Here is a 243,793-nt window from a genome sequence, read left to right as displayed (position 1 = left end):
ATTACACTAGCTTGGTTTTAATTTTAGTTCACAATTAACTGCATCAATATCTTTATTAATGTTGTCCAATTCATACAAAGATGATGTGAGATTACTTCTAACTTGCGCCTACACACGTAACATTATTTCATGTTTTAGAAGAATCGAAGTACACACAGTTCTTCTGCATCTACCGGTGTTTAATTTACTTCATCATATAATTCTAAATTTGACTAAGTTCAGCTTGTATGATTTTGCACAAGTTTTATGTAGGTCTAGACGAAGTGGAAGTGAAAGTGTTGGGCTATAATTAGAACCAATATTCAATAGTAAAAGATACTTTTTGATATCTGCAAGTCTATCACTTTGGGGATATAAACTAACAAACTTTTGAAATAATAATACTTGTGACAAAAAGTTAAAAATATCCAATGAGAATTGTCTGACTACGCAAACAGCTGCCAAGCCTTTTGTTCAGCAGTTATTTTTACAGGCGTTAGATAATAAAAACATGTAGGAATAGCTGAAAATTGTTGCCTTTCATATATGTTTGGTATAGCATTTGGTATGTTCAAGTATTAAGACTGGGATATATTTAATATTACCATTTAATGTTAATACTTAATGTTAACATTTAATGATAATATTTAATGTTAACATTTAATGTTAACATTAAATGTTAACATTAAATGTTAACATTAAATGTTAACATTTAATGTTAACATTAAATATTAACATTAAATATTAACATTAAATGTTAACATTAAATGTTAACATTAAATGTTAACATTAAATGTTAACATTAAATATTAACATTAAATGTTAACATTAAATGTTAACATTAAATGTTAACATTTAATAGCCTGGTGGTCTAAAACGCCTGACCTACAAACAACCAATTAGAGTTCAATTCTCAAAACAAGGCCACTGGCGGTGACAGGAATGACATCCAACCTCAAATTGCTCTCTGCAATTAGGCATGTCGAGGTTCTTATGCCACTGGACTAATACATGTCGAGGTTCTTATGCCACTGGACTAATACATGTCGAGGTTCTTATGCCACTGGACTAATACATGTCCGGCCAAGATGACAGAGCCATTGTTTGTGCAACAATTTCCATGCACAGACTCTGCTTGCAGTAAGCTAAGTAGATTACTTGATCTTAGAGGGATTGCTCACGCATGTGTTGCAGTTTCATTAGAAAGAAGATGCTTGTGTGCAGCTTTCCTACTCAGCTGTCTGACATGATAGGAGAACAAAGGATGGAATATGGTCGTCTCTAATCTCTGTTGGTTGATACAGAAGGGGCAGCAAATATGTCAGTTTCTGCTGTTTGATCACATCTATTTTTGCTACTGATTGTTCATGTTTCGTTAATAAAGGTCTTCATCAGACAACAGTCTTCTGCCTCTGGCTATAGAACTATGACCCTTTTTCGGTATAAAATGTTACTACAGTACATTGCGAGGTACAATGCTATACATTAAAGTAGGTAGGCTGAATTACATAGATTTTTACGTATTCTGAGTAATTGCATAAGCTTCTCAGAGTGGTTAAGATTACATATTTACACTAACTGCATTAAACAACTCCTTACATCAATGTTAGCAAGGAATGCTAAACACGTAGCAGCCGAATGGGATGAAGAAGTTGTGTCCTCTATGAAAGAGTTCTAAAATCGCAAACAACTAGCTAGACGATCGCGATGGTAATCGACAATCTTTGAGAAAGCTGTGCCCTGTGCAGGCTCCATTTGTAAAGATTTCCGTTCATTTGCAACTGACTATTAAGTTGTTTATGATGCTTCAACGCAACATAAGATATGAACATATTTTCTGACATCTTGTTTACAAAAATGTATCGTTTTAAAATAATTTTTGCAGTTTTTTGACTGTCGATTCAATACAATATCGTGACATTACAGGTGTTGACTGCAACCAATTGTCATTTTAATTAAAAATGCAGCGTAGCAAATCATCGTGTATGTTTTGATCACATGACTTCGTGTAGTATCGGTCATGTGGTACTTCGCGAACGCTCAAGATGGCCGAAAACAGGTATGATTTCAAACCAGTTACTCATATAAATAGCTACTTTGATAGTCAGTAAACACATGACGGTTTTGCAAGTAGTTTGTTTTACTAACAAAATAAATTTTAATTACGGAATGATTCTTTCGACTTACAATGTTCATAAAAAGTGCTCAGTCCGACGAGGTAGAAATGTGATATATGATTAGCCACTCGCGAGTGGGATAAGAATACAATTGTCCCATAATAAATGAGTATAGGTTTTGTGAACAACAGTACTTGTTGCAAATAATTAGCTGGTTGTTTTCATTGCTGTTTTATTAGTCAAATCTTACGTAACAGTAGTGTTCCTGTAGATAGTTATTTTGAATGTAGTTTCTCCCAAAACATTACAACGCGAAAGCTTATACACAGTTTGACGTTGTGTGCTAGTCTTCCTAAGTGTCCTTGTCATAGTGTTTTTTGTGCAAGCTGGCTCACGTAGAGTCTCAGTAGTATTACCTGGCTAATTATAATAAAGCCGAACTTGTTAAATCTATAACTCGGCTCTTCCGAAGAACATCTTTTTTGTATATTTGTCTGGTGAACAATGTGAAGCTTGTCTACTTAAACTAACAGTATAAGCCTGATTTTATATAGTTCAAATAGACTTTCTATTAAAACAGTTATAGTAAATTATAGTAATTACGTAAGTGTCAACATTAGCTATTTATTTCGCAGATATCTGACGAATTTATTTACCAGAAACCATTGAAATCGAAAATTGAATTCTTATATAGTCTTTTTTTGAAGTAAATACAAAACTTGAGGCTTACTACCGTATTTAAGCTAACCTAAACAGTCACTGTATTGACCAAGAATCATACAAGCAAAAAGCTACCACAGCTATTTCAAATGGAAAGAAGATTAAGTTGCTGATATTGGCAGTTTGAAGTTGGTCAAGCGATGGACCACTTTTGCTAGGTCAGGCCTTGCTTATGCAGCCAATTAGCTAAAATATTGCGTTGGTTGCACATGTGCTCAGCTACAACAGAGCTTCTCTCAGAAGGAAATCGATTGAAGATCTGATTAGAACCTACAGCATGGCTCTAGATAACACCGCAGCAATATGCCCAATGACAGTTTGCCAAACTCACACCACAGCAATATGTCCCATGACAGTTTGCCAAACTCACAATATGCCCCATGACAGTTTGCCAAACTCACACCACAGCAATATGCCCCATGACAGTTTGACAATCTCAAAAGGAACCACTTGGACATTGACACTGCTTCTGTATAAAGACACTGATAGATAGCTTTTATCTTAGAGTCTCCTGGTAGCAGGGTGGCATTTTGAATGAAGTCTCAGATAATTTTCCATCACCACTCGCGAACCTGGAAACATTGCTTTAGCTTGTGTCACATAGCAATCAACACGAAAGGATTTTAACTATATATTCTAGCTATAAACTGCAACACAGCTGCAACCTGTTCTTAAATGGGAGTTTCACTTACGGTTAACAGTTGACTACTTACAGTTAACTTACAGTAAGTTCCATTTACAGTTAACAGCAGCTTTGCTGCAAGCTGCTGTTAACTGAAAAGTTAGTAATGTTTAGCTGCAAAAATAGTATTTCTAAAATGATACTAACAACCAAAACTATACTGTTGGCAAATGCTTAATAAACTGTAAGTTTCACTTACAGATAACTGAATAGAGTTTGCTATGATCAGTTAACTGTAAGTAGAACACTTAAGTACCACCGGTGAGGCTTGTGTTCAAATAAATGTGTGATGCATGCGTCTGAGAAGTTGGCAGGATATATACATGTAGAGTTGCTAGTTATACTAGAAATATACTCTTAACCATTTTACCCAAAAAATGCTAGGAACTTAGCTCATTTCATAACATGTATGTTAACATCTTAGCAATTTGTATGATTTTTAATTTTAGCCTTATTATATAAGAGGAGTGTTAAATGTAATGCGTCATGAGTAGATAGGTGCGTTACATTATATTTATTTTAATTTTATTACGAGTAGACTCATGCTTCATCATTTGCTTGTTAGTCACAACAATGATATAAACCCCACCCCCCCCCCCCCCGGGTTTATATCATTGGTCACAAATCATAAAAACTATCGGATATACTCTAGCGGATTCTCTGTAGATAGAGGTCATATTTTTCTGTAGGGTTAGTTCATTGCATGAGTAGAGATGTCAGAACTGAAAGTTACTGGGTAGATGTTTATTCTTCTCTGACACCGTCGTTAGAATACAACTATACAACGGCTATGAGATGTTTAAGAGCAGCGTGGCCTGTAGTTCAAGTTGTTTTGATCAAAAACACATGACTCAGCTGCATAAGCTGTTTGAAGTACAAGCGAAATTGTGTCACTCATTGGAACATTGCCAATTCATGAAAGAAGTTTCTGTTTGTGACGCTTACATTGGTATACAGCTGCTGTCAGTTCATGCTATTGCATAATTTATTTTAGATATATATATATATTTATATATATAGAGTTCTGCTGCACCGTAGTATCTCTGAGAGGTTAGGCATTACTTGTTGAAGTTTTGTTGTGCTAAATTAATTAATACCCTTGGTATTAATTACCATTCGCTCAAGTATTTGTAGTCCAATTTTCCACAAGCTGTTAGTAGATTTTGTTGTTGTTTATCACCTTAAGTCGGCACCTATTGATACTCAGATCTGAGTTCAACTTAAAGATTAACATGCGCAAAGTTTTAGTAGATTTTATCAGAAAGTGTCAGTATTTTTTATCATTTGCAATTGTTTTTGATGTTTGGGGTGATCTGACTGCCAGGATGTTTCAATATTAAAATCAACAAGACTTGATAGCGGTTAAAACGTAGGAAACTACCGATACTTTCTGATAAAATCTACTAAAAGTTTGTGCAATTTCATCATTAAACTTATCCTCCTAAAGTTCATCACAGGATACATGTCACGCACCAACAGCAAAGGTGCACTTACATAACCCGTAACCCATTTTCAATGCCCCTCCGCACAGATTCTAAACTGACAAGATTATTGAAGCGTGGAAATCACTCAAAAAATGTTATGCCTTCATTAATCCATCAAGAAGCAAGTAGGGATTAGAAATCTCAACTGGCTTATGGGAATTTATGTTATTCTTAGAATTTACCAAAGTCTGGTTTTATGTTTAGACCAGTGTTTAGTCGGGGGAACCTCACTTTGGACGTCCCAATGAGGATGTTTGAGGAGAATCGAACGAGGCTCTGTGAGGCGCTAAGAACAGCGGAAGGCTATCAGCCTGGGTCTGTCGTAGTTTTGCAAGGAGGAGAGTCTGAAATGAGACACTCATCGGATCATGAGCCACTTTTTCGTCAGGTTTGTGCCTTTTGCGATCACATTTTTAGTTTTGGTCAATGACAGTCATCTCTCATTGCATTCATTTGATAGCAGGAATGATGCACTGTTGCATTAACTCAAATAAATGGGGTTTCTGTTGTAACATGGCACTCTCTCATGGCTTGCATACCTGTCTAAAAATCTGAGAATATGGCCATTATTGTAGGAGTCATTCTTTCACTGGGTGTTCGGTATTACGGAGCCAGACTGCTATGGAGCTGTTGATGTAGACACAGGCCGTAGTATGATCTTCATGCCTAGACTCCCTGAGTCTTACTCGGTGTATATGGGAGCGTAAGTCTCACTTCTACAGTTGAAAGTGCTTTCAATACACTCTTGAATAGGTTATCTGCTTTCTCTCTCCATGGCTGTCCAACATGTAGACTGGTTGGGCAGTATATTCAGTATAGTCATCACTTTACTGACATTCATTATTGACCATTTGTAAGCGCTATTTTCTGCTGATTTTGTAGCCTGAATCCACCGGAATACTTCAAGAAAAAATACGGGGTGGATGATGCCTACTACTTTGATGAGGCAGGTCTTTAAGAATTCTTAGTTATTATTTACTTAATAATCTATACTTTCTAGAAAATTTAAATACAAATCTATGATATGTTTATGAAATTATAGAAGTGTTCAAATATAACAAGAAAATGTTGAAATACCAGTATTGCGTTAATAATCGTGAACACCACTCAGAGGTGTAAAATTAAAATGTGGCAGATTTGAGGGTCAAAGAAAATATTGAATTGAAAAGAACTTTACTGTGCGCCAGCAGATTGAGCCTTTATTCGTAGAAACTTCTGGTGGGTTGTGCTGAGAACTGACACAGCTGTCTAGCTGCAAAGTAAGGACTGCATTACTCGTACATGCCTAATGGGCAATCATAAATAATTACAAGATCTGATACAATTGTCATTTTCAGGATTTATGACTAACATAGTCGGAGAACCAGCTTACGAACCTTGAAAGTAGGTTGCAGTCTAACAATATATAATCCCACGACCAAACGAGCGGATGCGAAGTTAGGGAGTTTTTATGATAAATGCACGTGCACACAACTTACGAAAATTATTCATCAACAATGAAACGAATCCTTGTTTAATAATTTCATCAACAAATTTAACCATCGTTTTGTAGATTAGTTAAAGTATAATAACGATACAAAACACATATAGGCCTATTTAAATATGTTACCAGGTATTTGTAAATTCTCGAAATCCTCTTAAAACTTACCCATCTGATCGGATTATACACAAATAGACAGATTTATTAGGACGAAAATCGTCACAAAACGCTTAAAAAGCTCGGTTTAATAAAAGTTAAGACTGGAAATTGAAAAGGCGGTCGACAGAGAATAGAACGATGAAGTCGTGCGCATTTCGCGAAAAAATAACGTGCACATTTTACCAGTCTATGGCATTGTCGAATTGCCAAAGGTTTCATCAACTAACGTAGGAGTACAGAAATCGTTTCATTTTTGCCAATTTCAATTTTTTCATTTTCTTATGAGATTATTACAATAATTAATTATAAGTTTGGATGACTACAGAACAATGACTACGTAGTACAGATTTTTTAAAAATCTAACGCAGTGTAAGTAAATGGAATGACGATGATATTTTTTCTAACGGTTCTAATGAGATTATTACAATAATTAATTATAAGTTTGGATGACTACAGAACAATGACTACGTAGTACAGATTTTCTAAAAATCTATATAAATATCACAACTTCGTGATATTGATAGCTATTACGTTTTGAAAAGTAAACAAAATTGTGCATTGGTTTTATATTATTATTATATTAATATTATTGGTTATTCTAATAATATCAGTGCATTTTACTTCTAATATTGGCCAATATTGCATTTCTCCTATTGCAAAGGGAGAGATATAAACATATAATCTTTTCCTTTCATTATTGCTGTTTGTTGTATATAATAACACCCACTCCCAGTACATTACAGCTACCATTGCAGTTATCCTATTGCACTGCAGTGCCATTTGACTGCTAATATTGCATTTCTCAACCATCAGTACCCTTTCTTTTTTCCAATACAGTGCACCCTCGAGATACGATGGTAATCCGTTCCAAGGTCGGTATCGTATGGTGAAAAAATTGTATGTCGGGGTATAGAAACTATTGTAATTATACAATGGAAAAATGCAAGGTAAAAATCGTCCAAAATTTTATAAAAATGCGGTACATATTGAAAATTAGTAACAAAGTAGTATGTTAATTTATGTTTTAGTATGTATTTTGAATTAGTTTACTGAATTTCAACTTATTATCACGAAATTTTATCCTTCATAAGTTTCTGTCTTCACTTTCATTATAAAATTTAGCGTGTCTGGTTGAAACCTTTTTCAACCAGAATTCAATAAGAAAGGCCGAGCGATGCAGTTATCGAAAGCGGCCTCTCACACACCTGACCATTTAATGGCTACCGAAAAGAAAAATGAAATTTTATTTACTATTATACAGGGCGTACATATCTTTGGAGTAACGTGACTTTAGCTGGTACATGTAGCAAATAAAGCAGAGAGTCCTGTCAAATTTTTCTTCTGATTTAAAAGAAAAAATGCTGGTGCAATGCAGAAAACTGCTAGCTAGCTAACGCTTGTAGAAGGATCCAGGGAAGGTGCTACAGTAGTTTTTCTTGTATGAAACGTGCACAAGAATCAATGTAACCATACGTACAAAGTTGGTACGTATTTATACACTAGAGGACAAGGCTTTAACAAGTTTTAGAAAATAATGTGAATGCATCAAGTATCTTGAGTAGCTAGTTATATGAGTTACATACATACGATGAATTGTATTCACATAGGAGATAACAAGCCCATCTGCAAAGACATGGTTAAACAAGAAAATAAAACAAAATCAAAAGGAAACAAATAAAATGAATAAAATATGAAAAACGTGCCACACAAGAGATAAATAATATATATTATACATGTATTGTTTTAATGTACCATTCCGCATCAGTAAATTAAACACTTGAAACATTTCTGCCAATGTGGGGGTTTTCTGTATCTTCTACTTCCTCGCCCTTACTAATTGGTTGCTCCTTTTGAATGCTGATCGCGTGCATGGCCTTCTAACTCCTTCAAATCTTCAGTCGTAAGCTTCTTCTTGAGCTTGCTTTAATGGAGTTCTTGTCTTAATAATAATTGCAAATGCTAATTGGTTGCAATCATATTCCTTGACAATGTTAATAATACGGATGCCTTCTTATTTACGACATCCAACTTTGTTGACATAGAAATCATTTTTCCTTCGTTTTGTATCGGTCTCAGATTTCATAGCTAACGAATTAAATGTAGATACTCGTAGTTATATACGTATGCTGACTAAAATTTTATAGTAAAATATATTATAACGCTACAAATGAATATTTCCTCTGCCTTGAGCATTTTACACGAAATTTTCCACGCGGAATTCTGACATGAGAGAAGTCGATCATCGTGTCTCTTCTAAACGTTCTGAAAATGTTTTCGGCACACTATGTTTCGGTGTCTTTTTTATTTCAACGTGCGTTATGAGCACACCGACCGCCAAATTTTAACTCGGGCGAAACTTTTCTCACAATCGTATGGTGAAATAAAATTCGTATAGCGAGGTGAAGATCTCACAATGTTTGACTTGGTAAGGTGAAAAAATCGTATGTCAGGGTAATCGTATCTCGAGGGTACATTGTATCACTCTGGTCGTGGGCTGTATGACAGTGGAATTTCTAGTATATAATAATAACAATATATAAGCACTTTTGTAAGAGTTAGTTTAGAGGAATCTCTATAACATTGAGTTTGACAAGATCGGTTTAGTCTCTAATCGAGGTAGTGAGTTGAGTGAGACCTCAGTTCATATCTTTAGGGGAGAATATATCTCTCTACTTTAGCGACATATAGGGCCACATGCTTGGGCTATAACACGCATAAATTGGGTGCAGATAATTCCCACAATTTTGTTGTTATAAATGCTTTACTCATCTCCCAAACTTTCAAGTGATGAAGGACTAGTTTCTCAACGCATTATGTATTAACTTAATTGATGACATGATGTTACAAGTTCTTTGAGTCTATATTAATATGCTTCCATTCCTATTTTGGGTTAGTGCTAAAACAAAGTGTAGAGCGGGTAACTCCAATCTACCTAACTTTCAATCGTATGGCAAGCGTGGTGATTATCTACAATGTGGTGAGGCTCATCGCATTGTCGAGTGAGACCAGAACAAAAGTTAGATAAAGCGTATTCTTCAATTTCTTAATAAAATGTGCCTGACTTAGAATGAAAACTTACTATTCCATCTGAGCCACATGCCAAAGTCGAATCGAGGTTCATCAGTATGTAGTGTATAGAAGTTCATTGACTATATATTGTTAAAATTCAAATCAAGTGAATGAATGCCTCATGATGGAGTATTTACACCCAAAGTCATGCACCTTATGCCTATGACACAATGTAAATTCCTCATTTCAATTAAAAACAGACTAGCTGATTGCTACAGCTCATACATCAGCCTGTTGTCTATTTTTAGATTGGTGATGTTTTGAAGAAAGACAAAGGACCTCTACTTCTTCTGGTCAGTCGCAGTATACTCAGTAATATATTATTTTATATTTTAATTAATATCTTAATAATATTACTACATCGGTCACAAGGAATAAACTGCTGGCTAGGTTTAGCCAATGGAAGGTCTTTTCTGTCTCAATGGCAATCACAAGCTGATTATAGGCTGCTACCAAGGTCTATCATATATTACATGTGATTTCATTATCTTTACATACTATCTGAATCAGTAGAATTTTCTGTCTGTTACTCTCATCCTAGTTACCTAGCCTTGCTTTCACTAATTCATCAAATGATTTCTTCAAGGTTCGGGCTCGAGGGCTCTGCACCTCGACTAGCTACGCTATTGTGCACGTGGGCCCTCATCATTAAATATAGATTGATTTTTCTATTATGTTTGTTTTTTATTCTTTGATGAAAATACAAACAAACAAAGGTAAAATACAGTATCAAAGGTTTTACGATCATCTGTAAGCTTTCTGGCAATGTTGTGACTGTTCTCAAATTCATTTGTATATTTTTGTCCAAACTTCGCTTAGGCGGTTTGGTTGCCTGTCGGAGGCAGATGAACCTGCGTTGTTAATATTGGCAAAAAGAGTGATTCAAAGTCGGCTTACCCTGCTGTCATCACCTGTCACCACCTGCCACCACTGGTAGCTCTTCTGGGAATTAAACCCTAACCTGGTCTTCACAGGTCAGGTGCTCAAGGCCACTATTAGCTTATACATGTATTTATAAAAGTTATTAGATTTGAAGCGTTTTAACAATGAAAAACAGTTGATAAGCTACTTGAGTGAAATGTATAAATGTCTGTCTTCAGGTTTGCATTTCTTTTATTAAAGTTTTACAACAGCCGTTTACAATACATGTACATATACATATACACCCTGTATAGGGTGTAAAAGATAATGTGGGAAAAACATGAAACATTTTTTACTCTTTGTACCATGGTACATGTACACTCCATATACGGTGTACCATGGTACATGTACACTCTATATAAGATGTGCCATAGTACATGTACAGCCTATATAGGCTGTACATGTACCATGGTACACCTTATATAGGGTGTACCGTGGTACATGTACAGCCTATATAAGGTGTACATGTACCATGGTACACCCTATATAAGGTGTACCATGGTACATGTACACCCTATATAGGGTGTACATGTACCATGGTACACCTTATATAGGGTGTACCGTGGTACATGTACAGCCTATATAAGGTGTACATGTACCATGGTACACCCTATATAAGGTGTACCATGGTACATGTACACCCTATATAGGGTGTACATGTACCATGGTACATGTACAGCCTATATAGGCTGTACATGTACCATGTACATGTACAGCCTGTACTAGGCTGTACTTTACATGTACAGCCTATATAGGCTGTACATGTACCATGGTACACCTTATATAGGCTGTACTTTACATGTACAGCCTATATAAGGTGTACCATGGTACACCTTATATAGGCTGTACTTTACATGTACAGCCTATATAAGGTGTAAGATAGAAATTTTTAATTTTATGTAGGAGAAACTTAAAACATTTTTTACTAGTGAACTTATTAAGTTTATTAAGCAGTTTATCATCTCATCTACCTCTACATTTATTCAAAGCCTAAGATTCATCTGCTCTCAACACCCTAACTTTGCTCTATGCACTAACTATCTATGACTCTCCTATATATTAACAGCATGGCCTAAACACTGACAGCGGAAACTATGCTAAGGAGGCTGCCTTTGATGGTATAAGTGAGTGAGTATTCGGATTTATGTACTCTTGATAGCTTTCTTCCGGTCTTTATTTACTTACTCATGTCTGTCACTGCTTTCTGCGCGTTTGTAGATATAAAACAGACAACAAGATTCTTCATCCAGCCATCTGTGAGTGGTGAGTACGCTGTATTCACATAATTACATAACATTCTGAATGGTTCATGTATTATGTTTATCATATTTAGTAGTGTATAATAGCAACAGTCAACATGTCTGTTATGTCTAGTGACACTTCAAAGGTACTAGATCAGTGGTTCTCAACTACCTTGGAGCCATGGACCCCCTGAGCTCCTTATCTAAAAGTCATGGACCCCTTTATAAACATCATAATATATGGTGTTTATAACAATGCATTGTAAATTAAAATGTTTTATGTTCCATGGATCTTAGTATATCGCTGAAATTGAAGAGGGAGAGAGAGAATTACGTGTTTGCTGGTTAGAGGTTTTGTTGTTTTACACTACTAACCAGAAATCGGGTACTCTCCAGCGATTGATGCACATAGGTGATAAAAGTCTGGATCCAAAAACCTAACAAGACAATGCAACCACCCCGCGGGAATTGCATTAGCCCCGAAACCAAGGCTAGCACAATCCCAACAGAGCTCAATCATTAAACCCGCCTATATGATAGCCGTCGCCTATCCTTTTAGGGTTTTATATCATTGATTCAATCACTACAAAACAGAAATAGCTGTAAATAACTAGCTAGAAAGACCAATACTGGCACCAGCCTGTGGACCCCTCAAAACCTCCTGTGGACCCCTAGGGGTCCATGGAGCACCCGTTGGAAACCGCTGTACTAGATGGAACACAAAGTAGGTTAAAAATCATGTAATTGCATAAGTCTGCAACATGTGATGACACTGAACAGGTGTTTTTCTTGTCTGCGACATGTGATGACACTGAGCAGGTGTTTGTATTGAACGACATTTTTAAGCAGGTACATATATTAAATATAGGTAATTGTAGTCGAGTGTTGAAATCTGACCTAGAGATCGAGATGTTGAGGTACACAAACAAGATCAGCAGTGAGGCGCACAAGGAGCTCATGAGACAGATAAAACCTGGAATGTATGAATACCAGTGCGAAAGGTAGTAAAATATTTTATGGCATGCTACACTGGTCCTTACCTAGATGTACACTATCATGTTCCTTACCTAGATGTACACTATTATGGTCCTTACCTAGATGTACACTATCACATTCATAGCTGTAGCAATATGGCATGCTACACTGGTCCTTACCTAAATGTACACTATCACATTCTTAGCTGTAGCAATATGGCATGCCACACTGGTCCTTACCTAGATGTACACTATCACATTCATAGCGGCATGCTACACTGTTCCTTACCTAAATGTACACTATCACATTCTTAGCTGTAGCAATATGGCATGCTACACTGTTCCTTACCTAGATGTACACTATTATGGTCCTTACCTAGATGTACATTCATAGCTATAGTAATGATTTGTTTCTATTTTTCCTATTTTTTTGTTTCTATTATTTCGCTCTATTTTTGGTAGTAGGCTTTTATGTATAAAATGGACTCGCTAACACTAATGGACTCGCTATAATCTAACACTAATGGACTCGCTAACACTAATGGACTCGCTATAATCTAACACTAATGGACTTGCTATAATCTAACACTAATGGACTCGCTATAATCTAACACTAATGGACTCGCTATAATCTAACACTAATGGACTCGCTATAATCTAACACTAATGGACTCGCTATAATCTAACACTAATGGACTCGCTAACACTAATGGACTCGCTATAATAGTCTTGCTTTGAATCAAGTTTTTATTTTAGTCAGATAACTCTGTGAGTTCTTTTAAAATGGATTCTAATTTTTTAGCATATTCCAACACTATTGCTACTACAATGGGGGCATGAGACACGTATCCTACACATGTATTGGTGCCAGGTTAGTATCTCATTACTTGTTTAGCCTTGTGTAATATATTTGATCTTAAGTTTTAAGTTTCCATAAAAACCGCTAGCTAATTTTGAATACTCAAAACGTTATATTAAAATTGGAACACGTTATATAATTTACGATCAGTTTCAAATACCTTCTTTGACTCTACATAAGTGAGCCCTAAAAATGTCAGAGATATGCTAATCATTTCCTCAGCTATCAGTGCAAGTTAAACATGTCCATAGTTAACAATAAAATAAATAAAAAAAACAGTTACTTTACAAAGTTGTTTCTCTAGTTGCGGTCAGAGCTGTCAACTCTCCCGGATTTTGCGGGACCCTCCCTGAATTGAGATTACCCTCCCGCAAAAATAAAATCTCCCGGTAAACTCCCGGATGTATGTTTTATCCTCTTGGATAAAATACCGAGCCATTTATTTATCAGTCGCTGTGGCGTTAACGCGATGCGCGTAATCTAATGATAACGAAGGACTCGCTGTATCGCCAAAGACACATTCTTATGGCTTCGTGCATAGAATTATCGTTCGGTAATTTTATGGCCTTTGAACTAGGCACTCGAGCATTTCAGAACATTTGTTTTTCGTAGGCTTACGCGCCACCTAGGTCCAAGCAAAGATTTATATGTAGGCCTATAGCCCTTTAGGTGGGCGTTTCCTACTGCCTTGACAATTTCTTGTTTTCAAGTCGCGAGATACGATCCACTATTCAGTCATGTCAAAAAAGGTCACGTACGCATCAAAGTTTAAACCGGAAGGGACCAAACCTACAACTTAAAACATCAAGGATCAGCAGCTACCTCATCTCAAATTAGTGCAGACTCAAATGTAGAAATGATATAGCATCCCTGTCAAATTACCAAATTCATTTACAGTAAACTTTTGAGAGTTTTGTGTTTACGTTATGCTTATCACCATGGATATGATACGTTTTTTTGCAGAACTGAAATGTAGAACATTAAGTTCGTAAAAGTTGCCCGTGATTTGTTTTTGCATTTCTGTAATTCACTTAAGCATAATTTTAGAGCTGAAACAAAATGTCAACCCGCCTAGGTCCTCATTTAAAATTTCTCCCTCATTTGCATAGCACCAGGTTGACAGGTCTGGTTGCGGTGTTAGGATATAACATTGCTCTTAGAGTAACAACCTATACAGGGCTCAGCCTCTCCCTCTATTAGTATTCATGCGTTGCAACCAATTCCTGATGTCTATGTATGTCTATTGGTGAACAACTTAGTCACACTCTCATAGATTCATTTGGTAGCAGGAATCTATGAGATGAGTCTATGAATCTATGAGGTGCTCTTCTTAAGCCATGCTAGAACATGACATATTGATGTATTCTCTTAGTGTGGCTAGCACTTCTCTATAAAAACACAAGGTTCACATCTGTTTCATGATTTTTCATGAAATTGAAAATTCATGATTTTAATGATTTCATCACATCAGAAAGTTCACAATCGTGATTCGTGAGTCTTTTAAACTCAGATGCAGTTGCTAGTTAACAAAACATAAATATCTTTCTCTTTTACTTCATTGTTTTTTGGGTTTAAAAGTTACAGATACTGAATGATTATCCTCTCTCATCTGATTTGTTACACAGCGGAAGTAATTGCTCCATCCTTCACTATGGCCATGCTGGAGCACCAAATGACAAACCCATCAGGGATGGCGACATGTGGTCAGTATCACACTTGGCCACTTTCTACATGTTGCATCCATGCAACAATTTATCACACATGTAGATATGTCTAGCAGGTTTTCAAAATATAGTCTTTGCTTAACAAGTCAGTAGTATTATGAAATATTCTGTTGAACAATGCATTTGCACTCTGGTTAGTCTACCTTTTTGACAGTTCCATCTATGTACCGTTCTATGGACTCGCTTTAGTCATGTTGACATACTTCGAAAGGAAGTTATGAAACGACTAGCGATGCTGTGTATTACATGACACGAGGCTTCTTATGCGGTGTCCTGCTGCATTATATTAGTCTGCTTCAGCCTGTTTGACATGGGAGGGGAGTACTACTGCTATGCCAGTGACATCACCTGCTCATTTCCTGCCAATGGCAAGTTCACCCATGAACAGAAACTCATCTACAACGCTGTGCTGAAATCCAGTAGAGCTGTATTGGCTGCGTGCAAACCAGGTATAGCTATTGATTACTGTAATAACGTAATGGTTACTTCAAGTGATCAATTAAAGTAAGTCACTTTCTATCTACTGTCAGGTGTCAACTACGCCGACATGCACAGACTGGCTGACAGGATTCATCTGACCGAACTTGTCAATATCGGTATCCTGAAAGGAGATGTTGATGAAATGATGAAGGTTCGACTTGGGGCGGTTTTCATGCCTCATGGACTCGGGCACATGATGGGCATAGACACGCACGACGTTGGCGGCTACCCAGAGGTACCTCGTTGGAGTTACTTTAGAGTTGTCTCACTATTATTGCTTCAACAATTAGAAGAGACTTACACAGAATGTACTTAATTGTAGAGGTCTCTGTTCTTGGTTGTTGCTTCAAATTATGTAGACCTCTCTTTTTCAATATATTCGCATAATTTCAGGGAGTGTCACGTATTATGGAGCCTGGATTGAAAAACTTGAGAACTGCTCGAGACTTGAAGGCTAGGATGTGTTTAACAGTCGAGCCTGGTATATATTTTATTGACACTGTAAGTCAATATACAATTCTGTGCATATATATGTATTTATGCATATATAATAAATATTTATGTATATAATTATATATATATAATATGCTTGACAGTCTTTGTTTTTAATGAGTATTGGATAAGCAATTATGAGATGAGCCATGTTTGTAGGTTCTAGAGGCCGCTCTCAAGGATCCTGCTCAATCCGAGTTTTTTGTTGAATCTGAACTCGCCAAGTACAGAGGTTTCGGTGGGGTGAGTTTATCAAAAATCGTTTTAGTTATTAATTGTACTAGATATTTACTGTTGGTAAGAGTGACTCATGCTGGTAGCTAGTAAGATCAAATTCATCGGCTGTCCTCTTGTGAGAAGCCGGTAGAAGTTGGTATTGCTGCTAGTAGAAGGTACTAGTAGCTTCAATAGATACATGTAGTAGTGAATACAGTGGAACCTCTACTTACGAAAGACTCTACTGTCGAAATTTTTGAACTACGAAATGTCCTTTGGTAAAAATCTTGGTTCGACTCGCAAAAAATTGTTAGATATAAAAGGCCTTTTATGTTGTGGCTCGTTTGTTTCATGTCTTGGCGGTTTTGATTCTCAGCTGGGATGTCGTACAACACGTCTCACTCAGTTTCATTTGCTGGTGAAAGTCAGTAAACAACAAGAGTATTGTTTTTGGTCATTATATAATTTGTACATCACATACAGTACTATACTATACACTATAATGCAAGTTTGTCAGGTCATGCTGATGTAACTAAATTCTTCTATTTGCATTCTTGCTAACATCTATTCTGAGAACAACAAAACTGAGACAACAGTTGAACTCCCACCTCTTCTGACAGCTGTCCTCCTAGTAGAGCAGGAACATAAACTTATCTTTCAGCCTTTTCCTTTGGAAGGTGGGCTATTCAAACTAAGATGTTTTATAGTCAGAAATTTATGCTGAATTCAATTATAATGTTTCTACATCTATGTGTTTGCACATTTCTGAGCTAGGGAGCACTTTCGAAATGGGAGGGGGCAACTCCAAGTTTGGTTGGAAAACCTTACATATCAGACAAAGAAAACTATTTTATAATCTCAAAAATTAATAAATGCTTTTATTTGAGATTAAGTGAGTCAATTCTCAGCATTCCTTAACCCATGCCAAAGATGCAGCAAACCGCTTGTTTCGCTGTCTTGATTAGTCTGTGAATGAAACCCTAGTCAGAGTGACTAAACTTCAATATGAGACAGCCGCCATTCAGTATTCAAACAGATGGTTGATATTAGAAGAAGAGAACATTCAATGTGAAATTGCTCAAAAAGTGCTAAACATTGAGAACTTCGATGAGAGTTCAGACTTGTTATCATTTTGCCTGTTATAAAAAGTATTGTAACAAACTCATTATGGAAAGAGCTGAGAAAAGATATGAGAAGAGACAGAAAGAATGCGATACAGTAGAAGAGGTGAGATAAGATATTTATAACTTTACAAATTCATGATGATTACTCCAAGATGATGGTACTTTGGTGGGAGAAAAAGAAAACATTTTCATTTTTGTCTGCACATTTTGTGAGCAGCAAAACTAACTCTTTGCAGTTTACATGACGTGTTATAGCCTACAATTTGGACATAAATTTATAGATAAATTACACGTATGATCCTTCCTTGGTTTTTTGCATATGACCACACAAACTACACTAGATATGGCATGCTGTACTATGCAGAGATGACTAATCTGAGAGTATAGCATAGCAAGGTGTATGAGGCTCTTATGAAGAAGGGGTATTTTACTTATCAATCACGACATCACGGTCCATTCAGCTCTATCGCTTGTGATCAATCTATTGAGCGAACAGTTAAAAGAGACTCAGTCTCACGGTGGAATCATAGGGTTTACCAGGATTTATCGGCCTCTCAATGCTGGACTCTATCTCACCCAGAACGAACAGCTGTACATACAGACATGAAGAAGATGCTAGTGCCTGGTGATTCGGATGCCGCTGGTTATGAGATGCGTGAAAAGGCATGAAAGGCTGATGAGGAAATGAGGGAAGTCATGAAAGACTCATAACAGCAAGAATAAACCTGTTTGCGTTTCAAACCACCAAGCTAGTACATATTACCAGTGGTGCAAAAGCCTCCATTGAAGTGAAGCAGGATCTTGAAATGGCAAATGTGATAGGAGAGAAACAGCTTTCAGAATTTGTCCAGAGGAGGTTAAGTACCCAAGAGATTGATTTCAATGCATCCATCAAGTCAAACAAGCTCAAAACCTTCCCCTCATTACAATCAGCTAAGAAAAAATCAATAGAAAAAGTCCTAGAGTGTTCGCACAGACTGTTTGAGAATTTGTTAGTGATCAGCCAACAGCGTAACTTGGATTTGAGAAAAGTGTTATCATTCTCTCTGGGCAACATCAGCTGGTCCCTGGCTAACTCTGATGGCTCTATATTGAAGACTGCCAAGTCGGCTCTGATGGCTGCTGTTGAGGAAGATGTTGATGATCAACCATCAATCTATGTTAACCAGGATCAGCTACCAGTCTTTGACGCTGTTGTGGTTGATGCTATAGCTGAAATTCAGACCCTGAAAGCTCCTCCAACTTCTGGCATGGTTGCAAGTCAGCTTTTGCAACGGATAGTTAGTATTGCAAACGTATATCACACATGTCGTGTGGATTTTGTTTGTGACACATACCCTGATATCAGCATTAAAGGAGGTGAGAGAAGTCGTAGAAGTGTGAAAGGAAGGCAGAAGGTTGCTGTGTTTAGTCCGAACTAATCAGTGCCAAAAAGGTCTGAATTTTTAGCAGATGGCTCAAACAAGACTGCCCTAGTGAAATTTTTAAGGATACATGGAGGAAGTCACCGTCTCGCACATCGCAACTAAACCTACCACCCACACTAGATGAGTTAAATCTCCATATATCTAAGGCTGCCTATCAGGCCGCGATATAGAGAAGAGCCAAGCAAATCATCATCAATGCCCCATCCCCCAGCAACATGGATGGTTTATGGAAGATGGAGAGCTTAAAGCTAGATGGATAACACAACAACCAGCACCTCCTGATGTGCTCGTGGACATGTTTTGTCGATGCAAAACTGGGTGCCAGTCTCATCGCTTTCAGTGCAACAATACAGATCTCAAGTGTACGAACATGTGCAGAAGCAGCTGCTGTAGCAATAGAAATAAAGAGGATGGAGATGAAAGTAGTGATGCAGAAGACTCAGATGACTGTGAATTAGAAGGTTAGTATTCGAGTGGTATTGTAACCAAAGGTGCACTTTATTTTTGATTAGAATACATGTGTCACACTGTATAAAAGACTGACTAATTGCGATTTGACTTGCATAATAAAGTAAACGGTTCAACATAATAAGCATTAATGACGAATATATGTATACTAAAATGTTATATATACATGGTCTGAGTCTTTAAAAATACTTTTCATTTTGTTTTGCAGATCTGTAATGATATATGAGTTGCGGAATAACAAGGACCAACTGTAAAGCTGCCACAATATCACCCAAACTGGGAATACATAATATTATATAATACAATTCTAATATTATAATATTTGAAGAATAAATATTTTAATGTTATCAGAATTGATTCCAACTTAGGTTATTGCTAGTTATTTAGTATTTATATGCCATTTTCATTATTACATTGTTGATAGAAGCACATGAAACATTACAGACATTTATTTAATTAAAATAATATATTAATTAAATTGCTCAAAAATGAACAATCTAAGAGGTGTAGAAACCAGATATTTGAAATCAGCTCAAAATTCTGATCTAGATACCACTCTTATCACATAGCCCACCTCCAAAAGGAATAAATCACTTTTTTTGACAGCTTTTTGATGCCCTCCTGCTCTACTATCCCACTTCCCGCGGTCTCGTCGAGGCGGCCAATGGTGATCAAAGAAACATAGCATTTATAGTTTCTATTCATTATTTCATTGCTCTTCTTTCCATGTGTACTTTTTCTGTTTAGTATGTAGTAACATAATTCTAACAGGTATTAACCATCACACGTACAGTATTTACAATTTATGCTGTCACATTCGTTTTTTGAGGTCTCGGAATGGATTAAGACATTTAAATGGTAAAATCAATTTCAATTTAGCAAATTTTCTACTTACGAAACGAATTATTTCCACTGTATTGATTTCTAGGAGAAGGTGCTCATGGCATCAGTAGGTAGTGTAGTAATAGTAGTATGTGCAGTAGGGAGTGTTAGTGATATTGTTTTACCGCTAGTAGTGAGTGTTAGTGATATTGTTTTACCGTTAGTAGTGAGTGTTAGTGATATTGTTTTACCACTAGTAGTGAGTGTTAGTGATATTGTATTACTGCTAGTAGTGAGTGTTAGTGATATTGTATTACCGCTAGTAGTGAGTGTTAGTGATATTGTTTTACCACTAGTAGTGAGTGTTAGTGATATTGTTTTACCACTAGTAGTGAGTGTTAGTGATATTGTTTTACCATTAGTAGTGAGTGTTAGTGATATTGTATTACCGCTAGTAGTGAGTGTTAGTGATATTGTTTTACTGTTAGTAGTGAGTTTTAGTGATATTGTATTATCGCTAGTAGTGAGTGTTAGTGATATTGTATTACCGCTAGTAGTGAGTGTTAGTGATATTGTATTATCGCTAGTAGTGAGTGTTAGTGATATTGTATTATCGCTAGTAGTGAGTGTTAGTGATATTGTATTATCGCTAGTAGTGAGTGTTAGTGATATTGTATTACCGCTAGTAGTGAGTGTTAGTGATATTGTTTTACCGCTAGTAGTGAGTGTTAGTGTATTACCGCTAGTAGTGAGTGTTAGTGATATTGTATTACTGCTAGTAGTGAGTGTTAGTGATATTGTTTTACCGCTAGTAGTGAGTGTTAGTGATATTGTATTACCGCTAGTAATGAGTGTTAGTGATATTGTTTTACCGCTAGTAGTGAGTGTTAGTGATATTGTTTTACCACTAGTAGTGAGTGTTAGTGATATTGTTTTACCATTAGTAGTGAGTGTTAGTGATATTGTATTACCGCTAGTAGTGAGTGTTAGTGATATTGTTTTACTGTTAGTAGTGAGTTTTAGTGATATTGTATTATCGCTAGTAGTGAGTGTTAGTGATATTGTATTACCGCTAGTAGTGAGTGTTAGTGATATTGTATTATCGCTAGTAGTGAGTGTTAGTGATATTGTATTATCGCTAGTAGTGAGTGTTAGTGATATTGTATTATCGCTAGTAGTGAGTGTTAGTGATATTGTATTACCGCTAGTAGTGAGTGTTAGTGATATTGTTTTACCGCTAGTAGTGAGTGTTAGTGTATTACCGCTAGTAGTGAGTGTTAGTGATATTGTATTACTGCTAGTAGTGAGTGTTAGTGATATTGTTTTACCGCTAGTAGTGAGTGTTAGTGATATTGTATTACCGCTAGTAATGAGTGTTAGTGATATTGTTTTACCGCTAGTAGTGAGTGTTAGTGATATTGTTTTACCGCTAGTAGTGAGTGTTAATGATATTGTTTTACTGTTAGTAGTGGTACTTCTAGGTTCGCATCGAGGATGATGTGATGATCACAGAGGATGGTGTGGAATTGCTCACAGATGTACCTCGCACTGTTGATGATATCGAGGCGTGGATGGCTGGTAGCGCGAGTGCTCAATAATGAATACAAAGCTTGTCAAATTCCAGAAATTTCTTCAGTTCTCTACTATAATCATTTTATCATATAAGTATCCACTAACTCATACATATTAAGCTCATTGACCATAAATTCATAGCTGTTCTGCTACAACAAATTATCTCATTTATATGGTTGAAGGTATACATGGTTTGTTTGTAGAGCAAAGTATGTTAGTATGTAGTTGAGCAAAGGAAAGATAACTCTTACCAAAAGTTTATGATTGTAATAAAAAAATGCTAATTATGATTATATTCTGTGTGAGGTCTTAAAAGATGCTAACTGGCTTTTGCCACCGGAGAGTGAATGATAAGTGTCAGTAGAGTATTTGACAAACTTCTGCAGGTACTCTTCACCCATTCTTAATGCTATGTTTCTTGTTGGGTCCAGGGTGTTCAGTATAGCCATTGGTGCATCTTGAAACTCGAGTGGAAATGTAAGTTCCGTCCGTGATAAGAGTTGGCCAGTGGTGATATCAATGACCTGATCATAGTCAAATTTCGAGTAAAACAGGAAAAAATCTTTGTAGAGTTCACCTGAAAGAAACACCTGATTGGTGAGGTGGAAAAGCATTTAACAGATGAGAGTAACACTACTATAATATACTGTAATCGAGTCTGCAGAGCAAAGTTCAGACTGACCAATATTGACAGTTTACCTCATCTTTGGATTGTTGTGTTTAATAAGAAAGGAATTAACTGGAGTAGCTTTTCTTCCTTTGAAACTGTTGACACATGTAAATGACAGCTTATTTGTCTTGCAAGCATATATGCAATTGTTTTGCAATAATGTAGTAATCAACGAGTCCAAAAGGTGCATGTAATTCATATCCTACCAACATTATTGCTGTTTAACATCGGAGCTGAGCAAACTTGTGAACAAAAACCACAAGAAATCCTACTGCAGCGATTATGATGAAACTATTATTAATAAAAAATACAAACTGCTGTTTCAAAGTACGTTTTCAGGATATTCAGGGTTAAAGTAGAGACTGGATTCCATTACTTATCAGAGGTGATCTTCGAATGGTAAATACCATCAATGGCAGGTTGATATGCCTTCCTAATATGATATTAGGAAGGCACAAACCACAAACTATTACTCCACAAACTTTTAAATATATTCTTAGGTTTTGATATTCAAAGAATGAAAATCTAAACTCAAACAGAATGGCTAAAGCGTAAGGACATACCTAAAGCATCGGGGTCTGTAGATAAGGAGTCGACCTTGACATCTACATAAATAAATTATACAAGGTAAACAAAGCATGCCTCATGGCAGCATGAATCAACACCAAATTTGCCATTATTAACCCAAAACAGCAAAGAAGGAAGACAACTCCCAAGGTTGCCAGCAAAAATGCGTCTGTTTGTAGGTACATCTGCTCTACCTGATCCAAACATAGTCATTGAAAACAAAAACTAGGCATGTCACAGCACGCAGGTGCATGAACAGAAAGATTGAAGTTACTTCACACAAGTGTGCCGGATATGACAAGTTTGACACGAAATGAAGCAACGACACACTGCGTGTTATCTGATAGTAACTGGTGTTGACAGACCTTACAGGTATCCAAATACAGTACACCCGGGATCACAACGTCCCTCTTTTACGGTTTTTTTCACCTTATGTGAAACACGATGTTTGTTCATGCAGTATTTTGTTGCTGGACGACATCAACAAAATTGTCTCTCAAAATTCAAATTGGGCACTCACTGTGCTGAATAAATCGGAATAACTAAGATGCTGATAGGCTTTTCAACAAAAACTGCGCAAAATGCCTAAAGGAGATACGATGCTCTCTCTCTCAGTTCAGCATTATTTGTTATAAATTATGGTGAAAACAAAACCAGAAACAGGCGATAAAGATTAAGACAACAGAATTCAAGTTAAGAAAATACATACCAAAACTTACTGTAAGTAAATTTTTAGTATACGAAATTCATTTAAGTTAAATTCAGAGTTTATGTTATACGACTGTCTCAAAGGTAAGAGCTCCATATGGCACGTACTGTACATAATAATGTTACATTTCATTGCAGATCATAACTTTAGAGTTATGATCTGCAATGAAATGTAACATTACTATGGTACATTTCACTAAAGTTACTGTAAAATACACTAAAGTTACTGTAGGTAACTACAGTTACTCAAATTAATATACAGTGCACCCTCGAGATACGATTACCCTGATATACGATTTTTTCACCTTACGAAGTCAAACTTTTCGATATCTTCACCTCGCTATACGAATTTTATTTCACCATACGAATTTGAGAAAAGTTTCGCCCGAGTTAAAATCTGGCCGTCGAAGTGCTCATAACACACGCCGAAATAAAAAAGACACCGAAATATAGTTGGCCGAAAACATTCTTAGAACGTTTAGAAGAGACACGATGATCGACTTCTCTCATGTCTGCGTGGAAAATTTCGTGTAAAATACACAAGCGAGAGCAAATATTCATTTGTAGCGTTATTATAGCTTTTACTATAAACTTTTAAGTCAGCATACGTATATAACTGCAACTATTTACATTTAATTCGTTATCTATTGAATATGAGACCGATACAAACGTTACAAAACGAAGGAAAATTATTTCTATGTCAACAAAGTTGGATGTCGTAAATAAGAAGAAGGGACCCGTATTATTAACATTGTCAAGGAATATGATCGCAACCAATCAGCATTTGCAATTACTGTATTATTAAAACAAGAACTCCATTAAAGCAAGCACAAGAAAGAGCTTTCGACTGAAGATTTGAATGAGCTAAGTCATGCACGCGATCAGCATTCAAAAGGAGCAACCATTTAGTAAAGGCGAGGATGTAGAAGATACAGAAAATCCCACATTCGCAGAAATATTTCAAGTGTTTAATTTACTGATGTGGACTGGTACATTAAAACAATGCATGTATAATATATATTATTCATCTCTTGTGTGGCATGTTTTTCATATTTTATTCATTTTATTTGTTTCCTTTTGATTTTATGTTATATTTTCTTGTTTAACCATGTCTTTGCATATGGGCTTGTTATCTTCTACGTGAATACAATTCATCGCATGTATGTATGTAACGCATATAACTAGCTACTCAAGATAGTCGACGCATCCACATTACTTTCTGAAACTTGCTAAAGCCCTGTCCCCCCATAGGCTATAAATACGTACAAACTTTGTATGTATGGTTACATTGATTCTTGTGCACATTTCATACAAGACAAACTACTGTACCACATTCTCTGGATCCTTTTACAAGCGCTAGCTAGCAATTTTCTGCATTGCACCATCAATTTTTTCGTAGAAGTAGAAAAATTGGACAGGAATGGACAACTTCTTTTAGCCTGCTAAAAAATTCCAATTCATTACGTTTTAAATTTATTTACAAGTGTACAACACCATAATTAGCATTGATACGTTTTTGCCTCCTCTCTGCTTTACCCGCTACATGTACCAGCTAAAGCCACGTTACTCCAAAGGTATGTACGTCCAGTATAGAAAATATAATTTTATTTTTCTTTTCGGTAGCCATTAAATGGTCAAGTGTGCGAGAGGCCGCTTTCTATAACTGCATCGCTCGGCCTTATTGATTTAGGTTGAAAAAGGTTTCAACCAGATAGGCTAAAGTTGATAGTGAAAGTGAAGATAGGAACTGCTGAAGGATAAAATTTCATGATAAAAATTTGAAATTCAGTAAAATAGTTCAAAATACATACTAAAACTTAGTTTTAAGTGTAGGCTTAGCAAGCTAAACTTACTTGAAATGAATTCAAAGTTTATGTTATGCGTACCTTTTGAAGGCAAGAACTCCTTACCGTACGTACTACATTTGGTACACACATTATAATTTTGCGTTTTATTGCAGATCATAACCATTAAAATACACTAAATACAATACAGTTACTGTAGGTAACTATAATTACTAAAGTTAATATACTGTTTTGTTGCTAATTGTCAATATGTACACATTTTTATAAAAAAAAATTGACGATTTTTACCAGGGGGTGTTTGCATTGTGTAATTACAATGGTCTCTATACCCCGATATACGCTTTTTTCACCATACGATGCCAACCCTGGAACGAATTAACATCGTATCTCGAGGTGCGCTGTACTATTTTATTATTTTTAATAAGTACAGCACGTATATAAAATTTTGATGTATTTTACCAAGGGGTGTTTGCATTAGATAATTACTATGGGTTTCTATACCCCTTTTTATGACATTTTCACTGCCAACACTGGAACGAATTAATGTTGTATGGCGAGAGTCCATTGTACTCAATAATAATGACAAACCTGGTGTAGTCAAATCCTGTATGGAAGGGAGTCCATTGTACTCAATAATAATTACAAACCTGGTGTAGTCAAATCCTGTATGGCAGGAGTCCATTGTACTCAATAATAATGACAAACCTGGTGTAGTCAAATCCTGTATGGAAGGGAGTCCATTGTACTCAATAATAATGACAAACCTGGTGTAGTCAAATCCTGTATGGAAGGGAGAAGCTTCATCTCTTGTAGGTAATATATAAGAAGGTGGGTGAGTGTGAAATTGATGAGAAATTTGCCAGGTTGGGAACTTGTCAGTGCCCGCTCCCTCGCCCAAAATCGGAGACAATGTGACAGAGACTGAAAGTCAGGAAAACTGTCGCATATCATCTGGAGCATGCATGAGGAGAGAATTCCTTCATTAGGTCTGCAATAACAGTGTCTTATAGTTTCCTTCTAGTAAAATAAAGAGACATCAGATGTCACGTTAGTGGGCTCATGTCAATACCACAAATAAAATGCCTCAGCTCGTGGAAGTTTCAATATTCAATATCGAGTTGGAAGGACATCAGAGAAACAAAGAGGAAACTTAGTATGTAGGTAAAACAGAGGGGAAACTTACTAAGCAGGTAAAACAGAAGAGAAACTTACTATGTAGGTAAAACAGAGGGGATACTTGCTATGCAGGTAAAACAGAGGAGATAATTACTATGCAGGTAAACCACAGATTAGTTTTCAAATTAGATTAATTATTACTAGTGTTTAAAAAGCTGAAAACGATTTTTAGTTAAATTCTTTAATTTACAGACAAGTAGATGTGACTGATACATCCAAAAGTCACCGTAAAACCTCTAATTGAATGCCACCATGGGAAAAGGGTTAAAATTAGAGCACCACTTTGACATTCTTTGATCTTTACAAACCCATAATAGCAAGTGATCAGCAGACGTGTCCACAAAATTTGACTAATAATGACTCGGTTATATCATTGACAATTAATTCTTTCGTTGTTTCTGTTCGTAGGCTAACAGGCTAGACAGGCAGGCTAAAGCACTATGCTATGTTGTCATACTAAGGAATAATTGTTCACATACTTATGCAGCGCTTGCGAAAATATGTTACGCGTAACGTCATTACGTGTAACGTCAAGCTGGCTTCAATTGTTTCATTATGGTAAAGATTTAGACTAGCTTAAGTTACTGGCTTGAGTTACTCAAATTTATTGAGTAATTATTTTATTACCCGTGCAACGCTGGGCATTCAGTTAGTATACTATATAACATAAATAATATCCTATATAATATAAATAATATACTATATAATATAAATAATATACTATATAATATAGATAATATACTATATAATATAGATAATATACTATATAATATAAATAATATACTATATAATATAGATAATATACTATATAATATAAATAATATACTATATAATATAGATAATATACTATATAATATAAATAATATACTATATAATATAAATAATATACTACATAATATAAATAATATACTATATAATATAAATAATATACTATATAATATAAATAATATACTATATAATATAAATAATATACTATATAATATAGATAATATACTATATAATATAAATAATATACTACATAATATAAATAATATACTATATAATATAAATAATATACTACATAATATAAATAATATACTATATAATATAAATAATATACTATATAATATAAATAATATACTATATAATATAAATAATATACTATGCTGTTATGTTTCTGCACAGAAGCAATCAAATAGAGTATTAAATTAGAGAAATGTGGTTTATTGCACTCTCCAGAGACAACTGATTTGATAACAGAAAACCCAAGTATTTATATGTTTGGTCATAGAAAAGCTTTGTAAAAAGCTACAAGCATTATTAATAGCTATAATGAGACAGTACTATATAATCTTAGCTTGTATAAAGCTTTAGCTAATAAGCATAATGTTTGTTTGCAAAGTACCAATAATACTTGGCACTTGCATGACACCTCCTCACTAAGCTAAAGGTTCTTTCTGGTTCTCTTAGACCTTCGGGGTTTGTCTCTGCTATACTCATCTCCATCAGGTAGACGAGGGTTGCGTGGTCTTCTTCTAGACGGAGGTTGCTCTGTTACAGTTGTAGGGGCTGGTAGTTGCAGTTTTGTCTCCTCTGTTATATCAGGTTTATCTCCAGGGTCTTGATCTTCTTCTGTTGAGTATCTTGGTCTGAGTTATGTCTGTTGGGACTGGCATCTGTTGTACTGCATCTGCCTTCTTTCCTTTAGTGATTCCCTTTGAAGTGAGTTTGTGTCCCAGATACTCTACTGTCGGTTGAGCAAAACAGCACTTGTCTTTTCTACATCTGAGCCCTCTTTCTTCTAATCTTTGAAGAAGTCGACGTAAGTTTTGTAGATGGCTCTCTGCATTGGCTCCACTCACTAGTATATCATCTAGGTATACTGCTACTCCTGGGAGGTCTTGTGTCAGTTGCTCCATGATTTCTTGAAAATACCCTGGTGCTGAGCTTATGCCAAAGGGCAACCTCTTCTGTAGTAGTACTCCTCGGTGTGTTGATAGTGCTAGTCGTCGTTGACTTTCTGGTGCCAACAATATTTGATTGTAGGCATCTGCTAAATCAATCTTTGTGTAGCAATAGCCTCCACCTAGTTTTCTGATTAGATCTTCTGGTAGTGGGATAGGTTTCCTATGTGTTTCTAGCTGATTATTGATAGTTTTGGAGTAGTCTCCACATACTCTGATCTTCCCTGCAGCTTGACCTGTTGTAGATTTGCGTACAGGTACAACTGGTGTTCCATACTGGTTGAATTGAGTTGGTTCCCATACGCCTTTAGCTACACCTGCTTCGTATGCTTGGTTGAGCTCTTCTGTCAAGGCAATAGGAACTGGTCTGGGTCGGCAGAAGACTGGCTTTGTTGAAGGTTTGAAGTTTATCTCTAGTTCAAAGTTCTTGAGACATCCTAGCTCGTCTTTGAATATTTCTGGAAATTCTTTGCACATCTCCTTACTCTTGATTTGTAACCTCCCATCTGGCTGGTTCTCTGTGATTGTTGATACAAGGTTCTGTTGTAGCTTGTCATCAATAGAGATGCCTAGTTGCTGTATAGCAGTTCTTCCTAGTAGGTTGAGATCTTGTACAGCACTAATCACAAATGGTAGTCTGACTTCTTTCTGTGCATCCAATTGGGCAGTTAGCTCACATCTGCCAAGCGTCTCTATGAGATGTCCTGAGGCTGATTTGTAGTTAACTGTAGTAGGTTTTAGGTTTGGCTTTCCTAGCTTCTCCCATATTGATTTACAGATGAAGTTGTCACAAGCTCCAGTGTCCAGTTCAAGTGTGAAGTTGTCTCCCTCCAGTTTGATGTTTTCAGCAAGTTTCACCATCTTGGTTGATGTGCATTCTATCATCTTTACTGGTTTTCCTGCTGCAGATGATTTCTTTTTCTTGCATGCTCTTTCTATGTGACCTTGTTTAGAACAAAAGTTGCAGGTGGCTGCTTTGAATCTGCAGTCATCCGCTGTATGGTTAGTTCGGTCACATCTGTAGCATAGCTTTCCTTCCTTCTGCTTGTCAGGTGTAGAGTTGTTTTTCTGGAGTGGTTTGTATCTTGATTTCTGTTGAGCAACCTTGTTGACTTTAGACGAGTTTCCATAAACTGTCTCTTTGGCAACTTTAGCTGCTTCTTCTGTTTCCTGTGCTACCTGTATAGCTTTGTTGAAGTTGAGTTCATTGTCCTTGACCTTGAAGAGAGATTTGAGAACTGCTTCATTGTTTACAGAGCATATAAATCTTGTTCTGAGAGCCTCATCTAATGGATCTGTAATGTCTATGAAGGCACATGTAGTTGCATCCTGACGAATTCTGGCAGCTAACTCTTGAATAGTTTCTCCAGGTTTCCTCTGCATGTCACTCCAATACTTGTAACGCTCTCTAACAATGAAGCGCTTAGGGTCATACTGGTCTTTGAGAAATTCCAGTATTTCATCCATGTTGAGGTCGTTGATCTGCTTGGGTGTTGAAAGCTGAGCTGCCATATTACTAAGCTGCTTGTAGAGTGTAGGCTGTTGGTTGGTGAGAAAAGTGCCAGCAATCTTGTCTTGATGAATAGAATTTGCTGCAATGAAGGTGTTGAATCTGTCTATGTAATCTGTTAGTAGCTCTGCTGTTGGGTCAAAACCTGGGAAGGCTGGAACAGCGGTTGCAGCTGTTTCTTGTTTCCGTTGTAGGTTTTGTAGTAGTAGCTCCATCAGTTTCTTATTCTCCTCCATTCTTTCATCTTGCTGACGTCTGTATTCCTCTTGTTGCTGCTTGAACTCCTCATGCTGCTGTTGTCTATGCTCTTCTTGCTGACGTCTGTATTCCTCTTGCTGCTGTCTCTGGTCCTCCTGCTGCTTCTGCATTAGCTTGATCAGGTCTGCTACTTCTGCCATTGTAGTGGTGCAATTTTGCAATGCAAATCTGAACAAAACTCTTTGTAACTGTTCAAAAGAGAAATCCTTGTCGCCAATTAGCTTCTTTTTGTATTTGTCCATATTTCCTCTGTGTGCTGGTCAGTGTTTTTGAAACATTGGCTATTGGTCTCTCACTTCTATCAGGATAACGATGAAATAGTACAGCTCCCAGTCCAGTTTCTGAAGCATCACATGAGATTCCAATGTCAAGATCTGCGTTGAAGTGTGCTAAGACACTATCAGTTGATAGCATATCTTTCAGTTTGTTGAAGCTCTTTTCTTGTTCAGTGCCCCACTTCCAGGTCTCTCCTTTGCGTGTCAGTTTATGCAATGGTCCTGTGAGTTGTGACAGATTGGGTATGAACTTGCTGTAGAATTGTGTAGCTCCTAAGAAAGATCTTAGCTGCCAGAATTCGTCAGGATGCAACTACATGTGCCTTCATAGACATTACAGATCCATTAGATGAGGCTCTCAGAACAAGATTTATATGCTCTGTAAACAATGAAGCAGTTCTCAAATCTCTCTTCAAGGTCAAGGACAATGAACTCAACTTCAACAAAGCTATACAGGTAGCACAGGAAACAGAAGAAGCAGCTAAAGTTGCCAAAGAGACAGTTTATGGAAACTCGTCTAAAGTCAACAAGGTTGCTCAACAGAAATCAAGATACAAACCACTCCAGAAAAACAACTCTACACCTGACAAGCAGAAGGAAGGAAAGCTATGCTACAGATGTGACCGAACTAACCATACAGCGGATGACTGCATATGCTATGCAGGTAAAACAGAGGAGATAATTACTATGCAGGTAAACCACAGATTAGTTTTCAAATTAGATTAATTATTACTAGTGTTTAAAAAGCTGAAAACGATTTTTAGTTAAATTCTTTAATTTACAGACAAGTAGATGTGACTGATACATCCAAAAGTCACCGTAAAACCTCTAATTGAATGCCACCATGGGAAAAGGGTTAAAATTAGAGCACCACTTTGACATTCTTTGATCTTTACAAACCCATAATAGCAAGTGATCAGCAGACGTGTCCACAAAATTTGACTAATAATGACTCGGTTATATCATTGACAATTAATTCTTTCGTTGTTTCTGTTCGTAGGCTAACAGGCTAGACAGGCAGGCTAAAGCACTATGCTATGTTGTCATACTAAGGAATAATTGTTCACATACTTATGCAGCGCTTGCGAAAATATGTTACGCGTAACGTCATTACGTGTAACGTCAAGCTGGCTTCAATTGTTTCATTATGGTAAAGATTTAGACTAGCTTAAGTTACTGGCTTGAGTTACTCAAATTTATTGAGTAATTATTTTATTACCCGTGCAACGCTGGGCATTCAGTTAGTATACTATATAACATAAATAATATCCTATATAATATAAATAATATACTATATAATATAAATAATATACTATATAATATAGATAATATACTATATAATATAGATAATATACTATATAATATAAATAATATACTATATAATATAGATAATATACTATATAATATAAATAATATACTATATAATATAGATAATATACTATATAATATAAATAATATACTATATAATATAAATAATATACTACATAATATAAATAATATACTATATAATATAAATAATATACTATATAATATAAATAATATACTATATAATATAAATAATATACTATATAATATAGATAATATACTATATAATATAAATAATATACTACATAATATAAATAATATACTATATAATATAAATAATATACTACATAATATAAATAATATACTATATAATATAAATAATATACTATATAATATAAATAATATACTATATAATATAAATAATATACTATGCAACATGAATAAAGTCATGAGAGAATTATTTATTTGATGCAATAAAACACTATTATTCTTGATTTAATACTATTTGAAACTTGACTATGACAAAAATAAACCATCTACATGTATGTCAGGTTATTGTGTCAATACTGCTAACAAAATAAACCATCTACATGTCAGGTTATTGTGTCAATACTGCTAACAAAATAAACCATCTACATGTCAGGTTATTGTGTCAATACTGCTAACAAAATAAACCATCTACATGTCAGGTTATTGTGTCAATACTGCTAACAAAATAAACCATCTACATGTCAGGTTATTGTGTCAATACTGCTAACAAAATAAACCATCTACATGTATGTCAGGTTATTGTGTCAATACTGCTAACAAAATAAACCATCTACATGTATGTCAGGTTATTGTGTCAATACTGCTAACAAAAGGAATTCATCATTTTACAAATGTAGTATTGAACGGCTGAAAAATTGAGAAAAAGTTGAGGCGTCTAGAAAAACGGCATGTCAATTGTCAAGATCTCTATCAGGCAGTTCTATATATAGCATCTTCTATACTGAATTCTATCAGGCAGTTCTATATATAGCATCTTCTATACTGAATAAAAAAGATGGATTCTAATAGTATGCTGTGAAATTCACTTGCTAAAACGGATATGGAGGCAGCTTGTCATGAATGAGTTACAATAGACACAATAGCAATTTTCAAAACACAAGAATACCAAACTCATCGATGTATTCACGGTGTTTCGAGATGTATAGTTTGAATTACTTTACATGTACAAGAGAATGTAAAATGGTGGATTACAAAAGCGTACAAACTTACTTATAAAGATGGGCAGTAAGATCACAATTTCCAAAACCCAATGCGCTAACAAAGCGTACAATTGGGTGCTTGGCCTGAGGGAGTGGGACTACGGTCCTACAAAAAGTTTTTCCGAAGTATCGAAGAGCAAAGGCAACATAATTTATCATATCCACATCAAAGCTGTCAGCCTTCGCACCAAGACTCGCGGAACTGAATGATGCCTGAAACTTTCCAGTCGGTTTATTAACCTGTAAAACATGCAGTCTTAAATAAATGCCAGAAATATACATGGTTTATTATTAATGCTTTATCCACCACTCAAATTTACAAACCTTTGAACCCAGTAAAGAATATCTAATTAAAAACAGATACAAACAATCCATTACTATATATTAATTCAAAACTGTTTGCAATAAAATACTATCAATGAACAGCGATTTCAAATATAGACGAATCGTAGCCAACCTTTTTACAATACCAAAATTTGGAGCATTTTTTTTCTAAAAAAATGGTATCTTATTTAATATTGAAAGTTAATAAATAAAAAATTACTAAAAAGCCTGTTTCGTTGTTATACAATTCCAATGGTTAAAAAATATACATTCACTGCTTTTTTGGATAACACTTGGTACAAAACAATTGTATTTAGCTTACATATGAAGAGAAAATGATTTCCGCAAAATATAATGATTCCACAAACTAATTTTTAATTTTGGAAAATAGTCATAGAGCAAGCCGATCATTGTTCGCACGTCTGCTTATGGGTAAGTTTAAAGTTGCTACTCGAATGTGGCATCTTAAAACTTAAGGTGAAATACTAAGTACCCACTTATAATGCTGTCCTGCCTTGAGATGCAGGCAAATTTGAGATGCGAACATATGAGCCGGTTATCAGTGTTGCCGCTAGGTGGCTAAGCAGGTGACAGACCGCTTTCGAGAATCAGCATCACTCAGTCATTTACGTCAGATCCGTTTGAAAAAGTTTTAAAAAGGCCAGCTAAAAGTGATAGCGAGGTAAAAAACGCCAAGTTGGAAGATGCTGATAAAATATGAAATTGATGGACAAACTAGAATTAAGTTTAGTGTAAGATTAAAACTCATGTTGAAGTGTCTGCCAAATTCGTTTAAAGTTTATGTTACGGAGTGTCACAACAGTCACAACAGTGTAGCGTATTGAATGTGCTGCCATCAAGTATCTCTCACACCAGCGGCTACGTCTGTCTCGAAGGTAAGAACTCCATACAGTTCAGTACTTAGTACGATATCAGTTTTTGCAGATCATAACCACTAGATAAATATTTGTTACTTTGTGAGCGTAGGTGGTGAATAAAGAAAATTAAAACATGTTTTTCATCGAAATATCCTGTTTTATGTGTTTTGTGAAAATAAAATCAATTGAGCGCTTCGTCTAACAGCAACCTAGCATAATGCAGCCAAGCCTCAATTTTGTTACATTTGTACATGGTGAAAATAACGAACTAAGAAAAAAACTTTGTTGATGAAATAATTTGGGTGGTTATTAATTAGTGTGATATTGCAAGCTGTAAAATGTGTTCATACTCAGTTCACAGCCAGCAATGTTATTCAATGAAACACCAATTGTAAATTTGGTTTAACTTGAGCTATAAACGTAAGAAGCACTAATGGACACTGATTTAGCCTGTCAGTATGACTCACAAGTAATAATATATTCTTTTTAATACGATAATAGCCTATAGTATCTGATATTAGTTATGGCATGAACAAAGGCATAGAGCTGAATACATTGGTTTAATCCACTTAAATCATCCATTAAAACTCTAGATCTAAGTCTATGACACATTGGTTATAAGAGAAAAGACTTGTCTATAGCTCCACATATTAAGGGGTTGGCTATATCACACTTCCTCAAACTGTTCACTAGGTAGCCACAACCTCGCTCTATTGTATTCGAAGCAGCATTCTTGATGCATATTCAACCATGTGACAGGTTTCAGAGGTGTGAGCCAACAATGAGAAGAGTTTATTGAATTTTATTAAATTGAGAGAGAATTGTGGAATGCTATCACGGACAATAGAAAGGGAACAGGTTAAACGAGTGTGAATGTTTTGTGGAGTAGCCGAGGGTGATAACATAAAAAAGACCAGAATCCCAATGACATGCCTTCGCTGCCCCGTGACATGCTCCGTGACATGCCCCGTGGCACACTCACTCACAACACTTGTATTGACTCAAGTATCTAATTTGCATGAAGCTCACCTTGCGATGCATATTATAGTTTGCGAGACCGAAAGGATGCAGCACCATGTCAAGGTCACTGTGCACGGTGGCCAAGCCACTGAGCACCGAACCGTGTGGTAAAGTAATAACTTCTGGCATGTGGTAGCTCATGAGATCATCGATAAGTTTGCACTGCAAATAGTGGCACCTAAGGGCGGTGTCGGAAAGCTCTGTCGTTTCCTTAACAGCACGAATGCAGTCTCCAAGCTGCTGCAACCAAAACCACAATATTATTTGCGAGTCTAGGCAGCCAATCAGCTTGCGCTATATGTATCAGGAGCCAATCAGCTTACGATATAGCAATAAGCAGCTAACCATTAGCTGATGTTCAGTAAATATGAGAGGAAGAAAGTTTTGTAGGTAGACAGTTATTCAGTCCATGCTATGTTAATAGCAAGCAAGTCATTCAAGACCAAGCTACCCCCTTGTATTTGGCCTTCGTGTAAGAACATTTTGACAGTTGCGACTGACAGTGGACGACTCTACTAGATACAGTCTACTTGATACAGTCGACTAGATACAGTCTACTGGATACAGTCTACTAGATACAGTCTACTAGATACAGTCTACTAGATACAGTCTACTAGATACAGTCTACTTGATAAAGTCTACTAGATCCAGTCGACTAGATACAGTCTACTAGATACAGTCTACTAGATACAGTCTACTAGATACAATCTACTAGATACAGTCTACTAGATCCAGTCTACTAGATCCAGTCGACTAGATAAAGTCTACTAGATACAGTCGACTAGATACAGTCTACTAGATACAGTCTACTAGATACAGTCTACTGGATACAGTCTACTGGATACAGTCTACTAGATCCAGTCGACTAGATACAGTCTACTAGATACAGTCTACTGGATACAGTCTACTGGATACAGTGTACTTGATACAGTTTACTTGATACAGTCGACTAGATACAGTCGACTAGATACAGTCTACTGGATACAGTCTACTTGATAGTCTACTGGATACAGTGTACTGGATACAGTCTACTGGACACAGTCTACTGGATACAGTCTACTGGATACAGTCTACTAGATCCAGTTGACTAGATACAGTCTACTAGATACAGTCTACTAGATACAGTCTACTGGATACAGTCTACTGGATACAGTCTACTGGATACAGTGTACTTGATACAGTTTACTTGATACAGTCCGCTAGATACAGTCTACTAGATACAGTCCATTAGATACAGTCTATTAGATACAGTCGACTAGATAAAGTCTACTGGATACAGTCTACTTGATAAAGTCTACTAGATACAGTCTACTAGATACAGTCTACTAGATACAGTCTACTTGATAAAGTCTACTAGATACAGTCTACTTGATAAAGTCTACTAGATACAGTCTACTAGATACAGTCTACTAGATACAGTCTACTGGATACAGTCTACTGGATACAGTCAACTGGATACAGTCTACTTGATACAGTCTACTAGATACAGTCTACTAGATACAGTCTACTAGATACAGTCGACTAGATACAGTCTACTGGATACAGTCTACTTGATAAAGTCTACTAGATACAGTCTACTTGATAAAGTCTACTAGATACAGTCTACTAGATACAGTCTACTAGATCCAGTCTACTAGATACAGTCTACTAGATACAGTCAACTGGATACAGTCTACTTGATACAGTCTACTAGATACAGTCTACTAGATACAGTCTACTAGATACAGTCGACTAGATACAGTCTACTGGATACAGTCTACTTGATACAGTCTACTGGATACAGTGTACTGGATACAGTCTACTGGACACAGTCTACTGGACACAGTCTACTGGATACAGTCTACTAGATACAGTCTACTAGATACAGTCTACTAGATACAGTCGACTAGATACAGTCTACTGGATACAGTCTACTTGATACAGTCTACTGGATACAGTGTACTGGATACAGTCTACTGGACACAGTCTACTGGACACAGTCTACTGGATACAGTCTACTGGATACAGTCGACTAGATACAGTCTACTAAATACAGTCTACTAGATACAGTCTACTGGATACAGTCTACTGGATACAGTGTACTTGATACAGTCCACTAGATACAGTCTACTAGATACAGTCCATTAGATACAGTCTACTAGATACAGTCTACTAGATACAGTCTACTTGATACAGTCTACTAGATACAATCTACTAGATACAGTCTACTAGATACAGTCGACTAGATACAGTCGACTAGATACAGTCTACTGGATACAGTCTACTAGATACAGTGTACTTGATACAGTTTACTTGATACAGTCGACTAGATACAGTCGACTAGATACAGTCTACTGGATACAGTCGACTAGATAAAGTCTACTAGATACAGTCTACTAGATACAGTCCATTAGATACAGTCTACTAGATACAGTCTACTAGATACAGTCTACTTGATAAAGTCTACTGGATACAGTCTACTAGATACAGTCTACTAGATCCAGTCTACTAGATCCAGTCGACTAGATAAAGTCTACTAGATACAGTCGACTAGATACAGTCTACTAGATACAGTCTACTGGATACAGTCTACTAGATCCAGTCGACTAGATACAGTCTACTAGATACAGTCTACTGGATACAGTCTACTAGATACAATCTACTAGATACAGTCTACTAGATACAGTCTACTTGATAAAGTCTACTGGATACAGTCTACTAGATACAGTCTACTAGATCCAGTCTACTAGATCCAGTCGACTAGATAAAGTCTACTAGATACAGTCGACTAGATACAGTCTACTAGATACAGTCTACTGGATACAGTCTACTAGATCCAGTCGACTAGATACAGTCTACTAGATACAGTCTACTGGATACAGTCTACTAGATCCAGTCGACTAGATACAGTCTACTAGATACAGTCGACTAGATACAGTCTACTAGATACAATCTACTAGATACAGTCTACTAGATACAGTCTACTAGATACAATCTACTAGATACAGTCTACTAGATCCAGTCTACTAGATCCAGTCGACTAGATAAAGTCTACTAGATACAGTCGACTAGATACAGTCTACTAGATACAGTCTACTAGATACAGTCTACTGGATACAGTCTACTGGATACAGTCTACTAGATCCAGTCGACTAGATACAGTCTACTAGATACAGTCTACTGGATACAGTCTACTGGATACAGTGTACTTGATACAGTTTACTTGATACAGTCGACTAGATACAGTCGACTAGATACAGTCTACTGGATACAGTCTACTTGATAGTCTACTGGATACAGTGTACTGGATACAGTCTACTGGACACAGTCTACTGGATACAGTCTACTGGATACAGTCTACTAGATCCAGTTGACTAGATACAGTCTACTAGATACAGTCTACTAGATACAGTCTACTGGATACAGTCTACTGGATACAGTCTACTGGATACAGTGTACTTGATACAGTTTACTTGATACAGTCCGCTAGATACAGTCTACTAGATACAGTCCATTAGATACAGTCTATTAGATACAGTCGACTAGATACAGTCTACTGGATACAGCCTACTTGATACAGTCTACTAGATACAGTCTACTAGATAAAGTCTACTAGATACAGTCTACTTGATAAAGTCTACTAGATACAGTCTACTAGATACAGTCTACTAGATACAGTCTACTGGATACAGTCTACTGGATACAGTCAACTGGATACAGTCTACTTGATACAGTCTACTAGATACAGTCTACTAGATACAGTCTACTAGATACAGTCGACTAGATACAGTCTACTGGATACAGTCTACTGGATACAGTCTACTGGATACAGTCTACTAGATACAGTCTACTGGATACAGTCTGCTAGATACAGTCTACTGGATACAGTCTACTTGATAAAGTCTACTAGATACAGTCTACTTGATAAAGTCTACTAGATACAGTCTACTAGATACAGTCTACTGGATACAGTCTACTAGATCCAGTCTACTAGATCCAGTCTACTAGATACAGTCTACTAGATACAGTCAACTAGATACAGTCTACTTGATACAGTCTACTAGATACAGTCTACTAGATACAGTCTACTAGATACAGTCGACTAGATACAGTCTACTGGATACAGTCTATTGATACAGTCTACTGGATACAGTGTACTTGATACAGTTTACTTGATACAGTCGACTAGATACAGTCGACTAGATACAGTCTACTGGATACAGTCTACTTGATAGTCTACTGGATACAGTGTACTGGATACAGTCTACTGGACACAGTCTACTGGATACAGTCTACTGGATACAGTCTACTAGATCCAGTTGACTAGATACAGTCTACTAGATACAGTCTACTAGATACAGTCTACTGGATACAGTCTACTGGATACAGTCTACTGGATACAGTCTACTAGATCCAGTTGACTAGATACAGTCTACTAGATACAGTCTACTAGATACAGTCTACTGGATACAGTCTACTTGATAAAGTCTACTAGATACAGTCTACTTGATAAAGTCTACTAGATACAGTCTACTAGATACAGTCTACTAGATCCAGTCTACTAGATACAGTCTACTAGATACAGTCAACTGGATACAGTGTACTTGATACAGTCTACTAGATACAGTCTACTAGATCCAGTCTACTAGATCCAGTCGACTAGATACAGTCTACTAGATACAGTCTACTGGATACAGTCTACTGGATACAGTGTACTTGATACAGTTTACTTGATACAGTCGACTAGATACAGTCGACTAGATACAGTCTACTGGATACAGTCTACTTGATAGTCTACTGGATACAGTGTACTGGATACAGTCAACTGGATACAGTCTACTTGATACAGTCTACTAGATACAGTCTACTAGATCCAGTCTACTAGATCCAGTCGACTAGATACAGTCTACTAGATACAGTCTACTGGATACAGTCTACTGGATACAGTGTACTTGATACAGTTTACTTGATACAGTCGACTAGATACAGTCGACTAGATACAGTCTACTGGATACAGTCTACTTGATAGTCTACTGGATACAGTGTACTGGATACAGTCTACTGGACACAGTCTACTGGATACAGTCTACTGGATACAGTCTACTAGATCCAGTTGACTAGATACAGTCTACTAGATACAGTCTACTAGATACAGTCTACTGGATACAGTCTACTGGATACAGTCTACTGGATACAGTGTACTTGATACAGTTTACTTGATACAGTCCGCTAGATACAGTCTACTAGATACAGTCCATTAGATACAGTCTATTAGATACAGTCGACTAGATACAGTCTACTGGATACAGCCTACTTGATACAGTCTACTAGATACAGTCTACTTGATAAAGTCTACTAGATACAGTCTACTTGATAAAGTCTACTAGATACAGTCTACTTGATACAGTCTACTAGATACAGTCTACTAGATACAGTCTACTAGATACAGTCGACTAGATACAGTCTACTGGATACAGTCTACTTGATAAAGTCTACTAGATACAGTCTACTTGATAAAGTCTACTAGATACAGTCTACTAGATACAGTCTACTAGATACAGTCAACTGGATACAGTCTACTTGATACAGTCTACTAGATACAGTCTACTAGATACAGTCTACTAGATACAGTCGACTAGATACAGTCTACTGGATACAGTCTACTTGATACAGTCTACTGGATACAGTCTACTAGATACAGTCTACTTGATAAAGTCTACTAGATACAGTCTACTTGATAAAGTCTACTAGATACAGTCTACTTGATAAAGTCTACTAGATACAGTCTACTAGATACAGTCAACTGGATACAGTCTACTTGATACAGTCTACTAGATACAGTCTACTAGATACAGTCTACTAGATACAGTCGACTAGATACAGTCTACTGGATACAGTCTACTTGATAAAGTCTACTAGATACAGTCTACTTGATAAAGTCTACTAGATACAGTCTACTAGATACAGTCTACTAGATACAGTCAACTGGATACAGTCTACTTGATACAGTCTACTAGATACAGTCTACTAGATACAGTCTACTAGATACAGTCGACTAGATACAGTCTACTGGATACAGTCTACTTGATACAGTCTACTGGATACAGTGTACTGGATACAGTCTACTGGACACAGTCTACTGGACACAGTCTACTGGATACAGTCTACTAGATACAGTCTACTAGATACAGTCTACTAGATACAGTCGACTAGATACAGTCTACTGGATACAGTCTACTTGATACAGTCTACTGGATACAGTGTACTGGATACAGTCTACTGGACACAGTCTACTGGACACAGTCTACTGGATACAGTCTACTGGATACAGTCGACTAGATACAGTCTACTAAATACAGTCTACTAGATACAGTCTACTGGATACAGTCTACTGGATACAGTGTACTTGATACAGTCCACTAGATACAGTCTACTAGATACAGTCCATTAGATACAGTCTACTAGATACAGTCTACTAGATACAGTCTACTTGATACAGTCTACTAGATACAATCTACTAGATACAGTCTACTAGATACAGTCGACTAGATACAGTCGACTAGATACAGTCTACTGGATACAGTCTACTAGATACAGTGTACTTGATACAGTCGACTAGATACAGTCTACTGGATACAGTCTACTTGATAGTCTACTGGATACAGTGTACTGGATACAATCTACTAGATACAGTCCATTAGATACAGTCTACTAGATACAGTCTACTTGATACAGTCTACTTGATACAGTCTACTAGATCCAGTCGACTAGATACAGTCTACTAGATACAGTCTACTGGATACAGTGTACTGGATACAGTGTACTTGATACAGTTTACTTGATACAGTCCACTAGATACAGTCTACTAAATACAGTCTACTGGACACAGTCAACTAGATACAGTCCACTAGATACAGTCTACTAGATACAGTCTACTAGATACAGTCTACTGGATACAGTCTACTTGATACAGTCTACTAGATACAGTCTACTAGATACAGTCTACTTGATAAAGTCTACTGGATACAGTCTACTTGATACAGTCTACTGGATACAGTGTACTGGATACAGTGTACTTGATACAGTCGACTAGATACAGTCTACTGGATACAGTCTACTTGATACAGTCTACTAGATACAATCTACTAGATACAGTCCATTAGATACAGTCTACTAGATACAGTCTACTTGATACAGTCTACTTGATACAGTCTACTAGATCCAGTCGACTAGATACAGTCTACTAGATACAGTCTACTGGATACAGTGTACTGGATACAGTGTACTGGATACAGTCTACTAGATACAGTCTACTAGATACAGTCGACTAGATACAGTCGACTAGATACAGTCTACTGGATACAGTCTACTAGATACAGTCTACTAGATACAGTCTACTAGATACAGTCGACTAGATACAGTCTACTGGATACAGTCTACTTGATACAGTCTACTAGATACAATCTACTAGATACAGTCTACTAGATACAGTCGACTAGATACAGTCGACTAGATACAGTCTACTGGATACAGTCTACTAGATACAGTCTACTGGATACAGTGTACTTGATACAGTTTACTTGATACAGTCCACTAGATACAGTCTACTAGATACAGTCTACTAGATACAGTCTACTAGATACAGTCTACTGGATACAGTCTACTGGATACAGTCTACTAGATCCAGTCGACTAGATACAGTCTACTAGATACAGTCTATTAGATACAGTCTACTGGATACAGTCTACTGGATACAGTGTACTTGATACAGTTTACTTGATACAGTCCACTAGATACAGTCTACTAGATACAGTCCATTAGATACAGTCTACTAGATACAGTCGACTAGATACAGTCTACTGGATACAGTCTACTTGATACAATCTGCTAGATACAGTCTACTGGATACAGTCTACTAGATCCAGTCGACTAGATACAGTCTACTAGATACAGTCTACTAGATACAGTCTACTGGATACAGTCTACTGGATACAGTCTACTGGATACAGTGTACTTGATACAGTTTACTTGATACAGTCCACTAGATACAGTCTACTAGATACAGTCTACTGGACACAGTCAACTAGATACAGTCTACTGGATACAGTCTACTAGATACAGTCTACTAGATACGGTTTACTAGATGCAGACTCCTGGATACAGCCTACTAGATGCATCATATTGGACACTAGAGTTTGACTTGCACGATTGTAAACAATTGCACATACATGTACATATAACTAACTAAAGTAACTAACCATCGTGCCTCCTCGTAAATGTGCATTCAATTTTTTTTTAGTTGACTGGCGATCGCTCGTAGATGTCTGCCGCGAATCGACGTGACGAGGTCGTTGGAATGACATGATACGTGACAACCTTGACTCAAAACACCATCTTTCCCCACTTGACACGCAATCTCTAATCATATCTTGCACATGCTCTTCCTCTGCAAACTCTACCAATGCCTGTAACAGCAGCACAAGCCTAGAAACCTTGCTTATAAATGCCACGAGGCATATCTTTCTCCAATTGTCTTGTCTGTTTGTCTCTATTTGTCATGTTTTTCAATCGCATGTGGACAAATCATGAATAGGTTACCAATTAGTTGGGTAAATCTTTTACGTCTATTGGGGTACAAAGTACAGCAGATGCTCCTATATCATATTTATAGGAGTGCCTGCAGATATAGATTCCATTTACCAAGGGAGAATTTATGTAAAGTTTTCGCTTTGCACTACATAAGAAATTCCACATAACAAAAAGCTTCAAGCCTGTACAAGCTCTCAAACTCGATTTGAGTAGCGAGAGTCCCATAGTTATATACTGTTTACTCTGTTGCTGCACTTAAAAGAAAATATGATGTATAGGGGTATCTCTATTATATATACATACTAGCTAAATGCCCGGTGTTGTCCAGGTTATAAAAAAGTCTTTGCACAGAAAATTTATTTTTATCTAACATATAACAACAGTTACCATTCTAACTTTTACCGTAACTTCATATCATGAAAAAAGTGTTTTGTGTAGTTGAAATAAATTAGGAGAACAAAATAAAACAACTGTAAAAGTGTTTAACTGTAAATTGTGAAATAGTTAACAAGTAATGGCTAAATAAAATCTGTTTTGCTAGGATTACAATAAAAAATGATTTGGTAATGGTACAATTAATAATAACTGAGAAAAACATCTAAACCATGAATTTGTTGAATTAATAATAACAATTAGTGCCTAGAAGTGTGTGTATAAAAAAGGTTACTATATAGTAACTTTAGTGTATTTAATGGTTATGATCTGCAATAAAATTTAACATTACAATGGACTACAAACAATATGTAGAGTAGGGAGTTCTTATCTTCGAGACAGACACATAACATAAATGTTGAATTTAGCTTACTAAACACATACTTGAAGCTAAGTTTTGGTATGTATTTTACTGAACTTCAATTTTTTCATCGGCTAAAATTTTATCACCTAGCTGTTTTCAGTTTCGTTTTCACTATAACATATAATGAACAACGCTGAACTGAGATAGAAAAATAGTGCGCATCGTAGCTCTTTCAGGAGTTGTGAGAGAGATTTTGGTGAATAGCACATCGACATCTGCGTTGTTTCGATGTAATCAGCACACCAATTGCCAAACTTTAATTTCAAAAAAAAATTTTTGTTGCTATTATCTGGCTGAAAAAAAGTCGAAAAAATTGTCCTCATATGGCGAGGGCGAACAAACATTGTGTTCTACATTGCAAGGCAAAAACCTAAGGCAATGGTCATCGTAATCTAAGGGCGCACAGTGTAATAAAAAGTGCACATTTGGCGTGCGCAATCGCAAACAGGATGTACAGACGGTTCCCAACCTACGAACGAGTTACGTTTCGAGTGATTGTTCGTAAGGTGAATTTGTTCGCAAGTTGCTTCAGTGCTATATTTTGTATTATAATTTATGTTTAAGGCCTATATAAGTATATTGAAGGTTTATATAAGTATGTTTAAGGTTTGTATAAGTAACCTGTATTGGTTTGTACTGAAAAAAAATTTAATAAAATGGAGATAATACTTTGGTGGACGCCGGGCCATGACACTGCATTTCTTATTTATTGTATGTCTTGTCCTTTCTATTATATTGTTGTTTTAATCGTTATGCTATCACTTATCGTTGATGTCTTATTTTTTGTATGTGTTGTCCGTTTATTATATCGTTGTTTCACTCGTTATGCTATTGTTATATCTGATATAACGTCATAACACTATCACTTATCGTCACTTATATTGTTGTCATACCAACGCAGTAGCGGTCCTATTTATTCACCTTGTTAGCCGGTGTTCTTACTGTTTGCCGGAATGGTTGATATTATTGTATATAACTGAGTGCGCTCATTTAGTTGAGCAGAGCAGATAGCCGTACGCTCCTCGGCTAGTGAAATTTCCTTCGCTAATTAAAAGCTGAATGAAACTACACGCACTCTCTTCTCTTTATTTATTAGTAGAGATCGTACCAAGTCAAGGCCAGCAAACCCCTTTACAATACGTATGTAAAGTTCAAACAAAGTTCAAACAAATAACTCGAAAGTTATTCGAGTTACGAACAACATACATACGTTCGTATGTATCGTTGTTCGTAACTCGAATGTTCGTAAGTAGGGAACCGTCTGTACAGTATATAATAAGAGCAATGGGAATGATAAGAAAGGCTTAACCTTGTAACTATGCGAGCTTGTTAGTAGACTTGCAATTTGAATGTTGCCAGTTTAAATCCAATAGTTAGGTGATTTTTTGTTGCTAAAACTTCATCGCTGTAACTGGACAGACGAATGACATACAAACATTGAGATTTATATAAAATGCCTGGCGTTGCATGGGTATTAAAAATGGCTTATAAACAGTGGCAGTAATGTAGTTGCCATTGGATAATTTGAGTAAGCCAGTATCTGTATATCTAAACTTACTAATAAGAACTGTGAGAGCAAGCCATAGTGACGTTGCGCATAACGCAGAGTTGCTATGCGTATTTTAACCCAGATAATGACTCATATCACCTAATGAGTACATTGCATCCCGAGTAACCTAATAGGTTAGCTTGTCACCTTCTGAATGAGAGGATCCGAGATCAAATCTTCTGCGATAGGGATTTTTCATTGCTCCATTCCCATCGCTATCGCTGGATAGACACCGAACGAGGACAAACTTTGAGATTTTACATATAGGCTACCCTGACAATTTAGTTTGCAACGAGAGATCATCAGGTATGTGGATAAAAGACAGAGATTAAGTAGCTGCATCATTCTTGAGAAATATCTAGAGACGGTCAATTGGTGCAGGCCTTAGAGTCAATCTATCAAGCTGAATGTCAGGAATTGGAGTCTCATTGAACCATTAACCCAGGCTTGAGACGAACAAACAGAAACCACTATTACTATTGTAAATATATATTTTTGTTCAACTGTATTTTAGACTTATACAATAATTTTTCTTTGCAACATTTTAGACACTGCTGTCTAAAACAAAGGGAAAAAATTAATTTAAATAGACATTGAAGACGTACACTTCCTATATAAAATATAAAGCTACCATAATCATGAAAACTAAACAAGTGAAAGTGATAATAAAAATAAAAAATAATACCACAGTTGCTGTAGTTTTTAATCTAAAAAAATTAGTTTTTTATATTTGAAGCCAGAAGGGCCGGAGGGGTAAGTTTGGGAAAATCTTGGAATGGGTTAGGCTATTTACATGTATTTTACTGTTCATTACTGCTCATATAACCTAATATCCTAAACATTCTTGGAACAGATTATCTATGTTGTAGGAGCGTCTAATGTATATGTAGAGGCCATTTTGTTTGAACAACTCAAAGTGCACAATTCTATCTGGAGGCTCAGATAAAATAACAAAGAATTAGTAAAAATTCAAACCATTTGCTGAGAATGCCTTTGGGCCGAGGAGATAATTTCTGTATGCTTCACTTCTCCATACTGCTTGCACAGGTTCTCCACAATTCTAGAGCAGTTGTTCACTCTTAGGATCAGCACTGACCTTTCAGCTTGTTCCACGAGCTTCAGACTTTGTGTTAAGTAAGGAAGGGCACACTGCAGCATCTTCTGCTTTACCGAGTACTGCCCTGCAGTAGATTGTAAACTTGTCTCTATGCTAGTTTCTCATATATTTGAAAGTTTTGTTGTTCAAGTGAACTATTCTGCTAAAGATGAACCTAAACATATTTTTGGTTGTCAAAAAGTATCAGTATTTTTTTATCATTTGCAATTGTTTTCGATATTTGAGCTGATCTGATTGCCAGGATGCTTCAAGATAAAAATGATAAAACTTGATTGCTATTAAAACACTTGGATTAAGTGAAAGTGTGATCATGACATCTGTAATTGCAAAGAGACCAACCGAACAGAGACGCATAGTATTTCAACTTGAATGCAATACTGATATCAACTATCGCATCGACAACGACTAGTGACATCATTTGGACATGCATTTTTCTTCTGATCATTTTAATCGTGATAAAGTTTTGTTGATTTTGACCTTGAGACATCCTGGCAGTCAGATCACTTTAAACATCAAAGACAATCGCAAATAATAGAAAAATACTGATACTGTGTAATAAAATCTACAAAAAGTCTAAGTTTATCTTTAACGCCAACTTTGAGGTCTTTCAAGGATGGGAGGTTTAGTTATGTAAATGGCCATTTTCACATGAATATTTGGCCACTGCTCGAAAAACAACTATATAGTCCCTCAACCAATCAAATCTAGACAAAACGTGAGTCTGAGTTCCTGAATATTTAACTTATCTCAATTTATCTCACTCAATAACCTTGCAGAACATTTAGTGAAATATTCATGCGGGTAACAATTACATTGAGTGGAATTAGAGCGAGATTTGACCTTTAATGATCAACTTTGTCTTAACTTTGCTACAATATTTTACATCTAAAAAGGTGGTAAACCTTTTGAATGATCAAAGGAGGTGCAAGTGAAGGTAATCCTTTATCTGCCTCGGCTTTGATTTAGCTTCGTTCAATAGGATAACTGAGAAATTTAGCTGTCAATTTTTGCATGATCGCTCTACGTAAAAGATTCAAATGCAATTAATACAGTCCTCGTGATCAGTTGTCCTCATAGTCAGTTGTCCTCACGATCAGTTGTCCTCACGGTCAGTTGTCCTCACGGTCAGTTGTCCTCACTCCTAAAGTTGTCCTCGTGATCAGTTGTCCTCGTGATCAGTTGTCCTCATGATCAGTTGTCCTCCTGGTCAGTTGTCCTCCCGGTCAGTTGCCCTTAGGTCAGTTGTCTTCCCGGTCAGTTGTCCTCACGGTAAGTTGTCCTCACAGTAAGTTGTCCTTACGATCAATTGTCCTCAAGGTCAGTTGTCCTCACATGCAATTCTTTTTATGCGTCAAGTGACGCACAAAGAGAGTAGCTGCTTTTTGAGCCGTAGCAAATAACCAATTACTTCACAACTGGTGCTTTGAATGACCAGAACTTTAGTGATTTTACATAAAACTTGCGTTAATCACCTGACATAACATGTCGCACTCAAATATGGACCAAAATAACCTTTAAACGTTTACTTGCAACAAAATTCACATTACATTTATTTAAAATCAAAAGATTCACCATGTCTTACTCTGCTGTTTTAAAGGTGCAAAATATGTGGAAATGTGATTACAAGCTCTTAAAAGCTCAAAAACGAACAATTAATCGTAGCAATCACGAAAATGACGCAGGTCGGAATCCCTTTCCAAAACAGCTCAAATGGGACCTAGTTGAACACAATGCGCTTCTGTTTACACTTTCATGCAATCTCATTCGTCAAAATGGTTTCACAAATATACTTCAAGCATTCAATAAAACCATGTCTATTGTCCTTACGCGCCTAATTCATCATCATTGTAATGCTGTCATTTTGTGCACTGATATCTTATAGCCTACCATAAAATTTGTTTAATTATTTAACTTCAACTCGAAGGAGTGCATATCATCCTCTGATAAACATGACGAGCCTGTTGGTCACCTGTGATAGTCGAAAAATGCTGCAGAGATTGTTGGCGCCATTTGGCAGGAAGTATGGGTCACATGATCAGATTACGACTAAATGATTAGACCAGGCTGAAACGAAACTGTAAAGTAGTGAGCATCTATATTTGATAAGGGTTGCTGGTAGAACCTGAAGTGTTTGTCATAAACTAGTGCTACAAGACATTTTATATTGAGCCTTTTATTGGCCTTTAATTTCACATGATAACATCACATGTCAAAACAATAACCACAATGTTTGAGTACGTCATCGAAATAAAGAGATTCCAAACAACAGCGTTTTCATGATGGCTGCGAATTCATTTCTGTTTGAACTGTTCATTTTTGAGCTTTTAAGAGCTTGTAATCACATTTCCACATATTTTGCACCTGCAACACAGCAGAGTAAGACATGGTGAACTTTTTGACACCGAATAGCTGTAATGTGAATTTTGCTGCAAGTCAACTTTCAAGGTTTAGCTAGCAGCAATCATTTTTTACAGTATAGCATTCTTTTTAATAAGCGTTTTAAGACAAAAGCAAAATCATATGACAATTGATATTAGGTGACAATTACTAATCAGTAGGGCAAACTGTTGTCAATAAAGCCAACTTTTTTACATGTTTGGATCACTTTAAAATAGAAAAAAACCACATATGAGCACCCTAGGTACATTATTAGCCTAGTTATAAGATCAATAAATTGTCAATTTTTATCTTTTAGGTCAATTTTTATCTTTGAGGTCAATTTTTATATTTTTGGGTCAATTTTCACTCTTTATGCATACTGGGATTTCAGAATTTCCCTTATTAAGGTATTTGGGTATTTCCCTTTCCTAATGGAAATTTGGTGGGTTTTTTCCTCTCGCTTTATTCGTTATGTATAGGATGAGTCAGCATGGCATGATGAAATCTGCTCAAGCCACTGTTGATATTTATAGCATGCCCAATTATATGACTAGTATGCAGTCAGTTTTACACTAGCAAAGATGCCAAAGCTAAGCAATCAGCTCATGGGAAGGTTCTTCAGATTATAAGAGAGTTTCCTACCAAGTTCACCAAGACACCAGGCAATGATCTGTATTGTAAACTTTGCAGTTGTGTAATAAAATCTTCTAAACGATTTTTTGTGGAAAGCCATCAGAAAACTGCCAAGCACAAGAAACAAGTAGAACAGCCAAACCAGTCAACGCAAAAGTTCTTACCAGCAGCATGCAATGCATCCAATATGTAGCTACATGTATTAATGTTGTTTTCAAACTACACTTGGACAGCTCGATTTGTTAATTAGAAAACTATGCATTTTAAATTTAAGTCAATAAAGTCGATTTCCCAAAACAATAAGGCCAATTTTTCTGATTTTGAGGTCAATAAAAAGTTTTCCCTACTAATCAGCAAGGAGGCAGGCGGAAACTCTAGTAAAGGGTTGTTCATGATACCTGCTGACCTATGGAGACGATAGCGCATTCTTCAATTTTCCTTTGATGAATTAATACACTGCATTTATTCACATCAAATGCATCGGAATACAAGTGCATTCTAACACATTTGTATCAAATTGCATTGAGATTAGACTTACCCATCATTTTTTCCAATGAGGCATGTTTGGCTGTTGCTTGTTTAGTGGGTAAGCGGTTGCTAAGGTAACTTCCTGTTGTAAACTCCCTCAAAACATGAATATATGTACACTTTGGAGTAAAGAGTGGCATCAGTTCAATCTAAAAGGCCACCAGTGATTGGTCAGTCCATGTATAAATATAAATTGTTGGTCAGCTGTTACTAATAAAAATAGATGGTGTTCAGCTAATAATTTATATTTTCAGTCAAGCCACAGACTCCAGTTTAAAATGTTGGAGTTGCTTCTGCTTTCTAAACAATGATGAGCAAAAAGTCAAACTTGTATGCTTTTACTGTTTCTGTGTACATTCCAGACATGCAATACGTGTATACAGGTAGAAAATATTGTTTTATACGCGATTATAAGGGATTTATAGTTGAGTCCTTTTATTATACAGCCACCATTATCAGGATACAATCAAGCAAGGGAAGAAGAAAAAGAATTGTGGGTAAAATATAAGTTGAATAATAATAAAGACGAGCAGACAACTCTAAAACATAATCCAACATTATCTAAACTACTATGATATAATAATATTTGAACACTCCCACATAGTTTTGATAATTTCACAACAAAATAATGTATGCAAATACGAAGCTTACACCCTGTAATAATAATGTTCCTAGTTACCGGCCAGCCAGGCGTCTATCCCACATTTAACATAACACGAAGTTTCTCGAAACGAGTTTTAGGTAGGGGTTTGGTGAAGATATCGGCTATCATATCATCAGTTGGACAATATTCTGTGACTATATTGTGGTTTTGGACTTCTTGTCGAATATAATGATATTTTATATCCATATGCTTGCTGCGCTTACTAACGTTAGTGTTGTTTGCTATGCTGATGGCCGATTGGTTGTCTATGCGGAGTACTATTGGTGGTAATGTCTCTCGAGTAATGTCAACGAATAATTGCCGTAGCCAGGCTGCCTCTTTTGCAGCTTCGAAAGCTGCGATATACTCGGCTTCTGTTGAAGACAGAGTGATTGTCGATTGGCGTTTACTGAACCAGCTGATTGGCCCACTGCTAGACATAAAAACATTTCCGGATATCGAGTGTCTAGATTCGTCGTTCTCAGCCCAGTGAGCATCTGAATAGCCAACGGGTTGTGTGTCAGTTTTGTTGAATGTAATCCCATAGTCCATGGTGCCTTTTAAGTATCTGAGAACGCGCTTTGCGGCAGTGAGGTGCGTTTGGGTCGGCATGGAATTGAATTTCGACAACACTCCCACAGAATGTGCGATGTCTGGTCGTGTAGCTGTAGATGCGTAGAGAAGGTTGCCTACGATCGATTGATATAGAGTGTGATCCACAGATTTACTGCCGTCATCCTTCACTAGTTGTATATCTGTAGCGAACAGGGTTGCTACACTTTTGCAGTCGGACATATCATACTTCTCAAGAATCTGCTGAATATAATGTTTCTGGTGCAGCTTCACTGAGGTGTCTGTGAATTCCGCGTTTATACCTAGACAAAATTGCAGTTGCCCTAGGTCTTTCATCTGAAACTTTGAACTTAACGATTCTTTGATTATTTTCATCGATTGATCAGTGTCACTTAGGATTACGATATCATCTACATAGACCGCTAATATCATTTGATCGCCATGGTCGTTACATACATAGACACATTGTTCAACGCTCGAAGGAGAGAAGCCAAGCTGCCGCAGATACTCATCGAGGACTAGATTCCAACATCGTGATGATTGCTTTAGGCCATACAGAGAGCGATTCAATTTGCATACCAACTCTTCATTTCCAGGTGATACAAATCCATCAGGTTGTGTCATAAATAATTCCTCAGAAACTTTACCATTGAGAAAAGCTGTTACTACGTCCATTTGATGTATCAACATGCCTCTATCCGTGCCATATGATAGAAGCGCTCGAAGTGATGACCGATGCACTACTGGTGCAAATGTTTCATCGTAATCTATTCCTTGTTTTTGACTATACCCTTTGGCTACTAATCTAGCTTTGAATCTGTCCACGCTTCCATCGGGTTTGCACTTGGTTTTGAACACCCACTTACTACCAATGGCTTTACGACCAGCCGGTAGTTTTACTAATGTCCAGGTTTGATTATCGATTAATGCGGTGTATTCTTCGGAGGCAGCGTTCATCCATTGCTTCGATTGGGGACTAGACATAGCCTCTGACATTGTTAGCGGTTCGGTTATATTGCTGGTGAGGCAAGCCACATGATTGACATACTCATCAACCCCGAATCTTACAATAGGATTGGGGTTTCGCTGTGATTTTCGTGTAACTGCTGAGTGATTTTCAGGTTCTGGTAATTCAACTGTCAGCTTTTCGGAGTTGTCTTCATCCTCACATTGGTTAGTCGCGGACTCTGGTAACCCTAACCTAGTTTCATCTATCACGACATCTCGGCGTACTACGACTTTCTTAGTAGAAGGATTATATAAACGATAGCCTTTCGATCTAAGGCTATAGCCAACAAACATCATTGTCTCTGCTTTATCATCCAGTTTCTGACGGAGCTCACTTGGTACATGAGCATGGGCTAAAGAACCAAACACCCTTAGATTACTAATATCTGGTTTACAGTTGTACCATTGTTGGTATGGAGTTGTGGGCTCATGGTGAGCAGTAGTGGGGGCACGATTCCTAACATAAACAGCTGTTGAAATGGCCTCAGCCCAGAAATGTTTCGGTAATGCGGCGTCGATTACTAACGCGCGGGCTAATTCACATACAGTACGATTATACCGTTCTGCTACACCGTTTTGCTGTTGTGAATATCTAACGGCTAGTTGATGCTGAATACCTTGAGAGCGCAGGTATTCTTCAAATTCGCTTGATACGTATTCCACTCCAACGTCAGTTCGAAGGGTTCCGATTGGCTGGCCGGTTTGGTTGGTCACTAAGGCTTCAAAATCTTTAAATACAGAAAATACATCCGATTTCTCATTGATAAAATACACATACGAAAATCTACTAAAATCATCAATAAAACTCACAAAATATCTACTGCCACCAATTGATTTATTCTGCATTGGACCACATACATCGCTATGAACTAGTTCTAGCACTCTAGTAGATTTAGTACCATCTCTAGCTATAAACGGTTTTCAAGCCATTTTACCTTTCACACAAGGGTCACATATGGTACCTACACTTACGTTAGACAGATCGGCACCTGTAACAAGCTGTTCACGGTTCATAAGTCCGATGCTGGTAGGATTGATATGAGCGAGTCTCTTATGCCATATATCGTTACACGACGACGCTAAATTAGCTTTATGATCAGACGACTCCAGATCTAAATAGTAAAGTTTCCCAACGAGAGTTCCCATAGCATGTATTTGGTAGAGTTTGTTCTTAACCCAACATCTACTGTGGCCAAATTGTACTATCATACCCTTGCTAGCGGCTGACTGTACAGAGAATAGATTTTGTTTCAAATCTGGTACATGAAGTACATCGTGGAGAGTGGCTTTTCTTTTCACTTTCCGGCTAACGGACACTGATATCATAATGTTACCTGAGCCTATGGCATCCAATACTCTGCCGTCCGCTATAGCAACTTTCTCAGGCTGGTCAAACTTTGTGTATGTACTGAAACCACCGTTTTCAGGAGTCATGTGACGAGTTGCCCCGCTGTCAATGAGCCATTCTTTCGCTGCCGCTATATTTTCTCCTACTAGAAAAGCACTCTCCTCACTTTGAATTTCAGTTGCTTGGGATTCAGTCACAAATTTAGCTCCATGCTGATTCGCCTGACCACGGCCCTGACCACGGCCCTGACCACGATCACGACTGTAGTTTCCGCGACTATAGTTTCCACGATTGTAGTTAGCACGATTGTAGTTACCTCGACTATTCTGTAGCGCTGTGCAATCTCTGACCATGTGATATGGTGAATTGCAGTTATAGCATCTTCTCTCATACGTGTTATCTCCGACGGTATATAAGGCAGTGTCAGAATTTGAAGTCGTTTTTCCATACTTGCCGCTTTCACCAGAATCCATTTCGGCAGCTTTTACGCCATGTTTCTGCTCTTCATTGAGTAACGCGTTTTGAACAAATTCTAATGTTAGGGTTTCAGGCTTTTGCACTTCTAAGGCTGTCACGACAGTTGCATAGCTACTCGGCATACTGCCCAACAGTGTTACTACCTGATCTTCCTCGCTCACCGGGGCTTTGATAGCCGTGAGCTTGTTTACAATATCCTTCATATATTTTAGATGATTTTCTATAGATGTACCATCACGCATGATAGCTCTGAAATATTGTTTCTTTAGATATATCCGATTTGCTAGTGTGTCTCTTTCGAAGTGAGACTGTAGCTTCTCCCACGCTGCTTTCGGTGTCTCACACTCAGTGATCAAATATATGAATTCATCACTGATCGCCAATACAATATGACCAAAAGCTCTCTGTGATTGTTTTATATAAGCTTTCTTAGCATCTGCACCTTCCGTTGGCTCTGCAATACTACCATCACAATGTTCATAAAGTTCCTTTGCAATGAGCAAATGTTTCAGTTTGAATCTCCATGTAGAATAGTTGGACGTAGTAAGTTTATCCACAGACAGTTTATCATCCATGGTGCTTGCTTGATATTAGAGTCTTCCTGGGCCCATAACCTATTGTTTTATACGCGATTATAAGAGATTTATAGTTGAGTTCTTTTATTATACAGCCACCATTATCAGGATACAATCAAGCAAGGAAAGAAGAAAAAGAATTGTGGGTAAAATAAGTTGAATAATAATAAAGACGAGCAGACAACTCTAAAACATAATCCAACATTATCTAAACTACTATGATATAATAATATTTGAACAGAAAATAATACACATGTTGCAATTTCAGGGTAGGGTAATGACTCAAAAATGCGCTTCAAGGCAGTTAAAAAAGTTAGTACTTCTATGTAGTCATATATCAGGGAATAAAGAACTCCGTTGAAAAAAGACATCACCATTATATGACGCTTAAACGAATAGCGATGACCAAAACGATTGTTTCTTGGACTTGAATAAAATAAAAAATGTGAACTAAGTAAACTTTCAAAAAGCCAAAATATAGAGCCAACTGAGAACAACATGTTTGTATGAATGGCAGACAGAAATATTTTAACCACTCTATGCCAATAAAGTAAATATAATAAGTCAAGTGATTAGCTCACATAATATACTTGTCTATATATACATTATATTTATTAAAGTTTTTCGTATGTGTATTTGTTGTTTTGATTGTCCAGCTATTATTTTCGCATTACGCCCACACATTAGGATGCCCCTGTTAAGAAATTTCGATCTAAGGCGTTATCATATTCGATATATCTCAACCACATGCTAATTATTTTAGCAATATGCCCACATGTTACGATGCACCTGTGGAAATTTTTTTTCGTAAGGTTCAATTACTATATATGGGATCAAGGCTAATTCTTCTTACGCAAGCATTTATAGGAAGAGTTTCGACATTCTCTTTTCTTTTAGTCAGATAAAGACAGTACGATATCTCATTTTTACATTTGCAGTAGTTGTTTTTGTAGTGCTTTGTGCAGTTGAAATAAATTAAGATGAAAAATAAAAACAGTTGTGAAGGTTTTCAAACTTTGTCAAACAACTGTAACTTTCAAACTTCATAACATGAGGAAAATGTTTTGTGCAAGTCAAATAAAATTAAAAAAATAAAACCGACTATAAAATGGTTTAGATGTAAATGTGAAATAGTTAGCAAGTAATAGCTAAACTAAGTCTGTTTTGCCACGACTACAATAAAATATGATTCGGTAAAATCCTGAATATGTTGAATTAATAATAACACTTCTTGCATAAAAGTGTGTGTGTAAAAAAGGTTACTGGTCCACCAGAAGCTATCCATCAAAACTTCAAAAATTATGATACTGGTTTAAAAATTTCTTTGCACAGAAAATTGATTTGTATTTAACATATAATAAGGTTTGCCATTCTAAATTTCAAGCTACATATCATGAGCAAAGTGTTTTGTGTAGTTGAAATAAGTTGAAAGAAAATAAAAACAACTGTAAAGGATTTTAGATTTTATCAAACAACTGTAACTTTTAAACCTTATATCATGAGGAAAATGTTTTGAGCAGGTCAAATAAATTAAAAAAAGTAAAAACAACTATAAAAGTGTTTAAATGTAAATGTGAAATAATCAGCAATTAATAGCTAAATTTAATCAATTTTGCAACGAATACAATAAAAGATCATTCGGTAATTCGGTGATGATACAATTAATACAAACAGAAAAAACAAAATAAAAATCCTGAATATGTTGAACTAATAATAACAATTCTTGCATAGAAGCGTGTATGTATAAAAAAGGTTACTGTTCCATCAGAAGCTATCCATCAAAATTTTTCTCATGATATGCAGTTTGAAAACTAGAATGGCACTGCAGGACATAATTTAAAATTTAACAAATCAGACTCCTCTCTGTTCCCCCTTGAATTTTCCAAATTCCCCCCTAGTGGAGAGGGGGAATCCCGCCCTGGTTGGGAACACCTGCTTTAGAGATTACAGGGCAAAATATAAAAGAAAATGCTTGGTTTGATACCATAGAACCATGAAAATATTTATGCAGTTTTTAATGCATTTGATATGATTACTCCTGAAACCTTTGTGGTAAAAACTGAATGCTTACAATTTTAGGTGCACACTTGCAGTTTTGTCTAAAGCTAACCAATAGGTCCTTTTTTTTACACTTTTTTAAAGATGTGATGTTTTATAGGTACAAGAAAAACATAATGGTTGATGTACACTGGGCCTGATAGGATGTGTATAACTTTTCATGAATAGAAAAACAAATGGTTCAATAGTCTTAACGTAAAGCTTCTATTGCTGAGGAGAAAAAGCTTTCTAGTTATGTCTACTTTTGATCTACATTACTAAGAATTTGTCTAGAGTATGTCATTAGACACTAATGTTCTGATGGAAGCCATTGTTCATTTTTCTGTCTATTATAAGTGCTCTCAGTATTTTGGCCATATCTCAAGAAGTAATAGTTTAACCTACTTGACACTTTGGAATTATACTGGAAACGAACACTGCACAAAGAGGACAAACAAGACAATAAAACGTTTAACTACTCGTCAAACACACATAAACCTAAAAATACCATTGTTTAACTCAAAAGCTGGTCAATGTTGTTTGGATTATCAGGAGTCATTGCTATGGAATCTACCACCGCTTATACTGCGTAAAATTGTAAATGCTAACTCTTTCAAAAATGAACTGAAGCGCTATCTCAGACAACTAGATTAGACTAAACTAACTAGACAGACTTCTGCTGACTCTACTTTCAGGTTCGGCGCCTTGATTAGCCTTGCTATTGCGCACAGGGACCTCATCATCACCTTCCCTGGAGTGACATTTTTTTTCTATTTCTCTTGTTCTTTTATACTGTAAGAAACACTCTTCATATTATTTTTGTAGTTATATTATAGATGAAAATAAACAAACAAACAAACCAACATTTCGTAATCCTACGTAAACCTGAAATACGGAAGTGAAACCAGACTAATGTTTTGTTAGCAACGATTTTGCAATTTTCGGTCTGTTAGATGTGCCCTCGGTATTTTTGCAATATCTCAATAGCTAATAGTTCAATCAACTTGAATCCTGGCAATTACACTGAAAACGTATACTGTACAAAATGACCAAAATTTCATAATCCTATGTTCTGAGTAAACATAAATGCAATATGAACTAATGTACTGTTGGCAGCCATTTTCCATTTATCGTCAGTTGGAAGTTACCTTGGTATTTTGATTATACCTCAAAAACTAATACTCCAATCGACTTAAAGCTTCGGAAGTCTACTGAGAACCTATACCAAACAAAGCGACCAAACATTTGGTCATTTTACGTAAACCGAAAGTATGGAAAAAACAAAGCGAAACCACAAAACCAAGTTTCCTCGAGCGTAGGACCCGGTGGAAAACCTTTCCCTGAATTATCTCAGCAACAGGATTCAATGTGTTAGTCTACGCAAATAAATTGGTTTTGAATAAAACAATTTGAACTTATTGCTGATGACACAAACATTGAAATAGGAAAATGTCTCAAACAAAATCTTTTAAATTGGAATACATCTTGTATTACACCAACAACTTGAATATAAACACAACTAACTTCGCAGTGACCATTAATTAACAATTGGCAGAAATTTATATTTCCAGAAACTATTTATTCAGACAATACTCATATACATGTAAAGTGCAATAAATATTTCGGCACAACTATTGATGTCTGGAGTTGGAGTAATTTGTTGCCATATTTTTTTGTAACTTTTTGTACTACCAAACATCAATAGTTATCTGTTACTGTTTTTCGATTCTTGTTCAATTTACAATTGTGTTCCTTTAATCATGCTAGTGACTTCTGATTAGCGAAAACTTTAGCGAACTAGTGGTAACAAAATAGCAAGTCAGAAACATGCAAAAAATGGAAACTAAAAAACAGGTGATGAATGAAACACTTTTACAACTTTCAGTTTTAATTAGGACTGGCCAATCATGAACATAGGTTGGGCTATATTGTGAATTCTCAAGAAACATTATCAGACAAACATAAGCTTTTATAAAATTTCTGGTTGACTGCTCTACCATTTTCAAAAAGGTGAGAATTCATTTTCACAGAAATTACGATAAGTCAAATGAGACCACACATAGGCTATCATCATCACTCTTTTGAAACAGGAGACAGCATATCATACACTATGATCTTTTTTACCTTAAACCATTTTATTAGTTAGGCTTCTATCAGGTACGACAAGTCTTTTGCATAAAACAAACTATGTATTGATACTGTGAATAAAGAGCCCGGAGTATAAGTCAATTTAGATGAGCTCTAGAAATGTTCTTCTCAGATTCGCATGTTTGGGTCTGGTTTTTATGCGAAGGTCCTACATTTATAAATATGATAGCCAACAAAGTTCAGCATATTGTTTATCTCAAGTGTTATGCATGCTGTATAAGCCATATCTTGCGAGCTTGACTATGTTCTAGGATCTTGTGCTAAGGATGTTAGATCAGCTTTGGGAGGCGAAATCTCATAAACAGACCTATAGGATTATGTAGCTTTCTCAGCTTATTGATGCTCCTAAGTATACATATACTGTATGTATATGCATGTATACCGTTTGTATATGTACTGTATGTACTGAAAAGCATTCTTTTTTCATCTGGTGAAAACCTAGTGAATGATTATCTAACGATGTATATAACATCTCTCAACTAGTTTTCCATTGTAACAAATTACTAAAACAGATAGCCTAACCTTGCAAAGATCTTCTAAATTGTTTGTTTCAGTCACTATTAATTAATAAATTAAAGTCTTTCTTATGCATACGTAACATAATATCACATTCATGCATCTATTTATTGATAGCACGTTTGCAATTCGTTTTATTTCTATTATACTTTGCAGAAAGATCATTATGTTTCATTCTTGTTGTTAATACCTGGGAACGTGACAAATAGTGAAGAAAACTAAACAAAACTCATTCTGGTTCAATTCTACAATCACAACAAACGAATGTATTTGAAACTATTTTCACAACATAATTTTGTCGCTAGCTAAATTAGTTAAAACGATTAATCAATTGGCTTGATTTCCGTGGGTACAGACTGACAGGTCTGAAGAACGGTAAGGATATCACGAAATACGTTATTTTTAAGTATTTTACGTATATAAAAAAATCGTCCTTCGGCAAAACCTTGGTGTATGTAAGTTTATCGATAACTAGCATACGTAATTGCAGATCTACATACAGATATGTACTTCAACAAGCTCCAAAAATGCGATTGTACTAGCTTTGCCCACGCGGAATGAGATTATATTTGAAGAAAGGTTACAATAAGATCAGCTAAAACCTAAAAAACCTAGGTAAGAAAGAACCTAAGAACCATTATTTTGAAAAATGGTAAAAAGGGTGCACAACTCCATACATTATTTGCTGTACATTCAAGTTCAACATTGTTCAGTATACTGCCCTGTGCTGACATAACCCTATATCTCCGGAATGTGAAATTGTTCAGCAGAGATGATTTAAGAGCGCTTGTTGTCTAGCCTTACCATATGAATATAATAAAAAAAATCTCTTTCACAATGTTTGTATGGTTATCTCAAATATAATTATCAATTGAAATTTTGATTCGAGTTAAACAATGAGATAAACAATGGGATAATTGGTTTAGTGAGCTAATATTGTCATTTTTTGACTAAAATTATGCAGACAAAACCCTTTACCTAGAGATATAGGGCTTTGTCTGCATTTATCACCTGCAATAATCCACATATTAGCATATACGTTTGAACAAATATGTATTGAATTATTGATATATGGTTTAGAAGAGAGAAACATTGTGTAACACATATAGAGATCAGTCAAATATAATCATTATACCACACCAATTATAAAACCTCGGTAACGCTATATAATAATCAAAGGATCACTTGACCCATATAGTTATATGGGTCTACTCAAAGTCTGTGACCAAGTCTACAGCATTGCTGACTACCAAATTTTTCCAAAATCAGTGACGGCTCGGTGGCATATGTTTCTCAACCAGGTTCTTGACCAGTCCCTGCTTCTTCTGCTTGCTTACTCCCCGATGTGCTGACTGCATCAGTCCTTGGTCAGCCGAAGGTTTATACCGTGAATTTAGAAAGTCGAACTCCAGCCATGGAGTGTCATTTTCTTGATTAAGTTTGTAAGGGAAGTTTCTGCTTCCTCTTACAAACTTTATCACACTAACTTCACTGAGCATTGGACGGCCAGCTGCTTGCAGCTTTGGTTGCGATTGGTGGCTCTTGTAGTTAACAAACTGAGTAACCTCAGGCACTGTAACCTTAACTGAGACTGCTGCCACACACATTGTGAAGTCATCAAAGTCGTAAACATTTACAGCCTTCCTCAATATCATATGCTACCTCTTTGCCTCATCTGTCCTCCTACACTTTGGTGTGGTGCCAATATCATTTTGGTTTCCTGAAACATAAACCATAAATTAATTATTGTCACTGAAATTTACTAAAATATGACAAGATAAATATGTTATATCATATTAATATAGGAACAAGTTTATCGCACAAAATTTACTCGTGGTGGATGGATCGCAATGATGAAACAGGCATACCTGCTGCTGCTGGAGCTCCGATATCAAGTGGTCCGGCTTCTCCATCCATTTGGATATGAGGAAATATAAATTAAAAATAGTACTTAGTTGTAAAGTTGAATATATCTGTGAGTTGTAAAGTTGAATATATCTGTGAACTCTTGCTGTTGGTTGACTAGCACTCACTGGTGAAATTAGTCTGCCAGCAAAACTTATATCACACAACTTCAGACAGCGTGATAGGATTCCATGAACTCAAAATATATTACCATTCTGCAAATCCTATCCATGAAGCCTCACAGTCTAGTCATAAACAACAAGGCAAACTTTTAGCGAGAAGAATTGCAAACAATTGATGGCATAATGTTGTTGATTGTCTTTGTCTGCAGGTTGGACATCAATTGAATAGCATATTATGCAGACAAAGCCCTGTATTAGCTGATATAGGTTTATGTCCGCAGTTTATATTTTATTAGTGGGAGATATAGGGTTTATGAAGTTTAAAAAATGGCTTTCCCGTGGAAATTTTTGAGAAATCTTTTTTTCCAGTTTACATTGAGCAAGGAAAATGAGTTTGAGACTAAAAAATCAATTTTGAAAAATTGAAGAGATATAGGGTTATGTCAACATAGGGCAGTATAGCTATATATTCGTTTATTTACTATGCATGCAAGTGTAGAAATTGTATTTGAAGATATCACAATTCTATAAGACTAAATTATCGAGCATATGGCTTAATATTTATTATTGATGCGTGTAGCTAAACTCAGAATCTTTGTTGGCTGCCTTAGTTTTGCGTAACACACTTTGTTCGATTAAAACCACCGTTGCTGCTGTATTGGTAAATGGTTTTTGGAGATTTTACCAAAGATCAGTATGTTTCATAAGACAACTAAAATACTGGTAAACCAGATAACGACATTACTGCAAAAAGGACATTAAGGTTGCTGACACTAGTTTCAACTCTTGATGCATAATTTCATCACTACAAATAGCAAGGCATAGCAATGTTCCACGTCTTTTTCTCAAGGCCTTTTTCCTTTTTTTCTTTTCCAACATGGGTGATAAACAATATTGTATCAACAGTGATGTCATATGCAATGCTAAAAATTTATTTAATGCGCATGAACAATGTGTGTATTTTGTTAAAGTTTAATAACGATTCAACAATTTTTTGAAAAAGCTGCGGAACGTCTGTAAATATCATTACGTATCATATAATTTTATACTTTATTAATGTTAAAAGAAAGATGCTCTTATTGAGATACCAGTTTTTAAACTAAGATTGTATGAGAATTCTGCTTGTTAAAAAATTTAAAAACCATGAATCACTTTATGTAATAAGGGTTATCATCTTTTTATTTTTACAAAAACCATTTCTTCAACAGTCACAAAATTACGGATTAGGTACACTGTCAAGATGAAAATGGAACCCAGAATTTTTTTGGATCAAATAAGAGAGGTGAAGACATTACTGGAGACAACACACCTGTTTTATTTTTGCGTTGCGTGCTGAGCGCTGCCAAAACTCTGGAGTTAATAATCAATACTATGTTATGAAACTGAGTTAGTTCTTGAACATATATAACTATCCATATATGCATAACTACCATCGCATCAGCCAGAGCCACCACAAAATTATTTCAGATGTTTAGATACTCCCTAACCTGAACAAGCGTCAGCTGAGGCTGTTCAGTTTGAAAAAGCCTTAAAGAGATGGAAAATGATTTATTTTTAGTACATCATACTGCTCATCTCCTCAAACAACCAATCTGTCATCAATCCCTTTCATCAGCGTCTTGGCAACCGAACTGTTATAGTGAAGGCTGGCTTAAACTAAAATTGACAGATTTCGTGCTGTCACCAACTCACTTAGTTCAGAGAGAGGGAATATATGTGATAAGAGATCCATAAGAGATGGTACCATTACATAGAACCATAATACCTGTACTAGAAAACTTTAGATAACTAGACTCTATTCTATAGATCTATGGAAGCTTGAATGAAACGTGTCTGCAGAAATACTTTAACATACAAATAACCATCTAAAACTAACATACAAATGACATCTGATTCAACTGATGCTGTTGCAAATTTTAACTCTTTCGACAGTTAAAATTTAACGTTAAAAAGAGCCTAGCTACTTTATAATAAACTGTAGTCATGGCAGCAAAAGAAATTTTAAAGTACTTGTCACTCTCTGAATTGATGGCAATGAGTCAAATGCTGATTGCTAGTTTATCTACTGAAGTCACATGAAGGACATCAGACTAGCAGTGTAGTCATTACATTCCCTGTACCTTTAATATACCAGGTGTACACTTAATATGCATGATATACTCTTAATATACATGGTGTACTCTTAGTATACTTGGTGTACTCTTAATATACATAATTTACACTTAATATACATGTTGTACACTTAATATACATGGATGGTGTACACTTAATATACATGGTGTACTCTTAATATACATGGTTTACTCTTAGTATACATAGTGTACTCTTAATATACATGATGTACACTTAATATACATGGTGTACTCTTAATATACATGGTGTACACTTAATATACATGGTGTACTTTTAGTATACATAGTGTACCTTTAATAATTATAGATGGTGTACCATTAATATAAGTGATGTACTCTTAATATACATGATGTAGGCCTACTCTTAATATGTATGGCATACCCTTATAAAAGTCATGATGCAGCTTTCAGGAAAAGACAATCACTTTCTCAAACTCCCATAGAAGACCCCTCAGAGTAAGTTAATTATCTGCTGCCTGAATGGAGTGTCAAGGATCAAAGTGCTGCTCAATCACACAAATAAAAAAACAGTTTGAAAACAGAACAGGTTGCACATGAATGTGGTAGTTATGACAGAGAATATGCCATAGGCTATGACATAGAGCATTACATAGACTATTCCAGAGCATAACCCATAGAGTATGAAATGATATGCCTTAGAGTATGTCAGAGAAGATGCCATAGAGTATGACATAGAGTATGCCATAAAGTATGACATAGAGTATGCCATAAAGTATGACATAGAATATGACATGGAGTATGACATAGAGTATGACATAGAGTATGAAATAGAGTATGAAATAGAGTATGACATAGAGTATGACATAGAGTATGTCATAGAATATGATATAGAGTATGACATAGAGTATAACATAGAGTATGATATAGAGTATGCCATAGAGTATGACATAGAATATGATATAGAGTATGACATAGAGTATGAAATAGAGTATGACATAGAGCATGACATAGAGTATGACATAGAGTATGACATGGAGTGGGACATAGAGTATGTCATAGAGTATGACATAGAGTATGAGATAGAGTATGAGATAGAGTATGCCATAGAGTATGACATAGAGTATGACATAGAGTATGAAATAGAGTATGAAATAGAGTATGACATAGAGTATGACATAGAGTATGTCATAGAATATGATATAGAGTATGACATAGAGTATGACATGTAGTATGACATAGAGTATGCCATAAAGTATGACATAGAGTATGAGATAGAGTATGCCATAGAGTATGACATAGAGTATGAAATAGAGTATGACATAGAGCATGACATGGAGTATGACATAGAGTATGCCATAGAGTATGCCATAGAGTATGCTTTAGAGTATGACATAGAATATACCTTAGAGATTACTCCAGATTTGTTCCTGACAATATTTCAAATAAGTTTTCCTTCATCAATTGGAATGATATTTTGATTAAAAAGAACACTAATGACATGATTAACTTATTTAATCAAAAGTTTTCTACGGTTGTCAATGAGTTAGCACCTCTTAAAACTAGAAAAGTCAAGTCAGAATCTTTACCTATCTGGCTTGACAAAGAAGTACAGCAAAATATAAAGTTGAGAGAAAAACTGAAAAACTGCAAAGATTAGACTGCTTACAAAAAGCAGCGTACCTTTGTCACAAATCTCATTAAAAGAAAAAAAACAAAATGTATTGACGAACTTGTTAAACAGTCAAAGCTTGGTGATACGCGTAAGCTTTGGCAAGCTTTGAATGTGAAAAATAAGAAACCTCAAAGCTGTGACACTTGTTTGTCAGCTTCAGAACTTAACTCACATTTTGTGTCTATTGCAAGTAAACTTTCAAATTCAATTTTACCGTCATCTAATCCTTATTTGTCTTGTCAAAACACTGTGTTGAAGACCACATTTATTGAGTTTCCAAAATTTACTCCTCATGATATTGTAAAATATATCAGTAACATACCTAATTCCAAAGCCTCAGGCATAGACAATATTTCTGTAAAAATGATAAAAGCAACTCTTCCATTCATTGTACCTATTATCACTGATATGTTTAACAGAATATTGATTGATGGCTGTTTTCCTTCAGCATGGAAACATGCAGGAGTTACCCCATTGTTTAAAGGAGGAGATAATAGCAACCCATCAAGTTTCCGCCCTATTTCAGTAATCCCTATTTTATCTAAAGCTTTTAAAAAGCACTTAAATATTCACATCTACTCTCATATGTCCAAAAATTATATTTTACTTCTTTATCAGTGTGGTTTCAGAAAGTCATTCATGCCCTGATGCTGTTCATAAACTAATCTCAGACTGTTTGGATTTAAAAACCAGAGGTGAGAAGATTTGCTTGATGTTTTTGGATTTCAGCAAAGCTTTTGACTGTGTCAATCACAAAATATTATATCATAAACTAGAACTTACTAGTTTTAAAAATAAATCGTTGCAAATACTTCAATCCTATTTTCACGAAAGGCGCCAAAAAGTAGTCATGAATGACAAGGAATCATTGACGCAAAAAATAGATGTTGGTGTTCCACAGGGGTCACTTATTGCGCCAGTATTATTTTTAATATATATAAATGATCTTCTTAGACTTATTCCAAAAAGCTTTGCCTACGCCGATGATACTGTTTTTGTAAGTTATCACAAAGGTGTGCAACTTGTTGAGACGAACTGCAATCTCATCATGCAAATTATCAGCAACTGGTGTACATCAAATCATATGACAATAAATTCACAAAAATCACACCTTCTTCTTTATACTGATGAAAACCTTCAAAACAGCTTTGCTCTTAAGTTTAACAGTCAATCCATCACTTGTAGACATGAGACAAAATTGTTAGGATTTGTTTTGACAGATCGACTCTCTTTGAATAATCATGTCGACACTATTTGTAGTAAGGTCACAAAGTCATTGACTCTGCTCCAGTTTTGCAGGCCATACATGAACTCAAAATCTGCTATTGCATTTTATTATCAGTTTATATTTCGCCATATTATTTATGGTATCCACAGTTATTATAATCTAGCTCCAAGATATGTCACTAAGGATTTATTTTTGTTGCAAAAAAGAGCATTTCGACTCATTGCAAATCTACATCATATTCTTGCACATATTATTCCAACGAATGATCTTTCCAAATCTCTGCATCTTCTTACTCTGCCTATGCTAAATATTTATTTTACTTCAATTCAATGTTTCAAGATTTTTCTTGGTTTGTGTTCTCATTTTTACATGACAATTACAGGTTCTCAACTCATTTCAACTTACGTGATATGAACAAATTGCATACAATCACTAACAATCATTTTGGAAATGTCATTGCCAGCTGCTTTAACAATCTTCCACCAAATATCCGTTCTCTTAGCAGAGAAAGGCAATTTAAATACTATTTGTCAGACTAATTATTCAATTTTAAAGGCTTACTGTTGCTTTTTTCCACCTTTTTTTGTTTTACTATTGTTGTATGGCCTAATTTGAAAAAAATTTCTATTTGTGAAATGAAATTATTGCCAATAAAGTACTATATATAATAGAGCATGACAGAGTATGCCATAGAGTATGACATAGAATATACCATAGAGCATGACAGAGTATGCCATAGAGTATGACATTTAGTATGAGCTAAAGAAAAAGTGTAAAGTAGTATATATTTATTAAAAATAACAAACAAGCAGAGGTTGGACTAGAAGATGCCAGAGATTCCCGCGGTATATATATAATATATAATAGAAAAATACATATTCTCACACTGGTCTTATGACCTGCATTCTTTACCAGTGAAAGTTCTTATGGCACTAACTCCTGAAGAAAGAGTGTAAATAATAAACATATTATACGTGTGATACACTTGTACAGAAGTACCAGTGTAAAATAGAAAAATCTTCTACATCAAATATAATATTATTTACTTTGATTAATTTAATTTGTCTATGCAACGCTTGTGCAAATACTGGTTAATGCAATATCATGGACTACTTGGCATACTAAGAAGTTACATGAACGTATATACAAGGATGTCAGGTAAAGATGTACTAAATTATTTTGCAGTATAGTGTGGTTCTGTCTGCGTAAAAATGTGTTGACAAGATTGTGAATTATGTGTTATTAAATGGATTGCCTGGTAGTTAATATTGCAGGACATAAAATAACAATTTTTATTTATAATAGACATTGAATATACATGTAATAAAGTTTTTTCAATGTTTGTCAATGCGTAGGTCTATGGGTGTGTTCAGCGTAGGCATCATTTTTGAGCGAAGAGAACTCCTTGATAGATGACTCCATTCACTTCCATGCTGACAGACACAGAAGGCTCATGTCTCTCTGCAAATAGGTAAAAAGCAAGGTCATAGTTTTTCAGCTCATAAAAGAGGCAAAATATTTAAGGTCCACAAAAGCGTACTTGTCAGTATTACATACGCTTGATATTTTTTCAAAGATAATACAAAATTAGATTTGTGTGCTCATGATGGTACAGGATTCTGAAAAATAGTGGTGAAGTGTTTATCAAATAGTTGAGTGGTTTTTTACCTCTTTTGCTCATTTGAGAGTGAGTAGGTGATGTGGAGACAGACAGGCTAGAAGAGATCATTGTTGAATCACTTTTAGAAATAGATAGACTTGACTGCGATACACTTCTTTTTAGCGAGTTTTCTCTAGTGTTACTATTGTCAGGGGAGAACTGCTCCCTGCCCACTTTAATATTACTGTCTGTCTTGGGGCTTGAGCTCCTAGCTTTTTTCGCAGGTGAGTGCAATGTGCTGTAATCTATGTGAGTTGCTGGACTCGCGTGAGGCTCTTGCATGCTTTCGGTTGGTGTTCCAGTATGGCTAGAAACATCTATTGGGCTTTCACATCTCTCATCATTTTCTACATCATAAATCAGCATAAATTGTTGAATACACCTTGAATAATATTACCAAAAAATGTTTGCCAAAACCGTCATATGCTCTCAGAGGATAGAGTATCACAACATCCCAAAACCGTCATATGCTCTCAGAGGATAGAGTACCACAACATCCCAAAACCGTCATATGCTCTCAGAGTATAGAGTAACAGAACATCCCAAAACTGTCATATGCTCTCAGAGGATAGAGTACCACAACATCCCAAAACCGTCATATGCTCTCAGAGTATAGAGTACCACAACATCCCAAAACCGTCATATGCTCTCAGAGTATAGAGTACCACAACATCCCAAAACTGTCATATGCTCTCAGAGTATAGAGTAACACAACATCCCAAAACCGTCATATGCTCTCGGAGGATAGAGTACCACAACATTCCAAAGATTGCACTATTTGATAGCCAGGTTCTTTTCTCACCCAATATCTTTACGTTTCAACCAAAGACCTACTTGTCAATCACTGCCTTTAATTATCACCGAATGCTATTACTTGTCAACCACTGATTTTGCTTATCACCAAATGCCATTACTTGTCAACCACTAACTTCGCTTGTCACCAAATGCCATTACTTGTCAATCACTGACTTTACTTGTCACCGAATGCTATTATTTGTCAATCACTGATTTCGCTTATCACCAAATGCCATTACTTGTCAATCACTAATTTTGCTTGTCACCAAATGCCATTACTTGTCAATCACTGACTTTACTTATCACCGAATGCTATTATTTGTCAATCACTGATTTCGCTTATCACCAAATGCCATTACTTGTCAATCACTAATTTCGCTTGTCACCAAATGCCATTACTTGTCAATCACTAATTTCGCTTGTCACCAAATGCCATTACTTGTCAATCACTGACTTTACTTATCACCGAATGCTATCACTTGTCAAACACTGACTTCGCTCGTCACCAATGGTCACGCAACCTAAAGATAGTGTTTTAGAACCTTCTTAATTAGCTCTTTATTTGTGATGTGTGTAGAATGTTCTTCAATTCATCCTTCGCCATGAAGTTGAATGATTTTGTTAACAATATTGAAGTATTAGAAATTATTGGTGAAACTTCGCGTACAACCGCTCATTCGTTATCAGTCTTTTCAAAAAGTAAAAATTAAAAAATAACTCTGCACAGTCAGAAATGAAAGTTGTTAAGCTATAGCGGCCTTAAATGAGAAGCCGCCTTATCAATGAGCAGAGCTAACTGATGAACCAACCTGTATGGGTGTTACTGGGCATTACAGGAGCTGAGAGACGAGGGTGGTTCATCGGACCTCCCAATCCTGGAGCGTTCATATAACCATTTAGTTGATTGGAGAGCAGGTTGGCAACAGGACTGTTCATCATGGCAGAATTGAAGAAAGGGTTTGCGGCCGGAAATGCTTGCGGATTGTAGAAACTTGGAAGTGTGACTGGAGATGACATTTCATAACCATAGCCTGGCCTCCTGCCCTCTCTTCTATTACCATCTATAGCTGCCTGAAGCTCACTAGCTTTGGAGAAGTCATATTTCTCACATTCGTACGGGTAGATGTACTTCATATACCTATGGGAGATTATTAATCATCAGTACGTAGTATTACATGGAACAAAGACTATCAGTCCTAATACATGTATTTTAATGAAAACCACCTGCTAACAATCTTATAACGTCTAACAGGCCTAAAATCATACAGGACCATCAGCCTTACAGAAAAACTTAGGCTTTCCTATTCACTATGTCTCCACGGTGCGGATTGAGATTTGGAGTCGTGCGCACACGCTGAGTTACGGTGCAATAGATTTTCAATGGACATTCATATGTTCTGGATTAATGTGGGCGTTTTTCACAAAGTTAAGACTGTTTACGCCAAAGGTGATATTCGGTACATTCGGAACTAATCCAATTGAAATAAGAATGATTGAAGTATGGAAAATGTTTACAATGGAATAGCCAGGCACTTCCTCACTATTGAAACATTCAGTAAAAATTTGCGAGTAACAAAATTCGCTTTACTCTCGGATTGTTGCCGTTTTTATTTTGAGTTGCAGATGATAATAGTACTAGAGTCACTTGAACATGTAACAGAGTTGTCTACCCTATGACTTATTCACTGTTACTATAGAAACCTGCTATTTTTAACAACAAGCACTTCATATTGGCCTCACAGACATCTGATTATTTTGACATATACGATATTCATGAATTCCATTAGCCCTAGCCTATAATCACTCAGGCAGAATGGAAATACAGTGATAGGTTTGAAGATTTAGAGTTGTCTGCTCACTAACATAATCAAACTAAAAAATGCAGGAATGAGGTCAAAATGAAAACCATTAACAATTCAAAGCACAGTAAGTGGAGATTATTTCACAGAGATAACGAACAGCCAAAATTTGGCAGCAAAATTAAAAACAAGGTCAGCGCAAATCAAGACCATATTGCATGCAACTCAACTTAAGATCAAAAGATGACGAAAAGGATTAATGTTTATTGAAGGAGATGAAGTAATTTGATGTCATTGTGATTAGATAAGTATAGCCTGGACACCAAAGGCAAAAACTTGCTATAATCTCAAATATCTGCATACATAATGTGCGGTTTAGCAACCACAGCCCGATATCCCAGCTCGAAGACTTAGTTCATACCTATTGTCTTTACCGAGCTCCCTGGCGATTCCGCCACATCAAACATGCTTGTCATAATATTATATTAAATTGCAAATAAAAGCATAACTCTGAGATAACATGCTAATATGCTTTCAATGCCGCAAATTATCGCTATGGAATATTATGTCTGCATTGTGGTTTGGGAGACACTTTCAAAGAGTGATCAATCACAGGGACCAACGTAACAACAAGTAGCAATCGGCCCTTTAAGTAGTCCTACCCTTGTGCACACCCCTAGCAATCATGTACTTCAACATACTTTTATAGAACAAAACTCAGCAATCGCACGCAGAATACCATTTTTATCATTAGCAAATGAAAGATTTGTGTGCGAATTCCGTGTTCTTCTACGCTGAGCCAATGAGATGCCTTGCCAAGGTATCTTACACATACAAGACCCATAAGTCATAAATTATTTCGTAAAGCAGCTTTGACCTTTATAATAACATTAGTCAGGTCTTTTGACTAGAATATCTTCAATTCATTCACTGTTAATTTGTGCCACATGCAGGGTCTTTCAGGCAAACAAACCCCAGAGGCACCATTCATTCAGATCTTTGATCAACATACTGTGTGCGGAGGGTAAATGCAGCGCTTGTTATAGAGGATGGCAGGTTTAACCCTTTTGTGATTTCTCTCCAGAGCTTCTTGTTGATGACTTCTACAAGGCCACCTTTGCTCACGACGAGCTTGAAAAGTTTGTACATGTCCAACGTCTGCTTGGCCATGATTGGAATTCTGTTGACGGGTGAACCTGAAAAACGTTGCCATCACACATAATGGGATTACCAAATTATGCTTCTACAGAAATTATATAAATATCACAATGCAAAGGTTTTTATATTATGTTAAAACTGCTAAATAAATTATACAAATATAACTGTGCTAAGTATTTCTATATTATTTTATACCTGCTGAATAAATTATATAAATATTACAATGCGAGTGTGTTCTATACAATTTTGTGTTTGCTAAATAAATTATATATACTAGCATTTAAACATCTTCCATCCATATATGTTCAGATTATATAGCTAATATAAAACAAGGTTGTCTAATAGGAGGCCTATTTATGCTCCTATTAACGCCTGCAGTAAAAACTGCATAAACATGCTTTAGAACAAAGAGAGATTGGGTTTATTTTTAATTCTCTAGAATCCATTTAGAAAATCTTGAGGTGTGGGCGCTTGCTAGGAAGGTCATTAACTGACGGCTGTAATGATATGCGGTGGGATCGTCTGCACATGCAGGCTTCTTGTGGTATAGTAAAAGTATTACCTGAAATTGTCTCTAGATTTTGGGTTGAACATGTCACATATTGAAATTATAAATGAAGAATTTAACTCAGAAGGTTGGATTGCAGTTTAATTGGATGCTAATTCAATGCTAGCCAATGACGATCTTAATAGGTCTTAATAGTATTAGTAACAGTAACAGTAATGGTAATAGTAACAGTAACAATAACAGTAATAGTAACAGTAATAGTTAGCAATAATAAGAGTAATAGTAACACTACTAGTAGGTGCTTCACAGTATTGCCAGCAGCTTGAAGTATCAATGTGTAAATTTATTAAGACCAACTTTAACAGTTTTCACAATGTATCTCCATATTTGCTACTTGCAAAAGCAACCAATAAAACATAGTGTAGTTTATTAGTATCCAATCAAACGCTGTGTAGTTTATGAGTATCCAACCCCACTAGTCATAAGATATTCACACGCTTCTCATCAAGCAATCCCATTAATAGTTAATATTTTATATAGCGCGTGAAGGATGTTGAGAAGTGATGACCCTTTCATTGCTGTCGACCTTTGATCTGTTGCTATCACTAGATAATTGAGCAATACGGCTATATTCTATGTGTTATCTAGCTATTACTATTTATATGTGAATATAAAACTGCATTAAAACAAGCCTTGATCAGCGTACCACCTACATGGCTGCTCCCGGAAAGCAGCTGATTGCGGTGGAATGCTGCACCATCTTGCCTTTGATAAGTGTTAGTGTTTTGATCCAAGCAGTTTCTGTGCTAGAAAAGAGCGGGTGCTGTGAGTGGGTTTGCCCCATTTATATCTTACTGACTCATAGCATGGCATGGCCTGACCCAGCCAGGCATCTAGACGTTGCCTGTCTCGTGCACTCAAAACCCATTCATCTTTTCTGGTAGCCAAGGAGACCAGCTCCTGTTTTCTAGCGACCAGAAGACGTTATAAAGACCCTCTTAAAGTGTTTGATTGGTCAAACAACAGACAAGCTGGTCTGTCTGAAGTGTTGATCAACAGCGTCTAAATCAACGCAGTATAATGCAGGTTCGTTGCGCAACCACTCGGCAAACATTATATATGTGTGCGTAACCCCAAATATTGAGTCATACGCTTTGAGAGTTGTCATTCTAATATCGATAAAGTGTTTTATTTTGCAAGGACAATCTGCAATGCATTAAGACATAGCAAGATAGCAAAAACTACTCTATGGGAATTTCAAGCAAATCTCTTGTAGTAAGAGAAATGGAAACCTTCATATAAGGTCTTTACCAGCAAGGTTTGTACCAACAACTTCTCATAGACAGAACATTCCAAGCTGCTCAGCTGTTTGGCTATCTTCATATGGATCTGAGGAATTTTTTGTGATACAGAAGTAGGTGGTCTACCGCAAGGACTTGGCAAGGTTGACTTATGCAATACCATTATTCTAATGTTTCATGGTTCAACCCGCAAAACATCCGGCATGACTTTAATTTCTTTTGAGACCAAATCATTGAAAACTTGGATGAACATTTATAAAGATTTTTGTGGTCAAAGCAAAAAAGTTCTTTGGAGACCTTTGGTGAAAGATTGTGCAGCCAAAAAACTTGGCCCAAAATCTGTTGCACTTAGTATTTGCAGAAGATGTTCACGGCGCAAAATGTTTGCTGAATGCCCCTCGGTGTCTGGTTGTAACATTAGTACCGCAGCAATTTTTATTGGGAAATTTAATGGTGTAAACCAAGTTATAGAAAGGAGAGCAACATATTCAATGTCGACAATTTTGATTCCATGAAATGCAGTTATATAGCATTAAAGTGGCATAATATTTGCATCAAAATTACATGCGCTTCTGTTTTGTCTAAAGAATATTTAGAGTTGTCTCCCTTGGTCTATCTTGTACGTAACAGTATGTTTAAGGACTATACTGACTATATAATAGCTCATACGAGTTTATATAATAATAAATAAACTAAATATCAAAAACTTATTGGAAATAAAAGATTAAATGGCCTTAAAAATGATGTGACAGTCATTGTACAGAAAAAGTGAATTAATAAAAATTATGTTACTAGTTATAAATGAAGTAAAGATTATCTGTTCTATAATAATTTTTGGAAATGCTTCTTGTGACACATTTCATAATTTCTTGAGGCCAATAGTTGTGGTTTTTATACTCAACCAACATATTATTTCTATTCTTTTAAAGCTGCATAATGTGTTGAGAAGATGAACAGCTGGACTGTAAGTCAGTGCAAACAGTGGGGCTATTCTAGATATTATATTTAAAACAGTTAGTTAAGTATAGTGTACCCTAGCCATACGACACACATCCGCTGGAACAGACATTAATTTGTTTCAGTGTTGGCATCGTAAAGCAAAAATGTTGTATGTAGGGGTATAGAAGCCATTGTAATTATACAATGCAAAAAATTGGTAAAAATTGTCCAAAATTTTATAAAAATGCTGTACTTATTAAAAATTAGAAATAAAATAGTATATCAACCTTATTACTTATTTACCTACAGTAATTTTAGTGTATTTAGTGGTTGTGATCTGCTTATGACTATGGTTATGGTTCTTACTTCTTTTTTTAACGCCATATTCAATTTTACGACCCTTGAATAACGAATAAAAATTATATATGTAGTTATATACATAATTATAATGAATTAAAGTTTATAGTAAATGATATATTCAATGCTAAAATGCACAATAAATTTTCACTTTCGCTTACTTTTTCCTAATTTTTGTTTTACTCATGCAATATCAAGCTTTTATGAAACACAAAAAATGCTAAACTGATGGAGAGACAGTGAGCATCGTATCTCTTTTAGGCATTGCGGGAAGGATCTTGGCGAATAGCATATCGGCATCTTCCTTATTCTGATGTATCCAGCACACTGACTGCCAAATTTGAATTTTGAGACAATTTTGTCAATGTAGTATGCTACAGATCGTAAGGAAAAAACTGTATATCAGGGTCGTCGTAACCCGGGGATCCACTGTACCGTCCATTTTTGATTGAAAGTTAACTTTGGCGGCGGACTTGTTTGCAAATAGTTTTCAGGTAAATAAAAAGCCAGAGTTTGAATGTCTAGTGACTAGCCATAAGTCCGTTTATGTATTTACCGGATTACTTTAACACGGAATTAAATTTTTCACATTGTACAACAATTATACCTACGGCTAATCCTAACCAGATAACTTCTCCACAAAACTAACCGCTGCAAAAAAATTTCAAATTGCACAACCGTCTTGATCTAACCCTTTCCGCCCCTTCCAATCGTCTGCATATTTTAAATGGATTAAATAGAGCAATAATCAATGCAGTAATATTTTTAATTAATCGTCTGCAGCCATAAGTCGGAGATGTAATTTATCTCTTGTTTATCGCGGCCTCGAAAGCTCGCCTCGCATAGGTGTCCAAACAACACCTTGCGAAACAACATCTTCGGCTAATTCTCAGACATAATCATCAATTCTCTCAGATTACAAGCAATTTCTCTAATTAATAGCCGCATTGTACTCAAGTATTCCGCTACTGCAGTGCATTCTGGGTAGTGTATAAGTCTGGAGAGGGTCCAGTTAAAAAGGGACACCAGAAGCATGGTGAACTTCAAGGGTAGGAACTAGTTTGTTTTTAGGAACCTTGATACCTCACCCAGTGCTGCCCGAGACAGTTTTTCTGTGGGCAGACATGATACGTCTGCTAATAATCACCAAATAGCAGAAATGAAAATCTAATTTAGCCAGTTTTTTTATACTTCAATTAACATTTGCGAGCTGAGGGCTAGCAGATGTGTGGTATCAAACAGTAATCTATCCGCAAGATACAGACAATCGCTCTAGTATTATCTTTATACGCTTACGGGTGTTGCATTCATTACCTTTGTAATAAAAATATAAATTCTAGGGGTAATAATATCACGTGTACAAAGAGCTGCCTTGTAAGAGTCTATTAATTACAGGGCATCAGAGTGTTACAGTAATATGCTGCCATCATGGGAATCTTGTAGATCCATCGGCATTCATGTTCATCTTCTCTTCACATAATAAATACTTCTACGAGTTTGTGGGAGTTTGCTGATTTTATCTGCTGCAGAACACAAGCTCTACTCTCTTTCTATTTTTCACACCTTTTCTTACACAGAGTCTCAGTCTATGGCATTACATCACCAGGAAATGAGTTTAACAATCATCAACTATAAAAGCTCTTTAGTTTAAAAGAAAGAAGAAGGAAAAAGTAGCTGTCAAGTTTTTTGTAATTATTTCACTGTTTTTGTTATGCAATATAAGAGATTAGCATCACATACACAATTAGCTCTCACAACTGTAAAAACCTTAGATTTCTTATAACCGTATCGCTATGTGATTTTTATATCGCTTATATTTTGTGTTCTCCAATGTCTGTGTCCCAAGGACCTCAGTCTAAACCAACATAAAAAACTACAAATACTTCATTTTTACAAACGTCTATGTAATGAGTATTAGATATTTGTACATGTAGATACTAAAACAAATTAATAGATACAATAGTGGTTAAACATCACATCAGACCCAGCATCTTGTCTTTGTTATATCATGACAGAAGCAAAATATCTACACCGATATCACGAAACTATTTACCTACCTCTCTTTTGCATGAAGGCGAAAAGATCATCGAGGAACTCTCGGCGATCTGGTTCATCTCCAAGTTCATAGAGCTGCAATGTAAAGTCCACCTGCTATTATCTGTCAAGCAGGGTGAACTGGCTGTCACCCAGTTATACTCCACTGAGTCACAGCTTTTAGTAAATCCAACATTGTGGCTACTCAGTAGTTATAACTATTTAAACTCATTACAGCGAGTAGTAAAAGAGTAGATTGGAGGTAACCTTTGCAGGAATCCCTTTGATAACATGATATCACATGATATAACATGATATTTCAACATGCTGACTGAGTGAAACCATATGCTGCCAAAAATTGTTTTGTGTCATAATTAGGGACTTTTGAGCAAATCATATCCAGACAAATGGGTAACACATGCAGACGGTTGCGTATCTACTAAGAAAGGAGATGTCATTAAATGCGTGAAGAGGTAATGTAATAATTAGGAGAGGACATCTGCCAGTTAGCGACAGTAATAAGGTTTAATAGGCTACAAACAGGAGAGGATAATTGCATCAGAAGCGTAGTGGCTGTAGAGCCAACAGTTCGTGTTAAGAGACATAGTAGAAGTGAAGTCTGCTCATAGCAACTTGTTATTCGCACTCATTCGCTCTCAAGTGTCCTCAGACAATACCTAGATTATCACGCCTCTCAATTAAATTACACTATAGGAAATAAAATTAGGTGAAACTCTTATTATGATAACCTGGTTTCTCCGCATTCCAAAGGCTAAGGGTACACTATAGACACGACCCGTCTACTCGGTAATTCCTTTACTGCACTAGCTCACAGTATAAATCAATGATGCAAAGTCGAGAGAACCCGGCTTATCTCAGGCCATTAGGGGCTGCAACTATTGTTAGAGTGGAATTAATAGTATTATGTACCCGAATGCTAGTCATGGCTACTTAATTGCACGCATTATCGTTAATCCAGAGAATGCCAGCCACTGCCGACACTGATAAAACAGTGAAAGCATTTGTGAGAGGAAAGATCTGGGGCCGGGAGAGAGAAGACTACCCAAGGGTAACAGATTGGTGCATGACCGTGCATCGCACCCGATAATCCTTGATAGGTGTCGGGCTTCCCATTATCTCACTACCTAATGAATTATCATCTCCAGTGTTTAATTCTTACGAATTGTACTTGCTTTTATGGTTTTTAGTGTTTTAAAACCAGTTCTACAAGATGTGATGCTGTGGAGACAGTGAACGAATTAGCTGTCTTTGTGACAATCACCACTAAGCCTTGTTGATTTTCAGACAATTCACTACAAAGAGGGTGCGTTGCTGCTGCAGTTATTTTCGTGACAATGATTTTGAATCAAAAATAGTAAAAGATGAATATGTCAGCTCTACTAGTTGTCAGCTCTACTAGTTGTCAGCTCTACTAGTTGGCCCAAAACAGCTCCATGGTGAACTCCTAGTGCATGCATCAAAATAAAGTAGGTCAACTTCAGTTCAAAAATCTTGTTTTATTTTTCATGCTCAGAGTTTCATATCGATGTGTCTTTAAAATAGGTATCTCCCCATAGAAGTAGTTTGGACCAAACGAGTGGGTGACCTCTATTAGAAGTCACTATTTTTTGTCGAGGCAGCTGAGACTATATAGGCCTACTTGTTGTTTCAAACTTGTATTCAAGTCTAGGGAAGCCATGACAGGATGTAGTGAATATGGCACTCTGTCTGTTTTGAGTAAGGAGTAGGATTTATTTTATGTTATTTATGGCGTGTGCTGGTCTGCTAGCTGAGGAGCTAAGGAAATGGACAGATTGATTACTGAGATGCTTTTAGAAATAATGTATTCTGTTCTAATATTTCTTCCAATGTCCGTAAAAGAATTAAAACAGTTGATTTTAGAAATTTCAATAATTTTGTTCAATTTTTGGGATTTACAATAATTTATTAATTTGGTAATAGCAATGAAAAAAATGTTTTTGCTGCTTCATTTTATTCACATAATTTTTGTCACATTATTATTATTATTATTGTGGCGATATAGAATATGATACCCTTTTCAAGCGACTATCTTTACTTTCTTAACAAAAGGTTACTGAGACAGGCATTTTGGTTTGATGGTGCCAGGTGTTTATCTTTACAATGACATCAGCACTCAGGCCCAGCATCATGCATCTTTAGGGCACTTTGCATTTAATTAGTTAATACTGTAAGCAATTATCACATTTGCCACAGTTTTAAAATGTTACTGGAAACAAGAATTCTTGCAATTAATAAATAAAATGATTGTCAAAAATAGAGAGCAATGAGTTGATTGTTCAGCAGAGTGCTAGAATATTGTACACATGTGTAGGCAACTCTTCGGTGCACTGCTACTCAAACAGAGGTGCATGTTAAAGCGCAGCCTCATCCCGTTTACCGACCCAAGTAAATGCTAGAAGTGGTCGCACGCTGACAAAATACCTGCTCGAACTAGCAATTTACAGACAACATACCTGATATAGTTGGTCATGCACAGACAACATACCTGCTATTGCTAGTCATTCACTGCCGACATATCTGTTATAGTTGGTCATTCACTGACAACATACCTGCTATAGTTGGCCATTTACTGACAACATACCTGCTATAGTTGGCCATTTACTGACAACATACCTGCTATAGTTGGCCATTTACTGACAACATACCTGCTATTGCTAGTCATTCACTGACGACATATCTGTTATAGTTGGTCATTCACTGACGACATACCTGCTATAGTTGGTCATTTACTGACAATATACCTGCTATAGTTGGCCATTTACTGACAACATACCTGCTATAGTTGGTCATTTACTGACAATATACCTGTTATAGTTGGCCATTCACTGACAATATACCTGATATAGTTGGTCATTTACTGACAACATACTTGCTATAGTTGGTCATTCACAGACAACATACCTGCTATAGTTGGTCATTCAGTGACAACATACCTGCTATAGTTGGTCATTTACTGACAATATACCTGTTATAGTTGGTCATTTACTGACAACATACCTGCTATAGTTGGTCATTTACTGACAATATACCTGCTATAGTTGGCCATTTACTGACAACATACCTGCTATAGTTGGTCATTTACTGACAATATACCTGTTATAGTTGGTCATTCACTGACAATATACCTGATATAGTTGGTCATTTACTGACAACATACTTGCTATAGTTGGTCATTCACAGACAACATACCTGCTATAGTTGGTCATTCAGTGACAACATACCTGCTATAGTTGGTCATTTACTGACAACATACCTGCTATAGTTGGTCATTTACTGACAATATACCTGCTATAGTTGGTCATTTACTGACAATATACCTGCTATAGTTGGTCATTCGCTGATAACATATGTAACTGCTTGAATTGATCACTTGCTAACAACAAACCTGCTTGAACTGCTCTTCGTATGTCCACTGTCCACCCCCAGCTCCTGGTGCATGGTTGGGTGAGATGGAGCCTCCATCTTCACTTCCACTTGGAGAGTTGCTGTGTCTCGGAGGAGAGGTGTTGAGTCTTCCCTGGCTGGAACTCAACAGTTGCTGGTCTTGCAGAGAAGCCAGATTAAAGCAATCAAGCTTGGGTCGAAAAAGCAGTGCTTCCCTTTTTAACAGTTCCGCTGCATGCGCTGCCTGCATTGCTATTGGTTGTTCAGATGCTGACACAGACCTTTGAAATCTCTGGTAATTAGCCAACTGCTCAGCAAATAGTTGTGAGTCAAGAGCCATATTTGGCTCGTGTTTAAGTTTTTCCAAGATTTCCATCTGCAAGAGGCCGTTGTCTCTCGTTTCACCCGCAACCGACTTTGATGACTCAACAATGTTTCCTCCTAGCTGCTACAACACAGTAAAACATTTACAATAAATGATCAGAAAGGACTAGGTTGGAAAGGAAGACTGGCTATGACTACAATGAATGATAGGACAGGCGGAGTTGACAAGAAGCGCCCCAGGTAGTCATCATTCACAAACAAACGCTTTGCTTCAGCGTATAAACTTATTATTCGATTTACCCACCTCACATCTCTCTCTATCAGACAAGATTGACCGAGGTGTCACATAAAATCCAATATTAAATGAGAGTGTAATTTATCTTTGGTCTATTAAACCACATCTCTGATGAGTTGGCTAATGATTTACATAGATGTCCTCTATCTGAAACCGTCGGTGGAGGCCTTGTTTGTATTAATAATCTTTCACACCTAGCTTCCTTTGCTTACTGCGTGTCTAGACGTTGAGACACACCTTGTGCAGTATTCACAGATTATAAAGCCATTCACATCGTAGTTCAAAAACTGTTTTTTTCAATTGCTCTAAAGTTTTTCTCAATTAATCATTTCTCCGGTTACTATCTTGGAGTTGTCTCCGTGCGAGCTCATTTGATGCCACCCAACCGCAACTAGAAAAAGGTACTGTTACGAAAAAATCTATTTTTAGCTCTGAACTACTAAATAATAGTTTTTTTTGCAAGTTGAAGTTATCGTTCTCAATTCTCAGTATATTGTTCTTGCTCCTAACTATAAGTTACTATAAGTTACTATAAGTTACTAGGGCCTTTAAACAAGTACAAAACAATAATATTAATATTGGGTAGGTATGAAAAAAATTGTTCCTTTCAGCGTAACCATAGCAATAATAATAATAATACTAATGATGACCTTCATCATCGCCATGGAAACAATATGTCTAGCCAATTCTCCACACTATGACCTTGATGGCTTTGTAACCTCAAAACCCATTAGTTATTTAAAAGTCTATTTTGAGGCTATGCATAGATGCTAAGCAGCGGTAAGAAATAATCAACGGCCGATTTATTAACTCCTGTCAAAAATTATTGAGACTATCTGAAAAAAGAAATAGAAGGAAGGCTTTTAATGTCTTGCGAGAGAAAGACAGATAGATATGAACTTTATTAGCAGAGGTCAAGGCCGTTCAGAGTAAATTAGACCATGAGACACATATAAAGAATAGTAAAGTAAATTTATTAGTTGTGGAAGAAAGAGCTCTTTGTGTGTAAAGCTGTTGTTTATATGAGACTGTGGAGAACTTCACTCTTCGACTTTTCCTGGTTTCGAGTAAAACGCTTTAGCGACAGCTAAAGACAGTGAAACAGCACTATATTCTTAGACTATATTCTTAGCTTATAGCTGCCGAACACTGCCGAGCAATCAGGCAACCGGCACAATCTCACCATATCAATCCTACTAGTGATGAAAATTTATGGACCAAAACCTTGAGGCAAATATTTCAGGTTTGTGGCTTATGATACGGAAAGTGCCATACGGAATAAGGTCTATCAGTTCCTCACAGGTGATTGTGAATAAAGTAGAAGGAAGGGTTAGTAGGCAAAGACCTAGACTAACCGTATAATCCATCGAATTACCTGCCTAAAACCTTCTTCTATGGATTTAGTCAATCTGTGGATGAGTACCTCCGCACCAGGCGTTAAGTTGTGTGCGAGCATCAAAAATGGTAAGTTTCTGGAAATGCGGAACAGTGTCAACTTTTAATAGCAATCCGAGGTGTCAATCTACGAGACTAATTAATTACTCCTAACTTGATTTCTATCACGATCTCTGGTTTCCTTTTAATCATTTGCAAAATAAACTGCAAATTTTTGACAATAAATTATTAATTTCCTTTCATTAAATCAATACTCAATGATCTAATACTGACTATTCAGACAACCGGCAGAACTTCCTTTTCACTGGCAGATCTTTACTGATATGTCAGGCTCACCATGTATTGTTAGCTGTTATTAAAGTGTGTCAATCACAAGTCGGACTAAACAACAAACAACCTAGTGTAAACGAAATGTGACAAGTGTTAACAGTTGTCATATCTTGGTATCATTACAAATACTGATGGAGATATTTGGTGAATCTTGGTGAATCTAACAAGTTATATAATCCTATTTTTAAAGGGCAGCTATTACAAGGCCATATGAAGTTTTATTCAGTTATATCTGTTGCACTCTCGCAATCGTACCTACCTTATACACAGTTGCTAAGATTTTTAACCTAACCAGGCTTAGCATCCGCCAAAGTTTCAAGGGGAGATAAACTGGCTCAGTTGATCTATACTTGTATCGAAAAGATTCCCTGCACAGTTTGCTGTTTACTGTTTACTCCCCTACTTGTATGTGCCAATATATGTTCACGGTTCTCACCAGTGCTTCCTAAACTGGTTTCTCATCTTTCCCTAACTTACGTATGATTTATTCTTGCGTTTCCAGATTATCCGTGCATCCAGCAAACTAAGTGGCATGACATCATGTGAGTTTGACCATATATATCACTGGGTTTATAAAACTACCAACAAAGAAATATGAAAGTGGTGTAAACTTGTGCAGGTGCTCTTGTGCTCCCAAATACTAAATACTGATATTCTTTTACAGCGGTGCGATGTTCCTCTCCTCTCAGGTATTCAAACTTAGTCAAGAACGATAGCTTCCCATCCCTTTTGCGAACATTTTTCACTTAAAATGTGGCGCAAAGGCATCAAAGACCTAGATTAACACCCTTAAACTAACTTTTACAAAAAAGCATTAAACTCACGATGAAATTACAAGGGAGGATCTTACCTGTGAGCTGTGTAGATTTGAGGACGTATGAACACTGGCAGCCATTGTGTGTGGGATGAGTTACAGAGTAGCCGGCGTATTAGAGACTCCTTGTAAGGGGCTTCTATAAGTGACTGTCTGGATGCTGACGAGTTCCTATTCTGTAATTATACTCCTCATCCTCGCTCGCTCACTCCGTTTACCGCTGTTACTCAGGCGTTACGCTATTGGCTCATTTCTACGGAGACAAGAGTGTCATCACGAATATACATACCTCGCTAACCGCGCTTGTGCGCTACACTTTCCCTCATATGCTAGGTTTATATTCACAGCTGTACAATAGCGATAGAGTTCACGGTAGTCTTTATGGACTTGGAAAAAATATTTGTGTAATTACAGGTCTAATGTTTGTTCCCAACAAGCAGATTTATTCAATCTATGTGTGTAACTGTTTTACATAATTATCATCAACAAATAAGATTAGAATAATCTAAAGCCATATAAAAATAGCAATAAAAACTTTACTAGGTTCGACTTACTTAGCATAAGCCTATATACCGAAAAGCAAAGATTTCAATTTTGTTTCAATGCAAACTTAATTGAAAACACAAATGGTTAATAGTATGTAATTCTAGTCTGGATTAAATGTACTCATCAAAATGTTAAAGTATTTAGACATACTGTAAAATATGAAGTGTAAATATGCGGTTATTAAAATTGAGTTAGAATATTATTTTGGTTCAAAAAAGATTTTGCTAAATAAAAAATTACATACTCTTTAAGTCATAAGTTGAAGTTTGATAAAATGAAATGTATATTTTTTAATTTATAATCATGACTTGACTGCTTACTATATGAGTACTGTGTGTATGTATATGTGTAAGTATATGTGTGTACTATATGAGTAACTGAGTACTATATGCAAACATGCTCCGAGGTTCACTTCAGGGTTGTTACAACTGACAAAATACGCAGGTACTCTACCAGCTGAATATTATATGCAGACATAATCCGAGGTTCCCTTCAGAGTTGTTACAACTGACAGAGTATGCATGTACTCTATCAGCTGAGTATTATATGCAAAAATATTTGAGGTTCACTTCAGGATTGTTACAACTGACAGGATATGCAGGTACTCTATCAGCTGATGATTATACCTAATCAATGCTGATATCCAAAATATTATGAATTGTTCATACCTCATATATAGCATCGCTCCTTAGTCTTTACCTACTGCTATTTCCTATGGCATTTCGCTACAGCCTCCCTGTCGCCTTCTAAAACAACCCCTTTCTGCTGAGAATCTCTCTCCATAGCTAGGTACTTCCTACCAGGTCAACTATGCGCAGTTTAGTAGATAAGATAACAAATTTAATGACATAACAATACGAAGTAAGGGAAGACAATCTGTAGGTCAGGCTAAACCTCCTTAAGACGGTGTCTCATAATGCCCAGATCTACTCAGCAGGTTGGTGCGGCCTTGATATTGATTGCCATAGTAAACTGTCTGCGGATTATGTTAGGACTATTATTCCTCTCCTTTGTTTTTGCACGAATCCTTCAGAACCTGCCGAGATGCCATTTACAAGAGCTTAAACACGCAGACGATTAAATAATTGTTAATTGCTAGAGAAATAATCACATGTTTTGTCTGCGAAAGGAGACCATATTTTCTCCATTCTTTCCAATCTAAATGTTGCGGCCGGTTAGGATTAGGGAGCGGAGGTGCCCCGGTTCAAACCCATGCATCATACGCAATAATTAATTTAGGAGCTTACTGTTTAATTATAGCCTTCTCATCAGACTGCGGCTTACAAGAATATATTGTTATGTAAGACAAGGGACCTCAAGTGCCTTTTATTCGACCACTAACTTCAGCCAACCACCACCCCTCCCTGACTCTCCTATCTTCTCAGGATTTTTTGCGGTATTTATGCGAGCTTATGTACGACTTATTAAAGTGGGAAAGTTAATCGCTAGATTTGGGTGCTCATATTTATTATTAATGTCCGACCTATCCGCTACCAATAACTTTACGAGTCAAATGGTTGCGATGTACTCAGCAAGGCGTGGCGATGACATGATAGAAGAAAATAGTGGAGAAAATCAGAGTGACGTTAAAGCCTTTGTTGACTCCGATAGTCCTTTACCAGAAGATTATAAATACATGTAATATGGATTGTCTTGTATCTTATCTAAATTATACATGCATCATATTATGGTAATATATCTATAAATTTATATATATATATATATAAATTAAACGAGAAAAATTTAGTCAAAAAGTGTCTAGTTTAAATATATTCAACTTGCAGAGTTTAAAGTTTTAATACCTAAATTGTTAAGCTTTGTCTCATTACATTGTAAATCATCGCAATGCTTGCTAATTTTAATCCTACTTATCAGCAATGTTTTCAGGTATTTTAACAACTATGCTTCTATTTCAACCTTTATATACACGACGCTTTTATAATTAGCTTTAATAATCGCTAACACTTTTAGTCTTAGCAATTTTATCTGATGATTATTGCTTTGCAATATGAAGCTACTAGTAATAAAATTGTGTTAAACTGAACTTAAACTATCATCTTACTATCTTATATCTTACATAATATATATATATATATATATATATACTTATATTATATTAATATATGCATATATTAATATACTTATATGTACTTATATTAATATATGCATATATTTATATATATATTAATGTATTAACACATATCTATGTATTAATACATGCATATGCATTAATAAATATATTAATTATATTATATTAATTACATATATTATATTGAATATATATTCAATATAATATATATATTTAATATGCGTGTATATATATGCAGTATATATATATATGAATATATATACTGTATATTTATATAGGCCTATAGGAGACCTTAGCGTACCACCCCACTTCTGTTAACAAGAGTTAGGAAATAATTTATATATTTTTCATCTATTTTAATAACAACTTTATTGGGTTAAATATCATTTGATAAGAATATTCCATACATATATTCCCAGAACTAAATTAAACATAGTTTATCTATGGCTTTTCAAAAATGTATATATTCATGTCTATTACAAGGCAAGAATAACGACCAGATTTCACGACCCACAAACCTACTCTAAATGTCTAGTTACGTAGTGATTTTACTTATAAAAATTATTATCATACTTTAGTATGATGTAATCGATTAATTATATTTCATAGATGTGTTATTATATGCTTACAGTATTTTCATATTGCATCACATTAGTATTATGGAATTATCAAGTTACATCATGTAATGTATTATTTCATACTATAAACAGAGAACAGATGTTTTGTTTTTATGTTTTTAAAGATTTTTGAAGTTTGTGTTTGCGGAAATGTGGAAAAACTAGCTTACTGAAAGAATGAAATATTTCCTGCTAAAACTCGCGATTGAATAGCAAGCGTGACAAAAGTTAGCACACTTTTATTTTTCACATTTTTCGAGTAAAATATTATTCAGATTTGAAGTATTTGATAAATTAAATATTTTACCTGTCTAATATGAGGAAATATGGTTTATATAGCTTTTCCATTAACAAAAAGGTCTGGTGATGCTCCACGGAAATGTAGGGTAATATCTGGTCTATGATTATTTGAGCGTGTCTAAACTTACACCCATAAAACATGTTTATACAAAATATACAAGCATAAACATACATTCGACATGCAAATAAGAAAAATTACATGCCAGATACGCGTCAGTAGCTCTTAGCTTATCAAGTACTTAGAGAGTTTCTCTCAAAAGCTGTAGTTCTTTTGAGTAAATAATTTGAAGTCAGTTGGTGAAGTGAGTTCCCAGTAGAGTTTACGCTGGCTGATAAGAAAGCTATTATACTTAATAGCCTAATATCTCTAAACAAAAGGGTCAAGGTTATAAAATAGCAATAGAAATATATTGCTTCAGCACTTACCTACACCATTGTTAAGGTACAGCTATAGTTCAGTTGCAATGTGGTGTAGTAATAGTGTGGTGTAATAATAGTTTAAGCAGCAAAATCTGTCAGTTGGCACTTATACAAAGGGTCAACAGAAAAAATTTGATAGGCAGCATCTGCCGTTCAGCCGAAAGCATGCTCTCGGTCACATAACTTTGCAAATCTTTAAACACCTCGATAATATCTTTTGTAGACACGGAGATATAAATCTATGCAAAAATAAATAAATTTCAACTACTTTTGAGAACACTTTAACCAAAATATTTTTTAAAATAATTAGACTGTCAACATGACAAGTTTTGTTATATATAAAATTTAGACTTTAGTCTCAATATGTCTATATTAAAGCTATTATTTATTTGTTGTACAGGATGCAGTTCTTTTTAAAAACTATGCTTATTTTCCACTCAGCAAACTACATCAATGATTTACATGAATGATTGCCTTTGCTCATCAGTTTGACGTCTGTGACAAGTTCAACTTGAGAGATACAGGGGGTGTCACTAGACGACTAGTGAGCAAGCTGCACCTTCTAACAGACCTAACTCAAGGTTTGATATATTATAGATATGCCAATTTACCAATAACACAGGGTTGCAAGTAATCGCTAAAAAAAATCGTTATTGCAATTCTACATTTGTCTAGTTGGATAAGTACGAGATAATGCAATTTAGCAGACATCAAAAACTCGCAACAAGATATCTTACACAACCTCATCGGCCTAACTAAAAAGTCTCTAGATAACAATTGTCAGCTTGGGTTGCAGAAGTCAAAAGGTCGCACAAAGTTAAGACTTACGTTCTCTGCTATACTCATTTACAACTGATGTACATAATCACCAGCTGGGAGTTGGCTACAGGTGATGTCACAATCACCAGCTAGGAGTTGGCTACAGGTGATGTACATAATCACCAGCTAGGAGTTGGCTACAGGTGATGTACATAATCACCAGCTAGGAGTTGGCTACAGGTAATGTACATAATCACCAGCTAGGAGTTGGCTACAGGTAATGTACATAATCACCAGCTAGGAGTTGGCTACAGGTGATGTACATAATCTCCAGCTAGGAGTTGGCTACAGGTGATGTACATAATCACCAGCTAGGAGTTGGCTACAGGTGATGTACACAATCACCAGCTAGGAGTTGGCTACAGGTGATGTACATAATCACCAGCTAGGAGTTGGCTACAGGTGATGTACATAATCACCAGCTAGGAGTTGGCTACAGGTGATGTACATAATCACCAGCTAGGAGTTGGCTACAGGTGATGTACATAATCACCAGCTAGGAGTTGGCTACAGGTGATGTACACAATCACCAGCTAGGAGTTGGCTACAGGTGATGTACATAACCACGAGCTAGGAGTTGGCTACAGGTGATGTACATAATCACCAGCTAGGAGTTGGCTACAGGTGATGTACATAATCACGAGCTAGGAGTTGGCTACAGGTGATGTACATAATCTCCAGCTAGGAGTTGGCTACAGGTGATGTACATAATCTCCAGCTAGGATTTGGCTACAGGTGATGTCATAATATTAAAAAGGAAATACTTCATTCTAGTATTTGTCATAATATACTATCTGAGCATAATCTGAAACTACAAAGTTATTTAAATTTACAAACTAAATAACTTTTTATTTTTACCCTATAGGAAAACCTCATTGAAGACTTGAGGACACTTGATTTATACTAAATAAAGTAAATATATATAAAGTAATAGGCCTACAAATATAAAATTACATTACTTTATATATATATCACTTTATATATATATAAAATGATACATATATAAAACTACAAAATTACATTACTTTATAAAGTTTGTTAAAAACTACAGGTTAAAATCATTACTACTATTAGTTTCACGCAATCGCGTTGCAATCTTCAGATAGAATGACTAAAATGTATAATGTACAAGCTATAAAATTACTTTATAAAGTTATGGGCTTAATACTATTGATATGCTATACAGTTCGAAAGGCATTCTCCATTTAGAGGGCAATTTTCTCGATTTTTGCAGTTGCATTTCCCATTGATGTTGGGTGGTTACAATAGTGCTTGCTCATGTGGTCGATGTTTGAAGTACAGCTATAACGTAACTCTAGAGGTTTTCTTTTTGAAGATTTTGTGTAATTTGTGTTCTGATGGAAATTTACTCTGCAGGATCTACATGTACATTTATCTGAAGATTGGTATCAATTAGTAGTAATGATTCTAACCTGTAGTTTTTAATAAACTTTATACCCAGCTCTGATTGACTCAATTATTGAGCACTGTACAGTGTAGACTACATATACTGTATTATTTATATATATATATAAAGTAAATATATTTACAAAGTAATATATATGCTATCAGATTCATAGCTGCTTTAAAAGTGGTTTGTGAAGCAGTGCTAACAAAGTTCTTTATATGTTCGAGTTTGAAGTTGTAGCTCAAATGAAATTAAAAGATTTTAAAAAAGAAGTAATATTAATGGAAATAATTGCTTCTAATATACAGTAGATCAGCGCTGTTCTTTAGCATAATTTATATTCGAATAATTGGGTGATTGAACAGTTATTGAGCGGGTGATTGAACAGTTATACACCAGCACAATACACTGAGCAAGTGATTGGCTTTTAACTCAAGTTCAACTCACATATTATAATTCCGTAGAACTTTTTACAATGTGGGACAACAATAATTACTAATTATAACGAGCTAATTAAATTAAAATAATGACCAAGGTTAATTAGAATAGTCTTGTCATCTCTTTGAACAAGAATGAATCTGTCTCAAATGTTACTCTTGTGGTTATTGCGATAGTTAAGTCGTAATCAAACTATTTAAATTTTTGCATCATAATTTTTTACTGATAATATGAATTTGTATAAACTCAATGGCAATACGAATTATAACAGTAAAAAATAACTAACTTTTTTTACGAACATTTAAACATTACGAGTTACACATTAAAGATTTGGATAATCTTTACAGTAGACAACAACTACTAATGAAAATATTTTAGTTAATTTACAAGGGTAAATGATAAGCATGCATATTACTACATGCTAATTATATATAGTGTATAAATCGACATATGAACAGCTGTATCCTATTCGAGGGCTATAAAGGAAAGAGTACATGTTATGGACCCAATCGCTTACAGCGATTATCGTGGGAGCGAGGAATTAGCCAGGTGCTGGCATTAGATTATGATACAATCTCCTCTCCTTCCATGTTTAACACGAGACCGACCAGTATCTCTGCCGTTTGACAAATTTTAGTCATTAAATATGTACGTAGGAAATTTTAATGGATCGAAGGAAACCATAGAATGGCTGTGAGGCATGTTGATTAATACAAGATTTTCCTTCTTACATAATATAATACTTAACGCAACATAAATTCCACCATAATATCCAAAAATATGCTATAAATCAGGTATAATAATCTAAAATTCTTTATGACAACCCATCTGATGAATTAACTGAATCTCTGTTAGAGCAGCGCAGAAACCATTGAGGCAAGTTTTACTGATAGTGCTCAAGTAATGCAAAAGGTAAACATCGGTGAAAAATTCCAGTAAGACATATTCTTCTGCTTTTCACGAATCATTGCTGGTTCATAGCTCTGCCAGTTAGTTCATCAGAATATCACTATATCTAGTTGCTGATGTCTGCAGCCTACCAACTGCTCCAGGAGCTTTCAACCACCTACAGTGTCAGCATCGAAGAGAAGAACAGATAGTCTATTTTATACAACTGAATTATGGTTAATGTAACCAGTTATTGACAGTTATTTTAGCCAAAATTAACAGGTAGAAGGTAAAAAACCACAGGTCTGCAAGTTTTTAACAGATAGAAAGATGCAAGATAAGATATTAACATGGCAGGCGAAGGCAGGTGCCACATCTGTGTATTAAATTGATATCAAGTAATAACCAAACATCACAAGCGCATATACATAGTGTGAAACGGATAAAAGTGATAGCCTATTAATAGATATATCTAGGGCTTCATGTAAACAATGCCGTGTCAGAAATAGTATACACTATCACTTTACTGACATCCAGCACGAAGGGTGCAGCGCACATTTTGTTTTAGCTCCGGAGAATTTACCTGCGCCGAAGGTCAACAGATGCAATACATGAGTCAGAACTATAGCACATCCTCATCTTTGCCTCTCTAGACCGAATAGCTACACAGCGTGTCCTTTGTAGGTTGACCATGGTGACAAATTACAGCAGTTTCAGCGGGATTACATTTTTTGCCGCGAGTTAAACAGAGATAACAGGATTCACTATATGAGCTGACCACCAAAGACAGTTAAATATTGTACATATCCTTGAATTAGAAGACCATTAGTAATACATGAAACACGATATAAAATTGACACAATATTATGTAATAGTGTTTTATTTCAAGCCTCTCCGCTTATTAACCAAAAGATAAGCAAAGCTGAGAGAAATATATTCCCTATAAAACCCAACACATGCCGACAAGCAAATGAATACATGAATGCCTTAGGAATATCATATCCAAAGCAGCTTGCCTTTTTGTAATATTACTTAGAGACTTCATGTTGCAGTAACTGCGAAAAGTATCTTAGCAAAGAATTTTGGATAAAGTTTATTGCACCGCGTTAGGAACATGAGAAAGCAACTCCTAATAGACTAACACAATTCACTGAAGGTTAGCTAAACTTGAAGGCTACAGCAAACCCAATAAGGTAATGGGCTTGTCACATCAAGAGGAAGGACTACTAAAGTATCAAATATGTAGAGTAGACGTAAAACATCGCAGGAAGCACATTTAGGATTATTCCTGGAGCGACCAGCCTCTATGGAATGACCATACAGCGTTTGTACTACCCTGGCTCTTCTTTTGAACTCCTGAAAAAAATCAAGAGTTAATTTGAGTGATATCCTCACCTGGACCTTGCAGTATGCTTAAGGTATCAGTTTTACTTACATTCTAGATGCATGTAAGCATTAAAGGTTGACTTGCAACAAAATTCACATTACAGTTATTTGGTATCAAAAGATTCACCATGTCTTACTCTGTTGTGTTGTAGGTGCCAAATATGTGGACATGTGATTACAAGCTCTTAAAAGCTAAAAAAGCTAACAGTTAATCGCAGCCACACAAGACCGCCGTAGTTTGGATTCTCTTTCCAAAACGGCTAAAATGTGACGTAGCAGTGGTAGATGGTTTCTGTTTACACTTTCATGCAACCTTATTCGTCCCAATTTTCATATATGTGTAGAGAAACCTCTCTAACACCCAGCCTGGAACTATTGCAGGAGGATTCTTCCTGAAATAAATCGGCTTTTAGTTTTAGAAAAATGGTTTTAATGTCCATGTATACTTTGCAGCGACGCGATTTAGTCAGCGCAACAGCAAACATTTTGAAAGTAAACAGACTGCCAAATGTATCCATAGTCAAATGTGAATGAGGGCGCCGCTGCAGTCTATCAGGCAAGTGCGCTTATATAGATGTTAATATACTTTTATTTCACAAATGATCTAAAACAATAAAGAAGAAAATTCAGCAAGAAATGACAATGTTCTTTTAAAGTCAATTTATGAACTAAATGTTCATAAGAAGTTGGGCACTTCTAGCAGCGGGTTCGAAATTTCCCACGAGTTTCCGATAGAAAATCCAAAGAAAAATAATCAAATCTTTGGTAATAACAAACATGAAGGAACGACAAGTTGCACTGCCACTTGCCTGTTGTATGCTGCATTTGAAAATATTTTCATCATGCAAAAACTTACTAGTTTTGTCTACTGCAATAAAACCTGAAATTAAGGCTCCGACGTATATCTGACTAGATCATGTGCATGTATACAGAATTTAAATAAATGCTGTGATTACATCATTTGAATAATTTTCATTTACATTAACTGCAATTATAATTAAATAACCTGTATTGGAATGAAACTCTAAGTTATGCTGTTTCAAAAAGCTTTGAGACCCATCATGTAGGTTGATAACATGACCTACATGATAAACATCAGTGTTGATAAACCTACCATCATATAGGTTGATAAGCCTACCATCATGTAATGTAGGTTGATAAGCCTACCATCATGTAGGTTGATAAACCTACATGATGGTAGGTTTATCAACCTACCATCATGTAGGTTGATAACACTGTGACTGTATTAGTCCATAGAGAGGTAATAAATTTAGTAATGAAGGTCCTTTACGATTTAAAAATGACACCCGATTTCAAAATATTAATTGCTTGTTTCTAGTATTTAGTCATCTGCACAGAGGAGATAAAGAAGCCGTCCCTGAAGGTAGCTTGGCGAGTATTTGCCAGCAGTGCATATATCGTATGTTACTATGTGAACTCAAAGCTGCGTTCATGTGAACGATGAAACCCAATCAATACTTGACCTTTCAAATTAAACTGAGTCTAGTGTGCTGTGAGAGATCATCATGTACGATGATGATAAAGAATAATTATATGCACAATAATTATGAAACCATGAAAGGCAATTAATGAGCGCAAGTGTTAGTAGAACGGGTTCCTAGGTTAAATATCGCGAGTACGGATTCCATACGACCCAACCGCTTATATCCCAAACTCTAACGTGGCTTCAGACGGACAGACAGACCTCTTATTATGGAGAAGATTTAAGAAAATTTTGTTCCATTAAAGATATATTGGTTTTTGTTCAGCATCATGTGATTAAGAGACGGTAAAACAGATTAAGATAGTAAAAAAATACGTTCAAACAGGAGAAGAGAAATCCTAAGTATCATGTTATTAACCTGGTCATCAGGAGTGTTTAGGACTTTCATTTCTATTGACAGCATTCCCTCACTTTTAGTGGTTAATGAGTCGTCGTCTCCTACGATATGTAGTAATCCATGAAATATAAACTAATCTTTAGAGTGTATATGTGTGTCAAAATTTTAAACCAAAACACTTGATCTTCTTTTCAAACAAATAGTAATTATTTCCTATGTAATAAGCAAGTAAATTGAAGTTATCTTGATTGATATCAGTTTACATTTCAACTTCAGTCCAAGTATCAACATGTTTCCATGATGCATGTGATTCCCAAATTTGAGCCAATCCCCAAGTTGACCGCATCATGGAAATGCATAGCTAAGCGCAGCTAAGACATAAATCCGCAAGCTAAACGAGTAATGCGATTCGTATAACTTAATCGAATCCATCTTGCGTGCGAATTATGAAAACAGAACTTGCGAATGATGCCCACAAAAATACCACACCATTCCATTTTAACAATGTTCAATACTTCCGTTATCCTTTCCCGATCGAGTTTCATGTATTTGCGTCGCCAGCTGTGTGGCTAATTATCAATTTATAGCGTACAATTTCTCACATTTTTCAATCTGCATCATGCGAATGTCAATAGAAACACTTAATTCACACGGAAGCACAACTCCAAACCCACATGATGCGCTTTATGCGCATCATGGAAACATAGTGTATAATATGCCAGAGAATGCACTTACATTGTACGGGTGTAGTTTGGACCTCATCTGGTCGGAATATTCATACTTTTGATTAACTGGGTTAGTTGTGAGAAGTCAAATGTTTATGATTTATGAGATTTATGTATCTTAGGTATGCATATTTATGTATTTCCATTTTTTTTCATGTTTTTTAAATTAATTTTCTTTTATTTTTTACCGAACATTTTTAACCGCGAAGTAGTGAAACCGCTCAAGGTGAGCAGCAAAGTAGCGAGGGATTACCGTGTCTCTAACTGCCTGCATGAGTTAAATGAGTTAAATGGACTCGCTAAGCTCTCCTCTGTGACCATAACCAGTCAGTAGGCTGCCATTTTACATGTGAAAATTAACTCATCATGTAGCATTTTACTCTGAGAGTTGCATCCCTGTGAATATATTAAAACAATTAAAACGAATCTCTTTTTTTATCGCAGGGTTGCGTGAGCATGAGCCCCACACGCTGTCAGCTGTTAGCGGACATAAAACAAAGGATTTGATTGCCAAATCCAATTTTGCAAGATACGAGGTGATTAAGGTGTATTTCTTGTCATCCCGATAGTAAATTATTAGCCTAATATATAGTCGTCGAAAGACAATCGCCTAAATGAATCTGAGGAAACCATCACAACTTACGCTCCCTTCACTGTTGCCATAGACTCCCAGTCCATGCCTGCATCCGCTGAGTACATCAGTCTCATAGCATCATCTTCTGCCTTGCCATAAATGTAGCCTGTGGCTTTATCAATCTGTTTTAGTACATTGCCCATACTTCCTGAGTCCTGTGATGAGCAAAAGATAAGAGGCTTTTTAAAGATCCTAGACCAAAATTACCGTATAGATAAACACAGAGACACAAACTGACTCAATTTGCAAGCCAGTGAGTTATTGATTCCACAGGACTAGCTGGTGATCTCTAGACTACTGCCCAGGAGATCTCTGTCACTGACCCATCCTTACATCGTTATAGACCAACATATTCCCTTGTCAAGTGATTACTGATGTATTTCTATAACATTTCATGGTTCTGTAACAATAACAGTGACCAGTGTGTTTCCATGGCAATTAGCCTGTTTAGAAAGCAGTTTAGCCAGACAATATTAGCCAGGCGATTTCTGTGACTGATCTGTTTAAAGAGCCTGCTGGTGTGATTAAAGGCTTAAACGGGATTTGTGACAAGCAACCTTATAAAGTCAAAAAGTGTCCAAAAGGTTGCAGAAAGGTACTACATGATTTGACCCCACAATAATTCTTATAAACTGAAGGTTGTACATCGTACGCCTTCAAAAATAAAACACTTTTAAAATATGATGAATATAAATATATTTTATCTATTTATTGACCAATGAACCAATATTTTCAAAATGTTTTGAGAAAAACGAAGCCCAAGAAATAGATACTTGTAGGTTATGCACATATTCGTAATAAATTTGTTTTAAAAATGAAGCTGCTATAAATTATTATTAAACCAATTATTTGTTCATAATAAAATATGACAGTGAATACAGCAAAGATTAAACAAGGAATGCCATGACGTTGACAAATAGAGACTTTTGGTCCAACTTCTAGGTCATGAATATAAAATTACTAGTGATTTCTCACAGACAGCTGACAAAGAATAAACTCAAAAATGGTAGAAGTTGAGACTTTATCCTTGAGACTTGCTGGTCACCATATAAGAGATTTAGAGAAGAAAATTGAAAAGATAATCAGTAGGAATAAATGGAATCCTGGGTAAAAGTCTTCTTGTTCTTATTGTTTTATGATGACATAACGTAATGACATAATGCTTAACAATAAGCTTCATAGCATTGTAATAGTTTGTTGGGTAAAAAGAACTACCAGAATGCAGAAACCACTTAGAGAAAAGAATATTGTCTTCAATAATAGCTACACAGGAGCCTTTACGCAGCGCAAACAGCACAATATGCCTCTGCAAAACATGTGGAGAAATCTCAGTTTAGTTTCGTCAACAGACTCAATAAGCTCAACACGGCAGCAACACTGAGGGGTAAGCATCCGTCCTCTGTGTAGCAACCAACTTACAGTATGTGCTATGATTTATAATATGCACCATAAATAGATGTATTCCGCATAAACTCCAACTTCAAAAACCATTTAATCCCAGTTCTGAGGTAAATAGACAACTATTCAATACAGTTGGAAGAGTGCAAGTTTTGGTCAGAACATAAAATAGGAAACAATTACTGTAAATGAACACAAAACAAAAGCGTTTAAGTAATCAAACAATACAAACCAAACTAATAACTGCAGGCAGAGAGAATTAGATTGAACAACAGTAGCAGGAAAGACATCTGAAGGCTGCACATTTATAACAAGCATATGAAGTAACAATTTGTTCTCAGGAGTAGGCAACTCCTTCTCAGTTGTCATATTTATTGACTTGCTGAGGTGTTTGATCAACTGGTCAATAAAGAAATTAAAATTTACTTAGAGGTTTACTTGCAACAAAATTCAAATTACAGTTATTTAGTATCAAAAAATTCACCATGCCTTACTCTGCTGTGTTGTAGGTGCAAAATATGTGGAAATGTCATTACAAGCTCATAAAAGCTCAAAACCGAACAGTTAATCGCAGCCATCACGAAAACGCCGTAGTTTGGAATCTCTTTATTTCGATGACGTACTCAAACAATGTGGTTATTGTTTTGACATGTGATGTAATCACGTGAAATTAAAGAACAATAAAAGGCTCAATATAAAATGTCTCGTAGCACTAGTTTATGACAAACACTGGGTTTTACCGAAAAGCCCGTATTAAATATAGATGCTCGCTACTTTACAATTTTGTTTCGGCTTGGTCTTATCATCTAGTCGTAATCTGATCATGTGACCCATACATACTTTATGCCAAACAACGTGAATAATTTCTGCAGCATTTTTCAACTATCACAGGTGACTAACAGGCTCGTCATGTTTATCAGAGGATGGTATGCACTTCTTCTAGCTAAGGTTAAAAAATTAAACAAATTTTTATGGTAGGTTTTGAGATATCAGTGTTAAAAGTGACAGCATTACAATGATGATGAAACAGACGCATAAAGACAATAGACATGGTTTTATTGAATGCGTGAAGTATATTTGAGAAAATATTTCGACGAATGAGGTTGCATGAAAGTGTAAACAGGTCATCATGTTCAACTACGTCCCATTTGAGCCGCTTTGGAAAGGTTTACGGTGTTTTCGTGATGGCTGCGATGAACTGTTCGTTTTTGAGCTTTTAAGAGATTGTAATCACATTTGCACATATTTTGCACCTACAACACAGCACAGTAAGAAATGGTGAATCTTTTGTACCAAATAACTGTAATGTAAATTTTGTTGCAAGTCAACCTTAAATATAAAATTATTATTAGTACAAATAGTCCACAAAAAAAATTTCAGCCATTAACTAGCTACAAACTGACATGTATTGTATTAATAACAAAAGCACACTTAATTTGAATTTTTCTCATCAAGTAAGACAATTGCTAAAAAATACACTGTGAAAATCATTGATAAAGACTCCATGTACCCAATAGCTAACCAAAGTGCAGAGCCCAGTTGGCCAGCAGTGGGCAGAGTGTGGCTTACATGGATGAGAAAATCACTGCAGTTTAAAAGAAAAAATGGTCGTAGGACTATAGTCAATTTTCATTTGACTCACGATTGCAGGTCCCGTCAGCGGTTCTTACTTGCCTCAAACTCAGCTCACTCTTCTCCCAAACAATTAAAGCCGTTACTCTGCTAGTTCTTTATAACTATTTAAACTTTCGTGACAAAACTTTCTCAGCAATAAAAGAGAACATTTATTTTTAAGCATCTCTTCAATCATATATAAGTAGTAGTTGTGTTAGGAGAGCGGGACACCATTTTGTAAGGTGCTAGCTAACAGAAACCAATGTGTTTTCTGACAATTTTTCCTGCTACTACTGCTCGCTATTAACCAGCAGAGAAACTAGAGACCATAAGTGAAATTTTAAAACAAAGGGCTGTGGTGCATAATTACTAACGGATACTATCAGATACGCGACAAATGCGGCCCATGGTCAATTTTCCTCAGGCCCGCAGCCTCCCTCAAAAAATCAATAACGTCTAGCCCGCCTGTAGAATTAACCCTTTGAACCCTAACAACCGGTTTTCTGGCATTCACATGGCTTTGTTTACAAAAATCTGTTTCGAAGTAACAGCGTAAACAAATCAAATTAAGTCTTGCACAGAATGTTAGACCAGAAATTTCACTTTCATTTGTTACATTTTCAATTATCTTTACCTACTTCCTTCATTTTAATAACAAATTTTATTAAAACAATATTGCGAAAAAGTTGATACGACCAATTTGTTGTTAGGTCATAAATAATTGCGATACAAAATTAAAAAAATTAAATTTTTTTATGATACTAACTATATTTTTCTAATATAATTGAGTAATGAAATGATGATGAACATGTGCTCAATGTACCTATATGATGCTACTGTAAATGCTTTTATGAGTTTGTCAAAATTGTACGAACTTTTATAGTTTTAGCCCGAATAAGGGTGAAGTACTGTTTTTTTTCTGTTTGATGACATTTGCTGTGGGTTGTCCGACCTTTTTACTAGTGTTTTACAAAATATCATTGTATTATGAGAACATTTAGTTATATTTAATAAAAGTTTAAAAACTTCAGATCGTTGAACAGACTGCCTAGGGCTACTGACACGCATTGCCAAAAACTTTAAAAATTCTATAAATATTAAACTGCCATGGTGAGATATTTCTTTGTTTCAAATGTAATTTGCACCCAAGAGTACTTGGGTATTCGACTGTACTTGGGTTCACTTCTGTTCGACTGTTACAAAAAAGTTAGCGTTACAAAAAGCAAAGTAAAGTGAATATTCAATGTTAATTATAATGTCAATGCAATTTTGATATGCATGTTTCAAATGAACCAAAACACATGCATAAGACAGATGAAATTAAGACCAAAAAGCAATTATAAAACACAAATTGGCTCGGTGAAATTTATTTAAATTAATTGCTGTTATATGTAAAAAATGTCCGCCAAGGTTGGGCCCCTAAATTTTTAACACACCAAATCTGGCCCCCTTTGCAAAAAGTTTGGACACCCCTGGTATAAATGCACTTGCTTGATAAACTGCAGAGACACCCTCATTCACATTGAATGTGAATGTAATTTAATGTAAGTCAAATTTTGACTATGAACACATTTGGCAGTCAATTTATTTTCAAATTTTGTTGTTGTTGAAGAGACCAAAATTAAGTTGCTACAGTGCATAGCGTCATCGAAACAATTTTGCGAAAACCAAAAGCCTAACCGTTTCAAGAAGAATGCCTTTTCAGAAAAATAACAAAGAACTAAATTCTTTGTCAAAAAACTGCAGCATATACAGTTATATTATAATATAGCACAAGGGTAAAGAAAAACGTTTGAGATGTCAAAAATAAAGCTCTGGCCAAGTTATATATTTCTACAGAATAAAAAAGATTTGTTTAAAAAAATATAGGTAATTTCAAAGTCTATGAAAATCCAAGATTTGATAGGACAAACATACTAACAGCTTGCAAGTTATTGTCTCTTTTAATAAAACTGGTTATATTTACATTCTGATGTAATGTATAAGTTATTGAACATCCTAAAATTAATAATCGTGATAAAAAGACTCCCATGAGAATAACCATGTGAATGGTCTAACTAGCAAAATAACCGAACTTACTTTGATAGAAAAAGGGTGAAAGGAAACGAGTCCATAATCTTCTACCATTTCAATTATCTTCTCATTCAGTGATATATATTTGGGCAGTACAATATCTGTCTGTAAATAAATAGGTCAGTAGAGGTGATAAGCAATCACTTTACAAATACTATGTCAAGCAATATAGAATCAACTCCTGTGATACAACAAAATGATTTTCTTGAGTTGGGTAGCTTGAATTTATAAATTGGATTTGTCCACTCATGGAAACTGTCTTTTTTTATACACTGATTGTTCTAGAATCAAAACAAAAGAACTTTGTATCGGGAGATTAATAGGTTTCATCTACCACCCTACTTGAGAATCATTAGGAAAGACTTGTGTTACTGCGGAGTTAAACTTCATGTTATTGAAAAACCACAAATAAAATTCAAATAAACTTATATAAAATTAAATAAACTTGAAAACCTAGGTCTGTTAGCAGAATATAATGCAAAGTTGTAAAATCACCCAACTTCTGATAGCTAAAATCATGTAAAAGTCCATGTGTTTCAAATTGCAAAACCACTATCTAAATGTAACCACCTCAAGTGCTACATTGCAAGGCCTGTCAACCAAAAACTAGCTTTACTGGGCTACAGGTGCAAATAACTCCAAATTGATTAGGTAATAATAAATACTAACCACACCTTGTCAAGTGTATCTAAGAGTTGAGAGAGATCCAGCACTTCTGTATAGAAATCAAAGTTAAACTCGAGTTTGCCGTACTGCTCTATTAGATCAACCTTGGAGAGAACATTGATGTGGGGCAGCTCCAGCTGCAGCATCGTGGACAGGCTTGTCAGCAGGACGGCTATGAACTTGGACGAATCAGTACAATAGTGAGAGTCAACGAGATGAACAGCTGCCAATCTGCAGTCTTTCTTCCTTGTCAAGTGATCGATGATATTTTTTACAGAGTTGTGGTGCGTGTAGAGTTCCACCTGACCTGGACAGTCGAATAAGAAATAGGCTTCTGAGGGTAAAGTGTCAAGCTGCGTACATAGCCACTCGAGGTTGGTTTCAAGGAATTCCATAGCATATAATAGCCCTCCATTTGGTCCAAGGTTGAGTGTGTCCATCACATCACCAACAGCTACTAGGTCTGTGATATTAACGCTGCATGTGTAGGGTAATATGTCATTAGCTGGGTCCAAGTTAATTATAGATACCTTTCGCCCTGCAATACGACAATCTAACAGTCACCAGATATACAGTCGGATAAGTAGTAGGCCTACTAGCATCATAGCAATCTTTAGACATAGCAGTTGACTATAAATGAAACCTTTGTAGTCTTGTATCCAGAGCACAGAGCCTTATGGCTACATGAAAAAATAGTAATTGTTTCATATTCCATACGTATCTTAAAACGCAAACAGAATACAGCGAAGCTCAATAAAAGGCCGCCTTAAATGCAAAATATAACTTAATTTGTCTGTAGTAGTATGACAAATTCACTCACTTCTAGAAGCCAAATTTTCATCACAGCATAAAATTCAAACTTGCAAAAGATTATAGCCAGACTTAAGCATATTCTAATCCTAGTCATAATAATAATAAAATAAATTGGTAACCAATAGAAAGGATTACCAACAAATCAGTAGACATACCCATAGTTTCGAGCAGTTCCTTTATTGCTTTGCAGTAGGTGCTCTTTCCAGACCCTGGAGGTCCAATAACGACTTGCCCAAATCTAGGTCCCATCTCAACAGCTTTGGTTAGTTGCTATATAAATACACATGCTTGTATATTAATTTCTTAAAACATTTCATAATACAAAACTAAAATAACAAATGACCACAACGTTGATTCATGGTAATCTAATCATGTACCATGAAAAACCACGTATGTAACAAGACCATCTTACTCAGCAGGCATCTGTTTTATGACGAGATGAAAAAATGGCTGACTAGTGATTTGTTTATTATTGGTTTGAGCTATTACCTCTTATTCATTAGTACGCACTAGAGTAAAATCAAGTGGTGCGCCTCAGATAATTTTAGTCCTTAACCAGCATTTGTATATCAAAATTTTTGCCTTATAATTTATAATGTATTATACTGTTCTAAGTTATTGTTGGTTAAAATTTTGTAAACTAGCTGTGTTATATACATGTGTTAGCTGTGATTTGTTAGCTTGGTTTCTAGTTCACGAACTGCTCTCGGTAGGAAGCTGTTGTGATATACCGATGTTTTTGCGTACATTGTTGGTGGATATCCTTTTGTAGCTGCTCTAGTGTTTCGCTGTCCGGTTTGACATTCATCAACTAGTCGTATGCACTAGACAGGGATGTATACTTACTCGATAGTAATAGTACACTTGTAATAAGCCCCAGGGGCCTTGAGAAAGTGCCTCAGATGTAAAAATTTGATTAATACTTTGGTTCACCCAGATTCCAGCATTAGGTTGAGTTATGTTTCAGTCTGAGATTTAAGTCTTAAGTCTCTAACAGTTTTGGGTAAGAAAATGTTATGACAGAGACGAGTCACGGCATATATTGATGTTGGTTCACCCCGGGCAACAGCACGTGTGATTATGGCAGTATCCTTCTGTCAGTAGTAAGCTCATCATAAGCAGAAGCTAGCACATTATGCTTACTTTCATGTGATAGAATCTTCATCAGTAAAGCTACTCTCTGATTTCTTCTTCTGGATTCAAGCGATTATAAACCTAGCTTTTCACGGGTGTTGCTGACACTATCTCTACCTTTAAGATTGGCTATGAATCGTGTTGCTCGGTTTTGAACCATTTCCAAGTTATGTACTGTCTGTCTTTTACTCGGATTCCATACTGTACAATCATATTCCAGCTCAGGAATATGCTTTTCTTGTCTTGATAAAATTCTCATTAATAGTGCGTGTCTAATTTTGGCACATCTGTCAGCAAGTGTATCTAGTTGCAAGTTATTGCGAGCTTCAGTGATGCTTTCCCTACCTTTCAGCTGACTTATGAATCTTATTACCGATAACAAAATAATAACAAAACATACTGTTTATATGTAATGCACCGGTCAACTTTCTAGCAATCAATCGCAAAAAAATACATTGAAAAGCTAACAACCAAATTAAACAAGCCATATCACTAAAAATATAATTTGCTCATCCGTTGGTATAAAATAATTTTATTCCTTTACGCATGGAACCGCTAGCAGGGGCAGTAACGATTTGAGCTATCGTCGTCTTGCCGACTTCACGTTAAAGCTATTTCGCCCAGACAGCACAACGACTAAGAGAAAACAACTACAAATTATATGTAACATTACTCGCTGATACAGATAATGTAGGTAGTACGGGGTAGTACACGTAAAGAGTAAATGAAAAGCGTTTAGTAATGTTTTAGTTATATAAATCGGTATAAAATTGTGCAATAATCACTGCTAAAGTTATAATGATGTAACCTACTATATGTAACTCATTCTTCATACCACCTAGAAAATACTTCGCTCTACAAACCAGCTTACCAACAAATCTTGATTAGTACACCGACTTGGTAAATTAGGTGTCGCGGGAGTGTGGTTGTAGATATGCATGTGGGTGTGCCTTTGTTGTTTTCTATAAAAGTTCTGCTTTTTCCCCATTTTAAGCGATTTTGCCTAAAACATCACATGCACTTGCTCCAATCCTTCCACTAGGAAGAAATGGAGCAAATGCATTTGCAAATATTTAGTTTCAAAACTCTATCGGGTTCCTGTGAATTAGCCTCTTAAGGTTCGTGTGAACCAGCCTCTTAAAGTTCCTGTGAACTAGCCTCTTAAGGTTCCTGTGAACTAGCCTCTCAAGGTTCCTGTGAACTAGCCTCTCAAGGTTCCTGTGAACTAGCCTCTCAAGGTTCCTGTGAACTAGCCTCTTAAAGTTCCCGTGAACTAGCCTCTTAAGGTTCCTGTGAACTAGACTCTTAAGGTTCCTGTGAACTAGCCTCTTAAGGTTCCTGTGAACTAGCCTCTTAAGGTTCCTGTGAACTAGCCTCTTAAGGTTCGTGTGAACTAGCCTCTTAAGGTTCCTAAGAACTAGCCTCTTAAGGTTCCTAAGAACTAGCCTCTTAAGGTTCCTGTGAACTAGCCTTTTAAGGTTCCTGTGAACTAGCCTCTTAAGGTTCCTGTGAACTAGCCTCTCAAGGTTCCTGTGAATTAGCCTCTCAAGGTTCCTGTGAACTAGCCTCTCAAGTTTCCTGTGAACTAGCCTTTTAAGGTTCTTGTAAACTAGACTCCTAAGGTTCCTGTGAACTAGCCTCTCAAGGTTCCTGTGAACTAGCCTCTCAAGGTTCCTGTGAACTAGCCTCTTAAGTTTTCTGTGAACTAGCCTCTCAAGGTTCCTGTGAACTAGACTCTTAAGGCTCCTGTAAACTAGCCTCTCAAGGTTCCTGTGAACTAGCCTCTTAAGGTTCCTGTGAACTAGCCTCTTAAGGTTCCTGTGAACTAGCCTTTTAAGGTTCCTGTGAATTAGCCTCTTAAGGTTCCTGTGAACTAGCCTCTTAAGGTTCCTGTAAACTAGCCTCTCAAGGTTCCTGTGAACTAGCCTCTTAAGTTTTCTGTGAACTAGCCTCTCAAGGTTCCTGTGAACTAGACTCTTAAGGTTCCTGTAAATTAGCCTCTCAAGGTTCCTGTGAACCAGCCTCTTAAAGTTCCTGTGAACTAGCCTCTTAAGGTTCCTGTGAACTAGATTCTTAAAGTTCCTGTGAACTAGCCTCTCACGGTTCCTGTGAACTAGCCTCTCAAGTTTCCTGTGAACTAGCCTCTCAAGGTTCCTGTGAACTAGCCTCTTAAGGTTCCTGTGAACTAGCCTCTTAAGGTTCCTGTGAACTAGCCTCTTAAGGTTCCTGTGAACTAGCCTCTTAAGGTTCCTGTGAACTAGACTCTTAAGGTTCCTGTGAACTAGCCTTTTAAGGTTCCTGTGAACTAGCCTCTCAAAGTTCCTGTGAACTAGCCTCTTAAGGTTCCTGTGAACTAGACTCTTAAGGTTCCTGTGAACTAGCCTCTTAAGGCTCCTGTGAACTAGCCTCTCAAGGTTCCTGTGAACTAGCCTCTCAAGGTTCCTGTGAACTAGCCTCTCAAGGTTCCTGTGAACTAGCCTCTTAAAGTTCCCGTGAACTAGCCTCTTAAGGTTCCTGTGAACTAGACTCTTAAGGTTCCTGTGAACTAGCCTCTTAAGGTTCCTGTGAACTAGCCTCTTAAGGTTCCTGTGAACTAGACTCTTAAGGTTCCTGTGAACTAGCCTCTTAAGGCTCCTGTGAACTAGCCTCTCAAGGTTCCTGTGAACTAGCCTCTCAAGGTTCCTGTGAACTAGCCTCTCAAGGTTCCTGTGAACTAGCCTCTTAAAGTTCCCGTGAACTAGCCTCTTAAGGTTCCTGTGAACTAGACTCTTAAGGTTCCTGTGAACTAGCCTCTTAAGGTTCCTGTGAACTAGCCTCTTAAGGTTCCTGTGAACTAGCCTCTTAAGGTTCCTGTGAACTAGCCTCTTAAGGTTCCTGTGAACAAGCCTCTTAAGCACTTGTTTAATTGAATTTCCTAAAAGAGCTATTTTGTTTATTTCAACATCATTTCAAATATTTTGAAATATCTAAAGTAGTAAGTATTAAGGCTTTAAATAGATACAGTAATTTGATAACGCAGTGTTGTAGCTATTAAACAGTCTAGTTTCATAAGCCTACTTAAAACCATCAGAAGCTTTGTACTTATGAAATAAAATTTGTTCTCTTGGAAATATTAAAACTGAAACTTAATTCGTTTATGATCTAGTTAAGTCAATGACATAAGGCTGTATTTGCTCCGAATTTGAATGGAAGATTAAATCAATTTGGCTGTAAAATAACACTAGAACTATTATTTCGGAAACGGTTTAATCTCACCTAATTTTATGCTGTAACCAAGTTAGATCACAGCCTCCACCATAAAAAGAGAGAATGTGGAAAGTGATAGCTGCTTTATTTGTAGATGGAAGGTTCCAACTTCTGCTACAGTGCAAGGGCATATAATTGTAGATCATCAATCTCTGAGCTGAAAAAAATGAGAGAGATTCGTGTTTAATGAAGATTGCTAAAGCTACTTGAAAAGGACTCAACTGTAAGTGAGAAAGCAGCAATTGTAAATAAAAAGATATTAGCTGTAAGTGAAAAGTACCAACTGTTAGTAAAAGGCTTCCACTGTATATAAAGGACTGTGTGCAAAAAACATAAACCTTATGTGAAAGGCATCAGTTGTAGATGAAAGGCATCCGCTGTAGGTAAAAATATCATTTGTTAGTAAAAAGCTTTCACCGTATATAAAATGCTTCAACTGTGTGTACAAGTTATCAACTGTATGTAAAAGGCATCAACTGTATTAGCCTACCTGATAAAATGATGAGTTTGTGTCATCGTATTTAAAAAAAAAGGTTGAATATATAATTTTATTTAGTTTTTAAAACTCCCAAAAGAAAAAAATTAGAAGCGTTTACAGGCAGGTTAATATTGCAAAATAATTCCAAGGTGCTATATCATGTTTTTCTTCTGGATGAATAAGACGCAAAGCAATTGACACATTCTCTACCTTTTCAGGGTCTCCACTTACTGCTCAGTTTATATTATTGTTGAGTTATTCTTAGTTTTTGTTGCAATTTCATATCTGCCAATAGCAAAGCTCCAGCACCGCTTTACTAGCTAACAACCCTTAGGAAATTGTGGAAGTGAGGGGTTGTTGGACCTTTTTCAATGATACTCATGAAACAGTGGATGAACAACCCTTGGCGATAATTGTAATTCGTTAAAGTTACCGGAACCTGAGATCTGATTGCTTTAGACACCAGATAGGTAGCCATTTTATTATCTAAAGTGAATAGAAAAGGCTAAGCTATTTCTCCTTCACACAACAGTTGGTGAAAGAAAGCCCACAGTCCATCTTAGCTATTTTGGCTTTGGGCAAGCCAACTGCATCATTTTGCTATGACAAACGTTGCAATATTGTTTATTGAAATTCACTGAAGCATATAGTATGCTTTTGCCGTTTAGAAATAAACTGATTGCCAACATATCAGCTTCTCAACATCGCTTTTTTCACATTTTTGCTCTATGCAGATGACACTAATCTCTTTTTCGAATCCTCTAACATCAATGAGCACATAGATCAGGGGTGGGCAACCTTTTCAAGAAAAGGGCCATTTTGCAAAATGTAACTATTGTCGAGGGCCGCATCATACAACCCTGATTTGGTATTTTCTGTCTTAATTAAAATTTCAAAAAGTAGCATATAATATACAACTTGAATACAATACAAGAATAAACGTGTATGTATTGGATTTATAAATGACAGTAGACACTAGATAAAGTATGGAGATACGAAATATAATATTTTTATAATATTCATAGTTAGTGAGAAGCTTGGTGTTCGATATTTTTAGCCAATTCGTTATGTTAGGTTCTATTCTTGATGCGCACCGACGCAAACTATGCAGCAGATGACTGTCAGTCAGGTTGCTTCTCAGTTTGCTTTTGATATGCTTCATTTTGGAAAACAGTTGCTCACAGGTATATGTATTTCCAAACATGCCGACAAATCTTCTGGCAAACTGCTTTAAATTACAGTAATCTGCAGTTGGTAAGGACTCAAAAAAGTCAACTAGGTGCATCTCTTTGAAATTTTGGATGAGAATGTCATCCTCCTGCAGCGCCGTTTAGTTCAAGCTGGAACTGGATAGCTGCTGAGCTTATCTCACAAGTACAAGGCAATGAGAAGATGGTCATCTCACTTCTGAGACTTCTGAACTTTGTAAAACGAGAGGAAATCTCCTCTCGAAGTACTGCCACTCTCTGAGCATAGCTATCCAGGATCTCGTTGTTGCCATTAAAGACAGATTTAAGGGTGGGAAAGTGATCAACTTTTTCTTCACGCAGACTTTGCTCATAGAGCTGAAGATCTCTTTCAAATGTTCGGAGGTGCTTAAACAAGTCATGTACCAACTTGTTTTGTCCTTGAAGCCTCACGTTGAGTTGAGATAATTTTTGAGAGATCATTTAAGAATGCGAAGTCCATTCGCCAGAGAGGATCACACAGTTCTTGAGCCTCCTTTCGTATCAACTTCAGAAATAAAATGATCTCATCTAGTAATAGCCAGAAACTTTGCAATGTTGATGCTCTGCTAAGCCAGCGAACCTCTGTAAAATAAACAACATGATCAGACTGGCTGTCCAGGTTTCTCAAGAACTCCTGAAACTCTCTGTGGTTTAGTCCTCGTGAGCGTATGTAGTTTATTGTTTTTACTACTACTGAGTTGACATGATCCATATTGATAATTTTTGCGCTCAGGTTCTCCTGGTGTATGATGCAATGAACTGCAATAACATCTTGCTGGAGCTCACGTACTCTGGCTATAAGACCATTGTGACACCCTATCATGGATGCTGCACCATCTGTACACAGCGACACACACTTGATGAAGTCCTCAATTTCTATTTTCTATAGTGACGCTTGAACACCTTCAAATATATCTACACCTCTTGCAGTACCGTTCAACGAGTTTAAGTCGAGCAGTTCCTCAGTTACATTGAAATCCTTATCTACAGCTCGAATAAATACAGCCAGCTGTGCTGTGTCCCTGATATCTGTACTCTCATCAAATGCAAGTGAATAGCATTCAATATCACCCAGCTTCACCTTTAATTGATAAGCTATGTCTGAGCCCATATCTTCTACTCATCTGACTATTGTGCGGCGTGAAAAAGATACATCTGAAACACTTTTTAGCATTTGTGAGCACTTAACTCTAGCAAGTTTCAGTAAGCACTCTTTTACTATTTCACCATCAGAAAATGGCTTTTGGTGTTTGGTGAGAATCTTCGCAATCTTAAAGCTCACTATAGTATTATCAATTTCAACCTCACGTGATTGAGTTAACACTTGCTGCTGTGCTTTTAGGCTTTTTGTCAACTTTTCTGCAAGTTGTCTTTTCTCCTCTGTGTTGTATGTGCCATACTTCTCACCACGATTTGTTTCAAAATGTCTTCTAATGTTGTATTCCATGGTTTGAGCTACTGAATTCTGACAGATTAAACATACAGTCTTGTTATGTACTGATATAAACAAGTATTTATCCTGCCATTCAGTATTGAATTTCCTGTTTTCTTCCGCCACAGTTCTTTTTCTTTTAGTAGCCATGACTAGAAAGCACTTAATTATTAATCAACAGTTAGGTAACTGTTAAAGTAAATTGACCAATAACGAGCAAGAACAAACAACCAATCATCGAAAGGGAATGGCTATTTGTAAACAACTACATTATTGCAGTGTATGCTATGTGTAAGACAAACCTGTAAATGTGATCTAAATACATGTATAGAAATATCACAGACCACGGATTGAATGATAAATAGATGGCGTCTTTTCAGTAAGTACATGAATGTACGTTATATAACACTATCTATGACTACTCTGCTAAAGTTTAAAGCCAACTGAATATTCTAGTTGATGTGAGGGATACTACACTATGCTTTCAACAAAATCTCACCACTATGTAGTATTTTTTATATTTAGTGCATTGTACTCATTCAAACGCATCTATATATGCAAAAATTACTGGGAGGGGTGGAAGGGCCGCACAATAAATGGCAAAGGGCCACATCCGACCCATGGGCCGCACGTTGCCCGCTCCTGACATAGATTGTTTAAATAGCGAACTTCTTGCTATTCAAAACTGGTGCACTTCTAACAAACTCACCTTAAATGTTGATAAGAGTAATTTCATGTTACTAAAAAACCCCCAAAATAAATTTCATCTAGCTAACACTCATCCCTTTTTATTTTCAACAAACCAATTTGTCAGACAGATCACATTAAACTCTTAGGTATTTTCATTGATTCTAATCTCACTTGGAAAAAACACATAGAATATTTACTAAAAAACTGAAACCCTTATCAGGCTTACTCTATCGCACATCTGAATATTTACCCCACAAACCTTTGCTTTTATTATACAGTTCCATGGTTAATTCCAAACTTTCATATTGCATTGAGGCATGGGGCAATGCACCTCCCACCCATCTTACAAATTTAATAACACTTCAAAAGCGCATGATAAGGACTATTCACAAAAAAAACCCCGCCTCACCCACACCAAACCTCTTTTCAAATCATCATCCATGCTACCTATCAGTTCACTAGATTCATACCGCATTATACTCTTAAGTAGCCCACCAAAAATTTTATAGTAATTACATCCCTCGCACAATATATCAAACTCGATTATCAAATTTCTGTCTAAATCTCCCACAATCTTCTTCCTGTGCAGGCCATTGCAGGGTGGATTTCCAACAAGCCACTTTTTGGAACCAACTCCCTAAGTCTATTAAAGGCATAGAGAAGGTGACCAGTTTCAAGAGAGAACTTAGGTTGTATCTTTTAATATGCGAATAAAGCCGATGACGACAAGCCCAACGCCACGACTAGCTATGCTATTGCGTATTATGGGCTTCATCACTCTTCCAGCTTTTTTCTTCTGCTTAACTAATTTTGTTGATGAAAATAAATCACAAATCAACATTACAGAATCTTAAACCCTACATATCTATAGCGATATAATGCTTAGTTTTTCAATAATGAATTTGGTTTTAACCTAGACATTTTGACGCAACCACACAGATAGCAAATAGAGTTTGCTAGTTATTTTCAATAAGGACTTGCTTAGTACTAAACCTTGTTACGTATGCTCTTTGTGAACTGTGGTTACTGCACTAGTACTGCACATAACTGCTGATCAATAGAGGGTGAAGTCACGGCATAATCAATCTAGAGGTGGATCTAGATATAGTCAAAAGGGGGTTTCACATTAGCAACATACAATTTTATTTTCAGTTAGTAGTCTGTGGCAATTGCATTGACTATTCTGTTATAATGCACACTCTTTACACAAGCTGTAATCAAGTTCACATGCCTGGTTTAATCTCTTCATGGCAAAAAAGTTTGTATATGTTACACGAAAAGGTAGTTATGTGTCTACTACCAGCATAACGGTAAATGCAGAAAAAAGAAACACAATGCTAGTTGAAGTAGGCCTGAATAGAAGTACATAAATGTATAGCATTCATTCCAACAAGTTAACGCTGTAGACCAAAATTAATCAGGAAATAAATCACAGTACAGCCATGTTTAGGGCGACCCTATTATGATAACACTAATTATGTTACTGTACTACCACTACAGAAGTATCAGATGGCATGCCAAATCTACATAATGATTGGGTTGAGTACATGCCCAGATATTTTGACCATTTATTAATTAGATTTAATGCCTATAATAGCCAACCATAATTTTTGTATGGTTTGACAACTCTCCAAACATTAAATGCTTCAAAATCCTTTTATGCACAGACCCATGCACATTTATACTTTTATAATCCACTCATGCAACAGTTATGCTCGCTCTCGCGATAGATAAAGGGCCATAGAGGGACTAGTACACTAGTTCAGGATGACCATCGCTTACTGGGACGCTCACCAACTCGGAAATCCCTTGGTTATGTCTGACCTTTTACCTCTCACGCACAGCTGGAGATTCAAAGATAAGCTATTCTGCGCGATTACGGTTCGGTAGCAAACACGTGGTGACGGATATAGTCTGCTGCATTCTTTTTTGTTGATTGAGGGACGCGTTCAGGCGATTTTTTATTGTAGGGACTTTTTGTGCGCAAGTAATAAGTGTTTCCTAATAAATAGTGATTGATGGATAATGCTATATCGGTGCTACACGTTACCACAATGTAAGTGAATTGATAATTATCTTGATTTGGCTGCCTCATGTATACCTTGCGATTCTCTTGATTGATGCCCATTTAATAACGCTTTTGTCGCGTTATTTAATCTGATTATACATTGTTGTTGACTCGCACATACTGAGTTGTTGGCAGCTAAACCATTTTTTAATTGAAGATAGTTCTTTTGCTTGAGATTATTTCCCAGTCTCATTGTAAAGACAATCTTTTTTCCTCATAGCTTCTCTGAGACATCGGTTTTCTTTAAATCTTTTGGTTTATGAAACTTTTCTGTTCTTCGTATTTTATGGAAGAAAAGGCCCGGTGACTTTTTCAAACAATTTTGCGGGACTTTGGCTATTCCCTGTATTAGGAGTATTCCTATATTGGGCAGTTCAAGGAATAAGTCGTTCGTCATTTTCGGTATCTTAGCCGTTGCATATACTATATTGTACTGATGGTGTATTCATGGCCTCATAAAATGCGTGAAACCTGTTTTTCCTGCATGTTGCAGGCCTTTAGGATGTAGGTTGTTGTCTGTTGCATCACTGAACATTGCTAGGTGGGCCAAATCTGGCATATTTGCTGGCAACAACTTCCCTACATTAGTAAGTTGTTGCAATCAAATATTGTTCTAGAATCTTCCCACTGAAAATAGCACATTGATCCATGATCAAATAGTTTCGGTTTAGCCTGAAAATTTGTTTTCTATTTTTTGGTGACTTGATGTTTTTCTCATGGCTGTGTAGGAGTATTCATTGAGCAGTTAGCATAAAGCTTTTGCTGGAGCACACTGAAACAGCTACTGTTTTGGATGGACTAAGGTATAGTTTCTTTCTATTCACTGTTAGGCTGTTAATACTTGGCTTAGTAAATGGCTTCTATAGCAACACACCTCTAAACTGCCATTAAAAATGTAGTTGGATGTCCTGGCACATACTTCAGTAATTTTTATTCCTTTAGCATCATTAGATTACTCTAAAACTGATTTACTCTTATCTATAATGTTATTGTCAATGGTTGTATGTATTGTCACAGCATGAATTATTATGTAACAGAGTGAATTACTACAATGTATCCTGGAATGACAGTCTTCTTAAATTACCAAGACTGCCCAACACATCTTGTGTCTCCCTAGAGGCTCAGCTCTTCTAGTTGAGCCAACTTTGTGAGGTTGTAATTCATGAGTAAGGACAAAAGCTACGACATCTAGGCCACTCCAGAAAACAGTTGACCAGTGTATTGTAAATGAAAATAGCAGTAAATTATCCTCCACTCAAGCAAGCGTATATGTAAAGCAAATTTTACTGCTATGAGTGTTTCTATTGATATTATCAGAGAATACACTTTGTCTTACATTGTGATCACAATGTAGTCATGGTGATCCCAATCAACTAGTGAATGGGAAAGCATAGCGCTGAGCTGGTTGATATGAAACCCTCACAGTATATCTGCATGTTCCGTATGTATGACAATCTCTAAATTACTAAAAACCAATTTATCATAAATTTGTATTGCATTTTCTGTTGCTAGTAGCTCTTGTATTTCACTATCAGCACAACCCTTGCAAACCCTAGCATTGGTTTCTGGAAGCCAATGCTAAGGTGCACTATGAAGACCACCACTTGACATACAATGAAGCGCTAGTGGTCTCGCACTAGTCCCTATTCCTTCTAATTATACACCATATCAAGTCTTCAACACTAGTCTCAATCAGCCTACAAATTGGTTTGTCCTACTTCAAGTAAGCCATCCGGTATGCATATGACATACGATACCACGTAAACAAATGTGTTAAATAAAACTACCTCAAATATCACGATATAAAAAGTAAGTTGTACGTGTATATATGAAAAACTAAATAAATACTGTGATAATCAATAGAAGTTACATGAGATAAGTGGCAATAGAGATATGGAGTTGGTCTAACGACATGAACTTTTTATGTTTTGTTTTTCATGTTCGGTAATTTTTAAATTTGGTTTCCATTTTATTACAAGCATCTCTGCTGTTTTTCCAGTTCAGTAGAGCCCCATGAGGCATTGTTGAGTTAAGGTACTTATAATTGTTGATAATTTTTGATGGGGCATATGTTTGAACGCCTGAAAATGAGATGCTTAGTGTAGTATTTGTATGTAAATTTTGTGCTAGTTTGAAATGTTTTTATTGATAAGGTATTTTCAGTTTATCGTGGTACCTTTATGCACGAGTTGAGTTCGTTTCATATTATTGAGATTCATTTGTATCAGAGCTGTGCCCAAGTACTTTTTTTCAGTTCAAGTAGAGTAAGCGAGTACTCAAAACAAAATCGAGTACAAGTACAAGTATACACATGTTTCTGCCTTCCGAGTACAAGTAGAGTATCACAACTAGTTTCCGAGTACAAGTAGAGTTATCTCTCAAATTTCAAGTTCAAGTGGAGTTTTCCTTCTGAATTTCAAGTGCAAGTATAGAGTACAATAATCAAATATCAAGTACTTTTTATTAAATTAAAGTAAAACGAACAAACAAGTAAAACAGCCAAATTAACCAGTACAGGTAGGCCTATATAATATAATATGAACAAACAATTGCCACTCAATTAACCAATAATATATAGCAAGTGTGGATGTGCCATCCGCCTGCTGCTGCTCGGTCTGTTGAATTATGAGTCTGTTTTTGTAAAACAAGAACAGAAACTCATAGCTGTGGTAGAGAAAAGGGCTACTAAACCACACATAATGAAGGAAAAAGCAAATGCGTCATCTAACCTTATAGTCAGTATATTCAAATTGTATTATTGTAGGGGAAGACTTGGTATTCCTATCTGTTACTGGCTCTATTACTGTCACTGGTCCTGCCTCTGCCATTGTTAAAATACATCTCTCCTCACATTTTATTTTTCTGAATTCTCACAGACACTTAACTATCATACCATGTTACTTGCACAACATTTCAGTAGTCTATGTGACCTTGGATTGACATTTCAATAAGAAAAAGCCCTTGTTCCAAAACACATTACACAAGTACTGAGTACAAACAGAGAAATTGTGGTGCAGAACAAAGCAGGTAGTACACAATACAAATTGGATCACAGTCTAGGTAAAGTAAAGAGAAATATTATATGTCAACAGGGAATTGACAACTCCCTGGTGCAAGTAAGAGTAGAGTATATTTGATGTAAAGTAGAGTAGAGTATTTTGATGTAGAGTAAAGTAGAGTAGAGTATATTTGATGTAGAGTAAAGTAGAGTAGAGTATTTAAGTTTGCAAGTAGATTCCGAGTACTTTCTTCCCAAGGGAGTACAAGTAGAGTATATTTATCCCATATTATGGCCCCTTCGAGTAGAGTAGAGAGTAGTTGAAATCGGTACTCGAGTAGTACTTGTACTCGAATTTGTACTCGAGTAGCACAGCTCTGATTTGTATCAATTCCCTCATTTGATACACAATTGTTCCATATAATGGAACTATGAGCAGTTTATTACAAGTTCGCTGTAACTTGCATTTGTACGTCAATACAAGAGCTGGTTTATAAATTTGCTATATTATCTGTCCACTGCTTTACTATGTCTGTAAAAGCAAAGCACTAATAGCATGAATTTTCTTGTTAGGGTTCTTCATTGAAAATAGTCCTTTTCCATTTCTATTTTGTGCATCATCGGTTACTCTCAGGTTTCTCATATTCCCTTTCACCACGTCCATAAACCTTTTCTTTGATCTTCCCGTTTTCGTATCCCTGACAATTCTGTCAAGTTGTGTCAGAGTAAGGCACGGCACAATACTTTTACAACATATCATATGACAATGGATGACGATTTTTAATTATTTTACTCATTTACCAACAAATTCCAAATAGTTTTGTGCTCTCATTTCAATAGAAATTAGAGACCAAATATTGTAAACTACGCTATCTTTTTTGCTATAGTCCGGGTGAGCCTTGTTGTAAATTGCTTCGCGTTGTTTGATCAACGGAATAAAAAGATCATCCATTTTATTTTAAATTTTGCTCACACATGTAAGGAAAAATGTCAAGCGTGCTCACTAAAATTTTAACAAGCCAATAAGAGCAGGGATTCGGCCACGAAATTTCGAGCAGGACCGAAATGGTTTGTTTAGGCCAGAAATGTCTTCTGCCCAACAATTTTCAGTTTTCACCGATGTCGTTTTGCGTCGTTTAGTTCGTTTCAGCGCTCGTGTGACTACCCCTTAAGATTACTCTAAAACTGATTTACGAAACCTACCTCCATTATGCCTCCATTATGCCTCCATTATAACAATATCTATAATGTTATTGTCAATGGTTGTACCTATTGTCACAGCATGAATTATTATGTAACAGAGTGAATTACTACAATGTATCCTGTAGTGACAGTTTTCTTAAATTACCAAGACTGCCCAACACATCTTGTGTCCCCCTAGAGGCTCAGCTCTTCTAGTTGAGCCAACTTTGTGAGGTTGTAATTCATGAGTAAGGACAAAAGCTACGACATCTAGGCCACTCCAGAAAACAGTTGACCAGTGTATTGTAAATGAAAATAGCAGTAAATTATCCTCCACTCAAGCAAATGTATATGTAAAGCTAAATTTAAACTGCTATGAGTGTCTCTATTGATATTATCAGAGAATACACTTTGTCTTCCATTGTGATCACAATGTAGTCATGGTGATCCCAATCACTTGGTTAATGGGAAAGCATAGCGCTGAGCTGGTTGATATGAAACCCTCACAGTATCTCTGCCTGTTCCGTATGTATGACAATCTCTAAATTACTAAAAACCAATTTATCATAAATTTGTATTGCATTTTCTGTTGCTAGTAGCTCTTGTATTTCACTATCAGCACAACCCTTGCAAACCCTAGCATTGGTTTCTGGAAGCCAATGCTAGTGTGCACAATGAAGACCACCACTTGACATACAATGAAGCGTTAGTGGTCTCGCTAGTGGTCTCGCACTAGTCCCTATTCCTTCTAATTATACACCATATCAAGTCTTCAACGCTAGTCTCAATCAGCCTACAAATTGGTTTGTCCTACTGCAAGTAAGCCATCTGGTATGCATATGACATACGATACCACGTAAACAAATGCATTAAATAAAACTACCTCAAATATCACGATATAAAAAGTAAGTTGTACGTGTATATATGAAAAACTAAATAAATTCTGTGATAATCAATAGAAGTTACATGAGATAAGTGACAATAGAGATATGGAGCTGGTCTAACGACATGAACTTTTCATATTTTGTTTTTCATGTTCGGTAATTTTTAAATTTGGTTTCCATTTTATTACAAGCATCTCTGCTGTTTTTCAAGTTCAGTAGAGCCCCATGAGGCATTTTTGAGTTAAGGTACTTATATTTGTCGATAATTTTTGATGCGGCATATGCTTGAACTCCTGAAAATGCAATGCTTAGTGTAGTATTTGTATGTAAATTTTGTGCTAGTTTGAAATGTTTTTATTGATAGGTATGTTCAGTTTATCGTGGTACCTTCATGCACGAGTTGAGTTCGTTTCATATTATTGAGATTCATTTGTATCAATTCCCTCATTTGATACACAATTGTTCCATATAATGGAACTATGAGCAGTTTATTACAAGTTCGCTGTAACTTGCATTTGTACATCAATACAAGAGCTGGTTTATAAATTTGCTATATTATCTGTCCACTGCTTTACTATGTCTGTAAAAGCAAAGCACGAATAGCATGAACTCTTACTCTTTTGGCTTTTTCTTGTTAGGGTTCTTCATTGAAAATAGTCTTTTTTCATTTTTATTTTGTGCATCATCGGTCACTCTCAGGTCCCTCATATACTCTTTCACCACGTCAAAAAACCTCTTCGATCTTCCCGTTTTCTTATCCCTGATAATTCTTTCAAGTTATATTCATTATCAGCATGAATGTAAGTTGTTAATGTCTCCATCGAAAGTTTTACCAGTTTCTTTAGGAATTCAAATAAGTTGTAGCTTTGAAATGTTCTAAACATGTTTCCAGTTTGCTCATTAATCTTGGGTAACTTACCAAGATGGATGGCTGCATTAGGCAAATATGTTCTACTAAAAGACGTCAAAGCATTGCAACTTCAGTTTATGTAGCTATAAATTGTTTGGCTTTGATGGGTTCATTTGTGTACTTTTATTCTTAGCTCAGAAATAGCTGTTGGCATCAACAGCTTTCTGCTGCTCTTGAAGATAAGATATCAAGTCTTTGAACATTGATTTAAGAGTACTGTCTGTACTGCCTGGCCTTAAAATAGCTGAGTGAGAAGACAACTAAGTTTTAGGAGATTATTACCATGGTTACATATGTTGCAAGAAGTATTATCTCAATTGACTCTGTCTCTCTGAAACATTGCCGTATACTAATACATGCGGTTCTATGTAAAAATTTTGATTTCCCAAGAATCCAGGCCTGAAGAAGGTATAATATAATACCACAATGAATACTGCAGCTTTGAACAATCAAACTGAGGTCATAGTAAACAGACTGTTCATGCCATGAAGTTAAAGATACAATGAAAAACCTATGTTGATGTCATTGTTATACAACTCTTAGTGGTTATAGCGTAATCATTTGAGTGTGCTTTGCTATTCTGGCCATATCTTCTGTACAATCTTTGATTGACAGAATGACAACAAACCAATTCTGTGTGCATTTTGTTTTTATGGTTTCTGGTTTTCATATTATAGGGTTAGATAAACATTGCTTCAATAGTCTGTGCTTGGTATGAGCGATTTGTCTCAAATAGAGTTGAGAGTTGTGTGCAGACTGTTATTACCTCCTCAAACTCCGCCAGAAAAAGAGTCGTTTATAGTCCTTTTTTAAGAAGTTTAGTGTGATGGGGTTGACAATGGTTGAGCTCTTGTATGCTCAACTTATCACTGCTTTAATTAAACTGTTTTTGTTTTAAACATGCTAAGATTCATTGCCTTTTGCTTAACTTTTTAAAGCAGCTGCTATTTAGCTCAGTTTTTGAACCCTTTTTTGTTACTTTTTTGTTTCTACATGTATGTTCAGCCTTACAAGCTTTTGAGTACTTTTTGTTCACCTTTTTTGTGTTTTTGCCATTATTTTATCGCTTGTTGAAACTTTTTAATCTTGTCAGCTTTTTTGTTGATTTGAAGCAGTTCATTGCTTTGTTGTTGAACTTTCAAAGCAATTAATTGATACTGCATTGAATTCTAAAAATCTCTCTGTACTGCTGTTCTATAGTTCAAAGCAGTTAATAATTTATTTTTGATCTTACTAGAATTTCTGATGTGCAAGGAGCTTGTTTTATCGCTTAAACTGCCCATTTGCAATTGCTGTAACTACATAGCTTCGACTTTTTAAAAATGGCTTCCAAGGTATTTTATTGATTCTTCCAAGCATCACCTTGAATAGATGCAAGTGTCCATAAATCTTTTATTTCTGTTCATATGCGAAGTATAGCCAGATAGCAAATTTTTGTGTCACTGCCTTGTATCGTTGTTAACAAGACACTTGCTCATTTCGGGAAGTCATTGACACTGTCCTGCCATCATTTGCAAGTCTTGCTCATCTGTAATTGTCATGCTTATTTGCTTACATTCAAAAGAATGTTAATATGATGCCAGTTTTGTGATAAACTGACAGCTCAGTTATGAACTGGCAATCTAAGCACAAATACTTCTGGAGGTTATACATTATAATATTGATTGGTGGATGTGCTTTTCCGGACTTTGAAAATAATTTTTTTAATAAAGCACATATTTAAAGGAAAGATAAACAAGTTGATGCATCGTAGCTACACTTAGCTTATAGAAGTACTTAGTTCTAAATATCTCTGTACAATATATCCTTTGCCAGCGTTGCCTGGGCCCATAACCTATTATTTATTGAGATATTTCATGTGATATAATAAAGCATTTATTATATAACCAATCTGTAGCTCAGCTAAACCTCAACTGACTAACAGGAAAAAGGGCAAAACAGAGGATACTGGGTGGTATTAGCAGGACATCAAACCTGTTCTTACTGGATATAGCAGTGAAAAATACCACAAGTGTTAGTGGATAAGAAAACATGTAGACAGTATAAAGACAACAACCAGGTGGCTGCACTAAAGTTGACTAGAAGAAAATAATCAAATCTGAATCAAAGGAGTTTGTGGCAGTGACTACAATGTTAAATAACTATTATCAATATCATCGATACAACCAATATTTTATAAGGAATACTATTTGAATTGTTTGGTTTAGCCTAATGAAATGGATAGTAGTTAAAAAGATTTATAGTACCTAATTAAAACTAGTCATAGTAACTAAAAAATGAATCGAAATCATAAAAAATAGCAAAATGATAATACTAACCTCATCAGTCATTCTAGATGGAAAGACTTTTTTTCTTTTCTTCTTGCCGAATGCAATGACAGTATACGACTTCACCACTTCGTAAATCGAAAAATATCTTTGAATAATGTGTGAGAGCTGTGTAAAAGCGTGTGGTTTGGTCTTTGATCAGAGACAAAAGGAATGAAAATGGCAATGGCAGCGCAATGTTTACAATCGCTACATACGTCACCGGTATTTCATAGGTCAATTTCCATTATACGTCGATTTCATTTGATACGAAAAAAACAGCTCCGAAGCAAATCAAACCAGCAGGGTTGATTTGCTTCAAGGTTGTCTTCCTGGCGGGAATAAAAAGGCTCTCACTCTTTATTGGTTAATTGACCGTGAATGTCAACAGTACCATTGAAAATACCGCGTGTTAAGCTCTCACTTGGTATATGGATTGCATTTGATATCGCCGCCGATAAGGAGCCATTTATTATGCAAATAGAGAGGTCGAAAGGGTTGCATTTTTGCGGTTTGTTTTATTACAGGGCGGCAACAAAAGGCTTATTGTAGAGTTTGCATTAGTTTCTGTCAATAAAATGCATACCTGTTGAAAGAGCAGATTCTACTGCTTACAGTGCTTCATAAATCCGCAGTTTTAAACAATTTCATTACAATTCAAAAATTGTCATTGAGGCCTGCCAACGATGACGCCAACTCTTTGCACTACATCTCGCATCGCCATTGAGGCTCTCCTACAGCTTTTCTACACATGAAGTGCAGGTGTACCATCACAAACTTTTTTGCCAGACGATGCCCTAGCTGATGTTGGCAGCTTGACAATGTCAGTGCATGGCGCCCTTTGCCCATGGCAAAATGCACATCTTTATCTCGTGCCGTCTAAGCTTGGCTCCATCCGCCCTTTTCTCTTTTTTACTATTGTACCTAGAACAAAAGAATTATGAACACAACCCAAGCAAACGGAAGTATTTTAAGATGCATGTTACAGAAATACTTCGCTTAATATACTTACTATTCCTGGATTCTCAAACATTGTTTTCTTTGGTTTGTCAGGAGCATTCTTAACAGACGTCTTCCTGTTTACAGGTTTCTTTTTGAGCGTTGGCAAGATGTAGTCACCAAACTTAAGAGGTTGCTGCTTTCGTCTAGACATCTTTGAGTCAGTAATATCGAAATAAGTTAAAGAACCATGACAACAGAGTGTACAAAGCTGTTCATTTGTAAATTTTGTAAAAACATACTCAAAATAATAAACACCTAAGTTTCAGCTACTTTGTTTAGTGAATAGTATATTATGTTATCATGATTGTACTACATTTATGTTAAAAATAGATGCATATTTATAAAGTTATTTTTACTTACCAATACTAGTCCTTATGTCAAATTAGCGATAGAATTTAACAATCAAGTGTTTAGCTGAAGTGATGTTATCACTACAGAAGTTTACTTGAAACTGAATATATATGAAGACCTCAACGGAAGAACGATCAATGTCACATTTCCTCAAAATACTAGGTTTTTTCTTCCATTAGATAGTTCTGGCCACAAAGTTTAGTCTCTGTGACAAACTTTCAGCAAAAATGATTCAGGTTTAGGGATATCTCTACTTAAAATAAGCTCTTTGCAAAACTGATCAATGTCCAAGTTTTTAAACTTTAAAATGGCTATATCCCCAGTTTGAACAATTGTGACATTGATCGTTCTTCCGTTGAGGTCTTCATATATTTTCTCTTTTTTCTGGCTGCATAAATACACATGTAGCGATTACGCGGGTCTAGTAAAACATGGGATGCGTGAAAAAGTTGCGTGAAACTGTGGTGGCTAAATTCATGACAGATCATCATAATATTGCTCCCCATGACTTACCAGATGCATTTTAAGTAATATCTCATTTCATTACTACACCTAGTGATTTAATTCCACCTTGGGACACTTGCAAGCTATGAACCTAACATAAATCACCCTAAGGTCGTCAAACTCATTATTACACATGCATTTCATTCAAGTTCCGTTTATGCCTAATCCCACTACTTTCACAATTTTTCTGCCTCCTTTATGTTGATGAGTAGTGACTTGGATTGGCTGTCTATTAGTGGCAAATTCGTATTGCCTTTTGACTAATAATGAGGTACACCTTCTCCATTAAGAATCACTGGCTTTAGCAGGGTCTCGGCTATAGGATTTAGTTGGTTTATTGAAATAGCTTTTAGCAAAAGATCTTACATCAGGTTTTGGTTCGTTGCTGAGATTCAATCGGTTATTGGCTTGTTTGCAGCTATATTTAGCTTTTATAGCTAGATTTAGGCCTTTAGGTGATGATTTTGTTATATTTTTGTGTCTCATTTTCCTATTTTTGGTAAATTGCCTGAATTCTCCCAAGGTATATTATAACGGATAATAGAATAATGTGACCCATTATTAGACATCAGTTGCATATGAATATCAAATCCGGCAAAAGGAGCTTCGGACTAGTCAATAACAATTTTTGATGTGTTTGAAATTACATGTAGTACATTGATCACAATTGACCCACAAAACTAGCTATATTGTTGGTTCTGTTTACATGTCAAACACATGGCCGCTATGACAACCAGGTCGCTGAACAGCGTACCGCCTGATTTTGACAGTCGTCACTCTCATTTTTACGTACTAGTAGATATCACTGTTTAGATTCAGTCATCACTGCATTCTCCTTGCTCGACACTTGGACCTTTTTCTTCGTTGAAGTACAAGCTCTCAAACTTGTTCTGTGTAGGTTTGTTGGCTCAACGATCCTTTCATCTTTTGTGCTGCACCATATCAACCCTGAGCTCATCAGTAAATGAAAAATACTGCCTCATGTAATTTGCGAATGGTCCATTGTTCTTCGCCCATCCGACATGATATAACCCATCAGTTTGCCTCTTACAGCACCCCTAGTAAAAAAATGTTGCACCTCAATCTAGACTTACATTTTTAGATAACAGAAATGAGTTATGTCTCATCGTTACAATCTACATTGACATTTGACTGTGTGCAAGATTGGCGTTTTAGAATGTCAGGTGTAATTATCTTTGTCTTTCTTGCAAATCATTGTTAGATTGTTTTGTTCATTTGTAACAGCATCAGAGGTATGCTGCATTTGTTAGTAGTTTTCCACCTGATAGTCTATATTTTTTGAACAATCTGATGACTTATAATTGTTGCAATTATCAAAGATTTTTTTTAATTTGCAGCCTACCAACTTCTGCTTGGGAAAACAAACTTGCTTGATTTTCAAAGCAGAATTTAGTAGGATTCCTTGCTTACAATTGATAAGGGTGTAAATTTTAGCGGAGACTAACTTACATCAATCAAAAAACCAATCCACCAACAATCAAATGAACAATAAAAAATTTGAAGTTACTGTTATGTATTCCTCTCAAACACTAGAACTACTCGAGTCGAATTGGGATCGTAATTACACCATCACCTTGAAGCAGTATAGCAGAATCTGGATAATTAAACTCCATATAGAATCTAATTTATACCCTTTGTTTTTCTTAATGTGAATAGCTCAAAGCAATATAATGGGACCTCAACTGTACATATTCATATTGGCTGTTGAATAGTTGTCAAACTAATATTGTTTAAGTTGTTTGTTAGATTTTTATCACTGTCTTACTGGATCTTTTGCTTTTAAAGATATTCCAGACCCATCTAGTTTGCCAATAAATAAATAATAGATTTTTCGCTTAATGTTTAATCCATGTATCAGGTGCTATAAAGTATTAGCTAAGGGTGGTCGGTAAATTTGCACTATACCATTTAGGAACTACTGGCATGTATAAATTTTGATTTGATTCAACTCGTGGTCAATTTGTCAACATTTTCGGAGTTGGGGAATAAACAACCTACGTTCTGGACATGACCTATCATCATCAATATTGTTACAATATTCCACTATATTCTCCCAATGTGTAATTACAATTTAGTATACTATTAAATGTTTCAAGCATAAAATGGCTATGTCTTTATGTTTCTGTCTAGTCCAGTTACATCCAACATAGCTTCATAAAATATTTGTGGAACCAGGTATTGTCTACAAAAAGGTAGCCAGTTTTTAACTGGATTTTGGCTGTGTTTTATTTTATTGACAAGTATGTTTATTGTCAACTTTATTTCGCTAAATTATTTGACAGGTTTTTTTGGTTCTGAAGCCAAATTGAAGCATTAATCCCATATAATTATTTTCATTTACAATATGAAATTGAGATACTTCAGATAGAAAATCTCAAACAGGAAGAACAATTTATGATATATAATGGATAGTAGCTAATATATTTATATGACATCCTCCAAGGGTTGTTAGCTTACCTTGTTGACGTTTTTATTCTATACAGCAAGCTGAATAAAGTAAAGTTACCTTAGTTTCATAAATACCAAATGAATGCTGTTATGACAGCTGCCTGATCCTGCTGATTGGAGGAATGGTGCCACACATTGTTTATGTTGCTGAGGGGATTAGGTTGATATCGTCCATTACTAAAAAAGTAGCCTGTTTTTAGCTGTATGTTGGCTGGTGGTTTAATTTTATCAACAAGTATGTTTATTTTGTATTTTATTTTGCTGAATTGCTGTATTATCTGACAGGTTGTTATGGTTCTAAAGCCACATTGGAGAATTAATCCCATATATTTATATTCATATACAATATGAAATTGAAATACTTTAGATGAAAAACTCAAGCAAGGACAGTTTATATATGATTAGTAGCTAATCTATTCATATGACATACTCCAATGATTGTTAGCTTACCACGCTGACGTTTTTTATTCTATATAGCAAGCTGAATAATGTACAGTAAGTACTGAAGTAAAATGACTTTAGTTTTATGAATACCAAATAAACGCTATTATAACGGCTGCCTGATCCTGCTGATTGGAGGAATGGTGCCACACATTGTTCGTGCTGCTGAGGGGATTAGGTTTAAATCATCAATTACTCAACAAAAAACAGCAGGCAGATAATTGACACTGTTACAGTTGAAGCCTGTAAATTTTTCAACTAAAAGAAACCAGGCAGATAATCGATAGTTACAACCAATGCCTGTCTTGATTTTACTCCCAAATAATTTTCAGAAAAATAATCACAAGGAAAATAACCAATAGTAGTTGAGTCAACATGAATTTCTACTAACCAGGTTTGAGTTTATGTTATAATGCCGGACAAAGTACTAGAAATGGCTTCAAGTTGTTGCAGGTTCACCACACATTGTTCGTCCTGCTGAGGGGATTAGGTTGAAATCATTCATTACTCAATAAAAAAACAGCAGGCAGATAATTGATACTGTTACAGTTGAAGCCTGTCAATTTTTCAACTAAAAGAAACCAGGTAGATAATCGATACAGTTACAACAAATGCCTGTCTTGATTTTACCCACAAATATTTTTCAGAAAACTATTCACAAGGAAATTAACCAATAGTAGTTAAGTCAACATCAATTTCTGCAAACCAGGCTTGAGTTTATGTTATAATGCCAGACAAAGTACTAGAAATGGCTTTAAGTTGTTGCGGGTCAAGGTTTTAAAATCACATGGAATGTCAATTATGTAGCATTCAAAATACTGATTCATTATTTTATACGTTGTGATAATAATAATAAGGGCAATGCAAGGAAAGAAGTGACTAGATGACTAATTCAAGACACTCATCTTTTGTGTGGCTCTGAATACTATGGTCTCAAGTCATACATGCAATGACTTTGTAATCATCTCTTCTTGAGCAATGTCTCTTATCAGGCATGTCACACCACTCATCCACTTCTGATTTATCAGCAGAATCAAATTGCCTGAACAAGGCTTATTGTAGCTGCTCATATCTATTACTATGCAACAAAAGCATAACTGCTAAACTTTTTAAAATATATTGATTTCTCTTTACTTTTCCATGGATTCGCTTTTGCACCTTGTGCTCTTTTATTAGCAATAACAGATAAATATCTCTTTGTCGCTAAACGATGTATTTGGCATTATTTAATGTTAAAGCAATATTCCTTGTTAAAACGTGTGAAGCTTGATCAACAAAGCCCAAATGGAAGTATTGAAAATGTTTAAAATTGAATAGCTGGTGCGGTACTTTAATGCGCTTCATTCGCATCATGCGCATCGGTACTGTTTCCATGATCTGTAAGCATGATGGATTCGATGAAGTTTTGCGAATCGCAAAACTTGCTTAGCTTGCGAATTTATGCTGCTTCCATGATGCGGTTAACTTGCGGATTGGCTCAGATTTGCGGATCATGCGCATCATGAAAACACTGTTTACCTTGCATCTCACGAAAAGTTGAAAACGTGTTGCTTGTTTTTTTCTGACTATACCTTCTTGGTCATGCTTAATGCACAGGAAATATAACCACAAACCTGAATATTGACGGGGTGCAGGTTTACTCCTTGCAATTTTTTTGCACTTTGACCAACTATTCTCTTCCTTTTCTAGAGCCCTTGTTCTACTCCAACTCTGTGATAACTTCCTTAAACCATAACTGCCACGAACAACTTTTATCGTATTTACTAGGTAAATCAGACATGCTGATTCCGATTTTGTAATCAAAATAAAGATTAGGCCACTAACTTTCAGAGTAATAAAGGATTTTTTATAGCGTTTTAATATCGGTCTCGAAAACAACACGATCGGCATAACAAGCTCCGCCCATAAATACTTGACGTAACCTAGCTTTTTAGGAACATAAATTACGTAGAGATGTTTAGACCGATTTAGAATAATAGAGATGGGTGTTTTAAAATCTATTAATATCTAAATCCAGCTTTAAAAATAATATGTCTTTTCTGAAAGGTAGATGAGCTATTTAGCATTGCATATTTAAAAAGCGCGATAACAACGCTAGCTCGTGATAAAACCGCGCTTTTTGAGCTCGTTTTTCTCGGCGTCCAGCCCATTTAAACGTCATGTAACAAGCTGCGAGCAATTTTGAATAGTTTATATCCCTTTCATAAAAAACTGAAATTATTTTACAGGCTGGATTTAGATAATAATGGGTTTTAAGACACCCATCTCTATTATTCTAAATCGGACTAAACTTTCCTAACTTCCGTTTCTGAAAAAGCTAGGTTTCGTCACATATTTATGGGCGGAGCTTGTAATGCCGATTGTGTTGTTTTCGAAACGGATATTGAAACGCTTTAAAAAAGCCTAAATGACTTTGAAGGTTAGTGGACTAATCTTTATTTTGAGTACAAAATCGGAATCAGCGTGTCTGATTTACCTAGTAAATACAATAAAAGTTGTTCGTGACAGTTATGGTTTAAGCTCCGTTTTGGACATCAGCAATGTCCTATTCAAACATTCTCCGTACCTTTTCTATCTCTCTGCTTTTAAAGGTGCAAACAAGGAATTTATAACTAAGACCATGTAAACAAAACACGTGTACGCTTGCACTGATCAACTCTGCTCTTGCAATGTGGTGTGTCAAATCGGATATGTCACTTCTATCATCCAATTCTGATATCTTGAGCTGGTTCTGCTTTACCTGTTCATATCCATAATTACTGTGCTGAAAAAACACGTATGCAGGCCTATCACTACAGCATTTTTAGATAGCTTGCATGACGAGTATGAAGATGACTCGACAAAAAAGCAAATTTTACTTTTTATTTTTGCCTCAATGTTCAATTTCACAAGAACCACATTTTATCTATACCCCTAGTCATCAACCATACGATTAATGTTCACCTTTGGTTGGATAGGCTACTTACCTTTGCTGTTAAGACAGTTTCCTGATCCTGCTGACTGAAGGAATGATGTGAAGCATTAATAGAGCCATCACTTGATGAGCTCATTGCCAGCGTGTTACCCAAAACACCCTCTAGCTTCTGAATTTTTTTGAAGTTTTTCTGCGCTTCTGAAAGTTGATTAGTATACTTGCACTGATCAACTCCTCTCTTGCAATGTGGTGTGTCAAATCAGATATGTCACTCCCATCATCCATTTCTGACATGAGCAGGATGAAATATCTAGAACTGGTTTTGCTTTACCTGTTCATATCCATAATTACTGTGCAAAAAAACAATTGCTGATTTATTTGACAAGCGGTTTTGGTCCTGAACCCAAATTGGAGGGTTAAACCCATATAACTATATTAATGTACAATATGAAATTGAGATACTTTAGATAAAAAACTCGGACAAAAAGGACAATTTATGATATGAGTAGTAGATGTTATATGTACTGTATATAGCTAATCTGTGTATATGACATCCTTAAAGGATTGTTAGCTTACCATGTTGACGATCTTTATCCGATACAGCAAGCTGAATAAAGTAAAATCACCTTAGTTGTATGACTACTAAGTGAATGCCGTTATGACAGATGCCTGATCCTGCTGATTGGAAGAGTGGTGCCACACATTGTGCTTGCTGCTGAGGGGATTAGGTTGACATAATTCGTCACTCAACACAAAAACAAGGCAGATAATTGATACTGTTAGTTGATGCAGGTAAATGTTTCAATGGAAAGAAACCAGGCAGATAATTTATACAGTTGCAAACAATGCCTGTCTTGATTTTACCCACAGATATTTTTCAGAAAACTCACTAGAAAAATAGCCAATAGTAGTTGAGTGAACATCAATTTTTATTAACCAGGTTTTAGTTTACGTTATAATGCAAGATAAAATATTAGAAGTGGACTAAGTTGTTGCAGGTCAAAGTTTTAAAATTACATGGAATGTCAGTTATGTAGAATTTAAAACACCAATTAATTAGTTCATGCATGATAATAATAATAATGGCAATGCAAGAAAGAAAAAATATAGGCATCTAAATTATGACTAGTTCAAGACAAATTCATTTTCTGTTGCTTTAAAGACTATGTAAGTCATACATACAATCACTTACTAATCATCTCTTCTTGAGCAATATGTCTCTTATTAAGCATGTCGCACCCTCATCCACTTCTGATGTATCAGCAGAATCAAATAGCCTGAGCAAGGTTTAATGTACTTGTTCATGTCCATCCTTTGCAACAAAAACAGGAAGGTTTACAAAATGCTTAAGCAAATATCCTGTTTTTAAATGTACCTCATTTCTCTTTGCTTAAATGATTAATTTCACATAAACAATCTGTGTTTTAGTCATTGATCAAATGATTTATTTGTATTTATGGTGAAGCTGAATACATAAATATAGTTCTTTCTGCTGTTATAACAGCTGCCTGATCCTGCTGAGTGGAGGAATGGTGCCACACATTGTTTATGCTGTTGTGTGTGATTGTTGCTACCATGTTTTCACAAACATTCTCTAGCTCCTCAATAAGATCTGAGAAGTTTGAAATTTGAAAGTAAACTTGAAAATTCCGAATACGCTTTTTACTTCTTCCTTTTTATCTCACTAAATCGTCATTTTTAATTTGTTTTTGAACAATCTCCAGACCGTCCACTATTTTCACTGACATTTTCTAGAAGTGTCCGAAGAATCAATGTTGAAAAAGATCTATAAAGAGCCGAGTTATTACTAACCAGCACCAGCGCTGCCTAGCCACTACCCGAAGTTGGGTCAACATTGACTTCTCAGCTGTTATTGCTGTCTATTCTATCTTTACCTTGCATCTCACGAAAAGTTGTGGACAAGATGCTTGTATTATGAGAATATGCCCCTTTGGTCATGCTAAATGCACAAGAAATGAAACCACAACCTGGGTATTGACTGGGTGTAAGTTTATTCCCTGCAATTTTTTAAACCTCGACCAACTATTCTCTTGCCTTTCTGAATACCTTCATTTACCTCAACTCTATGATAGGTTCCTCAAGCTCGGTTCCTTAGACCAGCCAAGTCCTGTTCAAGCGTTCTCTGTTTGTTTTTTTTTTGCTCAAGAAAGGTACAAGCAAGACATTTATAACTAAAACCATGTAAACATCACACGCGCACATTTGCACTGGTCATCTCTTCTCTTGCAGTATGGTGTGTCAAATCAGAAATGTCACTCCTATCTTCAATTTCTGACAACCTGAACTGGTTTTGGTTTACCTGTTCATAATTACTGTGCAGAAAAACACACGTGCATGCCTATCGCTACAGCGTTTTTGGATAGCTTGAAGGGAGAGTATGAAGGCGTCTCGATAAATACGCTATTTTTACTTTATTTTTTCTTTTGCCTCGATGTTCAATTTCACAAGAACCTCATTTTTATCTATACCATTAGTCATTAATCAGATGTTGCCTGATCCTGTTGACTGGAGGAATGATGTGACGCTTCGATAGAACTATCACTTGGGCTGATTGTTGCCACCATGTTACCAAAAACGCCCTTTAGCATCTGAATTTTTTAAAGTTTTTTGAGATTTGAATGGAATTTAGGAGGTCATATTATGTTTTGTATTTCTTCCTTTGCCTTGTACAACAATGCGGTAGCAAAATCTTGGTTATTGTTTGTGAAACAAAATACAACTTACTAAAAATTTACAAGAGCCTGTTTTTGCATATATTTACTGTAGCTGCTATACGGTTAGCGAGCAAGGGTGCTGTTACAAAAAATCTATTCAAAAATGCTATGGATTACTATACTATAAACCTGATAGTCCGACAGTACAATAAACAAAGTGCTGAATGTCTTTTTAGACTGAAAAGTTTTTAAGAGTAACAATATATAAAATATTTGAGGCATAATTTCACAAACACCCTGAATGTTGAAATGTTAAAATTGCATGATCAGATAGTTGATCCGGACTTGGTTCATCGTTCATTATACTTTCATTGACATTTCCTGAAAGCCATGAGAAGGAACGATACATCAGAATGGCTCTATAACAAGCTGTGTTAGAACCTACTGCCCTTCGCATTAAAAAAGCATTATCTGCTGATGTTTTAGAAATCACTTGCGAAACTTTCTGCACAGCTGTTGTAAAATCTTTGTTAGGTGCAAGTTACCAGTTATGTTATCATTATGAATACAATATCAAGCTGTCAGTTTAAATTATCAGTCTTATAATCAATCTGTTTTAACGCTGGTTGCCTGCAGTTGCCTGTAACAATTGTCTCTACAAACTGCAGTAGAAAGGCACTACAGAGTTTTAATGCTTTGCGCAGATTCCTCACACACATTCAACAATCAAATAACTCAAAGCATTACTGAAATTTATTTTGTTCACTGCCTAATACACTTGTTCCTTTTTTACCACTTGTTATGGCTAATCAAAATGGTTATATAACGTTATGGTTATAACGTATTATTAACTTAAAAAAAACTGACAACATTGAAAACATTAAACACAACACAATAAAATGTAGGCTCTGTACTTATACCTGATAATTAATAAATTTAATGATACATACACTGTGATTAATCTATACATACGAAAATTATTCATCATGGTCAAGTAGATCATCCACACAAGCAGTTGGCAGACTGCCAAAATAAGCGCCGATTTTCTGGCATATGAGGACAAAGGTTTGATATGATGGCCACCTTTTTTCATCAAGAAATCCCAAAGGATTATCCGCAACGCTTTCTTCTACGAAACTGGGCAAGAATTGGATAGAAATGGCCTAGATGGCTTGCTATGCTTTGATGCGCATTGAGCAGGTACATACTTCCAGAAGTGATGCCAGGCTGATAGCGTGTATACTTGTTTTTTTCTACAGATAGAATGAAGTCATTAAAGTGGTATATTTTATCGTTTTTCCTTACCTCTCATTCAACGGCAGTGTAATTACTATCAGCACTCAGAAGTGTGTGGCCCGTTTTAAATATTTTAGCGTCATAGATTGGCTAGATACTTTATCAGAGTTGATCAGGTCTGTCAATGCATTACATAACGTATACTTCTTGTCCCCCCCTGCAATTGTCCATATAGTATTTGATGTTGGTATATTGTCCATTTTTCGGTGCTGCAGAAATAAATAAGGAGGTGATGTCATCAGCCTTTTTACCAGCTAAAGGCCCATTCCACACCATTGATTCTGCCCTGACTTTGCCCCCTTTGGCAAATAAACTGGCGCTGCCAGTATATTTGCCAAAGGGCAAAAGTTTGTTGAAAAGCTATAAGACGTTTGGTGAAGTAGGCTGACTTATAGCCGGGAAGCTTCGGGGTCATTATTACCTTTTGAAAGGTCTAAATTTCTCACAATGTTGCCTTTAACCTGAGCATCGTCCCTTCTGCAGCATTCTCGCGCTGTACTTGCCACTTGCAAGGGCTTCTCTTTTAACTTATACAGAACACAGTCAGTACCAACACATTCACCATTAGTTAATTCATGTCGTGGATCGCTGGTAAGAAAAGAGCATGTCTCAGATTCCTCTTTATTAAGTTTGGCAAAAAAAAAATTAAAGTTATTGACCTTCCGCATGTACGTTGTATGGTTCACCTTGCTCCTGACGTGTACCTGTTGGTAGTTCGAATGCATCTCTCGGATCATGGAGCCATGAGGGGAATAGAGAAAATGTGGCGCGTGTTCTCTTCCTTGTGAAATGCAAGGGTTGTATGAATGAATGTGTGAATTTATTTGTTCATGCAATGGATTCACCTCCAGCTTCTTTCGTCTACTTTGGTCAGGGGTTATAGCCAGCTAAGATTGATGGCCAGCCTTTGCCGTCTGTATAACATGGGATGTGATGTTATATCCCAAAGTGTGCAAAACGAATTTCTTACACCCTTTCTGCCGCTGCTTTTCAGTGTCCGTCAAATGGTATACATAACTTGTCTGAAAAGGAATTGAAATGAATATTATTTCAATTGTGTAAGAAACTCAGTCGAAGAAAATCTGTTTTGCTATGAATCTTACTGTTTATATTAGCTGTTAAATAGTTGTCAAACTAATATTGTTTAAATTGTTAGTAGTTTAATTTTTTGTTGTCTTACTGAATATTGCTTTTAAAGATACTTCCAGCCCATCTTGTTTGCCAATGAATAAATGGCAAATGTCTTGCTTAATGTCGTACCTTTGTTTTGCTTGTGTTGGGCAAATTTTTATTGTCATTTACAAACCAGCATACATGAATTTTCAATCTTATTGACTCGTATCCAATTTGTCAACATTTTCGTAGTTGGTGAATAAACCACCTATGTCCTGGACATGACCTGTCATCGATATTGTTACAATATTCTACTATATTCTCCCAATGCTTAATTACAATTTAATATACTGTTAGATGCTTCAAGTATAAGATGTCGATGATCTGTTTCTATGTTTCTGTCTAGTCCAATTACATCCAACATGGCTTCATAAAATATTTGTGAAGCCAGATATTGTCTACAAAGAATTAGTCTGTTTTTGGCTGTTTGTTAGCTGTTGGTTCCATTCTCCCTCTACCAATCCTAGCCCCTCGACCATCCTTAGCCCCTCTATCCTAGTTCATCTACCACCCTTGGTCCGCCTTCCTCTCCTACCACCCCTACTGCTGACTATCTTTTCTACCTCGCCTTCAACTGTTCTGTAACAATTGGGCTTGGTGGCAACCATCCTCGGTAGATGTTTTGCTTCGATCTCTTTCAAGCTGTATGATGGACCTGTTGATGCTAAGATTGGCGGCTCCACACCAACATACACTGGGTTTTATCCTGACAAGATGTTTTCCATCTCCTTGAAGAGGTCATCAATGTAATCTACAAAATTATGAAACGGACAATTTTGTTGATAATTTGACTGGTTTGTATAAAACCACTGTGAAAGCAATCGTGATGTGATCAATAAAGCAGCTTTGAGAAACCTACGAGGACATGGACAAAAAATAGACCCCGTTTATTTGGTATGGACATTTTTTAATCAGCGGTGGTAAGTCTGCCACACTCACTATATGTAGCATCTTGTCTCCGATAAACAGCAGTTGGTACTCGCTTGGTCGCCTTACGGCTTACTCCTATGAATGACAACAAGTTGTGTTACATCACTCTTCAGTTTGAAATCTCTGTTACAGATTCAGAATATAATAATTTGCCTTTACTGCTGTAATAGGAAGAGGTCATCATATGCATCTGCAAACAAAGTTACCTATGCTGTATGTTACTGATCCTATCTTGAGCCTGGCAATCATGCGAATCCTTAGTTAAATTGACAAATTGGAGGCAGCTGTCTTGACTAAGTTGGGCACATGCAGACATGACAAGGTTTATAGATGGAATGCTTCGCATATGGGTATGAGGGATAACATACATGCAGTAAAAAGTAACAACATTAACACATCAGAGATAGGCAGTTGTTATACTTATGAACTGGTGACCTACTTTGGAGCAAGTGTTCTTTTTTTCTCTAATCTGTTCTCTCTTATAGTAAGTGATACAGGTTGTTGCTTTCTTGGTGATGGTACTGATGCGCCAGATTGAAGTTGAATGGTTGGTGCAGCATCATCCTTTAAATTGAGCCTGAAATATTTTAAAGAGATTGTTTTTCATACATTTAAGTTTTGTAAGCAGACTATATTCATGATGCGGTGGTGAACAATCACATAAATGTAGACCATGTTAATTAATGTGCGCTGCTGACTTGACAATATTGCTATTGATACAGCTAGACTATCAACTCATGGTATCCAAAATCTTTTAGATGGTTTTTATTCATGATAATTCTACAAAAAGAGTTGGTTCTGGTGCAGTCAGTTTGATTCTTCTCATTGTGATCAGGTTGGGTTTGCTAGCTACCTAGTACCAGAGAGGTAAAACTGGTTGAATTATTAGGATAATATTATGCACATTTACTGAGGAATTAGAAAGCACCCATGCGTTTGAACAAAGATATACATCTCATTATTCTGATGTGGTGTAAGATCTTTAGTACAGAAAACATAACTTATCTCTGATGGCATTTTATTATTTATTATAATATACTCACGTGACACCAGACATCATAAAATATTGATTATAGTTGGTGAATGAGTCTGTAGAGAAATGCCTAAAGCCTAGATGACTGTTACTTGTCCATTTGAAGTTCTTAACTTTGGTCGAGACAAAGTGAGTCCATTGAATTTGAAGAGAACTCACATTCCATTCCTTCAGATGGTCTGAAGCTTCACAGTTAGCAGCTGCCCATCTTCTGCTCATCTTATCCTAGAAACAGTGGCGAAATTGTCTATTTCAAACATCAATGTTACCTTGGTTGTCAAGTAGAGCGAAACAACAATCACAATAGACTCGAGCTGCTTGGGGAAGCTTTCTCAATGACTTCTTGAGTGAGTAAAAGTGGAGGTTTTCTGACTGAAATAGAGACCTGTATTACTCGTTATAACAATAAAAATAATTATTCGCAGTGCCATGGTACAGTGTGACCACCAAACATAGATAGAAAAGGTTACATCAAGCTAGGACTACGCCTTAGCTCTTTGTTGTGATCAATTATAACAATGTAGTGGTGACCAACATCGGACATGGACCCAATGGTTCATAATCATATATTGATTTATTATTTATAGTAAAACGGAACACTGACAACTACATTAATGAATAAATAAAAGATGAGAAAGAAAAAATATTGCTCAAATGAATTTATACAATATATAAATAATATAATATATACATGTATATTGTTGTTCGAACAGTTCTGGGATGAACTAACAAACTTGAACTTCGTTCTCTCTCTTTTTTGCCTAAGCCCTAAACTTTAGTTCTGCTTATCGCAGTTGTATAATTGTAAGCTGGCATAAGCAACAGATCACGTCAGACACAGCTAGAAAACTCATCTACTCTATTATAAATAACGAGAACAAACTGGTTTGAACGACTGAAATGATGTCGATTGCTGGACAATATGGAATTTTTTTGTTCAGGAAATTATGTGAAAAAAATGCGAATGGCGGTGAGAATCTTAGTTTAATTGAGTCTCATCACTAATAAAGGTTCCCTTAAACATAGATATGGAACTTAATTTCAAAAGAGTGACGACATTTATTGACACTGGCTTCATACGGATATGCCTTCGATGGAGACTTCACCGAGATATTATTTTACTGCGTGCACTGTAAAAAAAATCTATGCAGTATTCAATCACCTCAGATGGTCATTTTTCAATGCACCTGAAAAACTACACACTCGAAAATTATGCAATGTCCATGCGCTATTCATTCAATAAAAACACACTTCTATTCATCGTTTTATGCGATGTGCAACTAAAAATTAACGCACTGCTGATGGTCATTTTTCAAGGCAATTTCTATTCACACTGTGCATTAATCATAAAACCAAAATATGTACGCACTTAGCGTTTAAAAATTGCAGTTTTTAAACATTGACTGAGTTTTCTATACGAAGACGATTTTCACACGCTGAGTGCATTTAGCATTGCAACCTGGTTTTACACGCTTGGCGCATTATATTTTAGGGTCAAATTTGAACGCAGCAAGTGTTTACAAGTTTAATCACTTTACAAACAGCTCTGCGTTTTTTTCAGCCAAGGATATTTTTAAACAGCGAGTATATATAATTTATTATTAACATTTAATAAAAGCACTAAATAACTCGAAAAACACACACAGCATTTAATAAAAGCACTAAATAACTCGAAAAACACACACACCATTTAATAAAAGCACTAAATAACTCGAAAAACACACAGCATCTGTTTGATCAAGATCGATTTAGAATAATAATTAAAAAAAACTATCTACAATAATATAAAAGAGAGCACGATTCCATAAAATCCATTGAGTAAGCCCAAACCCCAAATCACGTAAATAATTCGCTCTAAAAGTGGTGTCACTTTGGCATACTGGATTGGAAAGGTTACTATTTCGTGTGAATTGTGTTCTATGAATTTTGTTGTTATGTTTTAGACTTATAGCGTTCCAGGCTTTGCCGGCACTTGCTTTTCTTCGCCTACTCATCGTCGGCTCGGCTTTCCTGCAAAAGAGAAAAAAAATGTTTCTATGATTTATGATAATTCCAACATGAAAAATAAACGTTAAAAATAAGACTAGGAAGACGGCAAAAAGCTCGACCAATGAGTTTAGGATATGAGTGTTCTCGGAAATTTTAGTTTCAATGATTTTACAACTGGTTGAAATCGTTTTTTGCGCCAAAAGTTACATTTTGGAGTTCTCTTCTCATGAATTATATGATAAATTGCTACCATAGAAATTCATTCGAATCCTACTTAGTTTTTCGACAGATATAAAACTAGCATAGCTGAGTCATTAGGTACTCACCCGCTTCATTTTTTCCATAAATTTGTCGACAGACAAATACTTGCTTCCCTTTCTCACGGTGCTGGAGCCCAAGAAGGTAAACTCCAGCAGCTGGCCAAACTTCTTGGCGTCGCCAAACTCGATGTCCCCAATGTAAAATACTGCCAGAAGTTTTAGCAGGACGAGAGGGTCCTCACTAACGCTTAACTTTTCCCCATCCACACAGAGTTTCCCAAATTTGAGGTGGGGAAGAGAATGGCTTACCTAAAACAGTAAAAAGTAAGTCAGATTGGAGCCGAAACCAGTCCAGCCAATTTATGACGTCAACAACATGCCTATAGAAACATCCTAATAACCTCTAACACGCTGAGTTGGAGTTGCGAACCCATAGCCGGGCTAATGTATGACGTCAACAACATTCCTATAGAAACATCCTAATAACCTCTAACACGCTGAGTTGGAGTTGCGAACCCATAGACGGGCTAATGTATGACGTTAACAACATTCCTATAGAAACATCCTAATAACCTCTAACACGCTAAGTTGGAGTTGCGAACCAATAGACGGGCTAATGTATGACGTTAACAACATTCCTATAGAAACATCCTAATAACCTCTAACACGCTAAGTTGGAGTTGCGAACCCATAGACGGGCTAATGTATGACGTTAACAACATTCCTATAGAAACATCCTAATAACCTCTAACACGCTAAGTTGGAGTTGCGAACCAATAGACGGGCTAATGTATGACGTTAACAACATTCCTATAGAAACATCCTAATAACCTCTAACACGCTGAGTTGGAGTTGCGAACCAATAGTCAGCCTAATTTATGACGTTAACAACATTCCTGTATAAACATCCTAATAACCTCTAACACGCTAAGTTGGAGTTGCGAACCAATAGTCAGCCTAATGTATGACGTTAATAAGTTACCGAACTAAGAAATCCACTCACTTTGTGTTCGGGTGTTTCGGCCAGCATCTTTTTGTCTCCAAGGCGCTTTCCAATCACGATCACCAGTTTCTCAAATCCATAATCATTCGCTGCAAACAAAGTATTTTTGTTATATTTAAACTTTTTTTGACTACACACTACCAGGTAAGACCTCCAACAATAGAGACTAGTTCTTGTTTAAGCTGCTGCTGACTCGGTCTCCAATAATATATAACATTTAAAGTTTCAGTTAATCCCAAGACTAAGACATTATTCTTTGAGAAACTATAAAGAGTGACGAGTCTAGTCAAGTTTATTTAAAATTGTGCTTTGGAAGTAGGTAGCCATCTTCAGCTCATGCAAATTGGTATTCGGTGCAGGTTGTATTGCAAAGACTTCGCTTGTAGCTTTTTAATATCAATCCACTAAAACACTACGTGAGACCTGGGCTCAAAATAGGATACTGGGAGAATGGGCAAAATTTTGAAAGTTCATGTTATTTTGGAGAGTAATACTTACAAAAGCCTCCTGTCCATAAATTGGCCACTCAACAACCATGCCACTCCAACCATCTTTCATGTTCTTAAAAGCCTCTTTCCTAATAGACAATGATGGACGAAGCATCTCCTTTACCGCACTCTGCAATATGAAGACTGATTATAGAGTTCTTATAGTTTACTGTGGTTAAAGTTAGGGCATCATCAACGAAAACTACAAATTTTATTCAACTTGCTATAAAGGGTGAAAAGTTACCATAAAAATTTCAACAATAATCAAGTTTAGCCGTGCCATCAGGGAGTATATAACTGGTTACATAATAGATTGTTAGAAAAATGTCCACCTTTTCAAAGAAGTGGAACCCTAAAAGCCGTGACACTGACACTCCATGCCTCATTATAATATTATTCGAAACGCGACTGTCAGTGAATGCTGCCATTAGAAATATAAGCAAATCTTTAATTTAGAAGCGATTTTGGCGGCGACAAAGTGGAGCCCGATCATTAGCAACAATGATGTATAACAAGAATGGTAATACCACAACAAAAATTACTTGAAACATTTAGCGGATGAAACAAAAGGCGCTCGAAAGGCTGTTGCATAATCAAGACTCCCTCATATATTTTAAAAACACAATAAAGCAAGCTGCACACACCTAAGAGATCTACTGAAAGCAACACAAGATGTTGGTTATAAATTAGTACCACTAGCCTAGATCAAATTTGTGATCCTCATTGTCTGCGTTGGAGTTGCACCCACTATAAGCGGCTACTTCGATCTTATTTTATAGTGGGGGTAACTCCAACGCAGACAATGAGGATCACAAATTTTTATCTACCGCTAGCCCCTGATACTCTTATTGAGTAAACTATGCTACCTTACCTGTGGAATTGTGTCAAGATTTTGAACCCGCAAATTCCTCTTTTCCTTGCTCGGAGAAACCACTAGTGCCTCTGCCCTCACCACTATATCCCTGTAAGAAATTAAAAGATGAAAATTATGGCTACAGAAGACAAAGTGTTTGTCGCATTTTTATGAGTTATATGAGTAGAAATCTTATGAAACATTGAGATGTCTATTTGTCCTTGCAAAGGGAGGGGGATGTGCGGATAATAGATTACAATGATTCACTTCAAACAAAGATCAAAAGCTTAACATACATAAAAAACATATTATAATGCTTATAACATACATAAACATACAATATTATAATGCTTATCATCAAAACCTAAGACGTCAATATAAATTGCGATTCTGATTGACTATTCATCTCAAACGGTAAATTTTAAATTATTTTTATGACGTCAACAATAAAGAGGAGAATTAACAAGTAAAATACGAACCCGGTGACCGAAGCAGCAGGTTCTTGATCGAGTTTTTGTTTTTTCGCATAGTAGCTTCTTTTGTTTCTTACGCTGCAAGATAACTGTCTTTTGAAAACCTTCTACAAGCAAAGAATGTAGATCCTGATAAACTATAGATGCGCAAAAAAATAGTATGATTACAAAACTAAAAAGGGAGTATAAAAATATCATATGTGTATAGATTAGCTAGCATGAAAACCAGAGAGAGTTGCTCAGTTCTAGTCCATCAGACAGAATATTTTCCAATCATCTTGAAACAAATTTAAAGTTTACCCAGCTTTGGACTCTTGCAATGGTGGTTATGCAAATCAACGCTAGATTACACTGGCTCATAGCGTTTACTATGATAGTAAAAAAATAAAGCTAACCCTTCATTCCTAATATAAAGCTGAAATGAAGCTATGCCTCCCCAAACAACAATTAGAAGCTCAATCATTTCAGTTTCAGTTGCATAAATATCAACGGAAGGGCTTACATTTTCTGGATCACTTATTACACTTCTCATAATAAATATGAAAATATCACTCAATAGCCCATATTAACATTCATAGTGAATGCATGAAAATAAATGACAGAGTAGACAACTCCGACAGGTATTTAACAAGCATTAGGTATCTCTCTCCCTCCCTGAGAGGGTCAAATGCTTAGAAAATTTCTACATACACGAAATAACCCTTGATGGATAACGGATATGATGTAAGTTTCTGTATAATAAATTGTGGAAAGCTGCACGCCAATGCCAAGTATTGCTAAATGAATCTGCAGGACAGTAGGCTACATGCCCGGTAGTAAGTAGACCTATTCACGATTATAAAAAAAACTCACGTAGCAATCCTTATCTTCGGTATAGCTAGCGTCTTTGAAGATGTCACTCTTATCTGGAAATTGCCTCAGGACTTTTAGTACCACACTATCGTAGTTGGGTCTGCTGTGACTATGGGACCAATTAGCTTCCCCAATCGCCTGTGCAACCATTTTCCTGGTCTCTCGTCCAGTAAATTGAGGTACATTGAGCTCCTATAAAACAATAAAACTGAGTTCTTACTTACTATAGGGAAAAGCCATAGTGTATATTAACTTTTAAGGCAAATTACTTAATTAATTGCCTAAGGCGGAGTTTTTCTCATAGACAGAAAATACTGCAGTGTAAAATGCATAGTGTCTGCTCGAACGATAAAGTGTGACTACCAAGAGTTGCCCATTACAAGCGCTTTCAATCAAGGCTAACCTACTAAGATTCAACAATTCAAACAGCACCATACTTAGCAGGTCTAATGTACGTAAAAATTTACATTACAAATTTAAGTTGTGCAATCAATTCAACATTATCGACAGCCAAAGAACAGCCAACGAATTTAGACAGGTCGACAGGATTTATTTTCTCTAGCTAACCTCAATAAATATTAACAACAGCAACAACAACAACATAATTTACAGTATATTGCTGTTACTCACTCGCATAAACAATGGAGAGCTAGAGGGTGTTGAAACAGTCGCCTCAGCAGTGGCAGAGGCTGAAGCAATAGGTTCGGCGGCAGGTGATCCTGAAATAGCGGAAACAGCAGAGGAAGGTGTTGAAACCGCAGGTCTAGGTGTGGTAACCACAGGTCTAGGTGTGGTAACCACAGGTCTAGGTGTGGCCGGCATGGAAGCAGGTGGTGATGCGACCGCAGCGCCGAGTGTTGAAGCAGTTTCATTAGGTGTTGGTAGTGTAAGCGCAACAGAGGGGGCAGCACTTGGTAAGTTATTCTGAAAATGCAAAGACCAATAATAGAGGCGCCTCCGATATAAATGATATGCATAAAACTATTATACTCAACAATAATCAAGCTAAATTTTGCTAAAAGAAGAACGTAAAATTTACCTTTTGAACACTTTTGACAAGCTCTTTGAGTCTTCGTAGGTATTTCATACATTTCCCCAGAGAGCTATAAGGAAAGTTCACATACTTAACATAATGCCATAGTAATACTTACTAGTAAAGTTTACAGCATAGGTAAATGTAAATCCAAAACTGGCCATTTCAGAATGTCTTTTTGGATCCACATAAAAACGTAACGCAATGCAATCATAAGCAATTCTTAGCCAATTCTTAATTCTTCCTGTCATACAAGTTAAAATGGCGAACAAAAATGATTGACATTGCTAAAGCCTAAAACAAATTGCAAACCCTAGCTATCAACTAATCCATTTGGGGAGGTAATGTAGTTGATCTTTGTTCTTCGCCTAGACAGTATTTTTGTACTCCTTGGCAATAAGAACTCCTTGGCAAAAAGAAGCTGAGTTGCAAGTAGGCCTAATTTCTATTTGAACCACAGGCCGGCCAAGGTGTTTGGTAGCGCTCGGACGGTGGTGCTCGCCCGAGCACCACCGCCCGAGCGCTACCGAACACGTTGGCCGGCCTGTGATTTGAACAACCAACTGGCGGAGGTTATAACATAGACATGAATACCATGATCGCGTAGTCTATCAGACCAAACAAAGACAACTCACCCAACACCAAGCTGCTGAAGCTGCTCTGGTTGCAAGTCAGGTATCACTTCTTCATCAAGGATATCATTATCTAAAATGAATTCATAAAAAAATCAAACCATACCAGTCTTGTTGGAGGAAAATAATTCCTAGTGAGTTAACTTATATCCTTAATTAGAGAGAGCAGTAGCAGCAGCCCCCACAGACTCACAGAGTTAGAGTTGAATTCAAAGTTACAAAAAAATAGTGACAACCTAATCATTCCAACTTAATTCTAAATCATTGATTTGGGCACCAATGTTGAAGAACCTTTGAATACTCATTGTGGCTTCAATTAGGATTCAATCAACCCAGGCTTGAATTGTGTCGGCAGTAATCTTTTCTCAATTGAAAACCTCTGAATGTTCTTACAAACAAAATTTCCTTCATGACTTCTATCAAAGACTAAAGAGTTGTATGTGGGATACATACAACTCCTTGCTCCTATCAATATGTCTGTTGCGTTGCATAGGCCTGCATCAAGAACTCCCTGCATGCATATAGCTATCTATTTAATTATGATAAATAATATTCATTCATTGCATATAAATAGGTACGCTTTAGATCTTCTACTGTTCGGGTGACTGCTCTCAAACATACTACTTTATGTAGCGATTAGGCCTCTCTCACAAAAGTAAAAAATATTATTGTTTCATGTTTTCTATAAAAAGGGATTGTAAATTAAAAGAAAGTTGAAACTTGACTTAATAAAGCGAAGAGCCTTTTAATTTAGGTTGATTTCAAGGTCTTGATTTCAATTCAGAAACTTAGGCCTACACCTTTCATTTGTCTAATCCTAGATAGTTGTGATTTTGATTCTGATGATGATTACCCGTTGGGTATGAAACTACTAGTAATAAAATGTTTTAAACGAATTCTATTTTAATATATTTTACGCTTTGTTCAACATTGGGCACTTTAGTAGATGCCTACTTCCAAAGTATATAAAATAAAAATTATCTCGTTGAATTTTAGTGATCAAGTCAAACTATAAATGTAGCGTATACTCACCAAGTAATATTTCGTATGCCGCTGTATCGCCTATCTCTTCAAAAAGGGTTTTGAATTGTTCCATTATTGCAGAAAGTTTGTAACGGCTATTGCTAAAAATCTTAGCCCAACGGATTCAAACGCCAAAGTACTGTAGGTTCAACGGTTACGATACAGTATTCTGACTTGAAATGAACCAACTACACCAAAATTATAGTATTCTCTCTTCATAGCCAAGCCTACTATATTTTATTGGACAAGCTTTCAGCCTAAACAATGACTGCATTGCTATTGGTCTATTGCAACCAATCACATTGTTATTGTCTTGCCTATGATAACCCTTGATAATAAGTTTTATCTGAGTTTATAGATTAGTCCATAAAAAATGGTAGATTGCTTTTGCAATTTTAAAACTTGTTTTAGGACATGTTGTTGACGATACTGCTGTTGAATATATTTCTGCGAACCCGAATCCTGGATCTTGTGGAGGCCCAGTGGACTTTCACTTCAAACTGCCCTATCTTGTACCGAATTCCGACTTAGGCAAGAAATTGTATAGGATATATGTTGGATTTTTGTAATAAGTGTTCTAATATGCCAATTTTCTTTCTGAACAGATCAGACTATAGGGATATTTTGATATTATTTTGTTATTTCAACAAAGTGTCCTCTGAAATGTTAGTAACACTTGCTCTCATTGAGCCATTGGTATTTTGAATAATTGTTAATATTCCAATTTTAGGAAATGCTTTATAGCTGTTCCATATGTGGATTTTCTCACAATTCAAATAAAGTCTTCACTCTCCATGTCATCCGAGTTCATAAACATGATCCAAGGTTTCGGATAACATGTTTCTGCGGCATGAGTTACGGAAGGTATGATATGAAGTTGGCCCTAAAGTCCTATTTGGTATTTTTAAATCTGGCTAATAAATGTCATGTCATATGATAAGGGTTCTGTTTTGAAATTGAGCTAACCATAATGTAAAAGCCCCATTGGAATCAATTTGCCTGATAGGTTGTCAATTTAAAATACACTGAATGGTAGTTGCTTGTTTTACAGCTATCTCAGTTATAGAAGGCACGTTCGTAGGAAACACAAGGACACTGAAACTCATATTGAATCAATGCCTTTAGAACCAGTTGTAGAGCCAGTTTTAGACCCAGATCCGCAATCTCCTCATCATCGTAACAGTAAGTATAAACTCATTATCAGGAAATTCAGACACTATTGGCACATTCTTCCTAAAATTATATTTTTCTCAAAATGGACATGCCAGTCAACAATAAAACGCAATCTTATTCTTGTTAATTGTTTCAGATGAGCAAACTGTTAGACCTCCTTCACTGGAGAAGAACTGTGCCAAATTTATGCTAAGTCTTGCAACAAGTAATATTCCCAATGTACACATTGAAAAGATTGGTTCCACTGTCACTGAGCTGTTGAATGAACAGAAACGATTGTTAACGGATACAGTGCAAAAAGAACATGGAATAGATGTTGGCGGTTTATTCCCCTGTCATGGATTCACGCGTCTAGCCACTCAACACACTAGAATGCGATACTTTAAAGAGAAGTTCAACCTAATTGTGAGTTCTTAATGTGTTTGTACTAAAAAAAGTCAAATTTTAGTTGACACACTGAATCAAAAAAATTATCTAGCTGTTTGCTGCCTATAATCTAAGAATACAAAGCAAATTCGGAAAAGATGCTGATCAAATCCTTAATATTTTTAAACTAAAGAGTATAATATAGGCCTATAATTCTTCTTGCGTTAACTCTTGGGAGTTTTTAAAAGATTACGATCACTCAGTGTTTCATTTTAGTTAACCCTTTCAGCCCTAATTATTTTCCAGTTGAGTGCCCCCCTGGCCTAATTAATTTTTCACACTCAATATTTAATAAAGTGAGGTGTGTTAGATTGAGCATAAATAAAGCTGCGTTCAAGATAAATGAAAATAGTTTTTTGTAACTTGTTGGTAACATTCTTAGCTACATTTTGATACTAACATATACACATTAGGTTAATCTATATAGGATGTTATTGATAAGATTCAAATCAATACATTTTTTGGAAATCGAAAAGTCTAAGTTTGGCTGCTACTACAAGTCAGCTTTTTGGTTGATAACACTTCAGTAACATATTAGGATAACAAGAAAAGGTGTTATCATCAAGTTGCAAAAAAAAATTTGGAGTTCTAACCAATAGAACTGAAATTATGAGCCTATACGCAATATTATGGCATAATGTAGTTTCCGTTCCATTGTTCAATCAATTGGTATATAAGGTCTATATATCATATTTACATTCTATAAGGACAACATTTATTGCAGTTATGATAATAAACACGAGATGCAAACAACTGGAGTACAAAACTAATATAATGTATCGTTTTTATCAACTAAAATTGTGAAAAGATTTGTCAAATAAAATTTTTTTATTCGAAAAATTTAAAAGTTATAACTATTTAGTAATTTTGATGTTGTGCAATTGAAACCCACTTTGTGCTACTAATAAACGGTCATAGTGTTGTTGTAGATCACTGTCACTGCTAAATTCTTCACCTGAACTAATTATTACGTTAGATTGTAAGATTTAGCCGTTGTCTTTCGGCAAACGCATTCAATATGGCGACCTCCAGAGTTGAAGTTTGAAATCTATCACAGGATTTGCCTAGTAAAATGCTTTTATCCAACCACATTTCTGGTATCAAAACAATCCTCAGACTGTTATCTTTCGAAATAAAGCTATAAAAAAACGATAAACACAAAAGGAGTATCAATAAAGTTACTCAGAAAGTGTCCCGAAAGTGTTGGCTTCAGGCCCAAGTGTGAACAACTTCTCCCGAAATAGTTGGCATCAGGGGTGAGAGGGTTAATGCTTTAGTGTCACAGAGTCCATGGACGTATATTAGCATCCATGAGTTACGAGTTTTCGTGTTGAAATCTCTAGTGTGATAATTGTAATGTAAACAAAAGAACAATGCTGTGACTGTGAATCATAATCATAGTAATAAAGGGTTATCTATGCAGTGAATTTAAAAATTAGCATGATATTTATGCCATAATATATATTAATTATGGCAAAATAGTGAGAATAAGGGCTCATTCTTGATCAATCTTTTCAAACTAGTGTGTTGAAAATTGCTGAATATAGCCCCTGTCACGGAGTGATAGCAAATATGTAATATAAAAAGTCAATGCAGTCCTGGGGCATATTAAAAAATATATTTGACCCACTAGTTATCCTGAATGATTGAGGCCGCGCAGCGGCTGAGGGAGCGCGCTGGCGGAGAGGGTCCGGGAGGGGCGCCCGAGCGCCCTTCCAGTGGGGGGTCCGGGGGTCACACCCGGAAAATTTTTTTCTAAAATGGTGAACATTTACAGCATTTCAGAGCGTTTTGCAAGATTCTACTGAGTCCACAAATAACCAAAATTCGAACATAATATATAATATAAAACAGTCAAAAGTTAAAAGCGAGTACGTATAAAACTACAAATGTATTTCGTATGGTCAAAAACTAGATTTTATATCAAGTTTTTAACCATACAAAACAGATTTGTAGTTGTATATGTACTCGCTTTTAACTTTTGACGATTTTATATTATTTTAGCTCCCAATACCTATATACTATATATCTATATGTCAGTGTATTATGATGGCGCTAGAGATTTAAACAAAACTAACTAATGTCGATTGGCTCAATGACAGCAACATGTTATCTCATAATCTCCTTTGTGATCTTTACTAGATTTAATCATGTTAAGGCAATACAAAGAGGTACTGTTATGTTATGCAATAATACATGATCTCACTAATGAGTTTTGGTTATTTGACCCACTAGTGAAATTTTCACTCACGAAAACTCGTAACTCGTGCCCTGTCAAATACGCCCCTGAATTGCAGTCAATTGACAATATTCACATTAGATCACTTGCCTTGGAACCATTGGGGTGTTTAGAGAAATAAAGATATGATAAAAGCCTGTTTGGAAATAAGCCTCTTTCGTTTGAATTTTCCTTAAAGTGTACACCAACCAATTAATTGTATCCTAACCTAAATGTCGTGTTGTGGCTTGTAGGAATCGACTCCAATTCGCTACAACAACACCGCTAGAAGACCATTTTACTATGTATCCGTACTATCAACTCTCCAGGTAAATACTTGTGCGCTTAATAACTGCAAACATGCAAGATAACTTCTGAGAGAAAATATATGAAAAAGGTTGTCAAATGTGCTGCGCTTGTCATAGTTCTGCGATTTCAATAAGAATTGATTCCTGCTAATTACCGTTAGTGAACTGGCTATGGACAAGTAATTTTTTCAGGATTAGCTCTTTAAATTTTTTTCAGTGACACAGCTAAGTTAGTGTAACAAGTTAGGTTCCCTAGGTTGATAGTTGGTCTACAGTTAGTGAGTTTATTTATAGTGACTTATTTTGCTAATTGGCTTGGCCATGTTCCCATTGTACTGAACATATCTTTATTTCAGACCATTTGTAAACCTAATTTGCTAATGATTATGTAAACAAAGAGCGCCTTAGCTGTTCCCATCAACAATATAGCAATGAACAATAAAGCACTTGTCACCCTGAAGAGTTGCTCTAATTTATCAGACAAATATAAACATCACACAATAGGGTTCCATGAGGAAATTGAGTCATCTTTGACTAGAAACACAACATTGTCGACCAACTATCATCACCTCATGGAACCTAACTAAATGCTAAAAGTACAACCAACATTTTGCTTTCAAAATTATGCAAAAAAGCTTTAGTCTATGTTCTCATGTATTCATTCATCTGTTTGCAGATAATGTTAGATAGTCCAGAAATCCGGAATGTAGTACAGTTTCCAATATTCTCTCCAGATGGGGCAATCAATGGAATGCCACTACAGCCAACTGCCAACAGTTTATGTCACTTAAACTACAGCCATTGGAGAGTTTATAATTTCTCTCAACTGTTATTATTATATCTATTGTTAACCTAGCTAGGCCATAAACAAATTATTAGTTGGTTAATACAGGCTAAGTGTTTTGTGGACCATTTATTCAGCAAAACCGTGCCGAAATACTTTCCATGTCTCTCGCCTTTAAGAAAGCTTCGTCAATAACTCCAACCTTGGCTTCAAATAAAGTTATGTCTCAGAAGTTCTCGAATACCCGACAACGCGAATAACTCATAAATAACTCACTTTAAATGTGGTGCCAGGTTAGCCATAATGATAATCCTATTACTCACTCTAAATTTTGTTGCCACTCAATATGGCTAGTATAATAGAAGAGATGGAGGTATAGAGCTCTACCTTAGCTTAGGACAATTAAAATAATCCTTTGAATGAAGACTTATGAATAGGATTTTTAATTGAATAAAATAACTTTGAAAGTTGTGACATCAGTTGTGCATGCCAATGCTGCACCGTTTTGTTTGAGAGGCTAACCCAGCACCTTGAAGTTCGAGCAAAGGTTTAAATTTCACAGGTTACACAAAAACTAAGTAGCCTATTTATGCTTTACTTGAATTTTATTTTTAATAGGTCTGATTACGCATGTAATTATAGTCAATTTACCAATTGGTAGACACATTTTACTGATAACCACAAATGGCTCTCCGAAAGCTCAAAGTCTAATAGACCTACTCCAGTCTCAGTGCTTTTATGAAGGCTACCGTGAAAAATACAAAAATATTTCCCAATAATCAAGTGGGGCATTATGTAAACAGCTTTTTGCTATTAATAATTGTTTCGACAAAATATTACTTTAGAATTTTCCTCAAAGTGGATGGTGAGGAATGAAAAGCGAAAAATGAAATTTGTCGCACCCATCACTTTGCTCGTTTCCTCAACGAATCTCCGTAGACTCATCAAGGAAGCTGCTCTACAATCTTGCATCGAAGAGAATATGAGGCTCATTATGAGGCGGGATTAAACCACTAATTAATAGTCCTAATCATGCATCTAATTCTAAATTATGCCAATTGGTAATCCACATAGCAGCTTTTTTATATTACGGGAAAAGTGTTGGGAGCAGTTTTAATGATTATAATCTATCCCAACTTTGGTTACTCAGTTTTGGACTTTGGTTGGCGCCATAGCTGCCAAGTCTCCCTTTTTGAGAAGGATATTTCTGATATTTTGGGTAAATTTTCCTCTCCACACGCGATTAGCTATTTTTTTATTCAATAATATTAACAGAGTGTCATACACTATCAGAAAGAGGGCATGAGAGAAGTCCTTAGACACACATTCAAAGTTTTACAGGGTGTAGGGTATGAACCTCAGTCGTTTAAATCCAAAAAAGCTAAAAACCTCACTTTTTCAAATCACGGTTACTTGGCACCTATGGTTGGCGCTCATTCCTATTTTGTTGACAATATCTTTACTGACACTGTAAGGTCATTCATTCAATGTGCGTTTCCCACAGTTTCCCAGCCATTTGTGAGTTTATGATTTCCCTCAACTGTTATTATATCTATTGTTACCCTAGCTTGGCCATAAAAGGATTATGAGTTGGTTAATATAAGCCTTGGTGGGATCTATGAGTTGAAATCTCCTCAGACCACTGTTATTCAGCAAAACGGCACCAAACCATTTCATTATATAAAATCCATTAAGAAAGCTTCGTTCATAAAGCCAACCTTGGCGTCAAATAAAGTTAAATCTCAGAAGTTCTCGAATACCCGACGACGCGAATAACTCACTTTGAAAGTGGTTGATTGTCAAAGAAGCATTAAAATTTTCATCGGTAAAAGCCAGTTTGATGTCAGAAGGAGTGTTCTTTAAACATCGTCATTCCAAAGAGAAAATTAAAAATCAGACTTGGCGACCATTAAAACCCTCCACTTTTGGCTAATCGTGTCTCACTAAAATTTATTTTATTATACCAAAACACCTTATTTTTTCTTTTTATTTAATGGCCTTCAATAATCTCTGCAACTGCTGTATATAACCGAAATTCAAATAACATTTTTCTAAAAAGTAATACTCCAAAATCCAAATATTAAGTAATTTTAAAAATCTAATCTGAACTGCTTTCCCCTGCGGCTGTAATAAAGGCTAAATAATCTTGAGACATCAAAAATACAGGTTTTATAACTTTTTCAGTGAACCATCAGAGAGCAAATTTATGATCAATGGGCAAATAACACCTGTCTATGACATCGTAAGCCTACAGAGTTTTACAAGAACCCTAAAGAGTCAATGGAGCCGAAGAGCGAAAGGGTCTATTTGTAACGGTATGACTTGTCCCTTCTTAACAAACGTATTAGCTTGTTTTACACCAATAGTCAGGGCCAGTAAGATTATAGGTGTCTGTACTATTGAATAAGCAACACAGTGTAGGCTAGGAGGTATGATGGATCCAAAAAACTTTGACAAACCTTTTGTGTTAGCCTACACGCCCGTTGCAGTTAACCGGTTATTCTTCATGGGATAGCAATTCTGTTATTAATTATTTATATTATAAACCATATTATATCCCTCTAAACAGAGTTACCTAGCTATTTTTGGAGCAAGCAGTTAGGAGTACCTCCTAAATTTACCACTCGATATTTTTGTCCAGGCTAATTAATTCCAAATGACTTGCATTACCAACAGTGTTGCAGTTTGGGTAGGTAAGCCGACAGCTGATTGCCATTGAGAATATGGGAATGTTGCGGTGCTGACAGTATCAGAAAAAATATCGCATGCCAACATCAGAGATATAAGGCTGCAATATGTAATGTGTTTTCACCAGACTGACTTGCCACCGTCAGTTTTGGCTCCATTTGGATCTTACAAGCTAGAAAGTAATGTGGTTGTGCTGACAACTCCTTGATACTTTCAGTATTATACAAATTTCTATGCAGGTTGATTTCACTAAGGATAAAGCTATATACCATTGCGTCTCTTAGTTTGTGAACAGCACCGCTTTATTATTATAATTTTATGATTTTTATAATTTAAATATTTTGTTGAGAAAGCTATGCAATAAATTTAGCCTTAGTGGCAAAAAGCTGTCAACATCCAATCCAACGCCAAACTGCACAAATATAATAACCCTCTCTAAGATGCTCTGCGACAACCGTTTAGAATTATTTGCTGTTTCCAAACGAATAATGACTAAAAATTTTCTATCTTTCTGAAGAACATGAAAAAACACAGTGTTCACTTGAAGTTCCGATGAGATTAACCCTGTACTATATGTATACTAGTTAAAGCCACATTGTATGAGACGTGATATTTTTTCAGATTTCGCCAGGAAATGTGTGGCAGATAAGCTAAGTGGAGGATCAAGGATACCAACAGAAAACCTGTGATGCCGACAGTAAGCGCTTAGATAATCCTATTTTTTTTAACTCAAGAACATAGATTTATTATCTTTAGGCCTACATTGATATTTTTATGTAACTGAAACGACTTGAGCTTCTAACTGTGGTTTGGGAAGACATAGCTTTATTTTAGCTTTATATTAGGATTTGACTTTGAGGCTTATCAATCGTTATTGTAATATCATAGTACTCAATGACGCTCACGATTCAATGAGAGTTGCATGAAAACTCTGAGCTATCTTTACTCACATCAAATATATATTTTTAAATTAAAAAAAAACATTTCCACAGCAGTCAATGTTCTTCAATCCAATCATGAGCATGGGTCATTATTGTTGGTAATTCTTATACATTTACTTTGCTAGTGATAAATGCAATAAATGGCATACCGGTATGAATTTTCATGACATATTTTAAAATTAAAAATAACAATATCTTTGGTTAGGCAGACCACTCCCATTGCAATATCCTAGTTGTGATTAAAAACTTTAAAAAAAACTTAATTTTTATTAGATATTCTTGTATCTTACCCCTTTTTACAAGGGTAGATAATATTGAACCTCCAATTCTGTGCAAGGAGGCCGCATTTTCGTTGCCCGTAAATATATCAATTGACGCCAGTTATGGAAATTTTGTTCATGATATGACAGGTCACCGCTTGGATTCCCAACCCCGTGTGTTCGGATCAGCATGGTAATCATAACAAGGAAATAGAGATATACCAGAAGTTATCTTGGCATGTCGGTAGCGGTAGCAGGGCAGTATTTATAATATAATATCTACATCTACTCTGCACTTTGAATTAACCCACTTTATAGAATGTATCCGGCAGTTTGATGGTTAATAAGACTTGTGTGGTGAAAGTGTAGCATAGGCTAAATAAGTCAATTAAATCAACATATTATTTGTATTTTCAGACAGTAGACGCGTTCTCGGTTGTGTCAAGTTGATGTCAGAAATAGACTACAAGAAGAACTCCTCATACGCCAAAAAAATTTCACTCTCAGGTGAGCACAACTATAAAACTTAGTTCTGTAGATGGCAAACCTTTGGAGCAAGCCATCCTTTTTGCAGAATACGTAGGTCCACTAATGATCGCCACTAATCGAGAGATAATTGCACTTTCACATTAGTTCTACTAGTAGATAGGCTCAAAAATCTTAGGACATCTTAATGCAGAGCAGTATGCCTGTTGTTCACATTGTTTCAAAAGAATTGAAGCGGGTTTACGATGCTTCAAAGAAAAAAAGATACATGGGCTGGTGAAGTCACAATGGTCCTGGTCTGCACTGCACTGCCGACTTGTCGATTATCACAATTGCATATTTTCCGAGCCATTGTCGATAAAATGAAAAATGAGATTTTAATTGTGAAATTAAGTTAAAATGAACGATCCACACTAGCTAAATTAGTAGCAATAGCGAGAGAGGACAATTCCACCAATTATCAATAGCTGCACTCTATGTTAGTGGTGTGAAATTTCCAACTCTAAAATGCTATAACACTTATTACCAGCTGGTTTACTGTTTTGCGGTCTATTGAAAACTATGAGTATGTAATTTTCTTGCAATTCACATTATTGAATAGAAGAAGATAATTTTTTGCGAGAAAGTTGAAGTTAGGGTAAAATGCACTATTCTCTGCGAAGTGGGAATAGTTTGGGTATACGCAGGGTGTTAATGGTAATAATAATATACTAACAGATGGTGATGGGCAAGCTAAGCTGCTTGGGAGTTGGCCAACTTTGTTTGCAGTGGCCAATGATATTAAACATGCTGTCGCTAAACTAGTATCAAAAGCGAGAGAGGACAATTCCGCCAAAGCAGGAGAACAATATTTTTGTTCAATTATCAATAGTTGCATACTATATTTAGGTTGCAGAAAATTTGCGGCTCTAAAATAATAATAGCAGTGACAATTTATAATTACCAACTGTTTAACGTAGCAGACATAAAACACTTGTGAGGGGCGTGTGAGTCGGGGCATTTATTTATAGTAGTTCGCTCACAGCTCACATCTTTGAATTAAATAAAAGTTTTTCAAGAATGGTGGAGCTATGGTGAAAATACCAAATTGATTTTCATAGTGAAGAAGTATACACAGGGTAATGGTAGTAATACTAGTAGGTGGTGATAACAGAGCTCACCTGCCAAAGGGTTAACAACTCCCGATGGAGGAAGTTAAACTCGAAAGGCGAGAGGGGGCAACTCCCCCAAAACATTACATGATCGGTTTTATTATTCAACCAATCGGTTCGCTTTATGAGTTAGGGAAATGAAAAACTTTGTCGCCTTAAAAAACTAATAATAGTTGGAGGAATTACTAACCCGTTTTATTAACTTCCAATTCAATTGGAATATTCCAATTATGTCTACCGCTCTCCACATCCCTATCAACCGTATCACTTTTCTGTAGAAATTGTCAAGTCTTATTTTGTAAAGTTGAATATACCTTGGTTTTTTTTTTGGGAAATAGTTAATTTTCTTTTGCGGAAAAAATTTCAAGGGTTTGGTTTGTCGCAAACGGAATCACATATGCAGAGTTCACCTCAAATATTGGTGTTGTTTTCCATGTCTCAAACTACTCCATGTTGGATGTAATTCAGCTGGAAATGTTGCCTGCCCTTGACCATCTCGCAAAATGACCAACTCTTAAAGCCATTGAGATTATACACACGAGATATAATCACTTACTATAATAACACAGACCTGTAGATCAGAGGATGGCCATATTAAAAGTTTAACCACTTGGTGTCTGCTTGTCAAGGTCTTCCTTTGACATGTTGAAAACCGGTAATTATGAAAACAAAGTTTGGTAATCCTTTAGATGTAGACCTATGCTCATCAGATATTACCAGCAAACAGCAATTGAAAAAAGGTAGGATTCCGCAATAGAATTGTCCCCACTCGAAATGGTCACGTGACCATTTCAAATTGGGACAACTCCAATTCAGATAAAGTGATTAGGGCCTGAGCTAGTGCAGACCTAATGAATTGATCGCATTGTAAATTAAGATGAGCTATTACATTGACAGGTCAGAATTTGAACATCTGGTAATCTGTTGAGGTTTAGTGTAAATAATACATTCAGCTCATAGGCTTTCAAAACAAACGACGCTGACTACCTTGATATATACTTAAACTAGTCAATGCATTAATATTCTCAACTATACACGCCTATTGAGTTCAAGTACAAAATCACACAACCATTGCATAAATGTGGAAATTTAATGCGCTGACTGTTTACTGTATCTTATTTATTTGTCAACTATTAAGCATGTAGTGAGTTTTTTTTGTAAACAATTCAACCAGTGCATAAATTTTTGCTAATAATGCAATGGCTGTGTTGCAAGTTTAATGCAGCTGACGCATTACTGTTCAAAATTTTAATCGCTTATCAAGTTTTTATTTAGTTAACACAAGCAGTGCATAAATGCCTGAAGCCTACACCCTCACCGCATAAAAATTATAAACAGTTAATGCATAATTATCAATGCTCTCTATGCACTCATTGTGTTTATCTTAATTTAATTCACTCGGCGCTGTTAAGCGGATCACAAACGCATCATACGCATTAGCTTTATATACAAAGTGCAATGTTTAAGCATTAAGCGCATTGTAATATACTGATAGGTAATGGCAAAATACACACTGAATGCGATTTCATTGCATTGCCTGAGAATTTAATTCAATATTTAGTTCATCACAGTGCGTTTTAAAGAAGGGGATATTTTAACAAAGTGCATTGTTTTTCGGACTGCAGAAAAATATTCATCCAATGCCTAATATTATGCATTATTCAAGCAGTCACTGCACTGAATCACTCACTTTTCACACGCACTAAGTCTGACAGTTTTTACAGTGTAAGCCTCCTTGGGTCCAAGCATTAGGGTTACCTCTACTGTAGAACAAAAATTTATGCTTTGATATGTATCTGAATGAATAGTTCTATATATATAATGCATTATCTCATGAATAAAACACTTACATAATTCTGGGAATGAGTCGCATTCCTCGTCCTCCAACAATACTAGTACGGATAAGCGGAGGATTTCTATAGAACAAGAATTTACGAGCTGAAATGTATCTGTGATTCTACATAGATAATGATATTTCAAGTAGTTAATCAATAGTGATTAGAATAAAACACTTACGCTGGTGGTAGAACGAATTCGAGTCCTTCACCTGTGCCTATAGCAACTGGATGGTTTGATCTAAATGATGGAGTCACTATCGCTATAGGTTTAGGGTTTGTTGGCTCATTACGACTGGGTAGTCTTATGTTAGACGCCATCGTAAGCATTATAATTGAAATGAATATGACTGTTCATATTTATATTTATTTGGTAAACCATAAAAAATGCATTAGTTTATCGAATAGGTATGACAACCATGAGAACTTCCTATTTGAAGATGATAAAATAGTGTCTATACGAAATAGGTGTAGCCTAGTACCCAATATTATTACATCTACCTGACACATCTTATTGATATAGATTGAGATATAAAGATTGTTTACCGGTATACGACTAAACTTAAGGAGGATTCCTGTACAAATACCAAGCTAACTTATCGAAAATGTCTGTACAACATCCTGGTAAACTTATCGTAAAATGCATGTGCAAGATCCTGGTAAACTTATCGAAAATGACTGTACAAGATCCTAGTAAACGTAACGAAAAAGCCTGTACAAATTCCCTAGTAAACATAACGAAAAATGGCTTACTATACTACTATTGTATGTCAGGTTTTGAGGCAACTGAAGCCATTCTCCCATTATCAATGAAAACAAAAATAAAGTTTTAGCTAATCATACAAAATTATTGTGCAATGCAGTCACAGTTGTTTAACCAATGCTTCATGGATATAATTAATGGCCAATTGATGATTGTCACTAGTATGACTGTATTTCACCAGAGATACAATAGCTAAGAAAACTTACCATCTTGTTAAAATTCAAGGATAAACATGAGTCTGAAATCCTCTAATTGTAGCATGTTGCTAATGTATCCAAACTGCTGCAATCTAAGCTTGAGGCTGCACTATTGACAAATTTTCATCACCTTACTATTTGAATGATGGCTTCAAACAACCCATTCGATAGCCATTGTATGACTCAAATCTCCTAATTCCACTTTCCTAATTCAACAAACAAAATGTAGTTTGTGGAGTCGAATATAAGTGAATAGTATAGTATTAGTTGAGCCATCTGTAAGCTTTCTACTAGAGCTAAAAGGATGAAATACTAGATTAAATTACTACATTACACTTATTTAGGATGTTTTGCCTTGCCTGATATCAATAAAATACACTTATTACAAGCGAAACATTTGGTTGGGAGCAATGATCTGGCAATTGTTTTCACTTAATCTGATACATAGAAACCTTTAGTGTATTTTATTTTACTGAGTGAAGATTGATTTCTCCTATTAAGTTGCATCGTCATTTGTAGTGCTCAGAAGATCTGTAATCTGTATGTTTATTTGACTTTTGTAAGTGTTGCTTAAAACATGGAGTTAAGGTGGTTATATGTGAGCCAAGGGGTTGGCCATGGTTTGCCATGAGCTGACATTTATTCACAGTATCATATAGATGTCGATTTCGCTGTTTATTGGTGCTATACAGTATATACACAAAATTTGATTTACGTGGTAATAAGGAAAAACCCTGATAGTAATGCATTCCTAACACCGCACATCTTCGCCACTGTTGCAACATCTATCTGATACTCAACCCAACTGAAATGATTAATGTATCCATAATACAATATTCAGTATAAGATAAGCTATTTGTTTTTAAGTCAACTCAAGTAGCTACACTACACATATTGCGTGGTGGGGTAGAGGCACGGCTCTTTCCCTCTCCAAGAGAGCCTATCCACACTAACTCATATTCATTATGTCTTTTTTTACTTATGTTGACATCTTGGGGTTTTTTAAATTCTCTGTATTCCTAGCTTAAAAATACAAACTAAAATCATTGCATTCCACGATTAACTATTATTCACAGTATTTTTGCTCAATACATGTACAACAAATTGGCCATGCCTTGCTTTAAAGCTATAAATGCCTAATATCTATGATGATGATAAGCGGCTCAGGCGCTGGGCAGCCTATTCATCGCATTGACCAATGAAAACAAGGGAGGCATTTTCAAATCATCCTTGTAGAATTAAAGCTGGCAATGGTCATTTTGCACTTGATACTGTTAAAGCGATCACCTAGTAGGATACACAACACAATAGACACAACACAATTCAGATAATTACAAAATATATCGTAGTGACAACATAGACAATATTGAAGCAAGTAACCATGAAGAGCTTGTGCCATCTGTGCCATCACACTTTCTGCAGTCATTTGAATAATCAATTGTGAAAGCCTGCCATGGTGAGTTTGTATAACATACAATATGGCACTATTTAGCCAAAAATTTATCATAAATGTCATACTAATGTTTCTGTCACTAAGCAATGTAAAATTCCTGAGAACTACATTATTGGATATCACAAAAAATCATAGAACACACGCACACCCCTTGGAACAAGAGTAATGGTGGCTGTATTGGGATTTTTAAGACTATATTCACAATCTCAAATCTTTTATAATTTAATGTATATTGTCTGTTGTTTAAAACATATAATAGAATATTTAACCTCACAGAAACAACAGAACAACTATGAAGAAATTGCTCACATATTCAACCAGAATATATCATTTAAATTTTTCTATCAATTTTAGACCAAGGCGTCGATGAAGATATTTTTATAGAACTGATGGAACACCAGCTGGCCAGCCGTCAGCCTAACATGATCTCAAGAACTCAAACTCTCCTTATTAGGAAACAGAAGGAAATAAAACGAGTAAGTTGAAAAAATCTTAATTCAAATTGTAAGAGTATGTTGAGTAAATCAATATTCCCCATTGAGTTAGATAACTCAGAATCATTAACGCAAAGTTAGATAACTCCTAAACATCTACCCTACCTACCCACATAACTATATTACTAATTGTAGCCAGAGCTATTAGTTATGACTTGTATTATTATCATCACCCAGACCTTAAAACAGAGTTAGATAGCTCCTAATCATTGACGCAGAGCTAGATAACTCCTAATCATTTACCCTAAATACCCACATAACTATATTACTAGTTGTAGCCAGAGCTCTTAGTTATGAATTGTATTATACTTATCACTCAATCCTTAACACAGAGTAAGGTAACTCCTAATCATTAATCCTACCTACCCACATCACTATATTGCTAGTTTTAGCACATTTACATCGTGAGCTATTAGTTATGAACTGTGTTATTACCTATATGATTTTTACCTTTGTACCAATTATTACCAATTTACCTTTGTGGTTTTATAGGTGACAAGCTTGATGATGAAAAGCAATGTGTTTTGAGGGGCAAGTCGACAGCCACCAGCCTGTTTATGGAGAGATTTTCGCAAAGTACCTTGGATGAAACCAGCAGAGGAGCCATTGTATTGACAAATGAACATGAATGCATTTATCTGGTTTTGCCAACGGGAGCAGTGTTCCTGATGGCAACTGAGGTAGATGCATGTCTGGCCTATGTTAAGTGTTTGTTTGTGGTTAACCAGAGGTACCACATCCAAGCCCATTCATCAGTTGGGGTTCTGGTGGAACGTCTGTTACGGCTGCTCTCATCATTGATGACAACAACCTCTGCATTGCAGATGAGACTTTTTCAAATGATGGGGATAGTCAAGAAACAGCTTCTCTAGAACTCCAACTGATGGTATCTCAACTGGTGTCGCTAGTACTCAATTAAAATATTTTCTCTTTTATAATTATTTGTAAACATTTACATGTAAATACTTCATTGCAAAACAGTTCATTTTTAACCTTTTTATTCATATTATAGCTTTAAAGTTATCATAATATATTTTGCTTATACATATATTTAACCTCAGTATTTCATAAAAATAAAAATAAGAAGTTCATAGTAATCAGTTCACTCAAGTGTGTAATTGTCTTCTCCTGGTATAAAATTACAATTTTATTGTGATTTAAAAATGACAGTACCATGAGTAAACAGGGAGCATCCATAGCAGCACAGCACTGAATCACAGAATGATTTAGTTTTGGTTATTTCCACAAAAAACATCCCTGTACAACAACTCGACTATCAATCATAATATGATTAAAAAGGCACTAGCAAAGCTGTACAAAAGCTCAACTTTCAATCATTATATGATTGATCAGGCACTAGCATACCTGTACAAAAGCTCAACTTTCAATCATTATATGATTGAACAAGCACTAGCATACCTGTACAAAAGCTCAACCATCAATCATTATATGATTGAAAAGGCACTAGCAAAGCTGTACAAAAGCTCAACTTTCAATCATTATATGATTGATCAGGCACTAGCATACCTGTACAAAAGCTCAACTTTCAATCATTATATGATTGAACAAGCACTAGCATACCTGTACAAAAGCTCAACCATCAATCATTATATGATTGAAAAGGCACTAGCAAAGCTGTACAAAAGCTCAGCTATCAATCATAATATGATTTAATAGCCACAGTATGCGTTGGCATAGGTAAATCATTATTAAATGCAAATTAAATCAATTTTGAGTACAGTTTTGTCACCCTGAATTTAGATTTATTAATGATTTAAAATTCAATCAAAATTTCTCTCTGTGTAGAAATGGCTTAAGTTGTTGCAGGTTTAGGTTTTAAAATCACATGAAATGTCAATTATGTAGCATTCAAAATGTTGATTCATTATTGTATACATTGTGATAATAATCATAAGGGCAATGCAAGGAAGAAAACATATAGGCATCTAAATCATGACTAATTCAAGAAACTCGTCTTTTGTGTGGCTCTAAATACTATGCTCTAAAGTCATACACGCGACGACTGTAATCATCTCTTTTTGAGCAATGTCTCTTATCAGGCATGTCATACCACTCATCCACTTCTGATTTATCAGCAGAATTAAAGTGCTTTAACAAGATTTATTGTAGCTGCTCATATCCATTACCATGCAACAAAAGCATAACTGCTAAACTTTTAAAAGTATATTGATTTCTTTGTATTTTTCCATGAATTCGCTTTTGCACCTAGTGCTCTTTTATTAGCAATAACAGATTAAATATCTCTTTGTCGCTAAACGATGTATTTGGCATTATTTAATGTTAAATCAATATTCCTTGTTAAAACGCATGAAGCTTGATCAACAAAGCCCAAACGGAAGGATAAAAATGTTTAAAATTGAATAGCAGGTGCGGTACTTTAACACGCTTCATTCGCATCATGCGCATCGGTACTGTTTCTATGATCCGTAAGCATGATGGATTCGGTGAAGTTTTGCGAATCGCAAAACTTGCTTAGCTTGCGAATTTATGCTGCTTCCAGGATGCGGTTAACTTGCGGATTGGCTTAAATTTGCGGATCATGTGCATCATGGAAACACTGTTTACTTTGCATCTCACGAAAAGTTGAAGACGTGTTGCATGTTTTTTTTTTCTGAATATACCTCCTTGGTCATGCTGAATGCACAGGAAATATAACCACAAACCTGAGTATTGACAGGGTGTAGGTTTACTCTCTGCAATTATTTTACACTTTTGCCAACTATTCTCTTGCTTTTCTGAATGCCTTGTTCTACTCCAACTCTGTGATAGCTTCCTTTAACTTGGTTCTTGACACCAGCAATGTCCTATTCAAACTTTCTCCGTACCTTTTCTATCTCTCCTTTGCTTTTAAAGAAAGGTACAAACAAGGAATTTATTACTAAGACCATGTAAACAAAACACGTGTACGCTTGCACTGATCAACTCCGCTCTTGCGATGTGGTGCGTCAAATCAGATGTCACTTCTATCATCTAATTCTGATATCTTGAGCTGGTTTTGCTTTACCTGTTCATATCCATAATTACTGTGCAAAAAACATGCGTGCATGCCTATCACTACAGCATTTTTAAATAGCTTGCAGGATGAGTATGAAGGTGATTCGGTGACAAAGCTATTTTTACACATTTTTCACCTTGCCTCGATGTTCAATTTAACGAGAACCTCATTTTTATCTAACCCTTAGTAATCAAGCATACGATTCATGTTTACCTGTGGTTGAATAGGCTACTTGCCTTCGCTATTTGACAGTTGCCTGATTCTGCTGACTGAAGGAATGATGTGACATATTGATAGAGCTATCCCTTGGGCTGATCGTTGCGCTCATGTTACTAAAAAACCCTTAAGCTTCTGAATTTTTTTGAGGTTTCACTGAGCTTCTGAGATCTGAAAGGGAATTTAGGAATTCATATTATATTTCGTTTTTTTTCCATTAAGGTGCACAAAATGTTATTGGCGCAATTTCGGTTATTGTGGATAAAACAAAAAATAACTTATTAAAAAGTTACAAATAAATGTCTGTTTTTGCATATATTTACTGTAGCTGCTATACGGTTAGCGAGCAAGGTTGATGTTACAAAAAATATCTTCAAAAATGTTATGGTAAAGTCGTCCATAGCATTTTTGAAGTCATTTGTTCATTGTCAGGAGTTCATTGCGTCGGTTATACCAGTATTGAGCAGTACCCCTGATTTGGGAACCGAACTTAAGAATTATGTTGCTCAAGTTTCGTTGATTTTCATTGACAAGTTAGCGAATATCGGCAGCAGACATTTCACGTTCATTTGGGTTGTTCTGTACGAAGACTTGACCTACTTGAATATGTTGCCAGCGGAGTGTACTATTATAAGCAAGGAAAACAAATCTAGGGTCAGCTTGAAATCGACCATCTTTGTAGTAAAGAAGATGTTTGAAGTAGTCACGCGCAAAAACAAGTTTAGCACGGGGTGCTCGTAAATCCGCGTCACCTGTCCGGAACAAAACAGGAAACGCTCTTGTTATGTAGCCAACAGTGTTGAACTCGTTGATAGGTTCACCTTGTTTTGCAGGCCAGTCAATTACATCATTTTTATCAATTGCAGCCTGAATAGCTTGATGTTCATTAGGTGCGGGCATTTGTGCAGGTGCAAATGTATATGGAATGACATGGTCATTTGGAATATTTGGTTGATATTGCAAATTAGGTTCATTGTTGGCTTCATTTGGGTTGTTGGCGCCATTATCTGGAATAGGTGCTGGAGGTCAGTCAGCATCTAACTCTTGTACCATATGATAGTCAGGTAATTCCAATGTCATCAAGTGGCAAAGCATCTATGCTTTCCTGGGTAATGTTAATGTTACGATAAAATTCATTGTTAGCTTTAAGCCAAATGAGCGCAGCAAGAACTCTCTGACGACGAACTGTAAAAAGATTCGCTGGCAAGTCAGGTTGGTCAACGCGTCGACGAAGGACAATGATGTCAATTTGTTGTAGTTGGCAAGATAAATTTATAACTAAGTCATTTACGTTCTGAGGGAAATTGATGACATGACCTGTGAACCCAAATTAGCCACCATGCGAAAGACGGAATATAGACATTGTAAGATTAACCTGAGCAATGAGTATAAAAGAAGATAAAAAATTCAACAGATGGATCTGGGTCCATATTGTTGGCTGCACTGAATTTATTAACAGTGTTAGGTCTAACTTGTTGGCATGGATGACATAGTCATGAACATAGAAACATGAACCATAGACATGAAACATTTCATTACATACAATGCTCAAATACATTATACTAGTACATGTGAGCTGTGATGTGTTGTTGTCAAGTCTACCTAGAAAGTTGTTACGCAGTTCTTGAAAATCAGGACAATCTAAAGATTGAAAATGAGGAAGGTGATAAGGAGGCAGCACTGGGAGGAGCAATATTGTTTTGTGCGATATTTGGTGCAATATTTTCATGGTCAATAATGTCCATAAAATAATGATCATCTGAAAACAAAGGGGCTGCCAAGTCCATGTCATTTACATCGCCAACAACATCTACTAAACAATTCTCTGAGTCAGATGAGTTGTTATTATTTTGAGTATTATTATTTGTTGTTGAACATTAGCATTTGATGTTGATGGTTGCTGTTAGGACCTTCTATTTCTCCTCCTATTGCGCTGTAATAATTGGGAGACAGGTGGACGGCCACTGCGACGACGTGGTGTTCTGGGAGGTTGTATGTCCATGGTAGTTGTCAAAATGTTTTGAAATCAAATTCAAAAGGTCAATTATGCAAAACAAAAGGTTGTATAAAAATTAGACCTACTCTATTACTATCTCAAACCTACATGTATGTTTTACAACAATAAATATTAATTAAAATTGTAGGCCTAACCTACTGTACTGTATGTAATTTAATTAACAACAGCAATAATGAAATATGTTTATTATATCTCCGCACTGCAATAGGAGAACTGCAACCCAACTGCAATGGTAGTTGTAGGCCTACTGTACTGGATGTTATGTAACCATAGATATATAAACCTAGATTGGCCAATAGGGAAAAAGCCTGTCAGACTTAAATAGCATGATGTAACGTCATTGTATTGTACCTCATGCTTGACTGCACTGTTGTTAACAATGGAGCTAATGAGGAAAAGGTGACAAAATCACATTTATTTTCACATAAAAACCTTCTTGTATACATAATCTAATAAACTAAAGCAATTCTGTGATAATATCTGATAACCACCATAGATTAAAAATATAAAAGCTATGAAATGTTGCACACAAATCATGAGCCATCAGGGCTTTATTTGCCACCCTCTCCTATCCTCATTCTCTCTTTTCCCCTTCTCCAAAAAAGAAGAAGGAAAAGTGAGAAGGGAAAAAGAGAGAAGGGGGGGGGGGAAGGAGAGGGGGGGGGGGTAAATAGCCAACCCACCCAAAGAGCCAGACTCTAGCTAGGTAAAAGACTAATATCATGTTGAACTAAACATGACTAAATATGATGAGCCTGTGAAGTTTTGATCTGATCAGGGAAATGGAATCAATGGCTTTCTTAGCTAGAGCAGGAACAAGACCAAAGAATGGAGGGTCGGACCAGACTCAGGGTCAGCAATGAGGGCCAAGATCGGGTCGGACAGGGTCAGCACGCATGATTTTTTTATCCATTTAAGGTTAAGAGATAGTTCTATTACAACTTAATGTTGTAACATCAATAAACTAATTTAAAGGAAACCAATATCACACCAATCATTATATTTTGTGGCTTGGTTTATAGATGCAATCTACAATTTATGGCTAGACATTGGTGGATCAATGCTATTCAATGGGTGATAGATTAATGGCATGATTTGGCTAGGGTTTTTATTACAAATTTTATTTTTAACTGCTATTATAATCAACAAGAGATTAGTTAAGAAATACTTTACAAATATAGAAATAGATAACCCAGCTTTGTGGAAAGCAAAAATCCATCACTTCCCTAAAACTTCTGGTGTTAGTGAAAGAAACTAAAAATAAAATAAATTGGCTGGATTGAAGGTTCTTAGACGCGTTTTTAAGTTCCTCAGGATGCCCTCATTGTAAATGCCTCAATAGTATTGAGGTGGACCCTTCTTTGTAGCTTAAAGGTTGACTTGCAACAAAATTCACATTACAGTTATTTGGTATCAAAAGATTCACCATGTCTTACACTGTTGTGTTGTAGGTCCCAAATATGTGGAAATGTGATTACAAGCTCTTAAAAGCTCAAAAACGAAAAGCCGCCTTAGATTGGAATCTTTTTATTTCTCTGACGTAGTCATTACAGTTTGGTTACCGTCTTGTCACGAGACGTTCTCACGTGAATTGAAGAGCCAATAAAAAGCTCAATACAAAACTTATCGTAGCACTAGTTTATGACAAATACTTCGGGTTTTACCGAATACCCGGTATGAAATATAGATGCTCGCTACTTTAAAGTTTTGCTTCGGCATTATTCAATCGTCAAGTCGTAATCTGATCTCGTGACCCAATACTTCGAAAATAATTTTTGCAGCTCTTTTCGATTATTACAGGTGACCAACAGGCTTGTCATGATTATCAGACAATGATATGTACTCTTTCGAGCTAAGGTTAAAACGTTTAACAATTGTTTGCGGTAAGTTATAAGATATCAGTGCTAAAAGTGACAGCATTACAATGACGATAAAAAAGACGCATAAGAACAATAGACATGGCTTTATTGAATGTGTGAAGTTTATTTGTGAAAATATTTTGACGAATGAGGTTGCATGCATGTTTAAACAGAAACCATCCTGTAACAACTACATCCCATTTGATCCGTTTTGGAAAGCAAATCCAAACTACAGCGGTCTCGTGTGGCTGCGATTAACTGTTCGTTTTTGAGCTTTGAAGAGCTTGTAATCACATTCCCATATATTTCGCACCTACAACACAACAGAGTAAGACATGGTGAATCTTATGATACCAAATAACTGTTATGTGAATTTTGTTGCCAGTCAACCTTTAACTTGCTTTTGCATATTGTACAAATAACTTGGTATTTTCCTTTCGTGACTGCCTTCTTCATGAACTCCCAGACCACCGACATGTTGATTATTTCTTGCCGAAAAACGTTGTGAAACCTATAGTCCAAAGACTATTGCCGCAGATGTAAAAATATAGTTTTGACTCATCTTGTTTTATTTCGCCTGGTCCTTTCGCGCTAGGACTATATGCGACTCTATTTCAATTGCACTTAAAAAGCGATATACAACCGCTGTTGTTCAGCCATAAACCTACCTGTGTCTTTGTATAGGAAGACCCAAGGGTCGGGTGGCCTGACCTGGGCACCTCTGACCCGGTGGGTCAAGACCAGACAAGCTACCTGTGACAGCTCTATTCTTAGCTTCATAATGCGCCCTAATCGAAATATATCTCTTTGCTATCTCCCGAGCTAGGCTACTAGCTTGATGATTACACTTAAACAATAGCATGTTGAACCTCAGCAACTTCTCTATGGTGGCAATTGTTGCTAGCCTGAGAAAGTTTTTCACCAATCCAGCACTACTAAGGAACACTCTCGTCGCTCTCTCACTGTGGTTGCAAACCCCAATCACCACAGGTGAAGGCAAAGTCAAGCCACCACGATTCTTAACTGTGATTAGGGAATTCGTTGCTTGGTTTACATCATAGTTGGTAACATCCACGGTGCTAGTGATACAAGCATTACACTTCAGCTTTGGTAATCTAGCCAGCTACATAGCCAGCTGTAAAATAATCATTCTGTCTCATTTTTGACTAAAGACATACTTGCATACTCATCATATTTATTCATGGTTAGTTCAGCATGATATTAGTCTATTTACTTAGCCAGGGTCTGGCTCTTTGAGTGAGTAGGCTATTTGCCTCCCCACTCTCCTTTCCCCCTTCTCTCTTTTCCCTTTCTCACTTCTTCTTTGGAGAAGGGGAAAAAAGAGAATGGGGATAGGAGAGGGTGGCAAATAAAGCCCTGATGGCTCATGATTTGTGTGCAACAATTCATAGCTTTTATAGTTTTAATCTATGGTGGTTATCAGATATTATCACAGAATTGCTTTAGTTTATTGGATTATGTATCCAAGAAGGTTTTTATGTGAAAATAAATTTCATTTTTTCACCTTCTCCTCATTAGCTCCATTGTTAACAACAATCAATCATGAAGTACAATACAATGATGTTACGTCATGCTATTTAAGTCTGACAAGGCAAGCGATGGGAATAGCTATTATTGGCCAATCTAGGTTTATATATCTATGCATGTAACAAACAGCAATAATGAAAGGAGAAGATATGTTTATATCTCTCCACTGCAATAGGAGAAATGTAATATTAGCAGTCAAATGGCACTGCAGTGCTATAGGAGAATTGCAATGGTAGCTGTAATGGTAGCTGTAATGTACTGGGTGTTATTATGTACAACAAACAGCAATAATGAAAGGAAAATATTATATGTTTATATCTCTCCCCTGCAATAGGAGAAATGCAATATTAGAAGTAAAATAACAAGCTGCTGTGTAATATGCACAGTTTGAAAGTTGGTTGTGTTGAATGTAGAATGGTTTTGACAGCGATCTGTAACAGAAAGCAAGCATTAGCATTCACGTGTGTCTGGAAGTTTCTGCAAATTGGAGCAAAATGAAGAAATTTTCTTGTCATAAAGGGGAATTGTAGTTCGGCCCTAGCATGTACATAAGATGTAAAGAAATTTGGCTAATGTTCTAAATAATTTGATGAAACCTTCAGTAATTGGACAAAAAAGCTGATTAAACTTGATCAACAGTTTACCAACTAAAAGTTGATAAACTGTGTACCACATTTTCGTATCTGTAAATCAATATTGCAATGTCATGATGTTACGATTTGTTAAAGGTAAAACAATCGGTCTACGTTTATTACAGAAACCTTCGGCAATTGAACAATGCCATAAACTGGTGAAGTGTGCACGTTTTTCTACTATCTGCCGCACGGCTTTATGAGCATTTTGTTGGCCAGTCTTAATTTTGATTAAAAAAGCTTGTCACGTGTTAATGGCGACTTTGGGCCAAGTGAATCTTTCTAGTTATGTATCATCCAATCAGATTGGTAAGTTTTAGGATATTTTTAACAATTTTCAAAAACTTGCTAACTTATTTAAATAGGTGTATAGGTGTCTTGTATCATCATTATTATACTTAAACGACTCCAAAGAAAAATGGTTAAATTTTTTGATTGGATTTCTGTACAAGGGTTTGGGTATGGCTGTTGGTGGATACTTTTCGGGAGTTGTGTGCACATATGCATTTATCATAAAGCTCCCAAATACACTCGCTTCGCTCGTGTTTGCTCATGGGAATATTTGAGGCATAATTTCACCCACACCCTGAATGTTAAAATGTTCAAATTGCATGATCAGATAGTTGCTCTGGACTTGGCTCATTATTCATTATACTTTCATTGAAATTTCCTAAAAGTCATGAGAAGGTTCAATACGTCAGAATGGCTCTATAACAAGCTGTGTTAGAACCTACTAATGTTCACAAGATGTAATTCATCTTCATATCACTGACATCGTTTCCTAAAATTGGCAAAAGAATGTCAGAATTCTCTATAAGATAGAACCTGCTAATGTTCATAAGATAGGGCTGTCTAGAACTCAACAGATGATAATTGTAAAGGTATCAATGGAAGTTTTGATGCTTGTGTACTATACTGAGAAAAGCCACAAGGTTAATCATTACATGCGAAGTGGGTAGATGACCTAAAGCATAGGCTATCATTGCATATGAATAATTAAATTATTTAGTCTGTACCTTTTGGAGATGTTAAACAATTGGTATTTACAATACCTAGGTGATAAGATTACTAAGATCCATGTAGGATTATACTAACATTGCTAAAGGTTCTAAGTTTTAGTCGCTATTCACATTCAATACAGTAATAATTAGCTTTGCTAAGCCCGCTAGTATTGTTCTGTAAGTAATTAGTACAAATACCTCTTTGCTTTTTGACAGGGCAGTTACTTTTCTGTAATTGGTTGCTCATGCTGTTAATTTTCATAATAATCTACAATGATTGCAAAATATGAGTTGAAAGAAATATGATATACAAAATGAAAAAACAACAAACTCATGAATATATCAAATGAATAATAACAATGACAGGTTACTGTTGCCATGGAAGATGTCCTTGAAATTTTTCTGGGCAAAGCGCTAGTATGTCACTGAAGCGCTTGAAGGTAAACAATGTTCTTTGTCTGACCAAATAGCGAGAGAATGAATGTATAGGCCATTTTTACTGCCTACTCGGATTAGCTATAATGGATGCAGGTTGAAGGAGATGCTTCCAGACTACTGTATAATAATACAGGGCTGTGCTATGCCCTTGAGAGAACATATCACTGTTGGTTTTATGGATCATTGTATGCAGTACAAAGAGGCTACCTGGAGACTTGAAGTCTCAGGACATAGTTTTATCCATTTTTTTCATCTGTTATAATGAAAACGCTATAAGTTTTTTAATAAAACATGTTCAAGGGAAAAATGAACAAGTTGATGCATCGTATTGTCCCCAATGCCCACATCAACTTGAACAAAATTTGGCAAAAAGTCGAAATACCAACTTATCTTCAGCGTCCCATATAGAAGCTAGTAAAACTTTTAAAGCATACATGTTCAACCTTAGATAATTCTTCCTTACATTGCCCGTATTATATTGTTCGGTAGTGACTTATTTGAACTTAGTGTTTTCTAGTACAATAGGACCTTAGTGCTACTGTTAGGGTTTTGTAATTAAGGAGAAAATGGGTCTTATGAAGAACGTGATGTAGCAAAAATATTCTATTTATTAGAATTATTTATTAGAATTTATATTTTATCAAAGACCGGTGCGCCATTTGCGATTTGCCAGTGGATAAATTATGTTCTTTATGTTCCTCCTGAAGTACCTATTCATTAATTTCTTTCTAATTCTTTTTTAGACATTCTCACCAATCTGAATCAACATAAATTTCCATCATTTTTTTACTCACTATTACTCTGAAGTATACTTACATCTGTCCATAAACGCCCCATAAACGTCCTCGAATTCATCATCATAATCCGCGTATTAATTCCTGTGTCTATGTCCTGTGTTTATGGACAGATGTAAGTATATTTCAGAGTAATAGTGAGTAAGTAACAGTGAGTAAGTAACAGTGAGTAAGTAATAGTGAGTGAGAGAATGACAGAAGTTTAAGTTGATTCAAATTGCTTGATTGATGAGAATGTCTAGAAAAGAATTAAAAAGAAAAGAATGAATAAGCACTTCAGAAGGAAAATAAAGAATATAACTTTTCTACTGTCAAATCACAAATGGCGCATTGGTCTTTGATAATATTTGGTAGAGTGTAGGTGAACCCGCGTAACCTTTTCTGTCTATTACTCATTCACCAGTTTTAATGTCTTTCGCTAATCAAAACATCGTTGTGCTCGGGTCGAAACGGGCCATGAAAGTTTTTCAACATGTGGTACGCTCGGCTGACTGTGATGGTGTTTCAACAATTGACATTGGGCAGTCCTTGGTGGCCAGCCCTGTGTCTTGACACATTTTTTACTTCCGGTATTTATCCTCCATCCAAGCTTGGCAGTACGGTTTTTGAATTCCAACGAGCAACATACAGCTGATGATTAATAGACAATTTTTCTAATCAGAATATTTTACTATTTATTCTGTTAATTAGTTTTATTGGTCGATTTGAATATGTTTTGCGAGTGTTTTTGAAGATGGCAAAAGGTTTGCGTCAGCACTTATTCATTTTTCATAAAATTGTTAGTATTCTGTGTTGCAATAGAAGCGAGTGTTGTAAATCTGTTGGTCAATTGTAGATTTCAATTTTGGTTTTGATTCAATATGACAGTAATGATTCATCACCATATCATTGATTTAACGGGTTTAGTAAAATGAGTGATGAGGCGTGAGGATTAAAACCACTTCTGAATAACATAAAATCATTCTAAAACACTCATAGATGATTTTTCGATGATTTTTAGTTGGGTAAAAAAACTGTGTGACAATGTGTGAAGGCTAAAACCATGCAAGATCATTATAAAATTGCTCCCAATGGCTTACCGAATGCATTTTAAGTAATATTTCGAAAAAAAACTGGAAATATGCGTTGGAATAAAAATAGGTCAAAATGTGTTGAAACTAGTTAGAAACATTCAAAAATCTATTAGAAACCGTCAGCAGTCATATTCACACATGCTTGAAATAAACTTTGACCTGTATTAGCTTGAAAATCATCACGCCCTACACGTTTTACTAAACTGGGTTGCGGATTTAGTAAAATGTGTGACGCGTTAGTTCCCTTCAAAGTAATCGTCTGAGCTTGCTATACACTTGTCCCATTTGTGTTTCCACTGATCCATGCAATGCTGGAAATCACTTTCCGTGAGGCTGCGGAGTTGTCTCGTTACATTTTCTTGAATCGTAGGTATGTCGTCAAATCTTTCGCCTTTCATTGTCAATTTTGATTTTGGGAGATAGGTAAAAGTTACATGGCGCTAAATCAGGTGAATAAGGGGTATGGTTAAGCGCAGTCACCTCATTTTTTGCCAAATACTGACGTACCATCAATGAGATGTGTAACGAGGCATTATCATGGTTTAGGTACCAGTCAACTGAGCGCCACAAATCTTGATGTTTCTTTCTGATACTGTCTCTAAGTCTTATCAGACTGTTTTTGTACACATGCTGATTAGCAGTTTGACCACGTGGCAGAAATTCAGAGTGTACCAAACCTCTGATGGCAAAAAACATTATCAGCAGCGTTTTCACATTTGAGCAAAACATTCTAGTCTTTTTAGGCCTAGGAGAGCCAGGAGATTTCTATTGAGAACTTTGTGATTTGGTCTCTGGGTCATATCCATAAACTCAACTTTTATCACCAGTTACCACTTTTGAAAGAAAGTCAGGATCTTGTGTTAGAGCATCTTATATTTCAGTACAACAGCCAACTCTTTTTTCTATTTGGTCGCCAGTGAGCAGTTTGTGTACCATCTTTGCAGAGATCCTTCTCATGCCTAAATCTTCAGTGAGAATAAGATGACATGTACCATAAGGAAGCCTACTTTTTGCTGATATCACGTATAGTCAATCGCCTATCTCCCATCACCTGCTGCCTAACAAGGTCAGTGGCAGTTGTGGTCCTTGAAATTGCTGGTCTGCTCATGTGGTCATCATCTTTAACACTTGTTCTACCCTTTCTAAGAATTTTGTGCCATTCATAACAGGCTGTTTTCTTAAGGGCAGAGTTTCCATAAGCTGTCCATAACATTTGGATTGTCTCAGCACCGGACTTTCCAAGTTTTACACAAAACTTTACACAAGCGCGTTGCTGTTCTACATCATTCATTTTGGGAAAATCTGACGAATGATACAAAATGACTTTGACATTGCCTACTATAACTTCACTGCGCATGCTCTTACAGTCATGAAACTTTGGCTATTGAGAAATTCCATACTGCTTAGCAACAGGGAACTATCAAAACAACTGCACATGGTCTTATATTTGACTAGGAAAACCATTCCGGGAACTTTATGATCACCCCTCGTACTTGCTATTCCTGGATTCTCAAACATTAGTTTCTTTGATTTTTCAGGAGCATTCTTAACAGATCTCTTCTTGCTTATAGATTTCTTTTCTAGCGTTGGCAAGATGTAGTTACTAAACTTAAGAGGTTGATGCTTTAGTTTAGACATCTTTGAGTTGTTCAAGTTGTTCATTTGTAAATTTTGTAAAAACATACTCAAAAGAATAAACACCTAGGTTTTAGCTACTTTGTTTAGTAAATAGGATAATATGTTATCATGATTGTACTACATTTATGTTAAAAATAGATGCATATTTATAAAGTTATTTTTGCTTACCATTACTATTCCTTATGTGAAATTAGCGATAGAATTAAACAATCGAGTGTTTAGCTGAAATGATGTCACTACAGAAGTTTACATGAAACTGAATATATATATTTTTTCATTTCTCTGGCTGCATAGACACACATGTAGCGATCACGCGGGTCTTGCGTGAAACTGGGTGATGGCTGAAATCATACCAGATCATCATAAAATTGCTCCCAATGACTTACCAGATGCAGTTTAAGTAATATCTCAACAAACCAGTGATTTTCTTTCCAAGTTTAAATTATTTTCAAGCTAATACAAGTCCAAGTTTTTTTTAATCATGTGTGAATATGACTCCTGACAATTTCTAATAGATTTTCAAGTGTTTTTAACTAGTTTTAGCACATTTTGACCAATTTTTACCCCACGAATATTCCTAGTTTGTTGAGATATTACTTAAAATGTATTCTGTAAGCCACTGGGAGCAGTTTTATGACGATCTGGCATGATTTTAGCCTTCACACAGAGTGACGCAATTTTTTCACCTATTTGAAAATCATCGAAAAATCATCTAAGAGTGTTTTAGATTGCTTTCATGTTATTTAAAAGTGGTTTTAATCATTACGCCTCATCACACGTCATGCGTTCTACTAAAGCCGGTATTTTAATTCCACCTTTTAATTCTACCGTACTGCTTTGTGTCATTTGTGAATGATCTATTGTTCTTTGCCCATTCACATAATATAACCTATCAGTTTGCCTCTTACAGCACCCCCAGTGAGAAAAAATGTTGCACCTTCAATGTAGACTTACATTTTCAGACGGCAGAAATGAGTTATGTCTCATCATTAGATTCTACATGTGACATTTCACTGTGTACAAGGCTGGCGTTTTAGAGTGTCAGATGTAATTATCTTTATCTTTTATGCAAATCACTGTTAGATAGTTTCGTTCAGTTGTAACAGCATCAGAGGTATGCAGCGTTTGATAGTAGTTTTCCACCTGATGAAGGATTTTTTTAATTTATTTTGCAGCCTACCAACTTCTGCTAAGAAAATCCAATGATATACAGCCCCCAAGGATGGCCAACGGCTCTCATATGGACGGGGTTTAATGATCGAGCTCTGTTAGGATTGTGCTGGCCTGGGTTTCGGAGCTAACACAATTCTCGCAGGACGGTTGTGTTGCCTTGTTAGGTTTTGGAAAACACGACTCGCTGTTATCGTTTCATAAGCTCATTCCGCCAGTAGACCCCGCGAGTCCCAATAGCAAACCTTGAATTTCTACAATGTAGGGGTAATACCTAACCAAAATAATGGATCCATGCAAAATAAAACATTTCAAACTACCTACTTTTACTAATTTTGAAATTGGTAAAAATCGTAGTATATGCTTAAACCTGAATATAATTTACCCAAAATTACCTGAACAACGACCTTTTTTCCCTAGTATTTGATTAATATTTTGCCACCCCTAATATAAAATGACAAAGTCTTTCATCGTTGTCACATTGTGTTACCTGGCCAATAAGATGGGACAGCAGGCAAAGCTGTGCAGTGTAGTTTTCATACTCAAAATCTAAATACAAAACCGAATTTGCGCTATTTTACGATTGTGACTATTAATGTCACGAATGCTTGTGAATGGCAACTGACTGATCATAATGGTGACAATATTGGGATACTATATTTATTTGACAACAAAATGAATTCAACAGATAAGTAAAATAACCATGATAGTTCATAATATTTGTAAATTTACAAGGGGCTTTATTCAGCATATTTGTTTGTTTGGGTGCCGTGTTCGGGTTCATCCCAACAGAACTCCATCATGAAACCCCGCCCATATGAGAGCCGTCGGCTATCCTTGGGGGCTGTATATCATTGGGAAATCAGACTTGATTGATTTTCAAAGCAGAAGTTAGTAAGATTCCTTGCTTACAATTAATAAAGGTGTAATTTTTAGCAGGGATTAAATTAAATCAATCGAAAAATCAATCCACCACAAATCGATCAAACAATCAGAAAGTTGAAGTTACTGTTATGTATTCGTCTCAGACACTAGAACTACTCGAGTCAAATTGGAAGCTTAATTACACCATCACCTTGAAGCAGCATAGCCAAATTTGTATAATTAAACTCCATAGAATCTAATTGATACCCTTTTGTTTTTCTTAATGTATATACCCTACAGGATGAATTTATTCGCGGAGATAAATTTCGCGAAAATTGCCTTTTTCATGCATATTCGTGGATTAATTTATTCGCGGCTGAACACTGTCACTCTCTATGAAGAGTTAACTCTATTGCGGCTAGCAATAGAGTTAACCCTACACATGCGCAAACCGCGTGTTTCGGTTTCTATTTAGCTTACAACTACGAGTCGGTCATGCTAAGCTATAAATTTTTTGCCGCGTTCAGAGGTTTTCATGAATATTCATCGATTTGGAGGCCTTTGATGAACCAAGAACTTGTGGTAAGTAATGGGTTTTTTCAAAACCATTTACTAAATTAGTTGAATTTTTCTTTGGTTCTTTGGTAAAACGCAATATTTATTTTTTTCATCCCTACCGCTTCGTTATTTGTTTTAGTGTGAGAGAGATTTTTCATCATACACGGAGGCACAATGACTGCAAGGGTGGTAGATGTCATTCTTAGAAGATCACCAATCATTCAGGAAGGTCTTGAAATTGAGGTAGAAGTGACCGCAGCTGCTAACGAGGAGAATATATCTGTTTAAAAAAGGAACAAAAACGCCTTTACGAGCACAAATTTTTTAGCCAACCGGCAGAACTTTGCAATAGTAAGCCGCAAGGAGAGTTCTGATGATATCTCCCTTACCAGCCATGTACTAGCAAGAGAATCCCCTTTAACATCTACCCAAGACAGTGACAGCCATATAGAGCTGCTATAACCAAAATATCTAGCCAGAGAGCACTATTACACGCTAGTATTTACTTACCAAGAGTATCAGCTTAACTTTATTGTCAAACAACCGCCATATGGACTAAACTGTTTATATTTACCCCATTCATCGTTTGTAAAATTTTATTTTGATTTTGAAATATTTTATTTGTTTACCCAAGTTTGTGATAAATTATAATATATCTATACATGAAATAAAATATATAATATAATCAAGTTTGCCACAGCGATATCAAGAAGTTGTTGTTGAAGAAGAGGTCTAGGTTGATTAGTTGCTTCTCTGCCAATATTCCTGCCACAGTGAATACTACTACTTGTCTTTAGTTTTTGTAATCAGAACACCAGAAGGTACTGTTTCATTTTCAATCTGCAGTAAACACAAGAGAAAAATATTAACATGTGTAAAGAAAATACAAAAACAATAGCTGAAGTATTTAATGAACGCGATTAGTTTGTAAACAAAAGAATTAACTAACGCATTTAATTATGGCAAAACGTATCTGCACTGCAAATCAAATACATACCATAATGTCCAGATCAGAATCATTATCGTCCTCAACTTCGGTATTAGAGGTTGATGGAGTTGATTTCAATGTAAAATGACTGTGGGAGAGATTTTTGCGATGACGATGCCATGCCTAATAATTTGGGAAAACCTTGAATAATTTTGTAAAGAAGCTTGATGCATTGGCAATGGGCTTAACTCGAAGCCCCGGCGATGATTTAAAAAAGTTTTGGAACTCGGCTACATTTAGTATTTATGCCTAGCGACTAGTTTTTAAATTTGAGGCAGTAGTTATTCTCCTTTGTGATTAAAAATAAAATTATTTTTTCGCGGAATTTAATAATTCGCAAATTTGACTGATCCCGAAATCGCGAATTTTTATATCCATCCAATATTTTCATACTGTAGGGTAGCTCAAAGCAACATAGTAGGACCTCAACTGTACGTCTTTATATTAGCTGTTAAATAGTTGTCAAACTAATTTGTTTAATTTGTTTGTTAGATTTTTGACCACTGTATTACTGGATCTTTTGTTTTAAAATATATTTTAGGCCCATTTAGTGTCAATCATCAATAAATAAATAACAAACGCTTCGCTTAATGTTTAACCTATGTATGAAGAGCTATAAAGTTTTAGCTAAGGGTGGTCCATAGATATAGTAAACCCTAGATATGCGAATAAACAAAACAAGTGAGGCCTATAATTAGCATGACGCAATGTCATGGTGATGTGTAGAGTGAATCAGCTGGTCCATGAATTCCTATTGACTTAGCATTAAAAACTGCACAATTATTCCATAGTTTGTGCATCTGAGACTGCATATTTTATTGAAAATGTATAAAACTGACTTTGGATGAAAAAGGCAAGAATCTTACACACATCGTAATGGATAATACCAATGATTTAGAAACTTCTATATCATTGATAATACAAAGAGTGACCAAATAGAATTAAAACTAATGTAAAGGAATTTGCCGGCCTTTACTTAGCACGATTTGAATTATTACATAAAGAGAAGAAAATGTGTGTAGCTTCTTTCAATTTTATTATAGAAGGAAATTACACTAGCCGAGGAGCGTACGGCTATCTGCCCTGCCCAACTGAGTGAGCGCGCTCCTTTATATACAATAAACTCACCCGTTCCAGCTAATGGAATCGAGTAAAAATCGTATAACATTAGCAATAAACAGAATCGCTAAACCGTTGTCATGGTTATAATATAGCGATAAACGAAGACATAATAGCAATATAGTATATGGACAAATTAATAACGATATAATAAAAAAACAACACAGCATGCAAGATATAACATAAAAATATTTAAGTGAGTTACGGAGTCATGGCCCGGCGTCCACTACACTAATAATAAACTAATGAATCAAATGAGATTTGGAAGCAGTTAAGCTAGACCACTGTATTAAACACCCATTAGACATGACTTGAAATAACTAGACGAGATAGTTTTTGCCTAAGCTTGGTTGAACTAGATTCCTACTTTGAAGCGGCATAGTGTATTCGGATTTTAATATAGCAATTACATCCAGATCAATACAGTGAGCATTAGGACTTGGTGTGATATCTGCTTTTATGAGCAGTGCTCGAAGTGCAGATCTAAAGCACTGCACATCCGAGTTATTGTTATAGCCACCCTTAGATGTATCTTGGAAAACAGAGTCTCAATGTGATCCTGGTTGATCTTAAAGGTTAGGAAGTAGTTGATGTAAGGGTAGTTGCTGGAAAGATATTGAGCAATGCCATGTACAGATTTGGCTGCTGACTCAAAATCAATGATGAAGGTTTTCCTAATATTTTCCGCTAGCAGCTTTCCTCTCGGTGTCTTCAATTGGCATAGATAGCTTATGATATTGTTGAGAACTTCTTGTTTTGAGTTCAAATTCTGTCTTGCTATGGGCAATTCAGGATACACCTGGGGTGTTGTAGTCTCCTCTGATGTCATTTCACTATGAATTTGGTCTTATTGTTACATTTATGACTAGTAGTGAAAGCATGCTTGTCATGCTAGTTGTTAAGTCATAAGTGTAACAATAAGACTCATTGCTCAATTGAGGGCTCTGATGCACATCACTGCGACGTAACTTCGTGAAAACAACAGTCAATTATGTGCCTCACTTTTGCTCCATTGTAATGATAGCTATTTGCCAATCTAGGGTTTACTATATCTATGGGGTGGTCGGTCAAACTTTAACTACCATTTACAAACCACTGGCATGTATAGATTTTTAATTTGATTTAACTCGTAGTCAATTTGTCAACATTTTTGTAGTTGGTGAATAAACAACTATCATCATCAATATTGTTACAACATTCTACTATATTCTCCCAATGCGTAATTTCAATTTAGTATACTATTAAAGATGCGGTTGCGTCAAATTTAAGTTGATCTTATAAGAAAGCATTTTTTTTTCTTTATCAATTGATATGTTGTTTGTTGTGTTACGCGATCGCATTGCCAAGATATTTGAAGATTAAAACCGAAAAAATCTGATCGCCGTAAAAACGCTCAGGCCACCAAAACGTGCCCAGACTTGCCCAAAATGATGTCACGCGTTAGGCAACCTGTCTCTATCTCTCTTATTCACATCGGGTATTTGCGATAAAAGTCTAGTCTTACGCGGCTCTATTGGCATATATCTTATTTTGTATTTGCTGATGTTGGCTAGAATAAAATTTTAAATCCTGCTACAGATGCATTATTATGAATGTTTCAAAGGCCTCAAATAACGAAAAGTAAAAATTTGTTCTACTCACTTTCTCCAAATGTTGTGTAAACATTTGGGTACCTACTACCAATTCTACCGGTCTACGGTAATTCTGTCAAGTCACTTATGTAGAACGCGGTCTTTGTATCAGCACAGTTCTGCAGCTACCCATACTAATGATATACAGCCTCCCATAAGCCCTGCCCACATTATGTCGCCTATTACCTACGTACTAGTTTCTTACTAGTAGTATTCTTACCGAATACTACCTAAGTGAAATAAGCAAGCCACGTCATTGAAAAGAATATAGACAGGGATAGAGTTTTAAGGATGAGAAGTCTGCTGCAAACTGGATTTGAACTCACATTCTCCAGTTTTGCGGACATCCATATCCAATTCACTACAATATTCTGCAAATCATGTTTTGCATTATCTTCAACAATATTATTTTATTATATAATTTTTACAAGCAAAAATATTTTCATCTCGGCATAAAGCTTCTATTAAAAATATTCATCAAGTCGTGGCCACTCACATAGTATTAGCCGATACAAAAAGACAAATTCATCTACTGCAACAAACTCAAACAAAACATCATGGCTTATGCAGCACGCATTCAATTCTCTCTTTCCCCTTTATGGCAGTTTCCACACTGACAAAGCTTCTTCGGCTGGTGGGACGACATAAACATTCTGTAATCAGTAAAACAAATGCAATAAATATGTCATTCATAGATATGTCATTCTAAAGCGTATCTATTGACAGCTTCCAAATTGGGAGTTAAATAGATTGCGAGTGTAATTTTAAAAACGAATAAACATTTAATAAAGGCACAAGTACGCCAAGCCAACGATTCGAAGCTTTGGTTCTGGAAATTAAAGATTTGCAATGATCAATCGATTTTACCCACTTCCTACGAGTGAAAATAATTTGTAATCATGACTCTAATTTACCAAAGAAAATTCGAAAAAAATATTATAGCTAGGTAAAACGGCAGATAAGCTATGAAACGATGATTGGAGATAGCAAAGAATTATCATTTTATTAATTAGTATATGTATTTATGACTATAAAAATATTACATTTACTTAAGTATAGAAGACTCTAAGTTAATTTACCTCCATTCTGTCTTCTTTGCAGCAAAACGCTGCTGATGCCTGTCAGCTTTGACCATAGGCTGTCTACTCCAATCGTTTACTAAAAGTTGCTCAGATAACTCTGAGTAGCGGTCGCTCGAACTTGAAGCCATTTTAAAACTATGTATAACTTAGTAATTGTTGAAACGCGTTGAATCAGTAACGATGAGAATTAATTCTCTAATTATGAGAATCTTCGAGATCACAGACAACGCGTTTTACGAGTGATAACATTTATTACGGCCTATATAAAAATTTCGCGCGCATGATTGGCTAACGAAGCGACATCATATTTATTGCTCGTGGTTTCGTTTCAGATACCTTGCTTGTGACGTCACGAAAGAGGCACCCGCTGAAACGTGAGCTTTTTAAAAGGGGGCCTCATTCAAACGCATATATCTCTGGACAGGGTTGGTCTACAAAGACAAAAATGGCATCAAATTGTAGCTGATGTTTTAGCCTTTTATGGGTCTTAATTTCATTAAATTGAATTTTTTGACGCAACCACATCTTTAAATGTTTCAAGCATAAAATGGCTATGATGTCTTTATGTTTCTGTCTAGTCCAGTTACATCCAACATAGTTTCATAAAATATTTGTGGAACCAGGTATTGTCTACAAAGAGGTAACTAGTTTTTAGCTGTATGTTGGCTGTTGGTTTTATTTTATCAACAAGCCGATAATCATCGATAATCATGACGAGCCTGTTGGTCACTTGTGATAATCGAAAAGTGATGCAGAAATTATTTGCGAAGTAGTGGGTCACGTGATACCTGACTACTATGTTTATTTTGTATTTTATTTTGCTGAATTATCTGACAGGTTGTTTTGGTTCTGAAGCCAAATCGGAAGATTAATCCCATACAATTATTTTCATTTACAATATGAAATTGAGATACTTCAGATAGAAAATTTTAAACAGGAAGGACAATTTATGATATATAATGGATAGTAGCTAATATATTTATATGACATCCTCCAAGGGTTGTTATCTTACCTTGTGGACGTTTTTTATTCTATACAGCAAGCTGAATAAAGTAAAGTTACCTTAGTTTTATAAATACCAAATGAATGCTGTTATGACAGCTGCCTGATCCTGCTGATTGGAGGAATGGTGCCACACATTGTTTATGCTGCTGAGGGGATAAGATTGATATCATCAATTACTCAACAAAAAAAAAACAGCAGGCAGATAATTCATACTGTTACAGTTGAAGCCTGTCAATTTTTTAACTAGGAGAAAACGGGCAGATAATTGATACAGTTACAACCAATGCCTGTCTTGATTTTTTCACAGCCCTTTTTGAAAAAAACTTTATCCACAAGGAACATAGTCTATACAGTGCACCCTCGAGACACGATGCTGATCCGTTCCAAGACTGGCATCGTATGGCGAAAAAATCGTATGTCCGATTATAGAAGTCATTGTAATTATACAATGAAACAAAAAATGGTAAAAATCGTCCAAAATTTTATAAAAACACTGTACATATTGAAAATTAGTAACAAAACAGCATGTTAACTTTAGTAACTATAATAGTTACCTACAGAAGCTGCATCGTATTAAGTGCGCCTAGTGATTATAATCTGCAATACTGTAAAATTGTAATCTGTGTACCAAATGCAGATCGTACGGTAAGAAGTTCTTACCTTCAAAAGGTACGCATAGCATAAACTTTGAATTCACTTCAAATAAGTTTAGCTTGCCAAACTCACCCTTAAAACTAAGTTTTAGTATGTATTTTGAACTATTTTAATGAATTTCAACTTTTTATCACGAAACTTTATCCTTCATAAGTTTCTGTCTTCACTTTCATTATAAAATTTAGCGTGTCTGGTTGAAACCTTTTTCAACCAGATTTCAATGAGAAAGGCCGAGCGATGCAGTTATTGAAAGTGGCCTCTCACACACCTGATGATTTAATGGTTACCGAAAAGAAAAATGAAATTTTATTTACTATTATACAGGACGTACGTACCTTTAGAGTAACGCGACTTTAGCTGGTACATGTAGCGAATAAAGCAGAGAGAAGGCAAAAATGTATCAATGCTTCTTATATATGTTGCTGTACACTTGAAGATTAATTTAATACGTAATGAAATGGAAATTTTAGCTGGCTAAAGAAAGTTGTTTAGTCTTGTCCAATTTTTCTTCTAGTTTAAAAGAGAAAATGCTGGTGCAATGCAGAAAACTGCTAGCTAGCTAACGCTTGTAGAAGAATCCAGAGAAGGTGCTACAGTAGTTTTTCTTGTATGAATGTTTGTACGTATTTATACTCTAGAGGACAGGCTTTAACAAGTTTCAGAAAGTAATGTGAATGCGTCAACTATCTTGAGTAGCTAGTTATATGAGTTACATACATACGATGAATTGTATTCACGTAGGAGATAAAAAGCCCACTTGCAAAGACATAGTTAGACAAGAAAACAAAACATTAAATCAAGAGGAAACAAATAAAATGAATAAAATATGAAAAACATGCCACACAATAGATAAATAATATATATTATATATGCATTGTTTTAATGTACCAGTCCACATCAGTAAATTAAACACTTGAAATATTTCTGCCAATGTGGGGTTTTCTGTATCTTCTACTTCCTCGTCCTTGCTAAATGGTTGCTCCTTTTCAATGCAGTGCATGGCCTTCTAACTCCTTCAAATCTTCAGTTGTAAGCTCCTTCTTGTGCTTGCTTTAATGGAGTTCTTGTTTTAATAATAATAATTGCAAATGCTGATTGGTTGCGATCATATTCCTTGACAATGTTAATAATACGGGTGCCTTCTTATTTACGACATCCAGCTTTGTTGACATAAAAATCATTTTTCCTTCGTTTTGTAACGTTTGTATCAGTATCAGATTCCATAGCTAACGAATTAAATGTAGATACTTGTCGTTATTTACGTATGATGACTTGAAACAAATTTTTCCACACGGAATGCGGATATGAGAGAAGTCGATCATCGAGTCTCTTCTAAACGTTCTGAAAATGTTTTCGGCCAACTATATTTCGGTGTCTTTTTTTATTTCAACGTGCGTTATAAGCACACCGACCGCCAAATTTTAACTCGGGCGAAACTTTTCTTAAAATCGTATGGTGAAATAAAATTTGTATAGCGAGGTGAAGATCTCACAATGTTCGACTTCGTAAGGTGAAAAATCGTATATCAGGGTAATCGCATCTCGAGGGTGCACTGTAGTAGTCAAGTCAACATATATTTCTACTCGCCAGGTTTTAGTTTACATTATAAGCCAGTCAAAGTGCTAGAAGTGGCTTAAGTTTTTGCAGGTTGAGGTTTTAAAATAACATGAAATGTCAATTATGTAGCATTTAAAATAGTAAATTGTTATTTGAAACATCGTAATAATATTGGTAATGCACGGAAGAGAAAGTATACATGTAGGCATCTACATTATGACTAATTCAAGACAAATTCATCTTGTGTGACTATAAAGACTATTTAAGTCATACGTATAATCACTTACTAATCATCTCTTCTTGAGCAATATAATGTCTCTTATTAGGCATGTCACACCACTCATCCACTTCTGATGTATCAGCAGAATCAAATAGCCTGAGCAAGGTTTACTGTACTTGTTCATGTCCATCCTTTGCAACAAAAACAGAAAGGTTTTGCAAAATGCTTAAGCAAATATCCTGTTTTTAAATTTACCTCATTTTTATTTGCTGGAATGACTAATTTCACATAAACAATCTGTGTTTTAGTCATTAATCAAATGATTTATTTTTATTTATGGTGAAGCTGAATAGATAAATAGATTTCTTTCTGCTGTTATGACAGCTGCCTGATCCTGCTGATTGGAGGAATGGTGCCACACATTGTTGATGCTGCTGAGGGTAATTTTTGCTATCATTTTTACCACAAACATCCCCTAGCTTCTCAATAAGACCTGGGATGTTTGAGATTTGAAAGGAAATTTAGGAATTCAGAATACGCTTTTTATTTTTTTCACACATGATATGTATGTGTAGAATGAATTATGTATATGATGACATATAGATAATTCTCAAAGTTGATTGTGTGCATGTATGTCAAGCTATAGCTATTAAATCATGGAATCAATATTTTCCACTTACGGATGGATTTGAACGCACGGAGACTCCTACCGCAAGTTTAAAATCCAAACGCTCTACCACTGAGCTCTAGAAGACATAGAAGACTTAGAGCCATAGAAGACCTAAGGCATTATCATATATACGGTTTGTACATGCTAATTATTTTAGCACTACGCCCGGGTGTTTCGACGACCTTGTTAAGAAATATTTTTTGTAAGGTTCAATCACTATATCTGGGGTCAAGGCCAATTCCTCTTATGCGAACAATTATATTATTTCGGTGAAAAGAGGAAATCTCTCTGTTCGGTCAGACAAAGACAGTATGATATTTCCGTTTTACATTTGTACCAGTATTGAGAGGGTTCAGTATTGAGAGGTTCCAGTATCGAGTGGTTCCAGTATCGAGTGCTTCCAGTATCGAGTGCTTCCAGTATCGAGTGGTTCCAGTATCGAGTGGTTCCAGTATCGAGTGGTTCCAGTATCGAGAGGCACCAGTATCACGAGGTACCAGTATTGTAGTGTTCAAAGTTTCGAAGAATAGCTTCTGGTGAAACAGTAACATTTTTTATACACTCTTCCATGCAAGAATTGTTATTATTAAAAGCAACATATTGTGATAGATTTACTAAGCTAAGCTGCTCGAATTACCAAAGTGTTCAGCTATACTCAGATTAGCCCTTACGTGTCTATTTTATCGTCATTGTAATGCTGTCACTTTTAGCACTGATATCTTATAACTTACCGTAAAAAATCGTTTAATTTTTTAACCTTAACTCGAAGGAGTACATATCATTGTCTGATAATCATGACGAGCCTGTTGGTCACCTGTGATAATCGAAAAGTGATGCAGAAATTATTTGCGAAGTAGTGGGTCACATGATCAGATTACGACTTGACGATTATATCAAGCCGAAACAAAACTGTTAAGTAGCGAGCATCTACATTTGATACGGGGTCTTCGGTAAAACCCAAAGTGTTTGTCATAAACTAGTGCTACGATAAGTTTTATATTGAGCTTTTTATTAGCCTTTCAATTCACGCGAGAACATCACGTAACAAGACAATAACCAAATGTAATGACTACGTCAGAGAAATAAACCGATTCCAATATACGACGGCTTTTCGTTTTTAAGCTTTTAAAAGCTTGTAATCACATTTCCACATATGTGTCACCTACAACACAACAGAGTAAGACATGGTGAATCTTTCGATACCAAATAACTGTAATGTGAATTTTGTTGCAAGTCAACCTTTAATAACCATAAGTGTGCAGCTATTCTCAGATTAGCCCTGTAATTCAAAAGCCTGCTTGCATGGAAAGCCTATGGATTAACACCCAGACCTTGTGGTATAGGCAAAGGTGCCCCAGTGTTAAGAGGAAGAACAAATAGCGCAGACCAAGGAGTAAAGACTTCGAGCTACAAAACATAATGACTTGAGAATTCCGTTCTTAATCATCATTAAAAACAACGTGATAACATTACCTTACCTGTGCAGCTTTGTGTATACTTATATATCTTGATTTCTCACATTTACAAGTGTAAAAGTTTGAGTATTTATTGTTTGTAAACTCATTTCAGCATTAAGCTTGGTTTTATTGAAATGCAGCTAATTGTTTTGTTTTTTCATGCTTATAGAGCTTTTGCAATGAAGAGCCATACTCATTTACCAGTCACCTAACTTGTAAAAATCACAGTTGTGCATGAGAGCTAACACTCATTCTGTGTAAGACAACTTGTACGCAGAATCCGCTTGCAAGTGGCTAGTCAGCGCTGACTTCCACAGCAATATCCAGGATTTTTATCTTGTTTCCTCAGTTCGTATAAATTGTATCATTACTGAATCATCTTTCATTGCGATTGTAACAAAACTGACTTAATTTAGCTATTACTTGCTAATTATTTCACATTTATATCTAAACCCTTTTATAGCTGTTTTTTTTAATTTATTTTATTTAAATGTAGTTTGAAAATTAGAATGGCGAATGTTGTTATATGTTAAATACAAATCCAATTTCTGTCTAAAGACTTTATTACCCGGGCAATGCCGGGTAGTACAGCTAGCATATATATATAGGATGGATTAGGACAGGCACATTTTTTTGATAATTAATTTGAGAAACATCGCAGCCCCATAAACTATCAGGTCAACATAGAGAAACCACATTAGACTATTTATTCAACAGAAAATAATAAATAAACAGAAATATTAATAATGGTAGTTAGCTAAAAACTGAGTGTCTGCTGAAAGAGTTGTTTTATGCAGCAGCTAGCATCTTTGTTATAGTTACTTTTGTTAATCTACTTCACAATGTCTCTCAGCCTCTGTCCTATCATTCACTTGAGGAAGAACTGAATTCCTGGAATGCATGTAATGCTTTGAACAAATATTCTAAAGCTTGTCGGTAGTCACTTGACAAGATATTTGTTGGATTAAGGCCATCGTAGCATTTAGCAATATCAGCATGGTTGGGATTTTCCTCATACACAGCCTTTAGCATGTCCAATCCTTTGTTGTGATATTCTAATGCTTGTTTGTAGTCACCCAAAGAATTGTATGCTGAACCAATGTTATTGTAGGAGGTAGCAATATCAACATGGTTGGTATCTTCTCCATACACAACCTTTTGCATGTCTAGTGCTTTCATGTGATATTCTAATGCTTGTCTGTAGTCACCCAAAGATTTGTATACTAAACCTATATTATTGAGGGAGGCAGCAATGTCAGTATGGTTAGTATTTTCTCCATACACAACCTTTTGCATGTCTAATGCTTTCATGTGACATTCTAATGCTCTAGTGTGCTCACCCAGGAGTAAGTGTGTTAAACCATTGTTATTGTAGGAGCTAGCAATATCAGCATGATTGGTATTTTCTCCGTATGCAGCCTTTAGCACACCTAATGATTTCATGTGATATTCTAATGCTTGTCCATAGTCACCCAAATGGCAGTATACTAAACCAATGTTACTGTAGGAGGCAGCAATGTCAGTATGGTTGGTATTCTCTCCATACACAGCCTTTCGCATAGCTAATGCTTCAGTGAAATTTTCTAATGCTTGTCTGTAGTCACCCAAGGACTTGTATATGAAACCAATGTTATTGTGGGAGGCAGCAATGTCAGTATGGTTTGTATCCTCTCCATAGACAGCTTTTGCCATGTCTAATGATTTCATGTGATATTCTAATGCTTGTCTGTAGTCACCCAAGAAGCTGTATACTGAACCAATGTTATTGTAAGAGGCAGCAATACGAGCATGGTTGGTATCCTCTCCATACACAGCCTTTTGCACGTCTAATGCTTTTGTGTAATATTCTAATGCTCGATTGTAGTCACCCAAAGAGCTGTGTACTAAACCAATGTTATTGTAAGAAGCAGCAATGCCAGTTTGGCTGGTATCCTCTTCATACACAGCTTTTTCCATGTCTAATGATTTCATGTGATATTCCAATGCATGTCTGTAGTCACCCGATGAGTGGCATGCTAAACCAATGTTATTGTAGGAGGTAGCAATATCAGAATTGTTGGTATTCTCTCCATACACAGCCTTCTGTGTGTCCAATGCTTTGGTGTGATATTCTAATGCTTTTCTGTAGTCACCCAAGGAGTCGTATACTGAACCAATGCTACTGTAGCAGCTAGCAGTATCAAGATGTATAGCGCCTTTTCCATATATAGATTCAAGGATGTTTAAAGACTCGCAGCAGTTGCCTAATCCTAGCTCATAGTTACCCAGATTATCATGAGCCAATCCGATCATCCGGAGATCTCTGGCTATGTCTAGGTGATTGGCATCAGGATGTAAAGCCTTGTTGGTGTTCAGAGCTTTGGCAAAGTATTCCAATGCTTTACCATACTCACTCAAAGCCAGATACACTGAACCGATGTTTCTGTAAGTAAGGGATGTGTCTCTGTGGTTCTCCTCTACGCCTTGAGTATTTACATCTGGCATCTTCAGGGATTGCTCTCCCTGCGGCAACGAATAATTAGTGAGTATTAACTGTTGACTAAGGTTATGACAACAGAGATGGATTAAATCAATCATAGTTGACCAAATCATTTTAATGCCGATTTTATAATCAACTTCACTTTACTAGAGATGTAATTAACTACTCATCAACTTAACACACAAACTCATTATTTATAAGGTACAACTAATAGGAAAACTTGGTATCTTTTATTGAATGTGGAGTCTCTATTAGCCAAAATACTCGATACAAAGAAAAATCATGAGTAAAAGTATACAAGGTGCGTAAGATTAAATATAAACATCACAGCGAACAACCAAAAAAATCTATAAACACAATATCCCTCTAGTAGTAGCTCTAACAACAAGGTTAGTTTAAAAACACACTCTAGCTAAACCAAGGGCTTGAACCAAGTCTCTCTTTGCAACCAATTTAAAATTTTGAATTTAGTTTAACATTTGAAGTTTAACATCTATAAATAATAGTTTAGCAACGAGTTCTCCTCTCAGTAATTGAGTGATATACTGATATTAATCTTATCCATTAATATATTAACATACATGTACCAATGCAAATGTTTTCAATAAAAAAAGTAAAGGTGCGGTAAAACAGCGAGAAACAAATTTATTTTTGCTCAGTGTAATACACAGGTGTTCATCATTTAGAAAGTTGTTATGCCTTCTTTGTTTATGCAAGTACTCAATCTTTCAAGGGTGGATTGTCACTGATAATGAAGGGATGACATGATAAGCTGGTCTGTTTAAATTTCATTTAAGAGTTTCAGGCGTATGAAAAGATTTTAATTAGCCACAATTCGACACATGTATTTAGGGTTTGGAGAGTTGTCATACCACACACAAAGCTAATCTGGTTAAATAGGCACTGAAACTAAGTGTTTGATTGTTGGTTTTTGTAACTCGTTAGAATATTGTAACTTATTGGATTTTCACTTATAATCAGCATGGGTGACATCATGATCAGCTCTAAATTGCTGTAAGCTCTTGCTGACCTGATTAGTATCTGATTGAGTGAGATCAAATAAGATAAAATAAAATATCTTTTCACTATGAAGACAGCAAATCAGACTTCTGACATTGATGTCGGAATCATCCAGTAACATCAGTAATGATGCAATATTATCTGCATATCTACCATCCGCCTAGGTACCTGTGATACTCATCAATATAGGTTATCCCATTACCTAATTATTTAACATCAGTACACTTACCATGATGGTCTGTGTCTATTGCTACCATTGGAATAGGGGAGTTATGCTACTGCCACTGTGAGTGTAGATAACTTCTCTACTGATACGAAATTTTCTTTCACTATCGTTACAGCACCTACCTACCTTTATACCATCATTCAACTATACAGTCTGTGATATGCTACAACTGACTCACCTCTTTAAGCAGTCGTTGGGCAGCCCTGTAGTCACCAATCTCTTTGCTGCAGTGTGCTGCCAACAGTTTCCAAAGGCTTTGCTGAGGCTGCTTTTCAAAAAAATATTGAAAGCATTCCAAAGCTAACTTGTAGTTGCGAGAGTAATACAAGAGGTACGCGCACAACTGCAGACGCTTATTGAGTGAAACTTCATCTACAGACGAGAGAATGAACTCTTTTAGCTTAGCAAAGGTTGTTGAGGTAATGGGTTGTCCAATTGCTTTGCTGACTTCTTTTTTAGCATCATGGTATTGGCCAGTGAAGTATAGTACATCTGATTTCAGCCAAAAATCTTCTTTGGGAACTTGAAGACCTTGAAGCAATGACGACACATTGATGCTCGACTGTTCATTAGTCTCGGTGGACAACTTGAATTCCAACATCCTGGATTTGATGAATCGTTTGATCGGAATGAGAAGACAACCCATAATAACAACCAGATGTGAAGGAACAGCATAGGATGATACCTGACGACTTTGGTAGTATTTGTCAACTTGTACAAACTCTGCCTGAGATTTTGCTTTCAGATAAGAGGAAGTACGAATGTATATAGAAAGAGCGAGGAGTATGTTCAAATACTGTAGGTTTTCTGAAGAAAGCTTACCCTGCATTTTTATCTCTCCATAAATTTCCCAAGACTGGCTAAAGGTGAGTCCAAGACACATCTTCAAATTGTTTGCAAGGAGAGTTGGATATCTGAATATCTTCTCTTTCACAGTGACATTCAGATTCTGAGGAGGTCGAAATGATACAAATTCTGGTAAGAAGGTATATTTATCAATATCACTTGTGAATAAATCGAAACGCTTTTTCTTCACCTTTGCTCCTACAGAAGAGTCTTCATATGACTTTCTTTCAAAAGCAAGCTTTGCATGCAACTGGCTCTGATCAGGTGACTTCTCATTTGAATATATAATGACGCTAGAAGAAAGCATGTCAGATTTATCTGCAAGGCGATCAAGTGGTTTTTCAGCTTCATTTCTGTAGAGCTCCATGAACTGTTCTACCGTTAGTGTCAGACTGAGACCTCCCTCCTTACCATTACCTGTTGGGATGTTACCAGAGTTTGTAGTGATTCCATCTATTCTGTATCCAGTGACAGCCCTTTTAGCTAGCTTACTCAACTCACTGTTTGTTTTCAACTCATCAATATCAAAGGACTTAAGAGGACTCTCACCTAGATTCCCTATTCTGAAGTAGCTGTCTACTGCTAGTTTTTCAAAGTAGTCTGATTCTTTCTCCACGATGATTGCATATTCTAGATCAGAGTACGGAGTTGCATCCCCCTTTGCTATAGAACCCAATCCAATGATAGCAAAGTTACACGGAGCTTCTTCATCCTTCTTCTTCAGCACATCAATACTTGATTGGAGAATCATTTTTGAGACGTTGATAAGTCCTTCACTGCATGTCTTGCTGGCTGCAAACACTTTTTCATAGAATGATGTCGCATTTTTAAGATTTTCCTCACTGAATATGTCATCATTGTTTAAGGCAATCATCAGGGCATCAAGCTTACCAAAGTTTTTCCTGGTATCTTTTCTGTACGTCTCTAGAAGTGCCTTATGGTTACTGATCATCTGCTGATGATCATCATAGCTGAGAGGATGGTTTCCTTGGTACCAACTTTCTTCTATGTCATAAACTAGTCTACACCTTTCAGCAGTTGGTGCTAAAGTTACACAGAAGTTGGCTATCCCATGTGCCTGTAATATAAAATAATAAATATATTAACACATAAATTATGTACCTTCTAGTATTGTGAGTAAAATTATAACATGTTCAGATATACAATGATATTTGGTGACTCTTAGTTATTTACCTATTGCTGTGTTTCGCTATTTTTAGGAAAAAGATTTAAGACCTAAAAATGTGAACAATCTAATGAAATTTCACTATTGCATGTTCAGATTTTTACAGATTGAGGCAATCAAAAATTGTATAAGGCCGAGTTGTCCAACCTTTTTAGAGTGGGCCCATTATGTAAAGTCAAACCTAGGCTGGGGCCACACTGTGTCTGCTACGTATATTGCAAATAATTGAATTACCATAGTTTTATATATTGCAAAACATGATTCCATTCATCACAGGTAATTCTCATTCTCCACAGTCAATATACATATTTTAACTACATGTAATTACAAAATAACAAATGCATCAAAATATTGGTTTTAAATACATGTAATTACAAAATCACAAATGCATCAAAATATTGGTTTTAAATACATACATGTAATTACAAAAAGCTTCATATGAAATTTATGTGCAGTGTCCTTGTTGAAAAGATATTGCAGTGCTAAGTTTTCACTGGTAATGGTACTGAGCATACTACTCTCAGTGAGCCACTTGGTACTGCTTCTCTCGTAAAATCCTGTCTAGGTCACGTTTATTTTCTGAAAATAAAATCCTGAGCTGCTGAGCTAGATGCTCATTGGTTAGTCTAGTGCGATATTTGCTTTTGGTAAGCTTCATGCGATTGAAGAACTGCTCACATAAGTAGGTAGAAGCTGACCATTCGAAGAGCATGCTTATGTAGAGCTGGATATGTGCCAGCGGGAAAGAAATCATGATAAAATTCTATAAGTTCTTGAGTTGAATGAGTTCTATGAGTTCAAAAAGTTGACCTCAACACATTGGCCATTCTGCTGACGCTCTGACAAAGTTTTGAAGTGAGCATAATTCTCTCGATGTTGCTGCTCCCACAGCTCAAGCTTTGTTCTGAATGCAGTAATGTATCTCCAGAGTTGAGATATGTCCTGTTTATTTTTCCGTAGCTGAAGGTTCACTAATGACATATGCTCTGTGATATTAGCTACAAATGCCAAATCAGTGATCCAGAATTGATCTTTGAACTCATCACACTCACGACCCTTGTTTCTCATAAATAAATCAATCTCTGGTAGCAGACTGTGAAACCTTTGCAGTGTTTTAGCGCTGCGGAGCCACCTGACTTTACAGTAATTTGCTACATCTTTGCATTCAAATTCTATCTCCTCAAGCATAATTTTAAATTGTTGATGGTTCAGTGCTCATGATCAAATAAAGTTAACAGTAGATACAACCAGACCCATAACATGATCCATCCTCAGAGTTTGCGCAACAAAGTTTTCTTGATGTATGACACAATGGTACACCACAAGAAGAACGTCCCAGCAATGAGAGCTGATTAAAATACTTACTTGTGTATTAGTCCAATGTTTTTCCCTACCATTGCAGGTGTTCCATCATAGAAATGCCAGACATCGTCTCTAGTGGTAGGCTGAACTCAGAATGTTTTTTTAATAAACTCTCATAGACATCTTTTCCAGGTGTTGTGCCATGAAGACTACTCATTGTTAAGAAATCCTCAGTAACGTTGAACTCATTATCAATGCTGTATCATAATTGCAAGCTGAGAAGTGTCAGACAGATCTGTGCTCTCATCTAATGCTATGCCGAAATAAACAAACTTCTTAATCTGGGCTTTCATTAAACGCTCAATGTCCTTACACAGATTTTCCACTCTTCTTGCTGAAGGTGTTTCTTGACAAAGCAACACCTTGTAAATGGCTCTTTTTATCAGGGCAAAATTTATCCACAAACTCTGCCAGAGCCTAACAATAATAAAGCAAGGGTAAAATAAATGTAATTGATAGTTGCTAAAATATAATAGCAATGACAATGGCAAACCACACAAACTTTTGTTAAAACTTTAATTTTAGCTTTAGGTAAATCAGGCTATGCAAGGAGTTATAACTTGCCTCTGTCTTTCAAGGTCTACAACTCTATGCCTATAGTTACTTTATGCAACTCTTATCTGACATAAATTTAAAAAAATGCTTACCTCCTTAGCAAATTCTCCATGTTGAAATAGTAGTTGTCATTGACCAATTAGTTGAGCAATAGCGAGACTGCATTTTATGGATTTTTCATTAATCTCTGCATATCTTGTAAAATGTTGTTGCAGATTGGATGATAGCGAGTCGTATTTCTCCTGTCTGTCACGACCTGAATATTGCCTATATATGCTACGTCTAGTAAGGTCTTGATGTCCTTGTTATTGTAGTTTTAGAGCACAATTTATAACTTCTTTCTGTTTACACTTTCATGCAACCTTATTCATCGAAATATTTTCACAAATATACTTCACGCATTTAATAAAACCATGTCTATTGTTCTTTCGCGTCTATTTTATCATCATTGAAATGCTGTCACTTTTAGCTGTGATATCTTATAACTTACTGTAAAAATTCGTTCAATTTTTTAGCCTTAGCTTGAAGGAGTACATATCATTGTCTGATAATCATGAAGAGCCTGTTGGTAATTTGTGATAATCGAAAAGTGCTGCAGAAATTATTTGCGAAGTATTGGGTCACATGATCAGATTACGACTTGACGATTAGACCAAACCGAAACCAAACTGTAAAGTAGCGAGCACCTATATTTGATACGGGGTCTTCAGTAAAACCCGAAGTGTTTGTCATATACTAGTGCTACGATAAGTTTTATATTGAACTTTTTATTGCCCTTTCAATTTACGGGAGAACATCACGTGACAAGACGATAACCAAATTTCATAGCTACGTCAGAGAAATAAAGAGATTCCAATCTATGGCGGTTTTTCGTTTTTGAGCTTTTAAGAGCTTGTAATCACATTTCCACATATGTGTCACCTACAACACAACAGAGTAAGACATGGTGAGTCTGTTGATACCAAATAACTGTAATGTGAATTTTGTTGCAAGTCAACCTATAGACGCAACATCATCAAAATAATTAATATCTGTCTCTGGCTAATAGCAGTTTCTTGTTTGACTTGGTCTGATACTTTGAAGTACGTATATGAAAAACGGTTCAACAGAAATGCTGAGGCCAATAGCATTGATGTCGCTCCGCTCAAAGAAGGGTGCAAAATATAAGCAGCATTAGCATCGATTTGCACTTAAAATGGGTTAAATTTATTTTCTCAAAATTCTAATGAGCTACTTGCAAAAGTACAGCATCTCCCTCTATTCAAACTCCACCTCTAATAAAACAACATCATGGGATAAGATAAAAAAATACAGTGTCACGGTGTTCAAAGAGAGAATTTACGACACTAATCTTTGAGTGAAGACAATTATAATAACTTAACAGCCTCTATTTTAACGTTTCCATCAACTGCTGTTCATGTGATAAGACTATTATAACCCAAGAAACTGAGCTCACACTTTTCATAGGTTTGATTTCAGTATCACATTTTACAATAGAGTTACTCATATTTCAGTGTCACATTTAACAATAGAGTTACTCATATTTCAGTATCATATTTTACAATAGAGTTACTCATACTTCTGGTAGGATGGGAATCATGTGACTAGTCTGATGGCCATCCTACTGATGATGTATTTAGTATCTTATATATTCTAGCTAAACGTATTTGTATATTAATAACATACATGTATGTATGGGTGATCATCATAGAAAGTTTGACTAGTCCCTTCATAGAGTACATTCTAATGATATATTTAGTATCTTATATATTCTAGCTAAACTTATTGTATACTAATAACATATGTATGGGTGATCATCATAGAAAGTCTGACTAGTCCCTTCATAGAGTACATTCTAATGAAGATATATTTAGTATCTTATATATTCTAGCTAAACTTATTGTATACTAATAACATATGTATGGGTGATCATCATAGAGAGTCTGACTAGTCCCTTCATAGAGTACATTCTAAGGAAGATGTATTTAGTATCTTATATATTCTAGCTAAACTTATTATATACCCATATCATATGTATGGGTGCTTTTCAAGGAAAGTCTGACCATTTCCCTCCTTGAGTACATTTTAAACCTAGTTCTCAGTCTATCTATCTGACATGACCCAATTACAAAAAAAGCTACCGTTGAATTTTCAAATTGTGAAGTCATGGCAAACTTCACTAAACAACACTACATTTGAAGATATTTTAGGTTGAAAACGCTATAAATTATGAAATCAATGTTAGTTGGAACCATATAATTGATAGAAACCTATAATAGCTCAAATTATTCCTTAATTAGAATTTCTACAAGAGAAATGAGTATACTATAGATTTTTATTAAAGTAAATGAGAATCTACATGATAAATATGAGTCTTATAATCCCGTGTGCCATAAGTGATAAAATTGGACTATCAAATTACATGAAAAAGTTCTTAAAGAATTTTTTATTATCAGCAAAGTTTTTGAATAAACTTCGAACAACAAAAATGAAAAAATGCACAAAAGGAAAAACAAATTGTAGTCTTTTTATTATTATTGAAACATGTTATTTGTTTGGAAACATAGCAATAAATTATATTAAATATATAATAATAAAGTACATTTTTTATTATGTGTTTGTGATTCTGCGTAAGCGCAATGTGTTTTCGCAATATTTTAGCTGATTTAATCCAAATTTTGTCGCATATGCTCTCTCTCTCTTACATTAGGTGGCTAAAATATTTTGGCTAAAGCTACACCTAGTTGCTGACAACCAGCCTCCTAAACATCTAACTGAAGGCTATCTGATTAAATCTACACCTAGTTGCTAACAACCAGCCTCCTAAACATCTAACTGAGGACTATCTGGTTAAAACTACACCTAGTTGCTAAGAACCAGCCTCCTAAACATCTAGCTGAGGGCTATCTGATTAAAACTACACCTAGTTGCTGACAACCAGCCTCCTAGACATCTAACTGAGGACTATCTGATTAAATCTACACCTAGTTGCTAACAACCAGCCTCCTAAACATCTAACTGAAGGCTATCTGATTAAAACTACACCTAGTTGCTAACAACCAGCCTCCTAAACATCTAACTGAGGACTATCTGATTAAATCTACACCTAGTTGCTAACAACCAGCCTCCTAAACATCTAGCTGAGGGCTATCTGATTAAAACTACACCTAGTTGCTGACAACCAGCCTCCTAAACATCTAACTGAAGGCTATCTGATTAAATCTACACCTAGTTGCTAACAACCAGCCTCCTAAACATCTAGCTGAGGGCTATCTGATTAAAACTACACCTAGTTGCTAACAACCAGCCTCCTAAACATCTAACTGAAGGCTATCTGATTAAAACTACACCTAGTTGCTAACAACCAGCCTCCTAAACATCTAACTGAGGGCTATCTGATTAAATCTACACCTAGTTGCTAAGAACCAGCCTCCTAAACATCTAACTGAAGGCTATCTGATTAAATCTACACCTAGTTGCTAAGAACCAGCCTCCTAAACATCTAGCTGAGGGCTATCTGATTAAATCTACACCTAGTTGCTAACAACCAGCCTCCTAAACATCTAACTGAAGGCTATCTGATTAAAACTACACCTAGTTGCTAACAACCAGCCTCCTAAACATCTAACTGAGGGCTATCTGATTAAATCTACACCTAGTTGCTAAGAACCAGCCTCCTAAACATCTAACTGAGGGCTATCTGATTAAATCTACACCTAGTTGCTAAGAACCAGCCTCCTAAACATCTAGCTGAGGGCTATCTGATTAAATCTACACTTAGTTGCTAAGAACCAGCCTCCTAAACATCTAACTGAGGGCTATCTGATTAAATCTACACCTAGTTGCTAAGAACCAGCCTCCTAAACATCTAGCTGAGGGCTATCTGATTAAATCTACACCTAGTTGCTAAGAACCAGCCTCCTAAACATCTAGCTGAGGGCTATCTGATTAAATCTACACCTAGTTGCTAACAACCAGCCTCCTAAACATCTAACTGAAGGCTATCTGATTAAAACTACACCTAGTTGCTAACAACCAGCCTCCTAAACATCTAACTGAGGGCTATCTGATTAAATCTACACCTAGTTGCTAAGAACCAGCCTCCTAAACATCTAACTGAGGGCTATCTGATTAAATCTACACCTAGTTGCTAAGAACCAGCCTCCTAAACATCTAGCTGAGGGCTATCTGATTAAATCTACACCTAGTTGCTAAGAACCAGCCTCCTAAACATCTAGCTGAGGACTATCTGATTAAATCTACACCTAGTTGCTAAGAACCAGCCTCCTAAACATCTAGCTGAGGGCTATCTGATTAAATCTACACCTAGTTGCTAAGAACCAGCCTCCTAAACATCTAACTGAAGGCTATCTGATTAAATCTACACCTAGTTGCTAAGAACCAGCCTCCTAAACATCTAGCTGAAGGCTATCTGATTAAATCTACACCTAGTTGCTAACAACCAGCCACCTAAACATCTAGCTGAGGACTTTCTGATTAAAACTACACCTAGTTGCTAACAACCAGCCTCCTAAACATCTAACTGAAGGCTATCTGATTAAATCTACACCTAGTTGCTAACAACCAGCCACCTAAACATCTAGCTGAGGACTTTCTGATTAAAACTACACCTAGTTGCTAACAACCAGCCTTCTAAACATCTAACTGAGGGCTATCTGATTAAATCTACACCTAGTTGCTAACAACCAGCCTCCTAAACATCTAGCTGAGGACTATTTAATTAAAAACTACACCTAGTTGCTAAGAACCAGCCTCCTAAACATCTAACTGAAGGCTATCTGATTAAATCTACACCTAGTTGCTAACAACCAGCCACCTAAACATCTAGCTGAGGACTTTCTGATTAAAACTACACCTAGTTGCTAACAACCAGCCTCCTAAACATCTAACTGAGGTTATCTGATTAAAACTACACCTAGTTGCTAAGAACCAGCCTCCTAAACATCTAACTGAAGGCTATCTGATTAAATCTACACCTAGTTGCTAAGAACCAGCCTCCTAAACATCTAACTGAGGGCTATCTGATTAAAACTACACCTAGTTGCTAAGAACCAGCCTCCTAAACATCTAACTGAGGGCTATCTGATTAAATCTACACCTAGTTGCTAACAACCAGCCACCTAAACATCTAGCTGAGGACTTTCTGATTAAAACTACACCTAGTTGCTAACAACCAGCCTTCTAAACATCTAACTGAGGGCTATCTGATTAAAACTACACATAGTTGCTAAGAACCAGCCTCCTAAACATCTAGCTGAGGGCTATCTGATTAAAACTACACCTAGTTGCTAAGAACCAGCCTCCTAAACATCTAACTGAGGACTATCTGATTAAATCTACACCTAGTTGCTAACAACCAGCCTTCTAAACATCTAACTGAGGGCTATCTGATTAAAACTACACCTAGTTGTTGACAACCAGCCTCCTAAACATCTAACTGAGGGCTATCTGATTAAATCTACACCTAGTTGCTAACAACCAGCCTCCTAAACATCTAACTGAGGTTATCTGATTAAAACTACACCTAGTTGCTAAGAACCAGCCTCCTAAACATCTAACTGAAGGCTATCTGATTAAATCTACACCTAGTTGCTAACAACCAGCCACCTAAACATCTAGCTGAGGACTTTCTGATTAAAACTACACCTAGTTGCTAACAACCAGCCTTCTAAACATCTAACTGAGGGCTATCTGATTAAAACTACACATAGTTGCTAATAACCAGCCTCCTAAACATCTAACTGAAGGCTATCTGATTAAAACTACACCTAGTTGCTGACAACCAGCCTCCTAAACATCTAACTGAGGACTATCTGATTAAATCTACACCTAGTTGCTAACAACCAGCCTCCTAAACATCTAACTGAAGGCTATCTGATTAAATCTACACCTAGTTGCTGACAACCAGCCTCCTAAACATCTAACTGAGGGCTATCTGATTAAAACTACACCTAGTTGCTGACCACCAGCCGCATAAACGTCTAACTGAAGGCTATCTGATTAAATCTACACCTAGTTGCTGACAACCAGCCACCTAAACATCTAGCTGAGGACTATCTGATTAAAACTACACCTAGTTGCTGACAACCAGCCTCCTAAACATCTAGCTGAGGACTATCTGATTAAAACTACACCTAGTTGCTAATAACCAGCCTCCTAAACATCTAACTGAAGGCTATCTGATTAAAACTACACCTAGTTGCTGACAACCAGCCTCCTAAACATCTAGCTGAGGACTATCTGATTAAAACTACACCTAGTTGCTAACAACCAGCTTCCTAAACATCTAACTGAGGACTATCTGATTAAATCTACACCTAGTTGCTAAGAACCAGCCTCCTAAACATCTAACTGAAGGCTATCTGATTAAAACTACACCTAGTTGCTGACAACCAGCCTCCTAAACATCTAACTGAGGGCTATCTGATTAAAACTACACCTAGTTGCTAACAACCAGCTTCCTAAACATCTAACTGAGGACTATCTGATTAAATCTACACCTAGTTGCTAAGAACCAGCCTCCTAAACATCTAACTGAAGGCTATCTGATTAAAACTACACCTAGTTGCTGACAACCAGCCTCCTAAACATCTAACTGAGGGCTATCTGATTAAATCTACACCTAGTTGCTAACAACCAGCCTCCTAAACATCTAACTGAAGGCTATCTGGTTAAAACTACACCTAGTTGCTGACAACCAGCCTCCTAAACATCTAACTGAAGGCTATCTGATTAAATCTACACCTAGTTGCTAACAACCAGCCTCCTAAACATCTAACTGAAGGCTATCTGATTAAAACTACACCTAGTTGCTAAGAACCAGCCTCCTAAACATCTAACTGAGGGCTATCTGATTAAAACTACACCTAGTTGCTGACAACCAGCCTCCTAAACATCTAGCTGAGGACTATCTGATTAAAACTACACCTAGTTGCTGACAACCAGCCTCCTAAACATCTAGCTGAGGACTATCTGATTAAAACTACACCTAGTTGCTAATAACCAGCCTCCTAAACATCTAACTGAAGGCTATCTGATTAAAACTACACCTAGTTGCTGACAACCAGCCTCCTAAACATCTAACTGAGGACTATCTGATTAAATCTACACCTAGTTGCTGACAACCAGCCTCCTAAACATCTAACTGAGGGCTATCTGATTAAAACTACACCTAGTTGCTGACCACCAGCCACCTAAACATCTAGCTGAGGACTATCTGATTAAAACTACACCTAGTTGCTGACAACCAGCCTCCTAAACATCTAGCTGAGGACTATCTGATTAAAACTACACCTAGTTGCTAATAACCAGCCTCCTAAACATCTAACTGAAGGCTATCTGATTAAAACTACACCTAGTTGCTGACAACCAGCCTCCTAAACATCTAACTGAGGGCTATCTGATTAAAACTACACCTAGTTGCTGACAACCAGCCTCCTAAACATCTAGCTGAGGGCTATCTGATTAAAACTACACCTAGTTGCTAACAACCAGCCTCCTAAACATCTAGCTGAGGACTATCTGATTAAAACTACACCGAGTTGCTAACAACCAGCCTCCTAAACATCTAGCTGAGGGCTATCTGATTAAAACTACACCTAGTTGCTGACAACCAGCCTCCTAAACATCTAGCTGAGGACTATCTGATTAAAACTACACCTAGTTGCTAATAACCAGCCTCCTAAACATCTAGCTGAGGACTATCTGATTAAAACTACACCGAGTTGCTAACAACCAGCCTCCTAAACATCTAGCTGAGGGCTATCTGATTAAAACTACACCTAGTTGCTGACAACCAGCCTCCTAAACATCTAGCTGAGGACTATCTGATTAAAACTACACCTAGTTGCTAATAACCAGCCTCCTAAACATCTAACTGAAGGCTATCTGATTAAACCTACACTTAGTTGCTGACAACCTGCCTCCTAAACATCTAACTGAGGGCTATCTGATTAAATCTACACCTAGTTGCTAAGAACCAGCCTCCTAAACATCTAACTGAGGACTATCTGATTAAAAATACACTTAGTTGCTAACAACCAGCCTCCTAAACATCTAGCTGAGGACTATCTGATTAAAACTACACCTAGTTGCTAACAACCAGCCTCCTAAACATCTAGCTGAGGGCTATCTGATTAAAACTACACCTAGTTGCTAACAACGAGCCTCCTAAACATCTAGCTGAGGACTATCTGATTAAATCTACACCTAGTTGCTAACAACCAGCCTCCTAAACATCTAGCTGAGGACTATCTGATTAAAAATACACTTAGTTGCTAACAACCAGCCTCCTAAACATCTAACCAAGGGCTATCTGATTAAAACTACACTTAGTTGCTAACAACCAGCCTCCTAAACATCTAACTGAAGGCTATCTGATTAAATCTACACCTAGTTGCTAAGAACCAGCCTCCTAAACATCTAGCTGAGGACTATCTGATTAAAAATACACTTAGTTGCTAACAACCAGCCTCCTAAACATCTAACTGAGGACTATCTGATTAAAACTACACCTAGTTGCTAAGAACCAGCCTCCTAAACATCTAGCTGAGGGCTATCTGATTAAATCTACACCTAGTTGCTAAGAACCAGCCTCCTAAACATCTAACTGAGGACTATCTGATTAAAACTACACCTAGTTGCTAATAACCAGCCTCCTAAACATCTAGCTGAGGACTATCTGATTAAAACTACACCGAGTTGCTAACAACCAGCCTCCTAAACATCTAGCTGAGGGCTATCTGATTAAAACTACACCTAGTTGCTGACAACCAGCCTCCTAAACATCTAGCTGAGGACTATCTGATTAAAACTACACCTAGTTGCTAATAACCAGCCTCCTAAACATCTAACTGAAGGCTATCTGATTAAACCTACACTTAGTTGCTGACAACCAGCCTCTTAAACATCTAACTGAGGGCTATCTGATTAAATCTACACCTAGTTGCTAAGAACCAGCCTCCTAAACATCTAACTGAAGGCTATCTGATTAAATCTACACCTAGTTGCTAACAACCAGCCTTCTAAACATCTAGCTGAAGGCTATCTGGTTAAAACTACACCTAGTTGCTAACAACCAGCCTTCTAAACATCTAGCTGAGGGCTATCTGATTAAATCTACACCTAGTTGCTAAGAACCAGCCTCCTAAACATCTAGCTGAAGGCTATCTGATTAAAACTACACATAGTTGCTAACAACCAGCCTCCTAAACATCTAACTGAAGGCTATCTGATTAAAACTACACCTAGTTGCTAACAACCAGCCTTCTAAACATCTAACTGAGGACTATCTGATTAAAACTACACCTAGTTGCTAACAACCAGCCTCCTAAACATCTAGCTGAGGACTATCTGATTAAAACTACACCTAGTTGCTAACAACCAGCCTCCTAAACATCTAGCTGAGGGCTATCTGATTAAAACTACACCTAGTTGCTGACAACCAGCCTCCTAAACATCTAACTGAAGGCTATCTGATTAAAACTACACCTAGTTGCTAACAACCAGCCTCCTAAACATCTAGCTGAGGGCTATCTGATTAAAACTACACCTAGTTGCTAAGAACCAGCCTCCTAAACATCTAACTGAGTACTATCTAATTAAAACTACACTTAGTTGCTGACAACCAGCCTCCTAAACATCTAACTGAGGACTATCTGATTAAAACTACACTTAGTTGCTAACAACCAGCCTCCTAAACATCTAGCTGAGGGCTATCTGATTAAAACTACACCTAGTTGCTAACAACCAGCCTCCTAAACATCTAACTGAGGACTATTTAATTAAAAACTACACCTAGTTGTTGACAACCAGCCTCCTAAACATCTAACTGAGGACTATCTGATTAAAACTACACCTAGTTGCTAACAACCAGCCTCCTAAACATCTAACTGAAGGCTATCTGATTAAAACTACACCTAGTTGCTAACAACCAGCCTTCTAAACATCTAACTGAGGACTATCTGATTAAAACTACACCTAGTTGCTAACAACCAGCCTCCTAAACATCTAGCTGAGGACTATCTGATTAAAACTACACCTAGTTGCTAACAACCAGCCTCCTAAACATCTAGCTGAGGGCTATCTGATTAAAACTACACCTAGTTGCTGACAACCAGCCTCCTAAACATCTAACTGAAGGCTATCTGATTAAATCTACACCCAGTTGCTAACAACCAGCCTCCTAAACATCTAGCTGAGGGCTATCTGATTAAAACTACACCTAGTTGCTGACAACCAGCCTCCTAAACATCTAACTGAAGGCTATCTGATTAAAACTACACCTAGTTGCTAAGAACCAGCCTTCTAAACATCTAACTGAGGACTATCTGATTAAAACTACACCTAGTTGCTAAGAACCAGCCTTCTAAACATCTAACTGAAGGCTATCTGATTAAAACTACACCTAGTTGCTGACAACCAGCCTCCTAAACATCTAGCTGAGGACTATCTGATTAAAACTACACCTAGTTGCTAACAACCAGCCTCCTAAACATCTAACTGAAGGCTATCTGATTAAATCTACACCCAGTTGCTAACAACCAGCCTCCTAAACATCTAACTGAAGGCTATCTGATTAAAACTACACCTAGTTGCTAAGAACCAGCCTTCTAAACATCTAACTGAAGGCTATCTGATTAAAACTACACCTAGTTGCTAACAACCAGCCTTCTAAACATCTAACTGAGGACTATCTGATTAAAACTACACCTAGTTGCTAACAACCAGCCTCCTAAACATCTAGCTGAGGACTATCTGATTAAAACTACACCTAGTTGCTAACAACCAGCCTCCTAAACATCTAGCTGAGGGCTATCTGATTAAAACTACACCTAGTTGCTGACAACCAGCCTCCTAAACATCTAACTGAAGGCTATCTGATTAAAAATACACTTAGTTGCTAACAACCAGCCTCCTAAACATCTAACTGAAGGCTATCTGATTAAATCTACACCCAGTTGCTAACAACCAGCCTCCTAAACATCTAACTGAAGGCTATCTGATTAAAACTACACCTAGTTGCTAACAACCAGCCTTCTAAACATCTAACTGAGGACTATCTGATTAAAACTACACCTAGTTGCTAACAACCAGCCTCCTAAACATCTAGCTGAGGGCTATCTGATTAAAACTACACCTAGTTGCTGACAACCAGCCTCCTAAACATCTAACTGAAGGCTATCTGATTAAAAATACACTTAGTTGCTAACAACCAGCCTCCTAAACATCTAACTGAAGGCTATCTGATTAAATCTACACCCAGTTGCTAACAACCAGCCTCCTAAACATCTAGCTGAGGGCTATCTGATTAAAACTACACCTAGTTGCTGACAACCAGCCTCCTAAACATCTAACTGAAGGCTATCTGATTAAAACTACACCTAGTTGCTAAGAACCAGCCTTCTAAACATCTAACTGAGGACTATCTGATTAAAACTACACCTAGTTGCTAAGAACCAGCCTTCTAAACATCTAACTGAAGGCTATCTGATTAAAACTACACCTAGTTGCTGACAACCAGCCTCCTAAACATCTAGCTGAGGACTATCTGATTAAAACTACACCTAGTTGCTAACAACCAGCCTCCTAAACATCTAGCTGAGGACTATCTGATTAAAACTACACCTAGTTGCTAACAACCAGCCTCCTAAACATCTAGCTGAGGGCTATCTGATTAAAACTACACCTAGTTGCTGACAACCAGCCTCCTAAACATCTAACTGAAGGCTATCTGATTAAAAATACACTTAGTTGCTAACAACCAGCCTCCTAAACATCTAACTGAAGGCTATCTGATTAAATCTACACCCAGTTGCTAACAACCAGCCTCCTAAACATCTAACTGAAGGCTATCTGATTAAAACTACACCTAGTTGCTAAGAACCAGCCTTCTAAACATCTAACTGAAGGCTATCTGATTAAAACTACACCTAGTTGCTAACAACCAGCCTTCTAAACATCTAACTGAGGACTATCTGATTAAAACTACACCTAGTTGCTAACAACCAGCCTCCTAAACATCTAGCTGAGGACTATCTGATTAAAACTACACCTAGTTGCTAACAACCAGCCTCCTAAACATCTAGCTGAGGGCTATCTGATTAAAACTACACCTAGTTGCTGACAACCAGCCTCCTAAACATCTAACTGAAGGCTATCTGATTAAAAATACACTTAGTTGCTAACAACCAGCCTCCTAAACATCTAACTGAAGGCTATCTGATTAAATCTACACCCAGTTGCTAACAACCAGCCTCCTAAACATCTAACTGAAGGCTATCTGATTAAAAATACACTTAGTTGCTAACAACCAGCCTCCTAAACATCTAACTGAAGGCTATCTGATTAAATCTACACCCAGTTGCTAACAACCAGCCTCCTAAACATCTAACTGAAGGCTATCTGATTAAATCTACACCTAGTTGCTAACAACCAGCCTCCTAAACATCTAGCTGAGGGCTATCTGATTAAAACTACACCTAGTTGCTAACAACCAGCCTCCTAAACATCTAACTGAAGGCTATCTGATTAAAACTACACCTAGTTGCTAACAACCAGCCTCCTAAACATCTAACTGAGGGCTATCTGATTAAATCTACACCTAGTTGCTAAGAACCAGCCTCCTAAACATCTAACTGAAGGCTATCTGATTAAATCTACACCTAGTTGCTAACAACCAGCCACCTAAACATCTAGCTGAGGACTTTCTGATTAAAACTACACCTAGTTGCTAACAACCAGCCTCCTAAACATCTAACTGAAGGCTATCTGATTAAATCTACACCTAGTTGCTAACAACCAGCCACCTAAACATCTAGCTGAGGACTTTCTGATTAAAACTACACCTAGTTGCTAACAACCAGCCTTCTAAACATCTAACTGAGGGCTATCTGATTAAATCTACACCTAGTTGCTAACAACCAGCCTCCTAAACATCTAGCTGAGGACTATTTAATTAAAAACTACACCTAGTTGCTAAGAACCAGCCTCCTAAACATCTAACTGAAGGCTATCTGATTAAATCTACACCTAGTTGCTAACAACCAGCCACCTAAACATCTAGCTGAGGACTTTCTGATTAAAACTACACCTAGTTGCTAACAACCAGCCTCCTAAACATCTAACTGAGGTTATCTGATTAAAACTACACCTAGTTGCTAAGAACCAGCCTCCTAAACATCTAACTGAAGGCTATCTGATTAAATCTACACCTAGTTGCTAAGAACCAGCCTCCTAAACATCTAACTGAGGGCTATCTGATTAAAACTACACCTAGTTGCTAAGAACCAGCCTCCTAAACATCTAACTGAGGGCTATCTGATTAAATCTACACCTAGTTGCTAACAACCAGCCACCTAAACATCTAGCTGAGGACTTTCTGATTAAAACTACACCTAGTTGCTAACAACCAGCCTTCTAAACATCTAACTGAGGGCTATCTGATTAAAACTACACATAGTTGCTAAGAACCAGCCTCCTAAACATCTAGCTGAGGGCTATCTGATTAAAACTACACCTAGTTGCTAAGAACCAGCCTCCTAAACATCTAACTGAGGACTATCTGATTAAATCTACACCTAGTTGCTAACAACCAGCCTTCTAAACATCTAACTGAGGGCTATCTGATTAAAACTACACCTAGTTGTTGACAACCAGCCTCCTAAACATCTAACTGAGGGCTATCTGATTAAATCTACACCTAGTTGCTAACAACCAGCCTCCTAAACATCTAACTGAGGTTATCTGATTAAAACTACACCTAGTTGCTAAGAACCAGCCTCCTAAACATCTAACTGAAGGCTATCTGATTAAATCTACACCTAGTTGCTAACAACCAGCCACCTAAACATCTAGCTGAGGACTTTCTGATTAAAACTACACCTAGTTGCTAACAACCAGCCTTCTAAACATCTAACTGAGGGCTATCTGATTAAAACTACACATAGTTGCTAATAACCAGCCTCCTAAACATCTAACTGAAGGCTATCTGATTAAAACTACACCTAGTTGCTGACAACCAGCCTCCTAAACATCTAACTGAGGACTATCTGATTAAATCTACACCTAGTTGCTAACAACCAGCCTCCTAAACATCTAACTGAAGGCTATCTGATTAAAACTACACCTAGTTGCTAACAACCAGCCTCCTAAACATCTAACTGAGGACTATCTGATTAAATCTACACCTAGTTGCTAACAACCAGCCTCCTAAACATCTAACTGAAGGCTATCTGATTAAATCTACACCTAGTTGCTGACAACCAGCCTCCTAAACATCTAACTGAGGGCTATCTGATTAAAACTACACCTAGTTGCTGACCACCAGCCACCTAAACATCTAGCTGAGGACTATCTGATTAAAACTACACCTAGTTGCTGACAACCAGCCTCCTAAACATCTAGCTGAGGACTATCTGATTAAAACTACACCTAGTTGCTAATAACCAGCCTCCTAAACATCTAACTGAAGGCTATCTGATTAAAACTACACCTAGTTGCTGACAACCAGCCTCCTAAACATCTAGCTGAGGACTATCTGATTAAAACTACACCTAGTTGCTAACAACCAGCTTCCTAAACATCTAACTGAGGACTATCTGATTAAATCTACACCTAGTTGCTAAGAACCAGCCTCCTAAACATCTAACTGAAGGCTATCTGATTAAAACTACACCTAGTTGCTGACAACCAGCCTCCTAAACATCTAACTGAGGGCTATCTGATTAAAACTACACCTAGTTGCTAACAACCAGCTTCCTAAACATCTAACTGAGGACTATCTGATTAAATCTACACCTAGTTGCTAAGAACCAGCCTCCTAAACATCTAACTGAAGGCTATCTGATTAAAACTACACCTAGTTGCTGACAACCAGCCTCCTAAACATCTAACTGAGGGCTATCTGATTAAATCTACACCTAGTTGCTAACAACCAGCCTCCTAAACATCTAACTGAAGGCTATCTGGTTAAAACTACACCTAGTTGCTGACAACCAGCCTCCTAAACATCTAACTGAAGGCTATCTGATTAAATCTACACCTAGTTGCTAACAACCAGCCTCCTAAACATCTAACTGAAGGCTATCTGATTAAAACTACACCTAGTTGCTAAGAACCAGCCTCCTAAACATCTAACTGAGGGCTATCTGATTAAAACTACACCTAGTTGCTGACAACCAGCCTCCTAAACATCTAGCTGAGGACTATCTGATTAAAACTACACCTAGTTGCTGACAACCAGCCTCCTAAACATCTAGCTGAGGACTATCTGATTAAAACTACACCTAGTTGCTAATAACCAGCCTCCTAAACATCTAACTGAAGGCTATCTGATTAAAACTACACCTAGTTGCTGACAACCAGCCTCCTAAACATCTAACTGAGGACTATCTGATTAAATCTACACCTAGTTGCTGACAACCAGCCTCCTAAACATCTAACTGAGGGCTATCTGATTAAAACTACACCTAGTTGCTGACCACCAGCCACCTAAACATCTAGCTGAGGACTATCTGATTAAAACTACACCTAGTTGCTGACAACCAGCCTCCTAAACATCTAGCTGAGGACTATCTGATTAAAACTACACCTAGTTGCTAATAACCAGCCTCCTAAACATCTAACTGAAGGCTATCTGATTAAAACTACACCTAGTTGCTGACAACCAGCCTCCTAAACATCTAACTGAGGGCTATCTGATTAAAACTACACCTAGTTGCTGACAACCAGCCTCCTAAACATCTAGCTGAGGGCTATCTGATTAAAACTACACCTAGTTGCTAACAACCAGCCTCCTAAACATCTAGCTGAGGACTATCTGATTAAAACTACACCGAGTTGCTAACAACCAGCCTCCTAAACATCTAGCTGAGGGCTATCTGATTAAAACTACACCTAGTTGCTGACAACCAGCCTCCTAAACATCTAGCTGAGGACTATCTGATTAAAACTACACCTAGTTGCTAATAACCAGCCTCCTAAACATCTAGCTGAGGACTATCTGATTAAAACTACACCGAGTTGCTAACAACCAGCCTCCTAAACATCTAGCTGAGGGCTATCTGATTAAAACTACACCTAGTTGCTGACAACCAGCCTCCTAAACATCTAGCTGAGGACTATCTGATTAAAACTACACCTAGTTGCTAATAACCAGCCTCCTAAACATCTAACTGAAGGCTATCTGATTAAACCTACACTTAGTTGCTGACAACCTGCCTCCTAAACATCTAACTGAGGGCTATCTGATTAAATCTACACCTAGTTGCTAAGAACCAGCCTCCTAAACATCTAGCTGAGGACTATCTGATTAAAAATACACTTAGTTGCTAACAACCAGCCTCCTAAACATCTAGCTGAGGACTATCTGATTAAAACTACACCTAGTTGCTAACAACCAGCCTCCTAAACATCTAGCTGAGGGCTATCTGATTAAAACTACACCTAGTTGCTAACAACGAGCCTCCTAAACATCTAGCTGAGGACTATCTGATTAAATCTACACCTAGTTGCTAACAACCAGCCTCCTAAACATCTAGCTGAGGGCTATCTGATTAAAACTACACTTAGTTGCTAACAACCAGCCTCCTAAACATCTAACCAAGGGCTATCTGATTAAAACTACACTTAGTTGCTAACAACCAGCCTCCTAAACATCTAACTGAAGGCTATCTGATTAAATCTACACCTAGTTGCTAAGAACCAGCCTCCTAAACATCTAGCTGAGGACTATCTGATTAAAAATACACTTAGTTGCTAACAACCAGCCTCCTAAACATCTAACTGAGGACTATCTGATTAAAACTACACCTAGTTGCTAAGAACCAGCCTCCTAAACATCTAGCTGAGGGCTATCTGATTAAATCTACACCTAGTTGCTAAGAACCAGCCTCCTAAACATCTAACTGAGGACTATCTGATTAAAACTACACCTAGTTGCTAATAACCAGCCTCCTAAACATCTAGCTGAGGACTATCTGATTAAAACTACACCGAGTTGCTAACAACCAGCCTCCTAAACATCTAGCTGAGGGCTATCTGATTAAAACTACACCTAGTTGCTGACAACCAGCCTCCTAAACATCTAGCTGAGGACTATCTGATTAAAACTACACCTAGTTGCTAATAACCAGCCTCCTAAACATCTAACTGAAGGCTATCTGATTAAACCTACACTTAGTTGCTGACAACCTGCCTCCTAAACATCTAACTGAGGGCTATCTGATTAAATCTACACCTAGTTGCTAAGAACCAGCCTCCTAAACATCTAGCTGAAGGCTATCTGGTTAAAACTACACCTAGTTGCTAACAACCAGCCTTCTAAACATCTAGCTGAGGGCTATCTGATTAAATCTACACCTAGTTGCTAAGAACCAGCCTCCTAAACATCTAACTGAGTACTATCTAATTAAAACTACACTTAGTTGCTGACAACCAGCCTCCTAAACATCTAACTGAGGACTATCTGATTAAAACTACACTTAGTTGCTAACAACCAGCCTCCTAAACATCTAGCTGAGGGCTATCTGATTAAAACTACACCTAGTTGCTAACAACCAGCCTCCTAAACATCTAACTGAGGACTATTTAATTAAAAACTACACCTAGTTGTTGACAACCAGCCTCCTAAACATCTAACTGAGGACTATCTGATTAAAACTACACCTAGTTGCTAACAACCAGCCTCCTAAACATCTAACTGAAGGCTATCTGATTAAAACTACACCTAGTTGCTAACAACCAGCCTTCTAAACATCTAACTGAGGACTATCTGATTAAAACTACACCTAGTTGCTAACAACCAGCCTCCTAAACATCTAGCTGAGGACTATCTGATTAAAACTACACCTAGTTGCTAACAACCAGCCTCCTAAACATCTAGCTGAGGGCTATCTGATTAAAACTACACCTAGTTGCTGACAACCAGCCTCCTAAACATCTAACTGAAGGCTATCTGATTAAATCTACACCCAGTTGCTAACAACCAGCCTCCTAAACATCTAGCTGAGGGCTATCTGATTAAAACTACACCTAGTTGCTGACAACCAGCCTCCTAAACATCTAACTGAAGGCTATCTGATTAAAACTACACCTAGTTGCTAAGAACCAGCCTTCTAAACATCTAACTGAGGACTATCTGATTAAAACTACACCTAGTTGCTAAGAACCAGCCTTCTAAACATCTAACTGAAGGCTATCTGATTAAAACTACACCTAGTTGCTGACAACCAGCCTCCTAAACATCTAGCTGAGGACTATCTGATTAAAACTACACCTAGTTGCTAACAACCAGCCTCCTAAACATCTAACTGAAGGCTATCTGATTAAATCTACACCCAGTTGCTAACAACCAGCCTCCTAAACATCTAACTGAAGGCTATCTGATTAAAACTACACCTAGTTGCTAAGAACCAGCCTTCTAAACATCTAACTGAAGGCTATCTGATTAAAACTACACCTAGTTGCTAACAACCAGCCTTCTAAACATCTAACTGAGGACTATCTGATTAAAACTACACCTAGTTGCTAACAACCAGCCTCCTAAACATCTAGCTGAGGACTATCTGATTAAAACTACACCTAGTTGCTAACAACCAGCCTCCTAAACATCTAGCTGAGGGCTATCTGATTAAAACTACACCTAGTTGCTGACAACCAGCCTCCTAAACATCTAACTGAAGGCTATCTGATTAAAAATACACTTAGTTGCTAACAACCAGCCTCCTAAACATCTAACTGAAGGCTATCTGATTAAATCTACACCCAGTTGCTAACAACCAGCCTCCTAAACATCTAGCTGAGGACTATCTGATTAAAACTACACCTAGTTGCTGAGAACCAGCCTCCTAAACATCTAACTGAAGGCTATCTGATTAAAACTACACCTAGTTGCTAACAACCAGCCTTCTAAACATCTAACTGAGGACTATCTGATTAAAACTACACCTAGTTGCTAACAACCAGCCTCCTAAACATCTAGCTGAGGGCTATCTGATTAAAACTACACCTAGTTGCTGACAACCAGCCTCCTAAACATCTAACTGAAGGCTATCTGATTAAAAATACACTTAGTTGCTAACAACCAGCCTCCTAAACATCTAACTGAAGGCTATCTGATTAAATCTACACCCAGTTGCTAACAACCAGCCTCCTAAACATCTAGCTGAGGGCTATCTGATTAAAACTACACCTAGTTGCTGACAACCAGCCTCCTAAACATCTAACTGAAGGCTATCTGATTAAAACTACACCTAGTTGCTAAGAACCAGCCTTCTAAACATCTAACTGAGGACTATCTGATTAAAACTACACCTAGTTGCTAAGAACCAGCCTTCTAAACATCTAACTGAAGGCTATCTGATTAAAACTACACCTAGTTGCTGACAACCAGCCTCCTAAACATCTAGCTGAGGACTATCTGATTAAAACTACACCTAGTTGCTAACAACCAGCCTCCTAAACATCTAACTGAAGGCTATCTGATTAAATCTACACCCAGTTGCTAACAACCAGCCTCCTAAACATCTAACTGAAGGCTATCTGATTAAAACTACACCTAGTTGCTAAGAACCAGCCTTCTAAACATCTAACTGAAGGCTATCTGATTAAAACTACACCTAGTTGCTAACAACCAGCCTTCTAAACATCTAACTGAGGACTATCTGATTAAAACTACACCTAGTTGCTAACAACCAGCCTCCTAAACATCTAGCTGAGGACTATCTGATTAAAACTACACCTAGTTGCTAACAACCAGCCTCCTAAACATCTAGCTGAGGGCTATCTGATTAAAACTACACCTAGTTGCTGACAACCAGCCTCCTAAACATCTAACTGAAGGCTATCTGATTAAAAATACACTTAGTTGCTAACAACCAGCCTCCTAAACATCTAACTGAAGGCTATCTGATTAAATCTACACCCAGTTGCTAACAACCAGCCTCCTAAACATCTAACTGAAGGCTATCTGATTAAAAATACACTTAGTTGCTAACAACCAGCCTCCTAAACATCTAACTGAAGGCTATCTGATTAAATCTACACCCAGTTGCTAACAACCAGCCCTCCTAAACATCTAGCTGAGGGCTATCTGATTAAATCTACACCCAGTTGCTAAGAACCAGTCTCCTAAACATCTAACTGAGGACTATCTGATTAAAACTACACCTAGTTGCTGACAACCAGCCTCCTAAACATCTAACTGAAGGCTATCTGATTAAAACTACACCTAGTTGCTAAGAACCAGCCTCCTAAACATCTAGCTGAGGGCTATCTGATTAAAACTACACCTAGTTGCTAACAACCAGCCTCCTAAACATCTAACTGAGGACTATTTAATTAAAAACTACACCTAGTTGCTGACAACCAGCCTCCTAAACATCTAACTGAAGGCTATCTGATTAAAACTACACCTAGTTGCTAAGAACCAGCCTTCTAAACATCTAACTGAAGGCTATCTGATTAAAGCTACACCCAGTTGCTAAGAACCAGCCTCCTAAACATCTAGCTGAGGGCTATCTGATTAAAACTACACCTAGTTGCTGACAACCAGCCTCCTAAACATCTAACTGAAGGCTATCTGATTAAAACTACACCTAGTTGCTAAGAACCAGCCTTCTAAACATCTAACTGAAGGCTATCTGATTAAAACTACACCTAGTTGCTAACAACCAGCCTTCTAAACATCTAACTGAGGACTATCTGATTAAAACTACACCTAGTTGCTAACAACCAGCCTCCTAAACATCTAGCTGAGGACTATCTGATTAAAACTACACCTAGTTGCTAACAACCAGCCTCCTAAACATCTAGCTGAGGGCTATCTGATTAAAACTACACCTAGTTGCTGACAACCAGCCTCCTAAACATCTAACTGAAGGCTATCTGATTAAAAATACACTTAGTTGCTAACAACCAGCCTCCTAAACATCTAACTGAAGGCTATCTGATTAAATCTACACCCAGTTGCTAACAACCAGCCTCCTAAACATCTAGCTGAGGGCTATCTGATTAAAACTACACCTAGTTGCTGACAACCAGCCTCCTAAACATCTAACTGAAGGCTATCTGATTAAAACTACACCTAGTTGCTAAGAACCAGCCTCCTAAACATCTAGCTGAGGGCTATCTGATTAAAACTACACCTAGTTGCTAACAACCAGCCTCCTAAACATCTAACTGAGGACTATTTAATTAAAAACTACACCTAGTTGCTGACAACCAGCCTCCTAAACATCTAACTGAGGACTATCTGATTAAATCTACACCTAGTTGCTAACAACCAGCCTCCTAAACATCTAACTGAAGGCTATCTGATTAAATCTACACCCAGTTGCTAACAACCAGCCTCCTAAACATCTAGCTGAGGGCTATCTGATTAAAACTACACCTAGTTGCTGACAACCAGCCTCCTAAACATCTAACTGAAGGCTATCTGATTAAAACTACACCTAGTTGCTAAGAACCAGCCTCCTAAACATCTAGCTGAGGGCTATCTGATTAAAACTACACCTAGTTGCTAACAACCAGCCTCCTAAACATCTAACTGAGGACTATTTAATTAAAAACTACACCTAGTTGCTGACAACCAGCCTCCTAAACATCTAACTGAAGGCTATCTGATTAAAACTACACCTAGTTGCTAAGAACCAGCCTCCTAAACATCTAGCTGAGGGCTATCTGATTAAAACTACACCTAGTTGCTAACAACCAGCCTCCTAAACATCTAACTGAGGACTATTTAATTAAAAACTACACCTAGTTGCTGACAACCAGCCTCCTAAACATCTAACTGAGGACTATCTGATTAAAACTACACCTAGTTGCTAACAACCAGCCTCCTAAACATCTAGCTGAGGGCTATCTGATTAAAACTACACCTAGTTGCTAACAACCAGCCTCCTAAACATCTAGCTGAGGGCTATCTGATTAAAACTACACCTAGTTGCTGACAACCAGCCTCCTAAACATCTAACTGAAGGCTATCTGATTAAAAATACACTTAGTTGCTAACAACCAGCCTCCTAAACATCTAGCTGAGGGCTATCTGATTAAATCTACACCTAGTTGCTAACAACCAGCCTCCTAAACATCTAGCTGAGGGCTATCTGATTAAAACTACACCTAGTTGCTGACAACCAGCCTCCTAAACATCTAACTGAAGGCTATCTGATTAAATCTACACCCAGTTGCTAACAACCAGCCTCCTAAACATCTAGCTGAGGGCTATCTGATTAAAACTACACCTAGTTGCTGACAACCAGCCTCCTAAACATCTAACTGAAGGCTATCTGATTAAATCTACACCCAGTTGCTAACAACCAGCCTCCTAAACATCTAGCTGAGGGCTATCTGATTAAAACTACACCTAGTTGCTGACAACCAGCCTCCTAAACATCTAACTGAAGGCTATCTGATTAAAACTACACCTAGTTGCTAAGAACCAGCCTCCTAAACATCTAGCTGAGGGCTATCTGATTAAAACTACACCTAGTTGCTAACAACCAGCCTCCTAAACATCTAACTGAGGACTATTTAATTAAAAACTACACCTAGTTGCTGACAACCAGCCTCCTAAACATCTAACTGAGGACTATCTGATTAAAACTACACCTAGTTGCTAACAACCAGCCTCCTAAACATCTAACTGAGGGCTATCTGATTAAAGCTACACCCAGTTGCTAAGAACCAGCCTCCTAAACATCTAGCTGAGGGCTATCTGATTAAAACTACACCTAGTTGCTAAGAACCAGCCTTCTAAACATCTAACTGAAGGCTATCTGATTAAAGCTACACCCAGTTGCTAAGAACCAGCCTCCTAAACATCTAGCTGAGGGCTATCTGATTAAAACTACACCTAGTTGCTAACAACCAGCCTCCTAAACATCTAACTGAGGACTATTTAATTAAAAACTACACCTAGTTGCTGACAACCAGCCTCCTAAACATCTAACTGAAGGCTATCTGATTAAAACTACACCTAGTTGCTAAGAACCAGCCTTCTAAACATCTAACTGAAGGCTATCTGATTAAAGCTACACCCAGTTGCTAAGAACCAGCCTCCTAAACATCTAGCTGAGGGCTATCTGATTAAAACTACACCTAGTTGCTGACAACCAGCCTCCTAAACATCTAACTGAAGGCTATCTGATTAAAACTACACCTAGTTGCTAAGAACCAGCCTTCTAAACATCTAACTGAAGGCTATCTGATTAAAACTACACCTAGTTGCTAACAACCAGCCTTCTAAACATCTAACTGAGGACTATCTGATTAAAACTACACCTAGTTGCTAACAACCAGCCTCCTAAACATCTAGCTGAGGACTATCTGATTAAAACTACACCTAGTTGCTAACAACCAGCCTCCTAAACATCTAGCTGAGGGCTATCTGATTAAAACTACACCTAGTTGCTGACAACCAGCCTCCTAAACATCTAACTGAAGGCTATCTGATTAAAAATACACTTAGTTGCTAACAACCAGCCTCCTAAACATCTAACTGAAGGCTATCTGATTAAATCTACACCCAGTTGCTAACAACCAGCCTTCTAAACATCTAACTGAGGGCTATCTGATTAAAACTACACTTAGTTGCTAATAACCAGCCTCCTAAACATCTAGCTGAGGGCTATCTGATTAAAACTACACCTAGTTGCTGACAACCAGCCTCCTAAACATCTAACTGAAGGCTATCTGATTAAAACTACACCTAGTTGCTAAGAACCAGCCTCCTAAACATCTAGCTGAGGGCTATCTGATTAAAACTACACCTAGTTGCTGACAACCAGCCTCCTAAACATCTAACTGAAGGCTATCTGATTAAAACTACACCTAGTTGCTAAGAACCAGCCTCCTAAACATCTAGCTGAGGGCTATCTGATTAAAACTACACCTAGTTGCTAACAACCAGCCTCCTAAACATCTAACTGAGGACTATTTAATTAAAAACTACACCTAGTTGCTGACAACCAGCCTCCTAAACATCTAACTGAGGACTATCTGATTAAAACTACACCTAGTTGCTAAGAACCAGCCTCCTAAACATCTAGCTGAGGGCTATCTGATTAAAACTACACCTAGTTGCTAACAACCAGCCTCCTAAACATCTAACTGAGGACTATTTAATTAAAAACTACACCTAGTTGCTGACAACCAGCCTCCTAAACATCTAACTGAGGGTTATTTGTTTAAAACTACACCTAGTTGCTAATAACCAGCCTCCTAAACATCTAGCTGAGGACTATCTGATTAAAACTACACTTAGTTGCTAACAACCAGCCTCCTAAACATCTAACTGAAGGCTATCTGATTAAAACTACGCATAGTTGCTAACAACCAGCCTCCTAAACATCTAACTGAGGGCTATCTGATTAAAACTACACCTAGTTGCTAACAACGATCCTCCTAAACATCTAACTGAGGGCTATCTGATTAAAACTACACCTAGTTGCTAACAACCAGCCTCCTAAACATCTAACTGAAGGCTATCTGATTAAAACTACACCTAGTTGCTAACAACCAGCCTTCTAAACATCTAACTGAGGACTATCTGATTAAAACTACACCTAGTTGCTAACAACCAGCCTCCTAAACATCTAGCTGAGGACTATCTGATTAAAACTACACCTAGTTGCTAACAACCAGCCTCCTAAACATCTAGCTGAGGGCTATCTGATTAAAACTACACCTAGTTGCTAACAACCAGCCTCCTAAACATCTAACTGAGGACTATCTGATTAAAACTACACCTAGTTGCTAAGAACCAGCCTCCTAAACATCTAACTAAGGGCTATCTGATTAAAACTACACCTAGTTGCTAAGAACCAGCCTTCTAAACATCTAACTGAAGGCTATCTGATTAAAACTACACCTAGTTGCTAAGAACCAGCCTCCTAAACATCTAGCTGAGGGCTATCTGATTAAAACTACACCTAGTTGCTAACAACCAGCCTCCTAAACATCTAACTGAGGACTATTTAATTAAAAACTACACCTAGTTGCTAACAACCAGCCTCCTAAACATCTAGCTGAGGGCTATCTGATTAAAACTACACCTAGTTGCTAACAACCAGCCTCCTAAACATCTAACTGAGGACTATCTGATTAAAACTACACCTAGTTGCTAAGAACCAGCCTCCTAAACATCTAACTGAGGACTATCTGATTAAATCTACACCTAGTTGCTAAGAACCAGCCTCCTAAACATCTAGCTGAGGGCTATCTGATTAAAACTACACCTAGTTGCTAACAACCAGCCTCCTAAACATCTAACTGAAGGCTATCTGATTAAAACTACACCTAGTTGCTAAGAACCAGCCTCCTAAACATCTAACTGAAGGCTATCTGATTAAAACTACACCCAGTTGCTAACAACCAGCCTCCTAAACATCTAGCTGAGGGCTATCGGTTTAAAACTACACCTAGTTGCTAAGAACCAGCCTCCTAAACATCTAACTGAAGGCTATCTGATTAAAACTACACCTAGTTGCTAACAACCAGCCTCCTAAACATCTAACTGAAGGCTATCTGATTAAAACTACACCCAGTTGCTAACAACCAGCCTCCTAAACATCTAACTGAAGGCTATCTGATTAAAACTACACCTAGTTGCTAAGAACCAGCCTCCTAAACATCTAGCTGAGGACTATCTGATTAAAACTACACCTAGTTGCTAACAACCAGCCTCCTAAACATCTAACTGAAGGCTATCTGATTAAAACTACACCTAGTTGCTAAGAACCAGCCTCCTAAACATCTAGCTGAGGACTATCTGATTAAAACTACACCTAGTTGCTAACAACCAGCCTCCTAAACATCTAGCTGAGGGCTATCTGATTAAAACTACACCTAGTTGCTGACAACCAGCCTCCTAAACATCTAGCTGAGGACTATCTGATTAAAACTACACCTAGTTGCTAACAACCAGCCTCCTAAACATCTAGCTGAGGGCTATCTGATTAAAACTACACCTAGTTGCTGACAACCAGCCTCCTAAACATCTAGCTGAGGACTATCTGATTAAAACTACACCTAGTTGCTAACAACCAGCCTCCTAAACATCTAACTGAAGGCTATCTGATTAAATCTACACCTAGTTGCTAACAACCAGCCTCCTAAACATCTAGCTGAGGACTATCTGATTAAAACTACACCCAGTTGCTAAGAATCAGCCTCCTAAACATCTAGCTGAGGGCTATCTGATTAAAACTACACCTAGTTGCTAAGAATCAGCCTCCTAAACATCTAGCTGAGGGCTATCTGATTAAAACTACACCTAGTTGCTGACAACCAGCCTCCTAAACATCTAACTGAGGACTATTTAATTAAAAGCTACACCTAGTTGCTGACAACCAGCCTCCTAAACATCTAGCTGAGGACTATCTGATTAAAACTACACCCAGTTGCTAAGAATCAGCCTCCTAAACATCTAGCTGAGGGCTATCTGATTAAAACTACACCTAGTTGCTGACAACCAGCCTCCTAAACATCTAACTGAGGACTATTTAATTAAAAACTACACCTAGTTGCTAACAACCAGCCTCCTAAACATCTAGCTGAGGACTATCTGATTAAAACTACACCTAGTTGCTAACAACCAGCCTCCTAAACATCTAGCTGAGGACTATCTGATTAAAACTACACCTAGTTGTTGACAACCAGCCTCCTAAACATCTAGCTGAGGACTATCTGATTAAAACTACACCTAGTTGCTAACAACCAGCCTCCTAAACATCTAACTGAGGACTTTCTGATTAAAACTACACCTAGTTGCTAACAACCAGCCTCCTAAACATCTAACTGAGGGCTCTCTGATTAAAACTACACCTAGTTGCTAACAACCAGCCTCCTAAACATCTAGCTGAGGGCTATCTGATTAAAACTACACCTAGTTGCTAACAACCAGCCTCCTAAACATCTAACTGAGGACTATTTAATTAAAAACTACACCTAGTTGTTGACAACCAGCCTCCTAAACATCTAGCTGAGGACTATCTGATTAAAACTACACCTAGTTGCTAAGAACCAGCCTCCTAAACATCTAACTGAGGACTATCTGATTAAAACTACACCTAGTTGTTGACAACCAGCCTCCTAAACATCTAGCTGAGGACTATCTGATTAAAACTACACCTAGTTGCTAACAACCAGCCTCCTAAACATCTAGCTGAGGACTATCTGATTAAAACTACACCTAGTTGCTAACAACCAGCCTCCTAAACATCTAGCTGAGGGCTATCTGATTAAAACTACACCTAGTTGCTAACAACCAGCCTCCTAAACATCTAACTGAGGACTATTTAATTAAAAACTACACCTAGTTGTTGACAACCAGCCTCCTAAACATCTAGCTGAGGACTATCTGATTAAAACTACACCTAGTTGCTAACAACCAGCCTCCTAAACATCTAGCTGAGGGCTATCTGATTAAAACTACACCTAGTTGCTAACAACCAGCCTCCTAAACATCTAACTGAGGACTATTTAATTAAAAACTACACCTAGTTGTTGACAACCAGCCTCCTAAACATCTAACTGAGGGCTATCTAATTAAAACTACACCTAGTTGCTAAGAACCAGCCTCCTAAACATCTAACTGAGGGATATCTGATTAAAACTACACCTAATTGCTGACAACCAGCCTCCTAAACATTTAACTAAGGGTTGTGGGATTCCTAGCAATGCTGAGCTCAATTGGCGATCTTACAACTTCCATTTTCTGTATACATGTAAATGAGCTAGGATCTATCTGAATAGGAGCTCAGAAATGTGCTTTTGTACACATTAAGAACAATGGCCCACACTGAACACATTCATGGATTGTTATTATGTAAGCAGTGTAGCAGTCAGCATTGTAAATCTACACAGTGCTGTGTACAATGAGCCAGGATCTATCTGAATAGGAACTCAGGAATGTGCCTTTGCACACATTAAGAACAATTGCCCTCACTGAACACATTCATGGATTGTTATCATGAAAGCAGTGTAGCAGTTAGCATTGTAAATCTACCCTGGGCTGTGAACTGTCTGTTTGAAAGTGAAAGAAAGCCAAGGAGATGCTGGGCTGACTCTTAGTCAATACTAAGTAATTATTTGCTGATACAAATGAATGACTTTCAAATAATAAAATTGAGAAACTGACAGAGTAAAGATACATAATATTTTATAGTAAACTATTAAGATAAAATTGTACTATTGTAAAATGAAAAGCGGAAGTTGACTCATTATATAGAGCTAACAACAGACTACAAACAGATGTATACAACAAGTAAACAGTCTTTTTGATTTAACCTCGTTTTATGACAAATTATGGGGAGCTGTTGGTAAATATCAGGTCTGTTTGTTCAATCATACTTCCTAACAAACCTGATAATGGTTCTCAACTCAACTGTAAGTTGTTAGCATTACACTGTAGCATACTTATTATATTAGTAGAACTATGAACAAGTAAAAATCAATAGATGTATCCATCTATTGGCATTAGGTGACATGCGGAACATATTTTCTATTCTTAAGCAGTTGAACATTTCACGCTGAATATCGATGTCCTAATGTCACATGATGGTCATGTGACCAGTAATTATAACTGGAGGTGATAACAGAGACTCTGGTTGAGGAGGTATTGAAGGAACTCTGAATCCAGAGACAAGCTGATTATCTAAAAGACGTCCTACAAACCTTCACCTAGATTATAAGTGTACCCATTTAGTCTGACCTGCCATTAGGTTATGTTCATATAACAGATCATACTTGTAATTATGGTAACTGTCTGATATATCATTGATGTTTATGTCCACCCAGCTTGGCCATAAACATTTACATATTGTTGAGGTATAAACAGAACTTCACGTTTGAAGCGGCATGTACAGTGTGTGTATCCACTCGGAGCTGAAAGGCAACATAATTTTTATATCACATCTCTAGACTACTAACAAAAACAACTTTTTTACATTTTTACCTGAAGGTAATCTCTCCATTTACCAGAGACTTCAGCTTTTTCCCTGTAGGACCTCGCCAACTGGTCAACATACTCTAGATCAGCCATGCTGGTATTTGTCTAATTAAGATTGACTTTTAGTTACTCCCTTTTCTGTAAAGACAAATATAGGTCATGCTAATTAGCCAATGAAAGATGAGTAAAAATACACAATTAGAATTTTGATTGCGCCATGAGTAATCAGTATAATTACGTAATCAAACTCGTAGCCCTGTAAGTAATCTTCAATACATGGTTATTTGGGTGCATTGATAGCAATTAAGTCTAGTCTCAGTCAAAGTACAAGAGAATCCCATGACCTCACCCCAAACAAGGAAGGGTGTCATCAAAGGTCGAAAAAAAACTAAAATATGTCTCGTACTAAAATGGTTATGAAGCAGACTTTCTTATGTCTTTGGAAGTTCTGGGCATAAAATTGTTGAAGTAAACCTGATGGTTTGTAGTAACAGCTTAAGGAACTGCTGAGTCAGACTCTCTTGTATTATGGCTATAGAGCTTTGACTAACTAGCGAGAATGTTACCAAGAGTTCTCAGCAAAAGTTGAATGAGCATCTTAAAAGGAAATTAATATAGGTCACCTTCCTGCTATCCTTTAAAGGTACCAGATCCAGAAAATTCCTGGTCTTGGTAATCCCTCTCCCTACCCTTCAATATCAAGATAAAATGTACAGCTTTTCTCTCAACCATTTCTACTTTGTTAATTTGTTTTACCAAATAATGATCACAAACTTCACTTCATACTTTAACAAAGACCTACGCAGAATAGTATAGTTTTATTGCAAAAAGCTTTGCTCTCATCACAACAGTTCCTAGTTGACTCGCGATTCCCTGGGAAGTATAAGATATTTGCTTGAGTGGTGAACGTAAGTTACCGTTTAAGTATTTTGAAACTATACAGTAGGAGCCTGGTATAATCAACATAATCAGAATAAGTGATGATGGAGAGAATCTGGCAGGCAAAGGAGAAAGCAATCAGAAATGATGGTGAAGAATAGTGTTGTAGACACTAGAAGTTTGTCTATCTTTGTAGGGTATCTACGGGGGCATGGTTAGCTTGTGTAGATAAAATGTTTCAATTCTAGAAAAATGAAGGAAAAAAGTTAATTAAATTGTAAAACTTTAATACTCGATTAAAGATGAATTTTCATTTTGCTATTATTTATAGTATGCCATAGGCCTATGTTGTTGTGTCTAGTAAAATATTGAGAGTTGGTTGTGTGAACTGATGAATCTTGAACGATCTTGAACTTTAAGATCTTGAGACTGGATTTTACTGAAGACGCTCAAATCTTTCAGCTCTCGCCTGTGCTCAAGGGATTGCTAGTTGCTACTTATCATTTTAAAGGAAATACATGTACTATTAAGTTCACTAAAGCCATAGATATGTTCATCTAAAAGTTTTGTGCTTAATTTTCTCCAGGTCTGTAACTAAGTGTTTAAGAAATGGTGTGTGTCACTTGCCATACAGCAAACACCAGATTAAAAATGAATATCATAGAATAGCGTATCTTTGGTTCAGTGCAGTGCTTACGAGAAGTAGTACCACCGGAGATGAACAACTTTTGAAACAACAGATATCATCACCCTTTCACTAACAAATTAACTGATAATTATTACCATGACCCCATATTGACAAGGACATGTGCTCCAAGTAGATGATTTCATTTGACAGATTTCTCATGTTATTTCTAATCTATACTCTTATGCCAGTTCTCTTGTTAAAACAGATTACATACACTCTGTCTTATATATCCTGTGTCAATAAGTATCTGTTGTGTTTTATGTCTGCTGTAAATGGTGATGACACCCTCTGTGTTGTACACGAAAACCTATAGTAAACAGATATCACATAGTCTGTGTTGTACATACTTGACAGTAGATCTACAAGTATCATCTACTTTGTGTTGTGCACATACTGTGAACATATATCACATACTCTGTTTTGTTGTACGCCTACTGTTATTAATGAGTATCACATAGTCTTTTTGCGCTACAAAATGTTGCTTTTGTGTGTTGAAACAAAATTGTGAATAGTTATCACATTGTTTGTATTGTTTTACACCTACTACTGTTTAGTACTAAGTGTAGGATGTATTTGATACATTTTAATTATGGCATTGATTTGGGATTGTACAGTTTGTTCCCTTGTAAACAGCTTTGACTATGTAAATGTGCTAAGAGCTCCGTTGTGTTTTGGCGATGAATAAAAATACTAGCGAGTCGTTTTTTGTGATTTGTGATTTATTTTCATTAATAAAATTAGTTAAGCAAAATAAAAAAGCTGGGAGAGTGATGAAGCTCATAATACGCAATAGCATAGCTAGTTGATCAAACACTCGGTAGGCATTTTGTTGCCTACCGAGTGTTTGATAAACGCACTAAACTAAGTTATTAACTACTGTAATAAGTACAACATACATAGTGGTTTTGTGTTACAAAATAAAGGAAGCTCCTTTTCTTCAGAAACCTGTTAAACGTTAGCCCAGTACATGGAGTCAGACACACATTTTTGGTTTAAATTTAAAACTCTTTTTTCTAAAATCACAAGTCACCGTCACAAGAATAAGGTTCATTATAAAAAAACGACAATCAGAAGAAAAGATTAGTAACAGTAAATTTCAATTCGGCTCGTGTTTTGCGGTGATGCCGTTTACATGTATTTATAACAACTAGGATGAGCAGTGAGTCAACTAACAAACCGTTATAATCACAACTTTATACTTTTTCGGCTTACACAGGGTGATGTAGACCATGTATTTCACATTATTTGGGACTGAAAATAATACCCTCATGAATAAACCTAACCTGGTTCTTAGTCTATTTCAAGTACCGCTCTGCTAAGCTCTGTAAAGCGTCGCTCACACCCCGCTCACGTAGGTAGCAGCATTGAAAGTTTAAGATATTTAAAGGTTGACTTGCAACAAAATTCACATTACAGTTATTTGGTATCAAAAGATTCACCATGTCTCACTCTGTTGTGTTGTAGGTGCCAAATATGTGGAACTGTGATTACAAGCTCTTAAAAGCTCTAAAACGAAAAGCCGCCGTAGATTGGAATCTGTTTCTTTCTCTGACGTAGTCATTACAGTTTGGTAATTGTCTTGTCACGTGATGTTCTCACGTGAATTGAAAGGCTAATAAAAAGCTCAATATAAAACTTATCGTAGCACTAGTTTATGATAAACACTTCGGGTTTTACCGAAGACCCCGTATCAAATATAGATGCTCGCTACTTTACAGTTTTGTTTCGGCTTGATCAAATCGTCAAATCGTAATCTCATCATGTGACCCAATATGTCGCAAATAATTTTTGCAGCACTTTTCGATTATTACAGGTGACCAACAGGCTCGTCTTGATTATCAGACAATGATATGTACTCCTTCAAAGTAAGGTTAAAAAATTAAATAAATTTTTATGGTAAGTTATAAGATATCACTGCTAAAAGTGATATCTTATTACAATGACGATAAAATAGATGCGTAAGAACAATAGATATGGTTTTATTGAATGCGTGAAGTATATTTGTGAAAATATTTCGACGAATAAGGTTGTGTGAAAATGTAAACAGAAACCATCTACAACAACTACGTCACATTTGAGCCGTTTTGGAAAGAGAATCTAAACTACGGCGGTCTTTGTGGCTGCGATGAACTGATTGTTTTTGAGCTTTTAGGAGCTTGTAATCACATTTCCACATATTTTGCACCTACAACACAACAGAGTAAGACATGGTGAATCTTTTGATATCAAATAACTGTAATGTGAATTTTGTTGCAAGTCAACCTTTAATTAAATTGATTCACACAGCTAGCTATTATGAATTACATAATTTATTACAATTAAGTACTACATTATAATAAGCCTTAATAATGGAAAAAGCCTATAATCAAGCATTTTTGAGAGTTGCGGAGCTCCATCTACAAATAGCCTGAAAGACCGATTGCAAACCAGTTTCAGTCAGAAATGGAATGGAGTTTTCTCACTAAGATCCTCAATATGAGGCAAAAAGCGTGAGAACTCATTTATTAATATGCCATTTTTATACATATGCATCTATATTTACTTATTATTCTATGATTTAAATACAAAAGCCACAAGTATATACATTTATTCAGTGCAACCTACAATCTTTCCTCAGATATTCCTTATAGTACAAGACCGAAAAGAATTAAAACCTGCGTTTGTTTTAATTGTTGGTACAAAAATACCCGAAGGTTGACGTGTATCATATGAGTTTTTTGGTGCGTTATTGTATGTATCTCGTATAACCTCACGAGATTTTACTCTAAAAAAAGACACTCTTTTTCCCTCCTTCTCCCTGCTAATGAAACAATGTCTGTCTCTTCCCATAGCTTTGAAAAACTAACCTGACCTCTCAATCTAAATATGAAGTGCAGCACTTTGTTTTGCATTTTTTCCAATTTATTTATATCTATCTCTCTTTACGTATGGATTCCAAACTTGGCATCCATATTCTAGTCTAGGTCTTATCAAAGTCTCATAGGCAACCTTTCTTGTTTTTGTGTCTGCTGTTTTTAACACACTGCGTAACATGCCTAATAGTCTAGAGGCTTTGGCCACTATGTTGTTTATGTGTCTATCCCATTTAAGGTTACAACTAAGTTTAATACCTAGATATGGATGTGAATTTACATTTTTAAGCTTTACTTTATGTAAGTGAAATTCTTGTTGAGAATTTATTTCTCCCACAGAAAGCACTGAACATTTTGAGAAATTGAAAGACAACCACCAATCACAGGCCCAAGATTGCAGTTTATTGAGGTCATTTTGTAAAACTAACGAATTTGCTCTAGTATTGTACAGCAGAGCGTCATCCGCGAACAACAGACATTCGGAGGTAACTTGCGAAGGCAGGTCGTTGATATACAACAAAAAGAGAAGTGGACCCAAGACCGAATCTTGAGGCACACCAGACAAAATATCACACCAAGACCAATATCACGCATCATATCACTCTTCTTGATCGATCACGACTACCTGCATGCGATTTGTGAGCAAGTTCTCAACCCAGTGGACAATCTGTGAATTTATGCCTAGTTTATATAATTGAAATATCATCTTCCTATGATTTACAGAGTCAAACGCTTTAGAAAAATCTGAAATGATGACATCTGTCACTAGGTTTTGTTCCCGATTTAAAGCCTAATCATTAAATGTATGTATTAACTGAGTTTTGCATGATCAATCACTTCGAAAGCCATGCTGAGAGTCAACCAGTATGTTTTTAGAGTCAATGTGTAAGTGAATATGCTTCACAATGATATGCTCTAGCAATTTGCATGTAATACAGGTAAGGAATACAGGTCTTTTGTATCCAAGGCCTTTTGGTACAAGTTGTTAAGTCATCTTAACAACTTGTAACTTAACTCACGCAAATACAACACTGAATGCTGGATAGGGTCTGCTAGTGAGTCAAAATATCAAAGAACTTCTGAAGCTACAAGAAATCTCAAACCTGAAGAAGAAAAAAGTGAGAAAATAGCAAACTCATTTACTTGATCCATCAATCTATAATCGAATAATCAATAAAGGAGTAAACTCTTTGCTTCATTGAAAAATGTTGTGTTTTTTGCACCCAAATCTTTCATCTACCAAAACAATGCCGCTGATTATTTGAGTATTGTTTGATGGTGTGTACTGTAGTCAATTCGATCAATGAGTGATAGTTGTAGGTTATAATGAGTAATTTCCAAACATCTTACTCCATATCTTAAGTATAGGTAATAAACTATACAACAAACGGTTGTTTACTTTAGATTAGGCATTGTTGGTGTACCTATATAGTCCATATTTTTGAAACTACATATACTCACTGAAACTAGCATAAGACCTGTTGCAGTCTCCACGCTCGGCGAGTTCCTTCGATCTTCCAGTCAGTTTCAGTGAGTTTCAGCAGCTTCTTCTAGCAAGTTCCTTCGATCTTCCAGACAGATCTTTTAGGGCACAACTGTCCTGCCAATAGTGTGTGTTGATAAAAACTCCCTCACACACAAGTTTCAAAATCATTTCTGAAACAAATCGACCAATGATATGTTTGAGAAGTTTTGAATAGACTGCATAGGGACACAACTCCTAGTGTATTTAATGTGAATAAGATGCACTATTCTTAACACAGACATCTATTAGCTTCTTCTTTTGTTTCTTGCAGATGTCAGATATAAAATGGTCAAGTGACGAAGTTAGGAAGACTTTCATAGATTACTTTGTGAAACAGCAGAATCATCTTTATGTTCACTCTTCATCAGTTATACCACATGAGGATCTAACTCTACTCTTTGCCAATGCAGGCATGAACCAGGTGCAAGTTCACCAAAAATTTTCACCTGCCAGTTTCATATTAGCAAGTCACCAACCTTAGATGACTAATTTACCTGTATTGGTCTGTAAATAGCTAATAAGTGTACATGGTGTTGATCAGCGTGCTTTTGCATTTGTTTTTATGTTTGATATTACTCAAATTCTGACCACATTACTAAATATTCATGAACTGTATTAAAACTGATATTACTCAACTTCTAACCACATTACTAGATATACATGAACTATATTAAAACTGACATTACTCAGCTTCTAACCACCTTACTAGAAATGCATGAACTATATTAAAACTTGGAGCAGATTTTTCTTAGAATGGTTTAGGAAACAAACATGTAACAGCTTTTGTTACGTGATAATAAAAATAATAACAATAATTTATTGTATCTATAATAACAATAATGTATCGCTACTATAACAAGAGTAATATGACAATCTTTATCGATTTTTATACAGAAATTTCATCTTTTACAAATTATGTGATTAACAGTGAAACTGACCATGATATATAATTAGGTGAATGCCCGGTGTTGCCCAGGTAATAAAAGTCTTTGCAATGGGAACTTATTTTTGTTTAACATATAACAGCAGTTATCATTCTAACTTTTAAATTTCATATCGTGAGAGAAGTGTTTTGTGCAGTTTAAAGATGTGGTTGCGTCAAAAAATTCAATTTAATGAAATTAAAACCCATAAAAGGCTAAAACATCAGCTACAATTTGATGCCATTTTTGCCTTTGTAGACCAACCCTGTCCAGAGATATATGCGTTTGAATGAGGCCCTCTTTTAAAAAGCTCACGTTACAGCGGGTGCTTCTTTCGTGACGTCACAAGCAAGATATCTGAAACGAAACCACGAGCGATAAATATGAGGTCGCTTCGTTAGCCAATCATGAGTGCGAAATTTTTATATAGGCCGTAATAAATGTTATCACTCGTAAAACGCGTTGTCTGTGATCTCGAAGAATTTCATCGTTAGAGAATTCTCATCGTTACTGATTCAACGTGTTTCAACAATTACTAAGTTATACATAGTTTTGTATAGCGACTGCGACTCAGAGTTATCTGAGCAACTTTTAGTAAAAGATTGGAGTAGACAGCCTATGGTCAAGCTGACAGGCGTCAGCAGCGTTTTGCTGCAGAGGAAGACAGAATGGAGGTAAATTAACTTAGAGTCTTCTATACTTAAGTAAATGTAATATTTTTATAGTCATAAATACATATACTAATTAATAAAATGATAATTCTTTGCTATCTCCAATCATCGTTTCATAGCTTATCTGCCGTTTTACCTAGCTATAATATTTTTTTCGAATTTTCTTTGGTAAATTAGAGTCATGATTACAAATTATTTTCACTCGTAGGAAGTGGGTAAAATCGATTGATCATTGCAAATCTTTAATTTCCAGAACCAAAGCTTCGAATCGTTGGCTTGGCGTACTTGTGCCTTTATTAAATGTTTATTCGTTTTTAAAATTACACTCGCAATCTATTTAACTCCCAATTTGGAAGCTGTCAATAGATACGCTTTAGAATGACATATCTATGGATGTCATATATTTATTGCATTTGTTTTACTGATTACAGAATGTTTATGTCGTCCCATCAGCCGAAGAAGCTTTGTCAGTGTGGAAATTGCTATAAAGGGGAAAGAGAGACTTGAATGTGTGCTGCATAAGCCATGATGTTTTGTTTGAGTTTGTTGCAGTAGATGAATTTGTCTTATTGTATCAGCTAATACTATGTGAGTGGCCACGACTTGATGAATATTTTTAATAAAAGCTTTATGCCGAGATGAAAATATTTTTGCTTGTAAAAATTATATAATAAAATAATATTGTTGAAGATAATGCAAAACATGATTTGCAGAATATTGTAGTGAATTGGATATGGTATATGGATGTCCGCAGAACTGGAGAATGTGAGTTCAAATCCAGTTTGCAGCAGACTTCTCATCCTTAAAACTCTATCCCTGTCTATATTCTTTTCAAAGACGTGGCTTGCTTATTTCACTTCGGTAGTATTCGGTAAGAATACTACTAGTAAGAAACTAGTACGTAGACGGTGTAGGCAATGATATACAGCCCCGCCCCAAGGATAGGCGACAGGCATAATGTGGGCGGGGCTTATGGGAGGCTGTATATCGTTAGTATGGGTAGCTGCAGAACTGTGCTGATACAAAGACCGCGTTCTACATAGTGACTTGACAGAATTACCGTAGACCGGTAGAATTGGTAGTCGGTACCCAAATGTTTACACAACATTTGGAGAAAGTGAGTAGAAAAAATTTTCAATTTTCGTTATTTGAGGCCTTTGAAACATTCATAATAATGCATCTGTAGCAGGATTTAAAATTTTATTCTAGCCAACATGAGCAAATACAAAATAAGATATATGCCAATAGAGCCGTGTAAGACTAGACTTTTATCGCAAATAGCCGATGTGAATACGAGAGATAGAAACAGGTTGCCTAACGCGTGACATTATTTTGGGCAAGTCTGGGCACGTTTTTGTGGCCTGAGTGTTTTTACGGCGATCAGATTTTTTCGGTTTTAATCTTCAAATATCTTGGCAATGCGATCGCGTAACACAACAAACAACATATCAACTGATAGAGAAAAAGAATGCTTTCTTTTAAGATCAACTTAAATTTGATGCAACCACATCTTTAAATAAATTAGGAGAAGAAAAATAAAACAACTGTAAAGGTTTTCAAACTTTGTCAAACAACTGTAACTTTCAAACTTCATATCATGAAGAAAAATTTTTTGTGCAGGTCAAACAAATTAAGAAACAAAGTAAAACAACTAATAAAGTGTTTAAATGTAAAAGTGAAATAATTAGCAAGTAATAGCTAAATCAAGTTACTTTTTCTATGATGAAAATAAAAGATGACACAATCAGGGTTGGCTCAGTTTAAACCGAGCCAACCGGTTCAACCAAACCAAACCGGTTTAAAGCGAGTGGTTTAAACCGAGTGGTTTAAACCCAGTTGAAACCATTGATTGTTAGAATTCAGTTTATCAAGTTATTTGTGTTTTGAAAAGTTAAAGTTGTGTCTTGCATTTCCAACATGCCTCTCAAACATGATCCCGTTTGGCAGTTTTTTGCTCGAACTGCAAAAGGCAACGGTTTTAAGGCAAAATGTAATAGGTGTGCTGTCGTAACGCGAAGTCATGCATATAGGCTTACAGCTCACGTAGCGAAATGTCAAGCTGAAAACACCAATTTAGACAGTGATGCTAGTATTCAAGTAATAGAAGTTGAGTCAACTGCCACTGCTCCAAACACTAGCAATGCATCTGCATTATGCTCTGCTCTACACTACCACACGACTAATCACTTGGATTACAATTCCTACTTATACATAGAGCTGTGTGTAAAATATTCACTTTATGTGATAAGATTCCTGCTCTGTATTTCTTCAATCATGTTTGACTCTTTCAGACAGGTTCATTCTGAAATTTTCATATGTTTTCTCTCTTTTCCCATAACAACTCCCACAGTACCATCTTTAACAGATGATTCCACATCTGCATGATTAATACTCAATCATGCAGCTATATTAAGTGATGTTAATTAGACTTAAAATTGCAAAAACCGGTTTAAACCAAAAAACCTGGTTTACTCGGTTTTTTTTCATAAAAACTGTGGTTTTTCTAATCCTGGTTAATTGCCCAAGTAAGCCATTCCATCTCATAGCCTCATTGACAAGTTGTATCTGTGTATTTGCATGCCTCCCGGGTAAAAATTAGTTGGTCGTATTGATCTGTAGTGAGATGCACAGGTTATAGACTGAGTATTTTGGTGTTGTGCTGATTAAGCGGGTTTAGGTATTTTAAAAACCTTTATGAATAGGTTAGAAACGGGGTACTAGGACTAATGAGTTGTTCACAGATAAATCCCTCCTTGAATTACATATATTTCTAGAGTCAAACAGTTTTGTTCAAGATCATTGTACATGTATATTAATTGTTATTCATATTTTTTGCCCTTACAGACATACTGTGACCCTGTAAGTGTTCTGTTGCTAGAAATAAAAGTCGATGACCTGCTTGCTGACCCCACCTGACCAGCTGCTGTCACAACATCAGTCGAGTTTTGTGGCGGAACTCATGTGCAGAACAGCAGCCATATTGGAACAGTCGTGATCGTTTCCGAGGAAGCAATAGCCAAAGGCACACGTCGCATAATTGCCTTTACAGGTCACATGGCAGAGAAGATACACTGCGACATTTGAGTTATGACATCTGTCAACACTTCCTTGTTTCACTCACTCGATGACCCTGTTTTATGTAATAAATACCACATGCAGTTTGAGTTGTGCCATGTTTTATACAATTTGGTGAAGATAAAGGTCAAATACTTTACTCTAAGTATGATTTGCCTTACTATGGTCTGATTCAAATATCACCAATTAGCTACAACTGTATTGCTGCTGCCATTTTTCATATTGCGGCAGCATATTTATTAAGTCATGGTGGAGGGTATGTACAAAATGGAATTGTGTTTCCCCTGCTATGTCATGAGCCATATTATTTTATGTCTGGGCGGCAATTCTAGGCAGAAGCATCTATGATTCCTTTATCTTCAAGTCAGGTGTTATGCTATGCATAGGTTGATCAGTTCATAGTTGCCACTTCAAACTACCTGCTTCATTGTGTCAGGTGTGATACCATGCACAGGTTGATCAGTTCATAGTTGTCATTTCAAACTACCTGCTTCCTTGTGTCAGGTGTGATGCTATGGATAGGTTGATCAGTTCAGGTTTGTCATTTCAGACTACCTTCTTCCTCGTGTCAGGTGTGACACTATGCATAGGTTAATCAGTTCATAGATGTCATTTCAAACTACATCTTTCCTTGTGTCAGGTGGGATGCTATGCATAGGTTGATCAGTTCAATATATCAAATTTACTTGATTTCAGATTCAAAGGCTAACAAAAGAAGTTGGCTCTGCCCATACTTCACAGTATATTAGTGACAATTAGTGCAACTCGCCAATATCTCTCAAGAAGAAAATGGGTGACATAAAAAGGAGCCAAAAGGGAGCTATTGTTACAAAGGTATGTTGTGATGGGAGTTCAAGCAATGTTTGGTAGTAACAGTCCACTAAATAACAACTGCTCATTAAGCTGAATGTGTATGGAAGACTGATTCTTTAGAAGTCTTGAATTAACAGGTGTTTAAGAGCACCTGCTGCATAAGTGTCAGTTCTGTTTGCTGACTCATTACAATAAAAATTTGGAACCTTCAGCTTTATCTTCTTCTACTTTGGCAAGCAGCCACTTTTACTGTTATTGTTTTGTCTACTCGTGCACTCTACACATGGTCTATATTGGTGGATAACACTACCAAATCCTTTGTTTAAGTTACAGAGAGAAACCGTTAGAGAAAGGGGAGGTAACTTGAGAAAGCGAGGCTATTAGTTGTAGAACCATCATTTTACCAGAAGTAGTGTAGACAAGGCTATATAATTCTATATCTACACTGGTTGTAGGTTGGTGAGGAGGTTAAGGAGCTAGTAAGGTCACGGCCTGATACCCCGTATCTCATGCATAGATTCAAAGTGGGTTCTAATGATAAGGCTCTAGATAATGCAATGAAACAATTCAAGACCTTCTCCCCTTCTACACTTGCGAAGGTTTTTTCTGTTGATGAGGAGGAAAATATCTTATGCGTGAGCTGTGTGCCTAAGGTTTGTCACGCTTACTTCAAAATAGGTCATGCTTAGTCTTTCAAACTAGGTCATGTCATGACATGGTATCGTAAGATTGAAAATTTCCTGACATAGCATATCAAGGTCATGTTTTTGTCACAATTTCGCAAGGTAGACCATAGTTTTGCATACTAACTCAGTCAAGCAAGGCCAGCATTACCCACTTTTAGTACAAATTACTGAAACTAACATTACCCTATGAGTCTGGTTGTTTTATAGATTTAACGGATCATAAAGGATAAAGGAGTAGTTATAGTATCACCTAAACACTAGGATTGTTTTACTATCTTCCTTTATAGAAATGATATCACTGTTCATTAGACGTTCCTATAACATGTACCTCCTATAGTGCAAATTCCACACGATGTTTAATAATTGATAATAATAACTAAGCGAGAATCTCGTAGTTAACACTAAAATATCGACATTTCTTGTTGCACTTAAAAGATAAAATGGCGTACATATAGGGCTTTCTCTTTAATATATACTAGTACCCTGACAATCTAGTTTGTCGTTAGAGATCATCAGGCGTTTCGACAATGCACAGAAAGTATGTAGCCACACAATTATTCGTAAACAACTTGAAGGCGATTAATTGGTGCAGGTGTCTGAGTGTCGATATACCAAACTTGATGTCACTAGTGTTTCGTCGAGAGCTATCCTTTATCCTAACCTTAATCCCTGGCGACTGGCGGTTGGACAGATACTCCTCCTAATACGAATAGTAAAGCCATATTCTTGTTTTACTATTAAATACATAAAATATTTTACAATATTTTACCCGACAATGATTTCTACAATGAAAAGAACTGATGTAAATTGACATTTAAGGTGACTCTCTTCAAAGGTTGACTTGCAACAAAGTTCACATTACAGTTATTTAGCATCAAAAGATTTACCATGTCTTACTCTGTTGTGTTGTAGGAGCATAATATGTGGGAATGTGATTACAAGCTCTTAAAAGCTCAAAAACGAACAGTTAATTTGCAGTCATCACGAAACTGCCGTAGTTTGGATTCTCTTTCCAAAACGGCTCAAATGGGACGTAACTGAACACGATGGCTTCTATTTACAGTTTCATGCAACCTCATTCGTCGAAATATTTTCACAAATATACTTCACGCATTTAATGAAACCATGTCTATTGTTCTTACGAGGCTATTTCATCATCATTGTAATGCTGTTACTTTGAGCACTGTTATTTCAAAACCTACCGTGAAAACTCGTTTATTTTTTTAATCTTAGCTCGAAGGAGAGCATATCATCCTTTGATAAACATGACGAGCCTGTTGGTCACCTGTGATAGTCGAAAAATGATGCAGAAGCTGTCCATGATATTTGGCAGGAAATATGGGTCGCATGATCAGGTTATGACTAGATGATTAGACCAGGCTGAAATGAAACTGTAAAGTGGCGAGCATCTATATTTGATATGGGCTTTCCGGTAGAACCAAAAGTGTTTGTCATAAGTTACTGATACGGAACGTTTTATATTGAGCCTTTTATTTCCTGTGATAACATCACGTGTCAAAAAGCTAACCACTGCTTTAGTACGTTATCGAAATAAAGAGATTCCAAATTACAACGTTTTTGGTGATGGCCGCGATTAACTGTTAGTTTTTGAGCTTTTAAGAGCTTGTAATCACATTTCTACGTATTTTGCACCTACAACACAGCAGAGTAAGACATGGTGAACCTTTTGATACCAAATAACTGTAATGTGAATTTTGTCATTTTTTTAATTTAATTAATTTAATTTTGTTAATTTTGTCATGAACCATAAACCGAGTGAAATTGATAAGAAAAGTAAAAAACTTGTCGATACAAAACATTAATACTACATTTACTGTATCTTCAAATTAAATAAGTAAGTGCAGTTTTTTTTGGAAAGATCACAACTGTGAGTTTGAAAAGATCTTAGAATGGATTAGGCAATTACAGGTATTTTACTGTTTGTATTACGTAAAATCCCTACAAAACTGACCTTAGTTATTGGGCAAGGTACAAAACACACTGCTAAAGTTTGAGAAGAGGTTTTCAGATATGCTGAATAAATTTACGACAACTCTCATGGTCTCAACTCATGTTAGTTCTATTAAAACTTTCAAAGATTTATTTCTGTTTTAGGCTGTATACTACAAATATATGAGGTCAAAATTGTCTAAATGGAAGGTGTTCCTGCCGCTCAAAATGGTCTACCATGTATGGATCTGTGCCCCGATTGTGTGAACAAGGATACATCAGGTGATGAAGAATACAAATCCAATTATAGCTGAGTGTGATTGATCTCTATTTGTAGACCTTGATATGAAAACTGAAACAGCATGTGAACTCCACTCTTATAATATATGTTATGTTATCCAGTTACCCTACTCACAATCTGTTCATAATAATATTTAGAAACAATCGTCATAGTGTTGTATGAGTGTGTGATGCCAGCTTCCTGTGCATATAGTTGGGGAACTACAGTATTTTCTACTGTCATACTTGTAGTAACACTGCATGTACGTCATTACAGTATTAGTGCTTAATTAGAACAGGGAGTTATTGCACCTAGTAGTTGTCTCCAATGCTCAGAGTTTATATATTATACTGCCATTTATTTCATCACAATAAAGCACCTGATAAACCAAATTCAGCTTTTTCTGAGTGTCTAATAATATCATTGACTTGCTTTTAGTCTTGGAGTTTTCTATACATCATTAGATAACTACAGCTGACTCTGTATGTGTGCTCTATTGGGTAGTAAAATGCTGCTGGCAGGATCGCTAACTGACATGTTTGACTCTACAGTTGATCTAGAGAAAGCAAATGGTAGTTAGCGTGTTGTTTTAATAACATTGTTTTTTGAGCAGAAACTGGCATATTTGACCATAGTGTTGGCCTGAAGCAAAAAAGCCATATGGTGTAGTTTTAAAAAGAAGATTTTTATCCAGAAACGTAGAGTCAGTCACTGCGCTATCGGTGGGCATTGCAGTAGACAAAACTTGAACACTATACTTGTGTGTGAAATCGTTAGCATCTGTATTTCTCTAGGTTATGTTTGTGAGCATAACTTTCTGCTTATTATGATGTACGGGTTTGTGGGACTCAATCCGCAGACGATATTTATTTTGACCTTTGACCTGCTCCTCTCTGCTAACGACATTGATAGTAGTCAATATATATTTGTATCCATCATCGTCCATTGTAAACTGCAATAATCACCTGATCGATTTGTATTAATAGTTTACACCTGTATATAGCCTATTTTAAACTTTGCTAACTGGTTTATGTAGAGTGTATGAACCAGTTTGTTGCAGCCATTTATCAATGTCTGCTCTGACTGCCTTTAAAGGTTGACTTGCAACAAAATTCACATTACAGTTATTTGATATGAAAAGATTCACCATTTCTTACTCTGTTGTGTTGTAAGTGCCAAATATGTGGAAATGTGATTACAAGCTCATAAAAGCTCAAAAACGAAAAGCCGCCGTAGATTGGAATCTGTTTATTTCTCTGACGTTGTCATTACAGCTTGGTTATTGTCTTGTCACATGATGTTCTCACGTGAATTGAAAGGCCAATAAAAAGCTCAATATAAAACTTATCGTAGCATTAGTTTATGACAAACACTTCGGGTTTTACCGAAGACCCCGTATTAAATATAGATGCTCGCTACTTTGCAGTTTTGTTTCAGCTTAGTCTAATCGGCAAGTCGTAATCTGATCATGTGACCCAATACTTTGCAAATAATTTTTGCAGCACTTTTCGATTATCACAGGTGACCAACAGGCTCATTATGAATATCAGACAATGATATGTACTCCTTCGAGCTAAGGTTGAAAAATTAAACGAATTTTTACCGTAAGTAATAAGATATCGCTGCTAAAATAAACAGCATTACAATGACGATAAAACAGACGCGTAAAAACAAAAGACTTGGTTTTATTGAATGCGTGAAGTATATTTGTGAAAATATTTCGACGAATAAGGTTGCATGAAAGTGTAAACAGAAACCATCTACCACAACTACGTCACATTTGACCGTTTTGGAAAGAGAATCCAAACTACGGCGATCTCGTGTGGCTGTGATTAACTGTTCGTTGTTTAGCTTTTAAGAGCTTGTAATCACATTTCCACGTATTTTGCACCTACAACACAGCAGAGTAAGACATGGTGAATCTTTTGATTTCAAATAACTGTAATGTGAATTTTGTTGCAAGTCAACCTTTAAGGCAGGTTGCATTATTTCTCATTCAGTAACTCCTACTTTGTGTCAAAATATATTTGTGCTATATTAATTTGTCCTTCGTTTTTGCTTTTTTCCATAGCTTTTTTTATTATATTACTCGTAAAATGCTTTTGAGCCACACACAAACTGGTCTCCCAATCTTTGTGGACTCGTAATAGGCAAGATCTGCTTTCTTCTGCACAGATCGCTTATGTGATAGACACTTTATACTTTTACTTCCTGATACGATTGGATTAAAGGGTGCTGGTTAAAGGGTGCTGGTATATTAGAGGGTGCTGGCATATTAGAGGGTGTTGGTAGATTGCTTTCACTCATTATCACTGATTTGAGAATATGTATTTCAGGGAATAGCTGATGAACCCTGTTCCATCCTGATACGTGACATCTCTGCTGTCTTGAATCCACTGCCTTGTCTACCATGTTTGAAATGTGACGGTTTGAATTAGTTCAACTTTGATGCTTACCTTATTATTATGGAAGAAATTTTGGTCTACTGCTTTTTTTCAATATAGACCATTAACTTTCAGCTTTTTTCTTATATAGTTTTGGTATTTTTTCTGTAAGACTGTAAAAACTCTCTTCGCTGTTATTAAGGTTATCTGTTTTTGAGATGAGGGGCTCTTTAGGTGTTTGATAATTTTGACTCATTATAGATTGATGTTGTACCAGCAAGTTGTTGTACCATCAAACTTTTTCATTAGCGTTAATCACTTGCAACATGTTTTTGTAAAGACTTTCAGTTTCTTTAGACAGTTATAGAGTTGTTCTCTCTTTATAACCATCTGATAAATTTTTACATTGGGAAGCATCAACTAAATAATAGGTTTTTCATAGTGTGCGCTCAATTCTTTTGTTTTACACAAATGCTGCTTTATAATTAAGCATGCCCAGACCCTAGTAGAAAAGTTAAAAATAGGCTAAAAAAATTGATAACAATTTTTTGACTGTATCTTTAGTCAGTTGGTCTGGAGTACAAGTTACACCAGCCATAAATTGCATACTAAAGATGGAAACCAGCTGAATGGTATGCTTATGTTACATGATACAATAGGCTGAATGGTATGCTTATGTTACATGATACAATAGGCTGAGTGGTATGCTTATATTACATGATACAATAGGCTGAATGGTATGCTTATGTTACATGATACAATAGGCTGAGTGGTATGCTTATGTTACATGATACAATAGGCTGAGTGGTATGCTTATGTTACATGATACAACAGGTTGAGTGGTATGCTTATGTTACATGATACAACAGGTTGAGTGGTATGCTTATGTTACATAATACAACAGGCTGAATGGTGTGCTTATCTTACATGATACAATAGGCTGAATGGTATGCTTATCTTACATGATACAGCTGGTTGAATGTTATGCTTATGTTACATGGTACAACAGGCTGAGTGAAATGCTTATGTTACATGATACAACTGGCTGAATGGTATGCTTATCTTACATGATACAATAGGCTGAATGGTATGCTTATCTTACAAGATACAATAGGCTGAATGGTATGCTTATGTTACATGATACAACAGGTTGAGTGGTATGCTTATGTTACATAATACAACAGGCTGAATGGTGTGCTTATCTTACATGATACAATAGGCTGAATGGTATGCTTATCTTACATGATACAGCTGGTTGAATGTTATGCTTATGTTACATGGTACAACAGGCTGAGTGAAATGCTTATGTTACATGATACAACTGGCTGAATGGTATGCTTATGTTACATGATACAGCAGGCTGAGTGGTATGCTTATGTTACATGATACAATAGGCTGAGTGGTATGCTTATGTTACATGATACAACAGGCTGAATGGTATGCTTATGTTACATGGTACAACAGGTTGAATGGTATGCTTATCTTACATGATACAGCTGGTTGAATGTTATGCTTATGTTACATGGTACAACAGTTTGAATGATATGCTTATGTTACATAATACAACAGGTTGAATGATATTCTTATCTTACATGATACAACAAGTTGAATGGTATGCTTATCTTACATGATACAACAGGTTGAATGGTATGCCTAAGTTACATGATACAACAGGTTGAATGATATGCTTATGTTACATGATACAACAGGCTGAATGGTATGTTTATGTTACATGATACAACAGGTTGAATGGTATGCCTAAGTTACATGATACAACAGGTTGAATGATATGCTTATCTTACATGATACAACAGGTTGAATGGTATGCCTAAGTTACATGATACAACAGGTTGAATGATATGCTTATCTTACATGATACAACAGGTTGAATGGTATGCCTAAGTTACATGATACAACAGGTTGAATGATATGCTTATGTTACATAATACAACAAGCTGAGTAATATGCTTATATTACATAACACAACAGGCTGAATAGTATGTTTATTTTACATGATACAACAGGCCACATAAGTTTGAGTTAACACATTTAGCTTCATCCTGATAACTATAATGTGTTAACATAACATATTAAGCGTTATTCTGGTAACTATAACATAAATAACGTGCTAAGAAGTTAAGATCCTTTTTGATTTTTCCTCAGTTTCTGTAAGAGTAGCCTTCACTTGCCACCAACCTCTTATAAGTTTTTCTCTAACTTCAAACTTTCCTTCTGCTACTCAATTTTTAGTTTTAGCTGCATATGGTACCATTTTTGTTAAGAATTTCTAGTTTGTTTTTAAAAGAACTCCATCTTGCAGTTTAGTGGGAAAATAGTACAATAGTAAAACCATGCATGAAATCTACTCCTATAATATATGTTATGTTATTCAGTTACCCTACTCGCAATCTGTTTATATTAATATTTAAATACAATCCTCACAGTGCTGTATGAGTGTGTGATGCCAGCTTCCTGTGCATACAGTAGGGGATAGACTTATGCAGAACATCTGCATTTACTAGTTTTAAAGTTAATATGAAAAGCCATTTGTTCAACCTAGATTCTTAGAAGGAAGACCAGCTGTTTAAGTTTGCCAGTTCCTGGGGCCCAGCACCTCGACTAGCTGCAGTGCTACTGCGCATGTGGGCCTCATAACGCCTTA

General features: G+C 36.3%; 7 protein-coding genes and 1 long non-coding RNA gene across 9 annotated transcripts; 3 read left to right on the top strand and 5 right to left on the bottom strand.

Moving 5' to 3' along the window:
• Window positions 1–1,911: 1,911 nt before the first annotated feature.
• LOC137395032 (xaa-Pro dipeptidase-like) lies at window positions 1,912–22,303 on the top strand. Its single transcript, XM_068081819.1, has 15 exons — window positions 1,912–2,038; window positions 5,187–5,370; window positions 5,558–5,685; window positions 5,865–5,928; window positions 9,939–9,983; window positions 11,678–11,739; window positions 11,830–11,874; window positions 12,731–12,853; window positions 13,629–13,697; window positions 15,311–15,388; window positions 15,710–15,858; window positions 15,940–16,124; window positions 16,283–16,390; window positions 16,541–16,624; window positions 21,920–22,303. The coding sequence occupies exons 1-15, from the start codon at window positions 2,025–2,027 to the stop codon at window positions 22,034–22,036; spliced, it is 1,455 nt and encodes a 484-aa protein (XP_067937920.1). The 5' UTR covers window positions 1,912–2,024; the 3' UTR covers window positions 22,037–22,303.
• On the bottom strand, window positions 22,282–51,383 carry LOC137395033 (poly(A) RNA polymerase, mitochondrial-like). Of its 2 annotated transcripts, none has more exons than XM_068081820.1 (8): window positions 51,280–51,383; window positions 47,588–47,793; window positions 43,937–44,143; window positions 35,709–35,939; window positions 33,488–33,717; window positions 26,525–26,748; window positions 23,244–23,285; window positions 22,282–22,587 (listed from the first exon to the last, which is right to left on the bottom strand). In XM_068081820.1, the coding sequence occupies exons 1-8, from the start codon at window positions 51,284–51,286 to the stop codon at window positions 22,301–22,303; spliced, it is 1,434 nt and encodes a 477-aa protein (XP_067937921.1). In that variant the 5' UTR covers window positions 51,287–51,383; the 3' UTR covers window positions 22,282–22,300. The 2 variants fall into 2 exon arrangements, with proteins under 2 accessions (XP_067937921.1, XP_067937922.1); XM_068081821.1 differs by having other exon boundaries at window positions 22,557–22,600.
• A 14,122-nt stretch (window positions 51,384–65,505) lies between these two features.
• Window positions 65,506–65,943, top strand: LOC137394505 (ring-infected erythrocyte surface antigen-like). Its single transcript, XM_068081229.1, has one exon. It carries the CDS (start codon window positions 65,506–65,508, stop codon window positions 65,941–65,943), a length of 438 nt encoding a protein of 145 aa, XP_067937330.1.
• Window positions 65,944–68,403: 2,460 nt separating this feature from the next.
• LOC137393762 (AT-rich interactive domain-containing protein 3C-like) lies at window positions 68,404–84,920 on the bottom strand. Its single transcript, XM_068080449.1, has 7 exons — window positions 84,786–84,920; window positions 81,593–82,039; window positions 78,189–78,261; window positions 72,881–73,064; window positions 70,879–71,207; window positions 69,283–69,621; window positions 68,404–69,075 (listed from the first exon to the last, which is right to left on the bottom strand). Exons 1-7 carry the CDS (start codon window positions 84,828–84,830, stop codon window positions 68,996–68,998), a joined length of 1,497 nt encoding a protein of 498 aa, XP_067936550.1. The 5' UTR covers window positions 84,831–84,920; the 3' UTR covers window positions 68,404–68,995.
• A 7,722-nt stretch (window positions 84,921–92,642) lies between these two features.
• Window positions 92,643–103,689, bottom strand: LOC137393236 (GPN-loop GTPase 2-like). The gene is made up of 5 exons (XM_068079693.1): window positions 103,580–103,689; window positions 102,620–103,149; window positions 101,952–102,050; window positions 96,870–97,015; window positions 92,643–93,630 (listed from the first exon to the last, which is right to left on the bottom strand). Exons 1-5 carry the CDS (start codon window positions 103,671–103,673, stop codon window positions 93,606–93,608), a joined length of 894 nt encoding a protein of 297 aa, XP_067935794.1. The 5' UTR covers window positions 103,674–103,689; the 3' UTR covers window positions 92,643–93,605.
• Window positions 103,690–105,637: 1,948 nt separating this feature from the next.
• Window positions 105,638–123,134, bottom strand: LOC137394504 (uncharacterized). The gene is made up of 3 exons (XM_068081228.1): window positions 122,994–123,134; window positions 109,688–109,877; window positions 105,638–107,472 (listed from the first exon to the last, which is right to left on the bottom strand). The coding sequence occupies exons 1-3, from the start codon at window positions 123,132–123,134 to the stop codon at window positions 105,638–105,640; spliced, it is 2,166 nt and encodes a 721-aa protein (XP_067937329.1).
• A 15,205-nt stretch (window positions 123,135–138,339) lies between these two features.
• Window positions 138,340–146,941, bottom strand: LOC137394503 (uncharacterized). Its single transcript, XM_068081227.1, has 11 exons — window positions 145,385–146,941; window positions 144,356–144,425; window positions 143,727–143,790; window positions 143,318–143,611; window positions 142,688–142,825; window positions 141,842–141,942; window positions 141,381–141,471; window positions 140,516–140,639; window positions 140,022–140,158; window positions 139,085–139,327; window positions 138,340–138,779 (listed from the first exon to the last, which is right to left on the bottom strand). The coding sequence occupies exons 1-11, from the start codon at window positions 145,446–145,448 to the stop codon at window positions 138,756–138,758; spliced, it is 1,350 nt and encodes a 449-aa protein (XP_067937328.1). The 5' UTR covers window positions 145,449–146,941; the 3' UTR covers window positions 138,340–138,755.
• Window positions 146,942–152,465: 5,524 nt separating this feature from the next.
• LOC137394984 (uncharacterized) lies at window positions 152,466–154,788 on the top strand. The gene is made up of 3 exons (XR_010978424.1): window positions 152,466–152,599; window positions 153,594–153,669; window positions 154,324–154,788. It is a non-coding gene; the product is annotated as an uncharacterized lncRNA (long non-coding RNA).
• Window positions 154,789–243,793: the final 89,005 nt, after the last annotated feature.

The sequence above is a fragment of the Watersipora subatra genome, chromosome 4, assembly GCF_963576615.1.
Source record: "Watersipora subatra chromosome 4, tzWatSuba1.1, whole genome shotgun sequence".
Taxonomy (NCBI): domain Eukaryota; kingdom Metazoa; phylum Bryozoa; class Gymnolaemata; order Cheilostomatida; family Watersiporidae; genus Watersipora; species Watersipora subatra.
This window is presented reverse-complemented; position numbering and strand designations above follow the sequence as displayed.

Coding starts and splice junctions, on each gene's coding strand:
- LOC137395032 (XM_068081819.1), top strand. Junction 11,875..12,730: donor CATCCAGCCATCTGTGAGTG/GTGAGTACGCTG, acceptor AGGTAATTGTAG/TCGAGTGTTGAAATCTGACC. Junction 15,389..15,709: donor ATCAGGGATGGCGACATGTG/GTCAGTATCACA, acceptor AGTCTGCTTCAG/CCTGTTTGACATGGGAGGGG.
- LOC137395033 (XM_068081820.1), bottom strand. Junction 44,144..47,587: donor AAAGGCATTCTCAGCAAATG/GTTTGAATTTTT, acceptor CTGCTGTTACAG/GCATTGGTAGAGTTTGCAGA. Junction 33,718..35,708: donor ACTATAATATGCATCGCAAG/GTGAGCTTCATG, acceptor CATGTTTTACAG/GTTAATAAACCGACTGGAAA.
- LOC137394505 (XM_068081229.1), top strand. CDS start 65,506: ATGGAGTATGACATAGAGTATGACATAGAGTATGAAATAGAGTATGAA.
- LOC137393762 (XM_068080449.1), bottom strand. CDS start 84,830: ATGGCTGCCAGTGTTCATACGTCCTCAAATCTACACAGCTCACAG. Junction 69,622..70,878: donor GCCCAGTAACACCCATACAG/GTTGGTTCATCA, acceptor TTTATGATGTAG/AAAATGATGAGAGATGTGAA. Junction 69,076..69,282: donor CTCTCAAATGAGCAAAAGAG/GTAAAAAACCAC, acceptor ACCTATTTGCAG/AGAGACATGAGCCTTCTGTG.
- LOC137393236 (XM_068079693.1), bottom strand. CDS start 103,673: ATGGGACCTAGATTTGGGCAAGTCGTTATTGGACCTCCAGGGTCTGGA. Junction 102,051..102,619: donor TCTTAGATACACTTGACAAG/GTGTGGTTAGTA, acceptor ATTTATTTACAG/ACAGATATTGTACTGCCCAA. Junction 93,631..96,869: donor ATGGCAACAGTGAAGGGAGC/GTAAGTTGTGAT, acceptor GATTTTTTTCAG/GAGTTCAAAAGAAGAGCCAG.
- LOC137394504 (XM_068081228.1), bottom strand. CDS start 123,134: ATGTCTAGACGAAAGCAGCAACCTCTTAAGTTTGGTGACTACATCTTG. Junction 109,878..122,993: donor TGTTTGAGAATCCAGGAATA/GTAAGTATATTA, acceptor GACTTGTTTAAG/CACCTCCGAACATTTGAAAG. Junction 107,473..109,687: donor AAAGTTCAGAAGTCTCAGAA/GTGAGATGACCA, acceptor TAGCTCTTTTAG/GAAATTCAATTAAACAAGTG.
- LOC137394503 (XM_068081227.1), bottom strand. CDS start 145,448: ATGGAACAATTCAAAACCCTTTTTGAAGAGATAGGCGATACAGCGGCA. Junction 144,426..145,384: donor GGCATACGAAATATTACTTG/GTGAGTATACGC, acceptor AATTCATTTTAG/ATAATGATATCCTTGATGAA. Junction 139,328..140,021: donor CCGAAACACCCGAACACAAA/GTGAGTGGATTT, acceptor TTACTGTTTTAG/GTAAGCCATTCTCTTCCCCA.